Source organism: Atractosteus spatula, chromosome 4 (genome assembly GCF_055471065.1).
Source record: "Atractosteus spatula isolate fAtrSpa1 chromosome 4, fAtrSpa1.hap1, whole genome shotgun sequence".
NCBI lineage: Eukaryota > Metazoa > Chordata > Actinopteri > Semionotiformes > Lepisosteidae > Atractosteus > Atractosteus spatula.
This window is the reverse complement of record NC_142709.1, coordinates 10284647-10573004: the sequence shown is the minus strand read 5'-3', so window position 1 is coordinate 10573004 and position 288358 is coordinate 10284647. Positions and strand designations below refer to the sequence as shown.

At 35.6% G+C, this 288358-nt stretch overlaps 8 protein-coding genes and 2 long non-coding RNA genes across 15 annotated transcripts; 5 read left to right on the top strand and 5 right to left on the bottom strand.

The window, feature by feature from the left end:
* Positions 1-15821: 15821 nt before the first annotated feature.
* On the bottom strand, positions 15822-25362 carry LOC148835807 (uncharacterized). Its single transcript, XR_016090964.1, has 2 exons — positions 25230-25362; positions 15822-16338 (listed from the first exon to the last, which is right to left on the bottom strand). It is a non-coding gene; the product is annotated as an uncharacterized LOC148835807 (long non-coding RNA).
* A 1785-nt stretch (positions 25363-27147) lies between these two features.
* On the top strand, positions 27148-30501 carry pou3f3b (POU class 3 homeobox 3b). The gene is made up of 2 exons (XM_088914460.1): positions 27148-29145; positions 29459-30501. Exons 1-2 carry the CDS (start codon positions 27922-27924, stop codon positions 29555-29557), a joined length of 1323 nt encoding a protein of 440 aa, XP_088770586.1. The 5' UTR covers positions 27148-27921; the 3' UTR covers positions 29558-30501.
* A 42571-nt stretch (positions 30502-73072) lies between these two features.
* On the top strand, positions 73073-97131 carry mrps9 (mitochondrial ribosomal protein S9). Of its 2 annotated transcripts, none has more exons than XR_016090946.1 (11): positions 73073-73218; positions 74377-74559; positions 81475-81537; positions 81634-81664; positions 82067-82146; positions 88816-88901; positions 89508-89583; positions 90636-90804; positions 91477-91585; positions 92748-93953; positions 96810-97131. XR_016090946.1 is itself a non-coding variant. In XM_088913500.1 (11 exons), the coding sequence occupies exons 1-11, from the start codon at positions 73102-73104 to the stop codon at positions 96899-96901; spliced, it is 1176 nt and encodes a 391-aa protein (XP_088769626.1). In that variant the 5' UTR covers positions 73073-73101; the 3' UTR covers positions 96902-97131. The 2 variants fall into 2 exon arrangements, 1 of the variants encoding a protein (XP_088769626.1); XM_088913500.1 differs by having other exon boundaries at positions 93784-93953.
* A 13926-nt stretch (positions 97132-111057) lies between these two features.
* On the top strand, positions 111058-112244 carry gpr45 (G protein-coupled receptor 45). Its single transcript, XM_088912652.1, has one exon. It carries the CDS (start codon positions 111123-111125, stop codon positions 112242-112244), a length of 1122 nt encoding a protein of 373 aa, XP_088768778.1. The 5' UTR covers positions 111058-111122.
* Positions 112245-115309: 3065 nt separating this feature from the next.
* tgfbrap1 (transforming growth factor, beta receptor associated protein 1) lies at positions 115310-136309 on the bottom strand. Of its 2 annotated transcripts, none has more exons than XM_088914829.1 (12): positions 136178-136309; positions 133577-134278; positions 131264-131458; positions 130052-130206; positions 129550-129632; positions 128836-129177; positions 127356-127413; positions 125023-125166; positions 124245-124391; positions 122939-123098; positions 120864-121297; positions 115310-120091 (listed from the first exon to the last, which is right to left on the bottom strand). In XM_088914829.1, exons 2-12 carry the CDS (start codon positions 134259-134261, stop codon positions 119903-119905), a joined length of 2592 nt encoding a protein of 863 aa, XP_088770955.1. In that variant the 5' UTR covers positions 134262-134278; positions 136178-136309; the 3' UTR covers positions 115310-119902. The 2 variants fall into 2 exon arrangements, with proteins under 2 accessions (XP_088770955.1, XP_088770956.1); XM_088914830.1 differs by having other exon boundaries at positions 119092-120091; positions 133577-134275; positions 136178-136255.
* Positions 136310-136357: 48 nt separating this feature from the next.
* tslig2 (tRNA splicing ligase complex subunit 2) lies at positions 136358-141404 on the top strand. 2 transcript variants are annotated; one of them, XM_088914914.1, is made up of 5 exons: positions 136358-136495; positions 136690-136905; positions 137987-138156; positions 138426-138795; positions 139838-141404. In XM_088914914.1, exons 2-5 carry the CDS (start codon positions 136774-136776, stop codon positions 139892-139894), a joined length of 729 nt encoding a protein of 242 aa, XP_088771040.1. In that variant the 5' UTR covers positions 136358-136495; positions 136690-136773; the 3' UTR covers positions 139895-141404. The 2 variants fall into 2 exon arrangements, with proteins under 2 accessions (XP_088771040.1, XP_088771042.1); XM_088914916.1 differs by having other exon boundaries at positions 136371-136495; positions 136716-136905.
* A 3453-nt stretch (positions 141405-144857) lies between these two features.
* Positions 144858-165792, bottom strand: fhl2a (four and a half LIM domains 2a). The gene is made up of 6 exons (XM_088912651.1): positions 165520-165792; positions 156505-156690; positions 150200-150374; positions 149414-149583; positions 147804-147990; positions 144858-146213 (listed from the first exon to the last, which is right to left on the bottom strand). Exons 2-6 carry the CDS (start codon positions 156658-156660, stop codon positions 146062-146064), a joined length of 840 nt encoding a protein of 279 aa, XP_088768777.1. The 5' UTR covers positions 156661-156690; positions 165520-165792; the 3' UTR covers positions 144858-146061.
* Positions 165793-166755: 963 nt separating this feature from the next.
* Positions 166756-171979, bottom strand: LOC148835800 (uncharacterized). The gene is made up of 4 exons (XR_016090987.1): positions 171862-171979; positions 171352-171446; positions 169165-169310; positions 166756-167277 (listed from the first exon to the last, which is right to left on the bottom strand). It is a non-coding gene; the product is annotated as an uncharacterized LOC148835800 (long non-coding RNA).
* Positions 171980-181148: 9169 nt separating this feature from the next.
* dph3 (diphthamide biosynthesis 3) lies at positions 181149-184713 on the bottom strand. The gene is made up of 3 exons (XM_088913639.1): positions 184532-184713; positions 183379-183453; positions 181149-182755 (listed from the first exon to the last, which is right to left on the bottom strand). Exons 1-3 carry the CDS (start codon positions 184637-184639, stop codon positions 182687-182689), a joined length of 252 nt encoding a protein of 83 aa, XP_088769765.1. The 5' UTR covers positions 184640-184713; the 3' UTR covers positions 181149-182686.
* Positions 184714-191237: 6524 nt separating this feature from the next.
* On the top strand, positions 191238-281529 carry LOC148835798 (cytoplasmic protein NCK2). Of its 3 annotated transcripts, none has more exons than XM_088913023.1 (5): positions 191238-191415; positions 257553-257794; positions 275212-275933; positions 277529-277579; positions 280191-281529. In XM_088913023.1, exons 2-5 carry the CDS (start codon positions 257569-257571, stop codon positions 280383-280385), a joined length of 1194 nt encoding a protein of 397 aa, XP_088769149.1. In that variant the 5' UTR covers positions 191238-191415; positions 257553-257568; the 3' UTR covers positions 280386-281529. The 3 variants fall into 3 exon arrangements, with proteins under 3 accessions (XP_088769149.1, XP_088769151.1, XP_088769150.1); XM_088913024.1 differs by lacking the exon at positions 191238-191415 and adding an exon at positions 256746-256772; XM_088913025.1 differs by lacking the exon at positions 277529-277579 and having other exon boundaries at positions 191244-191415.
* Positions 281530-288358: the final 6829 nt, after the last annotated feature.

Below are 288358 nucleotides of genomic sequence, written 5' to 3'. Positions count from 1 at the left end.
TAATCTGATAACTTCAATCACTGTCCGAAGTGTGTTCAAATTGTTTTGTATTTTTGTCTATTTATTTTCTCAGACGGCGGGATAACAAAAAATCTAATTCAGATATAGCAATTTCAGAACACGAATAACTATCATCTTCTAAAACTTCATTTGTGGCTCATGTTAATTTTAGTTTTTGTTGTTGATGTTTTTTGGACACGAGCCTTGTGTCTAGAGATAATTTTGTTATACTGAAGCCCGTGTGTAACTCTTCTATGACGCACAGAACTTCCCACATATGCACACATACTATCCCAGGCACACAAACGCACTGCCTGTGGTCCTGATTGATGGCACGGGGAGGGGTTAGCACATTTCTTCCCTCTTTGTATTGATGCTAACACAGTTGAGGGATTGGTTACTTCATCTAATGGCAATAGCTTTCCAAGAGACAGCCAAGGAATCAATAATGAGTCTGTTCTTTTCGTGTTCTTCTTGGAACAGTGTTCAATTTACACCAATTAAAGAAAGCTACATTTGTGTATTGAAAAATAATTAAAAAACAATGTCTCCTGAGAGAGAAGGAGTATTAAATCAAATGGCCCTAAAAATGATGTTTGCAATCTGAGGCCGGTATTATGCCTCAACATTAATTTTAAAATCATGCCTGTTCTATTAGCTTGCCTCAGTACATTTCTCCTAAAAAATCTATTGTCCTTAAACATGACATCAATGAGTATATCTAGATTATGCACAAGATTATACAGTACATTATTGTGTATAAATCCTAATCTCTGGGTTGTATTTGTTGCCATATTGGAGTCCATTCTTTATAAAAGTTCTAATTTTAATTTACTTGAAAGTGAAGCGTTAAACAATGATTTAAAATATTTAAGGGAACATTGTTTTCATTGATTATATGTATTGTCATGTAAATATAATTAATAGTCTACATGTGAAAGACTAAGGACATGAAGAATATTAAGATATCCACACAAAAAGAAATGATCTTTGTATTACTATAATTTATCAAACAGCATAATTCATCTTGAAGTAACATAATTTCAGTATATATTAATGTATACTCAATGCATGATTTCTATAGATTGAGGTTATTATATTACTATTTATTAAGCTTATGAATTTGTCAAAGGTATTGCAATCAACCGATGGCTCTGAGTAACCTATTATCAATCATTATGTGCTTTCAGATAAATAGAAAAAAAGATTTATAGTATTTAAGCATTCTTATCATACAGAAATATTTTTCATCTTTTGTACATTACATATAACATAAGGATCTATAACAAGCAACAAATGAGACCATTTAATCTATTTTATTTTGTGGCTAGTAGTTCATTGATCCAAGTACCTCATTAAAATCTCAACATGTAAAAGGTTTGGACTGAATGGGCTTCCATAGTTTGACTTCTATATGTTTGTTCTATATTTGTTCTATATTCCCACAGAACTCATTGTTAAAAAAACAGCCTTTTTCTCAAACATACACTTGGACCAGATTTCTAGTCGTGTGGTTTTGCTTTTTTACTTTTTCTTGGTTTATTTGTCAGTCAATCATACATCTTAGTCAAATTTCCTCAAGGTCTCCCCAAAGTCTTTTTAGAAAGCTAAAAATGTTTCAAATGTACCTTTCTGACCTGAAATTACCCTAGTCCCTTTGTCCCAGAATACAAATTTCGTTCTCATAATGTTCTTAATAAGACTGGACACAAAAACTTTATATTTCATGAAAATTGTATTTTTCAATTGCAATTATATTTTGTGCATGTGTAAAAAAAATGTAATTAGTGAATGTAATTGTCACGATTGTAATCCCTCCCCCTTAAGGGCGCTCCGACTCTAGTTGATTTTGTGCAACTGCTCCCTGTTCCTGCCCTTCCCTACAAAACCCAGACGCTCACTACATTGGAACACGGATGCCCAGAGGCCCGCCTACCATCGAGTTGCCCTACGTTTGCAGCTTGAGGGCATTGGCCTCCTATCGGCACCCCGAACCAGCTGAGTCCGGGACTTGGAACTCCTGGTCCTGTTCCCCCTTTTTCTCCCTGACCCTTCGCTGGATCCCGCTCTGGTTTTTAACTTTGTCTTGTCTGTCTTTGACCCCTCGCCGGATCCCACTCCGGCTTTTAACTTTGTCTTGTCTGTCTCAGATTGGATCACCCGGCTCTGGACTTTTGCCTGTACTAGATTTCCCTTCGGACTCCCTTTGGACTGTTTGCCTGGACTACGCCCCCCCGAGCACCTTCATCACTCCCCCCTGTTCATCTATCAGCCCAGTTCCTCATCTCCTCCCCGTGTCTGTTCACTCCCTTCTGGTTTGTGCCGTCTGCACAGGGTCCTGAAAGACACTTCATAACAGTAATGTTCACTTTTCATGGTACCTTTAAAGTATAATAGGTGAAATAAGACCTTCTTGATGCAGAGGGCAGGGAAATGTCACACATCTTCCAAACAGCAGAGATAAGGTGGAAAAAGTGGTGAAAGTAGTCACTTTTACAAACTAAAAAAAAAATCATGGATGAAAGCCAAATTCCCATTATTCATCCATAGAGGGAAGTAATGATGTATAGCTCTATTGCAAGAGTGTTAAGCATAGGTTTAAGAACTTTGTACAAGGTAATGAAAATGACTATTTCTTGAAATTCTGCAGTCCTAATGATAAAGTCAAGGACATGTGCCTACAGTTATGCCACCTTGAAATGATTCTGTCCAAACTGTGGACATTAAGGAGCCAGTAGAACTCCTCAGAATAGCAGGTGAGAGTACAGTTTAATTCTGTTGTCCAAATCCCAAACAAGTGATAAGACATGACATACTTGAAGTCCTCCCGCTTCAATTAGTGTGAAAGTCTGTCTGCTACACATTTCACCTGCTGACTCAGCACTTAAACAGATTGGAGTGTGAATGCAACATCTTGTTAAGATACATTTCAGTACTTTTGGTCTCAACTGCACCTTGTAATATTTACAAAGTAGGATGTAGCACTACTGGAGTTTGTTAAATTCTATTAGTCAATATATATTTAAATCTTTAAATGAGAAATAAAAAACAGGAACCTTACAACAGGAAAGCAAGGATATATGTGTAAATAGCCTAATAAAAGTTCTTGCATAATTGGTCATTATATAGATTGGTAACTCTCAAAACACAGTTATCAGATATGTTGCAAATAAATAGTAATTTAATGAGTATACTCTCCCAGAAGTGTTGTAACACCTCAGATATGAACATTTACAACCAGTGCACTGTTTATTGCACTGTTTATTGGCAGAGTGTGTTTTGGTAGATGAGGGTCACTACAGGAGTTTCAATTCTTCTAGATGGGCCTAACATTCCAATGCAATTATCTGTCTTGTTTATTGAGTAACTAATAGAGCTCATACTGCAGTGCTGTTGTTCTTGGAAATGTGATGAAATTTAATTAGACACAAAGTGCTTTACCGTGGTAACTATGGAAACATAACACAAACCAGTTTCTAAGACTTTGGCATAGTTGCGACAGTGTTACTTGTTGACACTTTAGAGTCTAACTGGCAACAAAGCCTGAATTGATGGAGCAAGAGGCACTTGAAGAAAGAGAAAAGCAATAGTTTTGGGGTTTTACTTCCATGTACAGTATGAGGCAAGAACAGTTTTATTACTATTTTTCCATGTGGTATTTAAATATGTATTGATACTACTGTGTCCTCAGAGCTGCAATTTACTTGAAGACACAGAAGGTTCAATTCAACACAGTCACAAATATTAAATTAAGGTAGGTTATGTAGTAAAACATGAAAGAAAAAGTCATCTTGCTAGTGTCAGTATGCTGCAGTATAAGAAGAGAGATTTATTGAACTTGATAAGCCCAGTTAACTTATCATTCCTTTAATGAAGCACCTTGGAAAGCCCATCTCATTTTACTGTAGTATTTATTTGGGTTGAATAATTGTAGATTAACTTGCTACAGGCTTATTATGAGCAGCATATGACAACTTAGAGCGTTCTCTTATTATTTATAAGCAAAGCACTTTTTCAAAAGCAAAAATAGAGAAAAAAGTATTCAGAGACTTCAATGGTTAAAAATACCAGTGTGTGCATACTTGACCTGAGAGATGTAATTAAAAGCTTGAAATGGTTTATACTCAGGTTGATAATCTACTTCCATTTATCTTTTCCATTTCAAGAATTCAACAGCTGATGGCAGCTCTGGGTTTGGCTAAGCTCTGCTGAGATATAGGAATTCCCTCATGGATGAGCTTGTGAAGAAATGGATTCAGTGAACAACATTAGTAGATAATGTATACAGAATAGCATGGCTAAAGTATGTCTATGTGCTTTAAAGTGATTACATTTAAAATAAAGTAAAATGGGATCTAGTATTGTTTATTGATTTGCTTATTTTTTTAAGCCACCATCTGTAGACATCACAAGTGCTCCTATAAGTATCCTAAAAGTATTATCATTAAATTAAATCATTTGTGTTTTTCCAGTCCTTTATCTGACAGTGTTCTTGTTTCCTTAAAGATTTGTAACACTAAAGTGTTCTTTTAAAAATGGTAAAGCTTAAATTACAGTATTAAAACTGCATTACAAAGATGGTATTCAAATGACTATACAGTACTTACTTTTACTTATAGTTTACCTTAAGTGTATCTGAATCAATTTTCAAAAAGACTTTAATGTTAAAATGTTGAATAATGGACAAAAATGATCTTAAGACAATTTTATTGAAGGTGTATTAAGATTTTAAGTTCTTGAAAGTGGCTTTAAAGCAATGCATAGATTAAAGTGATGCACTTCCCTTACTGCATTTTGCGACTTCATACCACAGCTGTAAAATGTGTTTTTCAAACTTTATTATCTAAGTACATTAAACAGCACCTTGAACTTGAAATATTTAGAAACCTAAAACTTGTTTATAAGCCTGCCATGGGTGCTGAGGCACGTAATTTATTTTTATTTGTCACTTTTAATTTAAAGAATAAACATTTCTTTCAAACTTTTTTGGGGTTTATACAATACCATTAAAATCTCGTATACCTTAAATTCTAAAGCTTTAGATTACAATTTCTAATGTGAAAAAGATTTCCTCTTGAAGGAGTCTTAAATTTACAGTGAATTATAAACTAGAAACTTAAAAATTATTTATATAAACAGAAATGTAAGACCACAAAATATAGGAAAGAAAATGTATTGTTCACTATACCAATTTGTATTGTTCATCATTCAGATTCTATGCAATTCGGTACAGATTTTCTTTCAGTAACAAACCAGATGACTTATCACAATGGCTATTATACATACTGTATTTACTGATGTTAAAATTCCCACTAATTAAGTAGTTTTGTACTATCCTTTGAAATAATTTTTTTTTTATTTTCATTCTCGTCAATTGACTTTCTTTTTCCTATGACAACGAACAAAAAAAAAAGACTTTTTAGTTGCTATACATTCAATTAAGTAGATTCTTCATTATTTTCCATCACTCAGAATAGCAGGTGTTCCCATCACTTGTTTCATACCATTGTGGTCAAATGAGTTCTTCTAACTTTATTATCCAAATATGGGCAGCGCTGTGGGGCAGTGGTTTGCACTGTTGCTTCACAGCGCTGGGATGCTGGTTCAATTCCTGAGTTGCTATTGTTATGCGATACAGAATTGCAGGGGAGTAATAGCCTATCCCCACAAGCAAAGGGCACTAGGATACACTTTGATCTGGACGCCAGTCCATCACAGGGCACACACAGACAGAAACACGCACACACCAGGGCAGTTTTCCAAAAAACTAATTAACATACAGTTCCAGTACGTTTTTGGACTGTGGGAGGGTAAGAACACGGTGAAGAACATTCGAACTCCACACAGAGAGCACTGCTAGTACAGAATTAAACCCAGAGCCCCAGCACTGCAAAGTAGCAATGCTAAACACTGTGTCACTGTGTCTTCTCAGGAAGTCCATGTCGACATTTGTTCTTTTCAGTCAATATGTGTATTTTGTAGTAAGACCGAGTTCACTTCTCTTTCTTAAAATATTTTAAGAGTTTGTCAATTTGTCAGCACAATATTTTAAGTGTTTGTCAATTTGTTCAGGTACTGTTTCACAAAAAGTTTAGCACCCCTGTGATTTAGTCCTGGTCAGCTCCTGACCAATCCAGTCTCTATTTCACAAAGATTGAAAACCTCTTTCTCGGTTTTTGAGGCCTACCGTAAAGAACTCATTTGCTGGAGAGATGGATCTGCTTTCTGTGAGAGGACTTCAAGTTTCTTCCCAGCCCTCTGAACAACTTTGAATATTTTAGTACTCCTCTCTGGCCAACTGTTTTCTCCGTATGTGTCAGCATTCCAACAGGGGCTCATATTGCCTGTGACAGCATTACTATTTCAAGTTGAGCTTTGAGAAAAATTGGATCGAACATTCCCACCTGTGCACATGGATCCTGCGTCCCTTGTCTGCAGTGCTGAAGTTCAGGAAACCTGGCACCATCAAAGGCTCACCTATTAATAAGGCAATCTGCCTCAGCTCTCTAAGGATTCAGTGTTTCTTCTGAGTTCATGGCTCATCACATTCACCAAACAGACATCTGTAAGAATGTTACATATACCCCTAAAGTGTTAATGGAGTAATTCAGATAATATTACCTTGATATGTCTTGTATTAAATTAGCTTACTAATTATACATTAAAAGCGTAAATGCATGCAAAAAATCTTTTTTTTCATTTGCATCATGTGATTGCACATACAGTATTATCCAAATAGAGGAATGAACCATAACTCATTTCAATATATCCATATTGTATATACTGCACAGGAATGGACATAAATCTTTCATATGTATTAATCTACTCTATATTCTCTTTGTAATGGTAGCTATGAGTTTCAGGAGATGCTTCTCCTTCTGTGCTAGGAAACTTATTGTAAAAACACTCTTCTAACACTGTTGATTTACAGCTAACATCACCTGCCAAACAGTTCTGTGGAAGACTGCATTTGGAACATAGTGTATCCCCAATTACTTTGTGTGTATTGAAGAAAATATTATATTAATGTGGATTTTCCACAATTTTGATAAACAACCAATAAATTGATAAGCAAGACGGACCAGATCACAGAAGCTGTTGGTCATGTTTGTTAAAAAATGTTTGTAAAGTCATTAAGCTTAACTATAGTGGAGTGCAGCCAACAAAATTATATTATTGTATTATTGTATTATTGTATTATTGCACTGCCTCTGGACTTTCTGGCATAATTAATGTAAAGTATAAGAAGAATGAAGCACCCAGAATCTTTTCTGTAACATTTTGAACAAGTTGATTTGATAATTCAAGAATTATTATGCTTTTTAATGAAGGCAAAATATTTTTCTTCTTACTAAGCCTTGTGTAACATACGGTACATTTTCTAGATGGCAACATTCAATAAAATACTTGTTTGAAAAAATGCAACTAAATTAAAAAACTCAAAAATGACTCATAGTAAATAACATTGAATATGTAATGTACAATTTATGTAAACATACATATGGTGAGTTCTTTAACAGCAAAATGATATGACTTCCACCATTGTTTGTTTTAGTAAGATTGAAAAATTCCCCTGTGATTCTAAGGTTTGTACAACAACCATAATGAATAAGACATAAAGTAAATTATCTCAGTAGACACATATCTATGCTCCTTCTTATACCTATTCATGGATTTCAGATTGCATTTTTGCAGTTATGGCATATATTGCATGAATGTAGGCATAGGATAATGGTGGGATATGTAAAAAGTTTTGCGTCTCAGTAGTTTGACTTTAATTATAAGCATTATTTACAGTATATATATATTTTCTTGACCACTTCTTCTTTAGCCAAAAGGTGTGAAGATAAAAATGACACACGGCAATAAAACCAATAAAAATGATCTAGATCCAGTTTGCTGTTGTACTGTGAGCAAGGTATTCCACTTCTTAATGAAAAAGCAAGGTAGATATGTTTACACTCCCTATTTCTCCTCTTCGTGTAATGTACGGTACTTGGTCCCTGCTATAATGCAAGGGCAAACTGCACTGGATTACAGGTTGTCAGTTTGTGTGTGAAAATCCATGGACAGGAGAAGCTGGGTGGAGTCACTTCGACAGTAAGTGCTGGCCAGAGTTAGATTCTGGGCAGCAGCCAGCCGTGCAGATGGCAGTAAACATCGCCAATTAACTCCTGTTGCTTAGTCTTCGATCCCTGTTAAGATTACGTCCCCTGCCAGGCCAGATTAGGCTTCCAAGCACCTTTGGCTGAGCTCATCCCTTGGTTTATGTTGTGAGATCTGGGGAATGGCACCAGGTTAGCCATGAGGGCGACACACTCGCCGCACCACTGATCTCATTTCTCATTGCCTGCTGATGGTGCTTCCTTCTGGGGTGAGTAATTATTGACCACCTAAAAAAGGGATGTTAAATTCACATGGTGAGATGCAAAGCAGGCTTATTTTATCTGGTCATCCTCTAAGAAAGTTGCAAAAATAAGCACGCTTTTTGAGTTTGAAAAGACACCTACATTTATATAGGTTAGATAATTGAACGTCAGCAATCAGGTGGGTAGACATGGGGTAATTAACATAAAGCATTATTACAAAGTATCTGAAAAAAAGCTATTCACTACTGTTTACTGTTGGTTAAATTTTACTTACTGTTTTCTGTTCACTCTGGAGAAGTTAAAGGACCCTGACAGCACTCTTCCCATTTTGCTGTTTTTGCCTTCCAGTATGTTTTCTTGATGGTTCTGATTTTTCCTGGGGTTTTTTGGGGGGTCTGCCTACATTTATGTGTTTTTTTTATTAAACTATGTTTTGTCCTATGTTTATAGAACATTTATTTATTCTAGAAAGTGGTCAATTGTTGAAATGAATTAACACAATATTATTTATATTTTTAAAAAATTGTGGGCAAACAGCGGCATTGTTTCCTCATAGTGCTGGGGCCCCGGGGTGCTGTTTGTGTAGAGTTTGTAGTTCTTTTCTCTCTGTTTGCATGGTTTCTTCCAGGAGATCCAGTTTCTTCCTAGAGTCCGAAAACACACTGGTAGGTTTACTGGATTCTGTACAGCTGGCCCTGGTGTACAGTATGTGTGTTTGTGTCTGTATGTGCTCTGCCACGGACTGGCATCCTGTCCTTGCTCCCAGAGCATCCTGGGATAGGCTCCATACCACCATGACACTGAACTGGATAAGCAGTTATTGAAACTTGCGGTGGTCGTGGTGTTTCTGGAGCATTGCCCAGCGCTCCTACAGGAACAGATGTGACACTATATTGATGAAAGAGAATAAGAACCTAAAACAGTTGCTAGAAACAGAAGGAAATACAGTAAACCCTCATTATAACAGTGGGGAAAAGGTGTTCGATAAAAGCAGAATTCTGGAGTATGTGTAGCCTATTGCATGAAAATCGTATGTTTTTGTGTTTTTATTGAATGCAGCACATTCAGTAATTTAAAACTGCGTGGTTCCTCAGTGTATCTGGCAACAGTATCTTGCAGTAAGCTTACACCAGGCACTAGGTATGCAAAAAAACACTTGTCTTCTAACATATTTTTCATTTCTGTGTTGTATAAAGTGTCAGGTGCTGCGAAGCGGCTGGTTTGCGCCCTATGCGAGGCGGTAGTAGGTCCTTTCCCAGAAGGGTTCTGTTAAGTACAAAAGTATCCAAGTCTGAAAAACGAGAAGCGAAGCCATAGTTGAGGGATAGTGCAAGATAGTGCAAAAAGTCATTCAGAAGAATAGAGTCTTTCCAAAAAGGTAGGACGCAGGTTGAGCACAGGAGAGGAAACCTCAATAGTGAGCAGAGACTGAAACAGGAAAGATCGTGTGGAATGATAATTGATTAATTAGTGCGTGACTGTCTACGGTGAGAGGTGCTCGTCGGTATGTGGTGACATCTAAGTGCTCACGTGCAGTTCGTAACATAAAGTAGTCTAGGTATAAAGAAATTTAATTTTGTAATAATAAAATCACTATAGCTTTTTCATATTGCATTTTATTCACTTTTATAACATTTTCAGATTGTATGGTAAGACATTGCATTTCGTTATGTAATGTGTATACAGTATATGATATTGTAACACTCCAGGGTTCATGTGGGTATGCGCCCTCGCCACTGCCACCTCAGGTCGGCCCCCCACCCTGAGGGACTCGAACCCGGGCCTCCGGCATCACTCAACAGGGACCCAGCCACTTGAGCCAAAGGGAAATCTCCCGTCAGCCCAACGGCTGCGGTCCCTGCTATTCACAGGGAAGGGCGGTGACGTCACCGTGCTGGTAAGCCGGCTCGAACAACCTGCAATGGTGGCCGTATGCGTTACACTCTCCCCAGCTTAATTCGCCGTCATCGGCGAAGGGCTATCACAACCCGCTTCTCACACCAATGTACAATATACTGTATATGATTATACAGTGTAATGCGTAACAGTCTATGTATACAATACAAAGTACATTAATACTTCACACTGAAACAAATGGATTTCAGATTTACAAAAAAGTAAAGTACTCTGCAGTACTCTTTATAACACTTACATCACGCAAGATATGGATAATATACAGTACAGTAAGAGTGCCCAAATGCCCAAATTTAAAGGTAAAAGGAGAAAATGCTGTGGAACCGAGTGAACATGTGTCTCTTGGAACAGACACAGACTGATATGGCTGTAAATAATCCACATAGATTTTTTTCTTACATTGGAGTTTGACCAGATTCTATTTTAACCAAAGTCCATTATATCAAGGTTTATTATGACGAGGGCTTACTGTATAAGCATAGATTTCGAGACCCTCACCTGACGAGGTTAGTGACGAAGTTGGGATTTATTTGTTGAACACTCTGAGAGACACGTAGACCCAGAACCTTTCATCATTTCCATTGATTCCCTTGAGCTCTGGTAGGGTCTGTTTGTTCATATTGGAAATTCAGTAAACTGATGGCCTGCTGTCTAACTCCCATGATACAAGCCACAGGCGCTGTTGTGGAACCAGGTAGAGAAAAGTATACTGCACACTGCTATATGCCTGTACATGTTTTTAGATTTTTCTTTTATTGGAAAAACAGTTATCATGATCTATAGACGATTTTTAGTGTATGTAATAAAAAGGCACAGAAAAAAGGGTATTTACTTTAGGATCCATGGTAAACTTGTATTTTTGACAATGTCAAAACATTTGAGTAGATGGTAATGTGTCATGTTGCATATAAGAAATTCCTCCACATGCACATATTAGCTTTCAGAGAAATATGTAGTTTTGTAATTGATATGCCTGCCATTTATATGTTATAAACCAATTTAGCAGCTCCACTAAGTATTTAGCAGTGCTGTAAACCTACATATATATTATTACAATATATGTTACTTTATAATGAATTTTGCATTTTTCAGATGATACAATTTCCAATGCTGTATGTTTTGTAATCATTTTGTCATTTCATAAACAAAGCTACTGTATGTAGTGATATAAACATGTTTTCTGGGAAACATAATCATAATCACTAATAAGACATCTTCTTTCCACATAAGAACTCAAACACTTCTTAAAATAGATGTTTTAACAGGTTATGAAGGAGTGATTATATAAATAAATATACAGTATCTTTTATCGGGTTGTTAAATTCACCCTTTTTTCACACATTGGATGTGAATGCTTGAGTTCCCTCTCAGCTGCCTACAATATTCTTTGATTTGAAAGACAATGGTTAAATCCAATGCATGTGAACCATTCATTCTTTGTGTCCTTGTCCTCTAATGTCTATGAAGGTGGTTTTGTCATAATGATTACAATGTCATCTCAGTTAAAACTTAAGTAATCACAGTAGTTTTTTTCAACCATACATGAACCAAGGCCTACAGGGATGGAAGAATCCACTAGAGAGCCTAAATATGAACCTCATTTCATATAAAATTCCAACACATGAAATCCAATTTTTAAAATTGCCTATTTTAATGGATACAGAAGTACTGAAGTCATGGAACAAAAAAATGGAAAGAAAATGTCAAACAACGAGACATTTGATAGTTGAAACAAGGATATTTCGTTGTTATGATTTGCAGTTGTGCTGCAAATTTTACATTGAAATTTTACATTTTAAATTCTGTGAATGTTGCCGAAGAAGACATTTGACTATAAAGTTATGCGAACCAGATTACCCCTAGAAACAGCTCAGAAAAAATACGTGGTGAAATTTGAATTAGAAACGTTTATAATTATGTCGTATATATTCTATCCATCCATTCAAACAACTTTATCAAATACAGGGTCGCAGGGAAGCCAGAGCCTATCCTATATATAATTATTATTGTTAATGTATTTAGCAGTCTCTGTTACATAAGATGACTTACACAAAAATAATTACAATTTGTACCATAAGGTCAATTGTATTTAAGATACATAGTGCAACACTTAGAACAATAACCCTAATAGAAATAACCTAATGTTCTGTATAAAATGCCTCAGTTTTTACACTGGAATACTTCTATAGAGACATATAGATCACTTATAGTTTTCTTGTTTCATAAGGGAAAAGAAATTGGGTGTTTTAACATAAACTAACAATGTAGTATAAAGTAAAATAGAAGATGAGTACCAAGGTGATATAAAAACACAAAAGGTAAACCCAGAATTATTTTGCAGTAATCTGCAGTAAAAATATGAGAGCTATTGCAGAAATCAAGCAATGCATTGCTTATATGAATGTATACAGTATGCTGATATGTGCACATACAGTATATACCATGTATAATGTTTAAATTTCTTTTGTAAGGTTACACTTTGTAGCTTATAACACAGCTTTTGCTATTAATAAAATTCAAAGTATTTATGTTTTAGCAAGATTCCAAGGAAAAACACACAGGTATACAACTTACACTAGTAATAGGCAGAATAGTGGGTCCATTTCTATAGCACGTATTACAAAGATTTCATCATTTTTATAGTGAGTCAAACACATATTGGAAACAGGTACAAATTCAAACAAAAGAGATGGGGTAGTAAAATCAGTGTGTAGTAATCTAAAGAGAAAATTGTGCTGCACCAATAGTTACTGTTCATAAATTCCAACCAATAGTTTTGTAATTTGTCATAACAAAATTGACATTCTGTTTAATCAGTTTATTTATGTGTCATTTTAAAATATTGACATTCAGAAAAAAAAATGCTGGAGATGCATATTAAATCTGGATTTATTACTACAAAGCTTATGTACAATCTGTGCGAAAGCAGTAAGGTTCTCCAAACTAAGGAGAAAATCTTTAGGTGTAGAAATGTAGCTGTTTTGAAAATGAATTGAAACTTCCATGCATTGTTTGTATTAGTCATAGTTAAACTACTAGAAATGTTCTTTCTAGATCTTGGTCTTTTAAAAACATCCATCAAAGTATGGAAAGGTTCTCTTTCATAACCAAATGTATATAAAAGGAAATTCATCAGTAGTAACTGGAAACACAAGGAGGGCTTCAGTGTTTATCTGTACATCCAGTCTTGCTGTTGTCGGTGCTGAATAGCTCATTTGTTGGAAGCTCTTCAGAGACAGTGTATGCGACTGAACCCGAGAGCCCTGGATATTACTGTGAGAGTCGTGATCAAACTTGACAATTAACATTTGGGGCAGAAACTAAATACTGAACGTTATGGAGAAACAGTGTCGCTTCTGAAACTCTTTTGAATTTAAAATTAATTCTCTTTTTTTTCCTTTAAGCATTCCTGGAATAAAACATTTCACATGTTTCAAAGCTTTAAAAACGACACACCTTTATAAAATGAGACTGAACTGGATGTTTTTGCTTCAGATAATAACATAACCAGGCAGATTATATAATTTGCATTTATTTATTTCCCACTTGTTGCATATTCTCATATATTAGGTGCTATGTGTTCTGTGTGCTTTTTTTATTTTTTCAGCTTATGCTATTAGATATTTGCTATTGTGACTAAGCAACATAAAATCCTATGCAAAGAGTTTGAAAATCTGGAGAACATGGAAAGATCTACTATCATCTCTCAACATATTGATTTCCTTCCTCCATACTCTTCCAGGCTGATAACTTTAACAAGTCCTTTGAGAAGCTATTTTCATGAGAATAGTTTAAGTACTGAATTGCGTATTGAGAGAAAGAGAATCACTGTGAACATTGAAACTGAAAAGCAACCACATTCCTTATTGTTCTATGGTGAATATTAAAGATTTGTAAATGTAAATTATCCTACAACTAAAACAATTGCTTTAGGTAGGCCACATTGTTCCAGCCCAAGAATTTAAACAAGATACCAAAGTTAACATCCTTATTTATAAAAGCATGTCTTATGATTTTAATGACCAAGCACTCAGGGCCTTGGTGTTAGATCATAATGCCCCCTGTCAGTGGCAACTTATTTCTTAAGGGGCTTCCCATTACAGTACTGACCAAGCCCAGTTTTGCTTAGCTTCTGAGATCAGACAAGTTCAGACTAAAACATGGTAAGACTGTTGTAATGAAGCAGCTTTATAGTGGTTACTTGAATGTGTTAGAATGATGTTTAATAGCATTATGTTGATAAAATAAATAATTTAATTATTTTATGCATTCATTTTAATAGATAATATCTGAATAGTTCAGAAAAAAATAATACAGTGGCACTACACAAAAGTAAAATGTAACTTTGTTTCATATATTACTAACATCCCTCTTCACGTGGAAACGAAATGTCTTTATGTCAACAACTAGAATCAACTTACCTTAGTTAGCCAGTACATTTAGTTTAGAATTTTATTTCATCCCTGTTTTCATATTTTTACTTTGAAAAAAAAAACTTCTCTCTGCAATACGTTTGCTGGAAATACCCATTTCTGGAAATGATCAGGTGATTCTAAGTCTTTTTCAAAATATGTTGAATAATGAAGAATAAACTAATTGACACTGCGATCTAATCATTTTGAACTGAATTCTAATTTACACTTTATTTTTTTAGATATAAACCGACCAATAATCTTAACAAAATGTTCAGCATTTTGAATCTTTTACCCAGACAAGTACATAGGCAACCAAATTGGCAGTTATTTAATTTATGGCTTCTTATTTCATATTCTAGTATGCTCACTTTCACAGAACTGAGTAGGGACTGTTGATTTCAGTGAAAATATGTATAAAAAGTGCTTACATTTTGAAGAAGTCAGATGTAGAAACATCCGTGATATTTCTTCTTGTCAGATGACAGGAATACAAGGAATGGTACAACATGAAGAAATGGACTCTGCATTATCATCATCTACAGTTTATATACCTGCATATACCTGTATATACCTGTACATGTCCAGAAATGATGATTCCGAAATGCCTGGGCAAGGTGAGATACAGAATAGTACAAGAAATATATAAAAAAGATATAAAAAGCTGACAGACTTCACCTAAATTATTTCTATTTTTGTGTAATAATTTCTTGTTTCATTATGCGAAGAAAAATTATACTTGCATTGTGCGCTAATACTAAATCCAAAATGCCACTTGAATTTGTCCATATTCAAGAAGAGCAATACTTGTGTTTTTACAGTATATTTTTCATCACAAGTCCAGGGGTGCGTTCATTAATACTAGCATGCTGGGAACTGCGTAGGTCGGTTAATGCTTTTCCTGTTATGCTAATTCTTTCTTAATACAGTTTTTTTTTCTGGAAGAGCTATTTATCATGCAGAGGAAGCCTAGTAAAGTTTCTAATGGCACCGGTAAACTTTTAAGCCACTTAAACTGGTATAAACCTTTAATTTAGTCCTTTTAACAATCAGTTTATGGTGTGCTGGTAATAGCTACCAAAATGGATACAATATGAATGAAATTTCAAGGGTATAAGAAATCCAAGCTTCTGTTTTTTTATTTAAAGTTTATACAATATATACAAATTAGATGTACATTTGTTTGGCAACATGTTACAAATGTTTAAAAGATTGCAGATGCTTTTGTTCCCATTTTTAGCTGAACTCCAAAAATTTCAAGCCAAAGTTTTGAAATATGTTTAATTTCCTGCTTCCTACTGTACCTGCACAGCTCAATTCTAGCTCCTACAAAACAAGATTAGGCAATAAAACACAACAGCAAATCCTGAAGCTCTTCACATAATGAACTGTTACTATGAGAAATAAAAACACAAAATGTACTACTCCTTTTTTCATTTTAACAACTGCATTTGCATATCTTTATAGTCTACCAAAGAAAACAGCCTGCAGCATCAATATTCAAGCAGTAAAGCACTTTCCTTCTTAGAAAAAAAAACATAAGATGGGCAAAACTGTCTAGATTGTGTCCATTCTCCTTCAGATGCAATACCTGGTTTTGGAGCTTGCTTCAAGGGTGATGCTGAGTAGCATATGAGTTATTCCTGTTGGGGCAAGAATCAAAATTTAAACAATTGGCAACATATCAGTACCAGAACTACACAAAACTGCATATGTATCTTTGCATTACTACTAATCATGCAAATTGGTAAAAATACAAAAAATGATATTGCTTCCTTCCTTAATTGTAATTTCGTAAACATACGTCCCCTCAATCATTATGGCACCAGCATTGTGTTGACAGAAAAAAATTAATATTGTAGCTATTTAAATAGTTTCAAAACAATAGATTCAAAAAGAACAAAGAATGTTATTGATGGGTTTTAGTTTTATCATTCATAGGACTAATATTGATATTTAACTGCCACTTTAATTTGTTAATATGTGCAAAAAATTGTTTCTTAGTACATTACTATTACCATCGTATGCTGAAACGAACATATTATGTGTAAATATTATACTGTACGTATGCCAGGAAGAAGAAAAATTAAACGTTAAATTTAATTCATTCCTTTTCTATTTTCAACTTAATCAAATTTGAAACATATACTTTACTTTCACAATTACACAGCCTCTTAAAGAAGATAGTACATGTCAAGTTTTTAGTTTATCTTAATATATTATAAGGAGAAATAACAAAAATCATGCAAGCAGCATATGTCCACTGTACAAAATTAATCTTCATTCTGTATCTCTAGAGGATACATTAAAATAGATTATGTAAAATAACATCAGGAGTAATACACTTTGCAATTCTGTACTGAGTAAGATGTATCTTAATTCAGACTAGATGTATTTTAATCTAGAATGAGTTGTTCTCCAATAGTCATTAAGCATATATCACTCACAAGGTGAAACTTGAAAACATGATTTCAAGTTTATCCAAGAATGCAAAAGTTCATCAGTATCTGATTGCTGACCTTATGACTTCATGGCATATTAAAGTTAGAAAACTATGAAGGAGGAAAAAGGGAAATAAGCTTTTTTTCAGTAATAACCTTAAAAAGCTCTTTTTTGTATTTTAGCTAAGCTTTTTCTCAATGTTTCAATATTGGTAAAAGTACTGATGTAGTAGATGGCATTTTGATAAGAAGGCAAAAATGTGTATATGTAGTGGCATTGTAGTTTTATTTACAGTCAACAAAATGTTTGAAGTTTTCAATAAATACTCCCTTCTTTACAGGTGATAGATGGCATGTTTTACAAAATGTTAAGATGCAACTTTCTTCAGCCTGCTTTCCTCACTTAATGTTACACATCATAAAACTCTCATTGCATTTCCCACATTTTCACGAACAGTCATCCAGACAGTTCATTGTTAAGTGGGTATTTAAGAGTATCTTCTTGGTAAACTATTTTTAATACCACCAGATCTCAGCAATTCCATATTCACTGCCAAATGGTTTCTTTTAATCTGAAATATTAGTTTCATTTTTAATGTTTTGAAATGATTATTAATTGCCCATTTCAGTGGTTAGCTTTTTTAACTCACAATAATTTTAAAAAGCAGCTTGAGTCAGAAACAAATTAATGACATTTTAATGTGTATGTGAATGCTTGAATTTATTGAATACCTTGTTTTTCGTAATGCAGATAATACAGAGTCTATAACATTTGACTCATGTATTATGGAGCTGCTCAAGTTACATTCATTTGAAGTGCATGAGGGGAGTACTTCCTATGTAATAAGTGGCATTAAGACTTTCGACATTTCATATCCATATACAGTAGCATGCATTCTTATTTAAGTACGTTTATCATGTACATATCTAAAATGATTAATACTTTGTTGTACATACAATAATTTTGAGAATCCTTAGAGGGTTTGTCTGCTAAATACATTTAGAACTAACAAATTCATAATTAAACCAAAATTATTAGGAGTATGATAGTTAGTAGACTAACTGGGTTAACATCTGATCAATCTAAACAAATGAATAAAAATATATTTGTTATATCTAATTTGATTAAAATGGACATACTTGTATTATGTACAAAACACCAGACTGTGACATGAGACGCGGAGATGATCTTATTATTGAATGCCTAATTTAAAAACATGATGGTCTTACCTAGTCAACAAAACTGTCTATGTATTGTTGTCCTTCTCCTTTATTTGTAAAAGCACTCAACTCCACGTGGCTATTTCCAGATATTGCACTTCTAGCAATTTCAAAGATGAAATAAGTATTCCATTACATGTTCGACTGTTTCATCTTGTACATGCAAATGTCAATTCTGGATCTTTCCCTTTTTCAAGAGCTCCATTTTACAAAAAGGCCGACTGCCAGTCATCGGTGAGTAATCATAACACAGTGGGCATTTGGTGCATTTCAATGTTCCATGCCAGCACCAAAAAGCCAATGTAATATTATTTACAAAGGGCAAATGAGCTGAAAGGTTGTTAGAAAGAAATATAAAGTCTAACAATGTTGAGCCAAGGTAAAATGAACGCGCACAAACACTGTAGTTTCCTTAAGAATAAGACATGTATAGGGTGAGCTCGTTTATGCGCAAATAGGTCTGTCTCCGGGAAACAGGCAGAAAAACATAAGTGTTCTACATTTAATGAACATATAAATCAAGATTTCCCAGATGCAGACGTGACCACACTCATGATAAAAAATGCTGCTTACAACATAAGCCAAACAGAGTAATGGAAAGCAGTTAAGGGTGGCTGCTAAACATATATAATTCTGTATATATTTTTATAAGTAAAATGAAAAACAATGACCATAACACCCTACTTTTGCGTAAAATTCGAAAATCTTCTGATATAGATAAGTCTGATTGCTATAATATCCTTAGTGTTTTCTTATACTGTACATTAATTGTAAGAAATAGATTTCAAATTGTATTGCTTTGGTCATATTCTCTTGGATTTTGTTTATAAGATACTCTTCGAAACTTTTTGACCATGATACACTTACAAGATTTCATTTTAGTTCTAAAAAAAGGCAATAAATTGTCAATATATTTCTCAACATCCATGAGGTACTGAATCTGCTTCTTTAGAAAACTTAACACATCATTGAACGTCACAACTTTTTAATCTGTGTAATGTGGCTAGTTACAAAAATGTTCCATTATAAGGCAGGTTCGTGCAGTGCTTTCATATATCTACACACTTCTCAGATTTCCTAAGTGTGAATCCTACAGTATTTCCAAAAAAATATAAAGCCATTACTTTTCGTCCATTGTAAGGAATACAGCGTAAAGGAATTTGTACTTCAGTGTAACATACTAAACTGTTTATTTTCTACCCATTTAAACTAATGACTATTAAACAGCACAGCTTGTATTACAAAATCACACATAAGAAAAATTACAGCTCCATTATTTTACTTGCATTACCTGTAATAGGCAATGTATTGTCTTAAGTATTTATTGCACAGGCACAGTCTTCTTTATAGCAGAACATCCACAGATTTATAGCATTGGCAGGATGTGCATTACATTATTCTTTTCAAAGCATGTGCTGTTATTTTCTCTATGTTGTAATTTTTCCTTGCATTCTCCACAATGCCACGTCATTGTTTTGTTTAACCCAAACAATCTTAAAAAATAATTCCACCTAACTGGATTTTTATCTCATTGAGAGATGTAGTTTCCCCAGTCCTTCATTCTCTAGTCTTAGACAGGTTCATACTGGCAAGCTCTTGGTTGTGTCAGACACATATTGGTTGGTTTCTTTTGTGTCTCTGGTCAAGGAGAACTTAAAACACAAGTACAATGGGTTTAGGGCACGGCGTAAGACAATAATGTTGCAGAAGTGGTAGTAAATGTTGATATTTTTATTAGAAAAAGAGGAGGTTACTTGAAGTGTTCAGTTTCCCCCACGATCCAATTTTATTAGGATTTAGTCTGATTTGTGTTAGGAATCCCTGGGGAAATAAATACTTTGATTAATGTAATCCTGGGCTGGGATGTGCCACATGCCCCTCTCCCAAGAGAACAGCCCTGTTTGACAAACAAAAACAAAGCAGCCACTATTGCAATCTGCACCCAGGTTTTTAACACAATGGATACATTTTATCAAATGGGGGTACCGGCTATTTTTTTCTTTTTTAAGCTTTGTAAAGAAGGAGGGTTTTTTTATTCCTTATGTTCACATTTGTGTGTGTCTGCAGGACAAAACCTGAGGCTATTGTTAAAAACAATAACATTTCTCTATTTGCTAGACTTTTATAACATTATATGTTATATGTATGTGCATGTATATGAACACCCCATGCCATCTGATGAGAGAGCCTCCAATTCTTATTCAATACCACTCTTCTAAATAATCCACTTTAACAAAACACTGAAGCCCTTAAAACTGCAGAAAGTCTCTTTTGCATCAGTCCTCTTCTCAAAAAGCCTTGGAAATCAAAGTGATGAAAAAATAGTTCAGACCGTTCGAAAAGTGCATTTTATTGCATCTGTGCTACCTGCTCAACAAGACCACTCTTCGCCGTATTTAATAGCAGACAAATTTGCACAATGTAACTAAAAACACATGAAAACGTCCAGGAAAACAAACCCCCCCAATTCATTTTTTTCTACACATATGAGCCAGCCATTGTTTTTAAAGAGAAAATGTCACAAGTGTAATGAATTATTACAGTTCTTATAATGTCGTGGAGTTCCGAAATCTGGAGACTCTGTGCTGTTGCTTCACAGATTCCTATTCATTCACAGATTTGTTTAGAAATCTCACATCATAATAAAACAACTGAAGCATTCACAAAGATACATAAAGCTTGTTTCACATATTTGGTCTGTAATTTTAATAAAAGTTACATATCTTTCTCTATGTCTATATCTTTATCTATATCTATATTTGAATCCAGAATCAACAAGGGGAAGTACCTTAGGATAAAATAATCTGATTTCTAACATACATTTCTTTTTTTCAGTGTAATGATATGTAAATAAGATACATACAATAAAATTTGCCAAGCTACTGTGTATGAATACTTCAAAGTCTATTTACTTATATGATTTGTAAAATTCATATATTGATTTCAAATAAAAAGAAAAGTAATTAGCAAAGGATAGCTTACATTTATTATAAACATTGAAGAATTTAAAATCAGACAATATATAAAATACAAAGGATTCCAATAGTATATTGTTTCAGATAAACCTTAATACTAGGAATAATGTTAATTATTAATAGAAGGAATACTAGGTAATGGAGCTTAAGAAACATTGCTTACCAAACATCTTGGAAACATTATTTCCAAAAATAAAATAAGTTTATTTATCAAAAACTAGGCTACATAGTTCTCAAAACTGCTTGTGTATAATCTTTCCACTTGTCGAACTAGGCTATCTCATAAGCCTTGCACAGCAAAAACGGAGAATCTTAATTATATATACGACATTACTAAGACTTTGCTTTAATTAAACTGATACATTACGCATAAACGGTACAAAGTTGCAAACTGTTCTAAATTAATTTTATTAGGGTTAGCCTTGGATGTAAGAAGAACACGTTATTAACGTGTTTAACGATTTGCATATACTTGGACCAAGTGAACAGGATAAATTATGCATTCTGTAACTGTAATTAAAACTTGTGTGGTAATGATTAATGTTTTTTTAAATAACATCAGACTTAATGTATTAGGAATTTACGATTAATTAATTTAATTTTACTTATTTGACCTGGATCTTCAAAGGAAAGAATATTTTAAAAGATATATGTCAGTAGCTGTTGAATGACTAGGTACTTCGCAGTTATTTGTTTTTTGACGCTTCTGATCACATTTCTGGAGTTTTGGAGGAATTAGTAAAATAATCAAACATCTCAGGACAAAGCCCTTTCAAACTTTTTGTTGACTCAACGTAGCTATTAACATGGTTTGTAATGACGTGATGACATAGCGAGTTGCTTTCAGCGACTCAGTACTTGATTTTGCTTGTTGTCATTTTTCTTCCATGAAATTGTACTTACTGTAAAACCCAAAGAGTGATATATACATTCTCCTTCCGTTTAATAAAATAAAACATGGAGCTCATTCATTTACGATATCCTGTTAATGTTGGTGTGAAAGATCGTGTATGTCTGCATTTCAAAATAAGTCGTTGAACTTTTAAATTTAATGTCTTACTTTAACAATGCTCACTGCACTTCACAGTCTAAAGAAATAAGTAAAGGTGCGTGTGAACGGCCTGGGATATTTCATTACATCATTACGAAGCGCACGGCGTTGAGACACTGGGTGGGACACTGATGATGACATGCAATTAAAAGCCTTTGGTAATAAAAGGCAAAGAAGTTTTCGATCCTGAAGAACAGTTCTGCTCTTGTAGCGCAGCGTTTTCATTCGGTTACTTTAAAGCATCGGGAGATACAGATTCGATTAGATCTATTTTTCTGCGTATTTTCGAAAAAGGGAAATGTGGAGGAACTGCAGTGTCATAAAAGGTATTATAAAAAATGTTCGTCTGAGCAATACATTGATAGATGCATCATCATATCATCATCTTCATTTTCTCAAATATCAATATTATTAATACTATGAGAAAAGGCTACATGTGGTGGCAAGTAAAAACGGTATTATTTTAAATACAAAATGCAAACATTTGATTCACCAGTTCTGTACAACTATAGAGAAGGAAAACGTGTTTGTGTAAAAGCAGTCTAATTTAGTCAACCTATATACACTTTAGAAATCTTCCACACAGTTTCTAACTATAAATAAAATAATAAGAATGAAGTATTTATTAATATTAACCTCTCTCTTTCACATAGCAGTTAGAACAATGCGTATGTACCTAACATCTTTGTGGTCATATACAGTACAAACTTCGAAAGTGTACCCAAAGAGAACATTGCATGCAAATCATATGATTTAAATAAGTTAAATACATTTAAATACAAAAACAAATGTCAGATTGGTTTCTATTTTAATGAGGCTCTACGGGGGAAAAAATCATAAAACATTATTTCTGCAGAAAATGAAGATGGGTTATGACAGTGAGTCACTTTTAATACTTCGTTTACACTTTGCATAGGCTACAAAATTTCTTGCTAATCTTTTAGCAGTCTTTGAGGAGAGACAAATCCTATTTGTTCTAGAGCACTTTCTTAAAAAAAACTAATTGGTGCGCTGACGTTGAATTCCTTCATACAAAATCAGAAAAACTGGGAGAGGAATTAAGCCACGATTTAAAGAGTATTATTCTTCCCTGTTCTAAAAAAGAAACCTGAACTCTCTTAACTAAAACCATATGCTTTCACTAAAACAGTCCAGCCTATCAAGATTTCACTGATGCCACATTAAACCATGTTTCACTGCAAAGGTAAAACAGCAATTAATAATACAGTAACTGCCTTTGGAACGATCTAACCGCATACGTTGGAAGTTAAGATCCACTATGTATTAACAAAAATTCGGCAAATTACATTGGGGAATGGGATATTTTTTCATCCATTTCGAAATACGTGTTTGAAAGGAGAAGGGTGACTGTTAATATTTTATTTAATTATTTTCTTCTCTGTCTTTTTAGGCTCAAGAAAATTCTAAAATCCTTTCGGTAGCTGTGCATAGGGTAGTACTTACCAAAGTTGCGCGCACGAATAAGCGCGACCCCTGCTGGTCTGTTAGTTTTTTCTTTGTTAACTCCAATTTAACTGCAAAGTTATTTGGGGTTTTGTAAAAAAAAAACAACTCGCGTAAAATGTATAAATTAATAGACTACCAATAACGGTTTTAAAATAAATGTAAATGTCCATGGTAAAATAACAGGTTATGTCATGGAAGGCCCGACGTTTTAGTTTGGCTTCCTTGCGAGATCATCTTGGCTAAACTAGAAGCCCTTTATTCTCAAGTCCAGTGCACAAACATATAGCTTAATGTGACTAGTGTTCCTTCTTTTATTCAGTTCACCATGGCAACCAAAATGCTGGGCTCAGAAATGTTCCCCATCAAGGAAACAAATGATCTTCAGGGAGCAGCTCTGTGTGGCATCTGTTCCAATAGGGGCAGATAAAGTTAACCCGTGAGAAAACACAGTAAGCGAACAAATTCAAAATCAACTACAAAGTGCCCGGTGTGGAAGTACACAAACACAAAAAATGAATAAATTCTAAATATTTGTAAATATGACAGTATATGTTAGTGATAAATAGAAGCTACACTTTCTGGAGATTTTCATTCATTACATAGGTTGTATTTATTATATAAAATCACAGAAACGTAATTTCTTGAAATACTGTTAGCTTTAAGCAACGCGCAATTTAATTCTATTTTTTCTATTGGTAAGTGCTCAGTTACACTTCCAACACTACTGCTGTTAGTAGTAGGCGTCGTTACTTTTAAGTGTTGTTACCTTTGCTGTAGGAGTATGCACACGGATGTTATTTTGTGAACATTACTGTTGGTGCTACTTCTCATTTCTCAATTCTCAATTCTCATACAAACATATTAAAGTGAAGCTGTTTTATGGCGAGGAATCAGGATACGTAAACTACTAGAAATCCACTTCTACTCGACTCTTCGAGAAAATAAAACCAAAGGGTATCCTGGTTAGTTTTGATTGATTGTGCTTTCTGCGGTGGACATTCACTACAGAACCGCTCTGCTTAACCGTCTGTTCACTGTTCATAAACCAGAGGTTATAAATGAAATCCTTTACAAAGATTTGATTGATTTTAGGTTTACAAAAGCAAAAATTATTTTGTGTCTATATTACATCACCGTTTTAAGACTATGTTTCCCCAAAATGCTTCAAATGGCACAGAGATCCAAATCTATATACCCAAATAAAGATACATCGCTTTAATTGCTCTTTGTGATATAAATGTATACGCGCACAAAATTATGCATGTAGTCTGCTTTAATGCAATAAGCATTGGTGCTTAAAGTGTTTTTTCCTTTTTTCTCAATCGACAATTTAACTCTAAGAAGAACACGTTTAAAGGCAGAGTAATGCATTCACTTACCATCTGAAAATCCCAGAATACACAGAAAATCAATGTTTGATTTCTATTTTGTTGAATTTAATGATCGAATTTCTCTTTCTCCTCTCCCACGAAAGGATCCTTCCTAATGATTTTCCTTTGCACTGACTCAACTGAGCAGTGCTCTCCTCCGCTCGTCTATTATTTTCACTAAAATATATGAAAATTTATGCAAATGAAAATCAGCACTAACTGTTCGTCTCTTGTTATACTTCGGGATTTTTTTTTCTCTTTTTTGCATACAAAACAAATGAACTCCACAGCGGGGATGCGGGGACAAAAACACCAAAACAAAACCAAAAAGAAAGGCAAAACTTGAAAACATGAACATTTTTCTTTTTTTTTGTTTTCTTGTTTTTCCTTTTAACTGTTTTGGAAGAAAAGTGACTTCTCTTTATACAGCGGCGCTCTCACGTTTCAGCGGGCCACATGAGACGCCCTTTGAAAGCGTGCACTGTGAAATGCATAGCAGTAATTTAGACAAAATCCTCACTGTATATTAATGAAAGACGGCCCCATGGCACCGTTCCTATCCTCCCCATTCAATGTAAACAAAACCACGAGACTCGCTTGGTTTTTGAGCCTGATCCAAGCAAAATCTGCTGGGAAGGAAAACATGGGGTTCTGGCACTCACTATTCAAACGTCTGCACCTGGATATCTGCGTTTTTAATCAATGAAATCTGTGTTTGATCCTCAAATTTAATATGTATAGGAGATATATATTTTAGAGTGATATATTAGGATAATATAGATTTAGAATAATATAAGGTCTGGTCAGCAGCTTGGCCATGACCTGTAGATGTAGCATTTATACCCTGCACTGAAAGTGAGAATACCACTCTAGCGTGCAAACAAAAACTGGATTGATTCCTAAATAAATTCACTAAGCCTCGTGTTAGTTTGTCCATCACGCAAATACTGCCTACTTTAGATGGGAGGATATGCCCAAATTCATGTACTCATTTACACTTTTAAAAACACCTATAAATTACGAAGGTTATGTGGCATGGCGCTACTATCTCTACAATCAGAATGTTCTATTTCTGTATCTAGGTTTGACATTCGTGGGTGCCTTCGTATAAGCAAACGCTGGGGTTGTTTCCTTGCAAATCCCCGAAGGACTGCTCAATTTGCCCTTGTTTTGGTTGCCACTTTCTCTTTTTTCGTGGTTCACTGAGGTTGCCTGTGTGCTGCATTTCCGCTTGGAAGCATCTCTCAAACCCCTTTATTCTGTGTTAACTCCTAAAAGGCCACAACCTTTTTTTTTAACTCATTAGCATTTGATATGGAGGAAATTCCTCCAGTATCCTTTATAAATGCAATATTTTTCGTAATTAATCAAAATTGACATTAAATCTTTAGCAATAAATATAGCCTTTATATACATAAACACTAGTGTTTTTTTACTGACTTCGCATTTCAGCTCTGCATAACACTGAGTTCATTACATACTGGGGAACCCTTGACAATGTTTCGTTACATGAAGTAGAAACATGTTTAGCAAACAAAATGAACGTTAATTTATTTTCTTAAATATACTACAATTGTGCGCTTTAAATTCTTAGCTATGCGGAGATGTGTTATTCTTGTTACATATGCAAGCTGTCCTTCCATCAACAAAAAGACCCCGGCAATGTGTTGATATTTATTGCCAACGTTCACAACGAATTACTTTTGGCAAAGGTGACTTACTTTCCCTTGCAGTTCATTAAGAGTTAAAGGATCAGGGACAGATTTCCCAAGCTCCACCGACTTTTTTTATTTTTTGCCTAAATTAAAAAGCAGCCAATCGTAACGGCCGGAAGGGGGGGCTGCGCGCCTGGAGCCAGGCTTTCGAGACCTGCCAATCGCGCTGCGGGTAGCCAATCAAGGGGAGTCTTGCACTCGACTTCCTCGTATTTGGGGGAAAGATGTGGACGGTGTGCGCACGCTTGGCAAAGGGTAAACATTCGTGTGTCCCTGAGCTCTGAGGGAGGGACAGAGAGAGCTGTCAGAGAGAGGGGGAGAGCAGGCGAGTGAGAGAAAGCCAGCTATCAACCACCGTCGTTCACTGTAATACAGGATTGTACTTCAACTGGAGTTAGCGGTTTGCAGGTTTAAATACATCAAAACAGAACAAAGAGAAAGCGGCTGCTGCAATATAAAGGAAAAGGAAAAACAACAAGGAAAGAAAATCTCAGCAGCTAATTTACAAAAGAAGCCAGGAGCTTTTGCCGACAGCTTTTCCATTCAACGAGAAGGAACTAAAAAAGAAAGGATTGCAATTTTTAAGGAAAAGTGCGAAAGATCCATCACTGTTAGAAGTTTGCGACGGGCAAAACTTTTTTTTTTTTACTTTCCACTTTAAAGAAATAAAACTTTTCTCTAAGGACTATACAGGGTTGAAAAGGGCTTTTTTAACTGCTGACTTCTAAACTCAACGTGGATTTTTAAACATCAACAAAGAAAATATAGAGAATTATTACATGCAAAATTTGAGCAACATATGTATATGCCTGTGTCCAAAAACAACAAATATTGTTAAATATACAACCCAACGGTATGAGCCAAAAATCTACCCGGACCTTTAAAGTTTAATTCATGTAATAGAATACCGTCTGCTTGGGAAAAAAAAGTTACATAAAGAAGAGGGAGGGGGGACAATCAACGGACTATTCATAAGGGTTAAAGGAATGGCCACTGCGGCTTCCAATCCTTACCTGCCCAGCAACAGCATTCTCTCATCCGGCTCGATCGTGCACTCTGATTCGGGAGGCGGTGGCATGCAACCTGGCAGTGCTGCCGTTACCTCGGTTTCTGCCGGGTACAGAGGAGACCCCACGGCGAAGATGGTACAGAGCGACTTCATGCAGGGAGCCATGGCGGCAAGCAACGGGGGCCATATGTTGAGCCATGCCCATCAGTGGGTAACAACTCTGCCTCATGCTGCCGCCGCTGCGGCTGCAGCCGCGGTGGCAGCGGCGGAAGCCGGATCGCCTTGGTCGTCGAGCCCCGTTGGGATGACGGGAAGCCCCCAGCAGCAGCAGGACGTCAAAAACAATTCGGGCAGGGACGATCTACACACGGGGACGACGCTGCACCACAGGCCCCCTCATCTGGGTCCCCACCAGAGTCACCCAGGGGCTTGGGGGGGTACTACAGCCTCTCACATACCTTCAATAGCCGGGGGACAGCAGCAGCAGTCTCTAATATACTCCCAGCCCGGGGGGTTCACGGTGAACGGGATGCTGAGCCCGCCGCCTGGGAGTCAGAGCTTGGTGCACCCGGGTTTAGTGCGAGGGGACACGCCGGAGCTCGACCACGGGAACCACCACCACCACCATCACCATCAGCATCAGCACCACCAGCAGCACCACGGCGGAGTGAACAGCCACGACCCTCACTCCGATGAGGACACACCGACCTCCGACGACCTGGAGCAGTTCGCCAAGCAATTCAAGCAACGACGGATCAAGCTGGGGTTCACTCAGGCCGACGTCGGGTTAGCTCTTGGCACCTTGTACGGTAACGTCTTCTCCCAGACCACAATTTGCAGGTTCGAGGCACTCCAACTGAGTTTCAAAAATATGTGCAAGCTCAAGCCATTGCTAAACAAATGGTTGGAGGAAGCCGACTCGTCCACCGGGAGTCCCACCAGCATCGACAAGATAGCAGCGCAAGGCAGGAAGCGCAAGAAGCGCACCTCTATCGAAGTGAGTGTTAAGGGAGCATTGGAGAGCCACTTCTTGAAATGCCCAAAACCCTCGGCCCAGGAGATAACCACTCTAGCGGACAGCTTGCAGTTGGAAAAAGAAGTGGTTAGAGTCTGGTTTTGCAATCGGAGGCAGAAAGAAAAAAGGATGACCCCCCCAGGAGTGCAGCAGACGCCGGACGATGTGTACTCTCAGGTCGGAAATGTGAGTGCAGATACACCGCCCCCCCACCATGGACTGCAAACGAATGTTCAGTGAGACATAGAGAACATGCAAACATAATATGTTTTATATATATTAATCAGATAGGACACAGACTATCAACAAGATAGCAAAAATACAAAAAATTTTATACTGTGATTGTGAGAGGGAATATAAATAAGACTGCAGATGTGTTTTATATTTTTTAAAAAGAAAAGACAACCCCCTTCTCAACCCCACCCCAGACGCAACGATAAACTGCATCCAGGGCCTCAAATGTATTAACCTAAAAGGTTCTGTCTGCTCTTTCTTTCAGGGACATTTTTTAGTAGATTACTTAAAAGATGCGAGTCAACCGAGTGACCAGAGGGTGACAACTACAAGTTCGTTCCACCAGGTAATTTTGGCGCACTAACAACATCAGTACGAAAAACGAAGTGTAAGAAATGATATATTTCTATCTATTTTTTGTATTTGGTTTGTTTGAGACCACATGAGCAGGCATTAAAGCACTAAACAAAAAGGAACTGTAAATGATAAGGAGCCAAGAGCAAAAAAAAAACCAACAACATAAAATAAAATAAAAATAAAACCTGACAACAAATCGAAGAAGATTTCGGACCCACAAAGCTTCAAATGTGTTATAAAGAAGAGGACTGCATGGTTTAATATTTTAAAAAGGAGAAAACAACAACAACAACAACAACAACAACAACAACAAAGAAGGATTGAGGTTCTTAGCCCAAGAACATTTTCTTAAAGACACTGGCCCCGATTTCTTGATCTAAAAGATCACGTCTTTTGAAGATTGTATTTTATTTTGTGGACCGTTCCCGATAAATGGATTTTTTAAAAAAGAGAAAAAAAAGAGACTGATTATCTGCAGCTGCACTTATCTGAAATTCTCCTCTCCTAAAATCCGTTGCCAAGTGTGACTGAATGGGTGCTGTGGATGTATGATGCTGCCATTTCCAAGCAGTGTTTTTTGGTAGGTTTTAATAAACAGACTTTGCAAAAGCCGGCAATATAGATTCACTAGATCAGATACTGATCTTAAAATTTACTTTATATTTTTCATCAAAATGACTTGTTTTAATATTTTATTCAGAATAACTATGGACTGTTGCAAACGGTAATTTATTTTTCCCAGATCTTGTATAACGTGTCTTCTCTTCTTTTTCGTTGTCTTTTTGTTTTATTTTTTTATTATTTTCAAACGAGCACAAATCAAAAGAAACTGATGATATGGACAGTTGTTAGGTAATAAGGGTATATTTTGATGTGATAATTTGATTGTAATTTAATTTGAGTAGTGATTCCGTAAGAGATGACTGAGAAAATAAATTTGTTAGAATGAAATAACGTGGTTGTGTGTGGTGCATATGATAGTGCAGATTTATATTTTAAGAAGAGAATTACACTCAAATTTATATTTTACTGCAATTTTTATTAAACATAAGTATATTACGAAAGCTTGTGTTCTCCATGCTATAACAGTTTCTCCGATGATTAGCAATATTATATTATTTTAAAAACGTATCATCGGTATGAACGTCCTTTAGGTTTTTCAAGAAACTTTGTGGAAAAATCAAACAAAACCTTTCATGTAAGGGACAGGTAAAGATACACTTTACATAATTTCTCATTTTTGAATGAAATGTGATACGCGTCATGAATACCTTCTTCTGTGATACACTTAGCAGCACCATGAACAAACGTTATGGGAACTTTTATTGTATTTGTATATATAATATTGTAATTGTATTTATTATATAAAATAGGGTTATTATGTGTGTAACTCGACAACTTGCCAAGCGTATTCCTCTCTTTGAAAACAGAATGAAAAAGGTACAGTACCGGGATTTATGCGGGAGAGCTTAGATGACTTTAGGGTCTACAAGGCAACGCTAGACGATGCCCATTTTCCCATTATCTCTTGAATTATCTGTTGAATGGTTGTCCTTACGAAAAAGGATGTCCCGTTATTTTTCGTTTGTATTTTTTTTCAGAACTGCGACACATAATAATTCCAACCAAATTTTAAGCAGGCTATACAATACGGGTATCGTTGCATTAGATCTCACATTTCAAGGAAAGTACATATTAAACTTAACATTTATATTCTCAACATCCAGTAGGTTGCCAAAGAAAAAATGAAAGTGAGTTCTCGATCTTTGGGCGATCGTTAAAATGACACTAATAAGCATCACGGGCTTTTTAAGATATCAAACGCAAACAACATATTTTCAGAACTGCGTGTTGTGTTTACGTATATGTTTTAGAAAGGAAAATATGTTTGTTATGACTAATTAGAGATTATTGTGAAATATGTGATTTCTGCTTTCAAGCAATTTCTCCATTTTAAGCCTGTGGACTGGTACAAAAACACAAAGTATGAAACTGCCTCTTCAATTTTTGAATGGCAAAGCGCCTGGTTTTGTCTTATAGGAGCCTATGTGGTAGATTCAGCCCATTAGCTGGTTTGTTGTTCTGCAACCCCTTGACATAACGTGTACGCGTATCTTCTCCAGACCTTATTACTAGTAAAATGCGTAACAGCCTTCGGCTTTTCCAATCTCGGAGAACAGTTCGGATCCACATTACCATCAGCTAGTACTGTGAAGATGCTGCACAGATAGTTAAAATATGCAGGGATCAGAATCAGCTTTCATACCGCCAGCTTTCTCATTCTTGTTCATTGTTATGTACTTTTATTGTGGTTCCTTTCGCCGTTTTAACTGTTTACTAAACGATTTTTGAAAAAACATTGGTTCTACTGTGATCTGAGCTGTGTCTTGATCCTTTCAATTTAGATGATCTCCACTGTTACTGTAAACACCGAGTGAGCGCTGGGGACCGTATACATAGATGCTTGCAACAATATTTGAGCTCAGTATGAAAAATGTTCAGCTATTTTTATTAGAATGCGTCTGAATTCAGTAATATGGGGCATCGGAGAACGTATTATTTATTTGAACATACATCAAAGTCGGATCCATGTGATGATTAAAGTGATCGAATTTTAACGCTTAAAACGTGCAACACAATATAGTATTGAGAAATATACTTTCAAGTGTAATTTTCTAAGTGCAATTCAAGCCAAATAAAGTAAGAGAAGCTGGGTAGTTAGTGTAACGTGATGTTTATTTTATACGTACATGTATGCATGTCTTTGTATTTTATAGTTGTTTACAACAAAGTATTGCATTGGCTTAAGTTTTTAATGAATATAAATAAATACTTATAGCGACACATTTTTAAACTTGATTCAACAAAGTATCATTCTTTTAGAGACTGTTAAATTCTTAGTTTAATTTATCAACCACATAATGCTTCAGTTGTGCAAATTAGATTATATTATTCTGTATTTAAACAGTGACACAATGAATGAAGTGACGTCAGAGAGGCCTGTACATAGCCTTTTGGCAACCGTTCGTTGTAAATTTAATTAATACGCAACCGAATGTATAATAATAATAGATTCTGTCCAGCACAATCAATATTTTTCTAGAATACAGTATTTGTAATTGATTAAAATTGAAGTAAGAAAAGATTTTTTTCCTTTGGCATTTGTGAGAGGCATTATGAAAAGTGGCTTATGAAATATTTATTGAAACGTTCAGTTTAAATAATTTCCTTAAATTAAATGGTTGCATGGAACAACCGACTAGGCATGACATTATTTTACATATCTGATGTAAAGCGAACTAGAGTTTATGCAGGATCTGACAGAAAGAGGACGATTTCTGTAATGTGTGAATGGGTCCTGCCTCAAAAAAGTTTTTGTATGCTTTGTTTTTAATTCAACAGACACATTATAGATATCATTCCGTTATTCTAAATCGCACGTATTCCCTGCCTTGTGCTTTTGTTTTCGTTTTTTTTCCAGTTACTATGGCCTATAACCTGTTACAGGGGATTTTTGTTTTGTAGTCTTATTGTAGAAAATATTAGACATACAGAAAGAGACATGTGGTTGCCTATATTCTGAGATTTGGGGTACTGGCTAAGGTTTATCCCACAACTTATACTGGTGGTGATTTCTTGGCTAAATGCAAAATCCCTTTTTTTCCCAAAGATTTAAATTTCGCGGATGATTTGACATATACTGGTTGCTTGGCAACAGAATTCAAAGCAGCACTAAAAGAATATGCGAGCTTTTGTATTCTCATTAATAAAAATGCCGGCCTAACACCCAGCCAGACTTTGGATCGTTCCGACTTGTGAAATCACAAACGAGAAATAGAGCAATGTATGTAATTAAAACTTTAAGATGTTAGAAACTATTCATTGTAGTTCCGATAAGCTTAATGTTTGAGGTGTTATACATATGTAGTTGTTATCATCGTTTTTCACTACTACTATGATTACCACTTCTGTTTTTGCAATAATACAATTACACCCCTACTGCTACCACTACTATACAACGAGAAGAACAGGCTACTAATACTACCGAACTGCTGCTGTAGTCTCAGCTGTTGGCTGGTGTACTGGTGACGTACATTAGTCGCTATGAAGTACCTAATGTAATATGCAAAACTCCGTTTATCAAAGTAAACTACTCTGAATTGTCCTTGGGAGACCGTAATTTAAACATAGTTAGCTAGTGAGTAATATGAACAAATTAATTAAAACCGTAAATAGCAATATATTGTCAGTTGCTTTCAAAAACACGGATCTGTATCTCCATACAAAATAAATACGATACACATTGTTTTCAGTATGCATTTTACTGCTTTTCCAGAACAAAATACAAAAAACGGGACGCGGGAGTGGGACTATATACAACATGGAATTGATAAAATACACAGCGCCAGTGAAGCATTGCAGTTTCTTAATGTAAAGGGGAAAGTTTAAAGTCCTTGTTAAGTTTTCTGATTGACCTGAGTGTCAGCTTCACTTCATGCGTTTTTAAGTTTATTTGGGATTGCCGATAGACGCGAAGAAAACATATCTTTAGTAATGTGCTAAAATATATTTAAGGTAAATGGGATTTAAGTAACTGAAATGAAAACGAATTTTTCAGAGCACAAAGCGTATAGTCACGCATAGCTGAACACAGGAACATAAGAGTTTCTAGAGCATCCTTTAGGAAGGAGACATTACAAAACGTGAAGTAACACTGACGCATAGCTTTCTAGAACGTTTACTTTTGTGTCATTAAATATAGGGCTTATTTAAAAATAAAATATTTGGATAATTCTTTTAAATGAGACAAATTAATATAATTATTGTATTCCATTATTGTAATATCACTATTGTATTTGGATCTTGGCACGATGCACGTCATGTTTATATCTGTGTTTTTTAGAAAACAATTTTTTGAACCTTTAAATTCTGATCCAAAACTATTTTCTTCTAATATCCATACGCCGGTTGTATGAGTATATACATTTTCAATCTTAAGAAAAAAAAAACAATTTCTGTAAATAATGAAAAGTGAAACAACAACAACATTATTTAAAAGCTTGTAAGCGATTTACCAATAAATATAGTAATTTGAAGCGCAATTTCAGTAATTTAAAGATCTAGGGTGAGAGCGAACATGAACTGCAGGTAAAGAGCGTCAGAAAACATAAACGTGTTCTTAGCCTGCTAGAATTTGGGGTCATTATTTTGTACAATCGGCTGGGGAGCTCTAACTACCATCAAAAATGAAGTTAAAGTTAACTTTGCCTGGCCGAGTCAGTCACAGGGTGTGGTGTAGTACTTTCTCAGAGTCTGCATCCATTGAAATGCCATTTTTCGCGTTTTATTTTTACATTTTAGACATTTAAGGGGTTTCTTCCAATAACACGACCAGGAAACTCTAAATAAGCGTGATGACCTGCAGTTATCTGATATTTCACAAAACACATTAAAAAGAACGCTCCCACATGGGGTTTGATTTCACTGAAGCCTTGCTTACCGAAGATACAGTACAAGCCTTTCGTTCGGCGTTAATAAATCTGCCTTTCTCTCCGCTGACGCGTGACGTGAGAGCCTGAAAACGTCACTTTATTCCAGGGTTGATCAATAAATCAATCAACTATCAGCGGTTTAGGATGCTTAATATGACAAGGCAATTTTATTGAAACAGCTGTGTCACATTTGTCTTGTGCTAACATTACGTTTGTATAAACAATGTAACTAAAAACTGCAAAAGGCTATTGCATTAATCAGCTGTACAAATACTAACAAAAATCCTAACAACAGGTCTAAAGACATTTTTCCCTAAATCTGGTGTAATGGTTTTTTTTGGTAATCTGAAGATTATGAAACAGACTAAGGTACGCAAAGCGCTACCACGAACCTTCATTGAAGAATTAAGTACACCTTGGACTGCTTAATTGCCAGACTCGTTTCCATACTTTTACAGAGCTATACAGCTATGTGGTCTACCTAAAATGTTTTTGCCTAACAACAATAAATTATGAATGCACTCTTTTCAACTGATGGGATGTTCTTTCTCATTTGAAGACTCATATGGAAGCTGATAGTTTGTTTACTTATTTATTAAAATCGACTGTGTTCAAATCTTATTTTATCTCCTTCCCATTTAATTAGTATTGAAGACTTATGTGTTTTGTACTGGAGGAAGCGGTAGTGGCTCTACTTTGTGGCAGAAAAGAATATGTTTAGGGATAGTTTACGTCTTTAAACGAAATATAATAAAAAATAAACCTATGGAACTACCAGCAAAGGAACAGGCAGTTTCTCTTTCTGCAAAATTTTGGTTTTTGGTGGTTTCTTGCCTAAGCTTTTTTAATTGCTATTCAAACATATGCATACAGATCAGTCGGATGTCAGAAAGTGATTTATATATGCCTTGTGTAATTTAGCTAATTTTGGTTTGAAATATAGAATAAAGCACAAAGATATCACCGGACATCCGAAAAGAGTGCACCTTGTTTTCCAATCAGATTAGCCATACAAGAAAACTGTTATCTCAAGCAATATTGGGTTATATTAAGAATGTATAAGTGATTGTTGCGTTATATTATCTAGGGGGATGCTACGATTAGAGAATTAGCTCAACAGCACACTTTCAATGCAGAGGAATAAATCCACAGGAACCCATGTACTTCAAGCACATATCAAGTTCTTCTAAAATACTGATATTTTTTACATTGTCTATTCGATCCATTGTTTTGAGGGTGTGCAGTGACATATATCTTTCTTATGCAAATCTCTTCACAAAAAGAATGTTCACACAGTTCATACAAATGACATAGTTCTGTTTTCCTACAGACACGAAGGCCTGTAGTACGCATTGTGGACATATCGTAAACTACATTACATTGCACACATATACTTAAAAAATAAATCACTAAATAAGTGCAGTTAGCACCATATTGCATAAAGATCATGATGATTTATGAGCAGTTAAGGTGCGCTATCAGACGTACAATTAAACGTTTATTAACACGTCTAAAACATTTCACGCACATACTATTATAGTATTGCATCTTTCGCACGGGAACTAAGTGTTGTTCACAGCCAGTGAAAGTTTTTTCCTTCCTTTTTTTTAAACCGAAGTAGACTTACATCCCACGTGCCGGTCACATGTATTTTAATTGTTATTGGGGATTCTCTCAGTAGGAAGATTGTCTGCTACTTCCGACGGAGCTCCCTTTGCAGTGGCATACTGAATATTTAATTAATTAGACCAATTAGAAGGAAGTAAAATCTTAAATAAAAGTGTTTTAATGCAAGGTTCCCGAGAAAACTCAAATGTTGCTACAATTGCGTTTGTTTTTGCCGAAAATTTGGGTTTCGTTATTCGGAAAAAGTCTGCTTTTTTGTTCTGAAAATCAATATAGGAAGGCAAAAAAATACATGCCCTTTGCTTACTTTTCTCCAGTTTAAAAACAATAAAGTAATTTTTGCACCTGTAAAAAAACCGGACTATATATATATAATAAGGTTACGGAGTTATTTTACAAATAATCATACGTAATGTAAATACAGACATTTCGTATTCTACATTTATTCTGAATCCATTGCAAATGTTTTAACAGTATACAACAGAATAATCACATGCGATTAGTCTTGAGTATGACGTGTTGTATCAGATTTTTCTGAATACAAGTTAGTTATAAAACAGCTGCAGAACCAGAAAATTGATTATCCTGTCTTCCCAATACACATAGGACGGGTTTTTGTTGTACATTCAAAAGTTGTATTAAAGGCTTGTTCTTCTAAAAGTCACAAAGCACATATAAGGTCAGTGGTCTTCCTCAGTATTCTGAATTAAGACAGGAACACCTGCAAAACAGAAAAAGCGAAGAACAGTGTACGTGCATCACAAGCTTCGACATATCGTACTATAAATCATATATCACACTGTGATATTGAAACACTAGGATAATATATGAAGTGCACGCTTATTCTTAATATAAATGCTAATAATTCTGGATAGCAATGTCTCCACAGTTACAGTAATTTTATTTCGAACAATCTGTAAAAGAAGACCCTGAATATGTTTATACTGATTCCTCAAAGTTACTAAATTGGATTTTAAAATACTACTACTACTACTACTACTACTACTACTAATAATAATAATAATAATAATACGGACATTTACCAAATACCAAAACATTTTATTTTATCTCTGTATCCTTCAATTCGATTTGTGGACCCCCCCAGATTAAAATAAAATTATTTTCTGAAGCAATCTCGAAATTATTCTGACACAGAAGTTTTCACAAAGATAGGAAAGATTACTCTTTGCAGTCGCTTGAGGGATCGTTTTTCACATGTAGGCCATAATAATTTGAAATGGGAAACAGTAAATAAACGTTTAACTAACTTTTTTAGTATTGTGAGCGAAGGGTACAATTGGCTTGGATTTTATGAAGATCCATATCATTACGTTTGCTGTGGTTATAAAGGTTTCTCTCCCATTGGAAGTTATGTAATACACAAAAGGCAATAACTTATGGAAATGCGTATACTGTGTAATGCAACCTTTCTATATCAGCTACTTAATAGCACTAATGAAACCTGATAGCTTAGCCTTGCTGCTTAAACTCTAAGCGTCTCACAGATTGGCCTGCAAACTGAACGTTTGATTCCCGAGTGTATCTTTCACGTGTGAAGTGCTGCATTCTCTGGACTGATCCTTCTGACTGTACTGAGCCAGTACCAGTGCCTTAAAGTATTAAAGAGTTAGCCAACTATTGGTGCTTGGTTAATTATTGTGTCACGTACTGTATGGATACCACGTCTGGTGATAGACCATTTTTAAATACCTACGACTTTCGGATGCTCTTTTGCTTTCCTTTCAGTTTACGATTACGTTTCGGAGAAAAAAAAATGTTCTTTACCATCTGCTCATTGTCAGTCATTTTAGGCGTTATTTTGGTGGTTTAATATTTGGTAAAATATATAATTAATGGATGTGGGAAAATTAAATTGTCCTTATATTTGGTTGTGTGCATATGTTCGGTGGTTTATAGCACATTCGGAAAAAGTCAACCTGATTAATAAGTTAAAAAAGATTAAATAAAATCAATCAATCGGTACGTTACAAACCGTCAATTCTTCCAAGGATAATCATATTCCGAAACTTCAAAACCGTTGTTCATTATATTCACACCGCAATCCAAAATTGATTTGTGTACTCCGTATTTAATGGTTGGTTTCAGCTAAGTCTTAAGCGACAATACTATACTCACCAGGAGATAAACCCTTGGTTTCCTAAAGGTGTCGTTTATATTTTTCCATAAGGTACCTGCAATAAAACCTTCTCTTTTAGTACCAAACACAAACCACCACCAGCACAAATGTTAAACCTCAAGTTCCCTCAAGAAGCAGGACAGACAGAGCGCCCAGGACGGCTCACGCTCTTTTGGGATATCCTTCTTCTTGGAGAACACAGGACAATAAAATTAAATTGAATCCTTTTGAATTGGACCCTTCTACTGCGCCAATTTACTTCTAGTAAATATCTACAGCTCTTTTAGGTTTTATATTTATTGCAACTAGGCTACTGTTCAGTAGGCTATAACAAACGTGCCCATACAGCCTCACACTCCACCATAGTTCTTCTCTGATGTATGGACTTTAAAGACGTCATCTGCACCGAAGAAAAGCAGTTTTAAATATTCATATGGAATTCTTCATTTCTTAAAGGAGACCCTCCGTAAACATTCAGGTTTGTAGCCCCTTTTTGAACTTCCAAATCTTTTGTATGAAAAAAATTCTTATTAAGCATTTGCAATCCGCTATATTTCGCACTGATCCGCTAGAAGAAGCGAAAGTAAAAATAAATCCAGTCATATCAATCATCCTTAACAATCTGTTCTTTTACTCAGTTGGAGACCTATTCCCTGGAGACAAGGGTATTTCCTACTTATTAAAAAGCAAGACGAGAATGTGTGGTTTAAAAAATTGGTCGTGCATTAATGTGTGTGCATTTTTGAGTATTTATCATTAAATTAATAGCAGAGTTAAATTATAATAGAAATATTAAGCAAAGGCCTTCACAAGCACAATTACACTTCTGATTATTTTTATTTGTGTTCGTTTTCCTCGTTGTCCTGTGGTTAGGTGTATTTTATTGGCATATTTTTATAGTAATTTTGTTTTAGAATTATCCCATTCGTTCTGTTACAGATGTATCATTGTTGTGATGTGCAAGTATGCTCCTTTCACTCAATGTGTGCATTTTGAATTTTTTAACGCGAGTTTATTATATAAACATAAAGATATGCGTGTAGTGATATGATTTACCATTCCGACCTTAGCAATACAGTCTAAAATACATGTCCTTTCTTTTGATGGTTATAATTAATATATTACATAGAAAGGCATCAATTATGAAAGGTAATCCCATTATTCAAAATCATATCCAATTTGTAGAGTGCGTCCTAATTTTAATATGAGACAATATTTTAAATCAGGATAAAACTTATTTGAAACGCTCCTTGCCAATTTATAGTGTTATAGTTAGTAGCTTATAAAAAGATCGATACTAACTAAACACAAAGTGTCGGTAACTCTACTGTACTTCCATAAGGCATTAGCGCCATCTACTGGAAGCAACAGAATTTTTAGTGGTGTTCGAAATCAGAAGAACGTGACACTGAAATGTGTATTTCATAGCTTCTATATTTTTAAAAAGGGGAAAAGAACTACGTGTACATTACAAAGTACATTTGCAAGCATTTGACGTCCTCGCATGTGAACGTGCGTGTATTTAAGCTTCACCTATCAAATAACAAAACAGTAGTGCATTATTAATATAGCCCATTTTAGCATTCGAATGGTACTATTCTGAAGTAATTGAATAATTTATGCCCTAGTCGTTATATTTCCTGTCAATAATGTGCCAGTTCACAAATGATGAACGGAGTCACAGTATTTTTTAGGGAAAACTAAATTGAAACTCCTTCCCACTTTCACCACACACAGAAATGCAAAGTAAAACTTGTCAAAATTAAACATAAACGAGCACCCTTCACTATTATTATATTAACTGTCGATAATGAAGACGTATTTAAACAAAAACTAGAAAAAGAATGATTTGAAAAAAGTATTTCAGTCTATATAATAAAATTATATTTTCTTTATAGTCCTATAAAAGTGTTAAGCTTTTAGAATATTTTCTGAATATATTTCAGAAATATATTCTTTGGGTCTCCAACTACTCTTTCTACCACTTGGAACCACTGTACCACTTGGAACATCATACATGCTACATCCAAAACTAGGTAAAAATATGCAGCTACACTGCTTTTTCCATGAACAAACATTTCAATATGATTCTATAGCGCTTCTCCAATTAAACAGTAGGTTCTTCCAACACTCAAATGCTTTTGTGCCTTGACATGAACAGTAGATACGTAGACTTGACAGTTTTATCATAGTTTAAAAGATTTTAAATGCTTTAACATCACAGGACAGGCGAAACAACTGTTTCCTAAATCTTTGAAGTTGGCTGTAGAAAGCATACATAAATTAAAAGAGCTTGCTTTAATGTAATGTCCAGTTCTCGGGCAGTGAAATGAAAAGGCCTTTCACATTTATTATATATTACGTGTTACACAACATAGCTTATTGTTTGTCGATTTCTCTTATATACAAGGGAACTTAACTAGTAGACAGCCTAACTACCAAGCTTAAAAAAAAGTTAATCGTTAATTTTAGACCGAATAATTATAATTTTCTGCTTAAATGTAAGCTACAGTACACCCTGGTTAGCTTTAACAAGTAACCTTTAAAATGGTGAGGATAATACAATCATCAATATTCGCAATCCGTAGCAATTCCAAAGATGGACATGAGTCCTAAAAATGTTCATAAACTGTTGTCGCAATGTCGGTGTGGAAACTCAGACAAGTTTAGTTCGCATAACTTGTCCCGCATAATATGTGATTTTAGTATCCCAGTTTGTGCATCTTCACAAACTTTATTTTAAGAGAATTCTAAGCGAAAATACCAACGTGTGCCTTTGAAGCTTATACTAGTATACTTATTCACCTGACTTTTGGTTTAGAATATAGTTTTTAACATCCCGTAACAGCTTATGGGTCAGTTTCTGTGGGTTTTTTTTAACGCCTTCTTTAGAAGGAAAAAAAAGCGAGTAAATCATCAAAGTTATGTTTATGATTCAGGTTATAATTATCCATATAGTCTACCGATTTACTTGGATTTCACAATCAATTCAATTTCTTTAATTTTTCGGTTTCGACAGAGTTGAAGATTTAACCGTTTGGTATTGAAAAATGCTTTTCCTCGTAAACCGGTGAAACCGCAGAGCGTGTCTTTCTAGCGCTAGAATATGTTCGTTTCCCCCCTGCTGCTAATTCCAAATGCTTCCTTCTGATGGTCGTATCACGTTAAAGCCTCATTATTATTTTTCTTTTACAAAACAAGGCACGAAACAAGTTTTATTCATAAAGCTGATTAGTTGCTCGTAGACTAGTCCTGCTATGTATACTGAGCTAATGCTTCATGAATATACCGTACCTCGTTTCTCTTTACATGTACTGTATATTGGAAAACATACTGTACAGTTAACTACAGCGATGTTGCCTTCGACACCAGAACTGATTAATGTAGACTAAAGCAGAAAATACATTTGTACTTAATTTGTAATCCCATCGCTAATTGATGATAGGTGTGATATTTCACATAAGTCGATGCAGAAACAAGGTGTTCGCATGGGATACGCTACACGTTTGATATAGAAGCAGATAAAAGAGACATATTGGATAATTCGGCCTCATATTAAGCAATTGGTTACTGATAATTATGTTTTAAATAAAATAACTACCGAAAAAATCAATAGGCCATTTCTGTGTCACGTTTGTTTTGTGAGCAGGTGTTTCCAGATTTGGAAATAATTGAAAGAGTGATATTTTGTATTTACAGTATGTCCTAATTGAAATAAATAAAATAATTATATTTCTGACCGAAATTAAGAGAGAATTAAGAAATGGATGTACTTCGTAAATTGTACAACATATGAATGAACAATTCGGTGGATTGTATAGTAAGTCATTATCGGGAAGAATAGGATAGTTATAAAACCCGTCCACATTATTATTTCTACTGTTATTCAAGAACCATAATGACTAACAATATTTTTACTTTGTATATCAGACGATTTTTGTTCAGTAAACAAAATTGTGTTCAATAAAACTTTCATGTGATAAGCATACTCAGTGTGGGATATGGAACATAAAAAATACATTCATATTATCCATAATCCACTATGTAAATTGGATTCTGTTACGTTATATGTGTGTTATATAGCGCTTCGTGTGGAGTAAGGTCTCAACAAAGATCCACATCGTAACGTTACTAATAAAGAATGTCCTAGTTATTTTCAATGTACTTCTAAATTCACAATATTAGGGTGGTAGCTAATAATATAACGCAACAGTGGTAAAGCAATGAGTTAAATTATCTTGTCTATAGTACGTAGATTGATAGTAGTACACTGATTTGAGCAGTTTGTCAAGGTCTACCAGTGGAGCGATTCAAGACTCAAGGTTTTATGGTCATAGCGATCCTTAAGTACAGCAGAGTTTGAGAAGCATAATGAGTTTGTGAGTGACAGTGTCATTTCAACCTTTTTCGAATCAACTCTGCTTGTCTTAACACTGTACAGGCACTTCCGCTAATCTGTTATAAGTAATAAGAAAAACACAAATACGATTAAACCAGCTCAGACAAATCTTTTACATGTGATAGAAACATACACTGTGCTTACATACCAATTCCGAATTCTAATGATCGATTAAAATTAGCATATGAATCAGCGATCGTTTCCTTCCAGCCGTGATCGCCATCGACAATGCGGTGCCACTTCGTGTGAAAGAGCGTCTCCAGGACTCATCAAAATTTCCTCCCATAGGTCAGTTGACGATTTCAGCACACAGATGGGGAAAGCCCTGGAGATGGAAAAAAAGATACATAATTTAGTTTCAAATGTTTTTAAAATGGAAATATATTGCAATTTTGAAGAGTTTTTAAACTGTCCTGTCAGCAGTCACATTTCTAATAGTGTAAGAATTCGAATTAAAGTCGTAGTTAGCAGTATCATTTAGACAAATATGATTTTTCATCATTTATAGAAATGTAGGCATATACATGTAAGCCTAAACATGCCCTGTGTATTTATATAACATATATGTATCTATTCAGATTTTCATGACATTTCTGTACTGGGGTGAATAATGTATTAGCTTAGTCAGAAAGCTTTCACGTTACACACGTTATTAAGTAGCACACTTATAGCTTTAAGTCATATGCAGGGATTTGGAGAGAAACAATGTGCTCGCAGTGCCACATACTGTATCTAGGTCATGGAAGTGACCTATTATGTTCTCTGCTGCACTTTGCAGTCGCTACTTGAACTGAATTAAGATTTTTAACTTAACTATGATTGTACAAGTGTAGTATGTTGTCTGGAATGTTTTTTTTTTATTTTAATTTTAGTGAAGAACAGTACTTATCTTTAGTGCAAGTAGAGTTTCCAGGTGTAACTGTCACTCAGACTTTTAAAAGACAGTGATGGTGTTCTTAATTCCAGGTGAAATAATACTAAAAAATTAAGCTTCCCTGCAATTTTAAATACAATATCCATATTTTTTAGAAAACTAAAAGAACTTTAGTTAGTAACTCACATCTGTTACCAAGATTCTTTGATATCTGACAACAATTGAGATTTTGCAGGACTTGGGTGGATTTTAATTTAAACTTTTAGTTTATTCTGGCTGTATATTCATAACTTAATTTTTCATGTTAAAGGACCTCAAAATATTGTTATGTTGTGGTTGCAGATGAATAATCAGTTTTAATCTGTTTTTGGTTTCTGATCATTAAAGCAGCAGTTTATTGCCTCTCCATATCATGGCATCCAAAAACAGTTATATACATATACAGACATATACGGAAACTCATGTGTGAAAAACAAGTTCTTTATTCTGGAATCATATCCAGCACTAGCTAAACATGCATAGGGTTAATATTTTTCACCCACTGAAAGTGATGTGATGTGAATATGTGATACACTTCATCTCATGCAAAGCAACTACACATATACAGTATATTTTGTCTGAGATCAACGGTTTAGGTGTCTTGGCATTACTGTGATACAGGCTATGTATTTATGGAACTGGTTTAACTAGGAAGGTTTTGTAGCATTTGGTTAGGATAGCTAAAATAAGAATAACAGGGATACATTCCAGAGATGTGTTGATGGTGATTGTGTGATGATTGTGTTGTCAAGTTGATGTGAGCCGGTGCACCACCATCTTCTAAAACAAAATGTATTTCTTTCTTTTTATAAGACGAATTTTGATTTAGACAGGCAGAAGTCCCAACACGAAAAAGCTCAGTGTCTCAGGACTGGTGGTGCAGTTCCTTCACAGAATACTGTATGTAACATTTGTTTTGGGTGTAGCAACCCGAATCACACAACACTTCAAGACAAAACAAATCTCTACATTTTATCATAGATGCGTTTATGACAATCGTCATGCAGCCAGTGCCATAATTATGCATAACTACCACCAATGATGGTTTGTAAAGTGAAGTAACCATTGACAAAGTATGTTTTTAGGCCATTGCTGCATGGCAATCTTTTATACACCTTTTACACCCAATACAGATAGTATTGGGGAAAGTTACTTTTTATATTTAAATTCCAAGGCAGTTATGTAAAATATTACTTTATCATTAATAAAAAGTAGTGGGAAACTGTCTTTAAGAGATGGTGTATTACTTTACATAATCACTATGAACACAGTACATGGATCACTCTAAATTATTACTTTTTCCAATTATTTCCCTCACATTGTTGTTCATTGTATAAAGTAATCCTTTCCAGATTATCTGAAATATGAGTTTTTTAAAGTGACAGTTCCCCACACAACACACAGGTAAAACCTAAAAAGAGGTTAAGACTTCTCAAAGACAAAACATATTCACCACATTCCCCTTCATTTAGTGCACATATTGAGTTAAGTAATAGGCTCATCACTTAAATCATCTAATGCTTTTTCTGAAAGTGTGTGACTTTGTGACTTTTATCTGTACCAAATTGATCAAGTCTAATGTTTATTTACTAGTTATGTAAGATGACATGGATCAAGCAAATTGCTTATAAGTAAGGATATTTAAATCCACTTCAGTTTCAAAACTTGAAAAATGCTGCCACTTCTTTATTCTGGTAGTCACCACTTGATCCATGGGTTCATATGTGGTTCATATGATACATATCTCCATCATATTTCAAATATAAATACAAACATTGTGCCATGCTAGCACATTCAATTCACACATGCAGACAAACAGCATGTAATTTTATAAAAATGGGACAATTTGCCGAGCACTGAAACACTGCTGAAACACCACAAAGAATGAAAATGAATCAAAAGCAGATCCATTTCATTTAGCAATTAGCACATATTGTCAAGAATTACTTCCTTTAAGTGGTGTGTGTTGGTTTGAGAAGCATTTAAAAATTCACACATGGCAACCTCCTGAATACATACCTTGTTAATGGTCTCTGCAAGCAACTGATGACAATGTTACAAAAGGCAAAAAGGCATAGTACCAATTAACAACTGATTTTGCATGGGATGAGGATTAGTGTGTCTAGCTGCTTGTCTGTTGCATCTATCTCTAAGGACACCTGCACATGTTTAGTTTGTGATATCCATTAAATTAGTCATTGAAAAGAAAACGCAAGCAGCACATTTCATGTTCCAAGTAGTATTTTAAAGTTTCAAATATATTTTTAGGGCTTGTAGGATAACAGTCGATTTTCATCTAATTGAGACACACATTTTTCAGCTAATAATCTTAAGTAGATGCTACAGACCTCAGGAGAATGGGGATCATACAGGAACTCCTATACTTATGCATGGAAAAGCTCATAATAAAGTGGTATTGCATAGTCACAAGAAGGAATTTCAGGTAAACCTTCCTCCAAGTTTCAAGATCAGTGCTTCAATTTCCTTTATACTTCATCAATTTACTGGCCAGCTACAGTACATGGTAAAAGTTCAAATTGTCCAATGTTTCGGTTGCACTTCATAAAAATATGGCTTGGTCTGTGCACAACTGTGGGTGGAACTTTATAAGTTTAAAAAATATTCTGTTTCACTGGGAGAGGCAGGGGATACTATAGCACAGGAAAGCGATCCCCGGACAGTGCTGGGAACCCGAGTGGTCTTTGTTGGTTGTCTGGCTCAGCAGCCTCTGGGGTCAGAAAACATAAATTCTCCTGACTCGCTAAGAGTAGATTTGAGAGGTGCTGCCTCACAAATGGGAGTTAGGCCATCAGGGGACAGAGAGGAAAAAGAAAGGCTCCATTGACTCACTGAGAGTCGCTTTGAAAGGTGCTGCCTCATAATTGGGAGCTAGACCCTCACGGGGCAGAGAGGAGGAGAACTGGTGGGTAAATTACAGCTGCTGAGAACAATGTGGCCGGGGGTCCCCCTGACTCAAGCTGAGAGAAGCGCCCCAGAAGGGTAGCAAGGTAGCGCTGCCAACCTGAGCTTCACTTAACCCCCCAGAGGGAACCTGGATGCAAGGGCAATACAAAAGAAGAGGAGGAGGACAGAAGTGGAGGAAACTCAAAACTTTAGATGAGAGCATTAGTATGGTTAAGGTTTAAATAAAGAGAGATACTTGAATAATTGAGGAAGAGGAGAAACCCCTGCTTCTCTCCATCAGCCTTCATCTGATGGTTCTGATGATCTTTTTATATTTTGTTTAGCATGGGTAACTGCAAATATATCAAATATACACCTAAGAGGTAGCATTCTGGAATCCTCACACTTGTCTGAGGATTACACACACACTCCTCACAATCCTAGTGAAGACTTACAATCAACCAAATTGCACAGTAGGGGGTATTATATATTTATAAAAACAATCTGAGCATCATTTTAAAAATCAGTCCACACTATGACAATTAGTTTCCACAGGGATTAAGTTATATGTGTTGCATAACAAATGTAAGTTTTTGCTGCAGTCAAAAGTATCATAATGGACTATAATAATAGCTATTTGAAATAAGGATGATACATAGAATTTAAATCTTTTCACAGCAATCTGAAATCTTTACGCTTAACAAAAGGTTAACTCCATAATAATAAATGCAGACAGGTATAGTTGCGCAAATATGTCTCCAGCTATTTAAACTCTTTGGAGCTTTTACTATTAACTTAAGAAAAAGCTAATTGTATTGGTAGCATATTTAAGATAAGATCCAGACCTTAATATCTGTATTTTACCCAATTTTTGAAACGCATTAAGAAACCTAATTCCATAAAACAGAAACTTTTATGTATTTAGTTTTATTTTTGAAAATATTCCCTAAAGTTATTTAATGTGATATCATCCCGATGACTATTTCATTGCACAGAAAGAGGTATAAATGCATTGAGTATGTTTCTTAGAAAGGATATCTCTACTTATAAAAAGGCACACTTTGAAAAAGGTATTTTGCTTTATAAATCTACTCAATACTTTCTAGCAACACTTAAGTGAAATACATACATAAATGGTTTGACCCACAGAACATCAGATCTGTATGCAAATGTGGGTGCAAAACGGTGGGTCAGCCCATTAGAGAGGTAAGGCTTTTTCTTTCGAAATGTAATCTGTTGATCTTGTTTGTAGCTGAAGCATTGTAAAGTATTTGAGCATGCGTTTCCGAATGACTTTCCAGCCTAAGGCCCTGTGGAAATGCCATGCAGTTTATTCACTACAATAAACGAAGAGTCAGCAAATGCCAGGTTTATCAGCTATTCCATCACTTTCCTCAAGCACAAAAGGAGTGTTGCGATGAGCCTGCCCACTGTTCAACACTCACAACTCTCTGGGATGAAATCATAAAAGTCAATTAATCATTAAAAGCTGTTACCAGCCCACATCGAGCTAGTCTGGCATGAAATGTTAAGCAGTCCAATATCAATATAATAAATTCACAAAGATTGAACCAATCAATAACTTTAGGGGCTAATAGATCAATTCCTGGGCAGTGGGCCTCTCCTTGGGGTCCCTGTGACATAGCTGCCACACGACTGCTACATTTCTCGGCATGCTGCCAACAGAGGTCATCTATCCCAACAGGCTGTTCACTTCAGCAGCAGTTACCAAGGTGACAGCATGTCACTGTTGCCCCAGTGTCCTGCTGGGTACGGTGGAAGCCAATGCATCACTGCCTTTGATGGATTTGTCAATAATACTTAGCAGGGGAGGAGAACTGCTCACATAGCCCTCGCAGGTCCACAATCCCAGAGCGGTTCAGGGTGATTTAATTGTTTGAAGAGATGTGTGCTTCTGCATACATGCAAGGATTAAGCAGTGGGTACAGCTAGCACAAGCCGGCAGATAGAATTACTGTACTCTAAGCCCACAGGAAAAGAGAGAAGCAAAGAACAACAAGGTTGGCTGTCTGGCTTAGTATCACATTAACCAAGGAAGAATGGAAAGAGAGAAAATCAGCACTGCTCCCCAAGAAAAAAAGAAAATTGCAGATTAACCATTTATGGGTTATAGGATTTAATGTATTACTTATAATTGGACGCAGGTATCTGAAGTTGCTCATTAATCCCCAAGGCTCTGAAATAAATCATTGTGGAACGCAAATAGCATGCTTCTCAAATGGCTTTAATTCCTATATGCATCACGTTTTCTCTCTCTGTCTGGCTTGCTCCATCTTTTTGGCATGGTTCCAGCATTTTGAAGACAACTAAATCTCAATTTGTACGTGTTGCATTCTATTTGAAATGAGAGGTTCCATGCTATTGTGCCAATAGCACATTTTGTTGTCAATTCATTTTGGTATACGTATTTCTTACAGTGAACAGTGACAGTAAATGAATAGTTTTTCGAATTCATCTTCTCATAATGTCTTTTTTATTTGAAAGTGGAATCTATAATTCTCAGTTGAAAGGTCTCATGTTCACTGGGTATGCTCTGTACATTCTTTCCTTGGATCTTGTTAACTATGTGATGTGAACTATGTGAAATTCCTAGCTTAAAGTGTATCCATCTAACAGAAGTCAGAAATATTGCATATTAATACTTGCATACTGTTTGCAAATGCTGAACATGTTCAGAGAGAAAGCAATAGAAGAAATGACAAAGATTCTATTTACATGGGGTTATAATGATCATTCAAAATCTGTTTGGTATCCAAACCACTAAATTAGTGTAACAGAAATGACAATGTTTTACATAAATGACAATGATATTGTTTTACATGCAGATAATGAGCATAATAATAGTAGTTGTGCAACTACCAAAGTGTGAAATATACTTCAGTGGTTGCACTTATCTGGTCAAGGTTTTCTGCTAGGCCATGTTGCTTAAGTGAAGTAGCTAAATTAAATATATAGTATTACTAATATATACTGTATGTGTCATATTTGTAATTAGTAGTATAGTAATTACTAGAATTATTAATTTACTTTGGATCATTTTTAAAAACTGAATTTTCTGCATGTTACAAATTATGACAAATGTGATTAACATTTGAGAGAAGAGGTTAACACGCCTTCAGAAAGAGGCTAATATTCATGAGATACTTCGGACACTTTTCTGTAGCCAAGTGACTTTAAGAAAAAGAAAGTGAATGCAGTGAGTTCAGTAGGTCCACATTTGAACACCAAATAGTTTTCTAGACATCTTCATTTGAAAACTGAAATATAATATTGCCATCTCTCTGTCCATTTTTGTAATTTTCAGCAGAACTAGCATAACAGAGAAATGCCAAAGAGAACAAAAGAAATTAGTGTGCATGATAGATTGTAATCGTGTTATCAGCATGTTGAGGCATGTTTTTATATCCATGGGAGGACAGCATTTATAAAAACAACCCAAAAAAGATAGTAACGCCTAATGAGCAGATAACATAGGGATGGCCACACAAAGCAAATGTATTTTTTTTCCATAAACCAGATGAAAACATACCTTTTAAATTTAAATTCGCCAAAACAATGGGCTTTTTTTGTCTATTTTCCCTTGTGGAATTTGGAGAACGGAATGTGAAATAGTAAATAGAATGAGTTAATGAGACATTCCACCACCTATAAGAGTGCAAATGTGTATATGTGAAAAAGCGCTATTTAAAATATATATAGAATATAGCGGACAAAATAGTATAGAATTGGAGACCAGTGAAGTGCATTAACAACATAAAAGAAGCACAACTTCTACATTAAATAAAATAGATATTCTCTATTATTTAATTGACTCTATATTTTGACTACATAGTGATCAAATTAGGTGATCAATAAAATTAACATGTTGCAAAACTTCTATTCATAAGTAGCAGAGAAATACTGACAGCTTTTGAGATTTTTTACCATTAAACAATCGTTGTGATTTTTTAATGTTAAAATTGAAGTTAATTTTTTTTTGTTAAAATGCTGTGTTGTTATTTGTTTGATTCTTCATTTTTTTCTTGCAAAAACAAAATGATCTGATTTCTGAGGTACATCTTTCACTGTTGCACAGGTACACTGTTCCCACCATATGCAGTTATCGTACACTAAATACTGTTTAATAAATTCCTCATTATAACATTATATAATTATGACTTGCCAAAATATTTTTTGCTTGTTCAATATACAGACAATTAAATATAAGCAACCCTCAACACAGTTAATTCTTATACACTTTATATTGAAATAATAACTTATTCAATGGCTACAGTGGGTTGTTTTTCTTAAGCAAAGCTTGGCAAGGGGCAAGGAAACATACTAGAATATGAGTCGCTTTACCTTAAGTGTAGCTTCTGTAATTTTCAGTAATATTCACTCTGAGAATCACATAGTGTGCCTTTCACTTTCAAGTGTGTAATAGTAATCCCTGGGTGAGTTCTTTCTCAGCTAGTTTCTATTTCCTAGTTTCTGTCTTGCACAGTAAAATTGTCCAGAAGTGTCTGGAGTCCTCCGTCTAAAGCATACATACAGCTACAGCTCGGGTATGTCGCAAGAATGGTACGTCTGATATGAACATATGTTCCTATATGAACGTATGTTCTCCTGCAATCTCTTGACAAACAACTGGCAGTTCAAAGTTCCATTGTAAAACTTAAAAACTAACATTTTGCCATTCCTAGTCTTTTTTTAATGTTATAAAACAAAAAGAAAGGCCCAAAATAAATGTTGGATTAATGTGATGAAAACAATTTTCTTGTGAGCCCTAACCTCCCTGACATGCGAATCCAGTTTTGCATTGGTTCATGATGGGTACTCTCCTCACTGCATCTTGTGAAACAATTCAAGAAAACTAAAAGCAAGAGAAAAAAAACTTTCAGTAAATATGATAAATAGTCCCATACAATGAATGGTATGGGCATGTGAGGTTAAATAGTACACAATTGTTGTGTCTTATGTTTCAACACCTCAACATCCACCTTCTTTGTACCTGACAGGGAGTGCCAGTTGCACTGTCCACATGGCTAAGTGCTCAGAGGATGCTTCTATTATTTTCCATGGACAACAGTCATAATTATACTGAATAATTCAAATTTATCAAAGTGCTGGGGCTTGTGGCAACAGATGGATCAAACCAAGTGTGTTTTGACATGCTGGTTTTCAAACCCACATACAGTGTATTTGAAGCAACTAATCTAATCTTGTCTGAAAGTAAGACATCATTAAAATACTCACACAGAAGGTGAGAGGAAAAACACTCACTTATTTTTCAGTATTTATTTAACGTATGAATTTTGTAAGTGTGATTAAATAAGTTTCATTCATTAAAAATAATATACAGTATATAAATCTTACATCACAATTTGGAAAAACTGGGACATTCCAAGGAAAGCTTTAAAAAGTATTAAACTTCAGAGGATAGGATGGTTCCAGCACATGTACAGACTTATACAGTATTCTGTATAGCCAAAATGAGAGCTCTTTGGCATATGTGGAACATTATTTTAAAAGAAGCCGTAATACTGCAAATATATGTAGATTATAGTGTACTGATAATTATACTTGTTTGTGTTGTTCTACAGAGAAAAAGGAATCTACATGCAAAATACCTGTTGTGAATGTATTTGAAAATGTACTCAGTTATAAATAGAAGCAGAAATGTTTAAGAGCTATTCTCACTGAAATAAAAGTAATTAATTGGTGTAATACACAAAGGACACAATTATCTTTTTTCGTAACCAGCACATATTTAATTACTAGTAATTGTTCTCAAAACCTTGTTATTCAGAAGTATTGTACACTAGACAGCGATTATGCATTCAAAGTACTAATCCCCACTTTTGATATCACAGTCATTAGGGTCTGTATATCAAAGTTCAGTAATAAATGCATCAACATGCTGAAAGAATGTGATCTCATGGTGAGAAATATACATTGGCCAGACATCTTTATTTCTGTATTCCTGTTGTCATGCTAGACTCATAGGCATCAGCAGTATATCTATGTTATATGTGTTAATCATTGCTACCGCAGCCCACAGTTGTATACATGGAAGTAAATACTTATTAACCTGACTTCCTATTAACTATTCAAAACTTCTATTTTTGTAAGCTCCTAATTTTAGCTTCTAAATAAAATGGTTTAAAATTGTGTACCACAGGGATCTGTAATTCATGTAAGTAGATTATGTTTTTAAACTACTTTGAAGTTTGGAAATCAGAGTAAATAAAAGTCTGAATGGTAATTTTGATATTATTTGGTATCTCAACATTTTGAACTATGTAGCTTATTTAGTCTTTATACTGAAATTCATTATTCACCATTAAATCTTATTATTACCATCATAATTATTATTACAACCAATTAATACGCAGATGTGCTGTCTAGTGAATATTTGTGATTTAATGTACAACTGAACATGAACACCCAAATATACAATATAGCTAGGGACGTGTTGAGCAATGAATCTCCATCTCCTCTTGTGTTAATTGTACAAAAAAGTTAATCATATCTAGCAAAAAAGAAACACAAAATAAACGTTCAGATAAAGCTGATCAGTATACACAGAAAATCTGATCACATAAAAGTAATTATTTTCAGACTGAAAGTGGTGTATATATGTATGTGTAAACTGACAAAGAAGTGTTAGCACGAAGGATAAATTGAACTGTTTTAGTACAGGAGGTTTTTCCTCCTAACTAATACTGTATCTAGAGTTTAATGCTGGCCCTTGGGTTTTACTAAAAGAAAATCTCAATATAGAGATGTTCTCATGATTGCTGTACTCAGTTCCTGCTGCTCTGTCGGCTTTCAAAACCTCGAGATGAGTGAGATAGATAGGGTTTTATTTAGAAACTGATCCTCCTGTAATAAACCATGATTGATGTGGAACAACACGCCAGATTTCTCTCAAGTGCTCCTGACAGTCAGTAACTGAGCCTAAATCAAAATCAATATAAATATTTAAGAAGACGCACAAGAGCGCACACCCAACTCTCTCATTCTGTCTCATTCTGTGGAATTCTTTTTCCTCATTCGGGTTAAAACTCCTGCTGGGTGTAGCATAGACTCAGGAGGAGTGTAATATATCTTCATTGTTTGTAAAAATGACAGCTCCTAATGGGCCATATTAAGTTTAACACAAACTATTAAAATCCCTTCATTAAATTATTTGCCTCTCTATTTCGGAACCTCGTTAGCTTGGGGACGTAGGTGCGAGCTCCTCAGGAAATGTGCGCACACATTGAGACTATTATGCATAATGTTTATTAAACAAGCCTCTGAGGAAGTTTTTCTTGGGCTGCTCTCAAGTATTTCCATGGAGTCAGGTTTCCTCCTGTTTCAGGTCCCATGCTTCTTCCTCTCAAACTACGAGCAGCTGTAGCCCATGCCTGAATCCTTCACAGCCCTGTAATGATTTCCTTCCTTCAGTGGCAATGGGGACTCCCTCTTCATCTAAAAAGAAAGGTAAAAAAAGAAACAAAAAACGACCCGTCTTTTCATCCAAAAGAAATGCTGAAGAGGTCCTTGCTGGTTTCAGGGTAGAAACTCAATACAACCACTAGGTGAAGCGGAGGCCTCAAATTGGTACCATCTGGGAGACAGAAGCTCAGCAGACTCTTTAAGAGGAGCCTGGACACGCTGGCCCTCAGGCTGTTTCTCATGCACCTGCAGACTAGGGCAGGCACATTGGCAAGCCCAACTGAGCCGTCTTGCTAATCAGTCAGCCCAGCCAAAAACAAACTCCACTGTGTTCTAAGGGATTAATAAAGCAAACAAAGAAGCCTGGAGAGCAAGGAAAGAAGACAGTGGCATCTTGGGAGCAGGAAAACACACATAAGCTAATTTTAGAATGTTAAATAAAAAAAATAAATAACCAATACAACACCAAATACGTCCATTCACATTTATGGCTTATTGCCTATTCTTCTTTTATTGTTATGAATGGAAGCTTGTCTAGTTTGTGTCAGCTTTAATGGAATAACTATTTGTGTCTCTGGTCATGTTAGAGCCCTGGGTTAATGTGTCATTATGAAATTGCATAGATTTGTAGATGAAACAAATCTTTTTATGTGTGGCAAAAGCTTTTAGCATTTTTACATATTACCATGAGTCTATGAACTCACAATAAGATTATTATCATTCAACAGCAATATTTAGACAAAAAAAACGGACAAAGTCCATTTTGCTCATTTTATCAATCATTCATTCATTTTCTAAGCATTTCATCTTCCATTTCCTGAAGAAGGGGGGGGGGTAAATGTTAATAGAATGAGGCATTTAAATTCATCTTAACAATCTGATTCCATCAAAAGTGTATTCATTCACAGCTTTATAGAGAACAAATCATTTCCAGTTTTGCTTTTCATAGATCACGGACACCTTCCTGGATGGAACTGCGCTACTAAGACATAGTATCTAAATTAAGCTGTGCAAGGCTTACATCAGTTTCTGGTCAATGATGCTGGAAAACCTTTTGAAATTCATTAATGACGGGTGTGGGATGGAGCCTCCAAATATTTACAGGAGCAGAACAGTTCTAGAACCCTGAATATGATTAAGGTTCAGGGGGGTCTTCCAGATGATATCAAGGATAGCTTCATCAACCTTTTTGAGGCTACAAAAATGGCAGATCAAGGTATCAATATAGATGCACCATAGTAGGTATTTTCCATGGTTTCGCATTAATGATCATCCACAAACATGTACTGTAGGAATGTCCAAGGTCGGTGCATTGAAGTCAAGGAGGAATACACTGGAAAATGGTTTAAAGATCTTGTGACTGGAAACTCACCATCTTCCAGTAAGATGGAAACCTCTTTATAATAAAATAGTCACAACAGCTTCAATAAAATATGATCTTCTTCCATTCATTTCAATGTTTTATGAAAAAAAATTTTTCACTATGTCTCATTTCTCTTTAAGGACTTTGATTTATTTATTTTCATAGTGTGTCGGTTCTGAAATACTGCCACATTCCTGCCAAAGGTGAGTGTATTTCCCATTTCCGTATCTGTGTGTAAGTTGTTGTTCTTATAAAAATGTTACAGAATTATAAAATGTGTTCTAGGTCTTCAATAATAGAATAATAGACTGTACAGGTTTTTGTCCTTAGCATAACTACATTGTGGTTTGTGCCTATGTCATACAACATTGCCAACTTTACACACTTTTTATCTAACCATTATCTCTTTATTTCACAACCATAGTCAAACTTGAACTAGCTGAAGTTAGGATTTACTCAAAGACTCCAAAGCGTACACAGTAAATAAGATACTGTACATACTGTATATACTGTAAACTAGAACTATTAAGACAACATGATCATCTTTGACATGGAATGACCTTAACTTTAAATTATTTTCATTTCACTGGACATTTGGACAAATTTTAGTGACAGAAAATATTTGTTCTTGCCATAGACAATTTCAGGGTAAAATCTCAGAATGTTTGATACACTACTGAGAGTGTGGAATTATGAAAAGAACGTCACCAATTTATGAAGCAGAATTACTATGGTAGGTAGCAACATGGTTGAACATACTCTTTTTAACTGCTTTAGATAAATTATAAACCCCTAGAGTTTTCAACAATTTCCAGTCAAAGGTTAAGTGTTAAAGGGTATTGGTTTCAAATGCTACGTTCCGTCACCTAACCATTACTCAATACAATTCCTTGATCCTTGTTTAGCTGATCTGTATTGTAAATTATGGGCCATAACATCTGGTCTGAGATTAGAATTGCTATCCCAGCTGGCCAAAACAATGAATCTAAAGAACACAGAGATGCATATATTTTCTAAAATTCTTACATTTAGTCTATTGATCTATATTATATACTGTATGATGCCCAAATCACATGTCAATATGTAAAGCACAGATCATTTCAAATGATAAATTTGATCAAACACCTTAACTATTTTGTAGGAAGTATTGCTTACTTATTGCTTAGTTTTCTGTTAGATTTTTTTTCTCTCCATATTATAGTGTATTTAAAGAACAAATCAACATCTTCTCCAAAAGGGAAAAATATATTCCTGTGAATAAAGAATCTGTACTGTATGTCATACACTATCATTTTTACATATTTCATCATAGAAAATAATGAATGTACAGTCCTTTAATTGCCAGAAAGTGTTGGAAATACTTATACCTGCCAACAAAAATCCCCAGACAGATAATATGAAGTAATCTTCAGTGGAAGGTCATAAGTACATGTTTAATAATGTTTCGTATCACTCTAGAAATCCCATTAGGTCTCCTGGACTACTGCCAGACAGAGATTAGACAAGAGGGAGAAATAACAAAAACTGGGAATCTTTATGTAGAATTCAAAAGTGAACTAAAATTCATTGAATATTTAGGGCAAACAATATAGTTTATGAATTAGTACTGAAGACACATAAAATATACTGTACACCTACAGTACTGTATGTGTGTGTCATTCTTGACATGTTATTTATTAAAACCATGCCATTTAATTTGTGATTCAGTAAACAAGGAATGATAAAGGGTTAACAAGAGCATTGTGCTAACATCAGATGGTGTAGTTCAATTTGAGAACTAATATCATTCAGTCTAAACCATGTAAAACCAACCCATGGCAACAGTGGGGGATACCCCCTGGCACTGTACAACATAATCTTATTTTAAAAATCCCATGCAGCTGGAAGAAGATCTGTTTGCTTCTAAAGTAAGAAAAAGTATTACACATTTTGGAGCCATGAATGAATTTACTGTAATAACACCAGAGTGGTTAAAGCTTTGGCTCCCAGGACACATGAAACACTTTTATGCTTTACTGGGCTGAATCATTTTTATCCACTTTAGAAGCATTTACGGAGTAATTCTCAGGTGTGCAGTATGGCCTAGTTGCTGTTGAACCTAAAAGGACTAATATTTCTGGACATTGATCCCTAAAGCTCAGCCTGTTCCAGTCAAGAAGAGTTATAGGCTACCAAAACTGTTTTGTAATTACTTTCATATCGATAAAACCTCATTTAAGCAGATCCTTAATGTGCTTTGTTCTATTGTATAGTTTCTGGAAGAATCTGTCTAAATTCATTAGTCTGTTTTACTGTGTAAATGAAATTCCAAATATATAAACTCTCTTTTGTTCTTCGATGATGCCAAAATACCTCACAATGAAATATCTTGTCTAAATATTACTTGCTGCCTGTCTGAAAAAATGGAAAAGGCAAGTTTTTCAGTAACACTTTGTTCTTTAGGTGTATGAAAAAAGGTACATACTGTATTAGTTCTTCACATCTAAAATACTAGCACTTAGCACATCATGAACAGCATAAATGTATAAATGCTTTTCCAATACTTTTTGTATGTATTAAATGTCTAAAGTATGTTTTGTAAGCATAATTTCTAAGAATTATAATGGACATTTATAACTAACAGTTTTTCATTGCTAAGGATTTGGTAAATGCCCTATAATGTACACCTAGAATAAAGCTTTATCAGCTATTCAATGTCAATACACAACAGCCTATTCATAGATTTTAGCTGAGAATTAAGACAGGTAATTAAGAATTAAGACAGGCCCCGTGAATCTACACTTTGGATAAAAAGAAACTCCAGCAGCAATAAAAGTCGAATCGAACACTAGTAAAATTCTCCATACCCTGAAATGTAAGAAAATGATAATAAAGCTCTTATCCCTGTGGTATGGAAAGCTTTCTTAACTCCATATCAACAACAACTGTTACACCAAACACTGGAGTTACTGAATTGTATTAAACGTTTCCCCTAACAGAAAGTGACAGAATTCTGAAAAAGATAAATTCTTGTATTCCAGTAATGGCTGCAGACACAGTGTGCTTCACAAGACGTACCGTTGCAAGTACGAATAGTGACATATTGAATCGCTTGAAAAACACAGGCTATCTCATGGTGTCTCTTGCTTCAGCCCTTTCAGTGAGTGAGCTATCCACCCACTTAATGTATTGGCAAGGCTGTCTGCAGAGTAGGTAGGGAGGCAAATTAGCTTGCAAATGTGCCACAGGGTGCTGGCCCATGGCCCGAACTATTAGTTAACTCATTACTTATGTATTAGGTCATTCCCACACCTCTGTGTTCTATGGTGCTCTGTCCTAATTGCTTGCAGCCTAAATGGTTGCAGATAGGACATTATTGTGGTTCCAAATTGGACGGGGTTTTGTTTTTATAGAAGCAGTTTGTGGAAATGTCTATCAGTAGCCATTATTAGCTGGTTAAGAGTTTAAAATGTACTCTTTGGACATAGTTATGGATTTCATGGTAGTTCTGTTGTTAGTTTACCACAGCAAGACTGTGATCAAGGCTGGTTAAAGCACAGTGGATTGTACAAATGCTTAATTTGGAAGTTGTGTTTCATAAAATAAGATAAACAAGATTCACCTTTTTAGAAGGAAGAAATCTCTTTTGATCTTTGTTTTTAGTCTTTGATCAAAAGCTTGATTGTGTGAAGAAACTGATATATGAGAAAACAATGTGCAGTATTAGTGTTAACAGTTTTGTGGACTGAAGAGGAAAGTCTGAAAATTTTCTCTCTCTGCACCATAGCGACCTCTATTGAGTAGGTACCAAGACCAGCACTTAACATTATATTGCTTCTCTTCAGTCTGTGACAAGAAAATCAGCACGGTTAAAAAATAATATAAATATAAATAATATTTTTTTTATTTTAAACAAATTAAAGACCAGCAGGGACCACTAAAATGAATTCAAGCCTAATACCTTTTTGTTAACCACAACGATTTGCTTTCTGAAGTCTGTATTGATGCAAGAGAAGATGCATGGAAAAGCTTAATTCTTAAACTGAGAATTTAATTCCTTCACATGTACAACAGTCTTTGAAAATACATGCAAAGCTCTCACACTGGTCGGCTTGTGGATGTGTGCATATAAATTCTTGGAAATGGGTTTTGTATCATTGTATGCTGGCTTCCTTTAGGTTACATTGCCTCTGGCCTTCATAAGCTATCCAACAGTGGCAAAAGCACCATGTGGCACTCTCATATCCCCTGGCTACCTTTTCCAATCAGCAGTATTCCCTACAGATAAGAAGCCAATCAGTCCTGGATTCTTTACATGCTGTTCTTTCTGGCAAAAGACTGATCAAATGTCTTCAGGGCACATACAGCGTGTTGGTACATATAAACATAATGGCACGTTTCTCTAGAAATGTGACACTGTAAGATTAAGAAGATGGCCTTCCCCGTTTATTTTGTTTAATTCTGCTCTTCATGGCTATTGTGGAAGTGTTTGTTTCTCTTTTTGGAAATCTGAAATGTGCTCTTTCTGAGCTTATAATATAGAAATGGATGCTTTTTCTGCATCACTTTCTGTTTACACCTCCTTGGTGAGCTCAAAATTCAACAGCACTTGTCATTTGGTATGGTATGTTACTATTTCAACAAAAACCCAGATTCATTTAGAATCTTGTTAAGAGCCTGACTGAAAAATATTGATTAAGAACCAGCCATCAATAAGAAAAAATACACAAAAACACATATTCTTCATTACTTGATGTAATCTCTTGTGTGCACATACTGAACAACTAGTGAAAAACACACGTTATAGTTATTTGTTACATGCTATGTATGTTCTCTATGTACGTATTATCTAATTTCAAGTACAGTTTATGTGAATTAATAGACACATTCTCTATACTGGCTTCTACATACAAACAGCTATGTAGAATTCAATACAATTGTGCAAACATGGGCACAAATTGAGTGGTAAAACTACAAATATCTGTATTACGTTTCCAGAATTGAAAATGTTTTAGAATTTTGTGATGATCTGGCACAAATAACTTTAGAAGCAATAGAAATATTAGTTAGAAACTACTTCATACTCCACACAGACTTCTATTGATATTGTGTTACGAATTGCTTATGATCTCCTTTTTAGAACTTCTGCTTTTGTCTTACATACTGAATTTGTTCCTAATTGTCTTATGTGACAAAGATTTGCTTCTGCTGCTTCTTGGTAGACACATTAGTGGCACAATCTAACAAGCTAAAAATAACTGAAAGAACATTTTCTCAGATATATCTGCAAATATTTTGCTTTTTGTCTTCAATTTATTTTTTAAGTGAAAAAAGGGAAAAAGGCCTTTGAGAACAATACAAAGTACTGTACATATGATAGAATCCCTCTGCTGTTACCTTTTGAAATCTTAATTTGCCTTTTAAAATATGGTGCCTCTGGTGCCTTTGCTAATTTTTAAACTTCAAATGCTTGGTGTAACAATGTAACATAACACTTTCCCCTTTTAAATCTCCCCAGCTATCTCAGCTTGAAGCCAATTTATAGATCCCAGTCTCAGCATGGATATAACAGTGATGGAGACCAGACATTCACTAGTATCCTTCAAATACACAAGTAAGGTGCATATCACAGTCAACATTGCTAATACAAGCACAGTAGCTCTTCGAACATATACAGTGTATAAGAAATGCACACTAAACAAATGATTTGTAAAGAACAGTCTATTACATTGGCATCACATACTTTAAATTGTTAAAGAGACTAACATTATTAGTATGTGATATGGTATTTATTTGTACCAGTTGTAAGACCTCATGGTGTCAAGTTAAATTTAATACTGATGAAGGGAATCATTTTATAACAAACAGAATTAACCTCTGAGAGAAAACAATAATATGCTTTAAAAAGGTTTATCTGTTCAAATAATCTTTATAGGCAATAACAAATGACATCTCACTATGCTTCACTAACAATCTGACAGCTTACTAATTTAATTTTGTTTCTTTTTTTTCTTTTTGTGAGAAGGCTTTACTTGCATTAAGCATATGCATAGTGTCAGATATACCAAAAGAGCATTATTCTTCAGTTAGCTGTGCTTGAAATAAGTTGGACTAACACTGACACAGTACACAGTACAAGAGATTATTCTTTTAAGTACATTGGTTACAGATACCATCCTATATATTGCACAATAGACAAATTACATGATAAATTCTATCCTGTCAAGATTGTTTCATGTGTAAATACTACAGCACATATAGAATTATCTGACATATCTAATCAGCCAAAAGTGAGTTTTACTAAAAAGAATTAAATAAAATGTGAAGCCAATGGACCTTTTAAACCACCAAGTAACATACTTCACAGAAGGTTTTTGTTTTACTTTCACAAAAAATCCTAACACAAATTTAAGTCTACATGCCATTAATGTATTTAGGTTCTATTCCATGTGAAAAGCAGCAATTGCACACATTATTATAAACTCCAACAAGTGAAGAAATGAATGCGTTTTTCAACCATATATATACACAATAAACATTTTATTTTGTAAATGAAATAGCCTTTGTGAAGTGAAAGATATATATATATCTCCAGAGAGACATGGAAAATACCACAGATGAGAATTGGGACCAATAGTAATGTTTTTCAATGCATATTTTAAAAACAAAAGTCTTGGAGGTTTGATTTTTTTACTCTTGTTGTTGTCCTATAAATAAACAAATTTGCTCCTGGATTTGATTACAGCATAATTCATTTTGATGATCAAACTGTCATTATCTTGTTGTTTTATTAATTTTTTTATTGCAGTCTTTTTTAATTATACATGGTGGTTGATTGACCGTGTGACTGAGATTAAAGATGTTAGTGACGATGGGGCAGCCAAAATGGGGATGGTTATAGTGTTTTGTTTGTGTCACAGTTCTATTTTTGTGCTTCACTGCAAGTTGGTAGGCTAAGAGCAAACAGTGTCAGGGTACTGTCTTGGTGTAGCAAGAGCTCCAAGGAACCTATTTTTTCCTTTGTGTTTTCTAAGAAGTCTTTTGTTCTGCTTTGTTTTGTGCTTTGTTTGAAATTACAATAAAACCAGGAACCTCTCCTGGTTCTTTGTGTTTTGTCGTCTGTGCTACAGCACAAGTGGGTTATGTGAAGGTCCTCAAAGCCATGCTACCACAAGCTGGGATTTCCCATAAACATTCATTTCTGTCTTTCCTTCTTTTGATTTCAGATCCGTTTTCAAGCATGTGGATTTTGAGCAGTGGAGCACTGTGAGGGTCCATATTCCTGAGTAGAACGTGCCACTGACTAGTCCCTGGGAGGCTTCAGTAAAAGGCAGCCATTTTGGCTCATCCAGGAAACAAGGAGAGTGACTGAGCCAAAATGGAGATGACAGGCTATTAATTACAGCTGTAGGCAGGGATAATAAGTCTCGAATTGCTATATTGTATAACATGTGACAAAAAGTAGTTGCTTTTGGGAAAAAGACCAGTGGAGAGGAAGAGAGACAGAGAAAAAGGTATGTGTAAATGGTTGTTATTTGGATGTTTTGAGTTTTGAAAGTAGTCCTGCCTCATTTCTTGTTAGGGAAAAGCTTACTAAATTGTAGTTGTACTCCAATGAAGAGTTAGCATTCCAATATCAGGATTGTAGCACCCTGGCCTATCCATTAACTTGCCCTCTATAAACAACAAAAGATGTGATGTTTGAGTACACAGCCTCAAACAACCTCACTCCCTTGACTCCATCTCTCTACAAGTGATAACTAATCTTAAAGCAGGTGGTTGTGTATACATAAACATATTATGATAAAAGGATTGCTTATTGCTAGATGTCTTGAAGCAATCCTGCAGATGCTCCTATTTCACAGTTTGTGTTTTCTTTTACATTGCAAATTAGTAAACAAAATTAACATTTAAACACCTTTCTTGTATGAATTCATAGATTGGTTATTTTATTTTAAGTGCTTTAATTCTATCTTAAGTGCTTTTATGGGGTAAGTGCTAGCAGTATTATATTGTAATGTTACACCTTCTCAACGAAATACCATCCTAATACTACTGTCTTTGTGTGAATTGGTAGGCTACTGTGTAGTCATTCCAGTAGTAACAGTCGATATCAACAGTATAGGTTAGTACTGTATATGACTGAGTATGTATAAATGACTATATACTGTATAATACTGAGAAGAATGCGGAGCTAGAATGTTACTTTGTCAGAAGTGGTATGCCTGTTTAAAACTGAACATTTACAGACAGAAAGCTATACCTTCATCATTTGTATGTATTATTCTCCAGTTCCAGATCGCTTTTTTTCATGTCTGCAATCTTTATGGTTTAAGGGTTCCCTTAAGGATGTCAACTGCTTTATTTAAAATTATATCCATTTGAAAACTGGACATTTTGAGTAATGTGTATACTACATCAATATCACCTTAGGTCTGACAGTTAAAATCTATAGTTTCGCTTCCCCTGGACAAATTCTGATCAATACATTATACCTTGAGCTTTGTAATTTCAGAGATATGACACAGTCCCATTTTTGGAGTGCAGAACGTCCCAAAGCAGAAGTCATTTAATGTTGCCTTGTATTATCTCCATACTTTGAATCAAAGTCTATGGCTTTTTAAACACTTTAAAAAGATAAAGATTTATTTTTCTTTTTATAGATATTTCAAGAGCGCATATGATATCTCAATGTTCAATCAGAATCACATAGCATATAACTGTTTTGAGCTGTGAAACCTATTAGATGATAGACAAGTTACAGTATAAATGTAAAACAATCCTGTCCTTTAATATGTAATTCTGGTTCAGCTGTGACTTTATATTGTGTATTATACCCTTATTAAGTTTAAATTGCATACTAAAGCACAAGCATACAATATCTACTTCTTGGTCTGGTTGCTATAGCTTTTCATGTGGTCAGAGTGAACATGTCATCCCTCTCCAGTTAGAGTATATTTAAAAGAGTGATGCCACCAGTGGTAAGTAACTCATTCTGGCTCTGAGATTAAACCATCTGAATGTTAATCCAGGGGTGGTCAAACTAAAGTCATCAAACCACCGACAAAAAAAAGTGCAAAGGGTGTCGGTCCACTATTATGTTCAAAAAAACGTTTTACAAAAAGAGGGTGAAAAATTATATTCACAAACAGTAAACTTCACTCCATCAAGGAAGATACCCACTAACAGTTTAAAGGTTTTAGCGAGGCAGTGTTACTAAAGACATGGTGCAATACACAAGCCAGACTTGGAGAAAGGCTCAACCCAAACTAACTTGCCACACCATAAGCGCCAGGTGAGATACTTTAAGCTCCATCCCCTGGGTCCAATTGATGGACAGAAAGTCTAAAATTAATCCAGTGGTTTCGGTAACCCTGCCATAACCTGGTGAAACAACCAGATAAGGACAAGACAGGACTGTAGGTCCATAACAGGTAAGACAAATATAAAACAAATACTTTGATTTGAATATCACAATAATTACACCAATATAAAAGCACAAAGAAAGTGCCTTTCTTTCAACAAACAATAACAATTAGTGAGCAGTGATTAAAAGTTGGTCAGAGGGCATGTGATGAGGCCAGTTCCCTTCTGCCCTCTTCTAGAAATGGGAAAGGAGTCCATACATACATACAGTCCATACATACTTTAATCCCAAGCAAGTTACAGGGTACATTAGATCTTTAATTTTACTGAAATAACTTTACGGTAATTCTTCAGTAAAAAGCTTTTTTAATGTGGCTGAGTGCACTTCAGATTGTTTAACAGTTATTTGTGCTTTGATAAACCTGTTTAAATGATGGTGGACTGGTCATATCTCAGCCTGGACAATAATGCTTTTCTTCCTCACAGTTTTTACTGTTATTTGCATGTAATGCAGAATAATAATCCATAGTAAATGAATGTTAATTCTGTAAGTCACAAACTGAGCATGACCTTTTATTCATTGCTGTTCACCCTTTCATATTTAATATTCCATTGATAGCATGTCTCAGCTCAAAATCTTGGCTTATCAAAATATGTGCAGTAGTTACAAAAGGCATGATATTGTAATGTACTTTATGAATATGCACAAGTTAGCTAAACTGTCACTGACAATATAATTCTTTGAGTCTCCATGCTATTTACAAGCATAGCATTTTAATTGGCTCATCCATGGTTAAATGGAATTTGATTAAAAAACAATTAAAGCAAAATGAAGCATAGTGGACATTCATAGATACAGGTCGTTAGTGGTTATTTTTAGCTTCTTAGATAAATAACATTGATATGCATTGTGAATTTTCCATTTGCTTGTTTTTAAGTCTGGCTGATGAGAAAGACTTTCCATTCATTAAATGTAACATGTTTTTGCAGAAGGTATTTTGGAAGATTTAACTTATTTGGCACATCTTAATGTTGGCAGAAGAAAATAATTTTTATGTTAGACAGTCAGATTATTTTTTCTCAGTGTAACCTGCTGGAAATTAAAAAGCAGAGGCGGCTGAAAATGTCTGAATGCCAGAAAAGCCAGAAAAACGCCAGAAAAATCCCTCTTAACCGTAAATGTGCTGATAAAATGCTGCTCTTTTTTGTTTTGTCATGCTTGTATACTAGGTTCATTATAAAGGTTTGTCTACAGACAAATATGAGGAAATTAGAGCACATTTGTCAAATTATTTGTAAAATGGTCTAGAAATAAGGACAAGCAGTCTGTTTCTGGAAAGAATTGTATACAGGTTTGCACAATAAGCGATAGAAATTAGAAAAAAAGAAATTAGACCAAGTGGTACAGTATATGGTGCACTTATTTTGTGGTCTCATTCTTTCCAGATTGAACTGCAAATTGTAAAATCCATTATAATAGATAAAATATGAAATATGAAAATATTTTAAGTGGAATGAATAATTTCTATATGTTTTAGCTTCAGACACTTTGGCTTTAACGTGCATCTCTTAATTGACCCCTCCCCATTTAAATTTAGTTACCGAAAACACCCATGTGCAGAATGTTGCCCCCAAGTGGTTTCTTAGGAGTAATACTCGGATAAGTCACACTGAAAGTCAGAAAGAAAATTATTGCATTAAAATTATTCACCACTACATACGTGACCCATCTTGTGAGCTACACAAGTTTTGGTTTAAATGTATGCAATTAAGGCCTTTTTATTTTAAAAACGTATCATTACTCATAGTAATATAAAGCATACAAAAAATATGATTAATCAGCAAATATTTTATGCATAATCTGTTTGTCATAATAACATTATGAAATGAGAATGAAAAAATACAACACTGAAAATTCTGTGCAATCACCTCATTTCCAGCTACTTGGACAGGTTGTTTTATATTGAGCATTTTTAAATGTGATCTAATATTAAAGTGATTCTAAGTAATGAGTATGAGGTTTGGAGATCTCTGCCTTGACTCAATCTACAACCTTGGTTCATAATCCTCCACATGACCTCCAAATTGATTGATTCTGGCAATCTGTTAATTACGTTTTTTTTTTAATTTGTAACATTGATAACATTGATATTAAGATTTAAATGTCTATTCAGCATAAATCATTAATCCAAGCACAATGATCCAAACTAATAAGAAATTACTAAAAAGATTAAGATATTTTGTGGAGGTATTAAGTGGACTAAATCCCTAGTGCTATGGGAAGCCAACTGGAGGCCAAATTGAAAAGGCCACCAGAATATCTTTTAATGTAAGAGTTTTAATAGTTCACTTGAAATATAACATTAGACTTACATTAATGTAAAAAGCATTTCCAGTCCACAGGATAGATTTTCATGTTACATGTTCAACAGACAGGTTCATAAGATCTACCCCATACCCCACTGTATTCTCATTGTATCTCAGTTTTGTTGCAAATCCTATCATTTGCTCTTAGTGATTATGTTACAGTATATTCTCACACCTTTTTTATTTTTTACTTTACTTGTAAGGCATACACCCCTAGTGCTATTTTCAAAGACTACCAAGTCCTCTTTTTTCATTAAATTATAAATGTCACATGATTTTCGAAATGCAGGCAACATTTGCTGTATTCCTTTGGAAAGATACAAAAAATTGATAAGAAACACAATTTCCTCATTTCATTTATTGAATTTGTATCTTCAACAGATTTCTTGTGTTTTTATACAAAAACCCAGGTAAGCTAATGATACTGAGGAAAAAACTGGAAAAAAACCTGTGACTGGAGAAGATTCTGATTGAATTGTATTCATGTCAGGGAGTGTCCAAATACTATATACTGAACACATTCCAGCTTACATGTTAATATATAATTATATTACATACTTTATGGTTAAGCAATGATTATGTAATCAAAATAATTGTTCTCTTTTACTTTTCAATGGTTTGAGCTGGCAAATGGTGTTGCTTTTTGTCCCAGCATATGACTATTGATGTTCATCATTGTTTAAATTATTTTCTTCAATTGTAGATGAGAATTTTACACTTGAAGAAGTATGACTTGTTTTCTTGTGAGGGCTCTGTAACGAACAGTTCTTTCCGGACCCTATGCGGACGACACAGTCCGACGGAGTGGGGAAACACTGGGGAAACGTCATGCAGGAATACGGGGCTGAAGACAGGGGGGCGTGTCCAAGGTGCGCTGGTGCACGGGGAAGGTGTGGCCGAGGCGAACAATCCGAGAGAATAGTCCTTAGGGATAATCCAAAACAGAAAGGTAAGTCCAAAACCAGGAGATCCATCAAAACAAGTTAAAAACCACGAAGGCCGGGTCGGAACCGGCGGACGGGGAACAGGAACGGGAACCGAGGTTAAAACCTTAACGGGACCAGGCGCCTCCTGGTCCCGGACTCGCACGATATGGAAATCAGATGCAGAGCCCGGATGAGCGTCAGCGCCTGGCTTTTAAGGTGGGCTGGGAATAGGGAACAGGTGCAGAGAATAAAGTCTTAGTGAAAGGGCTGGAGCACCCTTAAGGAGGGGGGACTATAATCGTGACAGGCTCAGCAAAATTCTTAACTTCTTTTGGAGAGCTGTATTAGGTTTCTGATCTTCAGAGTAGTTTATACACTGAAATCTATTCTTGGCAAGTACAGTATCAGCATGCATACAGTACACATACTGTATGTTATGGAATAATTGCAGATATATAATGAAATGTGTTGATGAAGGCTTCACGAGGATATACTGTACAAACAATGTGTATGTACTCTTTACTCATTTTCTGTTTTCCTTTTACAATTCCCACATAATCTACAAACACCCATTTTCCTTATCATTTTTGAAATTCTTCTACATCAGTTGAGAGGTTTATTATGCAATTTTCTTTTGCTTCTCATTGCTTTAAAATGAGTACATATTGACTATATTGTCAAGCAGTATTAAGCTGTGCTTCTTTACAATTCACAGTTATCCTAATATTTCAACTAATAATAATAATGATAAAAGAACATTTGTGCAAAAAAAAACAGTAAAATTGTTTTCTAGCAGCTTACAACAACTTTTTCTAGTCAAAATCAGACTAAAAAAATTCACTTGCTGTTATCAAACAGCATGTTTAATGGGACATTCTATTTAAATAATGCTCTGTTGTAGATACTGACAAAGCTGAGCTTCTGATTTAAATTGATCATACTTTATAGTGCATATAGTGCATTTGTTCAATTGTTTTGTTAAAATTGAAAGTGAGATGATAATATTAATACCAAGGAAAAAAGACAAAAACAGTTTTTACACACTCTCTACATCTCTGGTGGCATATTTTTGCTAGACCAAGACTGATTTATGGTCTTTCACCATAAGACTGATATATCTTTCACCCCTGCTATGAATTAGTGACCACGGGTCAAAAGTACTTTTCTTTGCAAGCAAACCATGCTTGAGGCGTAAAATGAATACTAGCACAGTTTATCATATTTCTGCCAATTGCTTTCCTTAAGGTATTTTTGCTATTTGACAACATCGACTGAAAGAGGTTGGAACTAGAGCAGCTGTGAGACCCAATTCAACTTGATTTATCTTTTTGAACACCCATTCTAACTCTATCACTAGAAGCACTGCAGAAACATTATCTTGATCTGTGAACAATTTTAATTTTACTTCAGAAACTGGAAAAACAACAATTAAAAACAATGAAGAACACCATTTCCATCGTACTGTAATTGTCTTGTCTTCTAGATATACTGTAACAGTTTTATGTTTTACACACACAGACACATCTACAAGTATATATACTGTATTACAACCATATAAACATACAGTATAGAAATATGTTGGCTCATATGCTTCCGAGATAGGCTTTGGGTTGCTACAACCCTTACCAGGAATTAGCTTTCTGAAGATGGGTATATATATATAAAAATGTATACCCCCACACAAAGAGATGCACACGTATTCACACATCTAATTCACAGGAATTAGTGTGAATGGGTGCCAGAACCTCTGTATTAAAATAGCTGAGTCTCAAGAAATTACCCATCTCTATTCATACAGTGAGACATAAAGAAAATTGTATTTTTAGTTAGAGTGATAAATGATACACTGTTGAGATAGTATGGACCACTTCTTATTTTATAACAATAAAAGATGTACTCTATGCCACACATAAAGATACACACTTATTCAGTAAAACACTAAAACCTCATAAAAGAGTAGAACCCTGAATCAAATGCACTGATAAAACTCAAATTATTTCTATATGCCTCCACACTTTCAGTCCGCTTTCATTATTAAAAAAAAATTCAAAAAATGTGAATAGAATCATTCAGCAATAGATTTGGATCTCTTTCTTTGAAAAGAAAGTTTGCGCAGTGCCTCTTTCTGACATAAAAATTACATATTTGTATAGAATTTGGATTAAATTTCTTTACGTAATGTGTGTGTCATTGGGAGGGAGACATCAAAATCACCACTTGAACTTGAAATTATGTCACAAACATTTATCATATACAGTTACATGGACTGAGTACTAGAAATGTTGCTAATTAGCATTCTGAACATTGGCTTCTGAGGGCACAATGCTGGCACACAGAAAACACTGAGCACTCTAGTCATGTTGCCAATTAGAATTCAGAGCCGTAATTCTAGTGTAGGGCTGATATTCAGAAAATGACTGCAAGAGGTCTGAGAGAGGCCAGGCAGGCAGAAATAGCAAAAATATTTTGTAACACTGAACTGCAAATCGACAATTTTCAATTGTGATTGATAATGTTGCTCAGATTATTAACAGACATCACAAATGATATTTTAAAAAACTGATTTCTATGGGTGTACCTTCTTTAAAAGATTGGTGAGGCAAAACAACAAGAAAAATACTTGAATTCTACAGTTTATTGTGAATTGTAAGTTTTGCAATAGATGGATGTAGGCTTCTACCTACGGGAAACCAATGGGGAAGGAAAATTGAAGGAAATTCCAAAACACTGATCTACATGTGGTTAAAAGGGGAGGTATAACTCTAGCCCAGTGTTCAGTTCTAATTATGATAGTACAATCGATCCTGAACTACTCCTGAAGCTGCAATTTGTTAATAATCATTGGGTTGTACTGTATAAGAATTTACATGCATGGTTTTTGAGCTTTTAATGTTATAGCTTGTGATTTTGTTGCAACCAGTGTTGAATGAACAGAGCTTCCTGGGTTGGGAGTTGTGCGTTTTTAGGGTTAGAAAAACCATAGAACTTTGACTTAAAAAGGGTAACTGTTGTATTTTTCATGTCTTAACTGAGACATTAGTTAGTTTCAAGCGTATCTTAAAAGTTTTGAGTTAGCTGAATTGAGATTACTACCTAAACTAGAAAATCATACTAATTCTATGCCCAGCTACAGTCTGGCCCAACATTGTAAGCTATGTCCAAAACCCCACACATACCACTTTTATTCTTACAGTATAATCAAAATGTGGACATCACAGAAATAGGATGATAAATTTAAAAGGAATTGTAAACCCTAACACTACCAAATATCCTGAAAATAATACAGTTCAGCAATAAATTTGAAGCTGCACTTTTTTAACAATTTAGTTAATTGAAAAATATTTGAAAATACAATAAATGCCTATTGTCTGAGGTGTCATTGATATGTTTCATAAGAGTTTTGAAAACATTCCATGAGTTTCACTTGTATGCTGGACTAGTTTTAGAGGAGGTGTTAAATGAACACAGTATCTTGGATTTGGAATAGTTCCAGGTTATGCTTAGAAAAAACATAAAACTTTGAGTTTGGAGTTGTTATTTCATGTCACGCCAATTCTTCATGTCTTAATTAAAATGGATTGATATTAGTTTCATGCTTATCTAAAAAGTTTTGATTTAGTTGACTTTAGCCTACTACTTATATTAGAAAACCATGCTTACTCTGCTCCAAACTGCAGCTCACCCATCACATTTTTAAGTCATGTCCAAAACATCACTTATACTACAATTATATTTAATTCTGAATGTATTGTAGATGTAACATTAATAGAAGCCTATGTTTAAGGTGAAGTGTAACCCAAAGTCTGCCTTCACTCCTCAGCTGAAGGACTGAAGGGCAGCTGTTTCTAAAGTTCCAGGTTTCTGCAAGTCTTAGTCACTTTTCAGTTCACACCTGATTAAGATGTGAAAAAAACAGCTGGTTTGACTTCTTATCCACTAAATCAGTTCAAGTAATTAGTCACTGCAAAACATGAAAACCAGAAACATGGGACTCAATTGTTTAGTTTAGCACGCTTTTCAGTTTCTAATGAACATTATTTTAAAACGAATAATTTTGGAGAAATTATAGAAATTCTTAGGTGAAGTCTACTTTTTACTTAAAACAATTCCACTGGTATAATTATGTAGCCCAACCTCTCACTATTTTAGAGCTATTCCTACCTGGAATCAAAATTGATCATTGTTGGATAACTGACAGTAATATCTGTATCCTGCTATTTATTTTTACTCAGAGGTTTGCTAGAAAATTTTCTAATTTTTTTCTAACCAGAAATACTACTTAAATCTCTTCTTAACAGCTAGAGCGTACGATAGGTAAAGCAACGGATGTAAAATCTTATTTCATCCTGAAAGGAAAGCTAAAACTACATAAAGCACAGAACATTTAAAGTAAAAAAAAGAGTACTCTTTGTATTTAAAATACGTTTTCTTGCAATGATCGTTTAAGGAGGGCTTACACACTCCATACATTCTTAGTGAAGCAGAAGCACTTTCGCTTATTTTCCTTAATACCATTTTTTTTTTCTTAATACCATAATTTATAGATGGTGAGAGGTGAGTAAAAACGTCATAACGGTTTACGTAAACGTCATCGCGTTTCTGCTGTGCGCCTGAGTCCTGGAGCACAACGTGCAACATGGCTGCCTCCAGTGGGAGAGTTTTAAGGTTCTTTCTAGGAAGATACTGCGGCTGCTATTCTTTGATACTTCAGTCTGGAATAAAAAATGTTACTCGACAAAACTCGGTCGTTCCTGTAAGTCTGTTACCGTTATGTGTCTGCGATTTTGTCACTTGACCATATTTCTGTCAGTGGCTGTCATTGCAGCCATGGTGTAGTGTTCGACTATCACATTGATTATTTGACATTCCTATAATACAAAAATAAAACAATATCAGAAGTAATGAGCAATTTGCAGAAACGCAGTACCGAAGTGGTGCCGAAATAATTTAACAGATAAGACCGTAAAAAGTGTAATAGATGAAACAGGACTTGTGTGAAAGTCAAAACCTGACGAGTGGAGAGTGCACAAAAATTGTATAAATCGCGTTTCAAATTATCTTAGTCTAAATGATAGAAATCCTCAATTATATAGTTCCGAGAGCTAACACAAAAATGATTTTCATAAATGCATTCGGTCTTTAGGTAGGTTTTTTCAAGTGCGATTTGCTTTGCTGGTTTTTACCTAAGTTTTAGAAAACATCGGGGAATAGTTTCTCCGTTTCCGAACAGGACAGTAGGTAAGACAGTACCTGCTATAAGTAAAGAATTTGAATGTATTAAAAAAGAAAAAACGTTATGTTATAGAACAAATATATATTCATTTACTCGTGTATTAATGGGTTCGTTGTGTTCTGGCATGAAGAAGATCTTAATATTTTATATCCGGAAACAATGCTGTTCTTCAGATGAATTAGTCATCAGTTGCGCAGTGCCTTCCAAATTTCCATGCTCAATTGATCTTTTCTCTTTAAGTTAAAAACAAATACATGTAACAAACGACTTATCACAAGCAGTCCTTTGCAAAACAATTCACAAAGAAAAACAGTGACGGCTTCCAAATCAGTCACATCTAAAACAAAGAGGACTTGCTTAAAATCAGACATCTACAAAAAATATTTTTATTCTAGAAGTTAATAAACTAGATAAATGCCTCTTGATTGTGGCTATTTTTTTTTGCCCTAAAAGGTTTTTTCGCTTTGATGTCTGAATTAAATGTTTTTAAAATATCTTTATTAGTAAACAAATTTTAATGGTGTGATTTTCTTATGTTATCTCATATAAATATTTCAGATAAAAAGGAACAATAGTCCAAGGAAAGAGTTGTTCATTAAATATCTGCCGCTGTTTGATGCAATAGCTAAATACCAAAGCCCTTTATTCATCGTTTTTCTTTGTATTTGTCTTGCCTAGGTCCTGTCGAGGTTAGTGAGCACTAGTTCAGCACTTCAACGAAAGAACATCGCTGCAGCAGGTCCCGAGAAATATACCGAAGAGTTCATCAAGAAACAGATTGAAGAGTTCAATATTGGGAAAAGACACCTTGCCAATATGATGGGAGAGGATCCTGAAACATTCACACAGGAAGACATTGACGTAAGTGCCTTACGACTGGATAAGCGGTGCTTGTTCCAAACAGTGACTTGTGAATATTGCAAGGGCTATCTGTAGTGTGGATTTTTCCATAACAGCTGTGTGCCTGTAGTGTGTTTTGTTGTAGAGTAAAGCATTTCCACATCAAAAAACACTAAACTGCCTTTCAGTCAATCATTTGTTAGAAATAAACACTAATTAAAAGTGATGTTTCTTGGAAGACACTTTAAGGAGGGTAATGAGGTATTGTGCCCTTCCAGTGTCTTAATGCAGCTTTTGCTGACAATACATTAAGAAAGAATACATTATTTTTTCTCCACTAAACATGATATTAATTTAATGTGTAACCATTTTATTTTCAATGCTACATAGACTGAAATGTGAAATATACTGTGTGTTACATGTTATAAGATTGTATGCAATTATGTTGGTCCAGTGTGGAGCTTATCATTGTTCTCTATGTGAAAAGATATCAAGAAAAATACCTTTTCAAGAAAGCAAGGCAGATTTTGATTTTGAAATCGCTTTAACGAAAATTACGTCACAAACGGTAGATCGGTAAGATGCAGTGAAATCATAGCATTTATTCTTTCACTTTTTTTACCTCTTTAAAGGTTGAAACAACTGTTTAATCAAATAAAGAATATGAAAAATGTATGTTTCCAAAGTTAGTATCTGTATAGTACTATTAGTAAACTTCTGAAGAAATGTGAATAGTGACATCAATGAAACAGTCAATCAATATCTATAAAAATGCAAGGTAGGTGAAGTATAAAAAATTAAAAGTAAATTTCTTGTTGAGGAATAAAACTCTCCAAAAGCCGAGAACAGTGTTTGAATCTTTTGTTTGTTGGAAGATATTTGTCAAACTGTTTATAAAGTCATTTATGGCTTCAGTTTTGGCAGTACAATAAATTACTTAATTACATTTTTTATTTTTGCAAATGTAATATTTCCTTGTGGTTTCAAAGGCTTTACGTTTTTAATATGTAAAGCTTTTTCCTTGTAAGACCCCCACTGTCCAGTGCTATTATAAGTACCATGTTACTAAAATGTACTATCATCAGCTAGCTCTTTACTGCTTTATCCTACTTAATATCGGCAAGGCAAAGGAATTTTTTTTAACAGTTTAACAGTTTAGCTCAGGAGCAACAGCAAATATGGAGAACAGCTGGACTGTCTGGAGGGATAGAAAGAAGGGTCATTTGCTAGCCCTCAGGACTGTAAACATTTTTTAAGGCTGCAGAATATTACAGATCCATTTTAGACTAACCAATTTAATAGATTTTCCTTCTGTCTGAATAATTAGATACAGTATGTAAACTTCAGGGAGAGGGTGATTGGCTGGGCTACTGTTTTATAGCAGCTTGCAGTAATGCCAGAACAGTGATTTGCACTTTATTGTATTTGAAGCTTGTCCGAGGATTGAAATTCCCATGTTGCCATACAATTACACTGTAAAAAAGTAAATATATTCTTAATGTGCATGAGTAAAAAGTGTTAAAGTTAGTGATATTAAACCGCTAAAAATCAAAAAGGAAATTTGTATTTTTGAGACTATATCATCATAGTTGTTATTGTATTCTTCCTTCGTAAAAGCCCTAGATTAATATCCAGAATATAGAGAGACCTAAAAAACAAAACTCTCAAGAAGTTCAGAACCTGGCCTTCCAAGTTTTGATTGAAGAGAATGAAACGCAAAAAAAAAAACACAATCACATTTTGGATTTGTAATTAACTGTAATATTTGGTTAAGGATTTTGCTTTAATCCGGACCTCAACAGAAAGTTTGTGTCCTGTTTTTTTTCATATGTGCATGTTGACTCATTCTTATCTGATAAAATATGTGATAAAATGTTTAAAAGCTTACACTGATTTTTAGATACTGGTGATATGGTAGATTTTGCTTCTGCCTCATGTTTCTCTTGAGTATTTGACTTTTCAAAAAACTATAAAACATATGCACATAAGATTTACCGAAATCTGAAGAAAAAACCCTTCCATTTTGCCAATAATATGTAAACCTTCCAACTAACAAATCTTGTCTTCTTCTGCTATGATTAATTTATCAAATTAATCTGCTATGATTCATTTATCAAATCAAAGAACAAAAGACTGGACAGTGGTAACTAATCATACTCTATATCCAACATTTACTTAATTTTAAAAATGAATCCAGCATGTAACATAAATACTGTATATAGGTCTCATTGCTTTTTCACAGGAGAACTCTCATTGAGCCTAGATCAGGGCTCCAAAAAGTTACTCTTTCATTCTGGAAATTCTAGAGTTGGGGAGTCTCTTTTCTTTTCATACATACATTTTTTCTTCAATGGAATAACTCTAAAATGTATAACTGTAAGTCTTTCTCCGGAGCATATCGTTTTCAGATTACTGTTGGTAATTGAGAAAAAAATGGATATAAAAATGTGCAGACACAAAGAGGTGATTTGGACCACCTAGCATCTAGGCTTTTAGTTTCTATTTTTCTCAAAGTCTTATTTAGCTATTTCTTGAAAAACAGTGATGGCTGAGTAGCTTGTTCCTGACTCCTACAACCTTTTGGATAAAACTCCTATAGCTCTGGTCTCCTTTATAAATGTACAGTACTTCCACTTAGTTTCCATATGTATCCTCTGGTTTGTCTTTTATTGGGTTTTTTACGTAGGATTGACTTTACTCATTACATGAATCTGGTCCCTTTGTAGTCTTCTCTTGTCAAAGCTTAAACGATTATTTTAGTCTGACAGTATAGGGCATTTAAGCTTAGGAATATTTCTAGATATTCGTCTCTACACTGATTTCATACCAAATAAACACAATATTATAAATAAAGTTTAACCAGTCCACTGTATCTTTGTTAATGGATAAGTTTGCCTTCTAAAGGCAAATTAAAAAGCCAGTTAATGTTGGGGTGTCTAAACTCAGTGTCTTTTCTCTTTTCTAGCTGTAGTCTGCAGATTGCTCAAAATAATCCTATCCATAACTAAATATTGTAAAAGTAAAGGGAGCACTCTAAGCAATACTGAATAAAATGTATTTGAGACACAAGATGTTAATATTACAGAACTTGTTGCCTTTTGTTTTTTAAGCTTCACAATATGTTAAAGAACCGATAGGTGCATACACATTAATGTAATTGAAACTATGTGAAGGCTTCATATGGATATTCAGTAGCTCATTACCATACTAGCATGGAAAGGAGCTCATTTTAAAAGACACATCTACAATTAGAGGGTGTAAAAATTTACTTTAATTGATTTGCCTTGCCAATTCGTCTTGATCTATCATTATTCACCATATTTCGTGATTTCTACTCATTTCTAATGAATAGAGTCATTAGGACAGGCATGCCTAAGCAAAACTGACATCTAACATCGGATGCCAGATGCATTTCAAAGAGATGTGTAGAGCTATAGAGACCAGTTTAAATAAATTAGCACCTGTACATTAGTTGCACTTACCGGTTATTTATAAGCGAATCAGTAGAGATGACATTTGTGTAAGTCATTGATCAAGTAAACAGCTGCATTCGGCTGCCCAGCTGGGAAAGCTAATTAATAATGACAACAAACATGACCCACCACTTTTCCCTAGTCGATACCAGAGTCACTTCTGAATCTGTGACACACGTTAAGAAGAACAGTCAACAATCTACATCAAAGTGCCAAATAAAAGCAAAGCTGTCACTACTTTAGCGTTCATCTCTCTGTTCATGGTCAGCACGTTAAACACTAAGAAATCTTGGCCCTAATGCTTTATTAACTATTGCCAAGATCTTGATACATCTCTGACATTTAAAAGGCACCTTCAAGTCAAGTCCATGAAATTATTTTTCCTGAAGTTTTTGAGTCTGAGTTTAAAAAGAGTATAGTGATGATTTTCCATCAGGTGCTCTTAGATCAATAAACGTTTTTACACGTCTAACATGCTCATAATTTTAAGTGTATTTGCAAGCGAGATTTGATTTAAAAAGAGCATATCTTTCTTTTGAAAAAATGTCGTTTTACAATAATTGTCTTTCCATATTGAGGTTTTAAAATAAATACAGTTTCTTAAATTATTTTAAACTTGTTTGGAGAATTTACTGTTTAAAGTTCTATATTGTGACAATCTGGTTCATAACATCTTAAAACTGTCAACAGGAAGTAAAAGTTTTAAAGCACTGGGGGATCTATCCAATTTCAGTAACCTCTTTGTCTTTGGAGCATCATGGTGAGCTACAGTAGACCCTAACTCAATAGACACAGGCTGCAAAGTGAGACTACTCATTACATGGGACCCCAGTCCATTACAGAGTATGTAGAGCACGAATATTACGTCACAAACGGTAGACACAGACACTTGCATGTGCACGTTCACTTAGACATAGAGGGGGCAACATGGACTGTGGGAGGAGGCTCATGAGGAAAGATAGAACATGTTGCTTTCTGTATGTGGTTTGCAAGTTCTCACCGTTTGCATTGTTTTTCTGTGGGGTTTCTTGCTTCCTCCCACAGTCCAAAGACATGGCTGAATACGTGTGTGTTCACGATGGACTGCTGTCTCATCTATAGTGTAGTCTTGTCTTGCATCCTATGCCTCCAGGATAGGCACTGAGCTGCAACCATCCTTACCAGGCGTAATCGGCTTTCTAAGGATGGATGAACAGGTCTACAGTGTACAACTTTGATCACCACAATGCAAAAAAGATGCTGCTATAGAAATCAGATTGCGACCAGAAGGAAACATGGGCTGAAACACAAGCAACTAAAAACCTATGACTTTGTTGTTTTCTCTGTTTTGCATTTCAGCACAAAAGAGTGCACCAGTAGGATACTGCAATGTTCGGATAATGATAGGTGTAAGCTTCAGAGAGTTTGAATTAGCAATTACTGTACACAGCAGGTATTTAACACATTCTTTAACAGAACCTTAGCATTAATGCCTGTATCTCAGTCAAGCACCCAAGCTGTTGAGTTCTGTAGATAATGCCATATTGTATGGTTGAAATGTAATGTTATCTTAAGTTAATGCATTTTTAACTATTCTCACCTGAAATGCCTAATGTAGTGCATTAATTTACACAAAAAACTGTAACCCTCTCAATAGAATAGTTAATTTGGTATACTGAGAATGTATATTTTTGAGTGTTCCACAGCACATACTGTATGGTAAGTAAATTGTGACACAGGAGTAAAAATGTAGAGTGGCAATTCAGTCTCAAGTTTTGTGTTGTTTATTCCCCACACTCAAATACACAGACATTTCAATACTGCTCTTAGATTTAACTTATTGCAGAAATCAACCTATGCACCTACAGCCTTTCACACTGTAAAATCCCACAGTCTGTAATTCTACTGGTGTTGAATGAAGTATTTATATGGAGACAAGACTGCACTAATTTCTCACTCAATCCTGTAAATCTTGTAGAAAGTAGAAGACCCCTAAAGTATCTGTGAATAACCACATGTGAAATTCATTCCTTATTTCAAGAACCACCAGTATAGATGAAAAGGCAAATTTCACTTTTTTTCTTATTTATTGTTTGTTGGCACAGCTAGCACAGTGTAAATATGTCTGGGGTGCAGTAAACACAGTCAAGTTATACGCACAGGGAGCATTATTCCTGGTCCCTAGGGCCCTGCCATATTGCTGCCTGAGGTATGAACAGGTGCTGCGTTCATCTGCTGCGGTGTTATGTGGTTCTTATTTTGCCTGGCCCTTGCTTTTATGATTTCTGTTGTTTTGACAACTCGGAAGGCTGGAGCCTAATCCCACTTCAGCATCTGTTCTTTCTAATTGAGAAAGTTAAAGAGAAAACCTGCTAGAACATCAGTACTGTAATGTAATAGACATCCTTTAAGACAAATTGTCATGGTAGGTGACTAGCGTAGAATCTCTGGACCTTTGCAGAGACTGCCATCTGCAAGTTCACTAATAAGCGTCATATCAAAAGATGCCCATTGTTGGAGGGTTTTGGGTAGAGCATTTGTCTGCCACTTTTTAAAGTAAAGCGTTTGGTTTTTTTTCCCCATTTAACTTGGTTAACTTCAATCCCCATAGATGCAACTGTCAACTTTGGTAAAGCAGGCAGCGAGTGGCTTGGCAAATCCATTTTTGAGGTTTAAGCTGAAAAAAATATTGCCATTCCCCTGCCTATCAAGTTTTCATAGACGGGGACCTGTGTTTTGTTTGTAGCTGTACTTGGTGAATCAGGCCAGTGATTTGATATATGTGTCTGAGATGCTAAAGAATGTAGTGATTTGACGTCAGCCAAATTAATGAACAAATAATACATTTAACAGGAACAATCAGCGACAAAATGCTTGTTTTCAGCTTTGCTTCCTCATGGGAAGAAGGTAGTTTTGGGGTACTTGTATAAGCCTATTAAATATGATTTAAGCTTCCCTCTTGTCCCAAGTTATATTTGATAAGACAACATTTTGGCAGGTTAAACTGTTAGTAAAATTCGCTCCCTCAGTTACTGACTTAGATTCATATAAGCATTTTTTTTACTGCATAGCTACAGTGTTTTTCTTGCAACGCACAGCAAACAAAATATGACTAAATCAAAAAAGTTTGCTACCTCGAGCTCACCAAGAGTTAAGGAGCCAAGCTCGCTTTTTAGACAGACTTTGTATACACGCTTGTCTATATATGTTATTTTGAACTGTCTTCTTAAAACCCTTATTTACTTCTAAATTCATAGGACTGAAATAGTACACCGGCGTATCAAAAGTCTTTCAGATTCCCATGTGTTGTCCTGTGGTGAACATTATGATCTGCGCTGTGAAAGATGTTATTCTGAAATTATGAAGGCTGAAAATGTATAACAGGCTGTCATTATTTAACAGATAATTAGGGTTAGGGCTTATGGTTTAATAAATAGTTTAAAATATATTTTAAAACATCTTTCTAATTTGTTGTCTTTAACAGAGGAGCATTGCCTACCTTTTTCCTTCAGGCCTGTTTGAGAAGAGAGCCCGACCTGTCATGAAGGTACAGGACAGAAAATACTTTCTTTTTTGCTGTTTTCATTTTCTGTTTTCAGTGCCAGATTTGTTTCTAATACTTGTGTTATTTGTTTTTTTGTAGCACCCAGATGAAATCTTTCCAAAGCAGAGGGGTAAATTTTACATATAGTTATTTTGGACAATAACTGAATTTAGCATGTTAAATGTGTACTTTAAGGTGATCTTTAATTTGTATCCTTAAATACAAGCTTTGTTTTATTTTATTCTGATTTATTTGTGTAGGTTTTATGTTACTCAAATACGTTGTGTTAATTTGGTACTATCTGGGTAACCAGTTGGGTAATCTGGTAAAAGATAAATAATGTTAATCAACCTTCAAATTCAAGCATACATTCTGAAAGTCCTTCAAACAAAATAAAATGTATAATGTACATGTTTAATAAAACATTTTACTCTGTTTTATTCTCATCTCAGTAAATTCAAAGCCTAGCATTTATCTTTTTATATTGCATGTTTGAGGAGTGGAAATATAATTGATTTTTCTGTTTCTCCAGCTGTTCAATGGGGAGAAGATGGGCGTCCTTTTCATTACCTTTTCTACACAGGAAAGCAGACTTATTACTCGTTAATGCACGTGAGTATAGAGATATGACCTACAGTTAGGTGCCACATAGAAATTGTAAGGCACGTGATTTATATCTCACATTGTAACTGAAGGGATGTTTATTTTCTACCTATGTGTGTACCTATTTAGACTTCCTTAAAATTTGGTACCATACAGTAATGTGTACAATTTAAGATAAGCTCCACAAGACCGTTATTTTAATGTATAATGGCAGTGCTGTGTATTGTTCATGGGCATCGGCAGTTAAAAATGTTTTTCTTCTTTGATTTTAGACATAATTCCGACATTTTTGTGCAATGATACCCTAAATCTCAACCTCTCCTTAAATTTAAACTTTATCAGAAATATTTCCAGTGTAAAAAGGAATCTTGTAGTTTTTCCCTCTTAAGCACAACATTTTGTCTTACATTTATATGACGTGGTAATTTTAAATTTAATTGTCCACATTTGGACCCTGGAAGAGGACCAAAGGAGGATTATATTCTGAATCAGCTGGAGTTTACTGTACATCTTACCTTGGAAGATGGTACATTGGTTAAGAATGTAGGAAAAATGTTGCACTACCAAACAGCCCAATATTTAGACCTGCTTTACAGTATCTGTTCGGAGCAGTGTAATGGCTCATCTACCTTGTGGTTATGTATTAAATAATACAAGCTTTGTTTTAAACTGTAATGCTGCTCTTGTGCAGATATGATTCTTTCCTTATTTATGTGTTTTTGCCAAATGTAAAAGCTGTGTGATGCGTGCTGTGCTGAAAACAGTTCGTTTTTGGCTCTGCCCCCGTGAATGTTTTTCAGCTCTCCCTTCAGAACTTATTGATGGTGCAGAGATACTTTTTGTAATACCAGCCTAATAATTCTGATTATGCGGTGGTGCAAAATATCAAACAGTCCGGTGGCTCACGGTTTGAAATATTCTAATGAAAAACGCATCGAACATGACGGGCGTTGCTGTACAAGCATGATTGTGAGAGCAAAATGTTGTGAATTCCAGGGAAGTGGAAGGAAGATTGAATATAAATATGGTTTGGTGATAAATTTAATTTTTGATTGAACAACCCGGCAGTGAGAAAACCCGTCTGCATGAGGCTGTGGGGACCTGATTTGGCAGTAGAGTGCCTAGTGAGCAGCTTCCCCCCAGGGAGAAGGGTAAAAATGAGCTCTGTGCTGTGATTATATGTTCTGGTGTACAGTCCCAGCCCCTCGCCTTTTAATGTAGTGGGTTTTCTATTCCCTTGCGGCAACCTTGTCAGATCTCATTTCACACGCTTTGATACAGAAAAATAAGTAACAAAGAAAGAAAAAAGTTGCAACGGAATTAACACTGCAGTCCCCTGTACCCCAAAATCATATTTCAGGCTTGTATTTTTGACTTTTTAAAGCTTGTCATGCTTTGCAGAATTATTGTGGTTGCATTTTGCAACACGGGTAGAAAGAAATGAAACACCCAGGGGACAGGCTCCTGTACTTTGTCCAGAGAATTCATTTTCAAGAGTCTTTTTTTTTTTCCCGTCGACCTTGGGCAAATGAGCTTCTTGCCCTGGCAGAAATGAAATGAATGATAAATGCAGCGGGTGTCTTTGCTGAGTAATGGAGCTGCAGCTCTGACTTTCCACCGTGCTTTACTGCGGCTCTGCTTGGAGTAGCGCAAGGTCCCCTACTGTTCATTTAAATAGGTATGTCAAATCTGCCTTGAAAAGCTGCGTGTTTGATCTGTGGAAATATTTGAGAAAGGTTCCATGTGGACTTGAGCCCCCCCGCAGTGCAAAGAAATCATGTACACCGCACCATGGCTGAGATGCCAAATTTCTGTGGATAAGAAGGGGAAACAATATGTGCCCGCAGGCGTTTATTGATACTACCTCACATTTCACCTGTTAGGAAAGGTGCTGGAGCTAGAGAGAGGTGGTGCCGTCACTGTGGATTCCTGGGTGATCTGCCAACAAAAATAAAATTAAAAGTCTTTGCCTTTTAGCTCTGCTTAAATGGCGCCCGTAGAGCTCACGGTCCATTATTCCCCTTTCTGCCTCTGGTTTGTTTCGCTGAGCTAGGAAAAGGGAAATAGACGAGTAGTGAACAAGAAAAGATTTGGTCAAGAAGTGTGACAGAACCTGATTTTTAATTTTGCTTCATTGGTGGCTCCTGTCCTTTCAAGAGAAGCAGGCAGCTGCAGAATTGGGAACTGGAAAGAAAGTTTCTTTGAATTTCAAGAAAAGCTCTGTACTCGTACCCAATTCAGCAGGTTTTTTTTCCATCCATTGTTGAAATAGGAGATATAAAATAACTTTAAGATGCCATAAAATTGGGATAAACATTTGTATATCTCCAATATAAAGCTTTGAAAAGAAAGATCAAATATTTTTTTCTGATTTGGATTCTAGTAAATGATGTAAAAGATTCTTGCAGAAGTGACAAAAATAAAATGAATGCCTGACTGGTATTATTTGAACAGAAATGCTAACATCTGTTTCTTGAATACATTTGCCTTTCTACAGAATTGTAACATAACTAAAAAATCTGAGAAACACTACTAACCATTTGAGGAACTTATTGTAGTTGCCATATTAAATATTTTGTTCAGACAGCTAATTTGTTTGAATGCATAATTTAAAAGACTTTGAATTGAAACTAGGAAGAAGCTATATGTTATGTCTCAAGGTCCAAATGGAAATTCCTTACTGAGAAGAAACTTTGTTATATATTTCAAGACCTTGGAGAGAATGCATTATGTATCTCATTCCCTCTATAAATTTATTGCACTGTTTTTTCATAGTTCATATATCATATACATATTTTTTAGGATACAAATGTATTTGATTTTGCAAGTTGTATTGGCAGATGGTCACTCAGCGCTTCTTTTGAATAAGAGGAAAGATTTGAGGACAGCAAAACTCTTCTTGTTCTGTTCAAATTTTACATGAACCCAGCTGAGTACATCTTGGCTGTTTTTCACCGACCTTTTAGGGTTGTCCCACCTTCTTGGAAATTACTAGAACATTTTATACAACCCCACCTTATCTTACCAATTTCAGACAGTTCAACTCCATTAATAGGAGCTCCCAGACTCTTCATGAATGGCACAGCCTGGAGTAAAAACTGCTGCCTTCAGCCTCGTCTTGCATTCTGGGTGGAAGGTATTTGCTAGCCATTTAGGAGCTTTACTGGATGTGCACTTTTCGGAGTCAGAAACGGGCTGCAGTCCCTCAGGCCATGGTTTGGTGATCTCATTCACACAATGTGTAAACTCCTAGCTGCCTTCCATTTACCATAGACAGCACCAGTGTTAAATATTTGATTGCACATCAAAGTGTTACAGTTCATCTTTGTAAATTTATTTACAGCTTTGTCAACTATAGTGGCCTCCATCACTATTGATTATTCCACATGAAATGAGACATGAAGTTTGTGTATATATTTCCTACAGAGACATGAATACACAAGGCTTTAGAGAGGACAGAAAAAGTTTACATGGAAAAGATTCTCGGTAGCCTTTGCTTGAAGCTAGTTTTATTGTAAATCCTGTTGGGAAGTAACTGGTGATCAATAGGCAGTGAGAGCTTTAACCTCTACTATAAAGTGAATATGTCACTCTCTAATCAATAACAATTTGTTCATTGAAGCCATGTTAATAAACACAGTTGTTGTGTTACATTGAATATTTGATGTTGTCTTGCTGAGGGCGAGATATGTTAACTATGCTGTTACTTAGAAAATGATAACTAAAACTTTAAAACATATAATGTCAAACATGTTTAAAATTGTAGTATTCTGTATTTATACCTATATTAGTGTTTTAGGTTGCTCTTGTTAATAGTTTTATAAAGTGTTCTTTAGGGCTCTTCTTTAAAGTCCATAAGGCTTTTTTTCGTAATTACATAATTGGCTTTTTTAAAGTAATTTATCAATTCATGATAATATTACCTGTAAAAAAGTACAGAATTTCCACATTTCACACAGTTACAGTGCCTTGAGCTGGAGGAGGAGAGCCACCAGACTCTGAATATTTGCTCATACTTGTAAATATGAGGAAATGCCTATGACACTATTGTTACAAAATCAGAAAACTGTTCTCTTTCTTAAAACATGTATGTATTCTCACATGTACTACTTTCTTCAGACAGTTTACACTGTGAAATGTAAACTCTGTAGTATTAAAGTATAAGGTTACTGTTCCTGTTTTCTTGTGAAAAGAATTTAGAGATGAGTGTTCCTTTTAAAATCAAGTTATGTATAGTATAATTTGACTTTCATTATTTTCAATAATGTAAAATATTTTTATAAATGTAAATGGTCCTTATGTGTATTTTCAAATGAATGGTTTCCTGAAACAAGGCATGAGTTCATTTATCTTTTGTGTTGTCTCCCTGATTGGTATGAGAAGTAAGTGCCTGTAAGTTCTTTATTGTGGCAGTGTTGCAGTGTGGAGTATGGATACAAAATGTAGGGTCAAGTCCCTGAAAAATAAAATTATTAAGGTAAAGAGAAATGAAACTACTGACGTTATAAGACCTCTTTTAGACTGTAACAATAACAATGTTTAAGAAAAGATTATAAACTGCACAAGAATTAATTCCTATTGATGGCAGGCATTTCACTAAGGCTGGAAACCAAACTAGACTCTAGACGTAGGGCTTATCCTACACATAATGGAATATTTAAATATACAATGTATATTAAAATAGCAAAGGAAGTATACTTGTTTAACACTTGTTTAAACAATTAAAACTTTTAGAGAGGACAGAATTGTCTAGAGAAAAACTGTGAGCATTCGGGTTTCTAGCCTGCTTCTGCAATGGTGCCATTAAATGTTGAAACATAACCTATTATTCAGTTTGCTGAGTCTTTTCTGTGTTCGCTTTGAAATTCTTCTTTCAAGTTTCTGCAGTTATATTGTGAATGCCATGTAGACCGAAATAAACTCCCCTGCTGAGGGTTCTGGGAAGAAGCCTGATTTTAGAGATCTGTGGCACGAGTTTGACAGTGAGTGTATTGCCCACTAGCCTTCATAGACTGTACCATCTTGCACTGCTTACACAGCCCCTTGTAGCTTGGCAGAGACTCAGCGCTGTACTTGGAGCAATGCTTGCGTGACGAAGCCATAGAGCTGTAGCAGCTAAGTGTAAAAGCTCATATGATACACTCCTACATTCCTTCAGGCAAGAGATCATTCACATTTCAGTCATGATAAAGAACGTGAACGTGTGCTTTGGAAACAAAAGGTTGGGGTTTCCTTTCACTCATTCAGTACTTGAAATCTTAAATGCTGAAAAGCAATATAAGAACAAAGCCATATCCAGCTCAGAAAATTCATTTCTCTGTGAACTGCATCTTTCAAATATTTAGGCTTTTTGAATTTATTTAGTCACACTGAAGTGGCATTTTCAGAAAGGTGTTAAATAAACTCAGCTTCCTTTTTTATTATTTTTTTTGTTAGTGGAAAATTGGTTTTTGCTTGATGTTTGCTTTTCGATGAGTGTTGGAGGATTAAATGCACACTATCAAGAAAGAATTAAAGCAAACATCTGCAGAATAATTGACAGGGAAATGAATTCTCACACTGGGGTTCACGATTTACAACGTGACAAGCATTCATTTGTAAGGTTGACTAAATGTAATACATGAAATGCGCAGTTGATGGGCACTCTAAGCTCACAGGCTTGATGCCAATTTAGACAAGCATGTCAGCGCACTGCAGCTTGCTCTGCATCGCAGACTTTGTTAAAAGAGGAAAAAAATGAGAGTAGTTTACTCACAAAATTCAATTTCTCAGACAATTAAATACATTTAGGTTTTATAAAGAGATGTAATCTAGTTACATTTATTAAATATAAACATTTATCTTGAAACATTTATTAAATATAAGTCCAATTTGTATGTCTACTGTATTTAATATATATATAGTATATAAAATATGCTTCAAAATACTGCATACCAGCTGGTCACTAGTAAGTGTTAGGACTTTCCGAAAAGAAGGGGTTTCTATACGTACCTGCAAACTTACTGACATCAATTTTGCTGCCTGGTTATTTGTTTTAAGTAGACGTTATAGTGTTTTTAAGAACATGTTGTAATTGTGATGTGAAATAAATGTAAACGGTGTCTGAGGCAGTTGCTTTTTCCTTTGCATGGCCATATACGCCAGTGTATAAGAAGCACACACTTTCATTCTTGACAGTTTATTTTTGTTCTTGTGTTTGCAAATTTTAGCCCTTACACAGGGTTCAGTGTGTTTAAAGGGGAGTATTTTATCATGATAATTCTGAATAATATAACGTGGGAGAGGATAGGAAAGTGCAAGCAGATTTTGATAGTAATGTTTAAGTTACTTTACAGAATATTGTGTTTTTAACATAGCATTTTTGAATTGTTTAAATCCATAGCTGTTGTCCTAAAGCTTAAAACATGGGTATTTTTCTTTTTTTCCAGTCATGCCTTGGTAATCCCAGATATGCTTTGAACCTTCTGGTTAAACCTGTGTTTTATCTTTGACTCAGTTTAGCTTTAATATAATCAATGGATAAGGAAACATACAGTATGTCTTTGTGTTTCCTGAACTTGTGTGCTTCCTGGGTGTCTGCAGTTTATAGTGCTCTCAGAGGCAAAGAAGAGGCTTCTTACCTGATGGAGTACAGACATTTTCATAGCATCACTCCACTCCTTTTCTGTTTCTTTGCAGGACACGTACGAAAAGTTTTTGAACATTGAGAAATACCAAGACCGGATGAGATCCAAGGGCCTTTTTTCTCAGGATACAAAACAAATGTAAGCAAGTCACTAGTTGATATACTGTAAGCAGACAGGACACTGTTTCAGTCTTTATCTGAAAGGAGTTAAAATAATATTTCTGAAATATATTTTCAGTTTTAAGCTACTGTTTGTTTACTTTTTGTGCAAAAAACATTGCAGATCTTGTCTCCATGTACTGTATTTCATGAGGATAGCCTGAAAAGGCTACTTTTGCATAAAGAGCCAATATGTTTGGCACACCCTTACTAAATATTTTACTGGTAAAGGTACTCTTTAATCGCTTATAGATGAATAAATCAGAAAAACATAGTGAAAAATTAAATCTATTCACACCAGTTTCTAAACATTCATTGAATGTTATTACATAAGAGACTATGTATGTCTCTAATCACGTCCATTTAAATATGATCAAATAATTAAATAGTTAAATATTGACATTTCATATATGTTCTTGTTTTAAAAGTACTTTTTAAACCATTTGAGTAGAGTAAAATGGTTTTAAAATTGTATAGTCACTGGTTATAGATGGCTAGAATATTTTATCTCTGTTAAATTCATATGGGCACTCTGACATTTTTGTCTAAATATTGTCATTTGTTTTTCTCTTAAAAATAAATGCAGAACCCTGATAGGTAGCAGATGGCTTTCAAAGGAGGAGCTGGAGGAGGTTCTTGTTGAACCCATTTCTGAGCTTGATGTAAGAAGGGTTTTTTATTGTTAAATAAAACCTTCTATTGCCTAGATGCATACTGTAGGTATCTTAGGCAGTGGTATATAGTCTTTATTTAGTGTGCCATTACCGCTGATATTTGTGTTCATAAACATTAATTAGCCTTTTCTGTTATAAGACATTTGTTGATATGGGCGGATGTTTTAAAATTAAATTTAAGAATTGAATAAGAACCGTTACAAACATTAGGAGGCTATTTTGTCCGTCTAGCTTGTTTAGTGGTACCTAAATGATACAAGCATCACATCCGGTCAGTTCTTGAAGAAGACTTTGTATTGACATTCACAACATGGTTGGGTAGCTTGTTCCATACAATCCCACAACCCTTTGGGATTTCAAATATTTGTATCAAGTCTCATAATCTTTTCTGTTCAAGATCAAAAAGGTTCCTGTTCCTTTACCCTTTCAGTACGGAACATTCCCTTAAGCTACGAAAAATATATTTGACCTTGTATTGCGTTTCTGGCCTAGAATATTTTGTCCTTCTAATTGTACTTAAAACATTAACTAACAAAAGAGCTACACTCTAACAAAGAGAAATTCAAAACCAAAAGAAAGTGTTAACCTGCATTTTGAAATGCACAGGCAACAGTTTTAAAATGAGACACCAGAGGGTGTTATGAGTCAACTTTATTACAAAAAGACTATAGTTTTGTCAATTAAGCATTTTTTAATCATTCACTTACATGTTAATTAACATATACATGGGTTTGACCTGATAATTTCAGGTTAAAGGAAAAAAAATCCACAGAAAAGAAATGAAGATCCATTAATGACATTTTCCTGGTCAAAAAGAAAAAGAACAACTGCATTTACAAAAACATAAATCATATAATCACACTCTTGAATACAAAGCAAACCAGTTTATTTTAGATTAGAAGTATACAGTTCAGTGGTAGACTAACTTTTTTTTTACTTTCATGCAAAAGACAGTTTTGAGAGTGATATGCCTTTTTAATTTTAATGTGTGCTGAAAAAAGACAGTAATCCTTGACACTATTTTCTGTTTGTTTACACAGTACACCCACTTCATCCAGCTCCTGGAGCGTATTCTGACTCTCCCATACTGTGCTACAGAGGAGGAATACATTCATAGGTTCAGAAGGCAACTGGAAATACAGTCAAAGAAACAGAAGGTTGAACCCCTGCAGTATGACGATAATGGCATCGCCTTTAGTGTTGGAGAAGGTTTATACTCAGTTTTTACACTTCTGCATCTTCGACCATGTGGGTTAATCAATCACGTCTACAGACGTTCGAGATGAGTTTTATGATCGTAGACAAAGGTCAGCCCGTCCTGTCTTTCTAGTGCAAAATGCTTTAATTCACACTGATATCGACACAGAGCACTTCAGGGGCTTGGTTCTGTTAAGTAATGTACAAAATAGATAGTATGAATCTTCCTATGCCATTTTTATCAACGTTTAATTTTTCAAAACATATTTGATCTTTCTACCAAAGGACACCAAAAAAGTCAGAGAGATACGATGGAGTCCTGTGCAATAAGGATGTGGCTTTATCATCTGCAGCCCTCCTGGTCTTCACCCCTCCCTTCTAAATGCTTTGTCTATAGCGATATATATAGATATGAAATTGGAAAGCTTTTCATAACATTTCAGGTGCTGTAACACATAGTTGCTCTTATTTTATTTGAAGATAACCCATCTCTTGTGTGCTATGGAAGACTCTAGTATGTCAGGTAATCAGGCCTTCATGACCTAGAGTTTGAGTAATCATATAGTTGAATTGATGATTTAGCATGTAGTTAAATTTGAAAATCATACTGTAAAGACCTAGTTTAGGTACATACTGTATATACCATGCTATTTTTAGAACTGAATGTTTTTTCCTCCCATGCAGGCAGACGAAAGACTGCTAGTGCTGTCGCAGTTGTACGAGACAACGGTTCTGGGAAAATTTTAATCAACGGAGTTGACTTCCTCCAGTATTTCCCAGTATTACAAGAAAGGTACCTTTCTGTTCTTGTAGTTAAGCCTTTTGAAAGGCGTTAGATTTTATATTGTCCAAAAACTTTGCCAGATTCAAAGCCTTTAACATCCCAGTACTGTATACGTACTTTCACTTAAGTTGAGGCTTCTTTATTACTTTTCTCTGTATATTTGTGAATGAAAGACTGAGGAAAAAAATGCAGAATACCTGTGAAATTGGAACAACATGATGCTATTTTACATACTGAAGCATTACAAAATAGTTTATGTTGTCCGATGATAGGTATGATTGAATATATAGAAACCACTTCTGTGTATGTTGGACTTTATATTAAAAGATTCCAAAGCGTTCACCCTCAAGCCATGAAAAAGAAATAGGCTTGTATTTTGCTCATTCTGTAAATTCCATGTCAAGTTTGATTATAAAAATCATAGTGCAGCTTCTTTTACATTCACCCAACAAACCTATGTTGACAACATTCTTAAATCCATACACTGACACCCAGCTAAGTGAAAATATATCCTAAAATAAATCTCATGTCCGTGCTACTCTTACTTTCACACTGCATGTTCACTGGAAGTACACTTATCATATCATCTCTGTGTGCATTGTGCAGGCTTATTTATTGCTTCAGCAGCACATCAAGTGATTCGTCACAGTAATATTTTTCCACCCCTAAGACATGTTAAACAATATAGCCATCTGCTGGCCAGTTTTTGACATTTCTTTTTCAATTCCAAACATTTCCATGGTGGAGATACTGGGCCGTTTTCAGGGTGTAAATGTTTATGGCAAATACTGTGGTCAAGAGATTAAAACAATTAAACAAATTCAGACCATAAAATACCACTGTATCTCATCCATTTAATACATACAGTGCAATAAATAAATCAACCAATAAGATATATTAATCATATTGGAATCAGGATATTTTTGGATAGGTACTAAATACTTTTGTAAAACTACATACTACTTACTACTACTTTATTTGCAGTTGTTTCAGGTTTTAGTTGCTTTTAAAAGCTAAAGATCTTTAACTCATTTCTGGCATATATTTAATGTCACTGTAAAATTAATAGTTTTGTGATATCTGTAAACAACTTATTATAGTTATCAGAGATTTTTTTTATTTTACTGTATTTTATCTTTGTTTTAAAATGTTTTTTTTCTTTTTGTCACAGTTTCTCACTTTGTTCTATGCTTGAACGCTCCATCTGCATTAGTTTTACTGTCAGCTTGTGTCCACAACACTTCATCGGCGTCTTCTACTTGGCATTCTCACCACGTCATAGGCAGTTAAAATAAAAGTTGAAATGCTGCATTTTTTCTCTTAATTGCAGTTTTAATCTTTAAAAGTTAATTACACAGTTGAGTGCATAAGGCTTTCTTTGTCACTTGACTTTGCTAAGTTTGCAACAAGTTATTTTTCCAAAGATTTGCAGCTTTATCAGAGTGTCCAAGAAAAGCATAATTAGTCAGACTGACAAAAATAGATTTTACTGCATATATTGCAGAGACAGCACAATGTTGGCATTACAAGACTCAGAGATGAAAAACAATTGGGATGTGAATTGTGACTGCTCTCTGCTGTTAAATAAGAGCAAGAATGTATCTGAGTTAAACAGGTTTAAATAGAGATGATAGTGACTTATTGGAGCATATTGTGTACAGAAAGCATCTCCTGTAAGTAGCTACTTTTAAAGATCTGGTAAATGTGGAATGTGTGAATCTGTATGTAAGGTAACACCATACTTCTGAAATGTTTGTGAATGAGTACTTTCATAGTTCCACAAACTACTATATGAAGTCTGTAATACAATACTGTGAAATTACTCGATTGGTCAGTAAAGCCAATCTTCAGTCTTTTCACAAATAACTTCACATGTTGATCCATCAACATACTGGACTGATGTTATGTACATTTTTGGAGGAGAACAGGGTGGAGTTATTGTCAAGGACAGTCTGTAAATCAACAGCACCAAATATGTTTGTACAGCAGATTTAAGCAGTCAGTGAAACATTTCTGGTCAAAGGCATGCACATCCTTTGCAAAGGTTTGTGATGTATCAGCCCAATATGTACAAACTTTGAGTAATCTGACTGTACAATAAGACACTGGTCTTTCTAATAGTTGCATTTCATACTAATAAATGCCATGTCTTAACAGTAGTAGACGGAGGAGCTTAATACAGTGTTTTTCTTTCTCGTCCTCACTAGGGAACAGTTGATGTTTCCCTTACAATTTCTGGACCGGTTAAGCAGGCATGACCTGGAAGGTACTGTCACTGGAGGGGGCAGGAGTGCTCAGGCAGGGGCACTGCGATTGGCCATCTCAAGGGCTGTGCTGAGTTTCCTTACAGAGACTGAGGTGGAGAATATGAGGCAGGGTAAGAGGCTTTCATCTTTTTTACAGTTCCTGCATCATATTACACTGATGCATGTGGTTAGTATTCTTATTTTAACCTTCAGTGTTATTGATCATATTCTGTTGGCAAGTTGTCAATGAATTTGTCATCAGAAACCGATATGTTGCTTTTCAGTTTCCTCGTGTCATGCAAGCTAAAGCTCTCTGCTGAACTGGATTATCACCTGGAATAGTCTTCCCTATTCCAGCCAAGACTATATTTGGGGTTTTTTCCATGATTAACTGTTATTCCAAAAAAAAATTCCAAAAACTTTAAAACCAATATATACTCTTTGTATCCATCTGATTTGCAAACTAAATAGCTCGCCAGAAATTCAATTCAGCTACAACAGGACCACCTGAATATAAGACTTTTTGCTTCTGTATGTAATGTTTTTGTGTTTTTAACTGGCAGTTATTCCTTAATATTAAAAGGAATCTAATAAGAACTTAAAACCCTGTTATCTAATTTCTTCAGTGGTCATGACTGGAATTTGTTTCGCTCAACTCTATAGTTATTGATTAAGGTGTTTGATAAACTTGACCTGTGTCCATGAAATGAATATTATGTAGAATTTTGTTCTGCAGCTAGTATTGCTTTTTGTAATATTTATTACATTTATGCAGGGTCCATGGAAAGTACTGGAAGAGTAAAATCAGCTGTTCATAAATCTATTTTTGCATTAATGTCACTGGATATATATTTGTGAACATGAGATTAATATGAATCTTAAGCACACTAATATACAATAGCTTGTGGGGTAGTTGCAGACATTCATTTGATCATATTAGAACAAAAACATACTTTGTGCTCAACCCAGTGATTTCAAGTGAACATAAATATTGGGAGACATACACCTGAAGTTCATTTCAGGTTGTAAAAGTCAGTATTTTGTTGCATGTTCTTTTGAGGCAATAATTGTGTGAAGATAGCAACCTTCTGAACTCGCCATTTAAGATGTTTTTCTAAACTAATGCCAATGCCTCTTTCATTGTTGCCTGTTATTGGGGTGTTCTGACATTTTTCTTCAGCATGTAAAATGTGTGTTCATTTTGGTTTAAATCTAGAGATTGGCCTGGCTAGGCAAAGCCTTTTCACTCTTGCTTAACTTCTTTGTTACATTAACTATATTTTTGGGTCATCACCATGTTGCACGGTAAAGTGCTATGCAATAAGTATAAAAGCATTTTTTTCCACATGAGTAGACACAATGTTTCTGTTCAGACAGTAATTCATTCTGTTGCTTCCAACAGTAGTTAAATCATTAATACAGACGAGCTTGCCAGTTCCAGAGGTGATCATGCATGCCCAGACCATGACATTACCAACGATGAGATGATGTTCTTAGGGCCATCTGCAGTTCCTTTCTTTCTTTACACTTTAACCTTTCCATCACTTTGTTAAAGGCTTTACATGGTCCCACCTGTCCCTAAAATATTGTTTCAAAGCATGCCTGGCTCGTTTTTGAACTTGTGAGTAAGTTATAATCTGCCTATACTGTATTTGGTGCCAATGAGAGATTTACATCCTGCGATTGAGCATTTGTAATTCTGCTATTTCAGTCTGAAACATACTGGGTATTTTAATACCATCACCTGTAGGTTAATATTTTCCCTTTATAAATCCATTTAGACTTTTACTTGTTTTACTTACAGCGATTCTGCAGTTTTTGCAGTTATTCTAGTTAATCTCTATTTTGTTCATAATTTGCAAATATCAGTCATGACTGTTAATTCAATTTTACCCTCCTTTTATGAGTTGTTATATCTGCCGTTCTTCAATTTTTAGGTATAGCTCACATTCTAAGTGAGAGCTGAAATCTCTTAGCTAGCATGACTAATGTCCTTCATTTCCTTAAATATAACTGGGAAAATACAGTACCATCAGGCCCTAGTAGGTTATTAGAAATAAGATGACCTATCCCCTGTAGAACATTACTGACAGTTATGCTTAAATTATCCATTACTGAAGCAGTTCCTTCTATAACATAGAACATATTGACATCCATCCATCCATTTTCTAACCCCTTCATCCATTTCCAGATCGCAGGTGAGACAGAGTCTAGTCTATCTGGGCAAGTGTAATGGATCTTGGGGTTTCAGCCCTTGCCGCTCCTGCCCTGCCACTGCCTGCCACAATGGACACACGGTGGGATACACTGTGGACAGGGTGCCCATCAATCAAAGAACACACATTCACACCCAGGCCAGGTTTCCCAGAAGTCAGTTAACCTACCATTATGTCACTGGACTGTAGGAGGAAGCCGGAGCACCCGGCACAGATCAATGCAAATACAGGGAGAACACACAAACGTCATGCAGATAGAACTGGTGTTGAATCCAGGGCCCCAGTTTGGCAAGGGAGCAGTGCTATCTACTGCACCACCCCATGTGGTTACCATTGTATTGTAAAGTTTTACACAGGTTTATACTTGACATGCTCACAGTTTGTTTTCATCTTCTCTTATTAATCCCATATCTCAACCTACTATTTGTATTTCTACTTGTATAGTTCTTTTACTGTTGTAGTACAGTGAAAAGGATTTGCTCTTTGAATCTTGGATCCCTTACTAAATGTATTTATCCTAATTGTAGCCAATATATAAATATTTAAATATTACAGTTAAGATAATTAGGTTTAGTACAGGATCAAAGGGCTGTATTCATTGCCAATATATTTCATATGTACTGTAAGCTTAAGATGTTTAAAAAATGTTAAAGGGGACATAATAATACTCAGAGAAATGCTTTAAGAAACTATTACAGTTTGTATCAATATAAATTGAGTTCTTGTCATAATTCCAACATTCACTGTGTATCCTGCCCCTCTCTTCCGTAGCTGGGCTCCTGACCCCTGACCCCCGAGTGAAGGAGAGGAAGAAGCCAGGCCAGGAAGGAGCTCGCAGGAAGTTCACCTGGAAGAAACGATAACACCAATAATATGACTATTGAAATTATAGCAACCCTGCCTCAGCATAACAACAGTGCACTCTTGATGGTTGAAAACTTTGAGACGGTTAAAAATCCTACCAGTCTGTGCATTTTTTTACATCATAGCCCAAAGAAGTTTATAAACAAGTTTGGAAAATTTGGACTTACCTGAAAACATTGCAACACTGTGAAATAAATTTAAATAAATGTATTTGTAACCGCCTACAAAATTCATTTTTTAATCTGTCTTAATGTATATCTATACATATATATATAATGTTATGAGTTATCCAAACAATTCCCCCCAGGAATATCACAGTGTAACGTAGCACAAAGTAGGCAAAGGACGAAAATGTTGCTTTTTGAAGGATACGTATGAATAACCCCCAAAAAAGAACATTGTCGCTTTGTATTTGAACATTTGCATATTACATACTGTAGGCTGTTTCTGCAGGAGAGCTATTATTGATTAAAAGTGTCAGGAAACACCTATTTAAAATTGCAATTTTACAATTGTAAGTTTTATATTTAATGATTATAGAAGCAATTTGTTTAATCACTTTATAAAAACTGCAACAGGTTTCTGAACCAGCAAATGAAATTGTTGTTTCATTGGTTATCATTAATTGATAAATCAGTCTTAACTCTTTGGTGCATTTTGTGTCAGCCTTTTTACCGAATCGCTCCTTTTCAGAGTACAGAATGATGTACTGAGATTTCCTCTTAATGTTTCTCAGCTAGTTTTCCTGTTTGGGACCCGCTGCCACAACGATTATCGGTGTTTGATTTGGATTTATTTCGTTTTACAGTCACTTCTACAGATTTATGTTGGTTTTGAAGACTATCAGGCTGGCAAGAGAAAATTTCAAACAAGTTTGCATAGCTCATCATAATAATTAATATATTCAGTGTTTCCACAGTTCATTCCTAAATTGGAATCCTATTATGTATATTCTTTGTAATTCCCTATTGGTTATTTAACTGTGAGATTGTGAGGATAAGCCATGTGGTATTGTTACATGCTTTTAGCCCATTAGAGAAGCAGACTTCACTGCCTTTTATGCAGCATTGATAAACTGCAGTATTTCTTAATTACTTCAAAAGAGAACTAAAAACCAAAGATACGCCTGGATGAGATCATTTTAGAAAAAGGATATGGATTACCTTCTGTCTACGTACTGTATATAAGGGAAACTTATTAAAAAGTGCAAAATAAGTTAATTGTTTGCAAATGTAAAATCATAAGTTGAGCAAAACGTGCTGATAAAATAATTAGCGTTGTTTGTTTTCGTTTGTCAATTACTTTTCTGTTTTTCACGTTTGTCTAGATGCAGTTATCACAAATACCACTAGAGGTCACTTTTTTAAAGTTTTTCAAAAACCAAAGCTTTTTTCTATGCAGTTGACTTCAGCATTGTACAGTATATTGACTTGTTAATGAATCCTAGAAGCTGTGCCAAAGAAGGATAATAGAAACTTTTCAATATTAGTGCCTTTCTATATATACCTTTCAATATAGTGCCTGATCTCATTGTCTCCATGTTGGTTTTTCTTCTCTTGAAATTTTATTTGTTCACTATGAATTCACCTGGAAGAAATGATAACACCAGTAACACTGACTTAAAATTATAGCAACCCTACCTCAGCAAAACAAAAGTGCACTCTTGATGGTCAAAAATATTGAGACTATTACAAATCCTACCAGTCTATGTATTTTTTTTCTTTTTAGATCATAGCACGATGAAGTTTATGAGCAATTGTGGAAGATTTGAACTTGGGGAAAAAGTGGCAACAATGTGCATGTCATTGTGCATGACTCACTTTTCATTTTCTTCTGATCTCCATGGCTTGTCAGTAATCTATTTTGTTGAACAAAAAGACAAGCAGTTTAGGGTGAATGAGGTTTATCTAATTTCCCTCAGGGCTCACTCAAAATAATACCATAGTTATCTTTACGAAATAAAGTGTCAGATGAGTTCATCAAAAGATGAGAAAAACACTGTCCAACCACTTAGAAGTCCATATTGAATAAAAACATTTAATCTGTCTGCTTAACGCATCTTATGTCCCACAAATCTTTGCTGCTTTCAGATAGAATTCATTCAAATGTATTTATTTGAAAATTACAAGTTTTAAAATATAGATGTTACTTTTATCTAACATTAAATGTAAGAGATGTTAAAATTGTTTTTAAGCTTAGAAAGCTTCTTCACTGTATTTGCATTGTGTGTTGTGAAACAAATGGATCATCCATGACTCCTGAGCTATTTTCACATTCAGATTGTGTTGAGAAAAATATGCAATGAGTGCATGTAACAGCACAAATGGATCTAGATGGCATAAAGAGATCATGAATTTAGTTTACACACAGTGTTTATTAGAGAAAGGTGGGTGGTGATTTGTCTAATATGGACTGGAAGTAGCCAAGCAAACACAGCTTGATTTTCTTTGTGGGAATTCACATGTTCCAGCATTGCCAGGACTGACTAGTGATAAACATGTCCCTCAGTACTTGTTTATTTCAGCAACTCTTACTTTGTAAAAGAATGCAAGTGCCAAACTAGATGGTGAGTATCTGCTTGCACTGTGTTCAGTATAATGTTTTGCCTGTGCACAACCAAATACTGTACCTATGCATTGCCAGACACACAAGAAGAGATTTGTGTGTACTTATCATGTGTCATGTTCTCCAACAATTATTGGTTAATGATCAATTTCTATAATCATTGTCGGCAGTCTTCAGTGGCACAATAGGGAGTATTGACAGCTTTTAGCAATGATTACACATTACTGCTATGGATGTGAAAGTGATTTGGTCTTGAGAGGAGTCACCATCCCCAACATAAATAAACTATCAGGTCAAGTAGATCCTGGTATGGGCAGTGATGTCTCCTGACCCCTCACTTGTTGAAGATCTCTGAATTTCTTTAGCAGAAGGGTCCAAGATTTCCCCCATAGAAACTCCAGGAGCTGGGGATTCTTCTGCAGGAGGAATGGAACTGTATCCGAACACAGATTAAACGGAAGCTCATCTAAAGCATCAGACATTCCTGTCAGACAGGTCTGGCCTCTTAAATGGGGACAACAAGATCCTGATGGAGAATGAGGCCAATTCAAAATTTGAGTGCCTTCCTCTAGCCTGTTCACAATTGACTTGATTATTATAATGAATGTTTACTTAGCGATTCATTTTATTCCCAATGAAATATAATGTTTGATTATGATCAACTGTTTTTTTGGGAACAATGGCAATGTTATGCACTTCTATGCTTAGATTACTTCTATTTTGTACTTCTAAGGTAATTCCTTGACAAATTTATATCCTTATTTCTCAAAAGTAATGTAAAACAAAAAGTGCAATTCATAAAGAATACAGAAATTAAAATTACTTCATTTGTATATCCTCAACAAATGCAAGAATATTAATAATATTTTTATTAACAACATGTAACAATATTCATTGTGTTATAGCCTCTACATTTCTCCAAGTGCTGGGGAAATGTAGTGTCCTGTGTGTTTACATACTGACAGATGTAAACACACAGGACACTATTCACAAACAATTCACAAACAATAGCTTTCTTTACAGTTGTAATCTGGGAAACAGAAATGATATATTTTTGTAAATTGTCATGTATAAATAACAGATTCCAATAAGTGGTCTTGCACCCTTTGCACTGATTAAGAGACCATTTTAGGACAGATCTGGCTTTAATTTCTGAAAATACTCAAACTAAGGTATTTCACCCCACTACAATATTAACCTATGGATTTGATTTTTTGTTCATTTAAATTGTACTATTGTATTGTTATAGCGGTTAAAACAGATTGCAAACAATATGCCAGGTAAGTTGCCTTGGTGAAGGGCATTAGCAGAGCAAATACAGTAAGTCTCTCTGTGTAAAAACAAGAACTTATCAATGTTGACCTGGGAGCCCCTTATCAGAAAAGTCTCACTGTTAGCTGGTGAGGAGAAACGTGTTTTTTTGGTATTATTCTACTGCTATGTCCTTAAAAAACATGGCCTATTAGTTACAGGACTGTCAGAGAAGAGAATGATATTTTTAATTTGTATGTAAGTTATAGAAGAATAATGCACGCTTAATGCACTGCATTTATTGAATTATCTTGCAACAGATAGGCCACCAAGGAAACACCCGAAAGTATAGCAGAATACTGTGCTTATCAGTTTCTTCACTACCCAGTTAGACAGAATTGCCTACAGGTACCTCATAGTACAGTGAATTCAAAAGAATACACTGATGAATGCCTGCAAACAGTTTGTTAAACAACATGTTTGGTCTTACAGAATTATGTACATTTTCACTTTTTAGCATTAGCATTCTTACAGAATTTGGAAGTCATTATACAATTAAGATCTATTATAAAATGGAGACATAGTGAGTTATAAAAAAGCGGTGTTTTACATAACCAGTATTGACTGCATTGGAAAAATCAGTACAATCATGTCATCCAAAATTACCCACCTAAGAGATCCACTAGAATAAGGGATATAGGGAAATATATCAAATGCTCCCGATGTAGTTGTAAGTGAATTGAGAATAAATAGATATTAAGTATGTGGTGCTATACAACTTCTTACTATTCCAAGACAAACTGATTCCTGCAGGACTGGTTGTTCAACTTAACAACTAGGTTTTTCAGATCCTTGTCTATGGTGTATGTAGAAACATACACAAGCAGACTGCTGCTAATGGTATAGCTGGTGAGCTACAAAACTAACAGTAGTTAAATGCATTTGAAATTCACAAGGTATTCTGCTTGTTTAGGCATATTTTTAGATTTGTTTTACAAAAAAATGAAGTCTGGCTCATTTTCTCCATGCAATGCAAAACGAAAAAGAGTTTCACAGGAGCAGAACTGTCATGACCAAGGAAATCTCTGAATATGAACCAAAAACCAAAAACAAGAATATGACCAAAAAAGCAAAAGAAGAAGTGAAGGTTAGTAGAGATTCTATTATCAAGGGCCCTGTATTTGAGATACTGTATGCATATTATTTTTGTGTGAGATATATTAAATATATATGATATATATATAAAACATATACTGTAATGTATGTTTTCTTGGAGTTGATGAGAGGAGTAATAATCCAGACATACTTGGTTAAACAATTATTTATTACAATGACAAAACACAAACTACACTACACACAACAAAACATACAACAAACAAGTTGATTCAGAGGCCTAACATTCTGGGCACCCAGAAAACCTCAGACTGTTACTAACCACTAAACTCTTAATTCATGCCTACATAGGCCACATAAAAGATAAGATGTCTTCTAACTAAATACAATGCAACCTGCAGTTAAATCTCTCCCTGCACCCCAGATGCCACAAAATAAATGGGAGCCTACAGTACAGTATATCCCTATCCATAAAAATGCACCCTAAGCAGGACTGACGTTTTTAACTTAGATATATTTTTACCCAGGAAACCCAGGTTCCCTAAAAAAAACTCTCTAGCAAGATTCAAATACTTAGCTCTAGTCAGGAGGAGACTCTTGTCTCTCCTCCTTTTCTCGTTTCCTCTGTGCTCTTAATGTGATGTTATGTTGTCTATTTCATCGATTGACAATCATTAACCCACAGGTATACAAAAGTAAACTTTACAATTGTTTCTGCTCAAGGAACCCCCCAGACCTCAGCAAACATCTTCTAGCTTTGAAGCTAGGAGTGTTTACTGTGCCAAGTGTCACAAACTTAATCTAAAATCCAAGAGACACTTCTCAGTCACCTAAAACTCTAACAATATTACACATCTCTGTGTACAACGGTAGCCATCCTTGACTTTAAGGACATCTCCTTTAAACGTGATTGTATCGGCAAACAGAAAATAAATGATCATCGTTCCCTTTAAAGCCATTAGTATTTTTCGGCGCTCTGGGGACCAGCAGCTCCTGGGATATGCTTACTGATACCCGAATATTCGGTTCAGGGAGTCTTATCTTTAAGACTGATTGCAATACTAAAAGACAGTATGTCACCAGTGCCAATTACATTGTTTTCTTTCCGAGAACATGGAAAATCGCACAATTAGCCTTTTCAAAATAACAAGAAGAACCTTTTCTGAATCTGTTACATATATAAATGTAAGTATATATCTTGGCTATTATATTATACATCATATTCGAAGTAATTTAATAATGCTTATGTTCTTACTGTACGATAGAAATTCCATATATATATTTTCAAAAGTCTGTTCTAAATCAAAGGTGATAGATGCATTTCAGGCAACACTAAGCGCATCTCTGAGATGATCCCGAACATTTAATTCTTGTATCGTTTTCTGTGATAATTTTTTTTTTATGTACGAAGCACGCCTATTTATAGAAACAATAATAAGATACAATTCAAAACTGATGTTACAATAAATCCATTCCCTTACCAAGACATTACGGTGTGCAGTACCGCATTTGTTAACCACTGTGGAGTTGAACTGTCTTTGCCTTTTCTTCGAGTGTGCTGTTATTTTTTAATTAATAGGTAACAAAAGGTTTGGCTGCATCCGCTATTTAAATCTTGCTGAAAATGTAATATGACAGAAGCACCAGTTTAAGTCAGAATCCGTCAAATGAGGTGTGCATGACTTATTAAATATTTGTTTTCTGGTTAGTTTCTCTATAAAACATACACCCTGTCGAGGTGAATTTCGACTGGCCTCTTTTACACACTGTACAGCTTGGATACCTCTTGCACAACGCTGCTATCCATTCACAATTTTGGAGACGCTGGGCCGTATTCGGTAATGACGAAAAAGTCCATTTACAGAAGTCTTTGTAACTGTTTTATTTTACTTATGATTCAAATATGTGAATCCGCGAGAATGAAAAGATTAACAATGTTAATTTACTGTATGCTTTTTATATGTGTCTGCCTTAATATTAGAGAATAGTAAGATTATCAAAGTAACTAGATATACCAATCAATTTGCGATTTCTAATGTATTCGTATTTTTACACTAAAAATTATTTCATGAACTTTCTCAAAGCTTATGGTTAGGGGCTGTGCAGTGTCGCAATAATTTCCAGTTATTTTTGTGATTTTCATTTTTATTTGGGGATTTTTTTCTTTTTTCTCTTGAATTGGAAAATGTAGAGGCTCACAGCCTGGGTTTACAGAAGTACAGTGAATGACAATGAATGGGCCTAATGATTTTAGTTTTAAGTAATTTCCCTGCTTTCTAGTCCAGACCATATTTTATATTATGTGATGAAATGCACTCTTGTCTTTTATGGGCCCATTTTATGAAATGGCTGTAGAGTGATTTATATTTAATTAATAGTAAGGCACTTTTCATAATCAAATATGGTGCTGTACAAGACAGACACCAATAAGACACAACACACTTAGCAGGTTAAAATCCAAAGTAAAAAAATGAGTTTTTAAATGTAGTTCTAACTCATTAGATTTATTAATATTCCTAATTGTGGAAAGGTGTTTCGCTGCTGAGAAATCACAAAATTGTAGACTTATTTATCTACTGATTTTACTATAGTGCTTGGGCAAAACAAATTAGAGCCTGTGGACATTAAGATCAGGGCACTAGTGTAGCAGCTCAGTAGTAGTCTTAAATAGGATAAAGACCATCTAGAGTTTTGTATGCTAAAAAAATAGCCTCATAATCGATTCTGTGTTGCACTTGGGTAACAGTGTAGAAAAAACAAAACATTAAGATTAAGTATTAAGATAAGAATAAGGCAAGAATTTTTCAATTACTCGGGTTCTGCTTTTTAAAATATGATTCATACGATCTTTGCTGACACGTCAGCAAGTTGGATACTGCAGTAGTCTTGATGTAAATATAACAGAAACCCAGACTATCTTGGGCCTAGATGGTCTTCAACATATAATATATCGTAGACTTGTTCCTCTAAAGATCAGAATGATGCCTTTTTCTTCCACGTGTTTAGCTGATTGCCTGATCCTGGTCTTGTATGCTCTGAAATAAAGGCTGCAAACAGGAGTATCACATCTCTTTCCTTTGTTCACTGATCACGTCCTTGACACTATACCAGTTTTGCTGTCAGTATCTTGCATCAGGGTTACCTTATATATTTATATAACAGGATGAATGGGGATCATTATGATCTACTGAAACTGACCAATTGGAGCTCTGTGCCAGATGATGTTTTTGATGAAGTGCTAAACAAGTTCTCTGTCAGAGTTATTGATAATGAACCTAAAGCTTGAATACTGAGGCTTTATTACACACAACTCACTTTTCGGACATTTACTTTGTATATTTAAACATCAAAATTGTGTTGTATTTATTTTTTGAATTATTCCTGTTCATAGCTGTTTTATAGTTTATTTTTAGACATTTTATTTTAAGACATGATAAGCATGTTTAAAACAAAATTGCATAAGCATCCCGTCATTCTTGGGAGAGGTCCTGATATTGAATAAAGTATTGTTGTTTTTGGTATTGAAACTGATGCAGCAGGTTGGTCAGTTATAATGGAAGCCCTATTGGGTTTAAGGAGAATATTTTGAAAAAAACTGAGATTTATGCTGTTTTTTTTCCAATTTGCCTTTAAAGCTTTGCTTATGAGTGATCATGTACAGTAAAAGAGAAAAGGCTATTGAGCAAGTCTAATGTTATTCAGAAAGTTTGCAAGGATGATGATGTAAAAACATAAACGTTGCATGCAGTACCTGGTATTGTATTATATTGAATTTAGTTTTACTCAATATTTATGATTATGTTTATCAAGCTCATGGTCAAGAGTGAAATATGTATGTGTCAAAACATTTAATAAATGATTCAAGAAGAAGGCTACAGGGAAAAAAAACTAGGGCCCATGAAACTCAAATTCACTGTATTGAAAGTAGAAGACAGAAAATGAGACAAATACAAGCTATTGATTTCACACGTACTATACAGTATACGTACATTTTATATTTGTGCATTAGTTATGCACTTTTTTCTCTAAGATGAGAAACGTGACTAATCTGACCTTTTAATCACTAAAATGAAGAGAGAAGTGTAGATAAAATCTATGATCACTTGCTTCTGACCTCTGACCATAATGCTGATAAAATGAAATCATCAGTGCCACATTTTGCACCTTCTCTTTTCACCCTAGATTTGTCGTAGATTTATGCTTCAGACTTCTCTTATTTACTGTATTTTACCCTTCTCACAGCTAGTAGCCTACAGATAAGTGAAGAATGCTAAAGGGATTGCAAATACTTAAGCACAAAGCACCTTAGTGCAATTAACAAGACTGTCTTTGAGAAAAAAAACTAATTTATATCTCAATCCAAAGAAGCAGTTCATAACAAAATAAAAATAATTCCTTAATTTACCAGCAGTGATCAGAACCAGACCAATTAAATTTGGATGCTGGGTACTGCTTTCTTATTTTACATTTAAGGGTGTAATTATTCTTTCTTACTAAATTTAGCCATACACTTACTGTATGTATTAAAGTCGGGTGGCTTCAAGAAATACTATATGAATTGTATAATATTTAATGAGAATGCCTGTGTTTCTTAATGACTAAATACTGTAAATTGGTCTTTCAGCTTCATAGCTGGCTGTGAATTCGAGACAATTGGTTCTTCCTCATTTAAGCCAGTCAGTAACTAATAAAAGCTTTGAAAGTGCCCTTGAGCTTTCTAATCACCCACAAGGATAAATTGTTACAATAAGTGATGGCTAGCACTCTATCTCCATCCTTAAGTGGAGTCTTTAATCACTATCAAATGATCTTTATAAAATGTATGCAGAGGGAAGATTTCTCAATTTTGGTTTAATTGTTATTGCTTTGGGCAAACACTTTTGAACTATTGTATTTACATGTTTAGTAGTAAAGAAAATCAATGATAGTTGGAATAAAAGAACAACAAAAGTTTTACAAATATTTACAATATTCATTAGATATACCTATAATTGTAGGTGGTTGTTTATACTTTAACACTATTGTTTTTAATTTTTAAAAGATCAAACACCTTCATTTTTTCTTGTTGCTATGGAAGGAGTGAACTGGTTGCCTTGGTAACAGAGGGGAAAAATTGACCAGCAACATTCATACAGAATGAGATACTTATATAAAAGGTACATTTATATTTTAATAGTATTTTAATCTATTCATAGTTTTACCAGCATGAGCAGCCTAAATATTCCAAGAAACACAATTTAAAGCTTACAACATATGGTTTTCTAAATTCTTGAATGCTATATACTCTACACATTTGTATGAACCTGTTCTTGAGATTTTAAGTATTTTGTTCATTTTCATCTATAATTAATAATCTCCAGAAAAAGTCAGATTAGTTTGTTTTGAGAGCTGATCTGCTACTTAATTAATTTTTATGAAATCTGTAAGACCTTATTTATTTATGTGCATTATGTGATGCATCAAGACATACATTTTCACATACATTGCTTATTTTAACTAACACTGTTTTTATCAGGAAGACACCGGAAATTGTAATTTCCTATATGATATTATCCTTTCCCTCCACTGCTTTAAATCCTCTCTTTTTAAGACTTGTTATTTCTTCACATTTAATTTGCTGACTGCATTCTCCTTATTACTACATTTGATATTGATCCGCATCTTGCACATCAATATGAAGTTAGGGTGCCTTTCTTTTTATTACAAATGGCAACAATGATCTCAAAAGTAGTTTTGGTAAGTTAATTATTTGTATATCTCACAGGTAGGTGGCTGCATTTCAATAGATAAATGGAATTTATTTGGTGTATGGATTTCCTGTTTAAAAGCTTCACTCTGTGTACCACAGTGATGAAATTTCAGTCTTCCTTTGAGAATATCTAGAATTGCTGGCAATCAAAAACCACAGCAGATATTAACAGAACAGGGAACATGAAAAGCAACAAATCAGATCTCAAATAAATTGAAGCAAGGTGGTGATTGTCTCGAATGCTTACACAACTTTATTTCATATGTGTCGTAATCTTTAATCCACACCAAAATTGAATCTCTGGTCTGCTTTATCATTAGAGAAAACCGACCATCATCCTAAGTATTCTATCCTAGGTACTGTATTGATGCTCACATCCAGTTTGAGGCGGTACCTTATAATTTTTACAGTTATCATGTCCTGCTTTCGCATTCACCTTTTTCCTCTCTCTTATTGAAGTCAATAAGAGTACCAGGTGGAGACACACCTGTAGTTAGTGTGGTTAGGGATGGAGTCCATCACTGGGCAAACACAAACCCACACTGTAGAAACTTAATTAGCTGAGTAAGCATGTGTCTGAGAGGAGGGAGAAAACAGAAATACAATGCTGATGCCACTCCAAAGCCACTGTACTTCCCCATATGTAAGCAACAATCACATAAATAAGTCATGAAAACATGCACTACACTTCTAAAATCAGTTCACTCCAAGCACCGGAGTTGTACTAAAACACAACACACAAAATTGTCAATGAAGTGAAGCATAGGTAAACTTGTGATCCGAACTTTATTGTTATTTTACATTCTGTCAGTTTGGATATTTAAATGAAACAAAGCCAAAGACGTATGCCCTGTCAATCTTCTGAAAAGACGACTTAAAGAATAGGATACAGAGCTGCACTTCAAATTATGTAACATAATTCTCCCTTTAAAGCAGAGAGAATTGCAATATACTACGATGTGTTTCCTGATTTCTTTCTTAGGTACTAAAAATATTTTATTTTTGAATATGTAATTGTTTGCAAACCAAATATGTTCTTGGCTAAATTAAGACATGCTAGGATATTTTTGCCACATGGGAATTCCTAATTAGTAATGAACTGCACTTCAAGTCGCTGATTGAAAGAAAAAAAACTAACATCTGATTTTATCACATATTGCAGCACAATAATCTATTTTAGGACAGATTATGTTCCTGCTGTCTGTGTTTTATTGCTTGTGTGCGCAGTGCCTTGCAAAATTATTCATTCCCCTGCAAAGTGTCCATATTTTGTTGACATTGAGCTTGCAATAATGACAATTAAGAATCCATTCTAGATTTCTAAATATTAAAAAAACTGAAAGTAAAGATTGGGAGCCCAAAATGTATATTTTGTATTGTATTATTTTCCATAAAGGTCCAACTTTATCATTATGTACAGTACTATCCAATAAATCATATGGCTTGAAAGAAGAATTGGGACTCTGCTGGAGCCCTCAGTAGGTTGAGTCACAGAAACAACAAAGCAAACATGAAAAGATGTTACTGCTTTTCCAGTAAGATATAATACTTTAAAAATTAAAGCCATAGAGATAATATAAAGATATAACCCAAAGAAGAAAAAGGTCTAGGGAAAATGTGCTTAAGGTAAGGAGAGCAGAGAGAGAAGAGGAAATCATATTTTAGCAATGGTGTTGATTTATTTACGTTCACTTTCTTTTTCTTTTCTCCAAGCCTTTTTTATCTCTGATAAAGGATACTACTGTATTAATGGAATTAGTGGGAACTCAAATATTTAGTCTCACTGGGTAAGAAAAAGCTACTAATATTTTTATAAGGCTGGCAGTAGTTTATACATGTGTACCTTTTATTGAATTAGCTAGGAAACCATAAAATACCAATTAACTTTATATGCTATACAAAATCATTAATAGTAGGAAAAAGATAATTAATGGAAATTACAAGTAAGGATTATTTTTCATTTAAATGTTGTCACTGCCAGAGGCCATGATGGAAACTCTCTGTCAGTGCTGCACAAAAAGAAGTAACTATAGCAACTAATACATTTTCTATATTTGCTGCTTTGAACAGGGATCACTTTAATCTGACAACATCAAATAGCTGGAATGCTGGAGCAGAAGGCATTCTGAAAGGAGATCACTGTAGTACTTTGTGTTTTTAAAGGGCATAACCCTTTGTCACATAGTCCTGGAATACCAAGGCCAAATATGGCCAAATGCCTTTAAGCCATTGAACAACAACAGTTCAAAGTGAATTGACTGTCTTTAATATCTTACATAAATAAAATCCCCTCTCATATTCACAGAATTGTGGGATAGTGTAACAGGACTCGTAATTTGATATAAAAAAGGTATGAGACAGCCAAGGCATTTTTCTAATCCCCCTCCCCCATGATTCTACTCGGGTGGTTTTAATTTTTTTCACGATATTTAATTGAGGACACCCCTAACAACATTATTTTAAAAAGCATCATTTGTGCTAGTTCAAATATTTTAATTAAAAAATTAATCCAGGATACCCGGTTAACCTGGTAAATTGTAGATGAAAAGCAAATCTCTCTACATGGGCCAAAATACTAGTAGTCCTGAGGTACGTGGACAGATTCTTTCAGTGGAAGACAATGAGTGTATGGTTTTAGGAACATGAGACAGACTAGATCAGTGGGGCCCTGCCTTCTATTCATGTGGTGTTATCTGGGTGGATTTTGTAAGTTCTCCCAATGTTCGTGTCCTTTTCTTCCAGACACGTGGTGCTCTAGTTTCCTCCCACAGTCCAAGTTAATTGGCTTCTGGAAAGATTGGCCCTGATGTGAGTGTGTGTATTTGTGTCTGTGTGTGCCCTGTGATGGACTGGTGTCCCTTCCAGGGTGTATCCTGCCTTATGCCACTTGCCTGCTGGGATAATCTCCAGCTTCCCATTGACCCTTTATTGGATAAAGCAGCTAGAAGATGGATGGGTGAGACAGACTTCCATTACCTTGGTGACAAAGCCCAGACCTCAATCATTTTGAAAACATTTGGGACTGGTAAAATGCATAGTAAAACCCCACATAACATTACACCCTCAGCTGAATTGTTTTCTCACATGTCATATTTATATCATTGCTTAGAGCCTGCGTATAATATAACTTAAAACTGACATCGTTTTAGTATGAAGATTGTAACACTGCATTTTCCCCAATATGTAAACCAATTACTATATTGTGTAATGAAATGACTTAAATGTTCTCCACCTTGCTATTGTTTACTTTATTTTAATATTCTATTAAATTATTATAAAGAGTCTAAACAATACTGTTACAACACTGATCTTACTAAACAATACTATTTTATTTTTGGCATTCAGTATATTGTAACTGGTGAAATTAAAGAACCCCAGGATCTCAAGGATGAATGTTTTAAACATGGCTGCAAAAATGACATTTCTTTCTTTTTTTCAGGGGTCTTTGCAACTGATGTGGGAGGGCAATGCAAAATATCACCGCTGAGCACAATGCCAAAGAATGAAGAACTGCTGTGGCTAGAGAACACTGAGGGGTAACCATGACTGCGTGCAACAACAGCTTGTTTCAGCCTTGCACCTTGCAGGAGTCTAATGCTTCAAGCCTGTTTTCTTCTGAATATACGGTCATGCCCATCACTCTAAGGATATTGTTGGCAGCCATCATGATATTTATGATCACTGTTGGTTTCTTGGGCAATGCAATTGTGTGCTTGATTGTCTACCAGAAGCCGGCTATGAGGTCTGCAATTAACCTTCTTTTAGCAACGCTAGCCTTTTCTGACATCATGTTGTCTCTTCTGTGCATGCCCTTCACTGCAGTCACCATTATCACAGTCGACTGGCACTTTGGAGCACACTTCTGCAGGGTGTCGGTCATGCTCTACTGGTTTTTCGTTCTAGAAGGCGTGTCCATCCTACTGATCATCAGTGTGGACCGTTTTCTGATCATAGTCCAGCGGCAGGACAAGCTCAATCCTCACAGGGCCAAAATAATGATCACAACATCCTGGCTGCTCTCGTTCTGTATTTCTTTCCCCTCAGTTGTGGGCTGGACAGTTGTTGAAGTCCCAACCCGGGCCCCTCAGTGCGTTCTGGGCTACACAGAATCTCTGGCTGACCGGGTGTATGCAGTCCTGCTGGTGGTGGCTGTTTTCTTCATCCCTTTTGGCATCATGCTGTATTCCTACCTCTGTATCCTCAACACAGTGCGTCGCAATGCTGTTCGTATTCACAACCACGCTGACAGCCTGTGCCTGAACCAGGTCAACAAGCTGGGACTCACAGGTATGCAGAGGCCACCACAGATGAACGTGGACATGAGCTTCAAGACCAGAGCCTTCACCACCATCCTCATCCTTTTCGTTGGGTTCTCCATCTGCTGGCTCCCTCACACCGTGGTCAGTCTTCTCGCAGTCTTCAGCAGCCGCTTTTACTTCAGCCCCTCTTTCTATGCAGTCAGTGCCTGTGCGTTGTGGCTCAGCTATCTGAAGACCGTATTCAATCCCATCATCTACTGTTGGAGGATCAAGAAATTCAGGGAGGCCTGCTTGGAGTTCATGCCCAAGACCTTCAAGATCCTCCCAAGAATGCCTGGAAGGAGCCGAAGAAGGATTCGGCCCAGTAACATTTATGTCTGTAGTGAGCTCCAGTCCGCTGTGTAAGACACACGGCAAATTAAAAACCCACTGTAAAGCCTTGTTTTACACTGGCTAGCGGACTAGAGATTAACCCCTACATTCCAACACGGTATACTGTTTACGTAACAATTTTCCCCACTCACATTGGTGTTTTGTCTGCAATGGAACAATAGAACACAGCTTTGTATAAATATCTAAAATACTGTACATTGTTCATACACTACATTCATTTTGTCATACCAATATCCAAATTATACAAAGTAATTTAACAGGTTACATGTATTATAGTGCCTTTCATCACAGTCAGGATCCAAGAGCTGAACTAGTGATTGTTCAGAAAAGTACAGCCTCCTCAGAGGTGGAATGTGTCAGCCATTTCTAAAGTTCAAAACTACTCCTGTTGAGTACTGCTGGTTCAATGCTGCATATTTAACTGGAGTAAAGCAATGTCTCCGTCTCTAATTACAGTGCTCTCAATTGTAAATTAAATTGTAATGCAGTATGGTTTTCCAACACTTAGAGAATTTAATGCAAATAAACATAGTGGTGTGATCTGTATTATCATGTTCTCAGGGGCAACTGGACAGAAATTGCAAGGATGCTTCATAGGAGAAATGGTAACATCAAGGCAACCTGTCATGAATCAGTTTGGCAGTGTTTAAGTGGATACTGACCTGGTTTGGCACTTTTTCTTAACAGATTTCATTTTTATTTTTTCTCTATATATAAACTACACTATCACTGGTGGAAAGCTTCAGGCAGTTTAACTAAACTACAGATTACAGATTCCACTTAATTTTTTTATATATAACATTAATATGGCATCTTTTATACAAATGTCAGTCAAAACACTTTAGGTAATTCAAACACAGTGTTATTAAAACAATTAATGGTGACTGCTGCAGATCATGTTACTTCAGCAGCCTAAAGCAGAACAAGCTAGCTTCACTGTCAGGAAGATGTTCATCGGGATTTTATGTCACAGCCAAAGATGCGCTGGCAAACCTAAGTATTTAAATTTTAGGAAATCATAATGTGACTTCAAAGAAGAATCGGGCTTTACTGTTTTTAAGTGGTTCCTAGGCATTTAACTGTAGTTCCCGGCACTCTTTATGGTCTGAGTAAACACCTTATTCCACAGGCTGAGCCCCTAAATAAAACATGACATCTGCATTTCTCAGATGTCTAAAAGTAAGGTTTTTCTGGACCCTTCCAATGCCATTAAGAACCATATGAATGTATTTTAGAGAGAAGAAAGTGTAGTGTTATCTGATGGTCTGATTGTAATGTCTTATGTAATGCATGATATTGAGATACAGATTATTTCAACTGTATTTTTATTGAAATAGGGATATATATTAGAAGATAAAATTGACATAAGGCCATTAACAACCATACATGTGTTTTTATATAAATATTTAATATAATTTAAATATAATTATGTATTTAATATATTATATATGTAACTTGAAATGTGTTGGTTTACTGCACAGATTTGAGATAACCTTTAAAATGGGGTTTTGCTTTTAAATGCCAGAGACGTTTTAGAATTAAGTAAGAAGTGTTTTATTAATACATACTATGGTCTCCCACTGTAATATTATGCAATATTGTGTACTATTTTTAGTACATTCTAATTTAATAAAAAATTAATGATCATCATATTTTCATTAATCATATTTCTTGTTACAATTAAAAGTTTTTGGAAATAATTGCATTTTGATCCTACAATTAGAGGTTTGAAACTTAATGAAAACCCCAGATTTGTCTTGAAGTTACAAATCTTGAATGAATAGTATGTTAATTTGTTGTGCTTTCACATACATCAGTGTTGTCTTAAACTCTGCTGTATTGAAAATTTATATAAAGTGAATATCAAATTTACCATCTGGTATATTTTCAAATTTTGCTTATAAAAATAAAAAAGTGAGACGTGTACACATTACGTGTGAGCAAAGAAATTTTGACAAAAAAAAATTGTCCAATTTTGCAGAGCATTTTGAAAAGACCACTAAACCAGCATGAAACATACCAACACTGCAAGAAATGGAGTTGCCAGGAAAATAACACATTGCATTTACATATTTCCTTCTATGACAAGGCTCATTTGGTACATAAAACAAATAATGCAGAATTGCTTGTCAAAATCTAAAGCCCAATTGGCTTTCTTTTTACAGAAAGAGAAATGCCCCTGGAATACATTCACACCAGAGTGCGAAGAAGGGACTTTCTAAAATCTGAAAGATGAATATTGTTCATTCAAACAGCTAAACCCTATTATTATTTCCCTTAAAAAATGACATGGCTGTAATACTGTTTTAAAAAGAAATATGCACCTCATGTGGGCATATTTCCATGTCTTCCTTAAGACAACTGAGGCAGGCTTCCATTCATGAAGCGCCTAGCTATATGGTTCTAGACCGATCTGTTGATTTTAGTGACTCAGCAGAAAATACAATAAATCTCCTACAAAAAATGCTGTATCTATAAAAACTGTGATTTGAAAGTTTACTTATAATAAAATAATATTGATGCAGCAACATACTTTTGATATCCAATAATTAATTCCTTGATTTTATATAGCACTTTTCATTCCAAAGGATCCCAAAGCATTTTACACATAGGAGGGCACCCACTTCACACTGAAGTGATACACAGCAGATCTTCTACTCAAGCAGTACCATTCCTCCGTCTGATCAGCAGTGTACTGAGTAACTGCTTTGCCAATGAATTAAGGGAGAACTTTGAGAAGGCCGGACTGTACAAACCCAAAGTGTAATTTGATCAACACTCCAGATCACCATACTGATTTGGACATTCTGGTGCAGAGGGAAGAGTACCATCTACTGTTTCACCAACAACCTGCTTTCCAGCCAAGAGATGTCCCTCGCCAGTACAGATTGAGCACAGCCTTGCTTAATCCAAGATCATGAGATCAGATTACAATGTAATGACGCTGGTCCTAAAACAAAAATGTCCTGCAATTCGAGATTTGAGATACACAAACAATGATCAGTGAAGGAAACTTTGACATCTTAGAATAAAATAAAAGTAAAATAGCAATCACAAATAACAGGCCAGTAGAATAAAGCTACTCAAATTTATTCAAATTTCTTTACATTTGTACATTCCACCTACAATGGCATCAATTTAGAAAGCAACAAACAGTATAAATATATCTGTATGTATTTATAAAGTAGTTTAGTGATATAAAGACAGCAACATGGAAAAGGATTTTGAGAAGATGGTGTTTTGAATAAATAAGATTGAGGATGAAAGATTTTCCATTACCCTGTATGAAACCATTTTGAAATACTAACAATCACCTCAACTGGAAGAAAATCTCCACTTTGGTTCATGTTCCTGTAGGGAAATGGCTTCAATGTTAATACAGTAATTTCACATGTAAATAGACTTCAACCAAATTGTCGAATTCAAAAAAACAATGCACATATAGTAAAATAAATCAGATTTAACTGCCATATTGAAGGCCAGTTTTCAGTGAAAGGTTACGGGGTTTACTTAAAACTAATTCATCAAGCAACTGAGTAACTGACAACTTGAATTTTTCAGTTAGAAATGCCTTGGAAGCTGAAGGTTGCAGTCTGCTACACATAGAATATTTAACAGAAAACAGAGCCAATAGTATTGAAAAGTGTTTTTAATTGTGTTAATATGGACTAGGTTGTCTTTCCCTCCAGATCTGTCCATTAGATTAAAGAGCAGTATATCATGTACAGTAGGCCATATTAAAAAATAATTCTGCAGCAAAATTATATATAATAAAATCAGCATCTCAAAACAAAAAAGGGCTATTAAAGATACAACCACAAAGTACTCAAACAATAAGCAACAAAGATTACTAAAGATAATTAAGCTGATATGAAAAAATGTTTAGAATGTCCTGTTTTATATGCTTTAAAGTTAAGTAAGCATGGAACAGTACGGTGCTTGGAAGAATGATTGGCGTGTTTAGAGTGCTGGAGAAACAGGCACGGTTATGGATTCCCGAAAGATTAAGAGGTTTTCTTTCTGCTATCTTGGGCAATAGGACCATGGTTGTGATGGACTGTAGTGCATTACTAAATAAAAATGATGATTTTAGTAAACAGAACCCCAGACATTAACTAGCATTTTAAAGAACTTTTTTTTCTTTGAAAGCATGGGTGCTTATTTTTGTTCAGAGTTCTGACTGACTGATTGTAAGCAGAACATATAAATATATTAAAAATGGCATATTTACTGCCTTTGAAATGGGATGTTTTTGGTATCTATATAAAACAGGGCTTTTTAAATTACTTTTACTGTATTTTATAGCCTTCACCCATAATTATATACAGTATGTTAAGGCTAAAACAACAGGTTATAAACAATATACAGTATATTTAAAACTGCAACTTTTTACAGTGTTTCACTATACAGAAACGTATGAATAAAACACAACTTAATAATTTACTGGATATTATCAGTCAACCCACAACACATAATCAAAACAATTGCTATCATTTTGTCATCCTTTTGAAAAAATTCAAGTATTAAGGTCCAGTCCCTTTTCCAAAAGAAAAAAAAATAGGCAGAATGATTTCAGTTATCTTCCATTCACAAGTGCATTGGACAGATGAAAACAAATCTGTAATTAACATTGAATACAATGAATATCACACAAAAGAGTAATGTTTCATTCTGCATACAACGCAGGATATAAAGACTGCTTTTAACATGCATATTTTAATGCATAAATCTTAATCATGATCTGTATTAGAGAAACACAGGATGTTACACATAGTACGTTGTGAATATTTTCTAAGGCTAACAATAAAACTATTTGCTAGATTGTTCAGAGATGCTGTTACAGCCTTAAGTTTTAATAAAGAGCTCTGTAAAAAGCAACAGCATTAAAAAAACATCACTGCAGCTAAAATCTAATATTACAGGTTTAAACTGAATTTTATTGAAAATGTGATCTCTTTTCATTTACTGTCTTTTAAGCTTTTTTGTAAGCTTTAAGCTTTTACTTAGATTCATAGAATCCAAGATCTTCTTAGATGCCTTCAATGGTACTTTCAGTGTAATTGGGATGTATACTTCCTGTTTTTCCTTAGGTTAAATTCAGGACTGAAGTACTCATCACATTGCTTGTACATCACAAACAGATACATTAACAGTCCATTAATGATAAAGTTCAAGTAATGATTATGTAGTATTGCATTATGCAAGCAGATGAATCTGGAACCTGTAAATCGGGGATGAATAATAATTTTACTGTCGTTGGTTATTTCACTTTATTAACGTATGTGCCGTTATTATTTTTCCTTCTTAAACACAGTTAAATACCTTAACAGTGTACAAAAGTATACTATCTTTTGTTTTTGTTTGACTCTTTATAATTTTCATGTAAATTATTTCAGAGATATTACTGTTTTACCACTGATGAATCTAAACTATGACTGAACTACCATAATAGTGGTATCAGCATTAAGTAACTGTATCCCATAAGGTTACTGATGCAGAATCAAAATGCCCAGAGCTAATGTCCGACTGTATAATTGCCAAAGGAAAGCAATGGGGGAAATATTATCTATTATACTGCTATTTCCCAGCAGGTACGGTCTTGTTAATGAATGTCAAAATCCATCAGTTGTATAATATGGCAAATCTATATTTTTGTCTTCCCTAAGGAAGCCATTTGTAGGTGAATAGTTTCAAAGGGAAATGTGATTAGACTTAAGAGTAGATATTCTGTTTCTGTGTTTACTTCTCTGTTCTCTGTAAACTTTGGATTCAGGATTTTCTGCATTTACTTAAATGAAAACCCAAATATCTTTCTCATGCTAACAAATACAATATTAGCCCAGCAAACCTTTAACACCCTTGATATCCTGTAATAGTACTGAGGTTAAGATATACAGTATATTATATAAACTCATGCACCTGCTTTCTGCATCCAAAGCACCCCGATATGACAGAAAAATACTTTTAACAACTTCAGGAGAAAATCAAATGGAAATAAGAAGTGCATTAACCTGGGTCTAATGTTTTCATGGAAATTGGTCAGTGTAGGCAATATGGTTTATACTTGCAATTAACTGAAATAAGGACGGTAAATTTGGCAATTTAAACACCATAACCCAGCAGCAGCAGCACTGGGATATCAGACCTCTTCCTCAAAAGCAGCCATTTCACTTGATACAAACATACTACTGTAGCTCAAGGACAGATCAAAGTGTAGGAAAGTGCAACAGAAAAAGGAAATGCAGAACATTTCAAACAGGGACAAAAGATCTACTTTTGAGCTGAAACATCTTAAATTAAGCCTGAAATCTTCATTACAAGAAAAGACAACTGAAACAATACCCCCTTAAAAAAATCAGATTAAGACTGGAATACAAGCTTAGTCTGAGAATAAAAGCTTAAACACTAAGTCACAGAAAGTAAAACACAGGGATGCTTTGTTACCACACTGAAAATATTAGTATATGTAATAGTCATTTACTGTAGAAGGTTCTTCAGTGTTCTGCCGATCTTGGCTGGGGACCCAGGGAAGGAAAACATTGTCTTCTACATACCCAAGAGTTAAGGAAGGAGTTTTGTAAGTAACGTTTTTTGCTGTTGGCAACAGCTAAAATTTGTAATGCAGACTAGTTACACAGTATTCAATATGAGAAGACTATTTTGACTATTAAGTCAATATACGTGAAATCACTGGGTACACAAAACGTATCACAGACACATAAACGATGCACATAAAAATGTCACTTTCAGACAAATAAGAGCACTGATGCAGAAATATTCTTTTCAGCAGTGACTGAAAGACTTTGAAAGTGCCTTGCATATCATCCAGGTTTCAAACTGTTCTAGTCTCAAAGCTTACCCATCATCCTCTTGAAATTCAATGCATTATAAGAGGGTCTGACTGCACTGCCAGAGTGGAGAATGATCTGCTGTCTCCAAACCCCCTTCCTCAAGAGTGAGTTGTCCAAAGCAAGGTGAAGCATGAATCTGACACTGAAAACTACACAAAAAAGGGAAGCATAGTAAAAGCAGACTGTAAAAATGCTGGGAGCACAAGTCACTTTTGCCTTCCACTGTCATGAGTGAAAGATGTTATAATGTCATTCCCCAACACTTTAACTACTTTTTAAAAACAATGTGTCAGAAAAAAAATATTGCAGGTGTTTTACTTTCATTGCACAATTAGGAACTTCATGGAAGCTCAAAGAATTCATGTTTTGCTGTATATCAAGACACTACAATCAATACGTACGGACAGGATCAAGCAGGGGGCTGACAAAGGAGGAAGAAACCACATGAGGGATGTCTCAGTATAGAGGTAATGGAACAGAAGATGTTAGCACAGACCTGGCACAGCCCTTTGTTTTATTTTTTATCATAAAAGTTTAATTTCTTGTTCTGCAATTTCACTGGGATGGAATTGTCAGGAGGGGAAGAAAGCGTTCACAGTTATTCAGTCTCACTGTTTATATGGATAGGAACATAGAATAAATAGTTTCGGGTTTACACAAGACTTGTCCATGTATAAAGGCTGAGTGCTTGAAGTTCACCTATTGACAGCAGTTCTCCTCTGTGCTTTTCAGTGCTTTACCAATGCTGATCAAGCTCCATTTCTTGTCTTTCAGAAATGTTTGCAAGAAGGATTAAGAGTTTAGTAAGAAATGGTTGTTTCAGGTATGGTTGTTGACATTTGGATATTGCCTCCTGCTAGGAGACTCTCTGTTCCTCTTGGCTGCACAGTGAGTGTGGATTGGAATGCCACTGGGGTGAAACACAAACTCAGGCTCACTAAATGTGTTATGACACAACTGGCAGCCTTTCTTCTCAGACAAGAAAATCGGACCACCTTTACACTTCATCTGTAGAGAAAAACACGGGACAAATGTGATTCAAATCAAGCAATTTTAAAATGACATAAAACAGGACTGGGTGTCATAAAACTGTAAATACTTCTCAATCACCTGGCTTTTGGCAAAAGCCCATATTCCATAATGGTTTTGGGACTCATTCATAACCGAATAAGTATCCAAAGAATGCGTTTCCCCAAACTGTACTCAAAATACTGTTTATTAACATCTTTGCACTAGTGGCAAAGTCAGGTGGTAAGGGATGCTTCCAGTGAGAAAGTGAAAGAAATGAACAAGCTGTCAAAACCTTTGGGTACCACCTATTTTTTCAGGTTTGGTGAAAAAATATACTACATCTACCTCACTAGGTGAATTCTGGCAACACCACAACTAAGTACAGTTACATTCTGATTGTCCCATCAGAACATCATAAAGCATTTGCTATATTCTAATAAATTCCACATTTCACATGTTTTATTTCATAAGTAGAGCTTAATAAAGTGCTTTATTACTGATTGCAGACTCTGACAACCAATCCTCTAACACTTTGCCAAACAGAAAAAAGCTTAAGTTGATGCTGATGGACTGAAGTAACTAGTTAATACCCTTTGCAGACAAAGGTATTTGCAAATTATTTATATGCACAGTAATAAAAACATTCCACCCAACCATCACTATAATCTTTTGGCATCGACGGTGCAATGTCATTCGTTAAGTTCTAAAGAACGTTCACTGAGTTAAATGTATAATCAAAGCAGGCTGTAATGGCACGAAGAAGACTTACCTTTTCATGCTTGTGAATGATGTTCTCTGATCTCGCTAATCCCACTGAGACCTGAGACATGCGCTTGGAATGCATGCTTTCCCTTATGGCTCCACTTAGGAAGGGACAGAGAAGCTGGATTGACCAGCTCTCTGGAACAAGTCTTAAAACACGAACTGCATCAAAGACCTCTGCATGCCTGTTCAATAGGTCCACGGCAGCCATTACTAAGGCATCATTGGAGATAGAAGGGTCCATGTATAGTGCAAGCAGCATGTGAAAAAGCCGCTGTCTGTAGGATGGATCTTTGTCCTCGGAGGCCCACAGACAATAGCTCTCTGCAGCTTGGAAGTCTTTGAGCTGATGAACAAGGATATGAAGTGCTTTATCGTACTCCTCCAGCTTTCCATACAGTATTGCACACTCAAACTTCAGATCTGTGTCCTTAATTTTACCTGCAAAATATCAGAACAACTTGGATACAAGTGCGACACTATCTTCCAAATCGCTCGAAACACTGAATTTTATGGCTTCATATTATCTCATCAGCTTTTTATTATTAGAAATACAAGTGTCAAGTATGTAAATCAAAGACAGGAAGCATGCACTGACTCATGCTATCCATAAATATTTAATTTGAGGAAATAGACCTAAAATTAAAAAAAACATAATGTATTCAATCTAAATTTACAGAAATATCTAAATGCAAATAAACAATTGACATTCTACAGAAATTAAGGATGGAAATATTAGAATCAAACAGGATTTTCTCAAATAGAAAGGCCAACATGTACGTTGTTTGGTGACTCTTATTAATGTCCATAGAGAACTGTGACCTATTTATTTTTTAGAAAAAAAATAACTTGCATTTGAAATGTATTTAAAAGTAAATTCAAAATATTTTTTCCATACAGCAGGACTAAACAAGAAATACTGTATTCACATCATATGGAGAGAGAACTAAAGGTTTATTGTAACTTCGGAGTAAATATTTGCAAAGCTAACCATTTATTTCTATGTGCATTGAAAACTCAATATTCCATTTGTTTGCATTTCATACCAAAAGATAAGAATTTATTACCCAGATTTGTTCCTGGATCAAGCTGTCTGGCTCATAGGCAATTTAGACTTGGTTGTTGTTCAATAAATGTTTGCCATTTTAAATATTTGAAAAAATATTTAAATCAGTGTAAAAGTAATATAATCAGAAATCAATGGTATATTTAAGGGCAGAAAATAAAAGGGAAAGATTTAATTTTCTGTAAATATGGTATAGCAAGGGTAATTTTGGTTTAAGACGGTAACAAACCAAGACTGTACTGTACCAAGACATACACCAAGATTGGAAGATCTAATATTAGAAACTTTGATGTTTGATTTACAAGAACATCATCAGATATTTTCATATAAGGGTACTGTGGCAAGCCCATAAAAGTAAAGAGTTTACACTGGAGCAGCATAATGTGAGGGAAAACATTTTTTTTCTAATAACATCCATTCAGGAACTAATTTTAAGTTATTATTTCTAACACACAGTATAGGTACAATAAAGGGTACAATAAAAGTAAATATCAATTACATTTATAGCAACTCACAAACTATACATTAGACAAGGACATCAGTCAGACAATTTCCACATTAGGATGAGGAAGCCAACAATACACATGGCAACTTCAACAAAACAGTCTGAGTACTATTATATGGATAACTAAAAGTAAAAACTGTGTGTATTTCTTTAGTGATCGGTATTGCATATTACAGAAAAGTTATATTAAAACATGGTTAGCATTTTATAAATCTGCGTGTACCAGAATTTTCACAGTACATAAAACACATGTATTCAAGCTACACGAGGCATTCAGCATATGGTCAGTACAAATACCAATGACACATTAACTCATTTGTCACTATAATTGTAACTTTAATGGGTATAACTTTCCATAATTGCTGTATAAACTACCATATGAACACTTGCAGATTAAGCAAAATATTACAATGAGTGTCTTAACTACATGTCTTATAACACTATAAATTGGAATTCCTAAAACCTCAGCTTATATAATACTGCATAATCAGCTCTGATAATGACTCCTTACCTAGCAATAACTGCACCCTGTACAGGTTGGACTTCTGCAACAGGTTCTGAAGCTTTGTCCTGGAAGAGCTCAGCTCTTCTGAGGGTGTTTCACTTTGGGAATGCAGTTGCAGCACTCTATCAAGGTACAGGGCAGCCAAGTGAGAGTGGAACTTCTCCTTCTATGCACAGAAACAGAGAACAGAACAATCTGTCTGCATTAAAGCAGCACTGCAAAAGTACCTCCAAGGTTCAAGATGGATGTGCACAACAGGTTAGTTCAAAGGGCTCGCGTCTATCAACCATACCAAGGATTATAAGTAAGGTTACAGATGAACGGAATCTATTCCACATATCTTGTACAAGACAAAGCTTGAATCTTTAACAGCATTATTAGGGTAACATACTATTACCATGCTGTTTCACCACTTTGTACCCTGATCTTGCTATATCTCAAAAGCTAAGCACGATTAGTTCTGATCAACATTGGGAAGGAAAACTTCTAAATCCACTACTATAGTTGCTACTATAACATCATAATGCAGGTGTTTGTGTGTCCGTAAGTGACACTGTGGCACAGAATGTCCAAAACTGATGTCCCAGTTTGGGGACAGGGGAAATTGCTATAAAAGGTGCCAACATTCAGAAGAAAGATCTTGACTACATGACGAATAAAGATTCCAGAAAACTATTCATGAGAGTATGGATGATAATCCCACGTTCTGGTTTAATTCCACTCTGTTCCTGCATATTCTAGGCTCCATAAATTTACCCTTAACCCAAATTTTAATTATTTACTTCTCCTCCTGGTCAGCTATGTTGTGTGGCTGCTGGCACAGAAAAGCTGCTATCCATCACCCAGGTAGGTGCTGTACTTCTTCAGTAGTGGATGAATTAAGAGCCACTGATGTACACATATGTGGAAATCAAAAGCACTACACAAAGTTAAAAAAACACTCCAAAAATGTATACCACTAATGAAGAATTAAGACGTAATTGGAGTGTTCTTTGAAGCATTTATGGATCATACCATAACTAGTCCTGACTTACAAAAATGACCACTTGAAGAGTGTTAGGTCTAGAAGGTTGTGTCTAGTCTACTAACATTATGTAAAGTTAGGAAATGCAAAAAATGATGATGTTTCGTGTTTTGTCTAACTACATTTCCCTTCCTTTTTCTTTTCCCCCTTTCTGGGGTTTAAATAAATAAAAGAAAGTCAAAATACATATTAAATTCTATATCTGAGACAGAAACAAATTCCAGGAGTTCCTCTAGAACCTTGAATGTTTTGTCAAACAGTGACAACAAAAATAATTTAAATCATTACCTGAATGTTTTTTTCAAAAACAAGATGTTCAAGATACAAAATGATGGCTTGTGAATATTTATGTAGGTACTTGATGACATTGTCTGGATTCAGTTTGCCTATCTTCTCTTCATCTTCTGGTCTCTTTGTAAAAATCTGAACACCAACCTAATGTAGACAAAAGACAAGATAAGATTCACATGAGCCCAGATTTTGTGATTTTTTTTATTACTCGATGCTCAGAAAAGTTAGGTAAAAAGCCTTCCCATGTTCTTGAATTTAAGAGTTTCCAATTTACAGTCTACAGAAACCAAGTAATGAAGATGTCCATTGAGTAAAAAGGTCTTATTACAAATACAGCATAAGTTATTGGTCAAGGGTTTTCTGTGCATAGTGCCGTGGGCATCATAGTTAACAATACAAAAGGTCTCAATTAGTTCAGTGTGATTTGATACCTTCTAAGACACAATCTTGATCAATAATATACATTTTTGTATAATACAATATGTTTATATCATTATGACAACAATATTTGATTCTCTGCCACTTACACTCATTTATCTTACACACCTTTCAACATCTTGGTGAGAATGAGAAAGCACTAGGCTGTGCGTTTTGTTCTTAATTTGATCATTTCTAGAGACAAGTTAAATGTTCAGCAATGAAGGGTCCAAAAGAGACCAAAAATAGTCACTTAAGAGACAGCAAGAAGGAAAGAGAAAGAATTACAGGAAGAAAGATCTGTAGGGAACATAGATAAAAAAACAGTGTTAATCATACTTTACGTAATAATACAGACCTTTTCATTTTTTTGCAGAGCCCAATCTGCATATTTCCATATTAGATCTTGCTTGGAGGAGAAGGTGAGGAAATCCACTATGTATTCATACAGATCAGCTCGGGTATCATCGTGGAGCTCTCCATTCACTATCTGCATCCAAAGCTAGAGAATCCAGGAGAGAGAGAGACATCACTGAGGGAGAAATAGTAAATCCAATCTCGGTTACAAATGTTCACAAGTGTTCTACTTGGCTCTTCGCTGAAGGAATGAAGCAAGAATGCAAAGACTAAAGGAAATGCCGGTTCACCTCCCTTTACTGAAAAAGGAGATTTGGAAATGAAACACTAAGTGAATTATTTAAAGGGAACTATATCAAGCTACACACACACACAAGCTCTGGCTAGTTTTTTTTAATACATGAGAATCTTAACCTCAAAAAGAAAATGTGCACACACTTTGCATTCTATAAATGATTTGATCAAATGCCAATCAGCAGAATTAGACTGCAAAGCAGCAACCCGGAGATAAACACAGCTTAAAATGTTTACACTGTTTAAGAAATGTCACTTTGTTGATTTATTTTCTTACATCATAGATGTAAACTGAACAATACACCAGTTTGCCATTCCAGTTTAATGGAATTTTTTTTAATTTCCTACAAATCCAAAACAATCTCCTAAACCACTTTTTCCCAGCCTGATTTCCAAAAAATATTCCTACCCACAACTAATGTTGCTGTTACAATTTCAGGACAACAAGCTAACAAAATATTTTCAAGCACCAATCCTTAGGTCCCAAAGCACAGAGGAATGAAACATACTGGTATGCCATAACCATGAAGAGAACATAAGGCATTAGAATGGAACCATCAGGGCAACAAATTGCATTCTGTATGACAATGTAGAAGCACGATTATAGAGATAATGTTACACTTATTATTTGGAGATAACATTAGTTAACTTTATCTAAAAAAATATCAGAATATAAATTAAAACAGCCTAGCTTACAGATGGCAAGTGACTATGTACAATTGTTAAGTTAAACAGATATGACATACATGACATATGATGACATTGTGTAAACTACAGTGCCAAATAAAATTACTGGGTCAGTTAAATCAAATTATATATAATATTAATATTTTGCTTTGAACTCAACCAAACTGAATCAGTGATCAGAAGAGCAATATGGGAAGGCACATTGGTACAGTGATCATCGGCAATGGACTGGTACCCACTCCAGGATGTACTTTGCCTTAAACCTGTTTTGTGCCAAGATATCCTCCGGCTCCCCCATGACCTGGTATTGAATAAAGTGGTAAGAAAATGGATGTATGGATGGAAGATGTATATGTATATGGATGTATATCTTCCATATAGGTTGCCTGTCCCTTTCAAGCAATAAATGCATAAAGTCTATATATGAGATGCTGTTTAGTGATTACACTTGAAAAGTTCTGACAAATTTTTCTTCAGTGTGAAAAATACATGCTCACTTGGATTTAAGCCTGGAGACTGACTTGACCAGCCTGAGATATTCAATTTTTTTCCCAGATAAACTCCTTGGATTCATTAGCTATATGCTTGCTTATGAACCAGTTCCAGTCTACTATGCCTCACAATTTGCTAGGAGAGCCAGGAGAATATGGGATTATAGTGACTGAAAAGACAAATATGAAGCTTTTCCTAAGTGTGAAAAGGTTTAAGTGTGGAGAAAGGAAGGAACAGAAAATACTCCAAAGAATGCCACCTCATCTGGGAGGTATACAGATTCAACAATTCAAATAGAATAAGAATGTACTACACAGCATGGATTAAGAAGTTTACCACCCTACACCATCATGAGAGGTGCACTGGCCTTACCAACTGTTTTAATTGAAGAAATGCTGTTTCTTCACGGTTTTAAGTAAAATGTTCTCATTTAATGTTGTATGCTTTTTCCATAAGTGACTTCATAGGTCACTTCAAGAAACATCATGTGAACTTTGATCTGATCTCAGAGACTAAATTAAGAGGCTATATTACATGTTTTTTAAAGACTGTTTAAAGTCTTAAAGTTTTTTTAAGTCAAAGGTAACTAAATGGGCTTAATTTAAAGAATACACAACATAAGTTATCTGAAAATGTAAGTTATTTAAATATATTTATATACTGATATGCACTGGGATGCATATAAAATACTGTATACTGGTTAAAGATCTAGTTGTTTAAGAGTGAGTAGGATGCACACTGTGACAGCATTGATACACAGAATATCCCTTTTTTAGACAGTGCCACAATATTAACAATACAATTTACAATTGGATATGCTAAATGCTCAAAATGCATTTGCAAATGCTAAAAATTTAATACCTGCACTGCAGCATCATCTTGACCATTGTAATGATAGAGAAGTCCAAGTGCAAAGAACCTGAAAATGAAAAAAAGAAAATGTATTTTAGCATTATCTTTAGAATCATGTGTTAATTAAAACTTATAGAACCTATTAGTTTTATGTGAAGTTTTGTGCAGCCTGCTCCTCAGTGCAGGCCGTACTGCACTGGGGGCAGTGCGGTGGCTCTGTGGTTAAGGATCTGTGCCTGTGGCTGGAAGGTTGCCGGTTTGTATCTCGCGGCCGGCAGAGGAATCCTACTGCGTTGGGCCCCTGAGCAAGGCCCTTAACCCCAACTGCTCCAGGGGTGTCTTATAAATGGCTGACCCTGCGCTCTGACCCCAAGCTTCTCTCCCTGTCTGTGTGTCTCATGGAGAGCAAGTTGGGGTATGCAAAAAGACAAATTCCTAATACAAGAAATTGTATATGGCCAATAAAGTGATCTTATCTTACTAAGAGACTGCCTTGTTATCACAGACGTTTCCTTTAAAGGGATCACCAAATACTGTCATTGCTAAATATTTTCGGTTGATTTTATATAAACAAGGTGAGAGTGAATCATCAATGACTTTTTAACTGGCAACATGTTTATATTGCTTCGTACTTTGCTTCCTAGAATCAGCAATGTGCTGATGTTTATATTCAGTCCAGGTCTTAGTCAATCAATAACTAAATATTTAACCATAAAGACCTTTTACTTTTTTATACTCATGTTTACATTATATTCATAAACCACCTTATAACACTATACACACACACATCATCATCTGATGGTGGCAATCATCACAATACATAAGTTGTATACATTAATGCACATTAAAAGATTAGATCTACACATAAATCGATGGCTTGTACAACTAATGGTACCAAAAGCTTTTGTTTAACTGTTAACTCTCTGGCCTAATCTAAATATTACAAACTTCTGTGAAATGAATAGGAGATTATAGAGCTTGTGTAATAAGTAATTTACAAAGAATTTAAAACATATACTTTAAACTGGTATTTTTATAGATTTTACGACTTACAGCATATTGTATGAACGTTTTTTTACCGGAATATGCTGCAACTTCTCACGTTCTTAAATCTCTAGCACTTATTTTATAAATGCAACATTTTATGAAAGTGTTTCTATAAAAATACTTCTAGACTTTCATAAAAATATTCCTATAACTAGGAATGCTGAACTAATACAGAAGTAATAATTCAATGTGTTCTTGGTATCTCAGAATAGTTATTTTGATAAACCCATCCCTTAATGGTTAGAAACAACAAATATAAATGTGTTTACAGTCATGAAAGCACAGCATAATAGATTTGTTATGGTTTTAAAAGAAAATAGTATTACTGACTTCAGGAATTACATTCACAGCTCATATTAAGGAATTGTTTCTAAATCCTGTCACCAGTTTGTGTTATAAACCAATAGATTATTAAGGAAACAATGTCTCCTTATTGACTTACTTTTTGTGTTTCTCCAGCCAAGGAACACTGTCCATTAGGACACAAGCATTCTCAGAAACTAACAAATCCAGCAGGCTTTCATGGTTTGCTTCTGCATACAGCTTCAGCAACGCAGTGTCCACGTCATCCCTGTATCCATTGGCTACTTCCGTACTGCGGATCTCGCTCAGATAGCTGATGAGGAACCTCTTGCACTTGAGGATCTTCTTCTGGTCTCCCTGCGTGAGGTGGTTGAGGTCTGCAAACTCGTGGAGAGGAGGATGCGAGCGTGTGAAGGTGGAAGTGGTAGGCAGGAGCAGAGGATAGAGAGAAATGAGCTCACGCACATCAAGATGGCCCTTCCTGTAAGGATCACATCAAAAAGGCTGAAAAAAAATACACATACAGACCTAAAGGCTCTCAAGTAAATCAACATTTCTTGGAATATAATCTAATCCAAAGAATCAAAACTGTACCCTGGCTTAGTGATGACAGACTGTTGCAGAGTACTATTTAACATTCACAGGCCATTCAACTGGACACTATCTAAATGCTTAAGACAGTTGTAATTCTAAAGACCAAATCTGCAATTCATATTCCAAAACAAAGTACATCCCTTTTAAAAAAAAACAATTACAATCCCCCCTTTAATCGAATTTCAAAATGAAAAATAAAAAAGTGAAAGGGTATTTTAATCATTAAAAACTGCTCCAAAATGATAGAAGGAAAAGTCACCTAAAATGTTCTTTAGCCTCTGAAAATTGAAGCCGTCCGAATTGTATAAATCCTGCTTGCTGGAGAATCCTCCTGTACATTATCTGAACAAAAGAGAGTAAAACATGTTAGCAACAGCAGTACCAATTGCTTTCAAATATTTATATCTATATTTTATGAAATATAATATTTCATCCATGTGTATTTTTACTATCATGAGGTGAGCACACTCCTTTCAATTTATGAAACACAGCACTGCGGATGATGTAATGCTTCCTTACTGATTTTTTCCAGATTAGAAAAATACTTTCATGTTGTGATTCAACTATATTGTTCACATTAAACTAAACATGCAATACCATAAATACGTAAACCTAACTAATGTTTAAATAATCTATTTGATCAATACATTCATGTGGGAATGGCTCTCAAAATGACACACAATGTAGGGGAGAGCTTCTGATAGTTAAGAGACTAAAAATTTAATGGAACACTAATGCAGTTGAAAAACATAAAAAAAGACCTGAAATTTATCTTTAGGAATGTTTCTTCGGGCTCCCTCAGCCAGGACGAGAGCTTCTTCCACTCTGTGACTGGCCAAAAGATCCTGGATCTGTCTCTCCAAAGGCAAGGGTACCAGCACATACACTGCTTTTGTAGTGGTTAAAACCACCTTCCCTGTGGTAAAACAAAAAACAGGACTACCGTAAAACAACATGGATAGAACGAGGAGTCACAACCAGTGCCATCAGAAAGAAAGGGAATGAAAATCTGGAAACCAGTGTGTGCCCCATATAAAACACAGAATTGAAGCTTGCAACAGCAGTTTAATAAGTTCCAAAGCAAGGCAAGATAAAAGTCGAGTAAACAAACTGACCCCAGAACAGCATGCATAAACTAGATAAAACCAGCAAAAAACCTGGTTCAGGAATTTGGGTAGAGACTGCACAACACTCCACAGGAGCAAATTGGTTTAGTAACAGAACCTGATTAAAGAGCAACTTTACCAGGCTTCACACCTGTCTTTTGAACACGTGGTTCTGCCTCCTTTGTAAACAACCATAATCTAAATAAGCCTCCATCCAATGAAATATATGAAAATAAGTAGGCCACAAATTGACAAATACAAATAACGATGGATGCCAAGCATAAACATTACGTATAGCGTTTAAAACATTCAAAACTTTAGCATTTGAGCATCCCCTTACATCTAATTTTACTTTACTTTAAGCTTCACTCTCTTGCTTTGATGCAAATACACAAAACAAGCCTGTCAACAGAAAAATGAAGTAAGTGGGACAACTGTAAAATAGATGTGAACAATATTCAGGAAGACACAGGAATATTGGGGCTGGGTGCTACATGAGCATACCGGGAACTCTGAAGATATTTTAATGTCTGGACTTTAAATTCCTGACTTATAACAGCTGACAAATTTGTCAAGTGAAAGTACAAAAAAACAGCTACCGCTATATTTACCATTGAATGAATGCCTAACATATCTAACATACATAACAAACTGTTCAAGGCTTTCCAATATAAGGATAGGACCAACAACTTTCTAAGCTTTGAATCTTTGAAAACACTTCAGCAAATGTTTGTAGCTTTAAGAGAACTATGATATCATTGTATGATAAAATGTAAGTAAATTTGAAATATACAGATGATTACAATGAACACGTTTGGAGCAAATGCTTGCCGGTAATCCTTTATTTTATACAGAAGAGTGAAGTACCTTCAAAATCCTGTAATATATGTCCATCCCTGAAAGAAAGGGTTTGCTTCAGCTGTTGGTCAAGCATGCTGTGCACAGTGATAAATCCCTCGTCCAGAGCCACCACATAGGGAAAACAAACAGCAGCTCCAATCACATTCTCTGACCAGCGAACAGGGGCCCTCTGAGAAATTCCTGCAGCTGTGGCAAACATTCCTGAAAAATACATTAAAAAAACAGTACAATTATTTTTTAACCCTTAGAACCCATATTTTTTCCTTCGTACTGCAAGAAGGATGAAGTTAGGGCACAGTCGTAACTTGAATAGTCAATGTGTAGACAATTCTTCTGTTCTCCATAGTTTGAAACTGTAACAATGAGCTTTTTTTTTTGAGTGATGCAGCTTTATGGAATGGGATAACATGGCTATATTACTGCAGGCAGCAGTACACAGGATAAGTCTTATGTTTTACCTGTTGGACAAATACTTTATTAAATACAACTTTGAAATGACTGAAAAACTGTCTATATAACTTAATCAGTCACATTGTATTTAATATACAAAGAGTAAATAATGTTGACAAAAAACTCCTATTTATGCAGTAGTATAAATATAGTATATAGACCATACTAGTATATGCTGTAAAGATAAAGCACAAATATTGCTTTATAAAGTAAAAAAAAATCTACAGCTTGTTAGGTAACAAATTACTTGCGATTTCTACATAGTAAAGAACATGTTAAAGAAAAATCAAATGAGAAAGATACCATGCATCAGAAGACACTCATTACTTATAACTACAACAGATTCACAGTAACTTTCATAAATTGTCAGGAGCAAAGACAATTTATTGAACAAAAATGCCAAGTTCATTGCTGATTAACATTTGTCATTTATAGGTGTGTGTACATCAACAGGGGTGTGTACTGCGAAGGTCAAAGGCTATTAGCATGTGGCCACAGCTGGAAGCAATACATTAGTATTGATGCATCTCACAGCAACACATCTATTGCACCCGGTTGTAGATGGTGTCTTGTGGGATTCTGTGCCATTCCATTTGTAGATTCTGGACAGGCATGTGTCTGTTCACTGGTCTCTGAGCCCTAGATGCTACACATGACCCCAGCACATCCCGTACATATTCAATGTCTGACAAGAAGGGTATCCACAGTGCACCTAGAACATCTTTATATTGCAAGAAATTTGTTGAGCACCCTAAGGATGTCCAATGACTTTCTGGAATGTTGTCGCATCAGGATGAGCCCACAGGAAACACAGAGAAATCCATAGGCCTCATCAACACAGCACAGGGTAGTTAGGACACCATAAATCACTGCAAGTGGGGTTCTGTGGCACAGCTGGGCCACAACTGAATTCCTCTTCTAACAACTCCACATGAGGTGTTGTTCCAACATACCAATTGCATGAAGGTGCGGTTCTCTTGATACACAGAGTTCATTGGATCATTTGTTTTTGCTCCTAGATTTTCACCAGTGCTAACCCAACAGTCACTAATGCATAATTGATTGATCAAAATGAAACCAAAACATTTTAGCAATATCCAAAAGTCATATACTTTATTTTTCTAAAAATACAAGCATAGAGTTACGTTTCTTTTGATGATCAGTACACAACTTAACGTTGTGCTTCATGCATTAATGAAATGGAAGCAATAGGGGAAATAAAGACAAAGGGTGTGGAAAATCAAAGTGAAATATACAGAGCTCACAAAATAGAATAGTACACCGTATGATGAACTAAATGTAATCTACAATTTATTTGACAAAACGGTGCTCTTTCTACTCTCTTTGGTACAACTTGCATATCTACAATAAAATCATCCAGCACTCTTCCATCACAAACAGCTGTAGCTACAGATTTTGACCTCACTCAAAAGATAAAGAAATAAATACAAGTGTGCCTTTAGCACAGAGAAAAACATTGTCACTCACTGAAATATTCACTCATGCTACTCTCCTTTTCTTAAAATGGAAAAATGGAAAAATTGTGGGAAATATTAACTATCTACATTCCCAAAATTCTATCATCTTCAAGATATAGGCTTAGTAAGTAAACAATTCATTCACACAAAAAGATTCTAAGTTTTTTATGAGTTTTATTTGAGAGAGTTATATCCAAATTGATCACATTTATGAATGTGATATTCAAATTCACTGATGATATTACTTCTTCTATTGTGTTTTTTATTGCTATAAACGTTTGTGCCTCTTTTTGCTTTAGCAAAGCAGTATGTACCCTCCTAGACAGCCTACTCTTGTGTAATACAAAACAAAACGTAAAACTGTGAATTTGTGGTCTAATAGAGGACTTACCTAAACCTCCAGGTGCAGCTAACAGGAACTCTTCTCTTCCTATTCTCTTAACTATAGGTTTCCTTTCTTCACTGTCATAGGGGAAAAGGTCCTGAGAAGCTCCAGTGTTGTAGTTAAGGATGATATACTGTGTTGTTAGTGCCAAACACAGGAAATAGCCATCCAGACCAATTGCTGACGGCTGCTCTGGGGTGGACAATTCTTTAACAATCTGAACACGATCCTCATAAACCATGTAAATTTGTATGGTCCTTTTCTTGATGGAAATAACACCAATTTCCACACAGAAGGGGTCACCATTGACAGGGTTCTCATTCACGGTAAAAGTGACAACACCTTTGATTTTGGCCCCGGACGGAACAGGCTCCAAGTTCAGCATGTTGACAACCATTATGGTGTTGTCACAGAGTACAATTAGCCTATTCAGGGCAGAAGCTGCCTTCAGCTCATTCACTGGCTTTTTGAGACCCAGATGTCTCTGCAGTTGCTTTTGAGCCACAAAGGCCAGGTTCCCTTTTGATGAACTCTTCTCTTCGAGCAGGAAGTGGTGGAGAAAGCAGTCATTGGTCCCAATGTAGATGTTTTTGCCACAGCACTCGATGCACTCTATGTTGATGCGGGGTTTGTCTCCCATCAGGAGCTCTCGCTCAACTGCGAGAACAAGTTCAAAAGCTTTCACACTCATGCTGTCACGGTCATCTACTGGGGGAAGAAGAAAAGAAACTTTTCAGGCCCAAAAACACCAGACTACAACAAATGAAGGGTCTAACACTTATATACAGTAACTTCTGGCTTACCATTAAGCCAAAAGGGCTACAGTGTTGCAATCCATAGTCTATTTTCATTTCAGAACTCATATCCCATTTTATCTTACTAAAAACATATTTACTGTTTTGATCTATTAAATAATTTCTTCTATGACATCAAAAACTACAAACATTCAAATGAAAACAATCAAATACACACGCAGCCTCTATCACAAAACAACTCCTGAAAGCACAGGGATCAAAGCAGTATTATCATCCAAATCAGGGTGATGGGGGAGCCAGAGTTCATCCTGGCAATCAACAGGTACAAGGCAGGGCACCCTGGCAGGGTTGCCAGTCCATCGCAGGGCAGACAGACACAAACACAGACATGTACATGCTCATACCAGGGTCAATTTTCCAAGAAGCCAATTAACCTACCAGTAGGTCTTTGGACTGCGGGAGGAAACCCAAAAATGAACACAGGGAGAACATACAAACTCCACACAGGTAGCACCCCAGGATTGGAACTGAACCCAGGGCCCAGTGCTAACCACTGTGCCCTCCTCAATTAAATATTGTAGATCTTATTTCAAAATAAACCAGTACTCCTTAGCTCTCAATGGCCAAAGATGGTCACTCCTGCTTTGACTATCATAACACTTACTAAATTGATGAATACTCTCATGTAATCTTGGTCTTCACAAATGGATAATGTAAGGGTGACCTGCTGGGCTGTGGCTCTCCAGAGTCAGGGTTGTTCATCACTGATATATACAATAATAAGTCCCTAATCGTTAATTTCTTAATTAAAATGTCTTAATTTCTTTTTATTTAAAATGGTTCCATCCTGCTATAAGCCTCAACTAATATTTGTGTTTAAAACAATATAAACTTTTTTTTTAAATGTGAAGGATTTTAAAGTATTTATCAAGCTCCAAAAAACTACATTTTTCAGGACAGACTATCAAAAAGAGCATAAACGTCAAGGTATGCAGTGAAATTTAGCATACTCGATCTCAGACTGACGTTATTCAAGCATTATTCCTTATATTTTTACAGTAAACAAATTGAGAAATTGTCGAAACGCAACAATAAAAAACACAATATCCCCAAAATCGTGAACTAAATACAGACACTGCAAAATATCAACTAAAATCCTCACTCAGTACATCACGTGCTTTTGAAGAGAGATGTTGGTTATTATAAGTAGGGGTCCTGATGTCTGAGAGATAAGGGGCAAGGGCTACGGAACAAGCTATAAATAAATGGATGCTTTTAATAGTTTCTAATGCAAACGATATTTTATTCGCCAAACAATTCAGTGACGGCACTAGCTGCGAGTAAGAAATTACTGGAGTTACTCAGAGCAGATTTGAGCAAATCTACAAGGCACGTCCTGCAAATAAAACTTTCGCACAGATGCCCGCATAACTGCATTTAATGTCGAAATCAAGGCATCGTGTTTCGTAAAATGAAGTCTGGTACTTAAAGAATCTCCTAAAAACAGTCACCCGTAAAATCTGTGATTAAACAATGGTTGCCTGCTGACAGGCTATCAGAACCAAAAAGACAAAACAGTACAAGGCTAACTGAAAAACAAGACAAACACCCAGAGCCTAGTTACAGAATGAAATCCTAGAATATTGATAGGATAGGAATATACACCTGCTTTTTTGATTAGATCCCTGTCGTAAGAGATCTAGAAGCACTTGCTCTTACCCTTTGCAGAATGAATTGGTTTGGCTTTTGGGAACAAAATTACTCTGACGAGAGGCAGGCCTGCGGTCGGCAGCACATACCTACAATTTTAATCACGGGCACAAAAAAACAGCGTGCGGAACGAATTTCTTACCCAGACCATGTGTGATATAATAAGATTCTAAAGATGATAACGTTTCACGGCCTCTTATTCCTCACTCTTCTGTTCTTCCCCAAGCTCAGACAGACACACTGGGGTTTGTTTCCTGCTCGCTTTTCCATCTACATCCGGTCAGCTGATGTGTCGAGATTTGGAGCGCCGTGCGTCTGGGACAATCTGGTCGCATGTGTGACGTCATTAATAAAACAACTCAAGCGGCAGCCTGTATTAAGGGCTAAAAATAAACGTAATGCAAATTCTGTTCTGGACAGCCATCTGTCTGAAGAGTAACATGGGCAATAAAACATAGCTGTAAGTAGAATAAAATTTCCTTTGGTATGATTGGGTGTGTTTTGACATTAATATTCAACTTGTAGCAGAACTTTTGACGTTTTACTACAAAGTTGTGGACTTTTCTAAGAAAGTAGACAAGTTTAAGACTCTATTCTTTTTCATTGTTTATATAATTACAACACGTATGTAAAGGTATTATTTTCTGACAACAGTCACCGTTTCGATCTTGGGAAGACAGAGTTAAAATAAGCAGATGATCTGAGCCGCCGAGCATTGTGGGACTGGTTGGTCTGAAGATGGAAATGGCGGATGCTTATGATGCAAGTGGAAAGAAGGAGAAAAATAAGGAGAAAAGCGTTGTGAACACAGATCTCCTCTTACACCCTGAGCTGCTTTCTCAAGACTTCATTCTTTTGACGTTACACGAGGTCAGTGGTAATGTTTATATTCCAGAAGACAATTTATCTGCAGGTTATATATCAATTCAACCTCGAGAGAATTGTGATGTGCAAGCTTTGTAATATCGATTCACCACAAAGTTAGGGATAATGAATCTACAGTTGAAGTGAATGCGTGAAGTAGTTTTTCATCACTCCTTAAAAGAATTATATTATGACAATAATTGACATTTAGTACTAAAAGAAAGCATTTTACTAAATGAAAGATCAGCATACTTATGAACAGCATTGCGATTGTTTTATCTTGGTTTATAATTTGTTGTTTGACGATATTAGTGTCAGACTGTCTACGTTAAAGAATGTGCATCATAATTCACTGTCAAAAAAGAATGGCTTAAAATAATTACGGTATCACACCATACCGTTTTTGAATGTTGGTAATTTAAATGCAAATTGCTGAATCCGTTTTCCGTATTTACATGCTTTAATTAGTCCAGATCATCTGACATGTATATTGAGTAAATTATTCTCCTCCTTCTCTTTTATTTATATGAAAGCTTATTTCTGATATAGATGAACTGTCATTAAATAGACCTAAACGTTTGCGTTCAAACAGTTCTGTAGTTTGTCCAACCCAAGCATTCAGTTACCTTAATATACAGGGGAAAAAAGGAGTGTAAAAGTTTTTATTCCTTTATGGTGTGACTTAATAGTGGAATGCTTTCAACTAAGCAAGTTTTGCAGTGAACAGAGGAATATGAATGGGATAAAAAGTATCAGCAGCATTATTTTTCATCGTTTATCTGCTGAGCATTTTGTGATGGTGCTAGAAATAAAAGCATTTTTTGATGCTGTAATGATAGTAACATTCTAGCTTGAAAAAGTAATGATTTGTAGGCAATATATGTAATGTGCATTCAGCATGAAATAAAGCAAAAGGTAATATGATCTGTTTTCTGTATGGCAGCTAACTTAAAATAGTATATTCTTTTAAGAATAGTTTTTTAAATTTAACATTTTCTAGACGCAATCTATAACGTCTTACAGATGGTTCTGTGTAATAATATATATGACTGTAATATGTCATTTAACCAAATCACTTTTCCCACAGAAAAAGATCCCCGTTGAAAAAGAGAAAGAGGCGAACAGAGACCACCTCACAAACTTGTACCTTCAGCATGTTATTCCTCTGCCTCAAAGAGACTTGCCCAGTAGCCGCTGGGGAAAAAGAATGGAAAAGATTCGGGCGCTCCAGTCTCCAGCTAATTCACAGCAACAGGGGTACAGTGTTTGTTTATCTCATGGTAAAATGTTACCTTCCCACAATAAATTATATATGAGAAAACACACATTAGTCATATGCTGTGGATTAAAATAGTGCATCCACTCGAAATCTGATACTTGCTTGAGTGATTCACAGAAGAGATTAAAGTGTTAAGAAGATGTTTGGTTGGTTAAACTCAATAAATTAATAAAATTCTAAGAGATGTGGAATGCTAACACTTGTCTATGGCTGTATTCGATTAGCACTTTTTTTTATCTTTTTGTAGTTCTGTGTGTGACAATTCTAGAAAAAGGCCCCTGATAGTGTTTGATGGCAGCTCCACAAAAACAAGTATTAAACTAAAGAAGACAGAGGCTGGATCTGGAGCAGTGGATCGTTTGAAACCCCCACCATCAGGAAACCTCACCAACACCATTCGCAGACTGTCGGGTCCATCAGCCAATTGCTCCTCAGATGACTCCCACAGGAGCTCTGCCAATCACTTGAGTGGTAAAGAAGAGGCGCAGAACAGTGTTGCAACCATTCATAGGAGTCCCACAGGAAATGGAAAAGCTCCGTCATCCACACTCCCAACTGGAGGCACAACTATCAAACTAAAGAGAGTAGCACCCAAAGAAGGAGAGTCAGAAGCTACGGTATGTAAAGTCTGTGCCCCTGCCATCTTAATTTCTGTATACATTGTTTTTTGTAGTAGATAAAAGCAAGAATTTGACATCTCCTTGAAAAGAAAAACATTTTATGATAGGGAACTGCAAGCCATTTTGAAGGCAGCCCCATGCAGGAACACCATTTCACCAAATGTTTACCATTTGTAGCTAGACCACCAGGTTTCGAGGCAAGTGGCCAAACAGTCCTTGAACAGAAGAAATTTCCAAAAGAACCTATGTTTTCCCAAGAGGTTGGTGGTCTAGTGTGGTTAGAAAAATTATTGCAGGAGCTTGTGAGGTGCACATCAGTAGTAATTTGTGGCCATATTTGTATATTCAGCAACAGAGTTTCAGATGTTAATGATTCACTCATTAGAATAATGCTATATTTAGATGGAATTGACCAAATGATTTTTAAACGGCAGGAGTTGGAAATACATGCCATATATAGGCGGCAGAGAGGTAACACAAGCCATAAGAGGTAGCTTGAGGTCAGGCATCCATCTTGTTTTACACAGTAATCCCATTTTCACATAAATGAATCCTGCTGACACTGAGGTTTGGAATTAATCAGATGAACAATTTTTGAACAGAAGCACTCTGAGTGTTCCTCAAAACAAAAATAAATGCAGCCTCTTTCCCTGTGTAAATTTGGAAAAGGTTTTATTGATTCATTTTGTAAGGTTTCAGTTTATTTTGTGGTGCAGTTCATAAGAAGATATTAGAAAAACCTTTGAGTATGTGCGTCAGGCCACCATCTAGGACCTTAGTTTTTGTCACACATTTTGTGGCTTATCTGTCACTGCTTACCTGTGTAGTAGTTCTTCACAAGTGCTAAAAACATGAATGCTCACTAGTAGTATTACAGATATCAGACTGTTTTATCTAAAAACATTTTCATGTTAGACATGGTTTGTGACATGTGACTAAAGAACAAAATTGTAGGTTGGTTTAGCCTTTTTCCAGAAATTGTAATCTGCATATTCCACTTTTAAATGTTTTCTGATTTAAAACTTTCTTTATTTCCCAGGGTGAACAGAAGTCACCAGAGCCCAAGAAGAAAATTCAGCATGTTACATGGCCATAATATGGTTCTGCAGGTGTCTGTTAACTACAGAAATGAAAACAAGAAAAGTCTGTCTTCAAAAAGAGAGCGAACACAGCATTGCCTTTATGGTACTTTACAGTTTGGTTCTGTAGCAGCACATCACTGGAAAACTAATTACATGACTTGGACCTGTACTCTTAATAAAAATATGTATAATTTTAAGTGCCCTTAAAGTCCCAAATGTTAATAAATTTTTCTAAAAGCCTCTAAAAATTGAACGCGTAGTAAGCAATGTAAAAGCAGTGTTTTTACTAAAATGTTTTTACTGTGCAACACTTTTTTTCTGATGTGAATCTTATGCAAACGTTAGTGATAGATTTTTGTTATTTTTATTAAAGGTAAATTCACTGTGAACTGAAGTCATAATTGTCACTTTAGCAGTTGAAAGACCTTAACAGCCTAATTTCTTTATTATGCAGTATTTGTACAGACATCACAGCAGGTTACAGCATACTTGCTGTTTACAAAGGGCAATTCGTGTCATTTACACCCTGTTAATGAAAATCAGTTTGGTCAATGTCTGAAAAATAGTCATTTTTCACACTTACACATGAAAGTTTCTTTGTTTCAAATTCTGACAAGTTGACATCTACTGATATCACTACTGCTGATATTGCTACACTACTCGTGTTATTGTTAACAGTTCTCTGAATGTTATATTTTAAACATGCAAAGACTAGCACTGAAAGTTTAAAAATTCGTTATTTTTACTGCAGTCTTATTGATAACTTGGCAATTCTAGAAGGTACCCATCTTTTACTCAATTTGTGTTTGTAAGTTTACTTTCTAAACAAGTAAAATATGTTGTAGAGTATTTTAGGTTTATTTCTTAAGAACAAAAGAGGCCATTTGACCTATCCATTTTTTTTGTTAGAAGACGCTCCCACTCTCCTTGAAAAGGATCTCATTTCACTGCTTCTTGAAAACAATTTGGCCAGCACCTTAAAAAACTGAAAACTATTTTCCAGACTTTAGTGGACCTTTTTTTAAAAAACGTGTCTTCTGATTAACATTGTAAACGTACTTTTCAGGGTTTTAAATTTTATGAAGTTGGAGATTTGAACCTGCATTCCTGTTTACAAGACAGCAGGTTATGGAGGTATCAGGATTTTAAGAATACTAAAACCTCAATTTTCGCGAGTTCTACATTCGCAGTTTAACTTCGTGCGAAATTATGGGTGACTGCTTTATCTAGATTCGCGGGATAAAATCGCCTCTTTTCGATCAACCCAGTAGGAAAGTAAATGCGGGCACCCAACTGCCCATCTTCATCTGGCAGATCTACTTGAACTGATTTGCATCGGTCTCTAAAGTCAAAGCATAGTTCGGCAAAGAGTTGACATGTTTATGGAGAAGTGTATCATGAGTTATGCTTTAGTTTGCTTTAGGAAAGCGTTAAATGTACGTTGTATGTAGATCTTTTATAAGAAAGTAATGCCTGTATGTGAGTGTTGCGCTGCGAAATAAAAGAAACCTTAAATAGCAAAAACGTCCCCTAAATTAACACAATCTCCGTTCTTGTCTGTCTAGCGGAAAAGGATAACAAAGGAAATTAAACAAACCGTAGGAGTGTGTTGAGACACTTCATTCACTTTTTTCTCCGTTATTTCTGTACTGTAATAAACTTCTTTCAGTGTAGTAGCGCTATTCATTTATAGTAGTCATTTATAATACTCTGAGAAAAAAAAACTATACAGGGTAGGGTATACTATGACAGTCATCTATTTTTGAAATAGTTAACAATTATAAAAATATTAGTACAGAAATACTTGTTTCAAACGATGCGGAACCCTATCCAGTTTTTCCTCAGAAGGTATTAAGTCCTGCCATTTGCGGAAACTTAAAGGCACCCAACCCACGCGAATACCGAAGTTTTACTGTGCTAAATCAACTTGCATTGCAAGCTGTGGTCTCTGTACAAAGATTCCGTTGTATTTAGCATTTCAGCGTAGGGCATTAAGTGAGAAAGTTACAATAAGTTTGATAAACAAATATACAGGATATTCCTCATTCTATTACATTCTGCAACTTTAACATGTTGTGTTCAAATTAATTTAAAAATCTATACGTTTTATTATAAATCTTTAATTTAACATTTTTAGTACTTTAGTGCTATCAGTATTGTCTATATAATCACCGAAATTGCCTGTGTTTTTATTTATTTTTTACTACCTGCCCATAAATTTCTTCAATTTAATATGTCAAATGTTTGGCAAAATGTTAACTATTTTGAATTTCCTTTGACGCTTCAACAGTGTTTGCTGGTTGTCTTGTTTTTGGTATCACCTGTGAACATGACTTCTTAGCCAGCTACCAGAAACTCGTTTATGTGTATAAATTAGGAAGACCAGCACTCCTGATACTGTGATTCCCCACAACTTGCCTCACCTTGTTTATGTGGTAGAGTTTCAAAAACCTTCTGAAAATCCATATCATATCCTATGCTCTGCCTCCGTTACTGCTGTTGGTTGTTCAAAGACCTCACTAACATGTCAAACGACCAACCATTTCTATATCCGTGTTGACTTCCCATTACTGTCTTATTGCTATGATAACTGCTTTTATTAGAGATTTTTATAAAAAAAAACTATGATCCTGTGGTTTTTATTTACAGCTCCTTAACATTACATGTAAGAATGTAAAGAAGGATGTCCTACAGTTTATTGTCAAATTTCAAGTCAATGTGTAATATACCATTTTGTCGTGTTAATAGTCTATGAATTACATCTCTTGTTTTTTCAAGTACAATTTTTAGATGTGACAGAGGAGCCTGTCCCGAGTTACGGGTAGCACGGGAAATACATTATTTATACACTCTCCGTTGAGCGGTGGAGTATACCACCCTATCCTTGACATTATTCTCCAATGCATCAATAATTTTATGTATTGAGGCTTTTGATTTGTCTGCCATATATATGTGTGTGTGTTTTTAAGAGGTGATATTTTTGGTGCCAAGAAATTATAGCCGAAACAGGGCGATGAAAAAGAAGAAGGAGCAGACTTTTTTTTAACACTCTTCCACTTTAACGTCGGTTGTTACTGTATATTCAGTCTTGTGTGCTGATATAATTTTTCCTTTTGATGAAAGAATCGGTTAGCAATCCAGATGAAAACATGGCAAAGAAATCCAGAAAGTTGTGTTGTGATCCATCCTCATATTAATTGAAGCCCCCAAGGTAGATATTTCAGTCAGGTTGTCAAAAATCCTAAATGAGAGCAGAATAAAATGCAGGGGAAAATATCTACTGAAGTAAATGTGGTACTGTGGTACTGCTTCATATTCTTGAAAAAATATTGGTCCATAAGTATTTTTTTTATTTAGCTAATTTCATGTCATTTTATAACATGAATGAAAATATTAATTGTAACATGTACTAATAGTGGAGTAATGACAATGTCAATACCACAAAATTAGGCTTATTTAGACCAAATCAGATGTTTAAAAACAGAAACATAAAAGTACTCCATTTTCTTGTCAGTATAAATCTTAATAGTGGGTTCATTTCAGAAATTTGCTTAAATGTGATTTTATTCCCAGAGCAAGATGAAGTAGGATACAAACATAGAATGTATTTTGGTTGGATTCTTAAAATTAATTATAATCAGTTTTGAAAAGTAATACTTCTAGTCTTCACTTTTTCATCTTTTAGTCCACACCTACTTTCTCTGTGTAAATGAGACCATTGGTAAAACATTATTAAATATTAAGACAAAATTAATGAACAAAATAAACTTTTTAGCTGAAATGTTAGTGTATTTAGTCCAATATAATTTCCAAATTAAAGTGAAAGTTTACACTAATTATGTTTTACGTTATTATATTCTTAACACTGATAACATCATCCGTTGAAAACACAACTCAGAACCAATTTGATATTTCTGTATACTTAAGGAACTCATTATTGGTTTTTAACAATAGCACGTTACAAAAGTATTATATATTCACAAATATTTCTATATATACAGTATGTAGTCTACGGTTACATGAAATTGCTATAGGCTTTGTTTATTGTAATTTTATATATAGTACTGTTTAATAAATTATCAAATTGAAAAAACTATTTTATTGTATAAAAGATTTGTGTTGTATAGAAGACAATAAACTGACTTTAATAAGCACTCGTGTTTTCTGTGGGCAGTTTATTTTCTTTACACGTCTTCAAATTCAAGTTAGCTAGGATAAATGGTGTCTCTATATATTGTCATATCCAGGGTGTAATCATGTCTTCCTTCCAATCCTCCTGAGAGGTTCAAGATGCTGCACCCCTTACCAAGAATAACAAAAATTAATTCACATGTTTGCACATCAGGTGGCAAGCTATAAAAATGAAATACTCATTTATTGTTTTTAATGCCTTTCGGTATATATTATGTACACAGAAGACCACAATTTCAGTACAATATGAAATATCGAAACCCTAAGCATAAATGTCTCAAATATTTGTTAAACTAAAAGGCTGAAAAGTCATTTTCTTATAAATATAATTGCAATTGAACTGACTGGGTGTTATCATCCCCTCTTATGCTGAGCTATTGTTAGGTGAGATACTGTTGTGGGTGTTAATAAGTTTTCAAAAATCACTCCTCCAAGAAATAACAGTATAGCTGGATCAAACATAATTCACAGTCTCAGAAACATGGAAAGAAAAACTGTCATATTTCATTGAAAAACCCACAACTGTATATCAAAACTTCACAATATCCCACATTTGATAGGTCTGTTCATGTTGTGTCTCAAAGGGGCAGCACCTCAGAAAAGTCTAGTTGGAACTAATATATGTACCGTACACTACAAACACAAACAACAATGCCTCCATCCTGCTTTATAACTACAACGATGATAAAATGTCTCCTAAACTCCTAAACTAATGTTTTTGGCATATTGTTGATTGTTGAAATCATGATTTATTGTGATCAATTCAAGTGACTTTGTTGATTGGCACAGGTGACAAAGTGATTTCATTTATTGAATGTCAAGGCCTAGTTAAAATCATGAAAGAAAAAATACACAGAAGGAAACCAGTATGTCCTTTTTATCAGGAGAGCAATACCAATGCCAAAGAAGTCTGAGGATTTTTAAAAACATCGCATCACATGCATCCTTACACTTGTCTCTGTTCTTTTTTTTTGCAGTTTCTAGCTGTCGAGATATTACAGCAAATACACTCTGTCAGGGTCAAAACCTGAGTGACTACAAGTCACGATCACATCTTCAACTTGGTGCAAAGCATGCAGCTCTGGTGTACAACTTGTATATCTTTAACATGCACTACTTGAGTGTAATTTTCACAGTTGACACTGGTGTGAGCCTGTGCGTGTTTGTGTCTGTGTGTTTCTGGCTCCCCCTGTGACCATGGATTGGATGAAGCAGTTAGAAAATGGATTGATGCTGGCTCAATGAAATGTCAGTGCACTTGATGCAAAAAGATTTACCGATAATAAATTTGAATTGTTGCAGTTGCACGTATCTTATTATATTCACAATATATTGGTGGGAGAAACTATCCACTCATCTCATCCACTGTCTCCATTTGTAAAAACACTATATTAGGAAGCATTGTAAGTTTTTTTTTATTTTAAGTATCGAATCCCACTGTTCTGGGAAGAAAAAAACAACTCTTCAACTTAAAAGAAACTAACATTACAAAGCAGTTCTAAGGCATTTAATGGAAATACAAGGAAAATGTAGAGACAACTTTGAAGCCATTCAAGACATTGTCAGTTTATCAACAAAATAGCTCCTCAACCCTATATACTTTGAATGACTCCTGTATTTTGTTGTTAGTTATATGTGTAAATTCACATGAACTAAAACCTAAGAGTTAGCTTAGCTTTTAATATTATCAGTAGAAATTGTGTTCTTTGAGTATAATGTTCATAATCATTGTAGGCATACTTTAAGGCACTAGGAATAATAGTTTATATAGTTTAATATTCAAAATTTTTCTATGAGCATTAATTAGTTACTTTTTCATGCTTACACATCAAATGCATGCAAAAGCTCCTTGTGTATCATATCATCAGAGCTCAATTTAATTTGAGGTATACATTCTATTGATATTCAAACCAATTATCAAAGTATTAATACTGTAGCATTCTTTCTATAATTCTTATGTGTTTTATTAGAGTAATCTTCCAGATTGCCTTCAGATGTCTTTGCCACATTCAGGGCACAAGATGTCATCTCTCTCGGTGAGGAATCCTCGGCCTACTAAGGAGACAGAACATTTCTTGCAGTTGAAGCAATCATTGTGCCACTGGCGTTCTTCAAAGGAAATATACTTGCTTCCTCCAAGTCCTAAGTGGGGAAGAGAAATGATAAAAATATTAATTTTAAACACTAATGCATCTTTAACAATTATATAAACACTATTATTTTCAGGAGGTTACCCGATTTTTCCTTTACTTTGGAAACTGTCATCTGACTCACGACAGTGCATTTCTTGAGTGTTATGGAAGTTGTAGATATCTTTTAGCAGAATTTCTTTATTTAAAAAAGCATGATGGTCCTCAGTCATTCATCAGGAAGAAAGCTGCCTTTTTACTGTGTACTGTATGTTGAATCCAGTAGCTTTCAAATCCACCTGTGCTTCTTGGTTATTCTGGTGGATATTCCACAGTGGTGGGATACAAATGATTGACATTGCTATGTAACAATGATACTTGCCTCTGCGCTATAGCCTGAATGAGTTCTTGTTGGCCATAGAGCTCTGCATTTTTGTATTCTGAATTTACTGTGGGATAACAAGTGATCAAGCTAATAGATGTATCTGAGGGAGTGCAAACGTTGCCTTTGGGTTAAGTCGAATAACAAAAGGCAAATCAAAACAGGTATACTACTGTTCAGCTTAGTTAATCAGCTTAATTAATAATTAAATGATACTATCAAAGTCATGATGTTGCATAATATATGAACTTGCAACATGTGTCATCCAGCCTTTTTTGCTATAACATAAATACCGCTGATTGATATTGGTTGTGATTTACCTCTCACACAATTTAGCAATGTTAGGTATTAAGCTATCTGTGTGGCAGCATGAATTTCAGATAAAATGAACAACCAGACTGTCTCAAGGCAACTAGGTCTTGAACTCAATTCTGATAAACAATGCTGTAGCCTGTAAGAAAGTTCTTCAAGCTTCCATTGGAATGTATAAAATGATGTGACTTTTGCTATCAGCTGAAAAGGAGCTTTAAGAAAAGTTATGGTTTGGTCATGCAAGTAGTGACATTTATATTGATTTGGTGTTTCCGATTCATTAACTTGAAGAAAGGTTTTGAAGTCCATCTTATTTATAAAAGAATGTGTACTACCAGGTGACACAGTGGCGCGGACCTAGGGTGTGCAATTTGTATGTTCTCCCAGTATTCACATGGGTTTCCTCCAGGTGCTCTGGTTTTCTTCCAGTCAGAAAGCATTGTGGTACAGTAAGTTCCTTGGCTTCTCGGAAAAAATTGACCCTTGTGTGAGTGTGTGTGTGTTTGCCCTGAGATGGACTGGTGTCCCGTCCAGGGTGCACCCCGTCTGCACCTGTTGTTTGCCAAGATAGACTCCAGCTCCCCTGAGACCCTGAACGGGAAGAAATGTTTAGAAAATAGATGGATGGATGCGTAATAGCAGATGGAAATAAATGAAGCAGAAACAAATTAAAAATGTGAATATTTTCATTAGCAGAAAAGCCTGCTCAAAATATTAAGAGGAATGACAATGTTCGATTAGTAATTGGAGATATTAAAAACTGAAACAGATGTATGAACTAAAGTACTGATTTTTCAGATAAATGTTTCAAAGCAGTGAATGGGATAACATTATATATTTAGGATTTCTGAAAGTGGACTGCTTTTTTTCCAGGCCTATGACAACAGAAAGGATAATAACAGGACATACCACTGATTGGATTTGTGCATCCAGCACACTTCTTGGCATACAGATTACAGAAGCAGTTCAGGCAGTAAGCAAAGTCATCCCGAGATGTGAAACGTTGTCCAGACAGCTGCTTCTTGCATCCAGTGCACAAGAAGCAATCTTTGTGCCAGGGCTGCTCATGGTAAGTCACTCCTCCGGAGGTGATGGGCTGTCAGGGAAAAGTGCAGTCAGATCTTGAATTTTAATGTAAATACTTGGAGAAAGAGAAGGAGAGCAAGCCTACTGTTTTAAATCATACTTCTGCATAATTGTTTGAAAACAACAGAACAGTCTACAGCACCTGCAGTCCAAAATACTATTATTACTATTATTACAAAATACTATATTATATTAGAGTGTGCTATTGTCACTAAAATTTTAAGTTTAAATGCTTTTTTCTGTGTGTTACGTCTCAGGGATGCAGCTGTTAATTGCTTTGTTTGAATACAATTTTAGGGGTCAGATCTTATCAGAGATCAATTTCTCACAGAGCATTTTTTAATTGATGCCTGGGGACAGTCTCCTGGGTCCAACACTGTTCGCATCCAGCTGCAAAGCAGTGGTGGTGTTGCTGCTTTCTTTAGAAACTCAATATTTACCTCATCCTTTCACCCTTCATTTTTCAGATGACATCCAGGCTGTTCTAAAGGAAATGAAGTGTGAAAATACTAAACTGGCAGTGCCAAAAGGGCTGCTACAGAACTAAATGAGTTTGTTAATGCTACTTAATAGCTTGGCACATGGGCTTCAGAGGTTACTGTTTGAGTCTGCTGTTTTATTTCTCGTGAAGCACGAGACAAACACTGTAATAACATTCTATTGTATTAAATCATGTGATGACGTGAAGTAATAAAAGGCTTATTAATAATGAATGCTTTGACTTAGAGCTGTACACTGCGGTACAATCCTGTTCTCCTATAAATACATCTATTCTTTCTAAAGTGAGATTCATGAAAAATCCTAAAAATCACTGTTATTTATAATATTGTTTAATTGTAATATGACCTGCATGTTTCTTCATATTTCTCATAATGGCATGGATGGAATTTTTTACCTTTATGCTAGTACATGTTGCTTATTTTGTATAGTTTAGTCAAGAAGGTAAGATTTTTGTTAAACTTTTAACTGATAGTATAAAACAATTGGCAACCTCATTTTAAAGCTCATTTATATGGTATCAGTGCAGTGTTACTCTTGTAATGTACTGTAAATAAATCAGACTACAAATCTCAATTATAGTAACATTTAGTATATACTATTCATTAATATGTATAGATTTTTATTCTACATTTTAGTGAGAACATCACTAAAATGAATCCATTACTGTATCAAAGAATTCATAATCGCATCAAAAATAAATGTGTTTGCAATTCCAAGAAAATGTTACTTCTCGACTCAACATTGCACGTTTACATTTGGGTAGCAAACATGGGGAAAACATTGACATTTTGATATGAAAAGGCTTAGACATTATAAATAAAGTTGTGTGGTTTCTTCACATTCCGCTGATAGAACACTGTAGAACATATACAGTGAAGTGTAAGAAAACTCCTCAGACTTCAGGGAACGTTTAGCACACATATCTTCTCTACCTTCTTGCACTGCACACACTGCATGGCAAACTGCTTCTCGTAACAGGGCACGCAGTAATTATGCGCATCCTTGGGAATGAAGCTCTTGGTTCCTATGGGCTGTTGGCAGCGATGGCAGGTGAAGCATGTCTCATGCCAGCTATTGCCTTTGTGCTCCATCTTCCGAGTGCCTGTTGGACAGAGACACGTGGAAGGGTGGCAGTTCTTTTAAACATGGAGAGAATGTTTGTAGTTTAATTAGATGCACTTCAACGAGAGGCTTTTTCATTTGGCATTTATTTCATTTAACGGCAGAGGGAAAACAATTTAAAATGTACTTGATGTTTTCTCCTAACTATTGTTACGAAAATTGACATATCACCTTTGAAACCTGTTACATTTAACTTCATACTGTACCTCTGAGATGATGTGGTCTGTAACTTTAAGTTACATCTTCATAGAGTTTCAGGACAGAAAACCTAAACAAAACTCCCAGGGTTCTGCATTCAAATTACTACAGTATGTAGTAATGTACTACAGAAGCCAGAATATTTGGCTTCTTTTCCTTTATGTCAAATGTTTGTTTTCCTCACCCTCTTTCACGATGCTCTTCTTTGACTTTGACCTATAATAAAAAGGCAGTCTCCCTAAAAATATTGTATCAGTAAAATAACGTCTCAGAAATTGTCCAATCTGTAGGCAAGCCACACTAATCATCATTTCTGAGAGTGCCGTAATGCTGAGAAATTTATATCCATTAATATATTTTTGAGTAACTGAAAGCTCATAGGTCAGGACAGGACTCACCTGGCATGATGGTTTTCTTGCATTCATGGCATTTGGAGGAGTACTCATTGGAATAGCACTCAGTACACAGCAGGAGCTCATCCTTGGCAGAGAAGGGTTTGTCCACCAGGGAGCGCTTGCACTGAAAGCAATGGAAGCAGTCTTCATGCCAGTGACGGTCCTTGTAAGAGAGATCCTGAAACATTTGTGGGAGAAGCTTAGTGCACTCTTTAGGGATCACACTGAATGTGATCTACCAATTTACCCATCAATCTATCAAAACAGTTCTCAGTTAATATACCCTGTTATGGTTCACATTTAACTCTTGGGATTTTATTATTGTTTTATTAAAGTAGCTTTGTAAATTTGTGAATGGCTGTATTTTTCCTTAAATTTCATTCATCACTTTTGTGCATTTTTCTTACAGTAGGATCTACAGGTTGCAATTTTCTTTTGCTCCCTTCCATGATTTCCAGATGACTCAAACTATTCCGTGTTTGTGCTGCACAGTACATAAGGATTAACAGTATTAAAGGCTATGGTAAAATCCTGAATGATGACATTAGAAATGCCCATGAAAATGGTAGTGCTGCTGGAGCTTAAACGCTGTGCATATAAACTGGTGCTGCTCAATCAGAAAAAAGCAACTTTAATGATTGTGTAACAGCTTATGAGTTAACCAACAAGAATGAATGTTTTTAGGCTCAGTGCTCTTGGAAAATCAGGAAACAATTTGGACACACTGAATTAAAAAAAATCTCAGGTTCTGTAGCTGCCCAGATTACATCTGGTTTGGTATTAAAAGTATAATTTTAGTCTATGAAAATATTTGAGAACATAAGCAAAGGTCATTAAAAATGAAAATGTGTGACACAATGATGGAAAAGAGACAATTATATTAAATTTGCAAACAGAAAAGCATTGTAGTAACAACATACTGTAGGAATATAAAGTAATTCAACATCATGTTAACAAATACATTTGGAAGTAGAAAGACAGGATTCACTGATAATGTAATTACCAAAATAACATTTTTTGTTTTTGTAATAAAATTCTATATATCAGTGGCAACAGAATTGCTATAATTATAAAAGTTGTTTATACCAATAAAAGTCTTTGTGTGTTTCAGTGACAACTAATAATGGTCATGTTAAAACCACAAATCATAGCATTGGATATATAAATATAATTTGAAATGAAGTATTATAGTTTTCAGTTGTTTGTTTTTTTACATGAAGTTTTACCATCTATTTCTTCCTCTGCTTTGTCATGCTTTTAGTAAGTAAAGTAAACAGATCCCTGTTGTAATAAAGCAAATAAGAAAAATAGCTCCTCTGTCAAAAGATGTTGGGAGTTCTCACAGCCACATTAAACTGTGATGAACAATCCTTTACAGAAGTAAAAAGATCACTGCAAAATATTCACAGAAAATACAATCATCTGGGATCAAAAAATATATATTTTCTCTAAACAAAAAAGCAAATACAAGCTTACAATAAAGCACTACATGGATGCCGAGACCATTATTAATGCCATGTGTTGAAATTGTATTTTCAATTTCCAAACATACTTTGGCTTATTAAGATTAGTTGCTGGAAGAGCACAATAAAAATAGTTATGGGATTCCTGAGCACTGAGCTAGCAGCCCTGAAGGATGGTTTGTTTACAAAATGGAAAATTTCCTCATTCCATTCATAAGATCCTTATACCAGACTCCTGTTTCTAGTATCTGTTTAGATATCTGTTTATATCACTAAAGACTACAAGAGGGTAGAAACAAACTGCATCCTTTATAATCCTTGTTCTGAACCAAAATCTTCAAGGACTCCAAAAACATTATGTAAGGCTCTTGTTAATTGTCTCCAGATGACTTCTGTACTTTGTCAGGGTTTAAAGCATTATTGCCATTGCCCTAAATATTACAAGAGCCCGTATAAGCCTAAGACTTCTCTGGATTATCAGATCCACCGTCAAGTTTAATATTGTTATTATGCTGATTTTTACAACCACTCACTACGTGGGAAACTTTCTAAGTCTCAAAAGGGATTTTGTGACCAGCTGATTAAAAAAAGGGGAGAAAAAGTTTGAGAAACTTTTTAAAACCATGTAGTTTTCTTGGAACAGCAGAATGATTCAGTCAACCAGACACAACCTTTCATCCATTTTCTTCCTGCTTTAGCCAATATAGGGGTGCAAGGCAGCCAGAGCCTATCCCAGCAAGCATAGAGTTCAAGACAGGATATACCCTAGATGGGACACCAGTCCATCACAGGGCACACACTGACACAGACATGCACACTCACACTATCGGGGGGGGGGGGTTATCTGCGTGTAGCTTGCATGTTCTAACCATGTTCGTGCAGCTTTTCTCCAGGTGCTCCGCTTTCCTCCCACAGTCCTAAGATATACTGGTGGGTTAATTGGTTGCTAGAAAAAATGCTTGTGTGTGTGAGTGTGTGCATGCTTCTGTCTGTGGGTCCAGGGTGTATCCTGCCTTGTGTCTGTTGCTTGCTGAGATAGGCTCCAGCTCTGCCACAGTCCTGTATATAGAAAATAGATGGAATGATAAATTGATGACAATAAGGAAATACATTGTTAATAGGATCTAAAATATAATTTAAGGAGAGAATTCATAATGTTTTATGTGGAATGGCAAAGTTCAAACTGGTTTGTGTGGTGGGGGTTTTGTTCCCTTGTGCTGCCTGGTTTACTAGAACATACAAAAGCTACAAAAAGAGCTACAAAAGACTGAGGAGCCAGGTTCATTTCTGTTCTGGAGTCAACATCCGCATTGTGTAATTGGAATTTCATTTGCTTTTGTTGCCTTCATGTTTGATTATCCTCTGTATATATATTTTTATTGTAATTTTATTTTCTTTGAACACTGTGAATTGCAAGTTCATTCCTGCTCCCTCCCCACTTCCTCTCTACTAGGGATGATTTCCCATATGGGTTCTATTAGTGCAAAAACAAGCATCACTATGTGAATGTAAATGTAGGAATTTTTAGATTTGCATTTTTTTGATTTTCCCGGTTCTCACTTTAACTGTATCACCACTTTCCAAAAGTATCTCTTATTTTTACAGAATTATTCAAGAGCAACTTTCAGAAACAAGTCTCATTACTGAGGCATTTTAACTGAGAAGAGGAAGTCTATTAATCTTTTTATACAGTATATGTGCTACACAATTATGTTCAAATCATAGTGCTAATGGACTTTGAAATCTGACTAAATCTGTTGCCTGTAGTCAAGAACAGTGTAGACTTGCTAATTGAATATGGAAAAAACAGGGTTCCTCAGTACTAGCTTCAAGGAGAGGGTCTGCTGTTCAGTTCAAGGTCTTTGCCGAGGACAGAACAAAGATTTGATCAACTTGAGGTTTGCGGTGACTCTGGAAATCACTATACTTCAAGTCTCACTTAATTTTGAACCTAGGGGGTACCTCATCATCTTTATTGACCTAATTTACTTTACAATTATTCAGGTGTGGAACCTAAATAGAAAATTCCAGGACATTCTTTTATTATTTTACTTTATGAATCATTTTTAAATGTGGCAAAATTTAGTAATGCACAGATATGGTGATTATGACAGGATTAGGTCCCACAACAGCAAAACATTCAAGAACAAAACCTTTTCCTCATCTGAAATTATTGTTTTTGAAAAGACAATGTTAATTCTTACTGTCCCATTCAACAGAGTTTACATTGTTTCCCTAAAAAGAACACCCCCCATGCCTGTTGCATTTAAATATTTTAGACATAGAAAACACAGAAAACTTGAACCAAAATGCAAATAAAAATCATTTACATGTTTAGGATTAAACATATTACAGTGTTAAAATGAAAACGTTTCTAAGTCAGTATTAAGTAGAACCGCCTGGAGTATCAGTAGCGCCAGCAGAGCTGTTGCACAGATATGATAGGCTATTACGTAGATGTCCTGTATGGCTGCAGCCAGCTAGTGAGAACTGTCTAGTTGCAGTCATGTTGACGACTTTGGCAAGTTGTTCCCACAAACAAGAGTCAGGTCAGAAGAAAAAGCTGACCATGGCAAAACCATTGTTGTCTGGAAGTAGTGTCTTTCTAATCCTAGTACTTTGTCCTGCTGGAAAATGGATTCACTCTGAGGAACACAAAATGTTGGCTCAAGGACTTCCTCAGTGTAACACTGAGCAGTAAGGTTGCCCTCACTTTGGCCAAAGACATTCTTGTGTAAAAGGACATTCTTCCCCAAATCATCACACAGTCAGCAATGTCCAGTTGGCTTGAACAATGAGCATAATTTTCACCGTGATTGTTCTAGACATCAGGTCTGTCAAGGGAAAGACAACACTCATTAATGAATAAAAAACTTCACCACTCTCTACCATTAGCTTAGATATTCTCTGGTCCACAGAAGATGGTGATTTAGTTTTTCCACTATTCATGGTAACCCTGTAAGGCATCCAAGAGTACAGATACTTTTTAAGCAAACAGAAAGCTACAGTCATTCTTCTGATGTACTATCTACAGTATACAGGATATTTTCTTGCTGGAAGTAATACTAGAGTCACTGTAGTCTGAAGATGATCACAGAGATTAAGGTGTTGATCCTGGGCCAGTGTGGTGACCTTTAGCTTTCCTGGATTTCTGGACTCGTCTGCTGATTGTTGCAGCTGGGTACCTCATTGTCTGGACAAGCAGTCTTCAACTATTTCAATAGAATGATTGAGGTGAACTTCACTACTCCAGCAGGGCATATTTACTGATTTCACTGTGCTTGCTTTAAAATCGTGTTTGTTTGACTTAGTCAGAATATTAATTAATCATTTCTTCAGCTTTATTACCAAACACTGATCACCATGTGTTTTTATGAAATCTCATGATTGTGGATCAATATTTTGTTATCCTGGGGAACAGTATTATATAAACAGTAAACAAAGATATACGCTCACTATTTAGATGATAAATAATGTTACATACTGTATGTGCTTTCACTGTGCATTAATATAGCTTTAAAACTGAAAAGGCATATATTGTACTTTCCAGTCTTTCCTTGCAAGTTCGTATTTTATCTTCTTGCAGTCATTCTTTTTCATTTTGAAACTGAGCGGATTTTGCAAATTTTGTCTGCCTCATGTTAATTAATTGCTAGTAATTTCATGCTACGACAGCCACAGCTCAGTTTTCTGAGCAACTACAGAGAAATATGTTGCACCTCCATGGCCTAGCTGCTCAGTGAAGTGTAATAAAAAATCATCTAACATAGATCTGATAGTCTGAGCTCCTGACAGGGCAGCTCCTGCTGTGCTCATTTACACAGTGAGTGATTTCAGTTTGAAGAGCATTCATTCGCATACCAATGACTTCTATGTGTTTTCTACAGAACCACTGGATAGTCTTTTCACTTTTGTATTGCTCTATTTTTAATCTGATACAAATTTAGCACCCATGTATGCTATTAGTTATTACCATTTATCTTTTTATACCCAATAACAATGAGTAATATATTAATATTAATACTAGTAGTAGTACCAGCTGTAGTAGTAGTCTTGATAGTGGTAGTAGTAGTAATAGCAGTGTAGTAGTATGCTATAAACAATGTTGTTACTGTGAGTTATCAGTTAATCACCTAAAGATATACATCTGTATATTTGTGTATAAAGACCAGAATGGACCCTTCCATAGATATATCACAGAAGGCAAAAGGACTCCTTAAAGATGTTTTTCTAAACATTTTCTGTAATTAATGTATGTAAAACTTTAGCAGAACGCTATTCTTTCATATCTATACTCTTCTGAGCAACCAATATCTGCCAGAGATAGTAACTTCACTAGTTGATTCATGCATCTAATGTTTTTACTCAGGGGCTGTGATTATTTTGTGTGATTTTAGTGACAGTACAGGTGAAAGTGAAATGGACATCTAATAATGTGTGTATTTGCATCAGACCTCATTCACAAGGACTGTTAAGCACCATGAAATTCAAGTGTGCACATCAACCATGTGAGCTCGGTCTAAACCAAAACTCTACTGTAAGTCTAGAGATCAGAAAGTCAGCACAAAGTTCTTCTACCACACCTTCCTGGAATGTGTCAAAGAATGAAAGTAATCCCAAAGGGTGTACAAGTGTCAGAGAGAATGGGAATTGATTAGCATACAGGCAATTCCTAGGGCAATATTTGCACTTCAGGCAAATCAATTTCAAACATGCCTCCATGTTTCTAATGAATAAATTGTGGTGTTTGGAGCAGAAAGTGACACAGGGGATAATTGACAGGAGGCAAACACAGCCCCCTGATGGGATGTGTGATGACTACTGGAGGGTGGCAATGTGACATACTTTGCTGTTGCAGCCGATGGGTTTCTTGCATTCCTCACAGGCGTTGGAGTAGAGACTCTCATAGCACTTGACACAGTAAGGGTTCTCCTCCCGAAGGATGTACTTCTTCCCAAACAGGGACTCTTTGCAGTAGTGGCAGTCGAACCGCTCAGTCATCGTGACTCCAGGGAGCCGCCTCACACCTGACTGTGAAAGAAGAAGCCGTTAGAGGATTCTGTGGCTTCATTAGTATTGTAGGTAAACATAATTACTTTAGACATTCATTAACCTCGGGGCTCTTGGGAAATCTTCTGAGAAAGATAAGGACACTGTTCAAATTTCAATTAAACCGATTTTGCCGCGTATGTGCATTCAGCGTTGTATATCGAAAATAACATTGAGGTTTAAAAAAAAAATCAGATACTACCTATCTCAATAAACATAATGCTCTACTACAGTGCAAATTATTTTTTTTGTAAATTAAAGCTAATGCTAGCACTGCACATTCTATACAGTATAATGTATATATGCAGAATATATGTGCATACAGTACATATATATGTATTTTCCATAAGTGAACACAATTGAACAGGAATATAGTAATATCAGCGACAATTGCTTCTGTACTACTTTCTTGATTATTAGCACCTTATGTATGCAAAAGGAACAGTATAAGATCTTACAGGTTTGAATTTGTGTGGATAAGTGGGATGTACTATGGTCTTATCATTAGTTTTAGCCATAACTACAAATTAATATATGCATTACCACAGGACCTGTTGTTTCCTAATTCATTTACATTTGTGAATTAGTCCACATTTGTCAAACTGGAGCTAATGTATAACAACAAGATGAAGTATCAGTTCCTAAGCAGTTTTCCGTGTGATTCAATAAAGTGTGGTGACAGTAACAAAAGATTCATTTACATTAAGTCCAGAAGGAAAAGAATATTAAGTAGTCAAAAGTCAGAAACTTTCAGCAAGTAATTACATTAACAAAAAGTGCTTCAGTCCCTTGTCTTTGTCTAAAGTCTGACTGGAAACATTTAAACAATTGTTTAGAATCTAATCATATTAATACAGAATAAGGTTGCGCTGCAACCATTTCCAAAGTTTTTGTTTTGTTACTTTACTGTAGGTAAAGTACTATAATGTAGTTTTAAATTCCCAATTGAATTTGGGATTGAGAATGATGTTGTATTCTTGAGCAAGGAGTTTCACTTAGAATGCTCCAGTAATGTTCATAGCTGTACAAATGGGTACAAATGACTAATTATTATGCACTTCACACCAGGAACCATTAAGCCTATAGGAACAAGACAATATTTCAAGGACCAGTTGATGAGGTTAGTAACATACTGTATGGACAAAAAGCACAGAATGAGTAAAGGTGTAGGAATTGGTTCCAAAACACAGGCAGCAGGACTTTAGTCTATTATCTTCCAACTCAGTTACATAAGTGGCACCTATAATAGTAAAATGGTGGAAAAAAGAACTATAGAATTACGTTGTCCATTCTTACGTTGTCCCTTGTATGAGACTGGAATACAAGGAGTATCTGCCAGGTGTAAGAACATCCCTATAGGACAGCTACAGTCAGTCCCATCTTCAACCACAAAGGCTGAAGACATTGTCCTACAGTAGAATCTGTGTAAACAATCAATTTACTAAGAAGAAATGCTACAGAGCTTGGATATAGCACTGTTAATAACTCAGAAAGCACAGGCACTGGAGCAGTAGGTTAATATTTGAAACAAGGCCTTTCTGGTATTCATCTGTGTCAAGACTAAGAAAAGGAGTTTTTAGCCAGTCAGTGTTTAACAGATGCTTTAACACAGGAATATATCTGGTAATTCTTCTCTGGACTGATTCCAGAGCACCATGATTTGGTGCATCATGATGATCAAGATAGTACAACATATTTTAAATGAGGTTTTACTAGTTCCTTGCACAAAACAACACAACATTCAAATACATGCATTATTTTAGAATTATTATTTTATTAAAGACTTCACCAAAAACCTTCTAAAATCTCAATATACATTATCATTCTCTGTTTGTACCCATTATTATATCCATTATTTGATTATTCAGATACAATAAGTCTAACAACATACTTAAGGAAGACCTACTTTTTCTAAATCCATGTTGATTATTCTCATCCCTGTAACTATGACTATAACTGTATTATCCTAATGGTTCTAACTAATACTCCTAAAACTTTATCTTTGAATATTTTTTATTCAAAAGTAAGTAAGATTAAGTCTTACCCATGTAGTTTCTGAGACCCTTGAGTCATCTAGGTTACATTCTTGTGCCTGAATGCTCTTTCTGATATGTGGTGCTACACCTTCTCTTCATCTTTCCTGTCTCTTTGGAATGCTGTGTATTGACTAATGTTCTCTTCATCTCCATTTTTATTTATTAGCCTTGTTTCTGAAGTACAAATTACATCATAACCGCAGTAGCTTCTATCTCTTTTATTTTGCTTTGAATACTCCTAGTGTTTAGACATAAACACTAAATTGCTTAGTCTTTAACTAATTACTTAATTACTGGTCCTTTGATATCTTATTTTTCCTTTGGGTTCTCTTTTCAACTTTAGTCTCCACGTATCTCCCTTGAAGATTTCCTTTGGATTCTCCCTCCTTGCTTTCTCATTAGAAAGTTGGAATTTTTCTTTAGATCTCTACTCCAAGCTGATTGGTGTGCCCACTTCATTCAAATGTAATTTGTACAGATAGCCTTTTGCTTACAGTGGCTAAGAAAGCTGAAGCACAACAACCTCTGCTACATGTTGTGTTTATGGAGTAATATTTACTGTGCATCTTTGCATGGTACAGATCACAATTTTTGTCCTACTGTTCAGTTTGTTTCCAAGGTCTTTGAATTTGTTTCATAGAGAAAGTCCTTTTGAAGTCCTTTTATGCCAGCTGACCTAACAAGTAAATGTTCACCTGCCTTTGATATTTGACATTGAAAAGGTTTGTGATATTTCTCAGAATTAATGTTTTATTTCTCAATGTGCTTTGCTTATTGAACCAAAACTAAATACGTTTTTAATCAGTTTTAAATCTGCACTCAAAACATTAAGCATCCCAAACTACTGCTGTTCTCTACAATATTATAGGTTAGCTTTACAAAACCCAGTACAAATTACTATTGAGTCAAGATGAAATTCTGGACAGAAGACCTAAAATATTGTTACCATATCGAGCAAAAGAAGAAAATCAGGACTGAAGTACAGCTGTTTTAAACCTGCAGATTTTTTTTTTCTTAGACTAAAATCTTTCAGCATGCCATGAAAAAGATTAACTCCCATTATTATGTCAAAAGATAGTACAACCAGCAAAAGGAAAAACTATTCAATGTATCTGTACTTTCTGTCTTTTCTCACTGAATGCACAATTGCTATTAATCTTCTGAAAGCTTACGTGGGGCACAAACTAGGTAGAATTGCAACAGAATTTAAGTAATGTTACAGTAATTGGTCTAATCTACAGTAAAATTCTATAATGGGCATGTAGAATGGACAACCTAAATTCTCATCTGATGCATTAGTATAGTACAGATAAATAATGAAACATACACACATAACAATTAATTAACCTGGAACCTTAACTTCCTCTTAGGTTGGATAATAAGAAACTTTAAAAGCAATTGCTGTAATGCTGTGGCAATAATCACTACTCACAATTCAGCCCAGAGTTGGCTAATATCTTCCCTGTGAAGCCCAGGTTATCACAATCATAAAGCAGTCCAAATCAGGCACAATAGCTCATTGGTTCTGCTGAAGCCATTGTCTCCAGATCTCCCTGGAATTTTGCTTTCTGCATGCAGGCAACACCTCTACTATCTGCTAGCAACCCAGCAGTGAGTGTTCGAGTGTTCACTGTGAGGGCTTTGCTGCCTTAAGAAACCCCCTCTATGGTTTTACCATATAAGGAGGTAAAAGCTGGGAAACCTCTCTCTTTTCATGCTGGCTGCAGCTGGCAGCAGACACTATCATTTTCATTGGATTATTTATCAGTGCTTTATTTTTTTCGCTTGTTTTTTTTCTTTCCCAGAAAGCTGCTACTTGTTTTAGACAGGAAGAAGATGCTTTGTGTAACATCGAACATCAGACATTGTAGAAGGAGAAGAAAAAGAATCTTCAGTGCTTCATGACCTATCATCCTACGCACCTACAGTACATTTGTTATGCAATCTTTAGACTTTCAGCTGTGGCACTGTATCATGAAAGGTGCTATATAAACCAAAGAATTTGAATAATGAAATTACAGGTGAACAAGAAGTTATTTTGCCAATATATAACATTTTAATGTGTTGAAGGGTTATGGTTCTTGTTTTGAATGTGCTGTTCTTTGAATATGTTGGTCTTTAAACTACATATGCTGTGGACTCAAAATTGTTGTTAGACTAGCAATCACAACAGAACCAAGAAATCCTTTTAAATCATCCTTCCAGAATTAAGTCATGATTGAATCAACAGATGATCAAGTTACTTAAATAAAAAAGCCTTTGAAAAGCAACATCACATTTCAGCAGTAATCTTGTCTATGCCTTTGATGTATGTGCAGCTGACTTCAATACTAATTTCTGTAATGGTCAAGAATAATCTTTCTTTCACAGCTGCTGACAAATATAGACTTCTAGCAAATGCTTTTCGCAAGTTTTATACATGATTGTGATATAATGAATAGCAACGTGATGCATTTAATTCCTGGGAATTAAGTTATTTTTAATTACTGTAAAATATTGAATCAGATTATCAAGTGTGTGTATCAGTATGTCTGACAGAAGTATTATTTAATTTATACACATGAGTGTCAATTGTAATAATGTTTTGATTGTTTTAATTTGACTAAGTTTGATTTTTCTTCAATAATAATAAAAAAAATCCACACAAAGTTTTACATTTTGTATGTTTCTAAATTGTTTCTACTGTCTTCATTTACTATATGTTTTTAGGAAGTGCAAATTCCAGTGTTTACAAAATATTTGTTCCAAAAGGAAAGCTAAACATAGCTTAGAATCCACTCAGAGAAGAAATATGCTTGGTGAAATCTAAAGAAACACATTTGTTTGGACATTTCTCATGTTTTACTCCATCGTTGATAGCATGTGGTCTGTAAAGTTTGAACCACCATTTGAAAGCACAAACCAAATCTTTCTCTCTCTAATTAAATTTCAAAAGGCAAATAGGCCAATAAGAAACATGCTTCTCGTGTTATACACAACTTGTCTATTAAAATTCCTTCTGAGGGCAAAAAATTAATTTCACAAGGTTATTGAGGTATGGTGAAAGAGGTAATCATTGTTTCTTTTGTCATAACTTGAAGTAAACATTTTGCTTTGTTTGAAATGAATTATTTCTGTGAGATGTTCTTTAAAAGGGGTAACCTGAAAGTTGATGTTGTTAAATTTAGTGTAATTGTATGTAGTCTCATGTTTACTGTGGTTTAACCATAGTTTTATTATGACATTAGAATCCTATGGATTTAACATAATTTACTTTAATGATGCTCTATACATTTACATGTACCATTGGAATATCATAATAAACCATTCATTACACATTTCCTAGAAAATGTAACCTATAATACTGTTGTACTATTTTACAAAATAATTTTACATAAGGGAAAGGCTTTAAAGATGATAATTTTAACTGATTTATTTTTTGCTAAGTTTCCAACTAGATTCCTCACTGACTTACAGAGGTTTCCTCTGGTACAGTGTATGATACAGTGTATGTTTCCACACCACCTGCAATACAAATGTCAAGGTTTTCAGGCCAGCTTGGCTCATAGCAACCTGAAAGAGCTCATTATTGAGTTAATTGAACCAGTTCAACAGCTTCTCCTAGCTCTTCAGGTGCTGCTGCTTTAAACCAAACTGAAAAACCTACAGACAGACCAGCTCCACATGATCAGGACTGTACTGAAATGTACTGTATAACAGAAACCATATGCTCTTATTATTGTTATTTTTTTAATTTAAACAAGTAATACATAGGTTTCTCATTAAAATCATTTCAAATAAATAGTAAAATCCCAAAGTATGACCCTATTTACACTAGCAGCAAAAAGCAGCATGAATTATAGTAGTGAATAACTATCACCAAATTGTTGAGAAGAAGAGGAGTATCACATTAGTATCACACAAAGTTTTCTTATAAATGAAGCCCATTTAGACTAAAGTACTTCAGGAAGTCAATTCCTTTCCTGAAACTTAAAAAAAGTGTTTTTTTTTTCATATTTACAGTTTTTTAAGCGGTTAGCACCCCAAATACTTGTTGGCACAAATAGCCATGGAAATTACTACAAACACCACACCATATAGTATAATCTGTCTCTCTCCATCTCCAGGTGCAATTCAGGTTACATAGCCATCAGATTTATGTGACGAACAAATCAGAATGGGGCACCAGGGAATAACCATGGGAAAATCAGGAATTAAACTCTGGCCTGTGGTGTTATCAGCAGCTTTTCTCTAATTGATTTTCTGCCCAGACCCAAAAATATAAACTAACTATGGAGGAGGAAAGAAATAAAGAAATAACATTTTGTACAATTAGTTTTCTTTCAAATTTGTTTCTTTTTAAAAAAACAGCAAATTCAAAAACCTTGACAGTATGCAACAGAATGCAGATATAGTCGATCGCTAAATGCTTTGATTCAGTCCAAAGCCACTTTCTAATTTAATTGTGTGCCAAGTGGTCCAAGCCTGCTTCCTAATCCCAGCTGTCATTCAGCACTCTGGCAAATGCTCTTCAATAGAAGTGAATGTTCCAGTGATACAATGAGCTAATTAAAGAAAAAAGTTCCACTGTTCTCCCCCCAAGGAATGCTTGTTTGTCATAGATTGGGAATGCTACTTTGCTACTAAAGAAAAAGAAACAGGTGGTAGTCTTTCAAAGCCTTTCAAAAGATGCCGGAGGTCAGTATTAGTGATAATTAACACACACATTCCCCCAACAGCTCACAGCAGAAGGAAAGATATAGAAAATTAGTAATAGGGATATATGGGAGATGAAATTTAGTGAAAAATTGACGTCAAAAACTTCTCATATATAGGGAAGATCCTAACACACGAAGAAGAAAACTAACACAGAATTAGACTTTTACGGTATTTAAAACATACCGTATACCTGTACTAAACAGAAGCCTTACAGTGCATTTAGAAAGAAATGAAAAATGTCCCTCTTGCATATCTTGGAAAACTCTACCACTGTAAGCTGAAGGGGTAAATATGCAAAAGATCTTTTGTTCCAGGTGTTCCAAGCCCATGAGCACAGAGAACACAGATTCCTTGAAACAAAGTAAAGCCCATCCAAATTCTCTGCACAGCCCATTGGAATGCCAAGTTCTATTTGAAGCTCAGAATGGGATTTAGGTCCAGAACAAAGAATTCTAGAAAGTACTGTATATTGCATACTGTATATCCAACTTGTTTTGCATTTAAATAGCTTACTGTAAATTGTTAAAAATAAAACTCTTCTATGTTGAAATATTCAGAACATTTTTGTATTGATACCATTATCACACTACTTTTCCCATTTTTAAGGCATGAAATAAAATATAATATGCCAAATTTTGATATCTATGCCACAGTTGCTTTAATTGATATTATTGGAAATACCACGCAAAAGAATGGTGTTAAAATATTGCTTACTCTGTTGATTGACATTGCATTTTTATAAGCAATTTCATAGTATAAATTAATGGAAGAGTTTTTTTTTCATATATATGACACCAAGGTATGGTTTATATTTTTACATAAACCATAACAGTACTGAAAAACTCATTAGAAATCCTGCAGTGTTCCATGGTATTTTTTCTATAGTTACTATAGATGCAATTTCATTATGACATGACAGGGAAACCTATAAAACAGAGAAATGTAGACAATCTAAGAAAAAAATCAAATTAAAAATCTCACTACTTTACTGCTTTGCGATGTTTGTTTTATTCAAGTAATCAATTCATTGAAGTAGTAGTGTCATTTAATTTAAAAAAAATCCAATTAGACAATTTTACAGGTATTTAGTGACTGATGATTTAGCAATAAAACTGATTGTTTCTTTCTAGGAAAAGGTGATCTTACCTTATATTATTCAATTGAAATGTTTATGCCTCTCTCACACTGTTACTCCCTTTAATCATTTCCAGTTGTGCTTTAGTGCATGCACAGTGCATGCTGTTTTAATAGTGTGTAATTATGCAGCAAAATATTGTCAAAGTAAACTAATCCCATAGTCCTGACGGAGTGTCTGTAGCATAATCCAAAACAGAGACAATACATGTTGAAATGTAAATTAAATAATACCTGTGAAAGACCATCATATATAACCAACAAATGTCTTCATCCAAATGAAAACTTAATCCTCTTATTTTAATCTTAATCAACTATGAGAAGGCACTGAGAGCATCAATTTCAATTAAAGGTTTAAAGTGGTTCTCATGGGAAGACCTTTAATTAGCAGTATTATTTTTATATGCATTATCATCTTTCATCAATTTGTTAATGATATCCCCTCAGTGGGTATACATACCACTCCTTATTTTCTTTCATTAAGATGCTTTTACTTTGATTGACAAATGAAATATTTTCTTATGTTTAAATTGCCGTTTTGTTTTTAACACCAACATGCATAGAAAAAATACAACATAGAGTTGCAGGACGCAAGTCAAAAGTCCAACATGTAAAGTGTGCTAAAATGAAAATGTTCTCTGTTACAAATCAAAATGTCCCCAAAATGTAAAGGAATTGATGCTGTTTGCAGTGCAAAAAAATACAATGTTCAATTCCAATGTTTTGAGCATTACTGTTTAATACAGAAACAAAATTCTGAACCTCGTCTGTTGTTCATGTCCTAAGACAAAAATATTTAGATAAAACTCACAGTCTGAAAAATATACCATCCTTAATTCTAAGTTAAATAAGGATGTAGAAAGAAAAATCCCCTAATTACAATGAAATTATCAGAATGCATAACACTTAAACTTTCTGAGAGCGGACGTTAGGAAGTCCTTACCTTTCTATAGTGATGTGCTGCTTCCCAGAGCCCCAGCCAGAGAATGAAGTGACTGAGATAATGCTTCTGAAGTTATTGCTTTATTGGATTACTTGACCTATGGATCTGGTAATTGGAGGGACGGGCTTTCTTTATCCAGATGAGCTATAAATACAGTGTCTCCAAAGCACCCAACATCCACAAGAGATAAGTCCACTTTCACTGTGTGCCACTGGCCTTTTAAGGCTTCACATTGTAGTTCAGCACACCCCTGAATGGAAAGCCTGCAGCCTGATCTTAGAAACTGTATCCCACTGTCCAATCACCCCCCAGCTCTCCCCCCATGTCAAGGACAACCATTAAAAAAAATCAACTCAGCTGTGTCAGCTTGCAGCCTAATTAAAAAGAATTAGCCAATTCAGTAAATTAAGGACATGCTATATTGCTTATGCTACATACTAAAATGCATTTACGACAAAATTAGAACTTGCAAATTGTGAGAATTGTATACATTTTCACAATGTTAAATTCGAAATGTCTTAGCTACCAGCTACCAGCTAACGAATAAATGTGAATAAAAAAAACGTGCTAACTCATATAAACTGAAAACCCAAACGTGGTATTTACAGAACTTCTGATTTGTCCTATGAAGGAATGCTGCTCCCCGAGAGGCACACTGTTTTGAGTTTTTTTAAATACCTGTCAATGGCAGCAGCAGTGCTCCGAGGAGTGATAAAGTGGTGTGAACTGCAACTGAAACTAAATGTAGTTTACAAAACATCAGCACTGTGCTATTCCTAAGTGAACAGCAATGCCATCTTCACCTCCTGTCATCTGCAGAATTCCCCTTTTTTCATTCCATCACTGACCTAAAGTACTAAATTTAGTCAAATCTCATAAGCTTAACAGTCTTGATAAATAGCTAATTAAAAACCTGAAACAGGATCTAAATGGCTGTAGTCATCCAATCCTGCTGCAAAGTCTGCAAACAGCGGTGTGAGGGAGATGTCTTGGTTAAGAATTGTTTAAAAGAAGGTAAGAGATATTTCAAATTTTCAGTTTCTACCTCATGTCTTGACTTCTTGCTGAAAGCATAACTACAGGTGCTCCTTAAGAGCTGGAGAATTAATCTGTCTCAGTCTCCCTGGTGGGTACTGTTTAAATAGAAATGTGATTAATTTCAAGCAAATAATTACAATTGTTTCTGTTGTGTTTTATGTAGTTGCAGTAAAAATGGTTCAGACACTGACGCTGTCATCAACAAAATTTTATTAGGGTTCTCATATATTTTATGTAGATTCATACAAGTGATGTGAATTGCATTCTAGAGAGTACATACTTATCAGATGTGTTGAATCAGCAAAATACTGATTTTGTTGTATTTATCTTTTCTATTTTGGTTATTTCCTCAGATATACTAAAATAGTTCCAACCAACTTGGACAATATGTCAATTTTGTCAGGATCCGTGGTTAATGGAAAAGTTACAGTGCTATACCACACCTCATACAGTACCTGCCATGTGAAAGATGCTATTGAGCATCCTGCCTAACTAACTACTCCCGCCTCCATCTAGCCAAATTCCAGTGATGTTCAGCAGTATAAGTGCTGCCCCTTCTGCTTTAAGGCAGTCATAAGGACAGAAGAAGGTTAGAAATGATGGGACATCATCAGCACCAACAGTTGTCAAGGACTTTTCAAATCCTCCGCTCAGTCACAGGTATGCTGTCTGGAGGTGATGTCAACAGGCAACTTCTCCTCCTCAGGTTCACTCTGGAACCTGCAACAGTAAGGTTCACATCAAGCCAATGTTCCGGGATATTTACTGTACACAAGGGTCAGTAAAACTGGTTAAAAAGTCTGTTCATAAAAAGTCCATTCCACACATTGCAATGGGGATAAGAATCGGGGAATAAGGCTCATACTGTAGCTTAGATTACATTTCAGTGAATCTTCCAGAATTTGTTTTGCATGATTACCACATTAAGAGAAGAATTATTTTACTTATTGGTAATTTTTTGAAGTGTTCTTAGAAAACGGGTAGAACTTCACTGACGTCTGTGAGATATTGAGTTACACACATTAGTTAAGCAGAAAATACTTTTCTGACAAGGCCCCACTTCAACACTATGTGTGATGAAGTTAGGAATCACCCTTGCACTTAAGCATAAGATAAAGCTGCCAGGCTGCTTGGCTGCCAGGGATGATAGGAACAGCTGTCAAGCTAGCAGTAATCAAGGTGGTGTTAAAATCCAGCTCTTACCACCACTGCCAAAACAGATACAGTGAAAGGTCATGCAAGATCTCCATGTCAATCTAACTGTAAATTATTCAGGCTTTTGAGCATAGACATTGCATGCTGGGACAGTCTGCAATGAAATCAATAGAAATAGAGGCACCAGACTGGTGTTAAACTAAAAGATAATTTATTGAATCTTCTGATAAATAGAGGATCAGTGACATCCATGCAGGTTAAAATCTCTTTTACAAGCCTTGTGTTATCTTTTTGTAAAAACCATTTGTTTTGGGTATATTTTTTACTTCACTTGCAAATTAATTTCAGAGCAGTATAGGATAGTAAAAATAAAATGAGAATCAATGGAAGGCCTAAAAAACACAGGACTCCTATTGTTATTAATTCAGTTTAGTGTCTGAGAGGAAACAAAGCTCATTATTTAGCAGTCTTTTATTCACGTAAGAAATCTTTAAAAACACACAAGGACATTTCAAGTTAGACAATCTATGATCAGCCTCACAAACAGCAATTAATATGAATCACATTTACCAATCAAATTGAATTGACTCATTATCATGTTTCCCTTCTTTAAAATCACCTTTCTACACACCCATAAAGCTAAAAGTAATCTTTTTGAAGTACCAAATACAGATCTTAGATCTGTCAGTGTTAAATAAGCTTGAACCAAAATGTCTGAAATATCAGTAGAAGATCACTACAGAAGCCAGGCAGAAGGCTAAACATTAAGTGAAAAGCATACAAAATGTAAAAAAACTTAGCACAATACTTTGTGTAAAAAATATTTTTTTTCCAGAAACATCAGAAACATCTTCTGATGCAATTTCTAATGAGACTAGGTAGGTGGGAGTAACAAAATGCAGGCTTGAATTACTAGATGACTTTCTTTTTATAGAAGGCCAACAGCTCCCATCTGCCAATATATGACAGAAATGAACAGACTTGGCAAACAGCTATAGATAAAGATAACAGTTTAACATTTAGAACTGTTTAATTATGTTGGAGAAAAAAATCTGCATTAAACAGTTTGGTAATGAATGTCCTTTAGTAAAAGAAGGAATTAAAACTCTCTTGAATTAGAAAAGCCTAAGTAACATGCAGAGTATGTGGCACACCTGGGGGCAGGCTGTCACATGCCAGGCTATCATTGGCAAAACAGTCAAATAAATGCAACAGTAAAAGAAAAGTTATAGCTATTTTTATTTGCGTTTAACTCACAATACATAATTACTCTTGTCTACTTAGTTAAAACAGCTTTAAATTGACAATACATATATAAACTAGTTACAAGAAATGCTTTTCTTTAATGCAGAACTTTTCCTAAAATTAAAAAAAAAATTGCACAAGTCCCCCCTCCCAGAAAAGAAAAGTTCCACAGGCGGTCAGTAAGATGGAGGTTTCCTTCCTTCTTACCCACTGGTGCAGACACCTCACAGAGGATCTTGCCGCTTTCCCTGACATTTCTGATCGGTTGGTCAGGTGACTGTGGATGGCAGGTCATTCCCCATTGCTGCTTGGGGAATGCGGTTCAGGCAAGAACGTCCATCTTGTCTCCGCCACTAATGGACAGGAGAGAATGCTGATCAGGTTACAACTGTGTTTATCACACTCTATGTATCTGAAGTTACAAATGTTCTCAGCAGGCACAATCTATTTGTTATTTTACTGAAGCTGCTGTTTGTGTATTTTGTTATTCTTTGTAAGGGCGCAACTTTCAAAGGGCATAGATTACCAATCTTTATATTAAGCTTTTGTCTCATGCCCAGGCCAGGACCGACTCGCGTCCTGCATTAGTAACATTCCCACTTCGCTCTGAGCCTGCCACTCAAACTAGATAGGGATGCCTTTGAATTAAGCCAGCATTTTTTTCAATCAGGCTAGTTCTCAATCAAGTTAATTAGGCACCTTATTTAAGTCACCTCAAACTATTCTATCATTGCTCTGTCATTACTATTACTGGTTGTGTGAGCGGTTTTGGCTGTAGCAAGTTAAGCTTATTTGTTCAATTCCCTGAATTCCCTGAATAATGATACAGCGGATTTCCATTCAGGTCTTTTATTTTTTTCCTTTTTTCCCTTTTTATTTGCATTTAGTCATTTTTCCTCACCTTTGTGTTTTTTTTTTTCCTTTTTTAATTATTCTTACACCATCGGCTCGACAGCTTCTTCCCTTTTTTATTTTTTGGCTGGAAACCTCACTTTTTTTTCGAAAGCCCGTTCTTTTTTGGAGTTTCCTTTGCCTGCATCAGATCTTCCTTACTTTCTGATCCTGCCCTTCTCCGCTTGTATTTTAACATTTTGACAGTGCATCCAGACCTGGTCTTCGACTCACCCACTGTAGTACAGCTCACCAGTGGCTGCTGCATAACAGCTTTTCTTAAAAAATACAAATAACTTGCACTTTTATTTTCACTTAAATAGTGAAATATAAAAAAATAAAAATGGTCAACTCATTGGTGACGTCTTTCAATAAACTGGAATAAAAGGAGCATCTCCCTACCTTAAATTTCTATAGGCCTGTTGTTGCTTAAGCTTGTGTAAAAACAGTGAGCCCCACTTTCCTCCACAAAGTCTTAACTGATCTAATAAACTGTAGAATATTACCCCAAATATTTTATGTTTTCACTCTGCTAAAATAAAGTAATTTGTCTTTACAATATGCTGTACTGTAGCTCTTAGCAAAAAATCAGCCTCGCTTAATGGTTACACATACACAACGCTCTTTATCAAAGTAAAATATGAAATGTCTTAGATGACGAGATTTTATAGTGGCGTGTGTTCATTTAATTTTTTTTAAAGGAATTATGACAGCACTAAAATCATCCCAATTTGGAATCTTCTTTGCACACTAATCCCCAAATGCTGCCAAATATTGGCCAAATAATTCAGAGGCATTGTAGCTCTTAACAGTTGTCTTTTATTTTGGTATCAAGAACTGTCTGTCAAAACTTTATCATTGTGAAACCACATACCAGGCTCTGACATTTTGACTCAAGTGTACACTGGAAAACTTATAATAGTGCTGCTATTGCAGCTGGCTGTCCAGGACTCCACAGACAGATCGGCCTTTTGATGTTTATATTTCTTGGAGACCCAGGGCACCCATCCACCCTGTGGAAACTACAGTATGGCAGTCCTATGTGACTCACTGCCTTAGGACCAAACGTTTTGTAGCTTGTTATAGTCAGAATTCTCTACTTGTAACCGCAGCCCACAGGTGTGTGCTCTTTTGTTTTCAAGTCTGAATTTCGGTTGCTCTGAAATTAACGCACAATGATATATTCATACTTACAGTTAGAATGCACATCACTGGTGAAAATAGCCATTATAATAATATGGAAATGAAGACTATTAGTACATTTTGATTTGTAAACTCTTTGGAGTTCCTCCTGTGGTTCTTCTGCTAAGATGAGTGAGTCAGTTAAAGCTCAAGATTAAGTGAAAGCTGAAACACCAAAGTGAGCATGTGGAGGTTACTTGATGTTCCTGGTGCAATACATTATTTATCAGTTTAAATCTTGTCCATGCCTGGATGATACTGTATTGGCCAAGCACTGCTGATGTGATTGCATGGCCACTAAGAGGTAACTGCTGTGCTTACCGGGAGAAGCAGGAGTCAAACTGAGTGGTACCAGGTGTCAGGCTGTCCAGTCATTTTATGTGAAAATAGTAAGCATGGCATTCCACCATGTTGGTCTAGGAGTGAGGAAGAGAAACCATAATGCAAAATGGCCTATTACACATGACATAATTATGGACTAAAATTATTTGCTGTCATTTAAGTGCTTTGTGCATTTCTACTTCAAATCATCCCAGACAGGCAGTTCAAATTAATTTAACACCAATTTTCCTCTCTTATGTACAGTATGTAATAGGTGTGTTATGAAAATATAAATAGACTACTAGAATAAGACCAGATCTGCATGTCAAACCCACACAAACCCCCCGGTGATTTGGATCAAGGTTATGAGGACTGAAACAAAATATTTGTACTTAAGTTGTTCTTCTGGGGTTTGTTTTTTATTTAACATCAAAAATAAATATTGACAGCCAATCAGGTTCAATGAAACTATAGATGCTGTGATGGAATAAGCAGTTCTTTTTATCTTACCTACAGTATGATTTTGCTTTCTTCTCCCTTGTCCCTGGATTTATAGAAATATCAGCCCTGTTAGTTGTGTAATGTAGACAGCTGTCCTGTCCGTGAGGCATGGGGCTAAAAGCAGTACCACAGATTTCATAAAGCCATCCTGCAAGTCAGGAGATTAGAAAGGGTTTGTAGCTGGACTGGAACTGGCTTCTTATCATATCCATTCCACAATACCTCTCATGTGCTATTTTTAGGGAACAGTCCAAACTAAAGTAGCAGAACCCTCCTCCTATTGTTTGCTGTAGACAAAAGGACAAGTACAGAAAGTTTAGAAAACCAGTTTCAGAAGAAAGCAAGACTGACTTTTGAAGAATTACAGAAAGCTTTGACTGCTGTGGTTGTTGCTAAACAGGGAAGCATCGATTTGCTACATAAATATATTGCTGAAATGGCCAGTGTTTCTCTTAGGACTGGGGCTATAAAAATAATCATATACTGTACTCAATTTGTTATATTGTCAAATGTGATTACAGATCAATTAAAACCTAGATTAGTATTTCATTACTGAGATACATTTACTGAAAACCAATGTTTCAATGTACTGTTTAACATGAAGTCTGTGTGATGCAAAGTATTATTATAGCAGTCTCTGTTGATGTAGCTTTTTGTATTATATCTTGGTTTTGTATGGGAATCCACTATTTACATTGGAAGCTCTAACCCCTTTAAAAAAATGTCAGTAGTCTATGCTTACACACATTTCAGATTGTAATATCAGTCAGCTTGTGCTTCCTGTGCATGATCTTCTGTCACACACCCTAGGTACTGTATTATAACCAGGATTAACACTAGGAATTGTGGTACTGTGGGGCTGTTTTTCACGATAATTAAACCACACTGCTTATGTGTTTGCTCCATACCGTATTTTTGGATTGTTAGCTCTTGCGTCAGCATTCATGATATCTTGGGTATGTGGTTGGCTGTCCTATATTTCTGCCTGTTAAGCACTTATTGTTTTCCTTTCTTTGCCATTCCATATATAGAAAGGGACAGATAATTACTTTAACATTCATACCTTCAAACATGTATTACTTATTTCTGCAGAAATCTCTTATTGTTAAACTACGAGATAAAGTGTTTATGAGGATATAAAGCACTTTGTGACAGATGTGTATAATATCTTATTTTATGATAATTATGAAGATATACAAGTGAAAATTCTTTAGGGATTCATTTGAAAGCAATCTCAGTTACAATAACTGAAAAACAGAAGACATTTGTTATTACGCCGTGATCTGCTCTTCATTCAGGAATTTCAAGGACAAATATGATTGAAATTCAATCAAAATTCAGAGAACAGGGCTTAACCCAGGTTATCTTATTTATATTAAATTATTTAGAAGATGCTGGGCTAGACTGAGAGTGACTATTATTGTTTATTTTGTTGAGATGTTTTGTGTGCAGTTAATTGTCATTTTGTCTTGATTTTTTTTTTCAATAAATTTTCACACCTGACACACCTGAAGAAGGCTCCACGGCCGAAACGTTGTGTTTTCTTTCTTCTTTTCTTCAGCATGAATAAACCTATTACTTAATTCTATGATATACTGACAATAGACCACTAGATAATTGACATGACATAGACAGATTTTCATGATGATAATATGAGAAAACAATTGTTAATAGGCCTCTCTTACCATAGGATTTTCATTTAAATAAGTGAAAGGAATACAGAGACTCTTTAAATGTGACATGCCAAACTTTGTACAACATCTGAAAATTCTTTACTGCATCCTGTCGACTTCAACAAATTGAATCATTGATTACCAAAAGTGCTGGTGATTTTTTGTGAGCACCATCAAAAGAAAGGTCATGTTTAAAGTGTGCTTTTTTTACATCTTTCCAAAATAAGATGTGTGCTATAATTTTCATAAGAGGACAATCTTTTTTGTTAGTTTAATATGCATTATTTACTTTTATATTATTATAGTCTCTTCAATGAAAGGTCATTGGATTTAGATTGGAACCTTAGATAACTTACCATAAAATTGTAAAATGATCTAATAAATTATCTCATTTTTGACAGGCAGTGCTGTTGTTTATACAGTACATTACTACATACTGTTCATGAAAATGGTTTACCACTATTTAAAAACATAATTCCCTAGTTTAAAACTATAAACTTGTTACATCTCTCTGTTGTTTAAATTATATGTATATAAATGTATATACATTGAGTAATTAACAAAACAATGATGGTCATGACTTCTGATTAGTCAATCAACATCCAGCCTCATAACCTGAACTGCAGATTTTGTCTAAATAGCTACTGGTGATCTGGGATAGAAATCTCTGAAAAATGCGACGATGGAAAATGTGTCAATCAAGACAGTCTCTATGGCCTGTTTAGAAAGGTAAAAATAAGGTAAACCTACTCCAGATAGAGGAGTTGAGGATATATTAAAAGCACATATGATCTGATATGGTTTCCAAATTAATTTTGGGGAATTCAATTTCTTATCTGTTCCTTACCTTGTTTGATATTATGATTAACAAAGACAGGAGTGGGACAGCACATAGTTCTGACCAGGGACCCTGGGTTCAATTCCGGGGGTGCTTGTAGTTTGTAGGTCCTTCCTATATTCGCAAGGGTTTCCTCCAGGCACTCCAGTTTCCTCCTAAAGTCCAAAGACATACTAGAAGGACACTTGGCTTCTGGGAAAACTGGCCCTGGTGTGCATGTGTGCGTGTTTGTGTCTGTGTGTGACTTGTGATGGACTGGTGTCTCGGCCAGAATGGATCCTGCCTTGTGCCCATGGCTTGCCAGGATTGGCTTCAGCTCTCTATATTGGATAAAGTATATCTTGAATAGCCTCTTTCACAGCCATTTGAGATATTTAATGACCAGCCCATACCTCACTTACACCAACAGGCCAAACAGCTGTCCTGTGCTATTATATTAACTTATATTAATATATGTTATATGTATTATGCCATAAGTGGTCTTTTTCCTCTGCCAGGGCGCTTTACTTGAAAATAATCAAAATTATCTAACTAAACACATTTTAAAACACTATATGTATAACATTTACAGCATGTTAATAATTAAAGAAACGTCCAATTCTTTACTACTCTTCAGTTAAAATAGGAGCTTTAATTGTCTCTGCAAGTTTCCCACACCACTATTTACATTTGAATATCCTATTATGTTAAATTCGATTTCAAGTACAGAAAAGAAACAATCAAGAAATCATGTGAAAGCAAAAAAAAACTGGGCTGACCTTTAATTTGAGTATTTGATCACATTTGTTTTATTATTTTATTATTGAGGATCTGATAATTTAGCCTGACAATTAAAATCACTTTTACCTGCAAATTTATGATCAAACTGGTGCTTTCCAAAGAAACCTCACTTCTCAATGAATCCTTTCTTTACATTTGGAAAGTCCGTTTTTGCTGTTTTCCTGAACAAAAAGATCCAAATTGGTCAATGCCTTATTCAGCACCATGAATTTCTCTTCTACTTTCATTACTCTTGTCTCGTCTGTGACCACGACTGTTGGAAAAAGTCAGTTCTCTTGGAGTATTCACTTGGCTCTCTAGATTCTTGCTCTGACCGTGGATATTGTGAGACTGTAAGCCCTTATCCCCAATCTGACTCCCAGAAGCAATTTAATACTTCTCATATGTCCCCAGGCGTACAGGGCTTATTGATGTGCTGATTTTGACAGGTGTGCAATGCAATTTTAGTACATAGACTTTAGTAAACCCTAAAGAAAATATTTACCAATTCATCAGTTTTAAAAATATCAATGTCCTTAGAATGTATGTATATTAAAGAGCAAGGGCCATAGTGTTGAATAATAATTAAATGTACAGTATTTCCAAAAATTAAGATAAAACTGTTAACCTATATACTGTTTACCTATATTACCTATAGTCTTAGTTTCTATGCTTCCTGAAAAATATTTTTTCCCAATAAAAGACCAAGCTTTCTTACTCTACTTTCAGCGTCCTCACTCATAGACTGCATTTCTGGTAGAGACAGTTGGTGTGTATCTCTTGTGTGTGTTGGCTCATTCTAAAAGGATATATCTTTTTAAAAAGTGCAGGTGCTTTGATTGTTTGATAGTTGATTGTTTTGCTCTAGTCATTGATCTGGTAACATGACCTCTTACTTTAACCTGAGAGAAATTATTTTAAAAAAAATAATATTTACTTAGATATTTACAACTTACTTTTTAAACAGGAAATTATTATTTTTTTCACTCTTTTACATGGGCATGATCTTGAGGAATTTAGACTGTATGTAGAGTATTTAATATCTGAAACACATGCTAGGATTAAAAACATTTAGAGCTTAACTACACATACAGTACTACACAATCAGTTAAAGTACCTCTCCAGTACTTTACCTCCAATCAGTAAATGAAGAATACACTCCAGGGTTTTGTTGCCTAATAGTATAAGTTGAAGACAGTCTTCGTGTCTTCATCACATCTTATGAACAATGCATACTGATGAACTTACTGATATCACTCACACAAAATATATACCTGCTTGGATGTGACATAAAACCAGATTCTTCACTTTTCTTTTCAAACTCACATTCCTGGCTAAATTCAGTTACATTTACACTTTATTTTACCTTATGCATCTTTGGACTTAAACCAGTCCTCCACTCACAAATACATTTTCTAATATACGAACTAAAACATGTTGGGAACCACATATCCACTCCTTATGTCCTCTTTATACTTCAAATATTCCACCAGAAGATATTCTTGATATTTATACACTTGATATTTAATTTTTACTTACTGTTAAAAAACTAATTTCACTTTGCTCAATATTGTACAAAACGTCAGTTAAATTAAATCATTATGTAACATTCAGCATGAACCCTGTGATGTTCCCAAAAGAAATTCTCTAAATTTATTTGCAAAACATTAATTTAATATGCTTTTAACTGAATGACTAGAATTCATTTTAGGTAATGTAATGAACGTGATTTAGCTAGGTTTTAAGTAATACTAATGAAATTCTGCGACAACATGAGAGGTTCCGTGAACTAATTTTCATGGAAATGTTGTAATGTGATAAAAACAACAAATACCTCATGCCCAGTTTCTGAAAACTAAAAAAAAAAATTGAGAAAAAAAGACATTTCGGCTCTTGGAGTCTTCTTAGAATGTGGGTGTGTGGTTGAAAATGAGAGTTCAGAAATATAAAAGCAAGGAGAGGAAAAGATAGACAATGTGAGGATGGGTAGGGATGGTGAGAAAAAAGAGCTAAACAGATGTGAGTATGGAAGACAAGGGAGAGCAGAAATCTATTGATGAATATTGGCGATCTAGAATGAAATTAGCTGATCTTTGAAAGTTAAAGGAAGATGTGAGCCTAGTTTATGGATACTTTGGCTTCTGATGAATGATTTAGGAGTTCCTGAATCCCTGTGAAATTATGTAGAAAGGAAGGTCAGTGTGGTCATTAGCAGGAGAGGCAAAATAGCTTTGTGAACTGAACTATCAGCTTATTAAAATTTTTTGTTATAATATCCTTAATATGGTCAGCCACACATCCTTCTGTTTTACAATATAAACAGTATAAATATAAACAATATACAATATAAAATATATTTACAATATAAATTACAGTGACTGTTGGTAGGGTTGTCTCAATGGTTTCTGAATTACATTTCTTGTTTTCTTGATTACAATTGGTAAGATGCCATCAGGCCCTGAGGATTCAATGACCTTGAGTGCGTCTAGTGTCCAAAACAGTTCTGCCACTTCTATGAGAATCATATTTAATTATCATATTTATTAAAGAACTTTGTTACTCTGCTCTGCTGCCTGTTATTGTCTCAGATACATTTGACTTAGTCTTTAACGTTTTTTTTGTTGTTATACTTTTTATTAATTTTAGCCTCCATTGCAATATTCTTTTCCATCTCTCTCTTGCCCTTTCTAATATCACCTTTTATTTGTTTGCATGTAATTTATTGTTATCCTTTTCTAGAACTGGATACTATTGCTTTTTAATCATTTTATGAAGTGTTTTCTTTTCCCTTATACCTGTATTTCATTAATTCATTTGTTGATCCATTTGGGTTACTGTTTTTGGTATTTGATTAACTGAGTCTTGGGGGAAAATTTTTTTTTGTGCTTCTAACAGAATGTTTTTAAACTGTTGTCATCCATTCGACTCATCCCAAACCTATCCTTTCCCTTTCCAGAACTCTTAAGACCCATCTCTTTCCTTTGAAGTTGGCTTTCCTGAAATTGTAAACTTTTGATTTGGACTAAGTCTGCACAGTTTCAAAGCACACTTAAAATCATTCCATAAATAATCACAGTTTCCCAATGGTTCTCTCACTTTTGATTACCTTATTCTGTCTAGGTGCTCAGATAAACTGGGTCAGGAAGCAGTTATTAACCAAATCTACCATTTTAGTTCCTAGTGCTGATATTCCTTTAGGTCTTTCCCTGTCTATATGGGGGAATTTTAAGTCTCCAATAAAAATGGTTTCTTTTGTTAAAGATGGGAAGAGATACTAAGATACTAAGCTCTGAAAATGTCAGGAGTGAAATTCCAAGAGGTTAAGATCTGATGACCGCAGATTAGAACACTCAACCACCCCAACCCTTTACTATGTACGCTTGTGCTAGTTAAATCTGAACACACAAGCACTCTTGTCCTTTCAACTGGGTCACTATGGCTCTAGACAAATATCTCAGACATGCCATGTTGTGTCTTTAAAGTCAGCTACATCTGTAAACAAATTTTAATTTTATAGAAAACATTTCCAGAAACTTTGTTACTTGCATTATTTTGTTGGCTTGATTGGACTGAGAAACATCCCTTGGAATCTCATCTCAGGTTTCATTCCTTTCCCCTGTTGCATTCCTGAACTACCAACAGCCATGCACAACACTTTAGATAACTGTAATATTCGTATAAGATTTTTTTAAAAATCAGAAATGAGCTTTTTAAATATCTTTAATTTTTTCGTCATTATTAACTCCATCCACTTTCTAACCTCATTACCAGCACAGTCATTGGAGGATGCTGTCCAGGCAAACAATGGGAGCAAGTCGGGATGCACTTGTGTTTATATGATTCTTATCATTATGTCAGAGTATTGTGTCCTATCACAAATGAAGAATACACTGATGCCTCACACATAGTAATTTGCAGTAAGATTCTGGGACAAAAAAGCAAACTGAACACCACAATGGTGTGAATTGATTAAGCAATAAATTAGAACGACACTAAAACCTATGAGAACTAAGAACAACATAAATAATATCAGTATCAGTAATATGCTATTATTTCATTTTAGACTAGCTGTGCATTCAATTGTAACAGAGAAGCTGGCAAGTGGGAGGTGTGTTTTTTTCCTTCAACAGCATATACCGTATAACATTCTGATGCACAAAAGAAGTCATGGGAAAGTACAGTACATTTTAACAAGATGGCAGGCCTGCCACCTTCGCTTGAAGAGAACTTGAATGAGAGCCATCCTATACCAGCCATCATTTCAGAAACAAAATGCTTCAGTGAAGCTCAGCCAGTTTACTATAGCTGCTGTTATGTGGTCATTCAGTAAACGCCAACTTAAGTCCTCATTTTGCTAACACCACCCTACTCTCATGACAAATTTGATAAAAGTTGCTGACCTTTGGGTAACATGGGGGAAAAAAACCAGGAACCACATGGGATTCTAAGGTCTCATAGTACATTAAGTACTTCAGTCCTGGCAATAAGGTTAAGTAAATAATTCAATTATATAATTAAGAACTCAGAATGAAATCAAGAAGGCACTGCTGCATGTGAGGAGTGGAGTTGAGTTGAGGCCCCTTTCTAGCATTATAATATTTTGATGGGTCTCCTGTCATTAGTTACTCTAAAGTGGTATTAAAGTAACTCCTCAAACCTGCTTTTCAGGGGGTTTTTCAAGATTAATTTCTGATTTTCTGGGCAGAACCTTTCCAACAGTGTATTGTTGCTGATGATGGATACTACACCAGTCAAACAGTGGCATTTTCTTGAAATTATTTCCTCTTATTTTGAGAAATTGTGAACAAGACAGAAACTTTCATGGTGCTCCTGTCAAATGACCTTCAAATATGAGGATATCCGAATACAATAGTAGTTCAGACTATTTCATAATGCTAATGTTCTGAAATTGTTATAATACTAAATCACTTGAGATCATAATTACAGATAAGGATAATTTAATTATTAATACAACAAATGGAGATAACTGATAACCTTCCTTTATTGGTGTGCATCGCCTTTTTCTAGGAAAACTGTACAGGTGGAGACAGCTTCGTATAAATTTGAAAGAACAGACTACTTTCAGAGAAATACAAATGTCAAGATTTCCTGTAACAATAAGATGTGAATAAAGTTGTCTATTGAGAAATAAGATATTATCAAAATAAGAGTCAAGAATGAATAATAATCCTCATCCACAGTCCCCTACTACATGATTTGTAGCCTTCAGTCCTTGTAACTGTGCAGCTTGAAAATATTTTTATATTCCAATAATACTATCAATAAATATTCAATGTTTTCAAAGCTATAATGTACAAAATCATGAAAGATAACATGCTAGTTCTCACTATCTTTTTGATTTAGGAGCAATTTTAATTTAAATTTGGACTACAGTGCCACCTTGTGGAAATAAGGGTATTACAATAGAAAGAAGCTTCCCTTGAAAACGAAAACATGAAAATAGAAAAATATAGTTCAATGATCAATTTTCCCTTACAAAAGACTTAGGCGTTTATTATGATTTAGATGTTTCAGAACCTGTGCAAACTAAACGTTAGCAATACTGATGGAAATACAAATATGCAATCCATTTATTTTGTCTTTAAATTTACTTGAAGTCTTGCCTCCTGGGCTTACTTTTGATTGACAGCCCACTCTCCAAAAATGAATAATTGCACCTGTTCAGCATCTCTGTGTGTGCCATGTTTGACACAAATCGGTAAAAGACATTGATATATTTCTCCTAAGCTCTCTTTCAGCTGTGTATTATACAATTTGGAGTGGACCCTTGCTTCTACACTTACATTTTTTGCTTTACAATATAAACAAGTATTTAATGGCCAGAAAATAAACAGAAGGGATCAAACACACACTTTACATCTAAACCTTGATTAATTCCCCCTTAGTAAGTCTTAACTACTTCCAACCATTTCTTCTAAGATCTTAAAAGAAATTAGAAGGCAGTGAAAGTGTTCTCACATACTGGCAGGATAACCATGTGTTGCCACAAATTACTCATAAAAGCAGCATTCACATTTTTATTTTAGCTTACATTGTATGATAACACCAGGCTTTGAAGACAAATGGTCTTTTCCCCCCCAAACTCCAGTGCTAAGAAATAAAACGTGAAAACTAAGTGCCTAAATTGCTTCCAAAATAAAACGCATTATATATGAAAAGGATCAGATTTTGCACCTTAATAAATTCAATATACTGTAGCTTTAAAATAAAAAGAACACAACAATGACTACAAATGAGAGGATATCTTTCATTCTATTTAGCTTGTTTTGCTTTTTAGAATCTAATTGTTTCAAGGACCTCATTCAGTCATTTCATACTCCCAAAACACCATGTGTAAAGACATCCTTCCAACATAATTTTCCACTTTTGTTGTGTATTATTGTTAAAGCTGAAAAAAATGAAAATATTTATCTTATAACAATACATTTTATACTCACTTAAATCCTTCACAGAAATGCACTTCTGCTGATCAATTTTATGATAACATTTGAATGCTATGACAAATAAAATTGCATTAGATTTGCTAGTTCAAAAATTACTAAAAAGAACTGTTTAACACGAGAGTGTGAAGTGAAATTGATTATTCTAGACTTACTGTAGTTATGACAAATCTTACTTGTAACTGGCAGGGTAGAGTAAATCATTAATTGTTTGACATGCCCAAGCTCGACAGTGCCAGACAGGACAGTTAGTCCCAGTGGGAAGACTGGTGTCTTCCACTGATGTGGGTGCAAGCCTGCAGGTATCGAGCAAGTTGCAGGAGTCACGGCTACACTGAGAGCTGAGGAGATTCTAGCTAACGAATCCCAACACAATCCTAATGATACTCTGCCCAGGGATTCCCCACTCCTGGTTGACATAACCCTTGTGCAAGTTTGTGTCATCTGGGCTAGAGAGCTTAACCTGAATTGCCCAAGCATTTTTACAGCTTGGACAACTCAAAAGCTGGCTCTCACTTTCCAGACATTTTTTAGAACAGTAATCCATTGATTTGAATATTGAACAGTGGAATACAGAATTGTAAAAATTTCCTGTATTATCTTAGGGTTTTCTCTCTAATATCATTGCTTATATTTGGAACATAAGATAGTTCTTTAATGCAATTCCACTTTGTAATCAATGTGGCAAAATTATATTACAAACCACTTATTCTTAAAATAAACAGCTGCTTAAAATAATACCTGTTTCTGGTTTCTGAAGTTAAAAGTTAGGTCTTATTTCAAATGGATTTTACATAAAGTAATAAATGAAACAAATCAATCTAGCATAATGTAGTAACTACAGGATGTGGTGTTTATTTACCAAATAAATAATTACATAAAATACATCTAAAAATGTAGCAGTGATAGTTCTGTTCACTTTCCTTAATAGTGTCCAGGACAGCAAGTTTAGTTACTGTTCTCTTTTGCATCAATAACTCCCATACGGTCTGCATGTTAATTTGTTTAGAGATGCCACTTCTGTCTCCAGGCGATCAAAAACACCCGTGTGACAGTCTTTGTGCACACTAGAAGTTCAAAAGCTATAGGTTGAACATCAGCCATCAGCTCTTCAAAAGTTCTACTGTTCTTGCTCCAGGTGCTTCCACAATTTCCCCAGACATAAACTCTTCCTGTAGACAGGAAATACATAAAATGCAATAAATATTTTAATTCATGATGCAGAGAGAAATTTTTCTATTGCAGAAAAATTACTTTACATGCCTTGCAACTGTAAAAAAAAAAACTGTACTTTTCCATGAATGTATTAAACAGTTTTGCAGTTTTACCATTACATGTCAGAAAATAAGCAAAGCAGGACTGATTCATTACACAGATGGAAGACCTCTCAGGACTAACAGACTGTTGATAGAAATAGTGTTGGCAAACTGATAGGTGGCACCCTTACCTTTGAGACAACATTTCCTAATTAATTAGGAATAAGCTATAGTAGGTACCATCCTTTTGATGAGTTGTTAAATCAAGGTGCTGAATATTTGGTCAATAAAGATCACATTATACTATTGGTGTAAGAAGGGGTGTTAACCCTTGGTGGGCTTGCGCAATCTGGCCTCCCTAATTTCTCACTTCTTCATCTCATATGTTGTGTAGAGGGGCTGTCATCACTTCTGTGGGAGCACCACTTCAGTGGTGTTTGAACAGAATCCACCCCTAAATGAGAAGCACTTAGCAAAACTTGAAAATGACTTTATGGTTAAAAATAGTGTTTTACATATTTGCACAAGATTCAACATACCTTGTCATAGATTACTCTGACTATTAGTGAACAGCTGGGACAGGTAGCTACTTCCTCGCCATTTTCTAGGTCTTCCTGGAAGGTTAAAGATCATTCAGATCACATGCAAACCAGAATAAACTCAATTTTTAATAAAAAGGAACAACGGTAATGGATAGACAAATTTTGATGTGGTGTATTTAACCTCTCAGAAGGCTGTTCATAAACCATTAATTCTCAAATTACAGGAAGAAATGCATTCAGGGAAACATTATATAATTGACAATTGGTTAATAGAGTACAGGTAAAGGGTGAATGCTTTAGTTGGGGGTAATTTAATTGGTGAAGTACAACAGGGAACAGGACAAGGAGCATACTCTTCCTAATTTATATCAATGCTGCAGATTGTATTAGATTTGGTGCACTAGTCAAATATGAAGATTATGCCAAATTAGGATGATGAGCAAGCATTGTAGAAGCAGCAAATACATTTCAAAATGATTTAGATAAAATTCACGACTGAGCAAAGACCTGACACATGACATTTTATTTTATGCAGACAAGTTTGGGTACCAAAAAAAAAACAGACCAGGAAACGGTTCTTTGCACCAAAGTATAAAAATACAAACACTAACAGTTGTTCCGTGATTTATAAACATTTGAACTACAATCAGTTAACACTACCTGAATAAACTTTTAATTCACGCCTAGAGAACGCAGACTATGTAGAGGAATTGCAATTGTAAAAAATCGCATTTACATCAAAATCAATGACTCCCAGGGAAGCTCCACAGAGGTAAAGCAGGATATCCCGAGATTTTACCTAAATTAAAGAACTTAACTTTCCCTCAACAGTGTTATTGTTCACAGTACTTCGCGACATTTCCTGTATTTCAAACAAGCAATACAATCAATTACTGTTAATTAATTTAGATCCGACGTTCATGACAGTTTTGAAAACTATTTCAACAGAAAAGCGTGTTAAACCACTTGATACAAAATCTTATTTAAAAAGAGAAAATACGTAGCTTATTTAAACATCCATTAACTGTATGGAAGACAATTACATGCTGCATAATTAATTAATTACAGTAATTCTGAAGTTAATTGAGACCTACAGAAACGTGTAGGACTATTCTTGAATAAGGCCATGTACTAAACACATATTACTTACTTTGGTTATAGCGAAACGGTCCCCACATGGACAGGGAAAATAGTATGTCTCCATTTCCTCGTCATATTCAAAATCTTCTATCTCTACTTCGTCGTGAAAAACAGACATTTTAACGTTTAATAGCAGCACATATTCAAGAAAGTGACATTCCACACGCTGCCGCTGTTGCCTTGATCTCGTGTTTTCTCACACTACCGGCGCGTTTGTCTGACGTCATGTGCGCGTTGCATTTTGGAACTGGTATTTCTTCTCCCTTCATCCCCTTTTACCGGAATAGTTTATATAAAACTATGTTAAAATAAATCTCTAAAAACTGTCACAGTAGCGTGTTTTGGCTATGGGATTAACCATTTCCAATTTACTTGAGTATGGATTATTGTAAGATAATTTTACAGCTCAAAGTTTATTTGTTTTGCCCTTTTATTTTTTTCTTCTACTCTAAGTGTTACCTGAAAAAAAAACGTCCTTTGCGAATAGAATTTTTTTTTATGGCTGTACTAAAGAAAGTAGCAGCACCCCCATTTTAATAAGATTACTGCTGACATTTAGTTTAAATCATAAAATAAGATTTCAAGCTTACACATCCTCAGTGGAGGGTTGTTTTGCATTTTGAGAAACTGTTCATATTTAGTTCAGGTGGGTAGCTGCGTCAGCATGCGTAAGCTGTAAAGGAAAGGAACGAGTAATAGGTTTATTCCATGCTAAAAAGAGAAGAAAGAAAACAACGTTTCGGAGTTCCTTTCTTCTCTTTTCAGCATGGAATAAACCTTAACTTGTTCCTAAAAATAAATAAGTTTACTGTCTAATATTGAATTATAAACCAGAAACCACAAGCTACACTGTTTCATCCTAAATTCACCAAATCACAACATTCCATAATGTTTTATTTTTACTTAGGCTTTATGTTTTGTAGTATTTGGACCCTAGAAAAACACTTGATGCATCCACTTATAAATTTTGTTAGTTTACTGCTCTCTAGCATTACAAATATAATAAAAACACAATGTTTTTATGGTTTTAAAGCATACACATCATGGTTCATGCTTAAGTCAAAGCATGCATATGGAACAAAGAAATCTAGATCATTTGGCTGGCTGCTGACATATGTATATCATAGGATAATGGTTGATACAAAAGCAACAGCTTCTTGTGTCTTGTCCAGATTAGGGGCAGAACCTTTCAAACTGATCTCCTCAGTCTTTCAATAGAGCAGACTATTTAAAGCAGGAAAAAAATAAGATATATCCAAAAAGTATTTACAATTTTAAAGGATTTTAACAAGTCAACCCAAAGGACTGCTTTATGACCAACAGTGAGACAAGGACAAAAAATGGAAATTAAGAGGATGTAGCTTTAGGATTAAAAACAGGAGGCACAATTTATGCAAAGGGTTGAAGCTATTTGGAGCAAAATACCTAAACATACTTTTGAAGCATTTTTTATCTGTAGCAAAGAGTGACAATAGAATTAAACTCCTTTTTGGATCAAACTTTGTCTCATCTTTACCTGCATATGGAGCCAATCTGATAGGGGTGGGATCTTACCTCTGTATTAAAGTTGCATTCTATGCCCTTAAGTAAATTTTAATTCAGCACCTGCCAAAGACATTTCAGACAAGAATATTTTTTTAAAAGAATGTATGAAAGAAAAGTAAAGGAAAGTGATTCAGATTCAGCCCACAGATTCCCACCATGTACCTGTTGCTTACCTGGATATGTTCTGACAGGCTCCCTGTACTGGATAAAGTGGTTAAAAAAGTGATGTAAGGAAGACTCACTGATGTTAGTTTTTACCAATGACCAAACTGGGAGTGTGTTTTGCTTTTCAGTAATACGTTCTTGTAAGTATGAACAGCAGGGGGAGCCTGAAGAAGAAAAAACCTTCATGTTATTTGTTTGGGAAGGAACATTTTGTTTAAAATGAGCAAACCGTGACAGTAACAGTGGCAAATAACACTGATTCTGACAGCTTTTAATGGAGCAAGTGGTCTGATGAGACACAAAATACTTCCACTTGAGCGTTCTGTTCATAACATAACACTTGTAAGAATCCTATAGCAATATCCTGTACCTGCAAAGTGTAATAATTTGAAAAATAAAATCTTATTTATTTTATGAGGCTGATAAACAATGATTACAGTCCATGCAATTCTGGATTATGCTAATCTATACTAAGTGGTCAATACTTGCATCTCTGTCATGTCTAAATGTCTAACTGGAGGTAAAGATGAGGAAGAAGCTTCAGTTGTTAGAATAATAAAGAATGATGATTCAGGTACAGGATTTTGACCTTGAGTTTTTTTAACAATCTGTCAAGTGAATCATACAATTCAGGTCCTATTCTTCAGCAATGAGAATGCAAACTTTGTTTATAATGGTAATGCATGCATGCAGTTTGCAGCAGGTTCTTCAAATATTTCTTTGCAGGGTTTGTAGTTTTACTGTGCTCCCAGTGTTAGCATAGACAATCCTGCTATTCTACTATCCATCCATTTTCTAATGACTTAATCCCATTAAGGATCACAGTGGAGCAGGAACCTGTCCTGGCAAGCAACTGTGCAAGGCGGGATATACCATGGACAGGATGAGACACAAACACAAACACGGACACACACGCACTCACACCAAGTTTCATATTCAGAGAAGTCAATTAACCTACTAGTATGTTTTTGGACTGTGGAAGGAAACGAGATCCAGAGGAAACCCATGCAAACATGGGGAGAACATGCAAACTCTGCATACCAGGTCTGGAATTGAATCCAGGGCTCCAGCAATGTGAGGCAGCAATGCTAACCAGTGCTCCACTATGCTACTGCAACTCTACTACAACATTTTAAATCTGCAGTATATGAGGGAGCTCACTGATTTTAATTAGAACCAATTAATTAAGGTTTTGAAATAAGACCATTTTAATGGTCTCTATCTGTTGTTACTGGGGAATTTTCATATATTCATTACTTAACTAATCAGACATTTTTAAGGATACTAAAGACAATTACCTTCTGATTTTATAGTTTATGATTTTCACTTGCAGTGAGTGATGGAACTTTTGCAATGGCTGACTGGTGTCATGTTCGTAAACACCTCCTCTTAAGGACGCTCCAGCCCTTCCTTGTTTTCTACTCATCCACCGCACCTGCTCCCTGTTCAGTTCTCCTTAAAAGCCAGGCGCTCACTCTATTCCGGGCTCTGTACCAGATGAGTCCGGGACCTGGAAGCACCTGGTCCCGTCAAGTTTTTAGTTCCTGTTCCCGGTCCTGACCAGGTCCTGACCCGGTTCCTGTTTTTAACCCCGTTTGTCTTGGATGGACCACTCGGCTTTGGACTTTTGCCTCCTCTTGGATTCTCCCTTGGACTCAGTTCTGGATCGTTTGCCTCGGCCACACCTTCCTCGATCACCAGCGGGCAACCTTCCACAATGCTCCAAGGACATGTCCCCTGTTTTTATTCCCGACTCCCGCATGCTTTTATTTCCCCTGTTTTCCTCACTCTACCCTGGATCGTGTCGTCTGCATAGGGTCCTGAAAGAACGCTTCGTGAGAACCGGGTGGTAGTGCTGGTTATTAGCTTGCTAGCTTCCACAATTGCTTTTGAGCTTTTTATTTAACTATGAATGTTTTTATTAGCAAGTTACAGAGAAACCTTATTTGTATACAATATAATATAGTTTCAAACTAAAAAGCAGACAAAATGAAAAATATCCATCTGAATAGAAAAAACATTTTCATCTTGAGATCAGTGAAACCCTGAATATTGTTAATGCAGTTCAGTAATGAGAAAACATAATCATTAATAACCTAATTTCTTTCTGTATACAAATGAGTATCCTCAATTGTGCAGAGAAAAATACAGTGTGTATATATTACATCAAGGGATGACATGTTAAAATTGTACAATACATTACTATGGCCTAATTTAGAATATTATGTACAATTGTGGTCACAATGTCACAAAAATATACAGTACTGCTGCTGAATCATTGCAGGGAAGTGCAATATCCAATATAATAAAGGGTTAATAAAACTCATATACAGTACAAACATACCATAAACGAATGTTCTTGTATTATTTTACCACTAAAATAATAACATTTACCTTTATAATACCTTTACCATAATACCTTTAACACTAATCTAATCAATTACCTAATTAACACCCACTGTGTAGCTATTTACAAAGATTAGAGGCTGCCCAGCAGCCTAAAGTGGCTGGGTGGCTGTAACTGCAATCCTGTTTTTTGTCAGCCTGCCATAGAGAATGATCCATTATAATTAAGAGGAATGCACATGTTCCGTATATATCTCTATGTTTATCTCTGACTGACCAATTGACCTTTAAGTGAAATTTTGACTGACACAGGGCATAAGATATGGTGTATTTACATTTTCAGAAAGCTTTCTATAAAGTTACTTATCACAGATTAAATTTGAAATTACAGGCTGAAGTCCTGCAAGGAAATGTATGCAACTGGATTGAGAACTGATTAATAATTAGCAAATAAACAGTACGCATAAGGGGTAAATGATTAAATTGGGGCGATGTAATTAGTGGAGTACCACAGGGGTATTTACCAGGACCAGAGCTATTCTTAATTTATATTAATGATGTAGATTCTGGTATAATTTGAAAACTATCTTTCAGATAATACCAGATTAGAAAGATTAGCTAACATTGTAGAATCAGCAAATGGAATTCCCAAAGAATTTGCTTTAATTTAAAACCGGGCAAACACTTGGCAGATTACATGTAATCTACTGTAGAGAAGCGCAGGGTTTTGCATGCAGTTAGTAAAAAGTAAAAACAATAGGAATCAATGAGCTAGAAGAAGCTACTTATGAAGAGGACTTTGGTGTTTTTGTCAACACATTGTTCACATCTTCCAGAAAGTGCTGGTAAATAATAAAAAGGCAAACAAAACTTTAGATTGTATAGTCAAAAGTACAGAATTCAAGTCAATTGATGTCACATTAAAACTGTATAATGCACTACTATGGCCTTTTTTAGCATGTTATGTACAATTGTGGTCACAATGTCACAAAAAAAGATGCTGCTGCTCTGGAATCATTCAAGAGAAGAGCAATAGAAATGCATTCCAGGACATAAAGGAATAGGCAATATCCTACACTGACAGAGTGAAATACATTTTTAGTTTTAAACAGAGAAGAATATGAGGGAACTTCTATAAGTATTCAAGATGCTCAAAATCAGCACAGCGGACTGAGTGGTAATGAAGAATATAACTTGAGTTGTAGGAATATGCTGCTGACTGCCAAATTCATATACAATTTATATGATTATACAACTATAATTCAGTCTTTTGCAGTTAATTCAGGAAAATATGTGTAAAAGAAGTTGTTATTGTGGGAGATATTAACTTTCCCCATGTAGATTTCGACAAACCACCAGGTATGTCAGTAGCTGAAACTGCAGTGTTAGAAATGGGTAATGAATGATTCCATACTCAGATTATCAGAAGACCAAGGTGATGCCTGTATTGATCTAGTGTTTTCAAACAATCAAAACAGAGTGAGGAAAACCATCACAGAAATGTGATCATAATATGCACGTTTTGAAGTATATTTAGAAATTATGCTGAGCCCAAAAGAAAGATGGACAATTTCGGTAAAACTGAACATAAAGGGAAGAGTCAACCTGAAATTTAAAGAAATGTTTTTGCTGTAGATACAAATGACATAGAATCAGTAGAGTGGATGGCAACACAATGTTACTACTTGAAATCCAGAAGAGATTCATCCCAAAAGTAAGCAAGTCAAAAGCAAGAAAGCAAAGCTGGAGTTTGAAAGTGATATTTAAATTAGAAAAATGTGCAGAAAGCACTTTATACAATTATTAAAAGAGAACAGGATCGAGAAAAGAGGTATTTTATTCTATTATATAATTTTCAAATAGATAATTTATAAATATTATATATGCAAATTCTACTTAAAATATACATATAAATTAATATAATTGCAATATAGTATTATTTAATATACATTTTTGCATACTTCTAGGGGTCTAGTAGGAAATTACTTTATATTAGCATGTATGCGCCTCACTGCCTCTGCCCTCCATACCCTTTAAAAATAAAGGCAATCAAGTTAATAATCAGGAAATGTCTTGTTCCTGTAAGGAAACGGGGAACAACTATAGCCATTTGATCTATGCATAAGAGGTATCCGAGGTTTTATTTCCGCTTGACAGTTCACTGTATTTCAAACATTTCAAAACACTTTCTCTTAAAAAATACATACGCTGTATAGTAAATACCGTGAGTGACGGTATTTGAATGCGGAATATTTGCTGTCTCATTATTTTCAGTGTTTCGTCTCCAGCTTATTTTAAGGCACTATATCTAGACCTTAAAAGAGCATTTCAGTTTCAGCATAAAGCCAGCTAGTTTACTCAACGAATTGTGTCTCAGTTGGTGTCCTCTTTTTAGTTTTTCATTCAATTAATATGATCGTTTCTGCCGTGTGCCCATCTATTCTTAAGAAGTGCTAGCTAAGCTTACACTAAAGTCTGCGTACTCGTCCGGACATATACTGTAGTTAACACAGCAATTGGCAGCAGCGAGCACTTGCGATGTAAGAGAGACAGAGCCCGTCTCTGTCCAGAGCGGCTCCCCAGCGCAGTTGCTTCGGTGCTCCAGCTTTCTCAGTCCTATGGCAGGGCTGACGTCATTGAGCAAGACAGTGGGCTGAGCTAAAGGTAGGGGGAGAGAGAGAGAACGAGAGTGGAGTTGCAGGGCCTGTAAAGAAAGGACCTGGAATAAAACTGGATTTTTCTTCCCCTCTGTCAAGTATTTTATATAAACGTTCTGAACTGCACAGGGGTTATTTGCATACCTGCCTCCCCGCCCGATCCGACCGGAGCTACACCAAGGTAAGAAGGAAAGAAAATTAAGGAACTGAGTATAAAGTTGGTGTGGCAGCTTCTGGAGGTGGGGGGGTACTGTAATTGGCGTTGGTGTGTTTTCGGTTCATTCACAAATCGTCCTGAGCAGATGGATATCAAGCCGTGTTTTAATAAAAGCAAATACATTCCCAGGGCAAAGGGGTCTGGGAGACCTCTGAAGTAAAATTCCCATCATTTGGTGCTTGTGCTTTTAGATGGTTTTAGTGTTGAGCTCCGCGTTAAGCTCAGTGGCTTTGTTATTTGTGGCTGAGACTCTACAGCAGTACAATAGACGGGGTTCGATAGGATGGTGATGATGGCGTTTCGGAGCCGCTTGCAAAGATTCCGCCTTCGAGGGGTTATTGCCTGCCAGCGTTTCCTCTGTGGAAAAACGCACGAATAATTCATGGCAGATAGCCGCCGGTTTGACGATAAGGGGACTGTAACTTTAAATGTGTTATTGCGTCTTGTAGTGGTTTAGATATCTTGCATGTGTCCATTGTCTTCACGGTATCGCTTCAATGTGCATTGACGTTGCTGTTTGCTGTATAGTCTTCCAACTTCCACAGGAAAAATAAAAACGACATTAAGTTCTTTGTCCCATAATAAGCATCATGCTCAAATCGCAATTTTTTAACGATATCATTTTTTTTGTTCAATGACTGCTGACAGACACAACTACCACACGTTATCCACAGTAATGGTAATGGGGTGTGCATAGTCATTAATGTAGAATCGAGAACGGTTAATAGTGATGAATTTATTGTCAAAGCATAGCTCTACCAGAAATGTTTAATAAAAATATTGGTATGGGTACATTTTGGAAGTGGAAAAAAAACTTTAGTGTCTTTTTTTATTGATATCAGCCCCATCCTTGCTGAATGAGATAAATATTAAAAACACACCCTGATGTAAGTACAGGTGTGACATTCAATTCCATATTTATAATAATAACAACACTCTTATATAGCCTAAAGTATTGTATGTCACGCCAATATCTATATGAGCTACTAATTTTAAGCTTGTGAAGATTTTATTGCAGTTTTAGTTTAAACTGATGTGGTATTCTATCAGAGACATGCTTAATAATAATGGTGTTTTCTTTTTTGAGCATTAAAATTAAAGTTGTAGGCTCTTTTCAAAAACTGAGGTGCTATGTCTAATTCTCATCTTCAGTTTTACATGTAGATGGAAAATTACTCTTTAGGTTCTTTAAGGAAACAGCCCCATAGAAATGAAGTCACCTTGTATTCTCTGCTCATAACATTACTTGGATGAGTCTTCATAGGCACATGGAATGAAACTTGATAAACCACTATAGGTAAAAATATTAGGGCTTTCTTTTCAACATTCAAATAAGTCATTTGGGAAAATATGAAATGCTGACATTCATGTATAAATAGTGTCAAAAATGAAAGCACTCGCTTATCTCTTTTAGTTTTGTAATAATAGATTGCAGACTTTCTGAACTAATTTGCTTTTGTATTCTTTAGCTTGTTCAGCCACATCTTGATTAATTGGTATCACCTACAAACTTTTCTTTACCCATTTCAACATTTGTTTTGACTCGTTAGACATTTGCAGACATGCAGGGAGACTATTACAATTCTGTTATACTCTCTTCCATGATGATCTATCAACAAAACATTTCAATGACAAAAACAGCTATGCTAGTAAAGTCAAACTTAAGTGTGATATCAGACACAAGGGCCAAGTAAGTGGAACAGGTAAGATCTCTCAAGATGTGCTAGCTATAGCATGAAGAAGTCATAAGGTACATTTCATGTTGTCATGCCTCATTTTTCATTCATAAAGCTGTCATACATGGTGATGGTAGGCCATTCTTTAAGTGTAACAATAAATGGGCTTACAGAACGGACACAGGATAGCAGCAACCTCTGTGATTCCTTATATGTACTGACATAGTCAAGTGCCCTTGTCAGTGCTTGGGCTTGGAATTGTAGGCACATGGACAATTGGTACAATAGTCCTGACAGTTCTTCTTTCTGCAGTAGATGAAGGTCTTTGTTTCCCCCCCCCCCCCCCCCCATCTTCTTTGTGAATAGGCCGCCTTTCCTCATAATTATTCCCTCAGTTGTTTTCTGTCCTGAAGAGTAGCGGGTTCTTTCGACTCAAGACTTTGGCCTTCAGTATATTTACAGCTAACAGGTTAGGAAGAGTAGTGTTTGACCCCTTCTTAGGAGTGATCCGCACAGCTTTACATTCTTGTATGTTTTGGTTGTGACTAACATTTGAATGGCCTTTGAATGTTGCTTTGTTACCAGTGCATAATTGGACACTGCTGTCTTTTGATGACTTTTCCCTTCAGAGCATGCCACGTCTTGTGCATCCCACTCCACCCTGTGTAATTTATAAAGGTCTGTTTTTTAATTCATTGACTTTATTTTTGAAAATAAATAAAACAATAGCTTTGGACAAACATCTCTTAAAATGTAAGCCATGGTGATTTCATACAGCAGTGATCAGCTTTATTTGATTTTTTATGACTGGAAATAGCCACAGAGTGCTGTTAAAGTACTTAAGTTTGGTTCTAGTACAGTGTAGAGTGCTATGCAATGAACTAGTGTTTTCAGAGTTTAGCAGTATGCTTGTGCTTTAACCAGTCGATGACTGTAAACATTCCTAATATCTTTGCTGTGCACCCTGTTTTCCACTTGGGAATGAATGTATACATCTTTAGTTGCAAAGTGGCAAAAATATTAGTTATGTATTCTGTGTTTCAGAGATTTCTAGACTCCACACTCCTTGAGCAACTTGTGTTCTGAATGTGATCATTTAAGTGTATCTGCCACCTTAACCTTCCCTTTTAGATGCAAAAGAATTGAACAGAGACTTCTAGAATCTTATCTTTAAGCAAAGATAATGAGGAGATGACAGTTCTTTTCAGTATGAATCTGAATATACTTGTCAAAGTCTGTTATTTATGAGTTTCTGTTATGGAATGAGTTTCAGCTCTTTTATACATTTTCAAATTTATCCTACCTGCAGTAAGTGCAAGAAATGTCTAACAGGTATGATCTGAAGATTCTGCTCTTGTTGCCCTATGCATAGGACTCATTAAATCACAACAGCTGTAAAAAAGAGGGTAAATATAGTATTAAAAAGGTAACAAAATAAATATTTACCTCTAAAAAGTACGTTGCCTATTTGATGTGACCTCATACTTAAAGCTAAATTGGAATCCAATTTGTGGTTCATGTTTATTATTATTAGTGCTGTAGAAAGTTAGCATTTAACTTTGATATAACATCTCAGAGAGTTCTAACCTTGTCTTTACAAAAGATTCCTAGATCATTTTGTTGTGTTTTTTTGTGTTTTGCAGCAGTTAATTGGTTACTGCTGTATAGTATATTCATTATTTCAGAGTTTCTCTTAAGGGAAAAAACCGAAGGCTGTCAAGCATTCTCTGGACTTTTGCTTTTGCTGTATGTGCTTTTTCATTTGCTGAACCAATTGAGCCATGTTTGGAAAGATTCTTAACATGTGATCTCTGCTGGGAATTACAGTGCCCAGCAATGCTTTTTTTTGTAAAATGTCCTGTCAGGAAAAATGAAAATGTATCAAGCTGTGATTGCCTTATTTCTCAGGAATAATGGGCGAGCTAGCAATACAGCAATGAGACCTAGCGTATTGACCATAAACTGATATTATACTCTACAGTTGGCATCGTATAGTGTCAGTAGGCTTACAGAGCTCAGGACTGTTGCCTCTACTTGGGGAATTCAAAGCATTGTCAGCCAAATCAAATAATATCATAGGTATGAGAAGCAGAATAAGAGTTTACACAGGGCATCAAGAATTGTTACAGTCCATAAAAGTACTACATGGTTAATACACCCCAGCCCAGTTTTTATGTTCTGTTCTTTGTTTTGCTTCTATGGGTATCTGGTTCTCTTTTTTTTTCTCCTGATGTACAGTGTTGCTAGAGATGAGCATCAACCTGATACATTTAAAATGAGCTTCAATATCCCTGAAGCTTTGAGTTGCTAACTGTCAGAATGTATCTTTTTTTTGCGTTTGGGCCTTTTTTTAAAAAAAACTACCCACATTTAACTGTTGATTGCAAACTCTGTACACTCCTAAAAATTCAAATTCAAAAGAATGTCACTATATTTGAATACAAGCACTGTATCTCATGATGAGGAACTTGTAGATCTATATATACAGTATAGATTTTTTTACACGGTGCTGTTAGGCTGACATCATTCTCCCCGGAATAGTGTTGAAAATTTCACTCGTGCAGTCTTTATTTTGCAGACAAGGGGCTTCATTCTATTGAGTGGGAAGTAGATTTCTCTGCATTCTTTTGTTCATTGTTAATGGAGTCGCTGTGTAGCGTCTAGAAATACGGATGATGAGGTGCACCTTATGTGGATCTACAGAGAGATTTTATCTAGCATGACAGCCCTTTCTGTCTTACTTTGACAACCTCCTCCATCCCTTTAGGACTGCACCTCGTTCCTCCTTCCTTTTCTCTTTCATTTTGTTGTTCTGTGTAGAATTGTGTTGGGTTCGTGATTTGCTTTAATAACAATTGCGTTTGAGAAAATGATAGAAATAAACAATCGATTTCTTAAACATTTAAGTAAAGTTTTCTTTCTGCGTGCGCCTTTCATTAAGTGCGTAACAGATTGCTGGATGTTTTAGTGAATGACTGAATTACCTTACAGTTTCTTCTGTAATGGGTGACCCTGCTGAAATTGATGCTGAAATGGATTTCTTTAATTGCAGCTACGCACTACAGTAAATAATGTGTAAATTTGCTTTGATTGTCGCAATACCAAGCAATTATAATGTGTAAAAACATTCAGGACCACAAACAGATCTTTCTGCCCCTTATAGCTTCCAGTTTCTAAAATTTAAAAGCTTCTTGACGGAAAACAACTGTAGTAAAGTTTGCGTTAGCTGCTGATTTGTCTACAGGTGGTGAAATGGATGCCTGCTTTATTTAAACTATTTTTCTGCATCAACCTTGTAATTCATTGGTTGGTGCTGCTCAGCAATAATTAAAGTGACATGGACCCAGGTGACTGATAAGGACTAGGAGTCTGTGTGAAAAAGAATTTAAAACTATGCACATAAGGGTTTTGCTTTCTATTCTGGATCAAACATAAGCAAATTACTTTTTTACTACATTGTAGTGAACACTATTGTTCTAGATCCTTTATGCTTTAGTGTCATTGGTCTGAAATGAACTAGGATCGCAGTTACACCCTAGTGCCTTGGACAGGAATTTTATTTCTGATCAGTTTTTGATTATTCTTGTAACTCTGTGGAATCTGGCCTATCTTGTTTTTGCACTCGGTGTACAGGAAAATGTTATTGTTCTGTGAGCTGCCTGCATCAAACCAAATATGATGGTATATTTCCAAATAGGACACAGCAAAGTGTGATTGTTACAGAATTAAAGGGTGATGGTTGTACGAAAACCAAATGCATACTTAATGATATTCCCAGGGCTGCAGTATTTTACTTCCATTATATTTTTAGCATTCTTTTCCTTTAATAAATTCCTTTGATTAATTATGTCTACTGTACTTCTTCCAGAAATGTTTAATATCTTTATTGCTTAACTAACTTCATTAACTGTGATTTTTCTATCCCACTTTCTTTAGTGCGCTTTTTTATTCTGAAGCTCAAGATGGGATTTGGATGTATTACTCGTAGTGCAATCCAGGTTGTATTACTTTGTCAGATTTCTGACTCTAGGAGAATATGTTCCATCTTTTTTTCTTTGCATACTTAATATGTTGTGTTTTTGATGAGTATTTCACATGTTGTATTTTTATACTTATAAACTGCATGACTTAAATTCTGCAAAATTAAAAAGTGTTCTTTATTATAGTGTGGCAATTTCTCTTTAAATAATTAAAATATAAATGTGGTGAGCTGAAATAAATGAGCCTCATCTTAGGTAATTTAAGGATTATCACCATTTCTCATCTGTTAGTGACTCTCTATGATTTCTGTTGTTGGTTTCTTTTCCTTAAAGTAATGCAATGATAATGGAAATTATGGAAACCTATAGCGTGAACTTACTATTAATGAACAATGTAATTAGGATTTTTTTTTATTGCAAATCAGCAGGTCAAGCTCTTCAACAGCGGTACTGCTATAAAAAACTGCATTTTAAATCAAAGCCTTCCCTCTACCAAACCAATTTTTAGTTTTAAAAATGTAGGAGTCCTTGTAGTTTACATTTTATATCCACGTACTTCATTTTTTTTTGGTGGGGGGGGAACCAAGTCAAACATAAGTTTGGGAAAGCTTCTAGCTTTGTATCCTATTAATATATCATGACAAATGCTTTTTATTCATGCGGTGTAGCGTGCAACAGAATGTAGAGGTTTGAAATGCTTAATAAAGAAGAATGGCTGTAGATGGTTATAATCTTGTTTTTGTGTTAAATCATGATATAAAATATTTCCAGCTGTCGTTTTACAAACTACAATAAAATCACTCTCCGTTTTCATTTCTGATTATCATATAGTTATGAATTAAAAACAAAACCAAATGCTGAAGCATCTCAAAAGAAGGAAGATTCAGCCAGGATAAATGGCTATATCCACTGGATATAATGTTTTGAACTTTAAAAGAATAAGAAATATTGAACTGAACTGCTCTTAAATTATAATACAGTGCTGTCTTCAAGCAGCATGGCACAGTAATGGCTGCATGCTTTTTCAGTCAGTTATAATAATGTAGTAGTAGTCATAAGCTTTATTTTATTTCTAACAGTAGATGCATATCTAAAAGCCAAAATGATCTTGGTAAAGATTGAGTTGTGGTTCTATGAAAAACAAATTCTTGGTATGTTTTTTAAATAGGATTCATTGTTTCAGGTTTTCTGGAAAGGCTCAAGTTGGTAGGAGTATTACCACTGTATACAGTATGTGTTGTGAATATCCTTTTATTAAGCTGCTTGCCAGTATGGCAGTCTCCAACTCACAGTTACAAATGTCTGTAGGTATTTTGTGCCATCTTGCTGCTACTGTACTGCTCATTTTGTAGACCTAAATAGACTTGTAGACTTTGTAGATGTTCACTTCTGGGCATTTCATCTGTAGAGAACAAAACTAATCATAAATACAGAGGTTTGTATTTAAGACAAGGAGCAGCTGCAGTACAATGTTTTCACCCGTAAGGTGTGTACAGTCGCAGAACATTTTAACACAAGGTTGAGTGCTTGTAAGTAAGTGCCTCAAATGTTTATATAGACTTTAATGAGAACTAAGAAATAAACAGTAGCTCAGGGTTCCAATAAAACTGACGGTGGAAGGCGTGTGTAGGGAAATTGTTTGCTCTGGGCAAGGCTGTGCACACATCACAGTAGTGTACACTCTGTAACTCCGTAACGGAGCCATTTTAGTTATAGTAGCCGAAGATTATGAAGTCAAATCTTGACTCAAAAAGAATTCTAGGTAAATTGTTTTCTTTTAAACCAAGGGTGCCTAACCTTTTTGCATAACTGAGCCACACAGACATAAAAGCAGCCTTATGTGGGCTGAAGAGAGTGAACATTTTTATGTGCGGTTTTAAAGCAGGTTACGTTTTTATCATCCCTGAATTTTCTGTTCCATTCAGATTTTTTATGTACATAACTGCCAGTTCAAAAAGTGTTAAACATTTAATAAAAGTCATTTAACTGTTTTTTTTATTTTACACTTCTCAAGGAAGTGAGATGTCTGAGCTTGTTTCTCAGCAAGCAGTCTGTTGAATTGAGTTTCATGACCAAGAAAGTGTGTCATAGATGTATAGTATATCCTGCTGAAAACTATGCACGTTTTGCCCGATACATTTTTGCAGGTTTTGGAGGTCTTCATTTGGAAGCAGGGAGTTAAACCCATCTAATTTTTCTCATGAAAGGTGTTCTTTAGTTGTGAATTATTTTGCATTTCCATCTGAGAAGAGCTACAATATGCGTGTTGGCAAAGAAGAGGGTTTTAAACAGAAGGATTTCACTGACATGTGACATGAAGTTGGAAAACCTGGCTCGAAATTCTCAGTCAACAGCTCGAGTAATTTTACCAAACAGTCACAAGGGAAATGTAACACTGATTTTCTCATCCGAATTCAGTTTATAAAAGAAGGCAACATCTTGTTGGAAGAGTTTCAGTTTTGCCTATAAGGCTTTTTAAGTTGTAAGAAAAAGAAAAGCCTTTTTTACTTTGCAACTTCTAACTGAAGCTGTTCAAGTGGCTTGTTAACTTTGTCACAATTGCACGATCTCACAACCATGCCTGATCTGACGGTTCAGGGACATTTTAATTCTGTTTTTATCTCACAAAGACGAAAAAACATTTGATCGTATTTGGCTTTCTGTGTTAAAGCACATTTCTCATGTTCTGAATCAATTTTCTTCATAAAGGTTTGAAATGTTTGTGATTTAGCCCATGTTCTCCGAGTACATTTACTCATTTACATGTGTAAATGGCATTTTCAAAATTTATAGCTTGGCGGCTCAGTGCACACTGGTGGATAATGTTATCCAACTTCATTGGCCTTTCAGCATCTCATGAATCAGCTTTATGCAACCAACCGATCAGCAGTCTTGTTCCCAGCCATATTGATATCTGTCATCACTGCAGAAAGTTGATTCCAAGACAAACCAAGATTTCTGATGGTCTCCCAAAGTCTCTGAAACAATTCTTCATGTTTTCCTTCCATAAAGCATTTGTAGCACTGTACCCAATGATTTTAGTGCCTCTCTTATCAAGATCACAAAAACAGCTGCGTACTGTCAATTATATTGTTGCCTTCATCCAAAGCTCCAAATTCTGAAGAATGGATACTTTCATGTGCTGCTGTAATTTGAAATTACTGTGGATATCTTCAGTTCTCTGTGCAGTCTTTTGTTGAGACAGGTTTACTAACTGTTTTTCTTTTCAGTACACATTTCTCTTTAGTCATCACATGCAGACACTTTTTGAGAACATACTATCACAAAAACACTATGTGAGGAACAGTGTACTGCACATACTGTAGTACTTTACTGCATTTGCGTTTTCTTCCTAACTTCTTTTTAGCATCTACTCTGAACCTCCAACCTCTTTTTTTCCAAACACACAGTGAATACCATGGCATAAGAGATTAAATGTTATCCTGTTTTTTTGTGTTGTGGTATCAGTGACTATCCCCTTATTTAGTTCCATTTTCTGCTTTTACTGTGCTTAATTCCAGCTCCCACGCAATCCTGTATTGGATAAAGCGGTCAGAAAATGGATGGATGGATTGTTTCCATAACCTTACATCATGTAATGGAATAGATCTGTTCTTTACTGTGAATACATTTTGTTGTATTGAGTTTCTACAGAGGAAGCATAACAAAACATTTTGAATTTGGTTCTTTTTGCCATTTTTCAGACATTTTGGCTTCACTGTAACGTTTGTGTTTGATGCACAGACCTAAAAAGCTCTGATATAGTGCTAATAAGAAATATTTCAGATGCATTTTAATTTATTTTACCAAGGTCTCGGCAAACAAGAATGCATGAAGCACCAAATGAAACTGAATATTGCAGTTTGGAAAACAAGCTTAATTGCCATAGCCTGTCAAACCACTCAGAATATAAATGTGAAAAAAAAACAGATGGAAGATTTTCGGTTTATGTCATTTTCCAGGTACTCTGCAATATGCCAAGGTGAAATAAATGTTACAATATGACTTTTAAATCATCTTCCGTTTGAAGCAGTACTACGTTATGTACCACATATTAATTTTAACTGGTCAAAGCTCTGAATCTTTGAGGGGGGGGGGAAAGGATTATTTGATATGGTATGAATAGAAACTTGTTGACCTTGCTGTTGTGTAGATGCATGCTACTTCTTAATGAGCAATTGTTTTTTCTTAGATACTCTATGGGATCTGTTTGGCGTTTTCATCTTTGTTCCCATGTGTGTGGGCTGCGAACATGCTGAAAGTAAACTCATTAGTGTTATAGTCTGTTACCTGCCACCTTCCCCCTTTCAGTCTATGCCAGTGGTCCGGCTCTTGTGAGCCATCCTGGTGCAACAGTAGCTGTGGGATTCTAAACCAGAGGGAGCTGCTCTTCAGTGAAATCAATGGCTCAGCTGAGTTTCTGTGGTGAAATGCCTGGGGATCCTGGTGTGGATGCATGAAACAATATATGTTTCCATGCAACATGATGAAGCAAAGACTATACAGCTTTAGTTGCCCGAGTCAATTTTACAAATTGATTAAGCAATTCTTTTTTTTCCTTTTTGCACTGTTCAGTTTTTACTGAACCAGTAAGCTTTTACTATCTGCTTTATCATGTTTTGCACTCGTTCTAATTTGCTTCGAGAGGAGGACTTGATCTCATGACCTGACTAGTAATTGAAGAGAAAATAGTTGAATCTCCAGCACATAAGGGTGTTGTACTGTATGAACATGATATTCTCTTTAACAACCTAAGTTGTCATCTGTGGAATCCTAATTGGTTAACATTTGAATTTTCAACATGTTTTCTGCAACTGAGAATCCAGCGTATGTTGTTTGTTGATTAATCGTAGTAATTTGTATATGATATTTATGGAAGAATGACTACATAGCATAAATGAACAGAACTTTATGCAGCTGTCATCACTTTAAGATTAATAACCAAAGCTCATTATTAAATACAATGGTCTTTCTATTTCACATCATTTAATCTAAACAGGCCATCTTTGGCACTGAGCAGGCTTATTTTTTATCTCCCCCTGTGATGGAACTGCCACTCAGCCTCTTACACTGTCAGTGTTTTCTGATTCATTGTAAAATAGTTTCTTCATGTCTTCTCTGGTTATTAAGTTAAACCTTCTCTATGTTGTTTACAGTAGGCTTAATTTCATTTTCAACCTATTTTTATACGATCTGTTCCGTTTTTAAAATTGGCAAAAGTGAGCATTTTGTTTTTCTTTCACAGTGAAGAGAACGGAAGTATGTTACAATTCAGAAGACTGGACTGTGGACATTTTTGCTTTCCCTGGCTGTGTTGTGCTTCTGTTTCTATAAATACAGAGCAATTACAAATTCCCTCATGTGGAAATTTGTTAAACCTATTTCCCTTTATTATCTCTTTATTCCAAAAATTTACGAGTGTTGTCAATTTTTATCAATTTCTTTTATAACAAGTTCCTGGCGTTTCGCTGATAATCTTGCTGAAAACATTTCCAGAAATATGAACTTCTGGTAGTGTTAAACATTTTCAGTCTACAATGTATATAACCTGATGTATCCATTTAGCCATTATGAGAGACCCACTTTTTCTTGGTAAGAGTTGTGACAACTTGGGGCCTGTCCTGGAAAGCTAGGGCTTGAGGTGGGACTACAGCCTGGAAGAGAGGGAGAACACATACTTGAACAGTTTCTAAATCAGTAACCTTACGAGCATACTTTTTGCAAAGTGCGTGGAAACCAGAGCAATGTGGTTAAAAACCTGTGCAGACACTGGATAACATGGATACAGTCTGCATTGAAGAATCTTACAGCTCTGGAGCTCACTGTGATTCCTTAGCATACATGAGTATAATATAAATCTTTATCTTCCTGAAGTCACATTTAATTAACCGTAAGATGGAAAGGTTGCTTGGTGAAGAAGACAGGACTTTGACTTCTGTTACAGCTTCGATCTATGCAATATGAATATTGCTATGAAAGTAGTTTATTTTCTTAAAGCTCTAGTTCATGTTTGACTAAAACTAAAAGTAGATGTGGGACTTCGTAATGTTTAAGTGGACGTATTCTTACAGAAAAAAAAAGAGTGTAAGCTAGAAATATTTTTTAAGCTAGAAAATATTTTAATCTGCTACACTGATAAAACATTATAGTATTTTAAAAATGTTTTAAAATTACAGTTAAAAAAATAGAGACAAAATTTTTAAACTTACCAGGCTGCCCTTTTTAAGGTATATTTCCGGTTAGGTAAGGTAATTGTGTACCTTAAATTCATAAAATATTTATTGCTTGGAGAAGACCTTATGTTTATATATGTCCAGAAGTCACATTTATCAGTTGCACTGTACCATTCTGTCCTTATAGCTCCTTATATGATCGGTTTTAAAAATTTCCGTGACACCCTGTGGTAACAAGCACATTGATTGTATCTGTACAAATGTACAAGCGTCAGTACTCTCTGATTCCACTTCTTTCCTTGCACTCTGTTGGGTTGCACATAAAGGGACTATTATCGAAGCATCATGATTGCCCATAGAAGTGTGAATCTACAATTTGTATTGCATGCATTTCCTTACTGTATTTGGTTTAATATAGCTCTGTGATATTGTTTTTAATGGCAAATTATCTGTTGTAACTGACACTGAACTATTTTAATAGATGCAGTTGCAGTGCAGCTAATTTGCTTTTCACAAATTAAAGCAAAATTAAATTAACTGTAGTATGTTTTAAATATTGTTTTGGTTCCTATGGTAATTCCAGGTAAATATTTCCTGTTGTCTAGATTATAGTGAGTCAGTGTGTATAGTAAAGGTTGTCTTTACTTACATCTTTACCACTGGAAATAAGGCAGAAACCATTGTAGTTTCTATGATCTGTTGATAATATGAATCTTTAAATAAAATAAACACAAAATAAAATGTGACAGAAGGCCACTGAAATATAAATCAGCAGGAATTTTTATGTAGTTCCTCAAGGATTATAGGAGAAGCTAAAATCTTTAACTGTGATTCCTGAGTTTAACAGAAATATGACTCTTTTCCTGTTACAGAGACATCTAGTATCAAAAAGTCAGGTATATAATAAGAGTTTTTCTTCGGGTCAGTAGATGCTTCAATAAATTGAGATGATTACCTAAACTTCCAGAACTAAAAAGCCTAAACGCAGAGAGAGAGTGTACTCAGAAGAACAGAATAGCTGTGCCTCCCTTTATATCAGATGAAGGAAAGGGATTTTGATTGTATGCATTATGTAAAAAAAGTTAGGTGAAGAGTACCAATGTTCCGTATTTCTAATGAATGTGGCATTTATCTATGAGATGTTACTAATGTGCACTGCAGCTTCAGGGCCTACAAGCTGCCAGTTAACTCACATCATTGCTCACCAAGTGTAAAAGTAATTATCTGACTGCTGTAATTAGCTGAACTCTTTTTTTCCTCTCGGTCATCTTGACAAAGTCTTCTCAAGCAACAGTCCAGAGCTTGGGCTCTTGGTGAGATAATGCATCCAGCATAAAACTGTCGAGAGGTGCCAGTTGATTTTCTTATAGGGTTTGAAATGTTTGTGGGCAAATTAGGAAAACTTTCTGAAAACGGGCCACACTAGGATGAGTGACTTCATGTTCTTAGGTTGGAGAAGATAATGCAGTGGCTTTATATTCTACCAGTCCCTGTAAGTTGCATTAAGAGAGGGAAAAAAAAGTGTTCCATTAATGTTGCAATCGGATATTACATTCTGGATGGGTCGTGAATGATTATATATGAAGTGGACCACATTGGTGACCACCTAAGGGGTCTTACATTGTGTCTACTTTGTTTTACTTAAGTTATTGAGGACTTTTCTTGGAAGGGTTAAGGTAATATTTTAGCAGCTTTATGTCACTTAACAAACCCTCAGTAGGGCCCAGAGTGTAGATTCTCCTGATTTTGTTGTATTTTTCCAATGATAGCCACCATTTATGATTTTATGTATAAAGTGTTGTGTCCAGACTCTGAACCTGCCATGCTGGTGCCCATAATAATGTTGAAAGCCATGTTTTAAGTTGGGAATAAGACATTTTTATTTTTATTTTCTTTGTATTCCTCTCCATTCTATTGCAGAAACTGTGTGTCTGAGGGAACTTGTGAGTTTCATCTTATGAATTGTGCCTAAATTCTGATTTAGTTAAGATTAACCCTCTCTGGTACTGTAGTGTGGTCCCACTGAGGTTTTCTAATTTGATGTTGTGTCTTATTATTTTATTATGTCCAATGTATATTAACACTTTGAAATCAGATGTAGGAATATTTCCCCAGACTGTTATTTACGAATGACAAATGAATGTGATACAACATATAACCGCAAGTAAAATTGAACTTTGGTTTCCACTGGAAAAGAACAAGCTGTAGTAGAACTTCTGAACAAGAATTGCATTGAATGTTCCTGCAATAAGCAATAAGGTGCACTGACGTTAAGGAAATGTGGTTTAATTTCCAAATTATGGGAAGAAATTACAAATGTCAATCTTTATTTTTCATTCAATAACATCTTGGATGTGTTGTTTAATGAGTAAAAAATAAGACTTAATTAAAAAGTAGGATTCACGACTCTGAGGATGACTATATACAAAGCTTTTATCCAACACTTTATAAGTAAAAGGTACCAATACTACAGTAATTATCACTAATATAACTGTTTTGTAAACAGTGCAGAAGTGTCTGATTTAGTGACTTGGATTAACAATTGGTAACAGTCTAGTTTCTTCAAAGCTGTGAAAAAGCCGGCAGGGGAAGAACTTGTTTCAAAACTTTTTATATGTGAAACTCAAAAAAACTAGTCATACCCTGGGGTTAAGGTGAAATAAAGTTGTTTAAAGAATTGTTTTTCTTTAACATTATAAACAAGCCAGCAATATGAAATGTTCTTCACTTACTTGACTAATGGCAGCCAGAGGGATTGCCCACGCAGGTAATCTTATCTTCTTTTTATTCCCCACCTCCAAAAGATAGCTCAGCAGTATTTTCAATTTTATGGAAACAGTCACTGAAGGTCTGCAGGTCCCTTTCTTCCCTGGTCTGAATCAATATTAGAATGTTCCCATCTTTTATAGTGTCATCCAGATTGGGTTGTGTGATAGTCATGAGTTGAGATGACCACTCAATGAAGGATTCCTGGGATTTGAATTGCTCCCTGGATGGGCCATGTTTTCTCTAAATCAGTGGTTCTCAAACTTTTTGGACCAAGTACCACCCCTAATCCAACCAAAGCATCCAAGTACCACCTACAAGTCATGATCTCATAGGAACCCCAGAAATTCTCAATGACCAACATGAGCGCGCGTGCACACACACTCACACATACATATAATAAATATTATAATAATAAACTTTATTTGATATAGCGCCTTTAAAGGTGGCTTCTCAAAGTGTTTTACAGAAAAAAAAACATTAACAACAACTAATAAAAAAGCACCATTTCAGTGAGAGGGGTGAGCCTGTTTAGTTGAGCAAAGCAGTTGTGAATTAATTTTTCGAGCCTTGATACAATTCACAACAGAGTCTAACAGATATTAAATCGTCAGGCATTTTCTTGACGGCAAAGGTCTCGCGGTGGATGTTGTAATGCGTACATTAATTTCTGGAGCAAACCTCTCTAATTCGTGCAACTACACCGTTATGTCGGCTTGTCATTGCTCTAGCACCGTCTGTACAAACTCAGACCCATTTTATCCAGTTGAGGCCATTCTCTTCGATAAATTCATTCAGAAGCTGAAATATGTGCTCTCCTGTAGTTCCTGTTGGTAGCGGTTTACAGAACAGAAAGTCTTCATGGGACATGCCCTCAAACTCGTATCTAACGTAAACGAGCAAATTGGCCAAATCGACTACAGACTCATCTAATTGCAGTGAAAAACATCTGCTCATCTTAACGCGCTCAATCAGTGTACTTTTGATATAATCCTTCATTTCAATAATTCTATGAATGACTGTGTCTTTCAGGGGGAGGGGGGCAGCAGGTCGAGCTGTTAAGCAGCTTTTTCTCTACACATAATACGTGTCAGCTCTTTTGCCAAGGTAAATAAGGTTCTTCAAAAATAGTGTAGCTTACCTGCTTTAGCAATACGCAAGCTTGCATTTTTCCGCGTTTCCGTTTTTATTTCCGTATTTATTTAAAGTTTTTATTTCATGCGCATGGGAGTGAAACACAGAGACGCTCGGTGTATTTTTCTCAAATTAGGACAGTTATTAAATATTTTTCTGTTATCACGCTTTCGCGTGCTCACAAGATTACCTGCGTTCGTAGCACGTATTTCTATGCATTCCTGTGTTTACAACGTTGGCATTGTTCCAAAATCACGCACATTCTCCTTTCTCCCTATTTGCTGGAGATACAGTAGCTTTTCTTAAATACAATTGGTCACTTGCATCCGTAGCACGCATTCCTATAGAGTGGTATAGAATTACAGAGTATCTCTTGTGTCCACTGAAGTATTAGCGCGCACTGTATCGTAGTACGTAGGCTGCGTATTCCACATGTATTAAAATACAAAATATGAAAACCCGTCCCGATTTTTCAGTGCACACGACACAGTTCCAGGGTCATTTGACGTACCACTTGGCGGCACTCCACGTACCACTGCCGGTACGCGTACCACAGTTTGAGAACCACTGCTCTAAATTGTATAAACTGGAGCATTTATATCAGTATTTAGTGTCCTTCCACTGCTCTTCCTGTTGCCTTCCTATAGTTGCCAAAGATGGCGATTGTAATACTTATTGACATATTATTGCCTTTTCAGTGAGTTGGTAACCTGGTTTACAAAATGTTTCTTAGTTTACCATTGCTGTACTGTTTTGGTCTTTGATAGACCAAACTGGAACATTCTGGCAGATTTCACACCACTATGAAATTCTGGTCAGATGTAGAACCTAGACATTGAAATCCAAGACAATACTTGTGGAATGTTAAGGGACTTAATCTTCTTTGAATCCTAGCCGATTATTACTTTTTAACAGATTTTATGAAACATGAAGCCCCTAAAAATCAAATGTATTCATTTAATTGCTTAATTACTTGAGTGCAATACAATACAAAAAAAATTCAAATGTAGGGTTACAAAATTTTTGAAGGGCCAAAATTAAGATTAAGTCCGACATATTCAATTTCCTTTGTGTGATGAGGACCCAGATAAACATGATGCAGGCTTTTTTCTTATTGCCTAAGTATTGTATATCTGTCCAAGTATGTAAGAATAGTTGTCTGTTACTTCGGTCTACAGTCTTTGCTCAGTGTGTGTGTGACAGATTGCTTTGTATCTCAGTTGTGACTGTGTTCCTATACATTAGTTGTGATTGTAATGTCATGTTGCATTTAGCAAACTGATCTACTGTGTTATGAAACTTCAGGGGGACTAACTTACAGTGTATAATTTATTGTCTGCTGTCAGGGTTCCTGCATGTTCTAAAAAAATGAATGAAAACGTAATACTTTCTAGACTCGAACTTGTGGGAAAATCCAGAAATGTACAAGCAGTTTTGAAGGCCCGTAAGCCAGGTCCTACTTATTTGTGTTAATGTTATTACTGAACAAGTCAAAGTCAACCAAATCATAGCACAAGCCAAATAACACTTCATCAACTACTTAAACACACACACACAGCACAAACTGGAATGCTACTGGACCCTAAAAAGACAATATACACTGGCCAAGTATCTGTCCAGGGTCAGACACAGCAAGGAGAAGCAGAACCAGATGAATTACAGACTTGATGACCACAACCTGGCCATAAAAATTGCGAAGACGCAGGGAGAGCTGGCTACCCAGAGAGGACAGGCTGTGCTCACACTGCCGGCAGAGAGAAACACAGACACAAATTTACTTTATGCTGCATTGCAAAGAAACTCCAGGGTTAGACAAACATTCTTCCTTAAAATAACAAATCTCATCCCAGAATTCCCACATCTACCAGCTTCCATTTGTACTGGGGGAGGGGTAAGAGCTGGCAATAACCTGGCAGCCCAATATAAAGTATGATCTCCTGTCACAGAACTTTGGAACAGAAAGTGACCCTCTCAAATAAGTTTTTTTGTGAATGTTTTTTCTACTTGTTACTGCTTTAGCAACACTGTAAGTCATGGCAATAAAACTCTTTGAATTTGAACTTCTGTTAAACTAAAGGGAAGCTACAATATGAACAAGTTTGGTGTTCATTGACCAAATAGTTCATGAGCATGTTTTACCAGTCAGGTGATGACCTGTGGATATGTACAATATTGCTGTGTAGCAGATGAAACCTGCTAAGTTTTAGGTAAATTCATACAGTGTTTCACATGACATAGGGATTTGAATTTTGTGAACAAAATGGCAGTAATGTAGCTACTGTGAAGGAGCCCCATTGTACCATATTTTAACTGTATGATGAGTAAAATGATACTTCTCAAGTTTGGTATTAATTAGCAAAACTGTACTTGAACATTTTTTACCATAAGACTCTGCATTTCACCAAGCAGTTTATGATTTGTATGGTATAAAGCAGTTTTGGTTCTTTTGGTGTAACAATTCCCAAGACAGAGGCAGTTTGATTAGTAAGAAGAATATGGAGGTCAGGTGACCATTGTGATTCATGATAGTTACTAAGCTTGGATTGGGCTGTCTTTAACTCCTTCAGTAGTTTTTCCTTTCCAGAACATTTCATACTCTTGATTTTTGCAGTGACCAATCTCTCTGCAGTGTTTCTGATTGACATTATTTGCTCTCTTCTTCACAATCCCTTACTTTTTCCATCATAAACAACTCTCTATTCTTCATCTTGGGTTATGCCTTCTAACTCTCAACGAAGACCCCAAAAATGCTCTAAAGGCAGGAACCAAGACAATACAGTATGTTTACATGTTTTCACAGTTAATGCATTGTGGAACACCCAAACAAATAGAAAGAGCTGCCAGCCGTTTGTCCTAATACTAGTACTCACCTAAAATGGGGGGTTTGAATACATCAGTATTGTTCTGTCATGGATAAAAATGTATGCAAAATATTACCCAGACACAAAAGACACTGAAATTTTGTACTTTTTCCTTTATTAATCTTTTAATTTGAAATACAAATTTCATTAGTACAAGACAAAAACTACAAATTTCCCTTCACTGTGCCAATATTAATGCCTTTCACTGTGGTCTGCTTGTAGAATAAGGCAACACATCAGGTTGCATTCACTCCATCTGCTTGTATTTTCATAACTCTGCTCTGTGGAAGAAGTGATATCATTTGCATTTTGTCTAATAAAAGGACACCATTTTGTTTGCCAGAGAGTCAGTTTTCTGGATTTAATGATTGGGGTTTGGAAAGCTCAGAACTGCCATTAAAAGCTTTGCTGCAATGCATGAGTATGGATAGATACTGTGGACTGTGCAGTGATGGCTAAATGTCTTGTTTTGTATTCTTAAAAGATTGCTGCAGCACTGTGTTCCTAAATGACAGTGTCATTTTGCTTCCTCTGGGAATTTGCAGTTTTATTGGACTTCTCTAATATGTGTTTGTGTTTATAAAACTAAAAGAACTGTGTTCGAGTTTTTCTGTTTATTCCCTTGTGTTTTACTGTGTAAAAATTAGATTGAAAATACTAAGCCATTCACGTACTAATGAATCTCATTTTTGTTTTGTGGGCAGTTTTTTTGCAGATGTCATAGGGCTGAATTCAAAGGCTCTAATTAAGAGAGCTCAATTACTTAATGTTCTGAAATGTTGTAAAGTATGAAGTAAATTTTACATCTTCATTCTGTGAAATTGTATAGAACAGTTCTAGCACTGATTGATGTATTGGGATTTTTAACTGTAGTTGTGTTAACACCCTGTGCCAATGTTCTTATTACTTTTCAAAAATCAGTTTACTGTATTAATGAATTTTATGGAGTTCCACATAAAACAGAAGGATTTAATTGTTGTGCAGGTATTGTTTTGTCAATATGCTCTCGTCTTCTGTTGTAAGGTTCAGAACAGGAATCCTAACGACATTTTTCATTTAGCTAAAAATAGTTGGAAAAAACTTCATTTTTAATCATTTGTGTTTCTTACTGTATCATTGTTATGTGTTTTATGAGATTCTGTGTTTTTTTGTCAACAGAATTTACCTACGGTCAAAACCTTGTGAAAATACTTGACCTTTTTGTTTTGAAGTGTACGGGCCAGATACTATGTTGATGTTTTTTTTGACGATATGAAACACTAGGACCTCAAAGTGCAGAAAAGCACTGTTTAGTAGAGCCGCATTTGCTGGAGCTTTCCCAAACATGCAGAGGACTTTAAGGTCAAAGAATTATTTGTTTGGTTTCGGAATTAGATTCTGGATATCTCTGAAGCCAGTGGCTTTGTTGATAATCGTAGTCTCGCTGTCTCCATTGTTTGCTGCTCTATTTCAGAAAAGAAATCCTTCTGCATCCCTTCAAACAAATGTCACTTACCACAGTGCATTTATTGACATCTTGCGTTACTGCAGTATTTTTCACACCAGCTGTCACATCACACGCTGCTTGCTGTGTTATTAAATATCAATCTCTGTTAAATCAACCGTTATTTTAATTTCACCTACTGTAGAGCTGGATCCTTGAGCCCATACCAGTCTCCTACAAATTCTTTTAAATTAAATCAAGTATGTTGTGTAAAAGAGTTTCATATTTTTTTAGCTGATGTGATATTATCATTTTGTATTGAAACATCTAGTTGCATTTTTCCTTCTATTTTGTGTTTAATTGAAGACTAGAGTGGCTGCTTTTCTGAAACATGATCTTAAAATGTTTTAAACTGTATCGAAGAGCTGCGTTGTGCTGTATCTGAGGCTGGAAGCTGTAGTGTACAAACGGAGCTAAATAATTGACTTCCATTTCCTGCTTAATGTTCAACAACCTATTTCACAAGAATACTGTACGTATATATGAACTTAGTATGTTTGCTGGATGTTTGATTAACATGAAAATAGATTAAATATGTTAAGCTGTACAATATGGAGGGGGTTTTATTTTTATGTTCCCTTCTGAGGTTCAAACAGAAGAGGAAAAACAGTTTATCAGGCAGTATAAGCTAAGAAACTGGGTTATTAGTGATTTATAGAATTTTAATGGCAAGCTTAGAAGATGCTGTCTCTGAAATTGCAAGAGATCTAAAACTTCCATTCTCTACAGTGTGAGCCCTCACATTGGTTTTAAAATGTTTTTAATGTATATAAAAAAAGATAAGTAACATCACTTTGAGCCACTGACACACAACCTTGGCAGGATTATCCGCATTTCTATTCTAGGTTTATAAAAAAGACTGCATTTTGAGGGCATACATCAAGAATGCACTGAAATAGCTGAACAATGTGACTAAAGATGGGTGTTAGGGCAATGTGGGTTTATGCTCTTTTTGCAGAGTATTAAAGTGGTGCTTGCCTCACCCACTGATTTGGCTGACAGCCTAATTAAAGCTTGTCCTTCTTGGAAAATTTTCCTGTACATACGATGAAGCAGTGTGTGTAAAGAGTGATTTATGGAGTTTCCAGTAGTTAATCGGTGTGCCTATTGTGCTCAAATGGAATATTTTCAGCTGTTGCTTACCTTGCCATAAACACATGGGAACGATCAATAAGGGACCGGGCATGAACAAGTTATTACATCCAACACATTAAATATTTAATATTTGTGCTTGTTTTAAATGTGTAAATCTAAACAATAGTCAGGAACTGACTCACATACAGGTAGTGGACAAAAAAATGGAGTTGCCAAGTATTTTGGAAGCAAGGGCATTCAGACAAGTGAGGCTCATGCATTAATTGAGCAAATTACATCTCTCATTCTTAGGGTCATGTATAAAAATGCTGGGCAGGCCTTGTTGCCTATAATTATTAAGAGGAGACCTCGGTGACTTTGTAAGTGCATGTTTGTTGGAGCATGTTTGGCAGGAGCTTTAGTGATAAAGACATGTTGATGTATCACCAATGGTTTCTAAGGTGATGCCAGAGAAGCAGCAAAGGGGTAACAGTGGGTGGAAGAGCAAACTCCAGAGGCAAAACCAGCAAGCAATAGCAGATTAACTGACTGCAAATTTCAGTTTGGGGCACATGCCGTCCGTTTGATCAAAAGCGATCTGCTGAGAGCTCTACAGTGCAGGATAACACTCATGTTGCAGTGCAACAACTGCTCATCACACCAGGCAGTGCGTGACTGTGAGTCCAGTGGTACAAAAAGCACAGGCCGTGGACTACCGAGCAGCGGAGGAATATTATACAGTAAAATAAATCATTATTATATTCCCTGAAAGCAAATGAGTGCGTGTGGGGTGTCAACCTAAAGAACGGTGAAGCAGTTCTGTAATGTAGTGGTGTGGATTTTCTGGCACACTTTGGGTGCACTTATTCTGTTTACATACAAGGTCAATGCTGATCACTATTTAGAGCATGTGTGGTTATCCAGTGGTTTGACTAGCATGACACTGATGGTGTCCATGTCATGGCTTGCTCACTTATAATTTCTATATTAAATCAAGCATTTATGGGATAAGTTGATTGACTTTCTTGTGGAGGAATAGTGCCACATCCCACCTGCAAAATTCCAGATGCCAGTATAATTTATACCATGGCAAATATAGGCAGCAAGTGGTAGCTCAATGGCCTGTTAAGTGATGTGATGTTGATGTATCCATTTTTTTGTTCACTGTCTGCACATACTGAATTTTATTCCAATTTACTACCAAGGTGGAATTAACACCTGTAGTTCAGTATTGAAATCAGCATCCTAAAGTTTGATTCAAACAAAACCGTCTTGTCCCCTGTCAGCGTAAAAAGAAACTTTTGTTATTAATAAACGATTTCATATTTGTTAAGTGTTCTGATCAAGTCAGAAAGAAAAAGTTAATACATAACCTGAAATAGCAAGTTACACCCTGAAGCAATCAATCCAGTGTGAATGCACCAAAGTATGACTCTAAAATAAATGAATGTGCATCCATGTACATCTAATATGATCATTAAAAATGGTGAACTTTTGCCTTTTTAATGCTGTGAGATTTCAGGAAATAAGGAAATGCTGTTGAGGCATGTACTGTAGTAAAGGGAAAATGTAGAACTATATTAAAGTATATAAGGAAATTGTTCATGCTCTGATAGTTGCATGAATTTAGTAATTCTAGCAGCTACTGTATCTGTCATTCTGAAATTGCACTGCACGTTTTTGTCTGTTATAAGGAGGGACAATTATATCCTATTCTACACTTTAAGATATACTTAGTTTTAAATCCAAAGAATTTGGAAATTATGTCAGAGAAGTCCCAGATGAAGAACAGGCTTTCTAAATGTACTATTAATAATAAATAATGGTAAGGTTGCTACAAATTCTGTATTCTGAGCATTTTATTTATCCAAATAAGAATATACTTAGGTTTCTGAGTGTGAATGACATTGGAAACAATTAATCTGCGTTACTGAACAATATCTGTTGGGGAAGAAAGCAAGCAAAAAAAAAAGAATCATGCGTCAGTGAAGTAACAAGGTGACAGGCAACATATAGAGGACTTTTCTACTTTCTCAAAGTAGCATTTCTTTGTTTACCATTTCTCTATGAACATGTTCAGTGACAACATACGCATAGCAATCCAAATACCCATTGCCTTAGAAGCATGTTGCTCTTCTATTTTTACTTCATAGCAGGGGGAAATGTAGCGTTAGGCTTGCTGGCACAATTGTAACTTTCCTCATCAATGCTTATAAGTACACATCTGTCTCTGTCAGGAGAGTACTTTGTAGATTAGGCAAGCTTCTGGAAGTTGAAAAATGTTATTTATATGCTTTTAGAATATATTCTTGCTCATAATTAGTTAATATTTTTCTATCTTGTTCAGTGTAAGATAATACCATTTTCTATTTCAAGGCACTTTAAAGTCATCTGTTCTGGACAAAACTGTAAAATGAATTCCCTCTCAAGTAGATACAATAATAATATCGGTTCTTTTAATGCAGTATAGAAATCAACATGAATTATAGATATGCAAGGTATAAACCTCAATTGACAGTGCAGTTCCAGTTAAAGACCTTGAATCACTCCAGGTGTGATTCATATTCCTGAAGCTGCCTGCAGTGGTTTATACTGCTTATTGCTGCCTGTCACTTCAGCAAATGAAAATAACCTCTTTTTATATTAAAAATAAAAACAGTAACTTATGTTATATATCCTGACTGTTGTGTTATCCACATTAGTCTAGGCTCTTTAACATTTACTGAAGTTATATATATAAATTATATATATTATATATATATAAGTATATATATTATATATATAAGTTCATATATATAAATGACCCATTTATACCTAACACCTTTGTAAAGGCATAAAAAGAGGGTTGGAATAGAAGTCAATGATATGGAGCGTTTGGAGGGAAGAATGGGGGCGGGGGATTTCATATTGAGTTTTTGAGCAGTGGGAGGGGGTTGGGGGCAGGCGGATACTTTTCGAACAGTTCCAACTTGTGTAAAGTTATTGACATCATATTTTTAACATGCAGTATAGGTAGGATTGCAAACATTCCTAACACCTCTTCTGACACTGTCGCCTACCATCAATTAATGCAATGCTGAAATGGATTTATATATAGTAAACACTGGTAGTTGCCTGTTTTTACAGGATATTTCATGCTGTTTTTAGCAGCCTTCAGCAACTCCTGAGTTGTACTGAGTGGAGTATTCCTTGCAGGATAAATTAACATTTGTGGAAAGTTGCAATTTTCTTTTGATCAAATCAACACAGCGTCTGTTCCTTACATTTGACAACATCTTGACATTTTCATTAATGCACATATCCCCTTCAGAAATGCATTGGATACTGGCACACTGACAATACGTGTCCATAATCCTGGCCTGGACCATGTTTTCAGGTTACTATTTCAAAATATCTGAAAAACAGACTTCTGTCTTTCACTCGCTCATTTTGTAGCACTTTTCTTGACACTTTACTCGTATCCCAGCTTGTGCAGAAATTCTGGAGCAGCTGATCAATATCAATTTAAGTTTGAGTACAGTTTAATTTCCTCTAGATCTGAGGAAGAGGCAAATGAGTTTCAGTTTCATCGCTACATTTTCAGCATAGAAGTGAAATAATTTGTCAGTTGTATAGAACTCAGTAGGATCTAGTTATAATTTCACTTTTTGCTCAGGCCATAGCTTTTATAGCAATCTAGTCTAAAACCCAAAATGTTCAATCTTGTTCATCACAAAATTGGGGAAAAAAAATTACATTTATCCTAATCAGCTGATGTGATACTGTAATCAAATGGGTTAAGACACTCTAAGTGAATTGAAGTAAGTGATGGCTGTTTTTTCAAAGGCAATCTATGTGGGTTACAAAGATAGCCATCTAGTGCTGACATGACACAAAATCTCTCTCTCTCTCCATTCAATGTCAACAAAATCAAATAAATTACGGAGTGCTTCTCATAGACTAGCTGACACAGAAACGCGACTATAAAAATTTTCAGCAGAATAAATTCACTGTCAACTGTAAGCTGATCACATGCATTTTCGCATGTGCTGTGAAAGAAATATAACGGGCAGCCTGCTTTTAGATGGTGTTTTTTATTAGGTCATAACTGATAAACTGAATGGTGACTTCCAGAGTTCACATTTTCATTATCTGTATCGCATACACTATGCATAAGCAATCCATAATAACACAATGAATGCTGTTGGCAGTCTCATCAAATTCCTCATTAAATATCTATACGTTTACCTTGAATTTTATTGGATGCACTGTATTATGTTGGGCACATGGGCAACATCTTTCCATTGTTCTTATTTTAAATCTTGTAAAATATCTTCCATAGGCTTTGGAGCCAAAGCATCCATTGCTAAAAGCTCAGCTTTAGATCTTTCATGGCTTTGTTTACGTTACTTCATTTGCCGTGGGAGCAACAAAACCATAAGTGATGAACTTATCCGCAATCTGTTCTGTTCTAGCTTGCACAAGGTTTTAACTGTGGGATACACAGTTCCAGTCTCACGGGTTGCAGTTTTGTCACTTTTATATTGTATGTAATAAAGAATTTGATGAGGACAGATGTGGTGACCATTTAGCAACTTTAACTCCATCCCTTCACTGCACTTGTGTTTTGCCCTGAAATTCAAATATTGTGCAGATCTGGCACAATTGCTGAAGTATTCAAGACAATTATGCCTTGCTTTGAATTCCTATTGCTTCGTCCCAGCAGAAGACGATTCTACTGCTTTCTTCTGATGTTCAAACAAAGGGAGCACTTTACCCTGAATCACGAGGGACCTCCGAGGCATGCTTTGTGCAGTCTGGCTGTTGGTCCAACGTGTTAAAAGTCTTTTGAATTTTTCCATTGCACCTCCTGTCTGCGTTAAATGATGCAGCTTCACTCCACCAACACATATTTCCGTAGCTTCCTTTATCTTGTTCTTTTGCAAAACCACTACTGTGGAAGCTGCCAAAACAGTTCATGTATGTCTTCTGATTGCTTGTCTTTTTTTGTATTGCTTCTAGTTTTGTGCCTGGTATAATGCTTTCCATGCTTGGGATTACTAATATCTGAAGCACATACAACACGCTTAGGTGCAATGATAAAATAATGAGGATGTTCACAGTTAAAAATCACAAAATGAGTAGAATGTTCCAGAGCAAGTCTTGTATTTGAAGATCCATGCAAACCCACTGAGGAACTGTGTTGTGGGAGGCTGTGATGTCACCCTGTGTTGGCATCTTCCATTCAAGAACATACAAGGAGAGAAGGCATAGGGTTAAGAGGGATGCACCTTGTTTGTGGTGAAAATCTTTTTTAATTGCTTTTCTGTACAGCAGTCTTTCAACGACAGCTACATTGTGTTTTATTTGGTGGTTTTTGGTCCCTTTTCTCTTTTGTTTAATTGTTCTCTGCCTTGTTTTTGTGTTCTCATAGCAGTTACTGTTGCACTTACTCTGCTTCTTTCTCTATCTATAATACACTTTCTGCTGTGATGCAGTTCAGAGGGAGAACAAGGGCAACTCAACAGTTTAATGGACTTGTAGCCCTGGGATTAAAGCCGGGTCCCATTAATCAACACATTAGTTTGTTCAGTCAAAAAGGATTTTCTACAACCAAGCGATTCTAATACATCTTAAAGGAACAGTTTACTTCATCTGTTTTTTTATTTATAAAATTATTTTCATCACATCACTTTATTAACCCTTTACAATTTCTTGCATTAGGAATGATCTTTTCGCAAACCCCAGCTTGCTCTCCATGAGACACACAGACACACAGATAGGGAGAGAGCCTGGGGTCAGAGCGCAGACCCCTCTACGGCGTAAGGCGCCCCTGGAGCAGTTGGGATTAAGGGCCTTGCTCAGGAGCCCAACGGAGTAGGATTCCTCTGCCAGCTGCAGGATTTGAACCGGCAACCTTCCAGCCACAGGCGCAGATCCTTAGCCACAGAGCCACTGCTCTGCCCATTTTCTCTTACCTATATAAAATCCTGTGGTGTGTCTTATCTGACATGTCCTATATTGATGTTTTTTTTTGTTGTAAGAGTAGTAGTATATAAGAAGATAGGAATGTGGCTAGCAACCTTTGACTTTGAGTGTGATTTCTCGCCAGCATCAACCACCCCAAGAGCTGGTAGTTTACAGAGGAGTGTAGCTTATGTCACTCCTGTAAAAATCTTTAATAGTTTCTAAAGTCTTTCCCTCTGAGTAATGACAATTTAGACAAAGTATTTAAGTAATAAGAAAGTAGGACATTCACCCTTGATCAAAGAAAAGTCATTATGAAGTCATGAACTGAGGTAGGATTGACCTTGTCACGCAGAAAAAAATAGCAAAAAAGGATTTGCAAATTAAGCAGTTTAATTTTGGAACAACAGAACAGAAAACATGGTCATACAGGATTCTGAGTCCAGAACAGTATAGAGCTGTATAGATGGACATAGTTTACTGATGTAGTCAGGAGGCGAGCTGTTCAAGCCTCTAAAGGTGAGCAGCAGGATTTTGAATTTTCTGCTCAGGAAATTCAGAGGGAATTGCTGAGGGAAACTAAAGTTTTAAGTAAAGATATGGTAATGTATTTTAGTTTTAGTTAAGACCTGAGCAGGTGAATTCTCCATGTTTGTTATAGGTAAGGGTGTATAATCTCTGTAGCCTGCATTAGGACATCTAGCACCTGATTACTTTTATTTCTTCACATAAATGGAATAGAGGTTCATAAAGAAATGCATGCTAACAGGATTAACAAGCTACTTTTGCAAATGAAGTGGAACACAATTACTGCACGTTACAGACTCACAAGGCAATAAAAACATTTCTGTCATACAGATTGATTACAGTTTCCTAAGAAGAAGTTGTTTCAACATTGTGTATTAAATATAACACTCTAGGAGATTTGATTGTTATATATGGAGTGCAATTATATGGAGTTAATGACTTCCTTTTTTCAGAACATGATTGTATTTTGGTGCTACACTTGAATTGGATACATTGTGAAATTATGTTTTCAAATGTTGAGAAAGAGAAAGGTGCCAGGGTCATTGGGAAAGACACCATGCAGCAGTCTGTAAAAAGTGAAAAATGTACCACAAGTCTTCAAATATGATAGTATCATTGCTTTCTGTCTATATAATGGTATCTCATCTCAACAAGCATTATGTTATATTCAGTATCAAAACATAGTAATGGTTTAGATGCATTAATCTGTTGTTTTTTTACTTTATAATGTTTTTCCTGCCATATTTTAGTAGGAGAGAATGGCACTCATATCCTTAAATGGACACCTGCTATGTCATTGCAGGCTAGGAATTTAAACCACTGCTGAGGGGCTGTGCTGGTAGACTAAAAGGTTCTCCTAGTGTGCAATATGTCAAACACAGTTAATGTAAAGGCTCTTTCATCTGGCTGACATCGCTCCTTCTTTCCCTTCCTCCCCCTTATTGCCTGCCTCTCTTGCAGCCTAGATTCACATGACTGTTTTTTCAGTCAGATGCTGCATATTGTAGTTGGTTTTTTTTTTCTTCAAAGACTTTGGCATTTTACTCAGGGTATAGTTCCCTTTACATAGTCATCTAAATACGCAGGTTTTACATCCTCTTTGCATATTTATCTGAAACATTATAAGTAACCTGAAAATGATCTTTCGGAGGTTATGCGATAGATTTTTATGAATATGTGAAGCATTTACAGTTTCAAAATGTCACCTAACTTTGCTGTAATTGTGGTTAATATTGTAGTTCACCACTGTGCATGTGTTTTGTGTCCTGGCAACGTGACTACTCAAAGCAATAATCATATTAGGTGACACATTATTTTCATTTACTTCCTTTTTTATTCCCATTGCTGCCTGAAATATCCTGCAGTAGTGACATTTGAGTAATGTTACTCATGTTGTCGTGACGGCACTTGTAGCCTGAAGGTGAACTTGCTTTCTTCTGCTAGTTTAGACCTCACTGCACACCAGTCAGCTTCCACTAAACATGCAGTGTAGTGCTGACATCTTTTCTCTGGGGATTCATCACCTTGTAACAGAATGTTACATCAAAAAATGTCAAGTTACACTTGGGTAATAAAATGAAGATATTTTGAACTGCAAATGTGCCTGTCTGTTCACAGGAACGTGATATGAATATTTTAATTAGACAACCACAGGTGGAATGACAACAACTTGAACTCCCCTAGTTCCTTTGGTCTCTAAATAATCAGAGGGTTGACCGTGTTATTGCTTCTATACATGCTTACTGTATAGACCTAAAATAATACCAATACCTTCTTAGTGAAGAGAGCTATAATCTTTCCAGTTCTGTTGTAGTAAAATTTGGAACTGTAATACTTTTGGATATCATTTTGAAGGGTTGTTGATGTTTTGAACTGCAACAGTTATATAATAAGACGTATAGAATATTTCCGTATGTCCTTAAACTCTCTTTTGAAGTTAATTTTTGCTTTTACACACTATGGCATGGGATTGGTGCTGTGTAGTTTAATTTTAGAGGTGGCACAAAGATGGAATATTGAAATTAGAGACAGGAAAGTATGTACAGTGAGTACCTGTTAAAACAATTGTTCATGAATTCCCATCAGATTTCTTAATTTTGGAGATCAAATGTAATTAACCACACAAATGTGCTGAATTCCAAAGTATTTTATAACGGAAGTTTTGTACAGAATATTGTTTATCAATATCTAAAGGTAAAACATCACATCAAGCATATATGTAATAGTATTAAGGGTTAAGTGCCCTGTGCCAAAGACTGTTATTACTGTACATGCTCAATAGTAATTTCTGTATAGTACAATATGAAACTTCTATTGTCCAGGATTGTTTATGTATTGGCAGGCTTGCCATAAGAGTATAATTACCAGCAGTAAAAAATGGGGAATGAATAAGACAAAAAATCAACAGAACTAGAAGATACTTCTAAATGTATTAAATTGCAATGTATCCAGTAAAGCTGCTAACATTGTACCTTCCAGAATATTCAGACTTGCTTTAGGCTAGTATAGCTGTGGTGTTTGCACAAAACTAAATAAACTTTAAGGCAGTAGCAAACTTTTTTATTTCAGCATCTTCTAACTAAAGAAAATAGATACATTTAAGAAAATGTCTTTGTTGAGGAAACAAATTGTATGATGACAAAAGAAACATATCAATCAGTATGCATAGAACAAACAGTAATAACAGTATCTAACTACTGTACATGTTTATTTTAAAGGAAAACTGCTTCTTTTAAAGGCACAGCAAAAACACACCTCTTAGAAAATTGAACTAGTTATAGGCGGTCACCACTTGGGAACCTGCAGACTAAAGAATCTGGAATTAATCGAAGATCTTGGACTCTTACTTACTATGGCTATGACCAATTTCTTACCGTTTCAGCAGTGACAAACAGCAGGTTTGCCTGTGTTTGGAGTTGGACTGAAAAAGCACGAAGAATGAATGATGCATGACTTCTGGCACGTGTACTGTATGTCCTACTTATCATTATGCACATCTCTGTATTGTTTGTCCTTGTGTAACAATACTTTTCACATTTTGAATAACATGTGGAGAAGTAGTATTTTACTGTACATCTTTTAGGTATTAACTTTCCTGGGATCACCATATGGTATGCTAATGTTGTTCCAAAATGATAATTTTGAGTTCTTGCCCTTAATGTATAAATTTCTGGCTCACAATGCTAGAAACCCTTTTAATTACCAGAATTGTTGACAGCATAGCTAGAAGCAAAATTTGATCAGGGGAAGAAAGCACTTGGTGAGTGCTACAAAGACAGTGTTTCAAAAACTGTCATGACACTGGACAGTGTATCAGCGCATTTGTGAACATCAAAGGGAATAATTCATTGACTCCAGAAGTGTTGGAATATTGAGTACATTTTATTGCAATTGCCTCAGTATTCACCCCTATTTTGTCTTTTTTTCAATAGCACAGGCTGTGTAAATTGTTAATTTTTATTACTGTTATAATCTCATTCTTGATGCATAAAGCTATGAGAATGTTTTAGTTAACTTTATCTAGGGCTTTTATAATAATAATAATAGTAATAATAACAATAATTGCTTACACTTATATAGCGCTTTTCTGGACACTCCACTCAAAGCGCTTTACAGGTAATGGGGACTCCCCTCCACCACCACCAATGTGCAGCATCCACCTGGATGATGCGACGGCAGCCATAGTGCGCCAGAACGCTCACCACACATCAGCTATCAGTGGGGAGGAGAGCAGAGTAATGTAGCCAATTCATAGAGGGGGATTATTAGGAGGCCATGATTGGTAAGGGCCAATGGGAAATTTGGCCAGGACGCCGGGGTTACACCCCTACTCTTTTCGAGAAACACCCTGGGATTTTTAATGACCACAGAGAGTCAGGACCTCGGTTTTACGTCTCATCCGAAGGACAGCGCCTGTTAACAGACAAGACCTTTTGGGTCTTGAGTTGTATTACAGTAGTCTAACAGATCTCTGAAGTTAATACAGTTTCACAGATTGCATAAGTGATATTTAAAAAAACATTTACACAAATTGCCTTGCATACCCAAAATAGATTCCCATGGCATTCATGTTACTGGGTTTTCAAATGTGGAAAAGAAAATAACAATTGCTACTCAAAAAGAAAATGACAAGCCAAATGTATATAATTATGTACTGTAGTTTAGTCAGGAAATAAGGTATTATGAATTGAAATTGTTTGTTACCTATGTTAACACATTGTGCATTACGAGTTATCTCATCCTATTATTTAAATCTCCACAACATGTATATTTTCCCTAGCCTGCTGAATATTGGAAGGGGCCCAGTAAATTAAGTGACAGGTATGAGTTGGATGAGATCGTGATGTGGTTCTTTGTATGTCAGTATGCTTCACAATGGCTAATTGTAAGTGCAAAATTACTTGTGAAGATGTGCTAAAATTAGTTTTAGCATCAGAGGGAAATCTTTTGTAGGTGATGAATCAGAGTTACTGATTCTGAGTCAAGCGATTTTGAAGACAACGGAGTTCACAAACTGCAACAACTTGCATCCAGTTGTATCAGAGCTGACTGTGATTTTATTAAATATTATTTTATAACATAATATCTTCTTGATTTTGAGTTATTATTTATGTTTTATTGTGGTTTTCTAATTGTAATGCATTTGTTGTTTTCGGTTCAGTATTAAAGTATAATTATTATGCAACAACAAATACAATTTGCTTGACTGTTAATCATATATAACTTTGTTGGGACAGTGCTTGAGGATGGAACTCAAAATCATGATAGATCTGAAGCAATTGTTGAGATACGGAACATCACTGTGGAGTCCTCAAATGAGCCTGTGATTCATTAGGCATTTTTGTAATTGTTTAGGTATTATTTTATTATTATTATTATTATTATTATTATTATTACTGTAAAACGTTCAGCATAACGTCTGTATGAAACCCAGACACTTAATGTACTGGGCTTCTGGTGATGCTAAGAAATATCCTGCCAGCTAAGGGAAAAAAATAGATTTTTTTATTCTCAAGACCTGGACAAATTAAACCTAAACAAACCTTGGCTTAATCCATGTGTGGCTGCAGCTGAAATCTGCCTGAGTAAGCCATCTGAAAAATCAATCAGTTCTATTTAAGTTCTTGTTGGTTGGAAGATTGTTATTGTCCATGTTTAAAAATATCCTGTATCCACTGAAATAAAGACATTTCCTAGAAATGTGATACGTTTTGAAAGTGAATCTCTGCAGTGCAGATTTAACTACACAGGGTACTGTGAAGTCAAAGGTTTAGAACTTGTTATAAACCTGGCTGTTCATTGCTTCCTGGGGCAAAGAGTAACCTTCAGCTGCCAGTGTCCAGTCACAGTGTATGTCTGCACTAATCATGCAGGAATTCGTGATTAAGTGTGACTACTTAGTCTCGGAGTGTGAGCAGTCAAGGTTTCCTAGTCATCTTTGCTCAACAACTCAGACTCTATCTTATACACTTCTGTCAGATCCAGTTAAGAGACGACTGGGTGGAATATAGCTGAATACAATGAATGATACCTGCTTATACTGCTGTTCTCAAATAAAATAAAAGTCAGTGAAGCATATCCTTAATTTCCATGGCATTTATACATATTTTTTAAAGGACTTCACACTTTTAAAACTTCTTCAGGGGAACAAGATTTCAAATTGTTTTGTTGGCCTTTTTCACTAACCATCTTTAAATTCAGACTTGACTTGGAGGAACAAAAATGAGAGCTTTGGAATGAGGTTTTCTGGAGCAGTTAGACCAAGGTAAATGTTTACCAAAGTGGTGGAAAGGTTAAAGTGTGAGGAAAAGAAAGGAAGTGCAGATGCTTTCTCACAATAAGATATGATCTGAAGCAAGGTGAGGTGTTTTTATATCCAGGGCAGACGTGGCCACACCTGGAACAAGCTGACTCATCCTTACTGATTATGTAACTAATGATGATGGCGGCAGAACAAATTCCAAAGTTTAGAGAAACATTTTTTTATGCTAGTGGAGAAAGAAAATTGCCTCCATTATTATTGGACAGGACGTGAAGCGTGACGGTGACCCAAAACATAAGGCCCATGCAATCAAGGAGTCCATCAACGTGGAAAATCTTAAACTGCCCAAGTCGATCTCCACATTTAAATTGAGTATGAATTTTGTATGCGCAAGATAAAAGATCTGAATACTCCGAAGAACTGGAAAGAAGTCAAGGTGGGTTCAACAAAGAATCTCTGACGATTACAGAAAGAGTTTAGGGAGTTCAGTGCATTGCAGATTTTTATGCATACATATGGTCACTAGAAATCACAGGGTTGAACATATTATTCATATCAAATGTTTATATAGTTGTACTAAACAACTAAATGTTTAGCAGTTTTCTGGAGCATGTGAAGGGATGAAGGGAAGACTGTTGTTTAGTGGTGGGTGCAGAAAAGTGTGTAAAATGCATGAATTACGAGCACATGGATGCATTTACACTGCACAGCTGTAAGATTTTAGATGAATGCTAATTGATTGCAACTGTGATGCTTGTAGATTTTTTATTTTGGTTTTTATTTATTGAATCTTATGATTTATTATTTTATTTGCCATTTTTTTAATTTATCATTTCTTTGCATTGGATTGTTTTCCAAACAATAGCTACTTTGTTCTAGAGTTTTATTGATTTGATTTCAATTTCATACAGCTCTTATAATATATATCAGCATGATAACGCGTTTACCCAAAAAATATGTAGGTTAAGGAGTAAGCAAGAGAGCAGTAGCCTGTGCAAGGGACCCCTGTTCATCCCTGGATACGCACTGCATAGATTGTTGACACAACGTCTGTTGCTTGCTACACATGAGTATGTCAGAGTGAGAAGTAATTCATCATAAATTAAGAAATGGTATATTTTTTTAAGCACATACAACTATAAATTAGCAAATTTGACACTGAGCAATTCTAGAACTCCATGTGATCCTATGATTACAAATATTGTACAGTTTGGATGACTATAAAGCAAATCTAACTTTGCTGTCAAAATACTTTAGGAGGGTACTATAGATCATGACAGATCTACCATACTGCACTATTTATAAAACTGTATTCCAATGCAATTTTCTGTTTGTGTCAGATGAATATCCACACCTGGTTCCAGTAATTTTGGGACTCTTAGAATGTCTGCTGAATTATCTCCGTGTAGTGAAAGTAATAAAGCATGTGAGCATGTGGAACTGCAAATGCTTAACTGTGAATTACTGTTCAACCCAACCTGATAAGATAAAACTGCAAAGAATTAATTTGGAATGAAACATTCTTCTATTCCAGATGAAATATATTAAGTTTTTGCAGTTGCACAGTCAACATACTAAAATCTGCTTTAGATAGCTCAGTCGAATTAAAAACTGTAGTTAAAGTGTATTTGTATTCGTGCTAAAAATACTAAGTGAAGAACTTCAAGCTCAAAGTTAGAGCAGTTGGTCGAAATGGGGTGTTAACTTGGCAGAATTCAGTCTTTATTCAGCATTGCATGAGACGTACTTTGTAACAGCAATTAGGTGTGAAGAGTAAGGGCTATACTTTTAACAGAGTAATTGCAATATCTCCCTTGGGGCTCAACCGCAGTATTGGCTTGCTTTGATTTATAGTCTGTGCTCTTAAGAGAAGGGCTGGGGAGGTCATACTTGACACCTGAGCTGCACAGACTGCGCGGGTCGGGTGAACAGTTATTATTGACAGCAGGCCATGTGCTAATTCCTCCTCTGAGGAAGGGCAATTCTCAGGGGGCAGCATTGAAAAGGTTGCACACATCAAAACGCTGCTGGCTTCTAAGAGTTGTCTTTTTGACAGGCTTGCTGTAGTTTATGATGCAAGGGGTAGGGTCTTTTGGATTTGGGAAGTGTAAGCTCAATCTGATACAGGGACAAAGAAAATGACCACCCTACCTTATATTTTCATATAGATCTTTGTAAAGCGCATTTTGATTAAACCGATTTTATTCCATTTTCCATGCATTCATTTCAAGCTTGTAAATGCTAAAGTTTACAGAGCTCTCTTTGTTTTTAGGGCTGACCAGGACTGAATGATGTATACAGTATTTATTTGGATGCAGTAAAGTCATCATTGGAGATTTACAGTAACAAAAAGACCAATGCGTTACCAATTCAAAAGGTAAAAAATAATAAAGTGAAATGTTATGGTGCCAGTCCCACGAACAGGAAGATAAGACACACTGCAAAGCAGCTAAACAGGTTTCATTATTGAATGAGCTATTAGGTGAAGAATGCTAAGGTCAACTAGAAACTTTTGTTACAATAGGCTTATTATGTAGGGTGAAATATTCAAATTTAAGGTTGCTGGAGCATTTATGATAGTTGTGGTAATCTTGCTTCATAAGTTTTTCTGCAATTATTCCATGCATTAAGTAAAAGGTATTAGAGTTCACTGCCAAAAAAATCTTATCTCTACACTTTATCAATTATACTGCCATAGTTAAGTCCAGTAGATCATTAATGAATACCTGAAAGGTGTGTATGATTGTGTTGACTGTACAATGTATATTTTACATATTTGAACTGAGTATGGATTTTTTTATAAACTAGTTGGTGAAACCCATTCAGGTATTAAACCACTAGACAAAAATAGAGAGCTGGCCAGGCAGGTTTCTCAAGCTTCTGTTGTGTCTGTGAATTATTTTAGTGTTGTAATTTCCAATTCTTTTAAAAAGTAAATGTATCTTTCTTTTTTTTCCAAACATTATTACATGTTTGTTCAGTTAAAGGCCTCGCTTTGCATAAGATGAAATACAGATGTATTTCTTTATTTAATCCAAACTAGATTACTGTAATGTTTTCCTTGCTGGAGCATTTACTAAGATACTGACTATGCTTCAGTTTGTCCAGAGCTTTGCATAGAACTCCTTTGCTCTGGATTATACACTAGTTTATTTGAATTTACACGTGAACTTTAATACTCTCATACTCACCTGTGGTACTGAATGATCTAGCTTCAGGCTTTACTTCTGTTACTAAAATCATCAGTTAGTCCCTGGAACATGGTTTCATTCTTGTAGGCTTAGATTTAGCTTCTGTTGGCCTTAAAATAAAGCCCAGCTGGGATCTTCAAGTACTTTTCTAGCAAATTCTGAAAGGAGCATTGGCTGAGCGGTTACAATCTCATTTTGCTTCTAAAAAGCTCTTTGAACCTTTCAAATTGGGGGTTTTATACAAATTTTATACAGATAAAATTCTGGGTAACATTATTTTTTTACATCTGGAATTAATTGCAACTTTTGATGCTGTTAAACATGACTTTCTTCTGGATTAAATGTAAAATTGTGTAGAAGTAATGGCTTCATTCATTGATTTGGCTTCTGTTCTAGACTAGACTTTTTAAAGGAAGTAACCTGTGTTTTGTGCATGTTTTGGAGGAATGAGCCAAACCCAGTATACTGCATTTCTCAGAAAGTCTAGTGATGACTTCATTGATTGATTAGCTTAAGGGGAAAGCTCGAATAGTTGTATAAAAGAGGAATGGAAAGAAGATGGGTTTTGTCCTGTCTTGGATTGGTAGAATCCTGAGAAAATGACCTGAGGTTCTGAGACTAGACCCATTTTTATTTTGTTTCAAAAGGATTCAGTTGGCAAAGTGATTTGGGATTTTTCCTTTTTGGAATTAAGTTTGGGCCATTGTGTCATGGATTAAATTGGCAATCTGATTAAAGAGATGGTTACCTTTTTGCTGGCCATATCAGCCTTAATATAAGTTACCTTTTGTCCTCTATTCACTCCTCGCTTGCTTTGAGCTTTTATGTGGGTTGACACTCTCTGATAAGTCATCCCTATGCCAGCAGTACCAACAAGACTAGTCATCTGGAGTGTTGTTAACCCCAGACCCTGCCTATCTAAAGGTCCTAAATATATTGACTCCCCCTGAGATCTCGCATAAGGTGCTAAACAAGCTTCAGTATGTCCAGACTTGTATGCTAATTAAAAGTATTCAGCATCAGCACAGAACTCCCATCCTTTGTAAATTGTCTTGATTCTCTGTGACATTTGAAGTGGACTTTTAAGGTTCTCCTACTCCTTTATATAGTACTGAGAGTTCACGAGTCACTTTGTGAGTGCTGACATTTTAAAATGTTGCTTAAAGGTCTATCTATTCATTAAAGATGTTAATGTGTAGTAAGACCAAAAGTAAAACTAGTTCAGTTTACGCTTTTGTTAATAATTCTTTTTTTTTACTTGTTTGCTCTATTGTACCAATTTTGAGTATTTTGAGAAGTGTTTATGCAGTTATTACTGATAATATTGGCAGTTACATTAAGTATTTTTATAGTATAGATTTGATGTTGTATGGGTGCATGCAGAGTGTTTTTGTTAAGTCTTGTTAGAAGTGCTGCAGCTGGACTGGACTTAAATTGCCCATGAACTATGTAGGCAAATGATTAAATATTAGACAAAATCATTAAGGGGATCTGTATCACAAAGACCATCAAAGATGCAGTGTATTATTTGACTCTTTCTCCCAAAGGAAGCTATGAATCATGATAAAGCACAGTATTTAACGGTATTCAATTTTATTGAGCTCAAGAAACTGTGTTGCAAAAGAAATTTTGTGATGAATCTAAAACTTGGTGCACAATGTTAACTCATGTTCAATATTTACACTTAAAGAGGAAGTGCAGTCCCTGTTTCTCAGACTGCCCAATTAACCCCAAACTCAGCAGGTAACATTCTCGTATCAATATATCTTGGTAACAAATTTAATTAGTTGACGGTATTGCAAAATTTTCCAAATTTCGACTCCAAAATCTGAACTTTGTGAAAATACTGCATAGTCACCATCTTGTTACAAACCCCTGGTCTGACCATGGGCGAGAGCAAGAGTTTGTGCAAATCGCGACATGATCTGACCCTTCCTGCTCACTAGTCACTATGATGACTAATGTGATGCAATGTGCGAGCGAACAAGTACAGGTTGTGCAGCAGACATTTCACCGCAGAAATGTTCCAAAGTGATCAGCATGCAGAGTTAACAAGTAAGTTGTATTTGTCGGCAAAACCATCTCAAAGTAAAGGGCAATATTTCTATTGGTTTAAAAGAGATGTATTCACAAGCCTCCTGGATTACAATTTCATAAGACCGCTTCACCTTACTGCAAGGCTGATTGCCTCGTTCTGAAGCACAGAATATGATGCTGCGCATACCTGGAAATCTCATCCAATTTGTGATATAAATCAGAGGTTTTACACATTTCTGTGTACATTTTACTTTTTGTGCATTTGAAACGCATTCATCATTGCTGACTCTTTCTAACCCTGAAATATAAAAATAGTGTTGCAGTTCCCCTTTAAGATAAAGAGGGCTGGTTAGTTGCATGATTTGTTTGGCATGTTGGAGTGGTCAAAAGCATTCAAACAGCATCTTCTCTGAAAAAAAAAAATAGACTTTTAACAGGTTCCATTGTCAAGATTTTTCCGTTGTTGTCAGGATAATCACATTTGTGGTGTGCTTAATATGTTTTGTTGCAAGGTACATCTTTATTATAATAATGTAGGCTCATGGATGATCACAGATCAGTTTACAACTGAATAAAGCTGATTGGTTGCTTGATGTAGTATCCATACAAGACCTTTGACCTGCTATTCTGGGCAAATTTAGATGAACTCACTAATGAGTACAGATTGGCTTATATTTACTATTGGATGCCTTATTTTCTGGTAGAAAGTGACATCTGACCTTTCCTAAAGGTCACAGGATTTTGCATTAGTCTTTACAGAGTGTAGATAGGATCACGATTACCATATAACATGTAGGAAATCATATGTACTAAATATATGATTTGTGACCTTTGTTTTCTCTTAAAGGTCAAACGCAAAATAGAAAATACAAAATGTTGGCTTGCCTTTTGGAATACTGTATGATTCTTTTATTTTCTGAAAGTGTGTACTTGGAATGTCCCTTATCGTTTTCTTTCTATACAATATGGGTAGCATACTCAAAATATTTAACACCCTTATGAACCTTTCTTGTGTTATTTATGCAAGAAAATGCATATTGTGGTTGTTTTATAAATTGTTATCTGGTACACTGATCCTATAGTAAGTGCCACCTGGTGTTGTATAAGTTCTGTGGTGCTATTTCTATTGTAACATTCATAAGGTTTTTAGATCATCCTGTAATACAACCCTACTGTATAATATATTTTGTGTTAATAAGCTGGTCCTTCCCTGGAAATTAGGAGAGACTGTATTGCGCAAGCACAAAGTAGAATTTAACCAGGACACAATTCGAGAGCAGTTAACACCCCTTCTCTTAGAAACAGTGGGATCTTTAACAATTAGGTAGTCAGGACCTTGGTGTAACATCTCATTGGAATGTTCACACTTCTTACAGCACTATGCTCCTGTCACCATGCTGGGTCATTGGTTTGAAAGTTGTTTCAGAGGGGAGAGGGCAATAGATAGGTACATTTACACCACTTACAGCAGCTTGGGTTTCACAGAGGTCTCCCATCTTCATACTGTCCAGGCTTTTTTGATCTGACCAGACAGCAAGCTGCTGTAGATGTTTGTCATATGTGTAGTCACTGATTATTTGGGGATTGCTTCATCTACATCAGGTATATGTATTTGTTTCCACCGGGCATCTTGGAACATTCTTATCATATTTACCAGGTAAAGTGGTTTGTTAATTTTCCACAAGGGATTCTTGAATATTCCTTTTATGCTTTTACCTGTTGTTGAAATCACCATAGGATTTCTGCTACACCTAATGCCATTAATAATGGCCATTAATAATGGTTACTACAAGAGCAATGCATGAATACCACAGCATAAGGGCAGATTTCTGCTGCTTTGCATGTACAGTAATTGTAAATTGTAAATGATTGTTGAAAATGCATTCTTTTTATATGTACAACCATGAAGAGTCACTTAAACTGTAACAGCTAAAAACATTTAAAGCTACACTTAGAAATATATTTTTTTGTTTTTTTGAAGTGTGTTATGGAATTGGTTCAAATTTGAGAAAGTACTACTTCAAACGTCTAATACTTTAAAAACAATCTATGACAGCCCCTTAATAACAATGTATAAGCTTTACAGCATGCTTAAAATAAGATTCAGAACAGATTTAATATAAACAATGAGGGTAATTTACCACATCTAGCCATTAAAATTAAAGGAATCTTTAAACCAAACTAACCAAAATTATTTTTATTATTATTTATTATTTTACTGCTTCACACTGGTAAAAAGAACGTTACCTGGTGTGTTTATAAATGGTATTTGCATGTAACCCCAGTGCATTTTAGAGACCAGCAATTGTTGGAGATTTGGTGTTTTAATGTACGTTTTTTTGTGTTTCAAGACCAAATACTCACTAACAAGATGCATGCGTATAATCATATTTATTTTTGGATGCTGTAAAGTTTGTATGATCTTGGACCAAAAATAAGTGCTATTTATCGAGTGCCATGAAATAATTGCAAGGATGTGAGTAACTCGATTAGTAATCACGGCTGAAATGTGCATCTCAAATACATTGGCAAAGATGGAATAAATAAAAAGGCATGACGCACACCAAAGGATTTATTAATTCAAGCTGCTTCTTCCGGGGAAATTCGTTTTCTTTCATCCATCCAATTTCTGTTTTGAAGTCGCACACATTAGAAATGGCAGAGTGGGGCACTACAATGTTGCTACTGTCTCTCCCCTGTTGAGGAAGGTCAAATCAGTTAGGAAACTACTCCCTGAAATATAAGGCTGTATTGTTCCGAGTTAATGAAATACTGTAAGAATAAACAGCTAATTTAAAGAAAAAATTGCCTTTCCTATTTATTGTGACAGGTGGTTAGTGGCTACTGTAGTAATTTGTTGGTGGTGTAATTGAAGTCAGGAGTCGGCTAAAGAACCTAGAGGACAAGAAGTGGCCTTATCTAGTTCCAACTGGCTAAGCAGATGTCAAATACATTTGTGCTCTGGAGACTGACCTTCCTTACTGAAGGGACACATTGATATAGCTTGATAAGTGATCAAACTTTGGACACCTGATATTTCTGTATTTATTTACTGAACAGGAGCTCTTTGCCATGAGAGATTAGAGAACATTATTAGACTTGAAAGCATCAAATTTCATAGCATCACGTAACCTTCGTAGCTCACCTATAAGGCTCTGCATGGCTTGGCACCTCAGTACCTGTCTGAACTATTATCGCCCTACTCCCCACCTCGCAACCTTCACTCTTCTAATTCTGCTCTCCTTACTGTCCCCCAAGCCCGTCTACATTGTATGGGTGACAGGGCCTTCTCCTGTTATGCCCCCAGGCTCTGGAACTCTCTCCCCAAGGATATTAGAGAGTCACCTTCTCTAAACTCCTTCAAATCCAGACTCAAAACCTTCTTCTTTAGAAGAGCCTTTACTTAACTGGTTCCATTCTTCACCCCTCTGCTCTTCTTAGTACCACCATCCATGGTCCACGGTATTTTTTTATTTTTATTTCAATTATGTTTTCAAAATCATAATTACCCTCATGGTATTTGGCAGACACCAAAGGTTTAGATTTATTTCCCCCTGAAGACTGACTTTGTTTTATATATGATTTTTTTAAAGACTTTTTAAAAAAATCCAGAATTCCAACAGTTCTGCCTTTTAAAAGAAGAAGCTAATTCAAAAGTGTTTTTTCCTTTGTATTTCAGCAAGGTTAATAAACCATATGAACAAAGCTGTCCTTTTTAGCCTGAGTCTGCATCCTTTTAATTATAATTGTAGCATGGGAAAGTGATAATTTATGTACTGCATAGTACCATAGAACAAACCTAAAGGGAGTCAGTGGTAGTTATGAAATGATAAAAAGAAACCAAGCATAATTAGGGTGGTGTACACAGGTTTCTGCAGACTGAGTTTCAATGTTTGATGTCCAGTCTGCTATTTATATATAGACTTTATTGTGAAACAAGTGAGTGTTTTGTACACTTTGCGTGGGCTTTAGAGCACTTCCACAGACATTTCGTTTGCAAGTGTATGTAATAATTTTCATCAGCACTTCAAAACCTCAAATTATCGAAGAAAGCTGAATACTAGAGTAATATTTGATTTTTTTCCCTTATACTAGCACTGCTTATTTATGGTATTTGTATGCAGCAGAAAAATGCAGTTTACAGAAAAATAATTTATATTGCATATTTTGTCATGTGGGTCTATGGACCAAATGTTAAACATATTAGAGCCCATTTATTTCTATTCAGTTATTTTATTGTTAAATAGTTTCAACTTGCACTTTGTTACTTGTGAGGACAGTTGTGTCATGTCTAGTGTCTTGTCCAGTTGCCACTGATATGGGAGCAGATGTTTCTTTTCCATCAATATGCTTTGCTTTACCTTCTGTACGCTCCATCTTTAGAAGGGTAGGAGAGTATAGTGATTTTCTATCTCATGGGAGGCCTGCGTTTAAGTTCAACTCGGCTCTGTTTTATGTTATTAAAAAAAGACTCCTACAGAATTCAGAACAATTTGTCGTTTTACAGCTTTGTTTGGCAGGGGTCCAAGATTGAATGACAGGGAGCACTGAAGAAAGGAGAGGTACTTGTAGAGTTCTGAAGACTTTGATGGGTCTTGCTATCACTGTGCCTAATTGCAGAATGTGTTATCCTGCCTCAACTTTGTGCACCATGAGTAAATGGTTCACAGTGTGATCCTGCAGATGTCTGTCAATTTTCTCTCCCAAAAATTTTTTCTTAGTAGTTATATTTTTTTTTCCTCTTTACACTTTGAAATAGATATCCTATGCCTTTTCTGTTGTGGAAACATTCTGTTCACAACAGACACTTAGGGGAAAAACATAAAAGTCACACTTATTGAATTGATTCTAATATCCCAGAGGCATCTATGAAATTAGTACATTGTGAAACCAAGTAGAAAGAGCTCAGTTTAGCTAGGATCTAGTTAAATGTTGTAGGAGTTATGGCTTTAACCTGATTTGCATTTTTGTGGCATATAGCAGCTCTGAGGGGAAATATGTATTAGAGATAAATTGGGATTACAGATCGGTTTTAGAATTTTATTTCTGTTTGACTAGTGCATCTGCTTTTGTGAGGTAAGTAACAGCAGTGAAGAAATGTGCTTTGAGGAGGTTTTCACAACTCAAGTGAGACTTTAATTGCTGTCAGGTGGCACTGTAAGAAGAAAGTAATGATTTCTGATCCCAGTAGCCATCTGCAGTTGCTTGTGGTTCCACCAATAGTTCTATCAGTCACATACTGAGCTTCTAGTAGGAACACAACAAATGTGGAAATGACTCAGAAAAGTGTAGAGAAGACATTCTGGAAATGGAAAGATCTGAAACCCTAGCCCATACTCTCAGAAGAGCATGCAGGTGTTACAGACTTGAGAAATGAGGCTTGTGCTGAATAGATGTTAAAGAATTTAATGGACAATTGAGGTTGACAATTAGAAATAAAAAAACGCTCCCAGAGTATAACTAGGCAGGTTTGCAGATCTGAATCATTGAAGTAGATCTGCCTGTAGCTGATTTACTGCTTAATACCTATTTTTTTATAACATCTGTGATTAATGAGATTGATTGGATGTTTCATAGAAAACGTAACTAAAGCTTTGAGATTATTGAGTTTTACTTAAGGACTTATAAACATGACGGCACAACTCAGCACTCTGAATTGCACATCCAAGTATGAAACATTCAATCAAAAAGCTCCTTGTTAAATTGAGCAATTAAAAAATTGAAAACATTTCATTATTTAGTATTGAATCCTGCCAGTGTACTTTTCAGGTCTTTATCAGGAGCACCAACAATGTTTTTTGTTCTGGTAACTTTAGAATTAAAAGCTATCCAGATCAGGGCTAAAGTTATCAATGAATGTTCTATAACCAGATCTGAAGTGGATATCTTAAAACAAGCGTGTTTGTAAATCATTCTTTTCATGTACACTGACACTGCTGCTGAATGGTGTTCATTCTGCATCTGAATCGGCACTTTACATTTTTAAAGTGGCCAAAATGTAGAAAAGACTTATCAATTAGGTTACACAGAATGCATGCAGTGAAGGGTATTAACTTGGTTTCCTCCAGGCTTTCTTAACTTTACTGATCGTAGAATGCATGGAAGAAAAATTACTATGCCAGTGTAGGCTGACATCAGTAAAAATGTAAAATAATGACTGAGACCAATAATTATTACCTGATCAAGAGGCTTACACCATTATTGCACAGAAAACAATGCAATAAAAGAAAAAAAGAGCAGTTGGTAAAATGTAGTTACTTTGAATCCAATCCATCAACCAGGCCTGTACTTTTTGTCTTTTCCAAGATGATGCAAGATGTTAAAGGACACAGGGCCTCTGGAGAGCTGGAAGGTTTAAGTAGCGGAAGAGGTTAACAGAACAGGACACGACTGTGCAAAAATGTGCAAGTATCAAGCAGAAAAGACTTAAACATGCAACTGAAAATGCCCTCAGATAATAGTTTCATCTTACTCTACAAAGTGTTCAATCATGGAAATAATTTAGGTCAAAATGTGCTTCTTGTGAGGTTCAGTTTGATAAAAGTACCTACAGTACAATGTCAATCTAATGTTATAGAATGTTTGGAAATTACCTGAGTACCTATAGAACTGCAAATTTTTGTTTCTTTGCAACTTGTCATGAACATTAGGATGAGTTGATAAACAAGAAAACCAGCATTTTTTGTTGAGCTATGCAAAGGTTTCTGCCAAGTAGGCAAGCCCAGAAAAACTGAGACTGTAAGATAGTCAGAAGTGGGAAGGAATTCATTGAGGAAAATCGGCAGTTCACACAGATGAGCCTGGACTTTTCCATAAGAGGGTCCTCTTGCATCAGTACGGAAAAGTAGCATTTCAAGCTTACCATTTCATTACACTGGAGCAAAAACAAGCCAGGATGAAGTGACTGTGCTTTCACAAAGATGACATGTTTGACTGCCTGAACTAATAGAACACTACATTTTTTTGACTGTGAGAACCTTGCTGTGCATACAGCTATGCATGAATGTGAGCGATTTGTTTTAGTTCTGCCAAAACACCTCCAGATTAACCCATCATGTCCTGAGCACCATCTTCTGCTGTAGTTGCAGGTTGACTACACAAAACACTAAATCTTCCTTTGTGTATAATGTATCTATCAATTCTAATTGCAATTTATTAGTGAAGAAAACTAGTGACTTATGACTAGGTAACCAAGTTTAGACCTGACTTCAACTTGGATTTATTAGTGTTTTTTGAAGGTAAAAGCACTATCCAACCAGATGCTAGATATGCATAAACCTTTAACTTGCTCCGGCCTCATCTTAAAAAAAAAAATTATCGTTAATAAAGACAGTAGTCATATTACCCTGCAACTCACAACTGGCAGCCCACTGAAGCTAAACGGGTATGAGCCTGGTCAGACTTCCTGGGAAAGCTAAGGTTGCTTCTGGAAGTAGTGTTAATGGGGCCGGCTGGGGGCGCTCAACCTGCGGTCTGTGGGGGTTCTAATGCCTCAGTATAGTGACAGAGACACTATACTGTAAAATGGCGCCGTCGTTCGGATGAGACATAAAACCAAGGTCCTGACTCTCTGTGGTTATTAAAAATCCCGGGGCGTTTCTTGAAAATAGTTGGGGTGTTACCCTGGTGTCCTGGCCAAATTTTCTATTGGCCTTTACCAATCATGGCCTCCAAATAATCCCCATCTATGAACTGGCTTCATCACAGACTGGTGCACTATGGCTGCTGTCACATCATCCAGGTGGGGCTGTACATTGGTAGTGGTGGAGGGGAGTCCCCATTACTGTAAAGCGCTTTGAGTGCAGTGTCCAGAAAGGCGCTATATAAGTGTAAGGAATTTATTATTATTATTATTATTATTATTATTAAAAGCAACAGTTTGCATTTAAGTGTAGTGTATAGGCATATATATTAAGCACTTGTCAGTAAATTTGATTTTACTTTAAAAAATGAAAAAAAAACATAAATCCCTTCCCAACTTGAGGCCTGGTAATGCTTTTTCTTTTTCAAATACAAAACCTCATTTTCACTTAAATTTAATTTCAGCAGCTTAATAGTAGTGAGTAGGACAGCATATCACAGTGTTGGCAGAATTGTATGTTGTTACTTCCTGCATTTGAATAAAATTTATGTACTTTGTAGCAGGGCTTTGACATTTCTGAGTAACTTTAGATCAAAGACTGCAACTTTTGGGTTTCAGGATAGGAGAGAACATCCTGTGAAAGAAAGTTTCAGGCATAACTAACAATACCAATTGATCTTGATCTCTTTGCCTTTATAGGTATGTTGGGGCTTTCATCTTTCTTTTCTCTTTCTTTGCCTCTGGCACTTAATCTTCAAAGGTTTTTGTGCAGATTTTGTCAAGAACTGTTAGAGTTTGAACACACAGGGTTTCTGGCCTTTGTATTTTTAATCCAAGATATTTAACCCATCTGCAGTCAACAAATTATGAACCGTCTCATGGAGTGTGTAGTTCTGGCCATCAATTTAACTCAAAGAATTTCTGTGCAGTCAGATCTAGGTTAGTGGGTTATAGAGAATCAAATAATCTCTGAGCAAAACTATCTAGTTCAATAGTAGATGTTGATATTCCCTCAGGTCTATCCCTGACACCTAGCAATTAATAGCAAGTAGTAATTAAAAGCTGCTCTTAGCTTTCTTTTTGGCTTAATTTTAGTTATTCCCCTTAAAAGTAGATGATTGATATGTCCAGAATTGCTTCTTTGCCTCCTTTTTTTTCCTAAAGAGAGAGAGAGTGCACTGGGATTTGTTTTAATAGTCCTTTTGTGGGTGGTTAGAGCTTTTAGTCTGAAAATAGAACAGTTTCGTGCAGAGGCTCTGAGGAAGAAGGAAGGTCTGTGGTGATTCTGAACATTACATGCACACCTACAGGGGGTATGACTCAACCTACAAGAAGTGAATTCTGCTTCACTTCATTCGGTTGTACCAAGTTAACTTCTTCTTCACGTTTCTCTGCTGTTCTCCGTTAGTGGGGGTTTGACTCAATCTTGTGTCGGCGCAAAAGTGAATTTGCTTTTCTTTCATGTTGACATGCATTTCTTGAATTTCTGTAGCTTTACTGGAGGCAACAAAACAAAGCTTGAGTCAAAACTCAGGTGTTATGAAGCATGGATGAGTAATATAAAAACACAAGAGGGAGGCTGCTTAGCCCATCCTGCTTGTTTGGTGGCTAGTGGCTTACATAATTTATCCGAGGATCGCCTCCAGGCATTTCTTGGCTGGGTAACTTGTTCCAGACCCCAAACTTGATTGTGGGAGGAAAGGACTGAAGAGAGAGGAAAAAATATCAGCAAAGATCATTAGGAAAACTCTACAGGCAGTTTATTAGTTCAGAGCTTTTTTTTTGTAAGACAAGTAGAATTTCAAACAAAACAATTATACTTTATTTCTTTAACAGTGATATGCAAATAGGCAGCTAAGTTTTCAAAGAACTTCTGTCCCTGTATAATTTGGCATCACATAATACCAGCAAAATATGCTGAGAGGCATGAAAATACAACAAACGAGAATGTGTAGTGGAAGCAACAGCAAAAAGTATTTGTTGTGGGAGATGTTAGATTTACTCACATGCTTTGGGGAAAAAAACATGGGGGATATCAGAACTTGAAACTAAAATGCTAGACATTATTTTTTTTACCTTATATAAATGATCTAAATCCTGGCTTGGTAAGTTAGGTTTCTAAGCAAAACAGAAGGATAAGAAAACTGCAAAGGCACAGTGCTTATCAAAAGTATTCATCCCCATTGGACTTTTTCATATTTTGTTGTGTTACAATATGGAATCATAATATCAATACTTGTGCAATCAGTTAATTTCTATTTATAATTAATTTAAGAGGGTCTGTAGATGTTTGTTTTTACTTTGACATTATAGAGTGTTTTGTGTCAATCAATGGCCAAAAATCCTAATTAAAATATGATTCCACATTTTAACACAATACAATGTGACAGAGTCCAAGGTGGCGAATACTTTTGACAGCCTCTGTAATTCAAAATGTTTTAGATACAGTTTAACCTAAGTGAACATCTTGCAGAGTGACAATGTGGGTAGCATAAAAAAAAATAAACCTCACCTCTAAAATGAGAAAACACCTATGAAAAAGAAAGATGCTTGTTGATGGCATTTTCAACTTCTCTCAGCCTGATAGAAATGAACCCTTTTAGTCTTGAACAGCAAAGAAACCTCAGAGGGACCTCAGAAGAACACCAGTGAAAACTACATGGAAGTGCATTCCCAACCAACTGCAGGGGCCCTGAGGATCTATAGAGCAAGTTACCCAACCATGTTGTTGAAGTTGTTATCCTTATTTCATTACTGGATATTTGGATATCATCTGGAGATTAATGAGCTACTAACTACTAAGTGGGCTAGATGTGTAGAACGACCTATTCTTGTTTGAACAGTTCTTATGTTCAATGGAATTTTAAACTGTATAGTCTAAAAACTACATTTTTTTTTTGTCTCGAACACCTTACTATGAAAGAACTTGATTCATGTGTACCATTCAAAACCCTCAAGTGCATTGACAAAGTCAACAGAGCGGACATCTTCAGGAATAGCAATGAAACGTGAATCCGAGGACACAAATGGAAGCCTAGGGGAAGTGCATTTAAAACTGAGAATAGGTGGGCGTTTTTATACAGAGTGCTGTTGAAGTCTAGAATAAGCTGCTTATCCATGTTGGCAAAAGCAAAACCTTCGCTTCTTTGAAGAAACATCTGCACAAGACCCCTGTATCAATTAGCTACTAAAAGCCAGAGACTAGATGGGTCAAAAGGCCACCTCTCTCTAGTTTAATGTCAAATTCAATCTAAAAGTACCTTGGTAGCTAGAACCCAATAAGAAGTAGACTGTGACTAGATTTTATTCCACGCAAATGAGAGAAAGTAAAAGAGTGAGTCTGTTTCAGATAGACAAGGGTGAGATTCCTGCTGCTTCCTGAATCTGTTTACTAACTTATGAGACCAGTGGTATAGTTTGTGTTTGGTTTGATATTTGAAGGATTTTCTCTTTCAGTGAAGATCAGCCTCTAACCCATCAAAGGAAAAGAAAAATCCCTCGTTCTGTTTCCGCAAGCCCCAGACTTATGAGAGTACGTTTCCCCGCCACACCCCTAGGGAAATGACTTAAATCTTATTGGTAACTCTTTACATACCATAATTCTGCTATAGTATTTGTGGCTTAGACACCACAATAACCACATTTTGAATAAAGCCAACTGTATTCAATAGTTTTTGTTTATCCCCCTTTTGTACTTAAGAAACATGAGACATTTTTATCAACGTTCTTTGTTGTTACTCCTATCCTTGTCAAAGGTAATGACAAAAGTAGCACCCTGTATAAAATTCCTCCTCTCTGAAGTAGTATAAAAGTGATAAATGTGTTCTTTACATGAGTGCGTCAGCAGCACAATGAAAAATGCAAGCTCCACCCAGGAAAACTACAGACATTGAAATTGCTTTCTTCTAATATTGTATATCTAAATCTGACCATAGAGGTGGACTGGAACAGCAAAATGCCTTTGATCTATAAAGTGTCTTGCATGGATCATTTCTTTTCCAAGGCACTGCTTATGAGTAATATATGTTGGAGGGTTTGTCTGATTCTGAGTTTAGTCCAGTTATTCTCTTTTCTGTTTCTTTTTTAATTGTGTGATTTTTTTTTGTGGTCACCTGCTTTTATTATTATTCATATTCTTGTGAAAATTTATTTCAGATAAATCCTACATAGTTCCTGGAGGATGTAATATTTTGTTTTGTTATAAACTAGAATATTTTATTAAACAACCTAAATATTTTGTTAATTAGACATATAGAGGTATAAAGGACTTTTTCTGTATAATTTTGTATCGATTATGTAAGCCCTCCACTTCATTAAAGAGTTTACCTATGAAACACCTTTAATTTTTTTCCAAGTGTTACAAATCGGCAGATAATAAAGCAATTACTTATGTGACTCAGAGCTTGAGAACTGAGAAACTGGATCCTGAAACGGAGATCTCTGGTTTATTATTTAGATTTCTTATTATACTTCAAACAACATTTATTTTAAAAAAGTTTTGGTTAGTTCCAATATAAGCCCTGAACCAGGCCTCTACTGTCTATACTTACAAAGTTATTACAAAATATTTAAAGGGACATGATTCCAGGTGAAAATTGCCCCTGGAGGTCTGTGACACCTGGAAGTACTAAAAGGTTAAACAAAGAATTTACTATTTCTTGCTGCTGTGTTTAATTCATCAATGTTTAACAATAAGCAAGCAATAAAAGGCAGCAGTTTGACAGGGGAAATGGGTTTTCACGTCTTGGTCTTCAATCTGATGCCAAACACAAAAGCTCTTTGAATCTGTTTTTACAGCAACAGTGAGAATGCCTGGTTAAAGGTTTTTTTTTTTCAAAACCAAATCTAAGGGTTGCAAGTCTGAAATGCTTACATTGCTAAACTGGCAGTTACAATTATTTCCAGTTTTAGCTCTCTCTGGGATGTTAGACTTTCAAGCAGATATGATGTAAAGTTGGAACACGGCCTAGTTTCTGTGTTTAACTAGTATTAAGGATGTTGTTAGGAATCTGACAGCTACCATAATAATACCTCTGGTTTCTATAGTCATTTTCAACAGCCCTCTTCTGCTTTGAAGCCTTAAATCTTCAGCTCTTTGTTCTTCTATTGGGATCAGTCTAATTTTGTGAGTATTTAAATGGGATTAAGTTAGTCTGATGTATTAAATAGGGGGTGACCAGCCTTTTGGTTTGTAGTTTTAAGCATCCAATAGCAGATTAGTTTTACAGTAGACCTGTTAGTTTTTTTACTTATCCATTCAAGTGTATTGCATTGTATGATTTTGATGTTATTCATAGCACATGTATGCTCCCATAAGTCATGGTTCATTGCTTTAGTATGACTGTTTCCTGGTAATTCATATTTCCCTTATAGATCAGTCTGCCTTGGGCCTGTATATATTATAAATATACGAGTACACTGAAGTTTTGTGCTTCGGAGTTTACACTGTAGTGTACCACTGCAGTGGTTTATTAAACATTTGTGTTGGGTTTTAATTTACTGTGATCTTTAATTAAATTTGTCCGTTCTTTTCAATATACTAGTCATATATTCCAAGACTCTTCAGTTTATAAGTCAACTTGACTTTCATTGTGTAACTTTGTTGGCCAGAGTCTCTGTGGGTATGTGTGCTATTTTACAATCAAACTAAATTGATTCATACTGGTTGGTTTTCATACTGGTTGCTTAAGATTAAAAATAAATCATAAATGCACAGCTCTTGTCAAAGAAGTTTGCTATTCATGGATGCACGTTGCGGAACAACGTCAAACAATATGTATTTGATGCTTATAGGAAACAAATATAAATGGAAAAGCTCACACAAGCTGCTTTGGTTATTTAATATAATATTTGTGAGCAGCTGTTGTTTTATGAGGTTTGCTGGAGAATGGCCTGTATTTTAAAACTAGGTAAAAAATCTTTAAAATGCCCATGGTAGTATATAAACAGTGCAAAATGTATTTTTCTTGTTTTCCACACTTTTATCAGCACTAATATTTAAGTACTGTAAGTGTTGTGAGAAGCTCAAATACGGTAAATATGATCTGAATTGTTGACCCAATATTGGTTTCCAAGAAAATGTAGGAAGATGTGTACTCCTTTGGCATGCACATGAGCAAAGCAATATTAAGGTATGTGAAAAATAGTTTTGGTCTTATTGAAAAATTTGCATCTAATTCTCTGTGCCAGAACTTGAGATTTTAAATTTAAGAGACCAGATGAAGCTCCTAGGTTGCGATGACTTTTCAGTGCTGCTGGCTAATACTAACATTTTCACGGTTTCTTCATAAACTCTACCAAACGTTATCATTTCTTCACTCTTCTTTCTGAAAAAAATTCATTGATTTTTAAAGCAATCCAAAAATGTCTAGTTTATTACATTTTTGGAGTAGTGCAGTTTCAGAATTGACATATGTTAGAGGTTTTCTTGGGGTGTAAGGGAGTTCTAGACTTTTAGTATTTTGGGGGCACAGTAGCTAAGGGGAGGAGAAACCTCAACCTCAACAGAAATCAGCAGAAAATATGCCTGTGAGTATGAGTGTGGTGACAACTTATAGTTTCCTTGAAATTATATTTTGTCAAATATAACTATTGCAACAAGACTTTCAAATGCATCTTGTAATTCTTGAGCTGAATAATGAATAGCTTTGTTTGTTTGGAGCAGTTTAACAGCACATTATCTGGGATGAAAATCTTAATTAATAGACCAGAATACTGTGCCATTCATTTCTCAGTTTTTGAGAATAATAGTCTGACTACTTCTTTCGAAAGAACTAAGCAGTATTAATGTTCTTTGCATGATGATAAACCTCTCTGCTCCTATACTTGCAAGGGAATATGATTGTGTTGTTACTGGTTTGTCCAAAGCTGAAAGCTTACTCATTAAACAACTTGACACATGACAGCTGTGGTGAGGGTGAAACCAAGCATGTCACTAGGAAATAGAAAGAAAAAAAATGTTCTTGTAAAGATATTCAGTACTCCTTTCTGAGTGACCTTGTTTTAGGTAGAATGATGAGAGGTGTTTGCTATGTTTTGTACGAAAAAAATAAGTTGATAGATGAAGACAATACTTGGTGGTTACTTCTGAAAACTAAACCAAAACCATCTTACAATGAAAACTTCATGTAGATAGTTTTTTTTTTTATTTTTTAAATTGGAGTGCAGTGCATGTACTGCAGGTAACTTGTTTGTGAATTTATCAAGTTAAAGCTTGAATTCAAACAGCATAACTAGCATAACAGCATAACTAAGGCCGTGTCCCAATACCCACACTTGCGAAGTTGGGCCCTTCTTATGCGCATTCTCGCTCAAATCTGCAAGGGTTCAGGGTGTCCCATTTCTAAATTTGTGTTTGCTCAACTTGAATGAACACGATGTGTCGATAGACGAGATGAAATTCAATTTCATGAAACTCACAGTGGAGAATGAAAAATTATTTTCGAAAAGTATCTGCTGACATGCACTTAGCCACTGTAAAAGAAGCATCAACAGACATTTTCACCGTGAGCTGTGTAACCAGCGAAATGTGACGTCACCCATGGGCGTCCCATTCCCCCGTTTATAATCCTCGCGCACTTGGAGGTCTACAGCTGAGCTACATCACAGAAGTGTGGGCTTGGAAGAAGGGTTTAGGGCGCAGTGTGAGAAATGGGACACGGCATAAGACACAAATGGATGCTTATCAGTGTCACTCTGATGTGTTTTCAACAGAGAGGGCTTGGCAGCAAGTTTTTGCATGCTCTTATCATTGTGTTCATAAATACAAGTTTTCTTCCTAAGGAGAGCTTCACTGATGCCTTGTTTTGTAAACATTATGTGTTCTATACCATAGGAAAAAAGCTGTATACATATTTATACAAATGTATACAGCTGTAAAGAAATTACACTCTGGTTTTCCTAAAGTTCCATGTGTTGTGGAGTTAATGGTACATAATGACAGTCACTTGTTTAGGTGACTTGTATATTAATAGTGGAAGAAACAAGCACTCTCCAATATATAATGTGCTGTGAGAGTCTTTGGGATTAAAATCCCTATATAAATGGAAGGATTTTACTGTTAATCTTTTTTCCATTCTGTCATAGTGAGTACATTGCTGAAATGTAAACTTGTGTTTTGGACTGTACTTGTACAATTAGATAATGTAATCAGAATACGGTATGTTGTAAATCACATTTCCTTTGTGCAAGTGTTATTTCTAATAGGTATTCTGACAAACTACGGATTGTTACCATGTCTGTTGTCATCGAAGTTAGCAAGTGAAATGGAAACTATACTTTCCAGTCTATGTGAAGGAAATTAAAGTCTCCCAAGATTTAACACGTACATCCCCGCTGTCATTATATAAATCTTCATTATAATTTCTTAATTTGGTGGCCATGTTTCTTCAGATTACATTGGACTGCAGCCAGCTGCCAATACAGTACCATTGATTTCTTACATTTTGTTCGTAATAGATTTTAAATCTAAGTACTTAATTTCTTGCTCCCATTCATTTATTTTCTGGATTTCTGCATGCTTACCTTTGCATTGTACAGGTAGCATTCCTCAGGAAACTATTGATGTAGTCGCCCTCTTCAGTTTGTTTCACTGTCTTTGAATGTTTTACGTATGGTTTTATGACCAATGTCATTTTTCCCAGCATGAACAACAGCAAATGGGTTTGCACCTGTGCTATCTATCATCTTGTACAGGCCTTGGAGTATGTTAGCCTGTGCTGCTTGGAAAGAGCAAAATTTTTTTGACTTGGGTTCCTTTGAATTGCAGTTTTACTGAGATAATAGAATCTCTAACAGCCGTCGTTTTGCTTTTGGCTTTTTTGGTGTCACTAGGGCTTCTTGTTTTTGAGATTGGTGTTTGAGCTACAGGATGTGACATGTTGTGTTGTGGGCTGCTGCCTTGATCTTCTAAGTCTAGGTGGTGCTGGAGTGGGGCAAATTTATTTGGTAATGTCTTTTATGTGGAATTGTTGCAATTTTATTTCCTTTGATCACTGGCTCCTCTCTGTCAGTTTCTCTTTGTTGTTTGCTCTGAGAAACATAAGGTAGCACATTAACAAAGCGTTTTTATTTCTTATCAGGAGTCTTGTTGTAGACAATGAAATGAAAAGATTTTGGAGTGCTCCTGAATAACTCAACTGGCTGTAATGTTCCCTTTGCAGGGCAATTCTAGGAACTCACTTTGATTTCCTCAGTCTTTGAGGACTTTCCCTCCTATTTTGTTTTCACAAGTTTTCAGAAAACTACACATAGTATTGATTTAGAGGTAAATCTGTGATTATTTTTGTTTCTTTCTCAACATTTGTTTTCACAGCCAGCAGCTATGCAATTCACATTACAGGTTTGTGATGTATTCTGTACATACACATTAATTAAAAGTTTCTTTGCTTTTTTTCTGTGATGTTTGCAACCTTTTAGATCTTATGTAAGTAATTTAAAGGGGGTATAGGCCATGCATCCTTATGATTTCGATTGTTTTCTATTCTTGATTTTAATTTGAGTTCAATACTTTTATATTTGTTGTTATACAATTTTTTCTTTCCATTTTTCTTGGAAAAGATGTGTTCTCCAAACATTAAAATACTTTGTTTTTTTGTGTGAAAACAAACCAATAGTCTTGGAAGCTAAATATGTTACTATTAGTCTTCTGTTTTACAAGTCTTGCTGGGGGAAGAGAACCTGAAGCATTGCATACAATTCTACTGTATTTTTAATTCAGAAGATGTTTGTGTGGTGCTGCTTTTGGGTTTTGCCTAAATGCTGGCTGATTTCGCTTTCTTTTAAAATAAACTGGCATGCAAAGGACATTTTAAACATTTCCACTCTTTTGTGGTTTGTCTGTTTTTAGGAAACACATTTGAATGCTGGGTCCTTTTTTTAAACTCAGAACCTTTTAAAATTGTTGTGGGTACATAAAACATCTCAGACAGTTTTTTTTTTTAAAACTTGATGTTAACACATAAAAACCTTTTAGAAATAAGTGATAATCCAAAATGTTTTTTAACCCATGCTGTGAACATGTGAACATGTAATGACTGACTGTGACAGTGGAGGCCACACCAGGAGCTGGAGAGCCAAAATCTCTCTATTTTATATTTCATTTTATATTAACTCTTGAACTTCTAAACATCTGGGACAAATTCATGACCACTTAAGCAGGTAATTTGTTCATTTGTATGATTTATAAATCATTTGAAAGTAAAATTCTAAAACCCTGTAGCTTCAAAGGAACATAGGTCAAACCTGACATAAACCAATTAAAGGATCAAAACACGTTTTCAATTTATTAAGGGGTGATCCATAAAAGATGATGAATGAAGGATCTTCAGGACCATGGCTTGCCCTTTAAAATCAATATCCTTTAAACAAGCCTGATGTAATTCGAGTGGAAGGGCAGCATTCCGCTCCCTTACTGCTCTTGGATCCTGATTTCAGTTCCAAAATGGGGCACATTGTGTGTGGAGTGTCTGTTCTCTCCGTTTGGTCAAGAGGAAGTTGACAGGACTGTGGAAGAAAAATAGAACCTGAGTAGTAAATGTAAATAGCACTTGGTGAACAGATGCCAAGAGGTGGTTTAGCCCAGTAGGGATTACACTAATTCTGAGACTTTAACTTATCCCAGGCTTTTAAAATATTAATTTAGGCATATAGATTGATTAAATTCAAACATATTACTTGTTGTTTAAGAAGGGTTTTTTTTGTTAATTTTTTTTCATGTGATTTTGTGGTGAAATACAGTAGTTTAGAATTTCAAACTTTTCTTGCTCTTTTTATGTTGTCAATTTAAATCCATAAATGTGATTGTCTTAAGTATTGCAGACATTTTGTTGAATAAAACAATTAAGTATAAATTAAGTGTAAATCATTTGAAACGTATAGAGTGGATTCTTATATAGTAACAGTAATAGTGCTGACTGTTTTCTGGGCTTCTTCCCTCTTGTCAAACTGTAATGATAATTTGTTTCTAAGTCCTCATTTATTTTCTTTTGGATCTATTGAATACAATCCCAGCAGTAGGATTCTGCACATATGCTAATCCAAATGAAAATCCACTCACAGTAGTATCAGAATTCTATAACTGGCATTAAAGTTGTGTTTCTGAAACTAGAAATGGGAGGAATATATGCACAAACTCATTTAAGTTTCAAGTGTATGCTCTACACCCATAGTTTTGAAAATATCAGAGACTGAGACCTTTCAACTTAAAGCATTAAAATATATGCACAAATTTCATTTCCAAAGACAACACTGTTTAATCAGAATTGGTCAGTATTCTCAAGTTAAATCATCTTGCTCTGTTTTGGCATCTTTCCTGATGTCCACTGTCCTTAACACTATCTCTGAAAATAACCTAAAAGGATAAGAGTTCTCTATATCGGTTTGCTAGAGTAACACTAACAGATTAAAAAAAAACACTCTTTGGGTCATCAAAGTTAATTGTTGCAGTGTTAGAAATATACCCTGTGATTTACAAAATTTAGAGAGTTTCAAGAGTTCTATAACCAGGATGCAATTGGGTGTACAGTGTCTTTCAGTGTTGTTTACAATTGTGCTGATTAAAGCAGGTTCAGCATGTTTGCTTACATGTTATACATGGGTGCATGCTGTGGAAGGGGTGTGCATTGTAAGAATATTAATTTGCTCAGTCAGGTGTGGAGTGCATTGAAAACACATGGTGCATGCTAAAACCTTGAAAATTATAGCATACTGCCCAAAATGCTTGATGTTTTGTGAAGCTACAAGATACCAAGCGTTTTGTCAGTGTAAAAATGTGGGATGAGTAATTTACAAATTTTCATTTGTTCCTGCTTTATCCCACAAACATCTGGCATGTTTTAAAGAATTAGAGTAATTTCTAAGGAGAGCAGTAGGAGTGGAATTATCAGTGTTTGTTACTGTTGTTTTTTTAGTAGTTTTTATCTTTGTAGTGCCGGCTTTCAAAACTAAATGCAATTCATATTCCAAGAAATCCTCTTGCAAAGACTACACAGTGTGTTCAGTTTATGATAAATTATGTATTGACTTGTGTGTTTCCAGGAAAGTCTGGTTACTGATTGAATAAACTCTAAATCTTTTGCGATTTTGTAAGCCTCTTTCTATTCCACATATATTATTATATGGGCAAATAGTAGTCTGAGACAAAAGTCCTGGAACAGTGCAGCATATTAAAACATGTCTTCTCTAAATTCTGGATAGTATTGTTTTTATCATGTAATGGGCCCATCCCTTAAATAGTGATGTTCTCTTTTCACACATTTTAGTATAGTTTTAAGGATATACTAAGATGAATTACTTTTATAGTTTGTCCTATTATGATTAGCTTGCTCTACCCCAGGCATGTGTATTCTTTGGTGTTGAATGTTTAATGGTGCCAGGCCTTTTAACACTGAGAGTAAAAGGATAGCTTTAGATAAATATAATTGTACATACAAGTTTGCATAGAATATGTCCTGTGTAATATTTTTGTGCAGAATGTTTCTGCACAGTTGTTACATTCATATTATCCTGTAAATGGAAATGATTCATATTTATGTAAGTTAATACTGGATTGATACTATTACCAGTACTGGATAGACAAGGATAGTGCAAGGATAGAGTAGTTACTGCTTTCAGTTCTCTGTAATGTCACTCTTTCTGTAAATTTGTTTTATCTAGACATGTTAGAGACATGTGCTTTCTAAGGTGGATGATTGCAAGCAGCAAAGCTATTCTAAGAAACGAGTTAAAAAGTAAAGAGTAAAAATAGTTAAAAGGAAAGTTAATGTTCTTTCAAGTTTTCAGTCACATTTAACAGCTTCCTTTAAGGTATGTGAACATTTTCTTTGAATTTTTTGGTTTTCTGTTTTTCACCCAGTAAATCTGGGTAGGTCATGAATAAAATAATTGTTTTTGGTTTGGCACAAAGGTTTTATGTTCGTTGACACATAATGACTTAAGACATAAATGCCAGTGGCTTCAGAAGTGTTATGTTTTTACAAGAAATGTAGCCGCGTCCCAGGTTTCACTGCAGTTACATTGAACTGATATAGTTTTGCATCATCCAGTTTGTTCCAGATGCAGAAATGTTTTTGTCTTTTCAAAATGTATACACAAATACTAATCAACCCATTCATGCCACTAATGAGTTGTGAGATGCTTAAATAAGAAGCTACAATTAGAAGTTTGCCATGGCTGTCAAAATAAATTATAAAATCTTTTATAGTTTTGTAAATTCACCAGATGACAACAAAATATAGACTTGTTTTTTTCTCTATTTGGTATTTTATAGTTCTCAATTTGAGCCTTTTTTTGCACAAACCTCAAATTAAAATGTGAAATTTCTCTAATTGCCAAATGTTTTATTTTTTTGTGAGTGGCCAGAGTCTAAGAGTAAACTTTTAAAATTACACCTTTATATCAAATGTCAGACAAGGACTTGAGCGAATGGTGGCAACATCCTTAAAGCAACTGGGTGATGGAATCATTGAATTTGCTTTGCATAGCAAATTAACCCCTTTGAAATGCACTTAATGTAATAATCATAAGAAATCCTACTGATATACACTTCAGAGATTGCAGACAGTTGCTGTTGCTCATTTAAAATCAAGGACAGATTCCACAGAGACTTTTTCTAAGTAAATCTATGTAAAATTCACATGGACATACATCCATGTGTGCACACACTTGTCTTTTAACATGCAAACAGGACACAGCATGAGCTTTCAGCACACTTTGGAAAGTTAAGAGGGGTTGTCAGTTAAGGTTGTGCAGTCTGCTTCGAAGCTTGGTAGTCACAGCAAAGAGACAATGGTGTTTAACAGGTGACATGCTGACCTTGTACAGTGTACTGCATTATAATAAATATGCATGAATTTGTACATACTGTGCACTGATTGGGCATATGTAAGTTCGCTCAATTCTATGCATTGTTCAATTCCAGTGACCTTTTGACTCGTATTTCCTAGGCATTAAATCTATAGAAGGTCACACGCTAAACGTCTTCCCCAGGTTACGTCTCTCCACATTTATGGCATTGACTTTTTGTGAACTTAATGTTACGAATACGCCCCTGCGCATAACAGGGATCTCCATCCTAAATGAAATCCAGAGCGCAAAAAATGGCAAGTTTCTAGTAAACCTATAGCAAAACAGCTTTGCATTATATCAAATAATTTTAGATATGTATTACTGTATTATTTTTAAGCTGTTTGACACGCTAATGTAATTTTACGTCTTTTCTAACTTTATGTAGTTATACTCTTTATAAGTTGATTTTAAAATAAGTATTTTAAAATACTGTTTGTACGTGATACAGTACGCATTATCATTTTCAAACTTTAAAATTTAGCTCGTCTAAATGAGCGCGATGTTTAAAAATGTTGTTGGTCTTTTACTCTGAATTCATACATACAAGCTCGCTCTATCGCAAACACTCTCACACGAACATGCTCTCTCCCATTCATTGTTAATTCTCAAATTGGAAGTGTTTCTGCAACGCTTCAGACAAGGTTAATTATATTCAACTCAATGGGTCATTAGAGTAATCATTCTGTTTACAGACACAAAAGTGGCTTCTATTTTCGCACAGAAAACGTAAATTTACACAAGTGGACTTCAGTACGTCATCATGCCCTGCTATTGAAGCATTGATTCTTGTGGAGAAATATGTCGCTCTTGATGTCCTCCGGGGAATATTGACCTCTTCTCAGTCCGCATTAACCGCCATTTACATTATTTGTTATGAGGGAATAAGTCTGTGCAACAGATAATATAAAGATGTTCTTCCTAACGATATGGTGTTAAAAAAACGTTGTGTCCACAATTTATACCATGTACTTGCCATGTATATTTATATGTAGAGTGTCCACGAGGTAGGTAAAACCAATACTGGTTGTCAACCAAAAAGGAAAATGAGACTGATATGAACTGAATACCTTTTTTGTTATTTTGTGATTAGATAGTTATTTGACTTGAAATGTTACCTGCTTCCTTTTTGATATTTTAAGGTGTTTTTGATATGAATTAACTGTCACAAAATGAGACAATACCGTCTTCATGCCTCATATTCTTTCTTAGAATCCTCATACGATATGTTTTATTGAAGAGGTTTCCCTTTGAAAGTCTGTTTTTAGCGCATAGTTGAAAATATGACCTTTCAAGGTTTATTTTCTTCTAACGCTAAAGATTCTTACACTGCAGTATTCAGTTTAATTGTCTGACATTTATAAAGGTGTCAGGTAGAAAGCCCTTTAAACTGTCATTAGGCCATGAATAAGATTGAGATTTCATCTACAGAAGTCAATTAAGTTGGCTGAAATTAAAAGCAAAACATTGCTTTGCACATTTCTTTTATGATAGCAGTTTAACATATTAACTAAGTGCTATGATGTGGTGAGGTTTTTACTTAGACTGCTGTTTGGAAAGTGGTAAACTTAGGTTAAACAACTGTAGAAAGAAGGAAATAGTAGGTATTTATTATATATTATATATAACATTATATTTGTATATAAATTGAATAATTCCATCATGCCTTAATCTCTGGTTTCTGATGTGTGCGAGTACTGAGGATGCATACATTATTATGAGGAAAAACTGGCTGATGCAGGTCCTCTATTAAAATGTTATATACAGTATGCGGACAGGGGTGCAGACAACAAAAATAAATTCTACAAAATATAGTTTTGAGGTGTTGACATCTTATAAATCCTGTAGGTAATCTTCCAAAAACAAAACACTTGGACTAGTAGTTACATGATAATTGCACTGCACAAAACAATATTGAGACATAGAGTGTTACTGGTGGAATATTAAAGGACTGGAAAAATACCTTTTTAATTATATTTTTAAAATATTTGTATGTAATGCTTTTGATTCGTTGGTCCCAACTGTTTACATTAGACGCAGCATAAGTTAATTTATACATATAGATGAAAAGTGACTGTTACATATGCATTTTTTCCCTGTTATAGCTATATGTCCTTAGTACTTATAGCTATAACTAGTCTGTATACTTCACTACTACTAGATAAGACTAGTTTTAATCCCATTGTGTTGAAGTTTTACTGGTGTGTATTTTAGGAGTTAGAATATTTTCAAGTTTTTATTGTTTATTTGATGCAAAAACAGAAGGTGGTCAACTTGTCTGTAATCTTACATTACATTGCATGACGCACAAGACGGGTAATTGTGACTCACTAACACATACACCAATGTCTTTTTTATCTCTTTATCGAACAAGCAGTATTTTATGCAAGGTGAGTCACACTGTTTGAAGAGACAGACCCTGAATGTATAATCTGGGTATATTCCCTGCCGATTTTTTTGTGCTCTTTATTGTATGGTCCAAAAGGCTAGTTTTCCAGGTATAATTGCACATTGCATCAAATTGTTTATTCCACCAGATGAATATTTCTTAAAGAGAGGAATATTAGATTTTAGAGCATTATTTTAAAAAAGGTGTTTTTCCATTCTTCCCATATACCCAGAGACATAAGCAGTATATTAAGTGTAATTTCTGTACTGCTTCGTCTTCATCAAATTGTCCCTCTACAACAGCAGGGATTTGAATTCCATTTGCAATCCAATTGGTTCTGGGTTTGGGAGTGGAAGAACTAGTGTCTTCAAATGGTATGACTACATTTTACTTTTTGTTTTTCAAATGGCTGAGCTTCTCCCGAGATAGGATTACAATACTCAGTAAGATTTGTGGCTGGGTATGTTTTGTCTGATTAAGCTTTATCAGCAGCTATAAACTGAACTCAGACACATTTATGCAATTACATTAATCAGGGAAACAGTATGTAGTTTGGCTTCCTAGAGGGTGGTCCTAAATCCTAGAGAAGTGTTAACTATAGCTTCTGCAGCATTCTGTCCTTGAAGTCGGAGTTGGGGTCAGTTTTGCCAATTCAGTTCCTTCTCCACATGAATTGTAGTTGCATATTAAGTTGTGACTCAAATTCTTTAAGATTAAAATAATCAATTGTAATAGCATCCCATGTACTCTATCTATTCATCCATGAATAAAGTATCAAAAGATGCACACCATATAGTTTTTATTTCATTTGTTTTCCCACTGAACATAGCATCAATAATGATTTATATTACAGGCTGTGTATGTACAAATTGAAGACACGAAAAAACATGTTGTATTTGTATACGTTTGTAGGCTAGCTGGGTTGAACATCAGAGGGGAGTTTTAGAGTATAGGTAGTATTGTAGATTTTGTATACAATCTGGACCTCAACCTGGTAAGAGTGTCATGCTAAACTAATCCATAATCAATTGCTATCACTTGAAGTAAACCTCAGGCATGTGATAATACAGCTGGCAGTCTTATCTGCACTAATTGAACCTTCTTGGTGATCTCTTCAAAGGGATTAAGTATTTCACTATTTTAATTGATTTCCAATTTGGATAGTATGAGCTTCAGCAGAGCATAGTCACAATTTCCACGTTTGATAAATATTTGTTCCTGTTGATTTTTTCACGCCTTCTTCTCTCCCTGGTTTTTTTATTATGTCAAAAAAATAATAAAATGTAGGACCACAAGACATTAATGAAATAATATTTTCACCTCCTCAAGGTTCAGTTAAAGGATCTGTATAACTTCATACAAAAACATATATTTGTTTCTTTGTCATTTTGATGGTATTCTGAAATGTTCATCAGGATGTGATGTATTCGGGCCACAGGTCTGATTAGCTAAACCCATCCATGAGTGATGAGAATGTTTGATTGACTGGGGATATTATATTATTCTCTATTATGAATTAAACTTACATACGGGTCATAAATACAGCGGCTTATCTCTGGATATTGTGCTGCTCAGGTTTGCCCTAGTTCCTTAAATAAGGTTGTATGGCAATTTACCCATTCGTTTATTTATCTTTTGAGAAAGCATGTTAATATTTGCATCACCATTGTCATACTAATTGACTCACTTGCAATGATGACAGGCAATGTCTCAGCAGTCCTGTTGGTACCTGTTGTTGGGATGATTTGGTATGATTTACATACAGGCGTTGTATTTTACAACAAAGCCGGGGGGGCTACCGTGAGAATGCTATTCCTCAGATTTATTAAAGCAGTTTGATGCAATATGTTTGTGCACACATGGAGTTAAGTGGAATTGTGGGATTGAGATGGAATTGATTGATTCCATTTGCTAAATTCCAAAGCTTTGAGATTTTTGGCAGTTCCAGTTCCAAATAAAGACATTTTTTCTTTATTATATGTGGTTTTCTATAAAAACAGCATACATTTCAACATGTAATATCGTGTAATATTGAAATACTAGGAAATCAAGATATGCAATTCTACAGTACATTTATTGTGGAAAAATCTTTTTCAGTGTAATTCAAAAGCATGATTAACTTCTTGATGGTCAGGAAAAATAAATGTCAGAAAAATTACTTACAAAATAGGTATCTATTTATTCAAGGTAGCTAGATGTTAAGGATACATTTTTCTCCAGCCTTGAAGACACAATAGACATTAGGCACTAGTTTATCCCTGAATGATTGAACAAACTCCTATCAGATTTGACAAATGTCACAGGAAACAAAATCATTGCTTCCACTTGTCTGCTGTACAATCAATGTTTAAGACGTAAGTGTGAAGCTGGCTGTACCAGGTGTAAGCATTGGTATGCATGTATCGTGTAAATACCCATGCAAAATATACTGCCATAAGGCTCGCTTCACAACATATCAAAGTTTATTGCATTTGCATGTTTTTTTTTAAATAGGTACAATATAGATTGGTATTCATTGTCTTCTTTCAGGCTTCCAAAATGTTCATTTTGTAAGAGGTATGAAGAACTTTTGCTTTATTTAATGTTCACGAAAATCTGCACAAGTGTCAGTGGCTAGTAGGGAGGAAAAATGTCATTTTCTATTTCATAAGTTCTGCTATCCAAACAGATGGCCAGCTCATTTCAGCTGGTACCTACACCTTGGTGGGAACATGATTAAGGCATTCCTTCCTAATTTCATATGGTACCTTGTATCCTTTGGCATATTATTTTGCACTCTGTTTCCAGTGGTGTCAGAACGATTGGGAAGCAGTGGGCTGACTAGCCCTGGAACCAAGAATGTCCTGTCACAGCAGTATTTGTGGGTGACGCAGGTTCTTGCAGCAGATGCAGACTACAGTAAGCACTTTTGAAGGGCATTGTCTTTCTTTCTCTCTGTTTGCCAAGCTCTGGATTATATTTCTTAATATACATGTTGAAGAGCAGCTGAACATAATTTGCTAGACATATTATTTGGACTATAAGATTTCTCTTTGCCAATTTAATTTTACTGTCAGTGCTCTTTGCCGGAGATGGAATTTGAAGACAATGGAGAGATTGGTTGTGTAAAAATTCTCATATATTAAGCAAACATGCAGAGCTGTTTCAAAACTCAAGAAATGTCATACAGCTTAAATGCTAGTGTTTGAGTTAGCCTTGGATTTGTTCAGATCATTTTTAAATTACAAACTCGAACAATTTGGATGTGAACTTAACATTTTAATAGTACTTGTATCTTTTAGCTCTAATATTTTGAATTTTACACTTTAGAAAATGGTTGTAATGAAATTCTGGGTGTGACTAAGAACCATGTACAAACACTGTAACAGCACCATGAATACAGTTTCTTGTAAAACCACTTCTATAATAAGCTTAGCAGGAATTATGTGAATTAATACGAATTAAGGATTAGTTGATGCTATTGAGCCTGTTTGAATTGTAGCTCAGAGGAGATGCAGTATACTTGAGAATAAACTACTGTACATTGTATTTACCATTGTGCCATTTGTGACTGAAGCATGATGGCCAAAGTTGTTTCATAACCCCATATCCTGCAGTTAATCTCATGGGTCAGTAAATAGTTTCCTTTTTGATTATGTGAGCCATACTGATCTTTTTGGTGTGTTCTTGTCTTTGCAGAAGGACTCCATGAAAGATGACAGAAGAGGTAATTGTTATAGCCAAGTGGGACTACACAGCGCAACAGGACCAAGAACTTGACATCAAGAAGAATGAGCGTCTCTGGCTCCTTGATGACTCCAAAACATGGTGGAGGGTAAGAAACGCTTCCAATAAGATGGGCTACGTCCCGTCCAACTACGTTGAACGCAAGAACAGCCTGAAGAAAGGATCGCTTGTAAAAAACCTTAAGGACACATTAGGTAAGCCTTTTAATGACCATAATATTATTTTTATTGTTACTGTATGTACAGCACATAGTTATATTTAGAACCTGCATATGTTCAGAGTATATAAAAGTCATTTATGAAGCAAACTACTTCAAGCCAAGAGCTCTGTGGCTCAAAAGCATGTTATTAGTTACTATGGTTAATAACTAGGCATGTCAAATCAAATGTGTAAATAGAACATTTTGTTTACGGTACTTTGGCCTTTATCATGCACTACAAAAAACTTAAATTATAAAACTCATCATGCATTCTGAAGTGAATAACTGTACCCTATCTGGAGTTTGCCTGTTGCCAAATAAGAGGCCAGTGTTGAAGTCTTGATAAGTGCATGCTGCTCTCAACTGCAAAAATAGCCTAGTCTTTTGATATTTGTCTTTGCTTGTAACTTTTTTTCTCATGCCCCCAAGATCATTCTGTTTCCGCTGCGCCTGCCAAGCAGCGTCCAGGAGAGAGACTGACCTGGGGGCTAGTCTGACGAGGATATTACACTGATAGCAGTGCGTTAAAATTAGTCATTCGAGTGAAAAAGGAGTATCTGAAAGATGGCTCATATGACAAATGCCACAATGACAGCAATGCACTTTTTTGAGTCACACATCATTACACTGTCGAGGTTGAAACAGTTGCTTCCAAAAGTTTGTGCTAAACCACAGCTGCAGGCTCCCAGTTTTTTCTGTTTTAGTAAACAGCTACTACTACAGTTACTACTCAGTAGTACTACTCAGTTTCTGCTGCACAAAAAAAGAAAAAAAAGGTAGTTTGAAGATACAAGCTATTTGGACCAAGGTAATCAATTAAAATATGCATTATATATGTAAGTTGAGGCTGAAAATTCAGATCTTATCCTCTTAAAAACTGGACCAGCCCAGATAAAACTTCAAGTGAACCTAGATAAAATTTGGTCAGGTCAAAGTAAAAAATACAAATAATAGTGGTGGGAAAATAGCTCCTTCAAAGAAAAGTGGGTAACAGATTTCTAGCCTGTGTCTTGTGATTGTTATGTCAGAATTTAAAGTTAGTAAAATTACATCAAAGATGAAATTCTGAATATGTGTTCTTTCTCAGAAAATACAGAAATGCTTCATTTTTCACTACACAGGAGATAAAGTGGAGAAGTAAGAAATTACTTCATCAGTTGAACTTAGAGGGAGCCACTGTGAAAAAGTAACTGCAAAATAAATACTTCTTGTTGTTTTGTATTATGGTGCCAAACTGGTGTTTCAGTTTTTCCATGAATAGTTTTGGATATGTGCTGGCCCAAATCGCTGTCATAACAATCCCTGGCATTCCTGACCCATCTCAAAATTCTATGAAGGGTATGGGTTTGATCGGCATTAAGTAGAGTTTGTGTATAGGCCTATCTTTATACCTTTATGAAATATCGGAGGTATTTTTGTTAGGGATACTGATTTAGGCTACATTAAAATTCGAATTAGGATCTTGGACATATTGTCTACATGTATATATGAAAAGAGAAAGAATGATGGTAAAATTATTAAAAATGTTTTCAAAGTCTGAGTGGCTTGCATTGAGATCTGCTATCTGAATTAATATGCTTTTAAAACTGATAGGTTTTTGATGTTGGCACTTATTCTCTGAAATGTACACCTCTGAATAACCAAGTATTGTGCAGATCGGGACGCTGTTGATTCTGGGCCGTAGTTACATAACTGTATGATTGTTTTTGCTCTTCAAAAAACCATGTTTTAATATTTAAAAGCAGTAAACCAAATTAATGTGAAGAATGAAAGAAATGAAAGAACATTTTTTTTCTGTAGTTTTGTAGTAAGAGTTTCAGCTCAGAGGATTTCAGAGGAAATCATTGGTAACATTACAGAAAATGCAAAGCAATGTTGATCAGTAGATTTCCTGGATTTGTGTTCTAGACTTCCAACTATTGCGTTTTGATGTAAGGTTACATCCTAAGTCACTTGTTTCTCCTTCTATGTTGGCACAATCCACATGTAGCCTTAAATTTTGTCATAAAGGACACTATAGTGGAAAGTTGTAGATTCAGCATTTTAAGGATTCTTTTATAGCTGTCCTCCAACATACTGAAGGTCGATGACCGCTTGCCTGCAATCTTCAGAGAGATTTCGTACCGTAACCATGATGGTGCATGGTTACTAAACATAATAGTTACCTGAATGTCTCCCATGTGTTACCTGTTTCGTACTTCAGGGAGACAGGAAACCTTTGCATATTTTGGGAGGCTCCCATTACACTTAAAATTGAAAATGTTATTATTGATTTGATTTTGAGGATTTTTATATAAAGGAAAGTGAATGAATATAAACCTTGTGTTTTCTGGAATTCATTAATGCCGAAAATCACTTTGTTCTGTGCACTACCGTTATGATTACAGTGTATGATTATTAGAACTGTTTAAGGAAGGCACAATATCCAGTATGCAAAGAATTATTTTGCATGATGTTTGTTGTTCCTTTTTCTTCAGAGGTATGAATTATTTGGAGGGCATTGTATATTCCTACAGTGGAAGAAGCATTGTTCTGCAGAATCGAGTCATTCTATAAGTCACCAACATTGTGATCTACGACAAGTAGCTCTTAGAATTTACATTAAACTACAATGTTAATGTTTCCTTTTTTTGTAGGGGGTGTATCCTATCGAGTTTAATTGATATTAAGTGCATTTTGTCAGAGTGCTGACTTCAATGAATGTGAAACCCTGAAGCCTCTGCAAAGTTATTGAAAAGCAGTTTTGCTTGAGCTTTAATGTGTAATTATCTTCTTGGACCATTTATCATATAAACTGTATGCTCCAGCCTTCCTATCGATCGGAAACAATTGCACTGTGAGATAAAGAATTTCCATTTCTTGGATCAGAATAATGAGATGCAGTCTTGAGTTTTCACCAACGGAAAGGGCATGAGAATTAATTAGTGTTGCTGCAAGACAGTTTGACCTTGTAATGAAATCTCAGTGTTGACCTCAAGAGAACAATTAGGGTCACTGCAATAAAAATATTTTTGGATAACTTCACCAGAACACAGCTCCCTAAGAGGAACAATTACTGCTAAGAAACATTAAAGAACAAGAATACAGTCTGCACTAGGAAATATAATGGATTAGATATTATTCAGTTTATTTTAATGCATATTTCAATATAACAATCAGCCTACTTGGTAGCACTCAAAGATAAATCTTTAAATGAAAAATCAATTTCAAAAGTATTCCTTCATCTTGGTGCAAATGATTTTGATTTGCGCCTTTTGACTTTAAGAGTGTGCAACTTGCTCTAGGTTGCCATGTGAAATTTTAAAAGCATTCCCTTTAAAATTACTTATCAGTTGATTGTTTTGATGTTATGTGATACTGATATTGATGGTGTAATTCTGTTACTTTGAATAGTAAAATATGGCAGTAGCTTACCCAACAGAAATTCAAATATATCAAGTGTTCTATTTTTAGACATACATAGTCCTAAAAGAGTCAATACATTTAACATGAAATGGTAAGCTGTATAGTACAGTATGTCATTTTGGGATTCACAATTTATAAAAAAACTGATATGCTTTCTTTCATTACCTCACCAAGAAGTAGAATTGCTAGGCTCTTGTGTGCATGTAAATCAGATATGGGAATCTTCAGACCGTTCTGTAATGATTTGACATATCACACTTTTAAGAACACTGTAAGGTCCTGGGGATTCAAATGTAGAATGCACTGTAGTGTAATATATTTAGAAAATCATTCATCGAGAAAGATTCTTTGGAAGGATTCCACAGAAAGCTGAATTATTCAGTGTCTTAGGCATAATACACACCTACTGTGAGTGTAAGGTTGTCATAACATGAGGAAAAATTAAACGTCATACAAGTGCACCACAGTGAAGGCAAAGTGTCTTTTCCATTCCATTTCCAGTGTTTATTAATGCTTCACCTAGAATGGATATTTCTATAAACATACTTTCTCATTAAACAAAGAGTTCTACAACTCTGACAAAAAGTTCTTTATTTCTTTTGAATGTTCACAACCCCAGAAAAAGTTATGATTGATAGATAGATACTTTATTGATCCCATGAGGGAAATTGCAGTGCAACAGCAGCTTAACACACACAACACAGCCACAGTGTAACGAATTATATAATAATAGTACAATACATACAGTACAATACAAGAGTTACTCACAGTCCGGACGCACAAGAACAAACTAGAACAGAACAGTACACAGAAAATTGTATCACACTCATATCACACATATGAATATAGATATAGATGTAACTATAGATATAAATATAAATGTATTGCACAGGTCCCTGGCATATATTGCACAAAAAGTGGTTGTAAACGGGAAAAAGAAAGAGAAAAAGAAAGAGAACAGATGTAGCAGTAGATGTGTAGATGCGTTTAGTCCAGAAACAGGTCACTGTCGATGTTGCCTCTGCCAAGACGCAAGGTGGATGCGTTGTACAGTCTTATGGCAGACGGCAAGAATGACCTCCTGTAGCGTTCCCTGTCGCACCGTGGATGAATCAGTCTATTACTGAACGTGCTCTTCATTCCTGCAAGCCTGTCATAGAGGGGATGGGAGAAGTTGTCCATGATGGCCTCTAGTTTGGACACCATTCTCCTCTCAGCCACTACCTCCAAGGAGTCCAGGTCAAACCCAATGACAGAGCTTGCTCTCCTGATGAGCTTGTTCAGCCTTTTGGAATCTACTGCACTAATCCCAGAGCCCCAGCACACCACTGCGTAGAAAATGGCACTCGCTACCACCGACTGATAGAACATGTGTAGCATCTTACTACACACATTGAAGGACCTGAGCCTCCTCAAGAAGTAGAGTCGGCTCTGTCCCTTCTTATAGATGGCCTCGATGTTCTTAGACCATTCCAGTCTATCGTCGATGTGCACTCCCAGGTACTTGTACGAGTCCACCATCTCCACGCCACTCCCATGGATGTAGACAGGAGTAGGTTTGACCTTTTTCCTCCTGAAATCTACTACCAGTTCCTTTGTCTTTGTAACATTCAGTTCCAAGTGGTTCACCCCACACCACTCCACAAAGCTGCTGACCAGTCCTCTGTACTCCTCCTCCTGCTCACCCTTGATACATCCCACAATTGCAGAGTCATCTGAGAACTTCTGCAGGTGGCATGACTTTGAGTTGTACTTAAAGTCCGAAGTATAGAATGCCCATCCAAACTAAATTAACATGGCTGTAAATATTAGAGAAACTCAAAATATACAGAAAGACGGTAGAAAAACCCCCAGACACAATCCATTTAGCCCAGACTTACTATTTTTGGATGGTAAAGTGTAATGCACTTAATTGGGTTAAACTGAGTATGCAAGTATGCTAATTGTTTAGTTTTTCCTTAATGACAGCAAGAAAGTTATAATGATTGCATTCAGATAAAGATTAGTCAAGGCTTGATCCCATCTGCACAAGCACTTTTTGCTCAGCTTAGGAGATTTTAAATGGCTGAGGATCATCTGGTCTTTCATTTCAAATGATGTATAAAATTAAAATGTGTGATGCTGTACAACAGGTCTATTTATATGACACCCATACAAATAGGATGCTGGATGTCAATGTAGCAGCTGTTCTTGCATGATTAATCCTGGTAAATCCTGAAAGATTTTAACGCTGTGATTTCTGCATAACATGTTGACCTCATATCTAGAAAGCAGGCAATTATTTTCTGAGGAATGTTATTATTATAGTAATTTACCTGTCATTGTTATATTTGACAGCCTTCACTTCACTTGTTCCACTTCTTTCAGAGATTAGAGTAAATCCAGAGATATTGATTTACTAGATTTTCAGTTTATATCTAGAGAAGCATAATAAATTAGTTTGACTTTTATGCTGTGCAAACCATCCCATTGTTAAGATGAGATTGTCTGAAATGCTCTTTTACGGTATGCATTTTTTTTTACTGACATGCAAACAGTAAGGTTAAAAAACAGCTAGAAAGGGCTAGAGTTGTTTTTTATTCTTCCAAAATGTCACTGGTCCAATATAGCTCTTAATTATTCTTCTTGTTTAGGTATTGTTTTCTGACATTGTAATGGACACCTTCATCACTGTTTTTTCTTTTGTTAAATCATTCACATTTTGGGATATTCAACCTTTACCTTATCCACAGTGTCCAAAAGGTGTTGAAACACTTACCATAGTGGAACAAAAAACCCTGTATTCCATGTATTCATTCAGGGAATTTCAGTCTGAAAGAAATTAGATAAAATTAAATTCAGTCTTTGATGTCTTTAAGCAGTCTTGCTTCCTTTTTCTCTATCTGGTCAGTGGTAGACAAATCATTTCTCCCCTGGTTTACCTGCCACAATTAGCAAGTCATGCTTGTTTTTTTCTTTCTTTTGTTTTGCTTTACTGCTATGTTTTAACTATATGGACTTCTATTTAAAGAATCTAGGTAGACTGAATGGTCTACCTGAATTTGTAACCTCATATTCTTGTGTTGTCATTGTAGGCACTTATTATCTAGCATTAATAAAACTTTAAATGAGCTTGAGTGACTGCTGTATGGTTTTCTTTTTGGTCTGCAGGCGGCTGGTTTTATGAAGAATACATTGTCATAGATTATACATATTATCATGAGTGACATGCAGTGTGTTTTGGAAAACAGAGAGTGTTGGTTCAAAAGTTAATGGTCAATTTGATTTTCCAGTTGATTTTTCCTACTTTGTCATGTTCAGTAAAATGGTCTCAGTCTGTTACAATCTTCTAATGTTTACTGAATTACATCTATGTCACATTGAGCAAAAACTGGAAGTCATTGGAAAAAATATGATCTCATAAGAAAAGAACTCTGTAGATCTATCACAGGGACGTGTGTCCTGCTGATTGTTTTGGTGATGCTAAATCTTAAAAAAAACCACCTAAAGTCTATTAGTTGTTTTAATTAGTAAAATATTTATTTGCATGTAGACGACACTGTGGTCCAGTGTTAGTGTTGCTTTCTAGGAGTTTTTTCCTTCTCCTCGTGTTTATGTGGGTTTCCCTCATGTGCTCCAGTTTCCTCCCACAGTCCAGAGACAAACTGGTAGGTTAATTGGCCTCTAGGAAAAAATTCCCTGTGTGAGAGTGTGCGTTTCCCTGTGTGAGATTTGTGTCTCTGTGTGCCCTGCGATGGACTGGCATCCCGTCCAGGGTAAATCCTGCCTTCTGCCCATTGTTCTCCAGGATAGGCTCTGGATCCCTGACTCTGAATTGGATGAAATGGTTACACAGTGGATGGAAGGGTGGGAGGCTGCATGGATGGGTCCTACAGTTGTGCACCCAAGGTTGGCTCTTCATTTTTCTTGTTCCCAAGTATGTTTCACTAAGGAAATTAGATACTCCACCTCAGATTTTCTTTTATTAGTTGTTTTGTTTTCTCTTTACACTTCAAGTTAATGTGGCAGCAGGGAGGTCATGATCACTGGCAGTGACGCCTGCTCTGTAGCTTTTGATTTGATCCAGTTTGAGTGTTGAAAAGTTGTCAGATGATACCTGGACTCGGTCATTTTTAAAAATGCACTTTGTTCTTTTGGAAAGGAGTTTTCAGATTCTATACGAGATGGCTACTTGATGTAATACATTACCTCTGCTGAAAAGACTTGTGAAACACTTTAAAGAACACGTGTAACCTTCAAGACAGTCGATTTCTCTTGTTATCACTAAAGACACCCTCAGGAGTGGAATGCTATGAATTCTTGTTGATTTTTTTTAACGTGATGAAAGTCTCTTTCTTGGCAAGATTTTTTTTGCTGGGATCTTTGGACACTATGTACATTTCTTTGGGTCATTGCTGTTACACTCTGTTGCACTCTTGTCTTTGCAGTAACTGTTACTGTAAGGAATGGTCTAACTTTTCCATCCATAATTTGTTACCCTTGGGACAAGTCTTTATCAAGGCCTAAAACTGCTCATTTTCATTGTATGGAAATTTTGTAAGTGATATGAAATAGCTGTTGTGCAGGACCCTTAATCTTAATTGGCTTTGAGAACGTTGTACAGGAGCTTTACATTGATTCCCATTAAAATAAGAATTGATTTCAACCAGACATTGCAGCCAAATAGTCATGTGGAGATAAATTAATAGCTTGGCTCTGCATTACCAGCACTAAACAGTAGTATTGTACTGTAATAATCAATTCTCTTTTGCCTACATTAAAAAATAAAATTTCTTAAATCCATAAAGAGAGGTAGTTAAGGCAGAATAGTAAGTAGATGATCTGTTGTTCAAACAGTTATGCTTTGTTGAGATATGCTGTATGGCGCATGTGTATTTTGAAAATTATTAAACACCCATCACTATTCCTTCATATTTCATTGGTACAGATCCACTGTTAGTATTTTCTGGAGCCCATTTGTTTTCCAGTTGACTTAAAAAACTGCCTTTGTGTCAAGTGTAACAGTGAACTCTACCTCTCAAATACTGCCTTCACGTTCCATATTCATTTATGTCCTTCCCCCAGATACTGAAATTGTATGCTCTATTAAAGAGTTTCTCTAATAGGCATCAAAACAAGATCATCCCATAAACAATTCATAGACCCCGTTCTGGATGTTTCGAAACTTTCTTATTATGTCTGCATTAACCTGGCTTTTTGATGTTTGAAGGGCAGTGAAGCATGTTTGATGTAAATAGGAGCAGGTTACTTGAGCAATCCTGAAATGACAGCTACCATGGTAAAAATATGTACCCATTGAAATAAGCAGTTGTTACAACATTGGTTGATTTGTATTCTTTTCTCGCATGTTGTATTATTTGTTCTGGAGTATACTCCTGATTGTTTAGTTCATAAGTGAAACGACTACACCAAAATCAGTGGAAAAAAGACATGATCACTGCCTCACGTATTCAAAGTCAGTCCTGAACATTTTAAAAAAATATATTTTTAAATATTAAAAGACTATTTAAGACATATTAATAGAACCACAGTCAATAAAAAAAGTTATGTAATTATTATGATGGGAATAGAAGTTATTATATAATCTGCAACTGCCTAATGAGAACCATTGATTATAGCTAATTAATGACTAGTTAATGTTAATGTATAATAATAGTTAATGTATAATAACTTATAATAGTTATCCAAAATCTCAACAAAACATGAATGTACGGTACATTTTTGCCTTATTCTAGGAATTATTCTAGGTGCATCTGTATAATTTTGGCCCTGATTTTTGTCCTTGAGGTCAGAAAGCTGAGGTTGAAGAGCACAGCATAGGGAGAACATATCATGATTCATTATTATTTGAATTTATAAAGCATTTTTCATTGCAACGTATCCCAAAGCACCATAACTACACAACACACGAATAGAGAAGTGAGATACTGTATCTCTTCACCAATTTATTTAAGGGGGAAGCTCAGCTAAAACCTATGGTTAAACCTATAGTGAAACATGTTTCGTGGGATCTTTAATGACAAAGTCAGTTGTCTTCCTCCTGTGAATGTTGTATTTAGCTTTGAACCGGTATTGTATTTACTGACTAAAGCTCCATAACCAGGTGGGTGTTTGGATTGTTAATCTCTTTCTGACAATAAATGAAACTGGACTACATATTTCATTATGGAAATTAAAGACATAAAGCCTAACACTAAAACATTCAGCCTTTATAACTGTATAAAAAGAATATTTAAGGGAATTTGGCAGCAGCATTTATTGCACAACCCTAAATATAAAATGGCTTTCTGGGAAGTTTCACATTGTTTGCTTATCTGTCATCCTATAAATATAAATGATTTATATAGAGAGGTTTTCTTGCAGAGTATATCTTCACTGCTTGATTGCATTCATATCCTTTTAAGCTCTGTTAATTTAGGATGTTCCATTTTATCCCCCAGTTCTAAACATTTTAAAGTTTCTCTGGCCTACTAATAGATATTTAGATTTTGATGCATAGTATTTACACATTGATTTCTTTCTTTAAAATCTATTTTCAAAAGGTTTTATGTTTTAATTTTTAATTAAAGGTTTATAATTGCTTTTTTTAAATGATTTTAATAATCAAATTTTGCAGCTTTTAGGAAGTTTATATCATGGTAGATTTCTCATTTCCTTTTATGTTTCTTGCTCTGTAGGTTCAGTCTTTTGTTGTCAAGGGAACAGTTACTGGGGCATTCAGGTTAATGTAATACAATTTTTAAGCCTCAGTAACTCTAATGCACCTTTTTACTATTTTAAATATAAGGTCTGTCTTTTTTGTCTAACATATTATCTGTAATTACGGAAGATAAAAATTGCAAAATGTATGCAGGCATGTCTATATCTTAATATGATAAAACATCAATCAAAAAGGTGAACAAAATAAAAAATGTATTTCTTAGTTGGGAAATCAGTCATGAAAGGCAATCTTTCACACTCCAAAAATAAGTAAACCTATGGGTCGTAATTGTAAAGGGTTATTTTTTACCTTCATTATTGTTACAAAATTATAGTTAACAGGTGAATTATGCTTTAGCAACTAAACATACATTCCTGTCTTTGTTTCTTACAATACACTATGTTTCACTTTGCTCTTTCCCACTATACTTTGGAATAAGAGCCCTTGGACTGTTGTCTACTTCACGAGCTATTTCTAAGTGGTTTAGTTAGTTTGCCACAGTATTTCAAAAGAGCTGTGTCAGCATACTAACTGCAATGGAATAAGTCACGATTAATACAGAATTGTTTTTTTCTGCTTTTCAGAGCGGAATTAACCTCTGCATGTTTCTAATGTATAAATCCCCGAATTTTAGAGATTGTCCCAATAAAAACAGTATTAAGTTATAAGGTTATTTTGTGTTGTCTGTCCCATCAGTCAGCATTGTGTTAATTGTTTCAAGTGATAAAAAACAGAAACATTCTAATGAATTAAATCCAGCTACGACTGAAGTCAGATTTGTCCAGTTTATCTCATGTTTAAAGAGTGTAACATTGTTCCAAATTTCATTTCCTGAAAAGAAAACTGGATACAATTCACTAAATCAAAGACAGAGGTTTCGATTTTAAAGCTATGTCTGTTACAGCACAACCATAAGCACTATAGAGGCAACAAGCACAGATCCTGATGATGCCCTTTAAAATCAACAAATCATTGTTAAAATTTCCATTCAGTGTTTCCCAATCTTTTGTTTGATACTAACTCTAATGTTTTCATTTATTGGTCTTTATTTTCAAATAGCCACTCTCTTCCTTGTTACCATGTCCTTTGATAAAAATAAGTTGCCTTCTTCATGCATGAATTGGCTGACTGTTAAAGACCACAGGTGGTATCTTACTTGGCAGAGAGTCATGCTGAATAACTTCCCTGTGTGAGGCCAGCAGTCACTGAGTAGTTGACTGTACGTTTGCCAACTTAGTTATTTCAAATGACAGTTCTTGAATTGTAAATCAAGAAAAACAAAAAAATGGGTTATGCTGTTACCCTTTTAGATACTGATTTCTGAAGAGCTTTCAAAAACAGCAAGTGATATATTTAATTTGGCTTGGGAACACTTCTAGTACTTAAAAGTCCTTCTGTGTTAGTACCCAGAGCTCCTTTCAGACCTTGAAGCTTGAGATGTGGCAGACTTCTGCTAGTGGGAATGTCTCTGTCAAAGCAGATGCTGCCCTCAGCTGACTGCATGACAAACATACAGTATTCTTTATCTGAAAACAGTTTTGTAATGCAGTATGGGCAGGATCTCCAAGTTAAATTTGCAGCCTGGAGAATACATGTAATTTCACAATTGTTAGGAACGTTTCTAGGTCCTGTATGTAGTCATTTTAATTTGTGTTATCTTGAGTGAAAAAAAGAACTTTCTGTTAACACATTATAATGGTAACATAATATGAAAGGATTGCCGGGATTATGTTTTATAATGGATGTTGTTAAATTATTTATACTGATAATTAAATGATGATCACTTCTGAATAGTATTGTCTATGTAACTGTAAAGGTAATTCTATCATCATATGGTCTTCATTCAGCTTTCTCTGTTTTTGTTACTACCTCTTTGTGAATTAATCGCTACTCTAAGAAGTCAAAGTATAGATCTTGTATAAAATTATTACATACGCATATAAACATATTATTGTTTTTGTTTTAGCAACTGGATTATTTTTAAACAAGATAATTCATTGCAATTGTTAATATTGTTTGGAAATCAAAACAATACATAATAACTAAGCTATTATTTTGCTAATAAAGTAATATTTTCCCTTACAAACATGCTTTTACAGTTATTTGGTTGAAGAAAAGCAACTAAGTCTCTGTGGGGAAAAAGTATTAATGTCTGCTTCAAATGCACCCTTAATAAAATTTGAGAATACTGTTTAAAAAAGGCAACCACACAAATTGTGCACGTTGAATTACATCATGTTCTGTTAATGAAAAAATCAATTTATTACTGAAGTCCTTTCTGAATTATTTAGCTCATGTTTCAAGGCTTTAAGGAGCCAACAGACTGTGTGAATAAAGATTTTGATAAATCAATATGGGTATTTTGATTTTTTCAAAATGTGGTTTAATTTGGTTCGGAAGAAATAAAGGATCAATGAACTTTAGGTAAAAATGGCATTCTAAAGGTTATGAGAAGCACTTAATTATTCTGCTTTTCATTAGCAATTTTTCATTCTGCTGCTTTTCTAAAACAGTGCTGCAAATATGGCAAGATTTTCCAATATCTAGTTTTCAAAGATTTTTGCCTAAATTAATATCCAGTTTGGATTCAGTTTCGTGTTACTGAGTAAAACAGACACAAATAAATATGAGATATTTTTAGCAAGGTTTGCAGTTCCTTGCCCTGCATATTGTGCAACAGTGTTGGATACTGGATCATGTAGATTAAACTGTTAGGCTGTTTTACAGAGAAAGAGAAATAAAAGACCTCTTCTGTTGTGTAGTCCATAACAGGATATTAAACGTTCATTCAGACAGCGGTGGTATGTAGCTATTAAAATATAGTTGTAGCCTAAACTATTTCATGTGTCTAAATTAGATCCTTTGTACAAAAGCACCAATGCATTCATTTTTACTGAAATAAGACAAATTCGAGACAATATTGTATGATAGGGAACAGCTAAAGATTTATTCCATTCTGAAAGGAAAAGAAAAGACATGCGTTTTGGTTGAGGAGCCATCTTCAGCTGTCTGACATAACTACACACTTGAATATTGTGATTACTGTCCTGGAAATTCTCAGTACTATGGAGCAATAAGTCTGATGTCCCTTAAGATCTTTTGGATCACAGTATAATAGTAAGACTGGTATTCTGTTTTAATTTAAAGAATTTCTAGAATTACTTTTAAAATTTTTTTGTCAATTACAAAATTACAGTGGCATGAGCAACTGTAAAACATTTTAGTTTAGGTCTTATTTTTTAAACACTTCCTAAGATTTTCTTGCACTATTTAAAGCTCTTTGCAAACCTTATTTTTTATTCAAGACTGTCTGAGTTAGGCAAGGTCAAAGGATAATTGCCTCTTTTGCTGAATTATGTGAGGAAGTGCTGCTAAGGTTCATTAAGCTCACATCCCTTGTTATCCTGGAGAGCAGCTTATTAAACAAATGCTAGTATGCACTATGATTAACTGGGATACTCAAGGCCTTTCAAAGTATTCAGACCCTTTATATGTGGTTGAATTTTGTGAAATTACAAAATTGCTGTGTACACATCTTTTAAAATTGGTATTTTATTTAAAACCTGAATGCTCAAAATGAAGACTAGTGAGGGTCAGACAAGTCACAGCTCAATTTTGCCAGTTGTTTCTTGTATCACTTAAATGCTTTGTTGCAAATTACATGCAGGATTTAAGAAGTTTTTTTTCAGGAATATCTTCCTTCTTCCCGCAGTTCATAGGCTAGAATTGACTCATGGATATCTCTCTCATTGAGCACTATTTTTTTCCAGAGTCACTGTTATGCTCACAGTGGCATCCTTAACCAGATCCCTCTATGCTTGTCAGCTCAGTTGGGAGCACCTTGCACTTCTTAATGATCGATTTGGGCTGTTTATTTTATTTACCCTTTTCTGGGTCTGTGCCTTTCTACAACTTTATTCCGGAGTTGTTTTGAAAGCTGTTCAGTCTTAATGGTTAATTATTTGCTTGACATTCACCACCAGACTGAGGAACCTTACAGAGTTAAGAATACTTAGTCTGAAAGCATGTGAACCATTTTATTGTGCAGAGATTATAACATATATAACTTATAACACCAGCAGCCATATCACCCTGCAACTCACAACTGGCAACCCACTGAAGCTAAGCAGGTGTGAGCCTGATCAGCACCTGGATGGGAGACCTCCTGGGAAAAAAAACTAAGGTTGCTGCTGGAAGAGGTGTTAGTGGAGCCACACTATGGCTGCCATCGCATCATCCAGGTGGATGCTGCACATTGGTGGTGGTGTAGGGGAGTCCCCATTACTTGTAAAGCGCTTTGAGTGGAGTGTCCAGAAAAGCACTATTTAAGTGTAAGCAATTATTATTATTATATACTAGTTAATATTTCAAAGTGCCAAGACGGAAAATATTAGAGCAACAAAATATCAAGACTTTACCAGGGTCTGAGTGAAGTCCCTTCAATACTTTTGAAAGCGACTGTTGACAACCAAGTTAACCTGTCTTAACACTCTGGAGAGCAAATTCTCATCACTCTTTAGAAAAGGCCATTGTATTAGAATTACTGCAATTTTGTATGAAAATGACCTTTGACACAAGAATTATTTCACTTTTTCACTCAGCATTATCATTTTTAACTCAAAACAGTAAATTAACCATGAATTGTTTAATGTTTGCATTATAATGAGACATATATAAATGTTTTAATGCAAAATGAACTTCTTGATGAGATTCTAAGCACAATGATGATAAATTGTATATATACCGTACTTGTGGTACTTAATTCTTTTCTTGTTTGAGAACCACTGTGCACATGTTAAATGTTTAAAAAGATGTTGGTTAAACATAGCAGCTTCTAATGTATTTAGTTGTACCTGGCAAGTTACTTTCTATTACTTTCAAAAATCATTCATAATGCAAAACAAATGGGAAAAACTTAACATTGTTTTTTGATATGATCTGCACAAAAATAAAGCAACACAAACAGAAAACCTAAAACATGATAATGCTTTAGTCTGTGTCTAATGCTTTGTGTATCTTGTGACCTGTATACTGACAGTATTGAATGACCTTAGCATGAAAATTGCATGTTTCTTAACATGACAGTTTAATGGTAGTCATACTATGTTTTGGTATGTTACCTTCCTCTTAGTTTGAAACCTTTTTTCAAACATTTTTTTAAGAAAGACAAAATATTTCTTGGAGAGTATTGACACGTGTGTTCTGTGGATGGATTAATTTAAGTGTATAGGTGATGACTTGTCAAGATAGACTATAACACCCAGCAGATTTAGAAGACTATTAAAAGGTATTCCCTGTAATCAATACACATTTTCCTTGCTAATCAAATGCTAATGCTTATCAAAAAGATCAATAAAGAACTATTGGTTTTTGACAGTCACTTTCTTGTAATATAAGACTCAGATGATTACATTTTTTTCATTGGGGCTTTTATGGTGCAAGCTTCTTCAGTGGGAGGTCATTCTTTCACTGTTGTGGGCGAGAGGTCATTGTGAAGAGCTTTAGTTATCCATAGTTTTGTATAAAAATTGAATATTAATATGAAGATATTAAATGCTGTATATGAATGATATCCTGACTGCTTGTGGAAATTCACAATGCTTAAAAAATGTCCACAACTCAGATTCTTGCCTTGTCTTTATTAGCCTTTTGTGGTACTGCCTTTTTTTACTTATTATTTGCTCAAAAAAAGGTTGCAGGTTACTGCCTCTGAACTATGCTGGAAATGCAAACCAGAATAAGCTGATAATGGGGAGGCACAGCTCCAGAGATGTCAAGGCTGTGAAGTTTCTTGTCACCAGTCTGAGCTTCCTACCTCATTGTTACTGATAAGAGCCAAAGATGTGCATGAGCTGTCATTTGTGAAGACTGTTCAAGGTGTTGTCTTCCAGATTGTTTTTTGGGTACCCAGGGAATGCACCGATATAATTACGTTTAAGGTCTTGCAAGACTATGCCTTGTAGCTTATGAATAAATATGAAAGACATTTATCTTCATTATGTCTGAAACATATAAATGCTCTGTCAAAGAGACCTCAATAGAAAGTATGCACTTCTACAGCCTGGCAGTGAATTGCCTTTCCTGTAAACATCTTTACTTTGGACTTGTGTGGGTGTTGTAAACCTTAATTAAACCGCCTTAAACGGTCAAACTACTTCCTACAAAACATATGTCTTTTAAACTACAGGAAACTATATAAGAAGAACTTTGTAGTTTACTTTTGTCTTACTACGTAACATTGTACTACAAAATCTTGACCCAAGACTAAGTTCTCATGTTTCAAATCTTCAGGCATCATTTTACTTCCCTAATCACTGCATTCAAACCTGACCTATGTATTTCCCCTAATATTTTAGAGATAAGTGGCGCAGTGACATGTTTTAGACTACCTCTTCAGAAAACACTGAATCTGTGTTGCTAGAGCACTTAGTTCTTCTTGACAGATTTGGTGATTTTAATGTTTCACACCATGAGGAGGTTCTGTTGCAGTTTCCTATTAGATTCAACAGGATTTAGTAAGAATGTAGCATTTCTGGAAGACTTGTCTGTGGGTTGTAAATACCACTCTAAACATTTATCATTTTTTTTAGATATAGCCTTCAGTCATTCTTAAACTGGGCAATAATTTGAGTAGGAATCAATATAAATTTATGAGACATTTTTAATGCCGATACAGTGGTTTTGTCCTAATCCTGTTTATTAAATTCTTGCAATTTCACAGTAAGTCCTACAAACAAATCATTCATGATCTATAATTGTTGCATACTTTTTTTTTTCCACTCTTGCACAAGTTATTTTTTTATAATGACTGCTATAAAAGTCGGGAAGTCAAAAAAACTTTTAAACTACTAGCTTTAAAACTAAATTTTTTTTTTAATGATTATCAACATGGAACTCTCTGAATCTACATGCTTTTGGTCATAAACATTCTGCATTATCTGAATTACATTATTTAATAATAAGCTGTATGTTTTTCTTTTGTTATTTTGAGACATCAGTTCCCGAAGAAGTCAATTATATTTCCTTAGCCAGGACTGCAACACAGGCCTCCCTTGCTCTACAGTCATTTTATCTTCTGTACTCATTAAATTGTTTTTTACCAATTCATTTCTATATAGTCATTATACTTGATTGCAAACAGAAAATTGCAATAATTGGAGACTGCTATGTAAAGGCATTTTTATCTTTTATTGTTAAGAAAAAATGATTTTTTTTTTTTTAGATGTTACATTGTACACAGTGCAACAAAGGGGTAATAGAATATAACCTGACGGAGCCTAGTGTTTTTCCTTTTTGTCTTTGGACAGGCCTGGGCAAGACCAAGAGGAAGACAAGTGCTCGAGATGCCTCACCCACTCCCAGCACAGATGCTGAGTACCCTTCTAACGGCAGCAGTGCTGACCGCATTTATGACCTCAACATCCCTGCCTACGTCAAGTTTGCCTATGTCGCCGAACGCGAGGATGAGCTGACGCTGGTGAAGGGCACCCGGGTAACGGTGATGGAGAAATGTAGCGATGGTTGGTGGAGGGGCAGCTATGGAACCCAGGTGGGCTGGTTCCCCTCTAACTACGTGGTGGAGGAAGGGGATGAGGCCTCAGCTGACTCCCCCAGCTTCCTTTCCTCGAGACAGGGCGCCACAGTCAGCAACGGCCAGAACACCAAAGTCCTCCACCTTGTCCAGACTCTGTACCCCTTCAGCTCCGTCACTGAAGAGGAGCTGAACTTTGAAAAGGGAGAGACCATGGAGGTGGTGGAGAAACCCGAGAACGACCCCGAGTGGTGGAAATGTAAAAACTCCCGGGGACAAGTGGGCCTGGTGCCCAAAAACTATGTGGTCATCTTGAGCGATGGCTCTGCCTCCAGCAGCTCCCACTCTCCTCAGATAAGCTACACTGGGCCCTCCCCTACAGGCAAGTTCGCTGGCAAGGATTGGTACTATGGAAACATCACCCGGCATCAGGCGGAGTGTGCCCTCAATGAACGAGGGGTGGAAGGGGATTTTCTTGTCAGGGATAGCGAATCTTCGGTAAGTAGTGTGCTGGGTAAAATAAGGAGTTGATGGAAATCAGGGACATACCACAGCTACATTAGTGAGGTCAATCTGTTTACATACAGCAGTAATTAGATGATTCTCAGATTTTCTTCCCGCCCGTTTGTTGAGAATAACATGTTTTTGCTTTCCTGACATATACACCAAATATCAACAATGGCATATAGACTATGCTATATAATTACTTTTTAATGCATTCAGTTAATAAAAGTAATATTTTTTTTGTAGAAGGTACACTCATATTCTATTGTACAGACATGCCTATCGATACATTCATTATGTTGATTAACAATAGTTAATCTTTTTGAAGGATTATAGGCAAATAGTGTGTGTGGCCATTGCTGAAGGCAATGAAACTGTCCATCTGTGATACATGCTTTGTACCAAATATTTCTGTCCAGTTCTTCTCATAAAGCCTTTACATGTATGTGCCAGTTCCCTGGTTTCTGACTCCTAGACACTACACTTCATTCCAGCTCCACTCATAAATCTTACAAATCTTCAGCAGGGCTCAAGTCTGACAAGCGGGTTATCCACAACATAAAGGTCACATTCCCATCTCTGAAGAAAGCCATTGTTACATGAGCACCATGAGTATGAATGTTGGTGTGCTGGAATGTGTCACATCAGGATGAACATATTGGAAGGGCAACAAGTGAGATCCCAGGGCTTTTTTCAATGTAGCACCATGTAGTCTGGTTGCCATTAATCAGTGCGAGTGGAGTTCTGTAGTGCTTGACTTCCCTGACCAGACCATCACTTTTAAAACCTTGCCATTAATTGGTCTGTTATTCACACCAATGTGCTCATCATTCTGCACGTTTATGTCATAGTCACTGACACATAACCTTGATTTATCATTAAGAAGGCCGTGGCTCCACTGCTGATAAATTCATTTGAGGTGTTGAACATACACATGGCATAAAGTCTTATTTTCAAAAGTGGGGTATATTGGTCCTCTCTAAGTTTTTAATTTCTTCATTTTCACCTGGTTTCAGTCATAGGTCAGTCACCTGTGCAGTCAGGGTTTAGTGCTTATATAGCGGTAAAGCCTCTTGAGTGCATCACAGTCAGTTGTGAATGATCAATAATCAGTTATACCAAAAATGTTTAATATCCAAAATCTATATACACTGTATCATATTTTTTCTCAAACCATAGTCATGTTTTTCATAAATTTCAAATTAGCTCAGCCAGGATATGACCAATTCAAGACCAATTCAGACAACTGCTCATCAGCCAGCATGGCAGTTTTTTTAGCACATAATATAAAATAATATCATATTTCCTCAAGGAGCATGGATTGTAATTTTGATAAGGCCTTCAGTATGCTGGAGAGTAAAACTGTGCTGTAAAAAATTTCCAGAACATGACATTAAGAAATGGAATGTGTAGAATCTCAATTTCTATACACCTTTCTTCCAAAACAACTAAAAACAAGAATGCTGAAGATACATTAGAGTGAAATTTTTAGGGAGAAGATGCTTGGGGTTTAAGATATGAAAATTCATAACTGGTCTCCGAGTAGGATTCTGCTGTACATCCATTCCTTTTCTAACCACTTCATCCAGTACAGGGTCACGGGAGAGCCGGAGCCTTTCTCAACAAGCCACAGGTGCAAGGTGGGTATACACCCTCGGCAGGACGCCAGTCCATCACAGAGCACGCGCACTCACGCACATCTAGGGCCAGTCTTCTCAGAACCTACCAGTATGTGTTTGGACTATGAGCGGAAACTGCAGTACCCAGAGGAAACCCATGCAAACACAGGGACAATATAAAAACAACATAGAGAACGCACCTCAAGTCCAGAATTGAATCCATGGTCCCAATACTGTGAGGCAGCAATACTAAGCACTGTGCCAACATTGCATGGCATTTGTGGCTTCTACTTTTTACTTACTTTTTAAATTTTCTGCTCTAGAAGATAAAAGATCTATTTATGGAAAATCAGGAACTCTTTAGTGGCTCACCCAGTAAAAACACTGCAGTCATAGCAGCATATAAAATCTACCTGGAGACTGTTAAACAACTTGGGTTATTCCATTTGCCAGGTGTGGGTGGGGACTCAGAATGGCTGTGTGTGATTGGTGGAATGCTATCAGTGACAGATGCAGAGCAGGATGTTTTGGTTACAGTCCAACAGCACATCTCTGTAACATGTTGCCAGCAGGACAGATCATGATCAGCAAAAATTATGTATCACATTGTTAGCGCTAAAGGTCTGTCTTTACATTTCGGTTTCACAAGGTGAAAAGGTGTTTTTGTGTTTTACATTGCCTGAAAGTTGTACTTCTTTCTCAGGTATTGCAGCAGAATGACAATTTGATAGCAGCCTGTTCTTCCCAACAGGGAGGCTGGGGCTTGAGTACTATAAATGGTGAAAAACGATTGCCAGTGGAGAAATAGAAAACATTTATTCTTTGCATTGCAGGAGCACCCTGCTGTCTGCTTTGGAAATACTTTACCACAGAGAAAATATATGTCAGGAATTAGGACACTTTACAATTTATCTGCTGCTTTTGAATTTTTGTGTATCAGTGAAAAACTAAATGTCATCTTCATCTTCATTTCTCCCTGAATTATTTTTAAATAATTTGTGTAGAAAATGTTGTCTTCAAATTGCTCAAGACAATACATTCATGTGTAATTTCTGCTTCCTCTGCTCTTTGATAACAAAAAGAATTTTATAACTTTTTTTTTTCTTGCCACAGGAGAAATTCCTGTGACTTCGGTTTACATGTTTCATGTTCCACGTTCTGTTATGAGCATTAATACCCATTGCATTGTCTCAAAGCTTTAGGGCTTATAGGTTGTGTACTCTCTCTAGATGCCACTAGATGGCATAGATGCATTTTACATTAAGCTCCAAAATCATTATTTTCATTTGACAAAAACCATCAGAATTAATAAATGTGACTGCAGTGGTGAAAGAAGTCACATTCTTTAACTGGGCAGTGATATTAATCTTTTTTAAATAGAAATGAAAGTTTAGAATGTTCCTTAATGACTCTTTTCAAATGACAGTTCTTTTACTCTACTGGCATGTCTATGTGCATGCCACAAATTTCAGTGATAGAACACTAACTTCACGTTATTCTTAAGGTGGTAGTTAGAATGTGTGACTTTTAAACTATGTATGTTCTTCCTGTGTTCACATGGGTTTTCGCCAGGTGCTTCAGTTTCTTCTCACAGTCCAAAGACTGTAGGTTAAGACTGGTAGGTTAACTGGCTTCTGGGAAAATTGGCACTGGTGTGAGTTTTTGTCTTCATTTGCCCTGAGATGGACTGGCATTTGTCCAGGGTGTATTCTGCCTTTTGTCCATTGCTTGTCAGTGTAAGCTCAGGCTCCTCCGCAACCCTGAATTGGAAGAAGCCATTAGGAAATAGTTGAATGAATTGAATTCTAAACTAAGAATGCTTTGTTGCTCGCTGCTGTGATACTGGAAAGTACAACTTGACTGGTTCATAACTGACCTTATGGATTGATTTTAAGTATTTTTAAAGGCTCAGAATTAAACATGCACATCATTTTGAAGTAAACTAATTTTTAAAACAATCTTAAAATAAATGCTGTAACATTACTGCTCTTTATTTGACACTGCCAAATAATGGGGTTTTTTTGTTAGATTTGGAATAAATGTAGCTATGATTTACGTTCATTTTGGTTGTTTAACGTTCAATAATTAAATATGTATAAGAAAACAATGACAAATAATTTTAAATTAGGGGTTTAGTAGGTTAAAGTCATGGTAATGTGGCAGTTAGTCCTGCTGTCATTAAGGTTTTGGGCTTGGTCCTGATCCAAGGTGCCTTCTTTGTGAAATTTGTATCTCATCACTTTGACCATGTGGACTTTCTCACGGTCCACCTTTTCCCTCCCTTTAGTCCAAAAAATGCAGTGTAGGTTCTCTGGTATCTCTAAATATCACCACTTTTAGTACCTGTGCCTTGTGTGAGACTGGCATTCTGTCCAGGTTGTCGCCTGTCTTGTATCTATGGTCTGATGGGCTTTTGCTCACCACAGCCATATATTGGACCTACTAGTGATTAAAAATGGATGAATGAATGTAATAAGTGAGAAGTATAAATGGTTTGCTATTTAACAAATTAATGTATAATCTTTAAAGGCCAAGATTGTGTGTACATCATATACTTTAACTAATTGATCTGTAATTGGAAAAGTACAGTAAATGTTTCATGTCTTTGTATCTGTTTTTTCTCTCTCCACAGCCAAGTGATTTCTCTGTATCACTCAAAGCATCAGGAAAGAATAAGCATTTCAAAGTGCAGCTTGTAGATGGCGTGTACTGCATTGGCCAGCGGCGCTTTAGCACCATGGATGAGCTGGTGGAACACTACAAAAAAGCTCCTATCTTCACCAGTGAACACGGAGAGAAGTTATACCTTATCAAACCTCTGCAGTGACCCAGGCTCTGGAATGGGCCTACATCAGGCCTGTCACAGCTAGAAGCCTTAGTTCTGGACTTTCACTTTTACAGAGCAGAGCCATTTCTATACACTTTAATTCTGTTTTTTATTGCTATTATTTAAACAAATAAGCAGACAGGAAAACAAAACTGGGGCTCATAATGAATGATTTAGCTCTGTTAGTGGCTGTTTGTCCTTTTTTATTGTTTCTATGCCCAATTGTCCTTCAGTTCTTTTGAACTTATTTAACCTTTCCCAAGGTTGAAAAAAATGTCTTCACTAAGTGACCATTTTAAGCACTCGCTTTATGCCTTGGCTGAGAGCTCCTTCTGTAGATGTTGTGCTTAGGACGTATTGAAAAACTGGGGAGGAGAATTTCACAATCACAAGACAGTGTTAATCCGTTTCAAATTGCTCTCACGCAAGCAGGTTTCCTTTAGAGACTGTCAAATGGCACCAAATGCACTGAAGCTAAAGAAAAGGAAAGCCTATAGGTAAATCAGTTGTTGCTGTGAATTCTGCAGTTTTTGCTTCACAGGTAGGCAGTCACAAGAACCTCTAAGCTCTCTAATACCAGTGAGCAATAAATGCATATTAACAGTCCAAAGTTATGATACAACTGATTTTACATAGATTAAAGATTGTAGAATGAATCTGCCTAAATCTTAGAGGGGGAAATGATTTTGCCAGAGAGAGGTCTCAAAGTTGCATAGAAAAAAAACTCAAAAGTGAGTTGAGAGTTGAATGTTTGTTGTACAACCAAATGTGCCACCCACATAACGTGTGTCCCTTTTGCCCTACTGCTTGTTTCAATTAAATAATTATGTATTTAATTCTGAGAGTAATATGTACCTGTAGCTGTGGACACTAATAAGAATCATTAAAAAACATTTTATTATTTACATTGGGAAAATACCTGTTTACCAACAAAACGTCGTTGACATTAAGAATTCTCAGCTGTTTTAAAAAAAGTATATGTCTGAATGTTCTCGAGCATAATTATTTAATTCTTATTTCCACTGTATGTATATTTAAAAATAAGGTGCATATATAAATTGTTTAGATCCAGCAACAATGTACTGTACTTAAGACAGTGTGTTGACAACTGAAATACATTGGTTCAATTAAAATTTTGCAAAATAACTTGTTATATTCTATCACTATTCTTAGCCACCCATTGAGAAGTGACGTGCATGGTGTTTATTCTCTTGGATATTAAACATACTTCAGTGGTATGTGTGTTTGTTACCCTAAACCCCCCAGATGGGTGATTAACAGGTGTTTACACGCATGCATGTGTTTATTTGTTGGGGAACGCTGGGTAGCGTAAGAAACCTAGTTTGCATAGTAACATCAGGTGCTATTATCATTTGCCCTTAGGCAACCTCTGTTTTTGAAGCACCTGAAACATCACATGATCTGTCATTGGGTCTGTAGGGTTGTAGAATCTCACTGTCCCACTAGTCTGCTCTCTATATGTGACAGGGCTCAGGCCAATGAGCACATTTGAAGAAGTGACATCACCCCCTTGAAAAAGAGTGTTGAATTATACAGTGGTAGAAGACTGGCCCCGATCAACTGTGATTTCAGCAGGAAGAATGCAAAGTTACTTGTTACATATATACCCATTGACAAAATATTTTATTTTGAGGATAAAATTCCCTTTATTTTCATAAAAGCATTTTATCCACCTTTTGTTTAAAAAAAAACTATGTGCAGATGTGTAAGGCGATCGAGGCCCTTTTTTGGCCTAATTTAGGACTGTCTTCTCAAACCATTTTCTCCTCATTTCTAAGAAAATGTGTTGTTGATAGTTTGAACACACAACACTGGAATGTAAAATCAATCCTTGTGATCTGTCACATTATAAGTTACAGAATGACATCACCCCCTCCCGAAATCTAGAGAGTGTAAATGTCTGCTGCGGCAGAGGACCTGTCTGGTGTGGTGGAGTCATACGCTTGGAAATTGAGTTATGTGTGGTTGGAGAAGCAAAGGAGAGCCTCACTCGTTATATGTGGTAAAATCTTCATGTGATGGTGAGGTGCTGGAGCAGTGCTTAGAGATCCCACTTAGCAGAAAGTCACAAATTGAGAAGAGAGCTCTGGAATATATTAAGCAAACCTTTTGTCATTATTTGACTGAAGGAGAAACACAGTGTTCAAGGTTCAAGGTTACCACATTCTGTAGATTGATATGCACATGGTAAAACAGCTAAACTAAACGATGCATGATGAAATGTGAAGATACAAGTTCTAGATATATGAAAATATATTAAAAATAATTGATCAAGCTTCACGGTAAATTAAATGAGTAAGTCTTGCTCAAATTTGGCTCATAATATGCCCTAGCATTAATAGACCAACTAATCTCTAATTTCTCCATTCATTTCCAAATTGATGCCAGACTTTCCCTGGAATTCACCACCCTAATTTTCAACTCTTCTGCCCCCTATTCACCTCAAAACTATTTCTAACATTTTTGTTCCCTACAAGACACCTCCAATTGTAAAGGAACAAATAATAGGTTTATTCCATGCCGAAAAGAGAAGAAAGAAAACACCACGTTTCAGCTGTGGAGCCGCCTTTGGGTGCGAGAAAGACAGGGCAGACAGCAAAGATTAAATAGCATAGTCTTCTATGCTATTTATTGTTGCTCTGTTTGAAGCATATCAGTTTTTAATCAGTAGGTGGCAGACTTTCTGTAGAAAATGGAAAGATTATGACAAATGTTGAAACCTTTGTTAAACTTTAGTCTGGTGTATTTAACTTATGCAGCTGGTAATACATCTTTATAATGCTCATGATCTCATTTTGTTAGAGGAGGAGTAATACTAGGAGAAATACTTTGTCTTGTGTATGAGCTTAGTTGTTCGGTAAAAACCCTTTTTTTGTGAAAATAAAAATAATTAAAAAGTAAATCATTTTGCCCTCCCTCCAGAAAATTTCCAACCAAAGTTGGTAAAATTAGACAACTATGATAGAAACTTTCTGATTAAACATTTTCACCATTTTAGTAGTGTTACTCCCCAATGTCTCATCCCCTAACACCATGGATCCAAGCAGCGAAGAGCTCCATAAGAATGTTTATACAGGACAGGATCCAATGAGACCAGGGAATGTCAAGGCTCTCAATGCAGGGCTTTTAGCTGCCCTATAATCCGATCTATAAGAGATCTATAATCCGGGCATTATGGATTCCAGCCGGTGTCATGTCAGAATAGCTGACTATGACTTGAATACCTCAGGAAGTGCCACCTCATTAGCTTAGTGCCATCAAGTGTAGGACAGGATTAGTTAGCCCAGGCTCTCTCAGCTCTCAGGCAGCAAGTGAGTGATGCACATCTGTAGCAATTGGTGCTGAATCTCCAGTACAGGGCTGCATAGGTAGTGACTTGATTCTCTCCCGTGTACAGCTGCAGGGTTCAATGGTGTGAGTAGATACATTGTACATATATAAAAGATACCAAATCAGGTGGGTGTATGATAAAAGTCAATTCTAAATGTTTTAAATATATACACTGGGAAGAAAATGTTGTGGATCATTCCATAGTGACCCAACAGAAGAGTGCATTTCATCTGGACCAACAAGTTCCTTTTCTAGGTAATGACAGATGCTAAAGGTTTGTATTAGGCCTCTAACAGAAAACAGGAATAAAAGAGGACAATCCCTTGTTTTACATCAGTGATTCCAAAGTTCATGTACTGGATATGTCACCAGTGGTTTTCAACCTTTATTCTGGTTTATTCTCAAACTTTTCATTTTTTGACCATTTTTGAGCGACAGCCGCGCGGCTTAACAAAAACTCCAAAATCTGGCCAAATTTCTTTCTCGAGGAAACAGCAAAACAACACTTTTCCTGCATTTCAAAAGCATCCTAAAGCACAGCAAATGCATCAGAAAATGTCTAGTTCTTTCTCAAACCCTAACCCTACCTCGTGCACTTCTGGAACACACATACAGTACTGGACTGTATCAACAAACAAGCTTTCCAATAATGTATTCAAAACGTCACCTGGATGACTCCCAACTAATCAGAAACATTTAAAATAACATTCTTCGTTATAATCAATATATCTGCACTGAATCTGTTTTAAATTTCCAGTATTTTGCTTTTTCTCACCTGCTCCTGAATTGGCGTATAAAATGAACATGTCATGTGGCGTTTGCAGGATAGCATTACAATTACCGCTACGCTGGGGCTAAAAGTATCTTTGCATTTGGCATTAAATGCAAGAAACAAGAGAATTTCACATGCAGAATGAGTTTTTCAAACTTTTCATTTTTTGACCATTTTTGAGCGACAGGCTTAACAAAAACTCCAAAATCTGGCCAAATTTTTTTCTCGAGGAAACAGCAAAACAACACTTTTCCTGCATTTCAAAAGCATCCTGAAGCACAGCAAATGCATCAGAAAATGTCTAGTTCTTTCTCAAACCCTAACCCTAACCCTACCTCGGGCACTTCTGGAACACACATACAGTACTGGACTGTATCAACAAACATGCTTTCCAATAATGTATTCAAAACCTCACCCGGATGACTCCCAACTAGTCAGAAACATTTAAAATAACATTCTTCGTTATAATCAATATATCTGCACTGAATCTGTTTTAAATTTCCAGTATTTTGCTTTTTCTCACCTGCTCCTGAATTGGCGTATAAAATGAGCATGTCATGTGGCGTTTGCAGGATAGCATTACAATTACCACTAAGCTGTGGCTAAAAGTATCTCTGCATTTGGCATTAAATGCAAGAAACAAGAGAATTTCACATGCAGAATGAGTTTTTCAAACTTTTCATTTTTTGACCATTTTTGAGCGACAGCCGCGCGGCTTAACAAAATCTCCAAAATCTGGCCAAATTTTTTTCTCGAGCAAACAGCAAAACAACACTTTTCCTGCATTTCAAAAGCATCCAGAAGCACAGCAAATGCATCAGGAAATGTCTAGTTCTTTCTCAAACCCTAACCCTAACCCTAATTCGGGCACTTCTGGAACACACATACAGTACTGGACTGTATCAACAAACATGCTTTCCAATAATGTATTCAAAACCTCATCCGGATGACTCCCAACTAGTCAGAAACATTTAAAATAACATTCTTCGTTATAATCAATATATCTGCACTGAATCTGTTTTAAATTTCCAGTATTTTGCTTTTTCTCACCTGCTCCTCAATTGGCGTATAAAATGAGCATGTCATGTGGCGTTTGCAGGATAGCATTACAATTACCACTACGCTGTGGCTAAAAGTATCTTTGCATTTGGCATTAAATGCAAGAAACAAGAGAATTTCACATGCAGAATGAGTTTTTCAAACTTTTCATTTTTTGACCATTTTTGAGCGACAGCCGCGCGGCTTAACAAAAACTCCAAAATCTGGCCAAATTTCTTTCTCGAGGAAACAGCAAAACAACACTTTTCCTGCATTTCAAAAGCATCCAGAAGCACAGCAAATGCATCAGGAAATGTCTAGTTTTTTCTCAAACCCTAACCCTAACCCTACCTCAGGCACTTCTGGAACACACATACAGTACTGGACTGTATCAACAAACATGCTTTCCAATAATGTATTCAAAACCTCACCCGGATGACTCCCAACTAGTCAGAAACATTTAAAATAACATTCTTCGTTATAATCAATATATCTGCACTGAATCTGTTTTAAATTTCCAGTATTTTGCTTTTTCTCACCTGCTCCTCAATTGGCGTATAAAATGAGCATGTCATGTGGCGTTTGCAGGATAGCATTATAATTACCACTACGCTGTGGCTAAAAGTATCTTTGCATTTGGCATTAAATGCAAGAAACAAGAGAATTTCACATGCAGAATGAGTTTTTCAAACTTTTCATTTTTTGACCATTTTTGAGCGACAGGCTTAACAAAAACTCCAAAATCTGGCCAAATTTTTTTCTCGAGCAAACAGCAAAACAACACTTTTCCTGCATTTCAAAAGCATCCAGAAGCACAGCAAATGCATCAGGAAATGTCTAGTTCTTTCTCAAACCCTAACCCTAACCCTAATTCGGGCACTTCTGGAACACACATACAGTACTGGACTGTATCAACAAACATGCTTTCCAATAATGTATTCAAAACCTCACCCGGATGACTCCCAACTAGTCAGAAACATTTAAAATAACATTCTTCGTTATAATCAATATATCTGCACTGAATCTGTTTTAAATTTCCAGTATTTTGCTTTTTCTCACCTGCTCCTCAATTGATAGATAGATACTTTATTGATCCCGTGAGGGAAATTGCAGTGCAACAGCAGCTTAACACACACAACACAGCCACAGTGTAACGAATTATATAATAATAGTACAATACATACAATACAATACAAGAGTTACTCACAGTCAGGACGCACAAGAACAAACTAGAACAGAACAGTACACAGAAAATCGTATCACACTCATATCACACATATGAATATAAATATAGATGTAACTATAGATATAAATATAAATGTATTGCACAGGTCCCTGGCATATATTGCACAAAAAGTGGTTGTAAACGGGAAAAAGAAAAAGAAAAAGAAAAAGAAAGAGAACAGATGTAGCAGTAGATGTGTAGATGCGTTTAGTCCAGAAACAGGTCACTGTCGATGTTGCCTCTGCCAAGACGCAAGGTGGATGCATTGTACAGTCTTATGGCAGACGGCAAGAATGACCTCCTGTAGCGCTCCCTGTCGCACCGTGGATGAATCAGTCTATTGCTGAACGTGCTCTTCATTCCTGCAAGCCTGTCATAGAGGGGATGGGAGAAGTTGTCCATGATGGCCTCTAGTTTGGACATCATTCTCCTCTCAGCCACTACCTCCAAGGAGTCCAGGTCAAACCCAATGACAGAGCTTGCTCTCCTGATGAGCTTGTTCAGCCTTTTGGAATCTACTGCTCTAATCCCAGAGCCCCAGCACACCACTGCGTAGAAAATGGCACTCGCTACCACCGACTGATAGAACATGTGTAGCATCTTACTACACACATTGAAGGACCTGAGCCTCCTCAAGAAGTAGAGTCGGCTCTGTCCCTTCTTATAGATGGCCTCGATGTTCTTAGACCATTCCAGTCTATCGTCGATGTGCACTCCCAGGTACTTGTACGAGTCCACCATCTCCACGCCACTCCCATGGATGTAGACAGGAGTAGGTTTGACCTTTTTCCTCCTGAAATCTACCACCAGTTCGTTTGTCTTTGTAACATTCAGTTCCAAGTGGTTCACCCCACACCACTCCACAAAGCTGCTGACCAGTCCTCTGTACTCCTCCTCCTGTTCACCCTTGATACATCCCACAATTGCAGAGTCATCTGAGAACTTCTGCAGGTGGCATGACTTTGAGTTGTACTTAAAGTCCGAAGTATAGAGGGTGAAGAGGAATGGAGAAAGAACTGTCCCTTGAGGTGCCCCTGTGTTACTCACTACCTGTTCAGACACACAGTTCTGAAGTCTCACAGACTGTGGTCTGCCTGTCAGGTAGTCAGTGATCCACGAGGTCGGCGTATAAAATGAGCATGTCATGTGGCGTTTGCAGGATAGCATTACAATTACCACTACGCTGTGGCTAAAAGTATCTTTGCATTTGGCATTAAATGCAAGAAACAAGAGAATTTCACATGCAGAATGAGTTTTTCAAACTTTTCATTTTTTGACCATTTTTGAGCGACAGCCGCGCGGCTTAACAAAAACTCCAAAATCTGGCCAAATTTCTTTCTCGAGGAAACAGCAAAACAACACTTTTCCTGCATTTCAAAAGCATCCTGAAGCACTGCAAATGCATCAGAAAATGTCTAGTTCTTTCTCAAACCCTAACCCTACCTCGGGCACTTCTGGAACATACATACAGTACTGGACTGTATCAACCAACATGCTTTCCAATAATGTATTCAAAACGTCACCCGGATGACTCCCAACTAGTCAGAAACATTTAAAATAACATTCTTCGTTATATTCAATATATCT

Coding starts and splice junctions, on each gene's coding strand:
- tslig2 (XM_088914914.1), top strand. CDS start 136,774: ATGGAAATGGCGGATGCTTATGATGCAAGTGGAAAGAAGGAGAAAAAT. Junction 136,906..137,986: donor TTCTTTTGACGTTACACGAG/GTCAGTGGTAAT, acceptor CTTTTCCCACAG/AAAAAGATCCCCGTTGAAAA. Junction 138,157..138,425: donor GCTAATTCACAGCAACAGGG/GTACAGTGTTTG, acceptor ATCTTTTTGTAG/TTCTGTGTGTGACAATTCTA.
- dph3 (XM_088913639.1), bottom strand. CDS start 184,639: ATGTCTGTTTTTCACGACGAAGTAGAGATAGAAGATTTTGAATATGAC. Junction 183,454..184,531: donor ACCGTTTCGCTATAACCAAA/GTAAGTAATATG, acceptor TTAACCTTCCAG/GAAGACCTAGAAAATGGCGA. Junction 182,756..183,378: donor TCAGAGTAATCTATGACAAG/GTATGTTGAATC, acceptor TCCTGTCTACAG/GAAGAGTTTATGTCTGGGGA.
- fhl2a (XM_088912651.1), bottom strand. CDS start 156,660: ATGACTGAGCGGTTCGACTGCCACTACTGCAAAGAGTCCCTGTTTGGG. Junction 150,375..156,504: donor CCATCGGCTGCAACAGCAAA/GTATGTCACATT, acceptor CAAATGTTTCAG/GATCTCTCTTACAAGGACCG. Junction 149,584..150,199: donor CAAGAAAACCATCATGCCAG/GTGAGTCCTGTC, acceptor TCTGTCCAACAG/GCACTCGGAAGATGGAGCAC.
- gpr45 (XM_088912652.1), top strand. CDS start 111,123: ATGACTGCGTGCAACAACAGCTTGTTTCAGCCTTGCACCTTGCAGGAG.
- mrps9 (XM_088913500.1), top strand. CDS start 73,102: ATGGCTGCCTCCAGTGGGAGAGTTTTAAGGTTCTTTCTAGGAAGATAC. Junction 88,902..89,507: donor TCTCAGGATACAAAACAAAT/GTAAGCAAGTCA, acceptor AAATAAATGCAG/AACCCTGATAGGTAGCAGAT. Junction 90,805..91,476: donor CGCCTTTAGTGTTGGAGAAG/GTTTATACTCAG, acceptor CCTCCCATGCAG/GCAGACGAAAGACTGCTAGT.
- tgfbrap1 (XM_088914829.1), bottom strand. CDS start 134,261: ATGAGTGTGAAAGCTTTTGAACTTGTTCTCGCAGTTGAGCGAGAGCTC. Junction 127,414..128,835: donor TGGCTGGAGAAACACAAAAA/GTAAGTCAATAA, acceptor TTTCATTTTCAG/GTTCTTTGCACTTGGACTTC. Junction 120,092..120,863: donor TCATTCACAAGCATGAAAAG/GTAAGTCTTCTT, acceptor TTTTCTCTACAG/ATGAAGTGTAAAGGTGGTCC.
- pou3f3b (XM_088914460.1), top strand. CDS start 27,922: ATGGCCACTGCGGCTTCCAATCCTTACCTGCCCAGCAACAGCATTCTC. Junction 29,146..29,458: donor TGTACTCTCAGGTCGGAAAT/GTGAGTGCAGAT, acceptor TCTTTCTTTCAG/GGACATTTTTTAGTAGATTA.
- LOC148835798 (XM_088913023.1), top strand. CDS start 257,569: ATGACAGAAGAGGTAATTGTTATAGCCAAGTGGGACTACACAGCGCAA. Junction 257,795..275,211: donor AAACCTTAAGGACACATTAG/GTAAGCCTTTTA, acceptor GTCTTTGGACAG/GCCTGGGCAAGACCAAGAGG. Junction 277,580..280,190: donor CAACAAGCCACAGGTGCAAG/GTGGGTATACAC, acceptor CTCTCTCCACAG/CCAAGTGATTTCTCTGTATC.